Here is a 288,358-nt window from a genome sequence, read left to right as displayed (position 1 = left end):
AAAATTCCCAGATGAGGCGGCTTAAACAACTGAAATGTACTTTTGCACATTTCTGGAGGCTCATAGTTCAAGATCGAGGTATCACCTAGCTTTGTTTCTTGTTTTGCAAATAGCCGTCCTCTGACTGTTTCCTCACAGTGTCTTCCCTCTGTGCACACGTGACCCTGGGGACTCTGTGTGTCCAAACTTCCTCTCTTGTAAGTAGAGCAGTCAGAGTGGATTATATCCCACCCACAGGACCTTATTTTACCTTATCACCTATTTAAAGGCCCTATCTTCAAATACAATCACATTCCGAGGTACTGGGAGTTAATGACCTCAACATACGAATTTTGGGAGGGACACAATTCAGTCCATAACAGGGAGACTAACATGCTGAAAGTAAATTGATACACAAACACATTCGCACCTGTGTGACTTCATCCTAGAAAATCTAGAAATTTTTCCTTCACCCCAAGTGCTCCATCATGTGCCATCCCAATCAACACTACCTTCTCTTCAAGAAATAACCATTATTTTGACTTCTTTTAGGATAAATTCTGCCTGCCTTTGAACTTCATATAAATGAAATCATGCAGTGTGTATTCTATTGTGTTTGGCTTATTTTATTTAACAATATATCTATAAAATACATCCAAATACTTCTACGTAGCACTAGTTTCTTCTTTTGAGTTGCTATATGGGAATATAATTTGTTTGTTCATTGATCTCATCTGGATTATTTTCTGTTTGGGAGTATTATGAATAAAGCTGTTACAAACATTCACATGTCTCTTAGTGAATGTATGCATTCATTTCTCTTGAGTGAATTTGGTTATTCAGAGTTACATTGCTTAATTTACAAACAAATGAAATTTTCTAGGTAATTTTCCTTATTTTCATTTCAGTGTACTTAGAAAACATACTCTGAATAATTTTGATCCTTTGAAATTTGGCTATATTTGCTTTTGATGCCAGTGTATACACTATTTTTATGAATATTCTATGTGTACTTGAAAAGAATATGCAATTACGTAGTGCAGTGTCTTTAGCTCTAACTGATGCCAATGAAGTCAAGTTGTTTAGTCCTCTGTTTTTATATTTTATACATATTTACTCATCTTTTGATCATTAAAATCTTTAGCTAATTGTGTTTTTTCTAGTTTCCTTTTTGTTTTATTAACTTCACATAGTTTGCCGCTATGGTATTAAATGCATATCAGTTTGGGCTGTTACAGATTCCTATTGAATTGACTTTTATCATTATGAAATGTCCCTATCTCTGATAATATTTTTTTCTTAAAAAATATTTTTCATATATCAATAAAGCCACACACACTGTCTTTTGGTTAACATGTTCATGGTACACTCTAAAAATACTTTGCCTTCAGAGGCCCCTGGGTAGGTCAGTCAGTTAAGCATCTGATTCTTGATTTTGCTTCAGGTCATGATCTCAGCCTTATGAGATCTATCCCTGTGTCAAGCTCTGCACTGGGCATGAAACCTGCTTACGATTCTCTCTCTCCCTCTCTGTGCCCCTCCCCTCCCCTTTTCCCCTTCCCATGTGTGTACTCTCTCTCTCTAAAATAAATAAATCTTTAAAAAAAGTACTTTACCTTCAACCATTCTTTTTCCACATAAAGATTAGTTCATCTAACTATATATATATAGTTATCTTATTAGCCAGTATGGCCATCTTTGTCTTTTAATTGGAGTGTTTACTCCAGAAGAATTATAATTACTCATATCCTTTAATTTAAGTCTGTGGTCTTGCTGTTTGTCTCCATATGTTTTTGTTTATGTGCTTGTTTTCTTCCCTTTCTTTGCATAAATAAAACTTTTCAAAATTATTCCAATTTTTCTTCCATTATCAGCTTTTAATACAATTTTTTACTAGTCTATTGGTAGTTAACAAAAATAATTTAGAGATTACAATACACATCCTTTACAACTATTGAATATTTAAGATTAAATTTATCTGCCTTAAAACTGAATTCCTCAGGGCACCTAGGTGGTTCAGTTATTAAGCGTCTACCTTTGGCTCAGGTCATGATCCCAGGGTCCTGGGATCGAGCCCTGTGTCAGGCTCCCCACTCTGCCGGGAGCCTGCTTCTCCCTCTCTCTCTGTCTGATGCTCCCTCTGCTTGTGCTCATTCTCTGTCAAATAAATAAGTAAAACCTTTAAGAAAAATACTGACTTTGTCTTTGACTTGCTTTTATAAATTCCAGGTATCAATGATTTTTTTGAACATATTAATTGCATTCATTTTAAAAATTCTTTCCTGAAAATACAAATATATTTTTAAAAGTATTTAGAGGTCAGGTGGATGACTTATTCTTTTGAAGAGTAGTTTTAGTCTTTAATAGGTCTGGCCTATTTGGGTTTTGTTCTTTCCCCTAGGATATGATCTTTCAGGGTGGGCCTCAGGGAATGCCTAAGTGTTTACCAGGCCCCTCTACTTGAACAGAATTTGAGCATCCATCTGTATCTCCCATGTAGCATTGAAATCTCTATTCAGCCCTTCAAACTCTAGGTGCTGCTATCTTCTGGGTTTTGTAAAACCTTTCTGTATGTTTGTGTAGTTTAGAAGATAAATAACTTGAAGGGAAATTATACATGGATTTTTATCCTCCCTTCTTTATGGCTCCATTCTCTCTGGGATTTTTACTCCTCTGGCAGGCCTGGTGTCTTTCTTTTCAACCAGGTTAAATCAGTGCTTTTTGTGCTCTATTTCCCCTGCTTAGTTGCTCTCCAATGTTGTCACCATCACTGCTGTCATCAATATCATCATCATCATCAACACATACACACACACACACATTTCTTTTTATTGATCAGGGGGCTGATTTAATATCACCTACTCTGCGATGAATAGAACAGGTACTTACTGTTGGGCTATTATCTTTAATATATGAGTGTAATTCTCTCTAGTTTAGACTTGAAGTTTAATAGTAGGTAGACTTTCTTGTTTCTGGTAAAATAGTGTTAATGAGTGCAAATTTCTGATACTATGGCAATTCTCAGGGAAATTCTTAGTGCTTCTGGGAATAATATAGATAGATATGACTACGAGGATAGTGTTCAGGTGGAACATGAAATAGCTTCTCACTAATCATATATCTAGGGTTTTAAGAATGTGTACAGCCAAGAGAAAGAATGAGTAATCAACTGGAAAGAGCAGGGGGTTGGTAATTGTGTGGAAAATGCATGTCAGATAAAGTCCATAAAGTAAATTAAATATTTATAGAGTACCCATGTATTAAGTATTATACTAAACACAGTAGAACTGAAGGATATTTATTTTGGGGTATTTGGACCCAAAAGTTAATTATACTTTTGAGAAAAAAAAGATTAAATGGAAAATTATACAAATTGAAGTGCTATGTAGTGTTTAAAATAGCAACAAGACTTCTGAAAAATGTACAAAGTAGAATGTATATATTGAACCTAAATTTATCTCCATGTAAAATAAGAAAAAGAACAAAACAAGCAGCATATTTAGTTTCAATTATCACCAGAACAAAAATCTTAAATCTCTGCACCTTACAAAAACTAAATGGTGCCAAATTGCACTTTACCACATAGGGTGACAGGAGTTTTCATGCCTTAAATAAAAAGATTATGGTTCAAATGGGAGTTTTTTCATTTTTATTTTTGTCCTGTTATCAAATTATAGGGCTAGTTGGATGCTGGTTAGCAACATTTTAGACTTGGTGGGGCCCAAGAGGGTTTCAGGACATGTCATTTGAAGTAGGATTAAGACTTAATTCCATTTATCTATGGCTGTACTACAGATTTACTAAATCATAATCTCAAATTTTTTTCACCAAGCTCAAAAAGTGTTTCTGACAGAACCAGGTTTACAAACCAGTGTTTTTTTTTTTTTTCAAAGATTTTATTTTTTTATTTGACAGAGAGAGAGATCACAAGTGGGCAGAGAGGAAGGCAGAGAGAGGGAAACAGGCTCCCTGCTGTGAGAGCCTGATGCGGGACTCAATCCCAGGACCCTGAGATCATGACCTGAGCTGAAGGCAGTGGCTTAACCCACTGAGCCACCCAGGCACCCTACAAACCAGTGTTTTAAACTAGCAGTTACATTTTACCACTTTTTAATTTGTGCAGTGCATTCAAAAACTAAATACAAAATACTCCTGCATGTTGAACATCAGTAAGATATTTTACAAATAAAAAAAAATGTAGTGAGTATATTCCTACCAAATGAAATAGATAATTTCAAAGATTAAAGAAAAGTTAGGAAATCTTTCTTGCTCATTATGGCTCTCATTTTTATACGAGATTCTTATGAGAAGAATTTTCATTTTTGATGCTTTAGAAAATAATATAGAATTTCTGGTCAGGCAATATAACTGCCTAAGGAACTGAAACATTTTCTTCCTAAAAGTAAAGAGAGATGCTGAACACAATAAATATTTGGAATTCATAACAGAGCTTGCAAGAAAGAAAAGAAAATCTCAAGGTGCAAAAAACAAATAGTGAACTGAAAACCAAGGTAGTAAACATGTGAACTTTAGTTGTCACTGCCCAAGGGGCTGTTATTCTGAGTCACGGAGGGGAGTCTTTCATTAAGCTCATGCAAAGAGAGTAGACAGGGCCATGGGCCCTTACAAAGTAGGAGCTAGAACTCCTACATAAAACTAGAATCTCAAAGGGCCAAATACTCAGCAAAAGGCAGATTAGAAAAGTCTGCACGTAACACAACGACTTGAAAAGAAAATTCACATGTCTCAGCCGAGACTCTAGATTGAAAACAAGTATCCCTTGAAAATTTGAAAAGCCTTTTTTAATCCCTCATATTTAGATATTGAAATGACAATACCTTTGAAATGATAGCGTATGATCTTTAAAAAAAAAAGCACAAAATACATGTATTTGTCGAGGTGAAACAAAAACTAAAAACCACAAAGATGAAAAAAGAACAATACAAATTTTAATAAGGACCAATTAGAACATCTAGAAACAGAGACCAAACAACTGAAGACGGAGCTGACACATTCCTGGGAAATTCTTACAGGCTGTGGAAGAGAGTTTGAAAGCAAGCGCAGTAGAAAGACAGGTCCCATACAAATGCATAGGTAGACTGATAGAAAATTTTGACTTCTGCTTCAAGCAGAGAAGACAACAAGAACTTCTTATGACTTAGCCTCCTAACATAAATAACCAGAAAACTAAGACTGTTTGAAAAAAACAACTGTTTTCAGACATTGGGCAACAGGCAGTTTCCACACAATGGATACATCCAGAGAGACACTAAAAAGTATGTGGCATCTTATGCAGTTCTGAAATTGGAGATCAATGGTCAGGGAGATCAATGCAGATGAAATTTGTAGACAGAGTACCAGAAATGGAGAAAGCCAGAAGAAAAAGTGCCTCAGATATCTTACTGGCTTCTTTTTGAGCCTTTACTTAGGCCTGTGCCATCCACACATAGAGTACAACTCTGCAAACAGGAGTAAAGAATAACCAAGGAGCTTTAAGGAGAGCCATTGCCAGTGCTCACAGTGGGTAAGGAGTTATTTGAGTAGAAACAGCCAGAGTGGAAAGTCCTCAGTGATCATTAAAAGTAATAGGAGCCCAACAGTCTTCCAACTTAGACAACAAAATCCAGACCTTCAACAAAGTAATCAGCATAATGTCCAGCATCCTTTCAAAATTACTAGAAATGGCAAGAAGCAAGAAAATGTAACTAATAGCCAGAAGAAAATTCATTCAGTGGAATCAGATATAGAAATGTGAGGGAGGATAGAACAAGTATAAAAGTATATTACAATAGCTATAGTTTTACTTATTTATGTATTTAAAGGGAAATATGGATAAAATTAGAGAAATGTTAGACATTATCTGTTTTGGGGAAGACCTTTTGAAAGGAGATATTAAAACCAGAAAACATAAGGTACAAAGTATGTGTATATGTATGTGGATGGACACATACATAACTGCATTATTTTCCCTTCCCATTTTCAGAACTATATGAGGAATAAGGTTCCTGAGATGATCAAAAGATCATTTTTATTACCGTATAGTTGGTTAGGGCATATAACTTTATTCCTCAGCCATTTTGCTCTCCATCATGTGAGATACTGGCTCAAAGAGTCTGTGCCCCTATGCGGGAACTTGGGACAAAGAGAATGAAAGTTCTCAACAGAAATTCATAAATCTGATGACATATAATAATATAAACAATCACAGACAACAAAAAGATATCTTCAGTGTATGTAACTAGGGACATTTTTCCCAAATTGCCACAACATATTTTCTCTACTTGGTTTCAGATTATAACTCTTGTGCCTGTGGCAAGAAAGTAGCTAAACTTTTCTGGAGGTCCTCACCTTAACTCCCTGAAGAACAGAGTAGCCTATATTTTCTTCCCAGTTCCTTTTTCATCTCATTACTTCACAACTGTTTTCCTCAGATCAACCAGTTTGCTTCTTTGATTTCTCCAGTGAGGTAAAGAGGACAGGAGACACAGATCTTTTTGTTTGTTCTTTGGTTCTACCACAATTTCCAACCAGTATGAATAAGTAAGTATCCTTAAAAATCTGCAAAAACACCTTCTAAAATACTACCATCTTAGGGTAGTAAAATAATGTTTTATTCTTAATTCGCCTCCCCAGATTCCTTTATTTCCACCAATAGAGACCAAGAAGAAACCTCATTTCCCACCAGCTACGGTTCTCATGGGATTATATTTAATCAATGACTTCTCTCTACTGTTACAGCCATTTATTTACCTACACGTTGGTCATTCTCCTACCCTCCTTAGTATGTTAAGTCCTACATAGATAAAATTCTCTCTCACACTATTGCTGCTGTAAATCTTAGTAACTTTGATGTTTAGGTTTATGATTCTTCCAACACTCTGACCTTCTTTGGATCAGTTATCTACCTCAGCTATTCATCCTAGGTCACATCCTAAACTTTGTCATTGCCTACAAATAAAACCTCCATAGTCTCAATTTCATTCAGAACATTCTCTGACCATCATCTCCTTCTAGTAACCTATCTCCTGATCCCTCAACCCTACCAGTACCTCTAATCTACTGATCCTACCATCTTTTCCTTCTCTCTCATACTCTTGATGGCCTTTCTCCTTCCATAGCTAAATACTAGGCCAACCATTATAATCCCTTCATTGAACTCATTGTCCATTCCTTTACCCTTCTCTTAGCATATTTTCTTGACCATGCTAAGCGCTTATTAAACTTAAACCCTGGTTAAATCAAATTCTCTGCTACTCCATGCTTATAGCATACCACTAAACATAGCAAGAGAAAAATACAAACATGCTGACTGGTCTCACTTTAAAATCATGACCACAAACCTCAAGAGGCCTTTAACACTAGCCAGAAATCCTACCACATCTACTCTGGCCATTTATTCTCACTGTTGTCTAGATAATTACTTTACATACTTCTCTTTCTCCTCAAAGATCCCAAACCTCCTGCCTGAACTTTTACTCTCAGTTGATAATTTCTCTTCCACTTCAATGAAAAAATGAGAAACGTGAACCTATCAGTAAAAACTCCCTAAGATTCCTACTGCCACTTCTACCCACCTATGAGCATCTGCACTCTTAGACTCTGCCTCCCCACCTGACAACCTAAGAGAACTCCCTTTGCCCTTGTGTGAAGTCCACCCCTCTTGCCAGTGGTGAAGTATGGAGCAAGAGCACAAATGAAAGTCCATTCTGTGTGTGTGTGTGTGTGTGTGTGTGTGTGTGTGTGTGTGTGTATGAATGATATGGATATACTTATATACATTATATAGTGTGTATGTCTATCTAAAAAATGGTGATGAGGAGGATGCCAATATAAATAAAAAAGGAAACTTAAGTGTAAAAAAGATAAGATACTTATAGTAAGAAAAAGTAACCACAGACTTATTAAGCATATGCTATGTCCCAAGCACTGGGCTAAGGTCTTACATCATCACATTTACTACAAAAAGTAATGCACGTAAGGAAACTGAGACTTTGAGCACTTAGATAACTTGCCCAAATCACACAGCTAGTAAATGGTCGGAGTGGGTTTTCCCCAATGATGATCTGACCCCAAAGCCCATGCTGTAGTCACTGTGCTATAAGAGAAAAACACCATTATTTCCTGAGTGGCGGGCCCTAATGAATTTTCTAGACAGTCTCATTTCCAGATGGTGCTTTGTAATGCATAGCTTCATGACATTGAAGCAGGACCTGATGTGTGGTTTGGCTTTGCTGGGGCCTCCTGGGGTTCACCCCCTGTCCAGTGTGGTATGGCTGTCTTTTGCTAAAGCCCTGCCTGGACGGGCCCCAGAGGGAGCAGTATTTCAATTACAGGTGCGCTGATTCTTAGGTGTGTGTTTTCTAATCAGGTATAAATTGCTCTGGGATTCCTCCAAATGAACTGTAGCCTGTAAGTGTAATTTGCTGTTTCACTTGCCCTACGGTCAAGGAATTAGATCAAGCGCCTGAATCAAACATCACTGCTTAGACTTCCAACCATCTCTCATCACTAAACAGTAGTAGCTTCAACTACACAGAACAGGTATCCTAACATATTTCAGTCTGCCACCAGGGTGAGTCAAAGCTGCACCTAAGTGACACTTCCTCCACCCTCATGGAAAGCTAGAGGTCCATTGAGGTGCTAGATCCCCATCTTGAAGGTTCTCCAGAAGTGATTATAAACCTCTCCTCCATGTTCAGTGACATCAGGTTGGTAGCTTCACTTTGGGCATCACATCAGAAGAATTCACACTCTGAACACAAATCCTACAAGTCAGGGCTTCCCCTGCTTCTAGAGCTATTTTTACCATCTCACCACTGTAGAAGTCCCCAAAATTTTGTAAGCGTCTCCACTCCTGCCGGAAGGAATGTCATATATGAAGTGTAGGATGATTAATGTAAAGGTCTATGGTCAATGTTCCTACTTATGAAATAGGGAACTCTGCCCACACTCATTCTTGGTGAAGCACCAAAACAGGTGCTCAGAATGAATTCAGTGCCCTTCAGAGCAGTCCTTTCTCAGTCTACTGGCCTTGTACTTCCTGGGTACAGACAGAGTTGGTACACTGTCAGAATGAGGGCCAGATATCTTAACAATCTATAACAGAAATTGTAGGATCTTAACAACGCAAGACTCCACATATAACTCAAGGCTGCAGGGCAGGTCCTTAGCAAAACAACTTCACAAGGTGGTCTCCACTCCAGAAACTTTTTTCTTTTGTTTCTCATGAGAACACTTAAATTCTCTCAGCAAACTTCAATTACGCAGTACAATCTTATCAACTGTAGTCACCATGTTACAATCAGATCCTCAGACTGAATTTATAAATGCAAGTTTGCACCCCTTTATCAACATCTCCCTACTTCTTCCCCATTCCCACCCTGAAGCCCTGGAAACCACCATTCTATTCTCTGTTTCTATGAGTATGCTGTTTTGGGGCATTTTGTTCTTTGTTTTTGTTGAATTCTAAATATAAGTGGCATTTTTCAGGACTTCTCTTTCTCTCTCTGGCTTATTTTACTTGGCATAAAGTAGCCACCAAATTCATCCCTAATATCACAAATAGCAGGATTTTCTTATTTTTTGAGGCTGAATAATACTCCAGTGTGTGTGTATACATACACTCTATTGTGTGTGTATGTATACACACACAGTGGAGTGCATATATAACATTTTCTTTATCCATTCAATAACTGATGGGCACTTAGATTGTTGCATAACTTGGATATTGTTGATAATATTGATAATGTTGCAATAAACATAGGAGTTATTTTAGTAATTTCATTTCTTTTGGATATATACCCAGAAGTATAAGTGGTGGTTCTACTTTTAATTATTTGAGGAAACTACATATTGTTTTTCATATTGGCTGTACCATTTTATATTCCTGCCAACAGTGCATAAGTGTTCCCTTTTCTTTACATCCTTGTCAACATTTGTTATCTCTTGTCATTTTTATAATAGCCATTCTAAAATATGCGAGGCAATATCTCCTTGTGGTTTTGACTTGCATTTCTCTAATGATCAGTGATGTTGAATATCTTTCCATGTACTTGCTGGCCATCTGTAGGTCTTCTTCAGAAAAATGTTTTTTTCAGGCCCTTGGCCAATTCTTTAAATTAAATAGCTTTCTTGCTATTGAATTATAGGAGTTCCTTGTTTATTTTGGATATTAACCCCTTATCAGAAAAGAGGTTTGCAAATATTGTTTTCCCATGTGGTAAGCTCTCTTTTCATTTTACTGATAGTTTCCTGTGCTGTGCAGAAATTTTTTATGTTGATTTTTGCTTTAGTTGCCTTCACTTTTGGTGTCAAATGCAAAAAGTCATTGCCAAGACCAATGATAATGATCCTAACCACCACCACCACCCCCCCGTTTTCTCTCAAGAATTTTATAGTTTCAGGTCTTATGTTCAAGTCTTTAATCCATTTTGAGTTTATTATGTATGACATAAGATAGGGTTCCAGCTTCATTCTTTTGCATGTGGATAGCCAGTTTTCATAACACCATTTATTGTAGGATTACCTTTCCCCATTGTAAATTCTTGGGGCCTTTGTCAATAATTAATTGATTATATATGCATGGGTTTGCTTCTAGGAATCTCTGTCCTGTTACACTGATTTGTTTAAATGCTTATACTGTTTATTACTATAGTTTTATAATGTAGTTTGAAATCAAGACATGTGATGCCTTTGGCTTTGTTCTTTCTCAAAATGGCTTTGGTTAGTTGAGGTCTTTTGTGATTCCATTAAGACTTTAGGATTTTTTTTTTTTACTTCTGTGAAAAATGTCATTGAATTTTTGATAGACATTGCATTGAATCTGTAGATTGCTTGGCTAGCATGAACATTTAAACAATATTAGTTCACCAATCCATGAGCATAAAATATCTTTCCATTTATTTGTGTCTTCATTTTACTTTCATCAATATTTTTAGGTTTATGTGCACAGATCTTTTATCTCTGTTGAATTTGTTCATATTCTTTTTGATGCTACTGTAAATAGAGTTTCTTAATTTCTCTTTCTGATTTTTGTTATATTAATTTTGTATTCTGCAACTTTACTGAATTTGTTTATTGCTCTAACAGGTTTTTGGTAGAATCTCTAGGGTTTTTAATACATATAATATCTACAAACAAACAATTTTACTTCTTCTTTCTAATTTGGGTGCCTTTTATTTCTTTTTCTTGTCTGATTACTGTAGCTAGGACTTTCTAACACTATGTTGAATAGGAATGGTTAGAGTGTGCATTCTTGTCTTATTCCTGATCTTAGAGGAAAAGCTTTCAGGCTTTCACCTTTGAGTATGATGTTAGATGTGAGTCCTCATATATGGCCTTCATTATGTTGAGATACATCATTCTGTATCTAATTTGTTGAGTTTTTAACATGAAAAGATGTTGAATTTTGTCAAATATTTTTTTCTGTTTCTATTGAGACCATCATATAATTTTTATCCTTCATTTTGTTGATGTGATATATCAGTTTATTGATTTATGTTTGTTAAAACATCCTTGCATTCCAGGGATAAATCTCATCTGATCATGGTATATTATCCTTTTAATGTACTGCTGAATTTTTTTTTATAATATTTTGTTGAGAAAATTTTCATCTATGTTCATTAGGGATACTGGCCTGTAATTTTCTTTCCCTGTGGTGCTTTGTCTGGCTTTAGTATTGCGGCAATGCTGGCCTCATAAAATGGGTTAAGAAGTGTTCTCTTTTTGGGGAGAGTGTTTAAGAAGGATGGAATTAATTTTTCTTGAAACTTGGTAGAATCCATCAGTAAAGCCATCTGGTCCTGTCTTCCGTTTGTTGGGAGATTTCTGATTACAGATTCAATCTCCTTACTTTTAATGGGTCTGCTCAGATTTTCTCTTTTTTCATGATTCAGACTTGATGACTTGTATGTTTTTATGAATTTAATCTCTTTTTTCGTGGTTATCTAATTGGTTGGCATAAAATTGTTCCTAGTAGTTTAGATCCGTATTATCTCTTGTTACCAGTTTCAATGTCTCCTCCCTTTATTTCTGATTTTCTTAGTTCTGATTTCAGTTTTTTCCCCGCTTTTAGGTTGTCCAGATGAACATTTACCTTCTCAAAAACAAACGAACAAAAACAGTTTAGTTTAATAGATCTTTTTTATATCTTTCTTGTTTCTATTTCATTTATTTCCACTCTGATCTTTGTTATTCTCTCCCCTCTACTACCTTTGGCCTTATTTTCTTCTTTTTAAGTTCCTTGATATTGAAAGTTAGGTTGTTTGAGATATTTCCTTTTTCTTAAGATAAGCATTTATTACTATAAACTTTCCTCTTAGAACTGCTTTTGCTATATCCTTTAAGTTTGATAATGTTGTGCTTCCATTTCTATTTATCTCAAGATATTCAATTTCCTTTTTGATTTCTTCTTTGACCAACTGGTTGTTCAAAAGTTGTTGTTTAATCTCCACAGATTTGTGAATTTTCCAGTTTTCCTCCTATAAATGATTTCTAGTTTCATAGTATTGTGGTAGGGAGGTGCTTGACAGGATTTCAATCTTCTTACATTTATTAAGACTTGTTTTTTGGCTAATATATGATCCCAAGTTCTCTGATCATTTATTTTACTTGCTCTTGTCTGTCATGGAGTCTCTCTGTAGAATTTTTCACTTCAGTTACTATTTTCTTTAGTTCTATAATTTTTTTGGTATTTTAAAATATTTTTCCATGTTGAAATTCTGACTTTGTTCATGTATTAATCTCCTTACCTCAATGATTATCTTTATGGACCATTATTTTGAATTCTTTATTAAATGAGTCACTTATCTCTCTTATTAAGCCTGGTTTCTAGAAATTCATCTTGCTTGAAACATATTTTAATTTTTCAGCTTTTATTAACACTACATGTAAGTTTTTGCACATTAGATAAAACAAGCACTTCTATCTTAACAGACTGCCCTCTTATAGACAAACCTCATCAATCAGCTCAGATTGAGTTTCTCAAACCTTTGTTATTGAAGCAGCTGCCATCTTTGTTATTAGTGGCATCTAGAAGCTGAGGACATGCAAGACCTGTCAGTTTTCCAAAGGTATGGGAAATGCCCATATGCCTATTCAGGTTCCAGGATGATTACTAATTGCCTGACCCTTCCGCTTTCTATTGTAGACTAATTAGAAGCTCAACTTTCAGGCAGCTTGGAAAGTCAGGAGATTAGATATGTAGTCTAGCCACCATCAGGGAGAAATTTGGAGCTGGGTGATAGATTTGCCTATGCACTCCATGTCGAGCCAAAGAGAAGACTCTGAATTTGCTTTTGTGCCCAAATAGAACTGCTTCTTTGTTTTCTTTCACCTCTGGAGGCTCATGAATGCCAATGCAGTCAGATCACAGCAGTAGATGATATGTGAGCCAGTAAGAGTTGGGTGACAGCCATAAGACTTAGGGTGTAAGACATGTACACAAGCCCCTTCCAGGGAGTGACTGGACATTTGGTTTTATTTTTTAGAGCAAATTGGTGGAAAACAGCAAGGAATATGCCCACCAGCTCTATCTTGTTCCTGGGAGCATCCCAGTCTTCACATGTAGAGATGATAAGCCAGAACCTTAGGCAGCATCTGGGAAAGCATACAGTCATATCTCTTCCAGGGAGGAACTGGGAGATGGAAATTTTAGCCTACTCCATCTGTGCTTAGTTCACAGAGGACAGCTACAAGAATTTTTTGTTTGCCCATTTGAAAATTTCTTTTTTGTTTTTATTATGGTCCTATAGGACTTTTGAAGGCTGAGTCCTGCTGGGTATTGGTGCTAGGAGACTTGAAGGTCTATTCCTCAGGTGGCTGTCTCAAAAGCTGAAGCACAAGATGTGTGGACAAGCTCATTGAAGGGAGAAGGTGGAATCTTGGTTTTATTGTTACACCAAGCTAGAAGTAAAGGAAAAAAATGGCAAATGCACACTGGCATTTGGGCATTGACAGGATCTTAGTCAGCACCTACATGCAGGCTGATTAGAAACCAGACCTTCGGGGCGCCTGGGTGGCTCAGTGGGTTAAGCCGCTGCCTTCGGCTCAGGTCATGATCCCAGGTCCTGGGTTCGAGCCCCACATAGGGCTTTCTGCTCAGCGGGGAGCCTGCTTCCTCCTCTCTCTCTGCCTGCCTCTCTGCTTACTTGTGATTTCTCTCTGTCAAATAAATAAATAAAATCTTTGAAAAAAAAAAAAAAAAAAAGAAACCAGACCTTCAGGTAGCAGCTTGTAAATTATTCAAATACCTTCCAAAGACTGGGAATGGCTGTTTTTGCCTGCTCCCTCTGCACTGAGTCCTGAAGGGAATTAGCCTCAGCCAGTGCTCATGGGCCCACTAACAACTGCTTCTTTGTTTCCTATGGTCCTGTGGTACTCATGAATGCAAACTCCACTGGGTTTACAGAGGTGGGTGTTTGGGGGCCCATTTCTCAGGTGCCAGCCTTAAAAGTTGAGACTCTACATTGAGTAATGTATAGAATTGTCAACTTGCTATGTTGTATACCTAAAACTAATGCTATATGTCAACTATACTTCAACAAAATAAATAGTTTTGAAAATTGGGTGCTCTAGATGTATGGTCCAACACTTTGCTCCTCAAGGAGAAGCTGGTAGTTGAGGTTTACCTCTCAATTTTATGGCACTGTAGCAGGAGTGGAGTTTTTGGTGAGACTATATCTTAGCCCTTTCTTGTTATTCTGATGTGAATTTTTCTCAGTTGCTTAATATAGAAGTCACTCAGCTTGTTTCTGGATTTTTCACAGAGGGAACTTGATAAAAATGAGTCAGTGTTTATAGCTGTATATTTGGGATGTCCATGGAAGAAAGGAAATTTAGGATCTTCCTATGTTGCCATCTTTTCCAGTTTTGATAAAAATTGAGTAAGGGGTCACTCAACCTCCAATCCACCATTCCATTACTGAGATGGGAAAGGACTCTATCTTCCAGAGTTCCTTGCAACTTAGATTCTTTACCTGAATTCAATTCTACCTGTTGGATGGACTAGTTTTAGATTTAGAAGACTTAAGAGAGAATGTTAAGAAGTAAGGTTTAAATGTCTATTCACTTAATTAAAAATAGAGCTACCCTATGACCCTGCAGTTGCATTATTGGGTACTTATCCCAAAGATACAGATGCAGTGGAAAGAAGGGCCATATGTACCTCAATGTTCATAGCAGCAATGGCCACAGTCACCAAACTATGGAAAGAACCAAGATGCCCTTCAACGGATGAATGGATAAAGAAGATATGGTCCATATATACAATGAAGTATTATGCCTCCATCAGAAAGGGTGAATACCCAACTTTTATATCAACATGAACGGGACTGGAAGAGATTATGCTGAGTGAAATAAGTCAAACAGAGAGAGTCAATTATCATATGGTTTCACTTACTTGTGGAGCATAAGGAATAACACAGAGGACATTGGGAGATGGAGAGGAGAAGTGAGTTGGGGGAAATTGGAGGGGGAGACAAACCATGAGATACTGTGGACTCTGAGAAACAAACTGAGGGTTCTGGAGGGGAGGGGGGTGGGGGGTTGGTGAGCTTGGTGGTGGGTATTAAGGAGGGCATGCATAGAGCACTGGATGTGGTACATAAACAACGAATTTTGGAACACTGAAAAAAAATATCTATTCTCTTTCTTCTTATTATTTCCAAATCCTGAATCCGAGCCCCAGAGTATCATGTACTTATTGTGCTGGTGTTATCCTCTAGTGAATTAATGCTCTTGTGAGTCAGTCCTAAATATATCTAGAATCATTTCTATAGACAAAATACAGAATATACATCTTAAACCCTTCAAATGACATTCTGACCACCTAATTTCTGAATTAAACGCTTTCTTCTGAATATAAGTGGTTTTTATTTCCAGCACTAATAAAATATTTGAAGCAGGAAGTTAAAACTGAAGAACGGACATCTGAGATTCTCTTACCTAGTTTGGATTAAAGGAAATAATGGTGTAATACTGTTGGAAAATGGAACACACAAAATAGATTGCATGAAATGACAAAAAAAGTTTAAATTATCATCCAATATCAACAGGAATAAAGGTTAGGCTTTGTTAGAACAAAATAGCTTTCTAAAATGGGTCTTGATAAAGATGAGTATAGTGACTATAAATTGGACTTGCAGCTTATTACACAGATGTAGATGAAGAATGGGGAAGAGAAAGAGAACGAGGAAAATAGGAAGGGAGAAAAGAAGGAGAAAAAAGAGAGGGAGACACACACACAGAGACGGAACAAAGGATAGAGGAGAGAGAGAATGTCAAAGAAAATGAAACCAAGGTTTAAATTCTTAGTTTAAAGTATTATCAAGAACCAGGAGTCCACCCTAAGATGATATCTTATCAGGATGATAAAGCTAAAAATCAAAGGCACAATCTGATCATGTAGGCTGAATTAAATAGAGATGGAGGTAGAGTGTCATCAAACCTCTTATGTAATTTAGTGCAATTTTTCATAAAAGATTGAATTCTTACCATTGGAATGCATATACTTAGGTGGATTCAAAGGACTCTGAGTTCTCATGTCTAGTCTTCCCATATTGGCAGAAGCAGCCCTTCATTCCTGTCTTATAAGGCTGATTTTACTCTGTTTAGAGATCCTGTGAGTCCTCAGATGAAGTGGTCACCTTGCAAGCAAAAACCAACTCTCTTAATAAAAATAATTAAAAAAAATATCTTCTCATGATAGTGACTCAGACTTACTGCTTCTCATGATAGTCAGATCCCACAAGCCCAGAGGATGCAAGCAAATTCCAACATGGAATGGGAAAGTTTTACAGCAAAGAGAATGGATTTCTACAGAGAATGGATTTTAAAGATCCTAAATAAGAAAAAAGGACCACATTTTTATATTAGGTCAAATTTATCAACGTGTTTACGTTCACCAGAGATTTTTAATTCAGTGTGCTAGCTCAAATATCTGGGAGTGCTCTGACCCAAGACTGGCTTATATGGAATGATATAAACATTCCAGAACATTCTTATATATTACAGAAAGAGCAATATAAAAGCTCAGGAACATAGTAATGAAGGAGTAGATTTATTATGTATAGTTTACTCATTCAAACAGTAATTATGTCTATAGGAGGAACTGGAAAACACACTGCTCACCAAAGCACTAAGTAATGCATAAGGTAGAGCAGCACCAGATTATTATTAAATGGTAGATAAGTTATCCCTTGTGGACTAACACACTGAAGTGGGAAATGCTGCTATGTAATGGCCCAACTTATTTCACTGATGGATCAAAGAATTATGATGGTTAATTTTACGTGTGAGGTTTCCCAATTCAGACATAAAGACACATAGAGATTAACAGTGAAGAGATGGAGAAGGATATGCCATACAAATAGAGCAGGTGGAAAAATCGGGATAGCAATAGTTAAACAAAATACACAAAGACTTTAAAATCAAGACTATAATAAGAGACTAGGAAGGGCCTTACATAATGATAAAGGGGATTCAACAAGAGAATATAACAGTTTTAAATATCTATGCTTCCAACACTGGAGCAACTAAATATATAAAGCAAAGATTAGTAGACATAAAGGTAAAAATTGACAGTACTACAATAATAGAGGACTTTAACAACCCACTTACATCAATAGATAGATCATCCAGGCAGAATATCAACAAGGAAACAGTGTCTTTGAATGACACGTTTACCAGATGGACTTCACAAATATATATAGAACATTCCATCCAAAAACAAACAGAAAACCATAAGTGACTCTTAATCTCACAAAACAAACTGAGGGTTGATGGGGGGAGGGGGATTGGGAGAGGGGGGTGGGGTTATGGACATTGGGGAGGGTATGTGCTATGGTGAGTGCTGTGAAGTAAACCTGGCGATTCACAGACCTGTACCCCTGGGGATAAAAATATATTATATGTTGGGGCGCCTGGGTGGCTCAGTGGGTTAAGCCGCTGCCTTCGGCTCAGGTCATGATCCCAGGTCCTGGGTTCGAGCCCCACATAGGGCTTTCTGCTCAGCGGGGAGCCTGCTTCCTCCTCTCTCTCTGCCTGCCTCTCTGCTTACTTGTGATTTCTCTCTTTCAAATAAAAAAAAAAAATCTTTAAAAAAAAATATATGTTTATAAAAAATAAAAAATTTAATTAAAAAAAAAAAACAGAATACAATTCCTTCCAAGAGCACCTAAAAGTTTCCAGAATAGATTTCATGTTAGACCATAAAACAAGTCCCCAATAAGTTAAAAAAAAATGGAATCATATCATGTATCTTTTCTGACCACTATGATATGAAACTAGAAATTAATCAGAAAATAAAAACTGGGAAAAATACAAACATGTGGAGGCTAAACTATATGCTACTAAACAGCCATGGATCAAGAAAAATCAAAGAGAAATTTTAAAAAAATACATGGAGGCAAATGAAAATGAAGTACAATGATCCAGAATCTTTGTGATGCAGCAAAAATAGTTCTAAGAGGGAATATCATAGCAATATAAGCCTACCTCAACAAATAAGAAAAAGCTCAAATAAACAATCTAACTTCATACCTAATATAGCTAGAAAAAGAATAACAACCAAAACTCAAGGTTCATAGAAAGAAGGAAACAATAAAAACCAGAGCAGAAATAACTGAAAGAGACTAAATAACAGAAAAGACTAATTTAAAAAGCTGGTTCTTTGAAGAGACAAAATTGATAAAGTTTTAGCCATATTAATCAAGAAAAAAGACAGAGGATATAAATAAATAAAATGAGATATGAAAGAGGAGAAGTAACACCACTATAGAAGTACAAAGGATTACAAGAGAATACTACAAAAAAAAATTTCTGCCAACAGATTGGACAACCTATGATAAATGGATAAAATCCTAGAAACTGTCTCCTGAAACTGATTCAGGAATAAATACAAAATCTGAACAGACCAAATATTGGTAACAAAACTGAATCAGTAATCAAAAAACTCGCAAACAGAAGTCCAGGACCAGATGGCTTCAGAGGTGAATTCTACCAAACATTTAAAGAATAATTAATTATTTTTCTCCTCAAATGATTTTTAAAAAAGGAAGAGAAAAGCAAGCATCCAAATATATTCTACATGGCCAGCATTACCCTGATAGTAACACTGGACAAATACACACACACACAAAACCACCTACAGGCTAATGTCCATGATGAACATAGATACAAAATCCTCAATAAGTTATTAGCAAATGGCATTCATCAATGCATTTAAAAAGATTTTTCATGACAATCAAGTGTGATTTATTCTGGAATTCAAGGGTTCAATGTTTGCAAATCTATCATGATACACCACATCAACAAATAAAAAAGGATAGCAATCTTATGATCATCTCAGTGGATGCAGAAAGAACATTTCACAAAATTCAACATCTGCTCATGATAAAAATTCTCAACAAAATACTTTTAGAGGGAGGAAGGAAGGTGGCAAAGGAGTAGCAAACTGAGATATCATTAGGTCCCAGGAGTTCAGCTAGATAGTTATCAAGCCATTCTGAACACCTACAAATTCAATAAGAGATAGAAGAGAAGAAGAGCAGCAACTCTAGGAACAGAAAATCGACCATTTTCTGGAAGGTAGGAAATGCGGAGAAATGAAACTGAAGTGACAGAATGATAGACTGTGGAGGGGAGGGGCTAGCTCCTGGGAAGCCATGGAGCAGCAGAGCACAAAATCAGAACTTTTAGAAGTCTGCTCCACTGAGGGACATTGCTCCAGAGGCTAAGTGGGGGTGGCACCCTTGAGGGGACAGTGTGGTCTCAGGACCGGAGGGATCACAGAAAGATGGGGATAGCTGAGTGTGGCAGAGATGCCAGGTTTCGGAGCAGGGAAGGTGACTACAGAGATGGGGCTGAGCAGTGAACTCCCAGCTTGGGGTTACCTTAAACTGTGATCCAAGGCATAGTCGGGACACTGCTCTTCAAGCAGGGACCCCACAAGGGGCAGATCTGGAGAGACCCCCTCCTTCCTCCTCTGGGAGGAGTGGCGTGGGAGCATGTGGCAGGAATATACCAGGTTTGGAGACTCCAAATGGGGCCATGTGCCAGAGACAGAAACACTTGGTAACAGGCCGGTTGAGCTCAGAGTGCAGTTGGAAACCAGCGAGATGGGAGGGATTGATGGCTTTTCTCTGAAGGTGCCCTGAAGAGTGGGGCCCTGAGCTCTGGGCTCCTCTGGGTCAGAGATTGGGAGGCTGCCATTTTCATTCTCATCCTCCAAAGCTACATGGAACACGACAAGGATGTCCACTCTTGTCACTGTTGTTCAACAGGGTACTAGAAGTCCTAGCAACAGCAATCAGACAACAAAAAGAAATAAAAGGTATTCAAATTGACAAAGAAGAAGTCAAACTCTCTCTCTTCACAGATGACATGATACTTTGCATGGAAACCCAAAAGACTCCACCCCCAAACTAATAGAACTCATACAGCAATTCAGTAATGTGACAGGGTACAAAATCAATGTACAGAAATCAGTTGCTTTCTTATACACTAACAATGAAAACATAGAAAGGGAAACTAGAGAATCGATTCCAATTACTATAGCATCAAGAACCATAAGAGCCAAAGAGGTAAATGATCTGTACTCGAAGAACTACAGAATACTCATGAAATAAGCTGAAGAAGACACCAAAAGATGAAAGAGCATTTCATGCTAATGGATCAGAAGAATAAATATTGTTAAAATGTCTATACTGCCTAGAGCCATCTGTACTTTCAATGCCATCCAGATCAAAATACCACCAGCATTTTTCAAAGAGCTGAAACAAACAATCCTAAAATGTATATGGAACCAGAAGAGACCCTGAACTGCTAAGGAAATGTTGAAAAAGAAAAATAAAACTGGGGGCATCACGTTGCCTGATTTCAAGCTTTACTACAAAGGTGTGAACATCAAGACAGCATGGTACTGGTACAAAAACAGACACATAGACCAGTGAAACAGAGTAGAGAGCCCAGATATGGACCCACAACTCTATGGTCAAATAATCTTCGACAAAGCAGGAAAAAATATACAGTGGAAAAAAGACAGTCTCTTCAATAAATGGTGCTGGGAAAATTGGACACCTATGTGTAGAATGAAACTCGACCATTCTCTTACATCATGCACAAAGATAAACTCGAACTGGATAAAATACCTCAACATGAGGCAGGAATCTATCAAAATCCTAGAGGAGAACATAGGCAGTAACCTCTTTGACATCAGCCACACCAACTTCTTTGAAGATTTTTCTCCAAAGGCAAAAGAAACAAAAGCGAAAATGAACTTTTGGGACTTCATCAAGATCAAAAGCTTCTGCACAGCAAAGGAAACAATCGACAAAACAAAGAGGCAGCCCACGGAATGGGAGAAGATATTCACAAATGACACTACAGAAAAGGGGCTGATATCCAAGATCAATAAAGAACTCCTCAAACTCAACACACACAAAACAGATAATCATGTCAAAAAATGGGCAGAAGACATAAACAGACACTTCTCCAAAGAAGACATACAAATGGCTAACAGACACATGAAAAAAATGTTCATCATCACTAGCCATCAGGGAGATTCAAATCAAAACCACATTGAGATACCATTTTACACCAGTTAGAATGGCCAAAATTAACAAGACAGTAAACAATATGTGTTGGAGAGGATGTGGAGAAAGGGGAACCCTCTTACACTGTTGGTGGGAATGTAAGTTGGGGTAGCCACTTTGGAAAAGAGTATGGAGATTCCTTAAGAAATTAAAAACAGAGCTACCCTCTGACCCTGCAATTGCACAACTGGGTATTTACCCCAAAGATACAGATGTTGTGAAAAGAAGGGCCATATGTACCCCAATGTTCATAGCAGCAATGGCCACAGTCACCAAACTATGGAAAGAACCAAGATGCCCTTCAATGGACGAATGGATAAAGAAGATATGGTCCATATATACAATGGAGTATTATGCCTCCATCAGAAAGGATGAATACCCAACTTTTGTATCAACATGGACAGGACTGGAAGAGATTATGCTGAGTGAAATAAGTCAGGCAGAGAGAGTCAATTATCATATGGTTTCACTTACTTGTGGAGCATAAGGAATAACACGGAAGACACTGGGAGATGGAGAAGAGAAGTGAGTTGGGGGAAATTGGAAAGGGAGACAAATCATGAGAGACTTTGGACTCTGAGAAAAAAACTGAGGGTTTTGGAGGGGGGTGTGGAGGGTGGGGTGGGCCTAGTGGAGTGTATTATGGAGGGCACGTACTGCATGGAGTCCTGGGTGTGGTGCATAAACAATAAATTTTGAAACACTGAAAAAAATTAAATTTTTTAAAAAATGAAGTCTCTCCTGCCAGTTTTCACTTAAAAAAAAAAAAAAGACAGTATGGTCCAGGCACAAAAACAGACACATAGATCAATGGAACAGAATAGAGAGCCCTGAAATGGACCCACAATTCTATGGTCAACTAATCTTCAACAAAGCAGGAAAAAATGTCCAATGGAAAAAAGACAGTCTCTTCAACAAATGGTGTTGGGAAAATTGGACAGCCACATATAAAAGAATGAAACTGGACCATTTCCTTACACCACACACAAAAATAGACTCAAAATGGATGAAAGACCTCAATGTGAGAAAGGAATCCATCAAAATCCTTGAGGAGAACACAGGCAGCAACCTCTTCGACCTTAGCCACAGCAACTTCTTCCTAGAAACATCGCCAAAGGCAAGTGAAGCAAGGGCAAAAATGAACTATTGGGACTTCATCAAGATTAATAGCTTTTGCACAGCAAAGGAAACAGTCAACAAAACCAAAAGGCAACTGACAGAATGGGAGAAGATATTAGCAGATATCAGATAAAGGACTAGTATCCAAAATCTATAAAGAACTTATCAAACTCAAACCCAAATAACAAATAATCCAATCAAGAAGAAATGGGCAGAAGACATGAATAGACATTTCTGTAAAGAAGATATCCAGATGGCCAACAGACATATGACAAATTGCTCAACATCACTTGGTATCAGGGAAATACAAATCAAAACCACAATGAGATACCACCTCACACCAGTCAGAATGGCTGAAATTAACAAGTCAGGAAACAACAGATGTTGGTAAGGATGTGGAGAGAGGGGAACCCTCCTACGCTGTTGGTCAGAATGCAAACTGGTGCAGCCATTATGGAAAATAGCATGGAGGTTCCTTAAAAAGTTTAAAATAGAGCTACTCTATGGCCCAGCAATAGCACTACTGGTTATTTACCCTAAAGATACAAATGTAGTGATCTGAAGGGGCACATGCACCTGAATGTTTATAGCAGCAATGTCCACAACAGCCAAACAATGGAAAGAGCCTAGATGTCCATCAACAGATGAATGGATAAAGAAAATGTGGTGTGTACACACACACACACACACACACACACACACACACACACAAAGGAATACTATACAGCCATCTAAAGAAATGAAATCTTGCCATTTTCAATGACATAAATGGAACTAGATATTATGCTAAGCAAAATAAGTCGGTCAGAGAAAGACAATTATTATATGATCTCTCTGATATAAGGAATTTGAGAGGCAGGGCAGGGGGTTTGGAGGGTAGGGAAGGAAAAAAATGAAACAAGACAGGATCAGGAGGTAGAAAAACCATAAGAGACTCTTAATCTCACAAAACAAACTGAGGGTTGCTGGGGGATGGTGAGCTAGGGAGAGGGTGGTTGGGTTATGGACATTGGGGGGGGGAGGTATGTGCGATGGTGAGTGCTGTAAAATGTGTAAGCTTGATGATTCACAGATCTGTCCCCTGGGGCAAATAATACATTATGTGTTAATTTAAAAATTATATGTTAATAAATTATATGTTAATTTAAAAATATTATTATGAGGAAAAAAATAGTTTTAGAAGGAATGTACCTCAACATAATTAAGGCCATATATGACAAACCCATAGCTATCAATGTACTCAGTGGTAAAAAACTGAGAGTTTTTCCTTTAAGATCAAGAACAAGACAAGGATGACCGCTCTCACCACTTTTATTCAACATAGTACTAGAAGTCCTAGGGACAGCAATTAGACAAGAAACAAAAAGCATCCAAATTGGCAAGGAAAAAGTAAAACTGTCACTATTTGCAGATACAATGGCCAACAGACACATGAAAAGATTCTCAACATCACTAACCATTAGGGAAATGCAAATAAAAACCACAATGGGATATCACCTCATGACTGTTAGAATGGCCATCAAAAAGAAGAGATAATAACTGCTGGTGTGTACGTGGAGGAAAAGGAAACCTTGTGCATTGCTGGTAGGAAAGTAAATTGGTGCAACCACTATGGAGAACAGAATGGAGTATCCTCAAAAAATCTTAAAAAAGAACTACCATATGATCCAGTATTTCCACTTCTGGGAAGATATCCAAGGGAACCAAAAACACTAAGTCAGAAATACATTTGCACTCATATCTTCATAGCAGTAACATTATTACTATAGTCAACCATGGGAACAGCCCAAGTTTCCATCAAGGGATGAATGGATATAGAAGTTGTGGTATATATACACAATGGAATATTATTCAGCCATAAAAAATGAGAAAATCCTACCATCTGTGGCAATATGGATGGAACTTAGGGCATTATGTTAGGTGAATAAGACAGAAAGCTAAATACTATATATTTTACTTACATGTGGAATCTAAATGAACAAAGAAACAAAAACACCAATAAACAAACTCATAGGAAAAAGAGATCAGACTTGTTAGCAGAGGGTGAGATTAGAGGAAAGTGGTCAAAAGGCACAAAATTCCAGTTATAAGATAAATAAGTAGTTGGGATATAATGTACAACACAATGACTATAGGTGACATGATAGTATGATATGTAGGAAACTTGTTAAGAGTCAATCTTAAGAGTTCTCATCATAAGAATTTCTTTGTTGTTGTTGGGGCACCTTGGTGGCTCAGTTGGTCAACCATCCGACTCTGTTTCAGCTCACGTCATGATCTTGGGATTGTAAGATCAAAACTTGCATCAAGCTCCATCCTCAGCAGGGAGTCTGCCTAGGATTCTCTCTCTATCCCTGTCCCTTTGCTCTCCCCTTTCCCCAACTCTAAAATAAATAAGTTTTTTTAAAAAGAATTTCTTCTTTTTATTACATCTATAAGATGATGAATGTCCCCTGAATCAACTATGGTAATCATCTCACAATATATGTAAATGAAACCATTATGGTGTACACTTTAAACTTACACAGTGATTGTGTCAATTATTTCTCAATAAAGCTGGGGTGGTGGGAGAGCAAAATTGAGGTGTCCCTGAGTTAGAAGCAATTCTACCTACGGACTATAGTTAGCTCCTACTTGAGAGTTGACAGCCTGCTGGCTTGCCTTATAGATTTCAGACTTTCTGGCCCCCATAATCAGGGAAGCCAATTCCTTGAAATCTCTCCTCTCCTACTGTTTTCACAGAGGACAAACAACACAGGAACCAATAAGCATGAATGCTATAATAGAAATCAAGTCCAGATTTTTAATCAAAATGCTTTAATAATTGGGAATCATTGGCAGTGGCTCAAAATATTTGGGCAAAAGTCTGTTGTTACATCGGTTTTTATAAAGCAAAACAACAAAAAAAGCAAATAAAACTATCAAACTATAGATCTGGCCAGTGTATATGTAACTTGAATTGCTATCACTATAATGAAGTGTCAGTGCCTTTCACCTACTTCCTAGACCTGTTTTATTTAGAGATCTTTGAATCAAGAGTTAACATGTTCCTTTGACATTGTCACAAGTATATAATACAATGTTTCTTTACAGCATTCTGCCAAATGATCCTGCTCTGCTTCTCATTACTAGAGTTAGTATCAACTAGAAAAGGGCAGTATTCAGACACTGGTTCTGGGGGTTAGAACTCCACTATGAGAAAGTCAACTGTTGGCTTAGGGAGTGGAGACAGGAGATAAATGCAATTTTAGCCCGAGTCTACATCAGATAGGCCTAGTGACATTGCAAATACACTCTGAGTTAATTTTGTTCTGAATTATATATATATATAATATATATATACATATATATTATATATATATATAACCATATTTTAAATTGTAACTAGCAGAATCCCAATATTGGCTCCCTGACCAATGGATTGAAGGGTATTAAAATAGAAGGAGCATATTTGAAGCCCATGAAATAATTCTTGTCCACTAAACAAAATACTGAATCTTGGGGAAATTTTAGAAATGAGTACCAACATCAATGCCTTGGTAAGATATAAGGGTGATATGATGGGTTAAACTGTATCCCCCCAAAAGATACATTGATGTCCTAACTGCCAGTATCTCAGAATGTGACCTTATTTGGAAATAAGGTTGTTGCAGATATATTTAGTTAAATTAAGATGGTATCCTACTAGTATAGGGTGGGTCTGTAATCCAATATGACTGGTGTCCCTTTAAGAAAGGGGAAGAGAGACAGAAAAGAGAAAGCCATGTTAAGATACAGGTACACAGAGGGTGAATGCCATGTTACCGTGCAGACAGAGATTGGAGTGAAGCAACTGCAAGCTGAGGAATGTTAAGGATCAATGGCCAACAGATGTTAGAAAGAAGCCAAGAAGATTCTGCTCTACATATTTCAGAGTAAGTATGGCCCTACCAACCTTGATTTTGGACTCCTAGCTCCCAAGACTGTGCGATGGTAAAATTCCTATTGTTTTTTTCTCCCACCCAGTTTATGGCACTTTATTATAGTAGACCTAGGAGTGGTGGTGTTCCTTTCACATCTTCACTTAACTTCCTTGTTTCATCATTGAAAAATGTAGACAGGTCTTCAAGAATGACACTGGAATATCCAAACAAGTCAAGTGGAAACTTCAGTTGGAGCTGACTTACCAGCCATGAGCACTTGACTGGAGCAAATCAACAAAGCCTGTAGTAACGGGTATGAAGTTATCGAGATGGCAAATCATTTTTTTTGAAATTTTATTTATTTATTTGGCAGAGTTCACAAGTAGGCAGAGAGGCAGGCAGAGAGAGAGGAGGAAGCAGGCTCCATGCTGAGCAGAGAGCCTGATGCAGGACTCAATCCCAGGACCCTGGAATCATGACATGAGCTGAAGGCAGAGGCTTTAACCCACTGAGCCACCTGGGTGCCCTGGCAAATCATTTTTTAAAAATAAACCAAGACTATCAGAATCCATTTGCTTTCATCCAATGGTATTTTTTTTTACAATCTTAATCCATCTGTTAATTTTCTGGTTCTCTATCAGAGGTCAGTCCACAGGGATTTTCCTAGGATATTACACCATCCACTACATTAAAGGCATCATGCACATTGGACCAGGTGAGAATACACATATCTCAGGAAGAAACATGCATATAAGATACTGAGGTAAACCCCAACAAAATTCAAGGACATGTCAGTTCAGTGAAATTTCTGGATGTCCAGTTTTCAGGCATGTTATAGCCTTCAAAGAATGACAATTGCTGCACCATGTTCTACCAACCACAGAGAAAAATTTAAACATTTAATGGGCCTCGGATTTTGGAAGCAACAGATATTATATCTGGATCTGCTGCTCTCACCATTCATCAAATAACATACAACTTTCGATACGGCCTAGTGAAGGCCCCACAGCTGTCCCAGGTTGCCTTACAAGCACTCTATCACTTGAGGCTTAACACCCAGTTGACCTAATGGTGCTTAAATTTCCTGTGGGCTATTGGAATGCTAAATGGAGCCTGCCACAAACCTCCATTTGAGTGTTTCAGAGTTTTGAGCAGTAAAACACTCTGTTCAGCAACCGTGGAAGCATAGTTTGAGATTTAGCTCTGGATTTGAGATCCAGCTCTGGTTTGTTTCTGGTCCTGGTAGACAATGAAGAAGTCAGTCACCACAGGACAAGTGACCAGGAACTTGAACTACCCACCTTACATGAGGTGTCATCTATCCCACTAAGCCATATTTGAACATGTGTGACAGCAGCCCATTGTCCAGTGGCAGTGCTATGTAGGAGATCTAGCTCGAGTAGCTCCTAATAGCACAAGAAATTTGCATAAGCAGGTGACTGATCCTTATAACGCACTTAAACCTGATGTACCAATTTCCTTTCTCTCAACCAACATTTTTGTTCCATGAGAAAGTTTCCAATGACAGGTTGACTGAAGCATCAAAACCGGCAGCCTGCTTTACTAATGCCTCTTTGAAGATTCGGGAGATTTGTCCCTTCATTGTTATGTCTCTTGGTAGACTTGTCCTGGAGTAGAAATTGTTTATATTTTAAAAACAGCAGAGGGGCTCCTGGGTGGCTCAGTGGGTTAAAGCCTCTGCCTTCGGCTCAGGTCATGGCCTCAGGGTCTGTGATCAAGTCCCACATCAGGCTCTCTGCTCAGCAGGAAGCCTGCTTCCTCCTCTCTCTCTGCCTGCCTCTCTGCCTACTTGTGATCTCTCTTTCTCTCTGTCAAATAAATAAATAAAATCTTAAAAAAATACAGCAGAATCCCTTCTCAGAGTTCTAATTTGAGCCATAAAATACACATATAAACTGGTCATTAACTTCTGCTTTAAAGATAATATTTTGAATTTGTTTCTATAATTGAAGATGGGATAGCTAACATCAAGATGCTTAACTTTGACAAATTCATAGACCACTCACAAAGCTTAAGAAGTCAGAGACATGTGGGAGAATATCAACCTTGGAATAAAAGTTTAAAATCAAAATATGAAATGAAAATCATCAGGAGAAAATAAGAGGGATGCAGACGTCAAGCCAAATGCCACAAGAGGTTCAAAGTACACAAGGGCAGCTTGGCAGATTCACAGCTGTCTTGAGGGCAAAATAAAGGGAGCTGCATGACAAAGTAGAGTTGACTGGGGGTAAAAAAAAAAAAAAAACACAGTATGCAAAGAACTTATGAGAGGGTTTTCAGAAGAGAACAGGCAGGCAAGTATTTGAAATCTGGAGTTAGGTTGGATAGGACTATGTTTACTAATAAAGAGAATACATAGAGAAGTATTCAAACCTTCCCAAAAGAACTGAACTTCTAAACATTTTCTTAAAGAAAAAAAAAAAAAGTCGGGGCGCCTGGGTGGCTCAGTGGGTTAAGCCGCTGCCTTCGGCTCAGGTCATGATCTCAGGGTCCTGGGATCGAGTCCCACATCGGGCTCTCTGCTCAGCAGGGAGCCTGCTTCCCTCTCTCTCTCTCTGCCTGCCTCTCTGTCTACCTGTGATCTCTGTCTGTCAAATAAATAAATAAAATCTTAAAAAAAAAAAAGTAAAAAACTATGAATTCTTTCTGGGGTCCTAATATTTAAAATATGTAAAAGCAAGACACTCCGACTGAATGCGAGCGATGTTAGAAGCTGAGGGCTCCCTTACTTGGCTCCTCTCCACCCTTAAGCTGCTCCTGATTTGAAAACCATCAGTGTTTATTCAAGTTTTTATTGAAAGCAAGATCACAGCTGCATTTAAAAAAAATAATACTGACTTTAAATGGAAGACAACCTAATTTCCCCCCAAAATGTATCTGAAAACTATAAAAATGGTAGTTATAAGTTTCTCTCCTATAGTTTTGACAACTTTTGAGGCTATAAAACTGTCTCCTGACTCATTCTTTGCAGTCTCAAAAAGGTCTCAGTGGGATTCTAGAAGCACAGAGTCATATGAATGCTTGAAAAAAAGGGATAAAATGTTTGTTTACCAATTATAGCTGGGCCCCATGGGGACTTAAAAGTCTTATCCTACACCTACCTTGAAGCAGGAATCAACACTTCAGTAAAACCTGTAGCCGTTTCTAAGCCTTTGTGAAATTAAATTTGCTTTGGGGGATTCCATAAAGATTTTGTAGGAAGGAAGAGAGGGGGCTACATTTGCATGCCACACAAAAATACTTAATATAATTCCATATTAGACAACTCAGTTCTACCTTCACTTGTAATCATATCATTTTCCTCCCACCCTTCTAGAATCCAGCTTTTTTTTTTTTTAAGATTTTATTTATCTATTTGTCAGAGAGAGAGGAGCGAGAGTGAGCACAGGCAGACAGAGTGGCAGGCAGAGGCAGAGGGAGAAGCAGGCTCCCCGCCAAGCAAGGAGCTCGATGTGGGACTCGATCCCAGGATACCGGGATCATGACCCGAGCTGAAGGCAGCAGCTTAACCAACTGAGCCACCCAGGCGTCCCTAGAATCCAGCTTTTTGAGCTCTCTTGGCTTCAGTTCCCTCCCTTCCCCTCATCCCTACCCTCCTGTCTTGCTAGAATTTGACCTTTTCTTTTTTTCCTTTGGTACAGAGCAACTGGACAGTCATTCCCAGCCTAACCATTTGCTCAGCAAGGAATACAACGTTGCCTATACTCCATTCCTCTGGGAATTCAGTAAACAGCTGACTAGTTTTCCATCACAATTTTTTCTATCATATTTTTAACTTTGCTTCACATAATTAATGTAACAAATTTCCACTGACAACAAGTTATGGGGTTTTTTTCTATCTTATTTTATAATCCTACCTCTATCTATGGCCTATCCATGACATATTATGGCAAACTTTCTAATATTGTATAGATTGGTCAGGAAAGACTAGATTATGTTGCAAAAACACAGAAATCCAAAATCTCAGTGAGAGAAAAAAAAAATCACAATCTATATCTCTTTCATTCTACTTATCTAGTGTGAGTCAGCTGGGGTTTTGTGCCTTTTTACCATACTCTGGAACGCAGTCTGATGAAGAAACCAGTATCTCAAACACCAGCAGCCACGCTGGCACAGGGAAGGAGAGTTCTGTTCAGTGGGGAGGGGGGAAGGGGAGGATCTGACGGCAGTAATTGAATGCTTAGTCTCAGAAGTGACATGGCTCTTCTTTTCATACCTCACCACCTTTCCACAAAGGGGCCAAAAAGCACATGAGTCTATGTGCTCAGAAGGTGGGAAGCCAGAAATACTTGTAAATATCACTAATGATTACCACATTGTGTTAGTAATTTCCCAACCCACTTCTCATTTTCCTCCTCCACAAAATGTAGACGTCTAGTCCTAAGGTTTTGGCACTATCTGTCCCTCATCCACTTATTTCTTGTAATGATGCATTGCAAAAACACTTTTTTTTCCTACTCTGCCATACATATTACTTCCTTTTTCACTTCTCAATCTCCAGTTTTCTTTTTCTAGGTAATATCAACAAAATATTTTAACCCTGAGGTTGAAATGTGGAATTTTGCCAAATTTACTCTAAAATGTGGTTTGAAAGTTTTCCTGCATGTCAATTGTCAGAAAATAACCAGCAGATGCTTTGTCTCTTCTAGTCAACTATTCCAAGGAATAAGACCTAGCCAGATAAAGATTTGTAGATAGAAAACAAAAGTAATCTTTGTCACTTGCATCAGTTAGCCTATTTGGGAGGGGAACAGTAGTAATTCATGACTGGGTTATAGCTGATTTTTTTTAAAGATTTTATTTATTTATTTGACAGAGAGATCACAAGTAGGCAGAGAGGCAGGCAGAGAGAGAGGAGGAAGCAGGCTCCCTGCGGAGCAGAGAGCCCGAAGTGGGGCTCAATCCCAGGACCCTGGGATTATGACCTGAGCTGAGGGCAGAGGCTTTAACCCACTGAGCCACCCAGGTGCCCCTATAGCTGATTAAAAAAAAAAAAAAATTTATCCTATTTAGAATAGAGGTGATTGGGGGCTGGTATAATTTATTTCCTTTTATCTGAGCATCTAATGCTGATTTGCAAATAGTAGATGGTTCTAATTTCAGTTAAACCATATGATAAGACACTGATCTGTTGCTTCTTAGAAATGTTTCAATAGGCCAGAAGCAAGGACTTTTTTTTTTTTTTTTGCAACAACCCCTTATTTACAATTACTGCTAATACTCTAAAGCATATAATGCACTTTCACATAGAACTTTATACTTAATTGTCACAACTGTACAAGTGTGTAGTATTTTCTCACATTTTAAGGTACAGGAACAGATTCTCAAATTTAATTACCTTCCCAATTGTAAGTGACAAGAGTTGTCAGATAAACCTGCAACAGGAGCTGTTTTCTCAATATAAATCCAGTATTTTTTTCCATTCATCTATTTGTGAAGATTCTTTTTTTTTTTTTTTTAGATTTTATTTATTTATTTGACAGAGAGAAATCACAAGTGGGCAGAGAGGCAGGCAGAGAGAGAGAGGAGGAAGCAGGCTCCCTGCTGAGCAGAAAGCCCGATGTGGGGCTCGAACCCAGGACCTGGGATCATGACCTGAGCCGAAGGCAGCGGCTTAACCCACTGAGCCACCCAGGCGCCCCTATTTGTGAAGATTCTTGAAGCCAGACATTAGTTAAGATCAGGCTCAGCTGCATAGACCAACAAGAGCAGTAGCAGTATTTGAAGGGCTCTTTTACTTATTTCTCTGTCTGGAGGTGGGAAACCTTGAGCTGCTATGGTAACTCTAGGGAATCACTAGGGACCAAGATCCTATATTCCTTCCCTCACCCTCCCAGAACATGGCCATGATCCATTCTCCATACCACCTTAAAGCCTGAGAGCACTTCTGGGTTTCCAGTGTTTCCAACCATCATCACTTCATTGAGGGTAATAGGGAGAATTGCAGAATCCTGCTCAAAATGAGTGCTTCCTGCATTTCTCAAGAAATAAGAAAGGTCTCAAATACACAAACAAACCCTACACCTAAAGGATCTGGAGGAAGAATAGCAAAGAAAGCCTAAACCCAGAAGGAGAAGAGAAATAATAAAGATTAGAGCAGAAATCAATGAAATAGAAACCAAAAGAACAGTAGATCAGATCAATGAAACTAGGAGATGGTTCTTTGAAAGAATCAGTAAGATTGATAAACCCCTGGTCAGATTTATCAAAAAGAAAAGAGAAAGGACCCAAATAAACAAAATCATTAATGAAAGAGGAGAGATCACAATCAACACTGAAGAAATACAAATAATTATAAGAACATATTATAAGCAACTATATGCCAACAAATTAGGCAATCTGGAAGAAACAGATTCATTCCTAGAGGCATATAAACTACCAAAACTGAACCAGGAAGAAATAAAAAACCTGAACAGGCCCATAACCAGCAAGGAATTGAAGCAGTAATAAAAAAAATCTCATCTCCCAACAAATAAGAGCCCAGGGCCAGATGGCTTCCCAAGAGATTCTACCAAATATTTAAAGAGGAATTAATACCTATTCTTCTGAAGCTGTTTCAAAGAATTGAAATGGAAGGAATACTTCAAAACCCTTTCTATAAGGACAGTATTACCTTGATTCTGAAACCAAACAAAATCACACCAAAAAGGAGAATTACAGATCAATATCCCTGATGAACATGGATGCAAAAATTCTCAACAAAATACTAGTCAATAGGATCCAACAGTACATTAAATGAATTATTCACCATGACCAAGTGGGATTTATTTCTGGGCTACAAGGTTGGTTCAATATCTGCAAATCAATCAATGTGACACACTACATAAATAAAACAAAGGAGAAGAACCATATAATCCTCTCAATAGATGCAGAAAAAAACATTTGACAAAATATAGCATCCTTTCTTGATTAAAACTCTTCACAGTGTAAGGATAGAGGCTACATACCTCAATATCACAAAATCATCTCTGAAAAGCCCACAGTGAATATCATTCTCAGTGGGGAAAAACTGAGAGCTTTTCCACTAAGGTCAGGAACACACCAGGGATATCCACTCTCACCACTTCTATTCAACACAGTACTAGAAGTCTTAGTTTAGCAATCAAACAACAAAAAGAAATAAAAGGCATCTGAAACAGCAAGGAAGAAACCAAACTCTCAATCTTCACAGCTGACATGATACTCTAGGTGGAAAACCCAAAAGACTTCACCCCCAAATAGCTAGAATTCATACAGAAATTCAGTAAAGTGTTAAGATATCAAATCAATGCACAGAAATGAGTTGCATTTCTGTAGACCAACAATGAGACAGAAGAAGGAGAAATTAAGGAATCATTCCCATTTACAATTGCACCTAAAACCAGAAGATACCTAGGCAAAAACCTAACCAAAGAGGCAAACGATCTGTGCTCAGAAAACTATAGCACACTCATGAAAGAAAGAAGAAGACAGAAAAAAATGGACAAATGTTCCATGTTCACAGATTGGAAGAACAAATATTGTTAAAATGTCTATGCTAACTAGAGCAACCTACACATTCAATGCAATCCCTATCAAAATACCATCAACTTTTTTCACAGAGCTAGAACAAATAATCCTAAAATTTGTATGGAACCAGAAAACCCAAACTGGTGACATCACAATTCCAGACTTCAAGATCTATTACAAAGCTGTGATCATCAAGATACTATGGTACTGGCACGAAAACAGACACATAGATCAATGGGACAGAATAGAGAGCCCAGAAATGGACCCACAACTCTATGGTCAACTAATCTTCGACAAAGCAGGAAAGAACAGCCAATGAAAAAAAGTCTCTTCAACAAATGGTGTTGGGAAAATTGGACAGCCAAATGTAGAAGAATGAAACTGGACCATTTCCTTAAACCATACACAAAAATAGAGTCAAAATGGATGAAAGACCTCAATGTGAGACAGGAATCCATCAAAATCCTAGAGGAGAATAGGCAGCAACCTCTTTGACCTCAGCCACAGCAAATTCCTGCTAAACACTCTCCAAAGGCAAGAGAAACAAAGGCAAAAATGACCTATTGGAACTTCATGAAGATAAACTTTTGCACAGCAAAGGAAACAGTCAACAAAACCAAAGGACAACTGACATAATGGAAGAAGATATTAGCAAATGACATATCAGATAAAGGGCTAGTATCCAAAATCTATAAAGAACTTAACAAACTCAACACCTAAAGAACAAATAATCCAATCAAGGAATGGGCAGAAGACATGAACAGACATTTCTGCAAGGAGATCCAGATGGCCAACAGACACATAAAAAAGTACATAACATCACTTGGCATCAGGGAAATACAAATCAAAACCTCAATAAGATATCACCTCACACCAGTCAGAATGACTAAAATTAACAAGTCAGGAAACAACAGATGTTGGCAGGATGTGGAGAAAAGGGAACGCTCCTACACTGTTGGTGGGAATGTAACACAGTACAGCCACTCTGGAAAACAGTAAAGAGGTTCCTCAAAGTGGAAAATAGAGCTACCCTACCACCCAGCAATTGCACTACTGGGTATTTTCCCCAAAGATACAAATGTAGTGATCCAAAGGGGCCCATGTACCCCAATGTTTATAGCAGCAATGTCAACAATAGCCAAACTATGGAAAGAGTCCAGATGGCCATCAACAGATAAATGGATAAAGATGTGGTGTATATATATTGTCTTTCTGTGGTTGACTTATTTCGCTTAGTATAATACCCTCCAGTTCCATCCATGTCATTGCAAATGGCAAAATTTCCTTCTTCTTGATGGCTGCACAATATTCCCTTGTGTGTGTGTGTGTGTGTGTGTGTGTGTGTGTATGGAGGGTATTATACTAAAAGAAATAAGTCAATCAGAGAAAGACAATTATGATCTCATAAAAATGTGGAATTTAAGAAATAAGGCAGAGGATCATAGGGAAAAAGAGGGAAAGATGAATCAAGATGAAATCAGAGAGGGAGACAAACCATAAGAGACTCTAAATCATAGGAAACAAACTGCAGGTTGCTGGAGGATGGAGGGGTGGAGGGATGGGGTAACTGAGTGATGGACATTGGGGAGGGTATGTGTTGTAATGAGCACTGGGTGTAAGACTGATGAATCACAGACCTGTACCCTTGAAACAAATAATACATTATATGTTAATAAATTGAATTTAAATTTTTAAAAAATGAGTGCTTCCCAACTCAGATCTTTTTCTTTTTTAAAGATTTATTTATTTATTTATTTGACACAGAGAGAGAGAGAGAGATCACAAGTAGACAGAGAGAGTCAGAGAAGCGGGGGGAAGCAGACTCCCTGCTGAGCAGAGAGCCCAATGCGGTGCTTGATCCCAAGACCCTGAGATCATGACCTGAGCCGAAGGCAGAGGCTTAACCCACTGAGCCACCCAGGCGCCCCCCAACTCAGTTCTTTTTAGGGAATATTCTCTGAAGTCCCCAACACTTCCACCCACATTTCACTGATCAGAACTTACCATGTGACCACATCTCATGCTAGGGGCTATTGGGAAATCTGGAGACTATATTCTTTCATTCTGAGAGTCAATAAACCCAAGGGAAAAGTCAGGGACTTGTCACTAAGGATGACAGGAAGAACGGATGTTTCAGAAGACAATGGCAGTTTCTGCTACAATTGTGTAGTCGATTTCAATTGGAATTCTCTCACCATCTTCAGCCTCTGGTAAATAATAACTAAGAATTAAGATGAATTGGTGGTATGGCATTTTATCACTTCAGAGATGTCCCTCTCCACATACCGTCTCACATGTGTCTTACTATCAACAGAATAAAATTGGGGAGTAGAAATTATTATTACTTGTCAACAGTCATAACAGCTCCTGATTCTGCTTACCTTAGTTTGTCACAGGCTTGCAGGAACCCCACGACCTGAGCCACTCCTTAGGCAGGACGGAGCTCCATACCCTGCCATGCTTGGACACAACAGCTTATTTTATTTGCTCAGTAATTCAAAAATATTTCTTGAGTGCCTAAGGCCAACAACTGTACTGGACCCTGAGAATAGCCTAAGAACCATGCCTTTGCTTTCATGAATCTTGCATTTTTATGGGTCAATTGTGACGGGAAATTATATCAAATACCAGAAGTGCTGATTGTGAAGGGAAATAGACGAAGGCATGGGATAAGGGGTGTGTCTGTGGGGAATAGGGGACATTTTAGAATCTAAAATTAAGGAAGTTCTCTGGGATCGGGGATATTTGAATGGCTCCATAATTGAAGCGTACGCATATATGCCCATGTGCATACATGAAGGAAGGACATTCAAGGTGGGAGGAGATTTAGGATTAGGATATTCTCAGATCTAATTTCTGATCCAGTGACCCAAGGGCTGGACTTCCATTAATTAGGTTACCTTATCACCAACACAATTCTACTTATCTGCCTGTTAAATGTCTACAAGGTTCTCTGTGATCAGGTTCAGTCTACTTGCCAGGATACTACATTTGTCCTTGCTGGACTTTCTTGACATTTCAAAGGCTACCTTTTGAAAACACCAGTTGTGGTTTGCTACCTTTCACTATGCTCTTGTGCTGCCATGCCCCACCTACCTCATGAGTCTCCCTCATCCTGTGGCTGAGTCTGACTTCATAAAACCTGTCCCCACCTAAAGTGTCTGTTTTCTCATTACAAACCTTTCTATACTATCAAGTTACTTATCTTCTGATTTTGTCCTAAAGTTGGTCTCTGGGATAACACATAGTATGCATTTTAAGCCTTCTTGTGTCTGTACTTTTAGATAATAACTTATAATTGCTTTGAAGTGTTTACTTCCAGACATGCAGAAATCTTCTAATATAAGTATCTATGTGCGTGCAAAAAATTGATCAGTATGATTAAAGAAGTCCCATGAAAATGTTCTTATAGTTCTATGCTTTTTCTATGAATAAAATGAAACTGATATTTCACCAGTACCTTGGTGTTTGCAGATTTTTATATTTATGAATTATTTAAAACTCCATGAATAAATGGATAAATGTTCCATTCCGCTATCTTCTCTGCTACAATCTCCTTAACACCATTTTTTTCTGATGATCATCCAAAGTTTTGATCCTCATTATCTCTTCTATAGACTAAAGGCAATCACTTTTCAGATAATCTCATTGTTCATAGTCTCTAACTTGTCACTTATCTTAAAACAGACTAGTTCATATTTAGGAAGTCATTGGTATGTTAACTTTCACTAGATAACAGACCACCCCAAAACCTAGTGATTTAAAATACAACCATCTGTTTAGTTGATAGACTGAGTCAGCTGAGTGGCTTCTCTGGTCTGATCTCTCCTCTGTTTGAAGTCAGATGGCAAATAAGTTTGTGGCTGAACGGTTTAGGATGATGGCCTCACTGGCTGTCAGTCATGACTACCAGGGACAATTGACCTTCATGTTTCATCTTATAGATTAGTCTAGGCTTCCTCACATGGCCATTGAAAGCTTCTAAGATCAGCAAGTGGGTAAGTCCCAATTTGTGTTTGTCAGGCTTCCTAATGACCACAATCCACAACCAGTCAATGATCAAGCCTGGCTTCAGGGGAGTAGAGAAATAGACAAGGTCTTGCTGGGAGCAGGTGCAAAGTCACACTAAAAAGGGATGTGCACTGAGTGTTTATAGCGGCCTTATCATGATTATAAAAAAAAAAAATTGGAAGCAACCAAAGTGTCCTTTAATAGATAGATACACGAAATGTGGTATTTCATAGAGTGGAGTGTTCTTCGGTGATGAAAAAGAATTGAACTATCAAACCACAAAAAGACATGGGGAAATGTAAATGCATATTACTAAGTGAAAGAAGCTAGTCTGAAAAGGCTATGGACTGTGTGGTTCTAATATGGGATATTCTTGAAAATGTGAAACTCGAGACAGTAAAAAAAATCCATAAATACCATAAGTTTACAAGAAAAGGAAAAGAATTAGTGCAACACCAGGTTTTTAGGGCAATGAAACCATTCTGTAGGACACAAATGGTGGACACAGGATATGCATTTATTAAACCCATAGAATAGGGGCACCTGGGTGGCTCAGTGGGTTAGGCCGCTGCCTTCGGCTCAGCCCGCATCAGGCTTTCTGCTCAGCAGGGAGCCTGCTTCCTCCTCTCTCTCTGCCTGCCTCTCTGCTTACTTGTGATTTCTCTCTGTCAAATAAATAAAATCTTAAAAAAAAAAAAACCCATAGAATATATAATAGAGTGAACCCTAATTTGAACTATGGATTTCAGGTAATAGTGATTGCCAATATTGGTCCTGTCCTAATACACATACAACACTAATGATGCTGTTAATTAGGAGAAACGATGTGTGTGTGTGTGAGTAGAGGGAGTGAGAGGAAAAGGAAAAATTGTTGCCTCTGCATTTTTATTTTTATTTTAAATCTAAATGCTTCAAAAAAAAATTTTTTTTAGGAAAGGGTGGTGTGCATAGAGAAATGAGAAGAATTCATGATTGCTTTTACAATCTACCACGTGTCAAAGACCATTCAAAATCTGCCAAATTTTATACCCTCCAGATTTATCTCAATTCATTTCCCCAGGCCACCTCGTTCAATGGCCTAGAAATCCCCCAAGAGTTTCCACAAATACAACTGCATCTCTACCCCCAGGTGCATTTTCTGATGTTCTTCTCTTAGCCTGGGGCTCCAACCTCCCCTTTTCTCTGTACTGAAGTTCTTTTCATTTTCTTTTAAAGATTTTATTTATTTGTCAGAGAGATAGAGAGATAATAGGCAGGCAGAGTGACAGGTAGAGGCAGAGAGGGCGAAGCAGGCTCCCTGCAGAGCAAGGAGCCCGATGTGGGACTCAATCCCAGGATGCTGGGATCATGACCTGAGCCAAAGGCAGCCGCTTAACCGACTGAGCCACCCAGGCATCCCAGTTCTTTTCATTTCTTTACCAGACTTTTACTTTCCCCACGATTTGTGCCCATATCCTTCAGCCAAAAAGAATCCCTTCTTTTGCATTCCAACCACACCTTGCAAGATTATTGATCCTGTTGGCCTTCTATTATGCTCAGTTTTCACATCTGTTTCTAAATATGGGCTAGTCCTTTGTCTTAATTTTCTTTGATTCAACTATAATGCTAAGTACAGTGTAACGCACATAATTGGAACTGAGTATATGTCAATTGGAAATAGTAATTAAGTATGGAAGAGATGTGATAATTTAATCATGACCGTTGTTTTCTTGCTTTTGTTTTCCCTAAGTAGTTTGGATTTCCTGGTCTTCTTTCACAGCTAATGACCCAAGTGCCATTCCACTTGTAAAATATAAAGAATATGGGAAGAAAGTTATTAAATTATACAAATGATAATAGCAAATGATTTCACATAAAGTATGTAGTAAAAAGCAGAATCAGATCTATGGCATATAAAGAATGGCACATTTAACTTATGGACTGTGAAAGAAAATATATACAAATTATTAGTTTTTAGAGCCAGATTTCTACTATAATCAACAATTCTAATATTATAAACATTGCATTAGATATTATTTCATATGAATTTGGTAGTACTGCCCCATTTAGGGGAAAATTTTTTCTTTATTACTATGACAACTGGAAACAGTAGGGATTTGAGTTTCTCAATTTAATTGACAAGCAGATTGCCTTTGCCAAGTATTGAGCTCTAATGGCCTAAGGTCTGCTCACTTTTCAACATCATTTCTGTGCAATTGAAATAAAATGATCAATTAGTCTTTTAAGCACAGCATCTGTGTTTTGAGGGCAAGTTGAGAACGGAAGTAAAAATCGATTTTGTGGATGAGTCTCAGAGGAGTACTGGCTCTTTCCCTTCTGGAAAGTTCCCATCTCGGAGCAGAAGGCAGCTGCTAGAATTAAGGCAGAAATGAAATATATGTGTACATTTAGGGCATCACCTATGGTGAAGCTTTAAACTGGTAACAACCGACACAACTGAATTTGATTCTAAAGCTCTACTAGGAGAGAAAGACATAAGTGACCTAAAGAGTAATGCCCTTGCGTTACACACCTGGAAGGGAAAGAAAGCCAGGACCCTGACTGCATGAGGGATCTAACACTGCTTCCAGGAGGGGTGAGCGGGACTGTGATAGGAATGGAAGAGGAGGAATCTCCATTGATGGGAAACTGTCCTCTCCACAACTAGGTAGCATCTTCACATGATGCCCTGGGTTTTGTAACCTGTTCTTGTCAGTACAAACGCTTGTAGGAATGGGTTTAGTGGGTACTATTTAGAAAACAGCTCTCAGAAATACACGCATTTTAAAGTATATACGTAGGACTGAGAATAAGTCATAATCTACAGTATCAAGAATCTTAGGTTAATGCACGTATCCCAGAATATAGGAAAAGTAAGACCATAATATGTATAGACCCAACTATCAATGTCTCATGTAACATAAGACACATCAAGTTGGAAAAGCTCCATGGATTCACTGACACCTCAAATTCTAGTTAAAAAGATGCTCTCCTGTTGTTTAGTTTTCAGGGATGGAGCTTAGAGCTCATCAGATCCATTCCATTGCTACCAACAGCAGCCCAAGTCCTGTGTATCCCATCCCCTTCCAAACACATATGAACGTGCACTCCAGTCCTGAGGGGAGGAAAGATAAAATTCTTCATGTCTTGAATCATAAAAAAAAAAAAAAAATCTTTACCACATTTCGTTGTTTTGACTGTCAAATGAGCACATCTTGATAAAGCGCCTAGCACACGGAAATCTCATAAAAATTCTGCTGCTGTTCCCACCGCCACTGCTGCTGGGAGTGGGGGAAGGGGGAGTCCCATGGCAACACATAGTCTACGTGTGAACAACCTTGCATCGTGAGGCAGTGGTGGTCTAATGCAGAGAGCGGATTTTGGAATCCTATCAGCCTGGGTTTGAAATCACTGTCAACCAAAAGGGTTTGGCTAACTTCCTTAACCTTCCTGAATCTCCACTTCTTCCTCTGTAAAATGGGGCAGTAACACTGACCTGAGGATTGTTGTAAGGAAGTAACGTAAATAGGAAGGGGGAGGGGATTAATAAGCAGCAATGCCTTTTGCCATTTCCTCCTAAACCTCCCCTGTGGGAGACGCTACTCCAAACAAGAGGACGCCGCATTGGAACAAGTGGGTTGTAGCCCCAGACGTTCCTTCCTGCTCGGAGTGATTGATGGAAACCCGTTATCTCCTCCGGAGCAGCAGCTGCCGTTGACCGCCACACAAGTGCTCCCTGAATGTACCGTTAGCAGATAGTGATGCTTGATTGCCCACATCAGCTGACCGTTTCTCTGAAGCAGTGAGAGACCAAATAGATTGTGTGAACCCGCGCTGCCAACCAACTCAGAATATGGTCCTGGATGGATACCAAGGCAAACACATCCTTAACTACTCCATTTCCACCAACTTCGCTTGCTTACGCCGCGCTGAAATTCCATTCACTATAATCGCACACCTAAAATGTCCCAGTTTTTTTCTTTTTGCAAGTTTTTATTTAAATTCCAGTTAGTTAACATACTAAAATGCCCCACTTTCGGTGTTTATCTCTAAAGCCAGTTCTATCCCTAAATGTGCTTTGCAAGTTTCCTTCCAGCCACTCTCTAGTTTTAAGCTATTGTATTGCTTTTTATCTTCTTCCACAATCCTCTCTCCCTCTATTTCCCACCCAGATATTGGCCGTGAGATCTGAAGTGATCACAAATGTGAGTCTGGAACTGGTCCTTCTCCAGAGGCAGAGTGGTCTTGGAGGAAGGGCGTGAGTTTTACAGGATGGTATAGTCCTTACCATCTTTCTGTATAGAACTGAGTCAGTTAAGCCTCGGTTCCCTCAGCTGTGCAACGAAGACAATAAACATAAACCGGCATGCGGTCAGTGAATTTCTGAAGGGAGAATGCCTAGCACATAATGTTCACTTTTCTAATGTTCTTTTTTTTTTTTTATACACAGATTTGCCCAGTCTATTTTCTTGCCCCACCTTCTGTTAGAAAAGCTTTCTCTAAACCCAGTGTCCACTGCAACCAGCCTTGTCACAACTCCAAAGCAGCAGTGGGCCAGGGGCTGCGGACACAAGTCCAGCATCTGGTTCTAAATCTTTAGTGCTCGGTGGTGGGGCTGGAAGAATGGAGGCTTCCTGGGAAGGAGAAGTACCGCACCGGTCTGGTCCCACCTTCTGGGAGACTGCAGGCGGCCTGGCCTGACAAGAACATTTTCTGGGCACCTCGTGGGCTCAAAGCACCTGATTAGGCTCCACAAGGGATGACAAAGGAAGATGGGCCTCCTGCCTGGCTGCTCCACCCGCCAACTGCTTTAGAAGTCAGAGAGCTGGCGAGTCAAGGTTAGCTGGAAGGATGTCACACCACAATGCGTTCTACTCGAGAGGAGCTAATTTTAAGCTGCCAAGTATTCTGCCAGCAAAGAAAATATGCATTCCTGGAGTAAGGGAATTGGGAGTGAACCAGATCCAGTGCCCCCAGGGGGACTTGTAAATCACAGAGCTTCTGAACAACCTGAAAACCCCACTGAGAACAGGGAGCGTAGGTATACGCCAGTCACAAGGAGCACAGAAGCCTTTTTGTAAACCCAGGGAAGGTAGATACTGCGCGGTCGGCTCAGAGAGAGGACAGAAATAGAGGACAGCACTTACGGCACAGCCAGCCACTAAGCCAAAGGTCCTCCTGTTGTCGTGACTTGGTCCTTCTTAAGTTTTCTGATTTGTCTTCTGAGGCTATTGCCCTATCAAAAGGCTAATTTCTTCTTTCACCAGAGAGGGGCTGGGGGGGCAGGGAAGGCTTGCAGAGGCCACACTCACAGGCTTGTTTAGCCCTGCTGGGGCTTCACTGGCCGGCCTGAGCAGCCCTGGCCGGAGCAGGCTACTCCACTTGAGATGATGTGGAGTGTGATTTGCCCTGCTGTCTCAATTATTTGTAAAATGCAAACTTGCAAGGGCCGATTCATGTGCTTGTATTTAGGAAAACAAAAACAAACCCAAGCCCTCCCACACAGTCCTGGGTTTTGTTCTCACGGTCCTCTTCTGTGGGTTTCACTCTGCACCAGGAGAACTAGATTCTTACAGAAATGAAATCGAAGTGGGAAGATTAATCTAGGTGGGTTACTTGGCAGTAATTTTATACCAACGTTTGAAGGTGGACCTGTGACAGACATTTCTAATTATTTATAATGACATTTTTATTACTCTCGCTCTTTTCTCCTAAGGATTTTTTCTGAATTCGGCGTGCTTTAGAATTCTACTGCTAGTCATCCCAGCTTGTTTAAAAATGGGGTGAGGTGATACGCAAAGAAGCAATCTAAAACTCTTCTTTTATAGGTATATTTTATACATATTTCCATTATTTTTATACTGGCAAGAGCACACACTTTCCTGTTTCAGTTAAATCACATGTAAAGGCAATTTTCAGTGTCATAACTTAAAACAATAATAACAACCAGTAGTCAATACTACTTAAAGCAATTTTAGTATGGGAGAAGGAACTCCGGATTGAGGTGAAAATACTAGGTTTAGTTTAGCTGTACCACTTTAAAAAATGTTATTTAACCTTGCTAGCTCCCATGTCTTTAGATATAAAACAAGGGTGATGTCTCCTTGACTGAATTGTGGTAATAAGAGCTGAATGTGATCAAGTGCATGAAAGCCACCGGGGAAAGAGATTGCTCTTTAGTGTTTTCTTGGATAAATTGCATAGAGAGACATAGAGTTGCACAGAGTTGGCAGAACTGAAGGACAGTTTTGAACAGAGGTTCATATTTGAGGATAAGGGTCCAAAGATGGCCTCCTTTAGGAAGCCCACGAATCCCCTAAAACGATGTACAAAACTTCTGAGCATCCATTTATGTTAGGATTCTCTGGGTTGCGGGAGATGGAAACCAAACCCATACCAGCTTATCCAAAGGGGAGCTTGAATCAAGTACAGGTGGAAGGCTGGGTGCCTTGGGAACAGGTGAAAAGAGGGCTCGGAATATGGCTCAAGTGTTCACTCTACTTAGTGGATCTGTTTCTTCCTTTGTGGGTATTATTCACATTTATACGGCTGACTGGCCTCTTCAAAAACACATTAGAAGTCATGGATTCAGGAGATTACATCATAGTAGAGAGAGACTGAACGGTCTCTCTCTCTCCCCCCAAGTTGAGAACTCCCAGGAAAGGACTCGGTCCTTTCAAGCTAGATCATTCTAGCTTGATCAGAACCAATCACTAAGACCAAGAAGCAGAGTATTTAAGGCACTGGTGGGGACTACATCTATGTCAGTCCAGGGGGAAAAAAATTTCCCAGGGGAAGAGAGGTCTTGGTGTGTTTCTGGGGAAATAAAATTCACATATATGGAATATTTTGTGGGGATTCTTTTTCAGATTTCTAAATGTTTTCATTCACCATAGAAGAACCACAGATGTATAGATTTAAGAATTAAAAGGAGATTTCCTCTTGTGGAGGTATCTTTTGACATGTTTTCTCAAAGAAACCCAATGTTTCTCTAAGTATATAAAAAGTTTTGATTTAACTTCAGTCTTATGATTAAAAAATGAATGGGGAGTATTAATAATCTTCATCTCAACAAATTACTGATATTCTAATTGAAGTGCAAAGACTTTAAAATTAAGTAATTCTCGGGTGCCTGGGTTGCTCAGTGGGTTGAGCCGCTCCCTTCGGCTCAGGTCATGATCTCAGGTTCCTGGGATCGAGTCCCGCATCCGGCTCTCTGCTCAGCAGGGAGCCTGCTTCCCTCTCTCTCTCTCTGCCTGCCTCTCTGCCTACTTCTGAACTCTCTCTCTGTCAAATAAATAAATTAAATCTTTAAAAAAAATAAAATAAAATTAAGTAATTCTCAGTGTGGAACTTAGGCTCTCAAATGGCTAATACCTGTAAATAGATGTTAATTTAACACAACAAATATTTGAATACTTATTATGTATCGGATTTGGTCTAGACAATGTGGAAATAGAGTTGACAACTTAGGGAAAACATACTAAGTATTTGTGATGGTTAGTTTTATGTGTCGATTTGGCTAGGCTATGGTGTCCAGTTGTTTGTCAAACATCACTCTGGAGGTTGCTGTGAAGGTATTTTTTAGGTGTGATTAACATTTAAGTCAGTAGACTGAATAGATCAATTAACCTCTGATGTGGGTGGCCTCATACAATCAGCAGAAGCCCTTAAGAGCAAAGACAGTTTTCTTAAAGAAGCAATTCTGCCTTAGGACTGCAGCATAGGAACCTTGCCTGTTTCCAGCCTACAAACTGTGGCAACATCAATCTTCCATGAATCTCCAGCCTGCTCCATAGATATCAGACTTTCAGAACCCTTACAATCACATGAGCCAATTTCTTAAAATAAGTCTCTCTCTCCATAGCTATCCATACCCAACTGGTTTTGTTTCTCTAGAGAATCTCAATTAATACAAGATCCCAAAAATAGAAGGGTGTCTAAAATTGAGAAGAAAAAGTGAACAACACAAGGTGAGCCAAAGTGCAGCAGAAGAAACACCATTCTCCAATTCACCTACATTAACATGGACCTTGACCAGCTGCTGGAGAAGCTCTATGGAGAAATTAGAACTGTAGAGGCCAGGGAGGGGCACCATTTATACCTGGGCTGCTGGTGATGGCAGGTGGGGCGGGGGCAGGCAGAAGCAGCACATCATGCCAATGTGCCTGCTCAAGACTAAGGAGGAGGTGTGGCCCATGGAGAAGCCTGAGGTGGTGAAGATGCACCTGCCTGTTGTAATCATCCTGCTGGACTTGGTGAGCAAATAGTTGTCATCTGCAAGAGAAAGAGCCTCAATCAGGTGAAAATCAAGCCCGAGATGACTGGCCACCATCTGGGCAAATTCTCCATCACCTATAAGCCCAGGAGGCATGGTCTGCCTGCTTTGGGCCACTCACTTGTCTTGCATCTTCCCCATCAAGTAGCCTGCTGGGCCAAGAAAAGCACAGACTCCCCATAACCACCTGTTCATGCCAGCCCCCCAAATGTGACTATACTATACCTATTCACAGAAAAAAGAAATCTGACAAAAGATATTTAATGTTTCTTGAAATTAGAGAATTTGCATTAAAACTAAATTCAGATGTATTTCTTGCATATCACACCGCTTGGTTGTGGAAAAACATGACTTACGCATATCTTGGGGAATAAAAAAATGATACTACTCTGTGGAGAGGGGTTCCTTTGACTTGGCAATCTCACTTCTAGGAATATATTCAAAATATACATTGGTAAAAATCACGAAGTGGAGTGTGCACAAGGCTATGTATTGAAGGTTCGTTAGGAATGTCAACAAAATGTGAACAATGGAAGTATTCACCAAAAGGGGATTGATTGAGTCAGTCATGGTGCAATCACAGAATGGAGTACGGTGTAGCTGTAAAAGGGAGGAGGCTGATCTCTACATACATGCATGGGGTGATTGCCAGCATGCATTGTCAGATGAAAAAAGGCAAGGAGCGGAATACTATTTAGTATATGCTATATTCTGTGTAAGTGCAGGAAATATGAAGATGTAAACTTCTGTATGTGTGTGTATATGTATGTATCTATCTGGAATAGATATTGTTACATGTATTCATTTATATTTTCAGAAAGAAACAATGGAAGGATAACTTTAAAAATTCACTAATAATAATTACCTATCAGGAAGGAAGCACCTGGGGTAGTGGAGGAGATAGGATTAAAATATGAACTTGTGTTATAATTTTGACCTTGGTGCCATATGAATGTTTTATGTAGCTGACAAAAAATACATTAAATAGGAGGAAAAAATTTAAATTGAAAATGAACTGAGGGGCGCCTGGGTGGCTCCATCGTTAAGCATCTGCCTTCGGTTGAGGTCATGGACCCAGGGTCCTGGGTTCAAGTCCCACATTGAGCTCCCTGGTAGGCGGGAAGCCTGCTTCTCCCTCTCCCACTGCTCCTCTGCTTGTGTTCCCTCTCTTGCTGTCTCTCTCTCTGTGTCAAATAGATAAATAAAATCTTAAAAAGAAAAAAAAAAGAAAATGAACTGAAACAAGTAATGTCAACTGTTGATTATATAACAACACAGAGACAAAATTATTTTAAGTCAAAAAAAGCTTCAAGTGACTACTTTTAGTAGTAGGTACATTGTTATTTTAAAAATACAATGGTTATATTTAAGATTAAAAAACAACAACAAAAGGTAGTTTATGTAGTGAAAGGAGGAGTTTTTCAGTATGAAAAGGAAAAAAGAGTGTCTGGCTCAGTCAATACAGCAGGCGCCTCTTGATCTTGGGGTTGTGAGGTCAAGCCCCACATTGGGCATAGAGCTTATTCGAAAAAAAAAAAAAGGGGGGAAACAGATAAAAAGATACCTATATAAAGTACACCAAGAGAAATAAAAACCTGCTATCTTAAATTTGTATTGGAAACTCATTTTTTTCTCTTACAAAGTATATTTATTTCCTGACTCTGCCACAGAAAAGGTCTAGCAGCAATAAGAACTCATGTGGTCTGTAAGGGTGATTTTCGACTGAGACGTTCTAGGGCTCTTCGTGAAATAGCTGACTTCAGCTAAACCTGGGGCAGAAATCAGAAAGATGAAATTGGGACATCTATTGTGATAGGATATAAGGAATTTATCCAGACCAATGGTTTCATATCAAAAGAAAACAGGGGAAAAAAAGAAAAAGAAAAAGAAAACAGAAACCAAATGGAAAGGGTGTCCTCCCACTGACCTAAATTAGGACAATGTATCAAAAGGAATAATGACTACCATGAATTGGAGCATACAAAATATGTAAGAATCTATTAGCTTATTAAAATTCTTCGGAATACTCCTTGGTCACCATTTGGAATTCATTAGACCCAGTTTCTCTAAAAACTGATCAAGGAAGAACTAGATATCTGTTCTTCCATTCCTGTGGAGACCTTATTTTAGGGTAACCAAGTAATTAATGCGTGAACATTCTTCTCTATAGAAGAATCTCCTCTGATACATGCAGAAAGAATAATAGAATTAGAAAATGGTCATTTTACAACCATTAATTTATAACTGGAAGTGAGAAAAGATCAGCAGTGGACGTTCAACCATTTGTTAAATTTCAATAGAAAACCTGGTGATAAGCACCTTGAACCCAAACCTAATCATCACTAAAGGACTACCACATAACAAGCATTGGCGAGGATGTAGAAAAATTGCTACCCTTGTGGGTATATAAATGGCACAGCCACTGTGGGAAACAGTATGGTGATTCCTCAGAAAGTTAAAAATAGGGCTATTCTATGCTCCAGCAACTTCACTTCTGGGTATGTACTCAAAAGAATTAAGATCAGGGACTTGAAGAGATATTTGTACACCCATGTTTATAGCAACATTATTCACAATGGTTAAAATGTGGAAGCAACCCCGGTGGTCATTAATGAATGAATAGATAAATAAAATGTGGTATTAATATACAGTGGAATATTATTCAGTCATAAAGAAGGAAATTCTGACATCCTGGTACAACACGGATGAAACTTGAGGACACTATAAGTGAAATAAGCCAGTCACAAAAAGACAGATAGTGTATTATTTCTCTTATATGAGGTACTTAGAATAGTCAAAATCATAAAGATAGAATAGGTAATAGTAGGGGTTGGAGGTTGGGGGAAGAATGGGGAGATGTTGTTCAATTTTATGAGGTGGACAGAGTTGTGGGAATGGATAGTGATGGTGACCTCATAATATTTAATACCACTAAACTGTATGCATAAAAATGACTAAGATGGTAAATTTGATGTTACGTATATTTACCACAATGTTTTGAAAAATGAGACTACCAGATATGTGCCTCCCAGTGTGAGACAAAAGAAACTACATATCACAGCCTGTAAGAGACATTTGCCTAAGTAATTGCACCTAAATCTACTCAAGCATCCAAACTTAACTACCAATTTATAGGGAGTACAGGGCAACAAATGAGTTGGATTTGGAATGATAAGCAGGATTTTATAGTATGACAGGAGGTAGGAGGGTGGGAGGAAAGCTTTAGATGCATGTACTAAACCACAGGAGCAAAGAAGGAGCAAGTAGTTCCCACGGGAAATAATAGGCATTGAGCTGTATTCTGGAAGACCTTGAATGTCCAGCTGAGAGGTGTATAGACACAAGCAAATAAAAATAATGGCAAACGCTTATGAATGCTTTCTAGAGACCAGGCGCTGGGTTTCTTGCACTCGTTTACTTCCCATAACAGTCTTTTTTTGTGGGAGGCATTATTTTTATTGTTTCACAGATGAAGAACCTGAGTCTTAACAAAGGTTAAATAACTTCCCTCGAGGACACCCAACACTTACAAGTAGGGAAGTTTCCAAAGGTTCAATGTCATTGCTTTCTTTACTGTAGAATAGCAAATTCATTGACGAGTATTACTTATATTGCTCTAGCTCATGTAAATCACTCTGTAATTTTTCCTTGGCTTATTTATTTATCGCAAACTATATTTCATTGATTCAAATGTTATCCATTTTAAGACTTATAATTATTTTACGTACCAGGAAAGAAAAATGCTGTCAATTATACTATAGCACAATGTTTTATCATTTAGAATTTTTATTTGCTACCTTCTGAAGGAATTCCTATAGTATTATTTAGACATTCATTTTGAATTATCTATCACTATACATAAATCAATAATATTAGCAAACTATGTTGGCTAGGAGGTCCTAAAATTTCTTACCAGACTAAGAAGTAATTTTCCACATTGCTCTTCAATTCAGTCATCAAGGCCTATGTTTGTCCACACATTTTCCTTTGTGCCTTCAAGAACCAAAATAAAATGAAAGTCCTTTGGTGCTGGACTTTTAAGTCCGTTTGGGCTGTATCATTTTAAGTCTGTATCATTTTAAGTCAATGATACAGAGGTAGCCTACCTCTGAGTTCCATTTGGAATTTATTCAACCCATTTGGTCCATACCTTTCCTACCTCCTCCTGCAATTCTTTGTATCCTGCAGGTTAAAAGAATGTTTCTGATTTTCCTCCAATGTACTGAAATTTAATTCTGTCAGTTTCAATGCTGACGCTTTTCACGTTTTCTTATAAAATGACAACTGTGTCATGATTGCTGCCAGGAGAAGTAAGGCATCATTGGGCATAACTTGTATCTTGATTACAGAGATGTTAGAATGTGAGAAAGCAAAATGCAGGACTTAGGATTGCTGAATATGGTAGTTAGATAAAAAAAAAAGACTCACTTAATGGCATGAGCATAGGGAGACAGATTCTAATAAGAGCAGCTAGTTGAGTGCCTGGCTTTCAATCCCATCTTTAATTACTTACCTGTTGTGTGTCCAGCGGCCGTCTATTGCCTTCTGTCCCTGCCCTCCCACTGTCTTCCCTTCCCCCTTTCCTCTGCATGTTTATTGAGTATTGATCATGAACTGGACATGAGCATGGGTGCTCAGAAGTCATTAGAAACTGAAATGAGGATCTCAGCTTTATGCAGTTTGATTTTGGTCTTAAAGAAGAGGAGCATTTGATAATCACAGGGGAGGGAAAGACATTTTGGATGAATGTACTGTCACAAGTAAGTCAACAAAGTTGAAATAAAGATGTATTTTTTTCACCACTGACAGCTTAGGCTCCTTAGAAATTACTTTTCTAAGCTTCAAATTCTTTATTTGCATATAACATAAATTGTGTGTGTGTGTGTGTGTGCACGCGTGTGTTTTTGTATGAGTGTACGACGCTTTAACATCACAATACGGACGGAGTCATTCTCTACAGAACATCATGTATTCTTCAAGGTGAAGAAGAAAAACTTCTGCCTAAAATGATGATCAGTGAAATGCAAAAAGGGCAGCAGCATGGAAAATGAAACATAAATGACGTTTATAAAATGATCTTGGTTATATTTCTCTAAGGTGTTGTTTGCAGCCCAGATGACCCTCTTATTTAGCACATGAGTTCTTGGTTAACTACGTTGCCTTTGGAGTTCCTTTGCTGTCATTCATGTGTATTATAGATTTTATTTTTCCTCCCTTAAATCCACAGAGAGTATGTATCATTCCCAAATGCACACAGTCATTTTTGAATTTGAAATATTTCCTTGGATTCTTCCTATCCGAACAAATCTATTATTTTGTACAGGGAATATTTTCCCTTTGCTTGATATCACAGACTAAGGAGCATATAATTTTCAGCAATTTAAATTCAAATGAATCAATGTGCTCAATTTGATTTGCGTCTGCTCCTTCACAGCCACATAACAGTAGTTTGCATTAATCAAATTAATAGTAAAGGGGTTAAAATTGCTAGCTTCTAAGGGAGGGACATGTCAGCGGTATTAAAAGTTGAATTTGGAATGATCGTCCTTGCATGTTAATTATTAGCTGCCTGAGATGCAGAGGAAACTCAAGAAAATGACACTCTAACCATGTGTTACTTTAATTCTGGAAAAGATCCTTTAAAGGATGAATTACATTGCAATGTGCTTTCTAATCAGACCATGAATTAATTTACATCAATGACCCCAAATCCTTTAAATCTGCGATCACTGGCAGTAATTGGAAGGATTCTATGAGGCCACTTAAAAAGTTTCCTATCAGGACAAACAGAAGATGGATTCGTTTACAAAATCGGATTTGTAATTGTTTACAATAGAAAGCTAATCTCATTAGTTGTAGTGGTGATCAGATAATTTGATCTTTGATACAGATAATTCTGTATTTGGCAGTGTGTGTGTAAGACCCACAAAAAGGGAGAAAAGTGAAAGGAGATTACCCCTGACATAGTTCTTGCCTACAAACACCTGGTTGCTTCCAAGAGCCTAAACAATCCATTTATGGACTCCGCAGTGCAAATGATCATTTTTCCTTATTAAGCCGAGGTACACAGTTATAAAAGAGGAAAAATTAGCAATTGTCCTGGTCATTGTATTGTTTACTCAATAACTCTCAGTCTAAAGAAGCAGACACTCAAAAGGAAAAAACCTTATTTTTTAGTTTCCTACCTCCAGATGGAAACTGGAGCAAGATGCATGAATTTTTGTTTCCCTGAGAGATGATAGTCAGTTCTTTGTCACTTGAAATCACGATACATAGTTTCAAATTAGTAAGAGCGTTCCGTGCAAGACATTAACCGTTTAATCTCTATTGTGACATAAAGCTTTTTTTTTTTTTCCATTTTGTTCTAAGACTTGGCCGCAGAGTTGAGGTGTGCCTGCCTTTTCCTCCCTTCCCACCCCAACCTTGCTTTATTTCTTAAGCTTTAACTCTCTGGTTTTGGAGGGTGGGTAAGGAGGAGAAAAAAGTTTGATGAGGTAGGAAGTTTTCTTACTTGCTGATGGCCTTAAGGTCTCTGGCTTCAGGGGATATTTAAAGCTGTTTATTTAAAGTTTTTATTACGATGATCTTCTCTCCACCATAATGTACCAGGCCACAGAGTTGTAACAGGCCGAGATACAAAGGAAGCAAGTAGCCAAACTGATGGAACCGAAAGAGATGGTGTGACCTCCACCAACATCCCATCAATCTTACCTATACGGGGCCATGTCTGTCCACATTATTGCTAACTGCAGCAGAAAAGGACAAAATAAGATGAATGCTGTATATGGACTGCCCGCTCCACAGAAGGCACTGTGATCCCGTTGCTTTTGTCCCACCTTGACATGGCCATCTATTCTGCAGAGAACAACACCGACCTGATGTCGGCTAAAAGGAACACTGCGTGCTGTATGTGGAGACCATTTCTGGGAATACCCATGAATAGCGAGCCCAATGTCTGCCCAAGAACTAATCTAATGGACGAGATCAACCAGCGAGTGCGGTGCCGTGACCTCAATGGAGCTCTCTCACCCTTTGCTCTCCCAGTGAGAAAAGATACTGCTTTTAGTTTGCATATTTGAGTAACACCTATCTCTTGGCTTACTGCCTCTGTCTTGGTAACTGACACTCTGTGGAATTGGGTTTTCCCACCCTGCAGTATCTCTAATCTGTACTCAATAGTTGCACGGTGTCGTTTTCTCCTTAACATGTGCATTTTATTCTTTAAAGGACAACACACTCTGAAGTTAGTATTGCTGCCATTTTACAGATGAAGTAACTGGGGCTCGAGGGTTTTGGTGTGATGTTCGAGGCCTCGCGGCTAATAAACTGCAGATCCCATTTGGAAATCCATTTAAGGTCTACTCGTTTCTGAAGATTATAATTTTTCCATTAAAACAACAAGCACACTTGCCCCTCAAAAATGTCTTAGGCCATTTGCGGGACAAAAAAAACAAAGTACCCCTCTGTGTGCTCACACCACTGTACCCATTACATTGCACCCAGGATGCAGTGGATAGCCAGCATTTGCATGGCTCTCAGGAAGATTCAGTGAGGGTGTATGTGTAGGTGTGTTTAATAACATCTCCCTAATTGTTTCTTAAGTAGCCCCATCCATATTTCCTTCTCCTTACACTGAAACTTCCTACTGAGCAATTGTATAGGTCTAAAGAATTTATGCCTAAAATGTGAAAACATAAGAAATAGATTAATGAGAGCGCCTGGATGGTTCAGTGGGTTAAGCCTCTGCCTTCGGCTCAGGTCATGATCTCAGGGTCCTGGGACTGAGCCCTGCCTGCATCAGGCTCTCTGCTCAGCAGGGAGCCTGCTTCCTCCTCTCTCTCTCTCTCTCTGCCTGCCTCTCTGCCTACTTGTGATCTCTGTCAAATAAATAAATAAAATCTTAAAAAAAAAAAAGAAATAGGTTAACGAACGCAGTGAGAAAACTTCTGATTTCTTTTAGGTTGTTGTCCATGATCTTTTAGATTCACTTTCCCATTTAGTGCCTCAGCACCTGAGAGCCTGCTGATTTGTACGACTGTCCTAATGACCAATGACATGAATTACTGAAAACCTAATTAGGCCGTTTGAGCTGAGAATATTTTTAAAGACTCTGACATTTGTGAGGAATGTGGTGTCAGTGGAATACCCAGTCTGAATATAATTCCTAATTTGGGGAAAGGTATTGGCATGTAATTATGTGGGCATACAGAGAGAGCAATTACAAGAACCTGTCTTGAATGCTGAACTTTCAGAACAATGGAAAAGGACAAATGCAGACCAGAGCCAGACAGAACACATAATGTGTCCCATCTGCCAAGAGACTTGTGTATGATTTATATAGTTAAGAAAGATCTCCAAATAGCTACCTGGCAGTACTACAAACAATTCTTACATGTCAACACTGAAGAACACGTAATAGCATAGAGAGGGTCTGGGGGCCCTGGGTAGTGAATGCTGGCCCCAGAGAGCTCTGGAAAGAGAGAAACATTTCAAAAGTACCGAAGTCTAATTGTCACAGCTCTAATAAAATGTGTCTGGCTTTTTGTGGAAGGACTGTTCTTGATATTATCCTGACCTAATAAGCCAACAAGGAAACTCAGTGGCCCCTGAAGAGGTATGCCAGTTATCTCTTGTTGCCTAAAAACATTATCAAAACTCAGTGGCTTAAAACCTGTTCTGTGTGTCCTCAACCTCCTTCTGGTATTAAGAGGCTTGCCTTAACTTGTCCCTCTCACAGCAATGACTGAGCAATGATAGCATAAGAGGGCAAGAAGAAACATGGTAGGCCACTCAAAGCATAGTCTCCTAACTACAAAAGTGTCACTTCCACATGATTTTATTGGCTTTTATTTTATGTGGCTGAACCTAATGTCAGGGGTGGAAAAAATACGGTCTGACATTTTGTGGGGAAAACTGCAAAGACATATGCGAAGTGTATGGAGACAGGTTAAGGGCAGAGAATTAGGACATCTAACACAACAAACAGACCACAAAAGATACAGGAACAGGGTGTTTTTTTGCAAAAACATTTAATTTTAGGAAGCATCTTCTCACATATAGAGTGGGATGGAAGGAGAGGGCCCATATTGTGCTACAGCTTGAGTGGCTTCTAAGAAGAAAATACGAGCCAAGGACAAAATCAAAGACTGTGTGAACTGTGACTGACATGCTTCATCACACAAAGTAATCTTTGAACAAAAGTTCAGTTAACTGTAATTACAGACACAGGTGCTTTTTTTCTGAAAACTTAAGTTCCTTTGGGAAACCGAATCATAAGTGAACAGCTCCCTGTGTTCATCCAATTTTCCAAACTTTCAAGGCTCTGGTCTGGTCCATCATTTCTTTTTTTAAAGATTATTTATTTAATTGACAGAGATCGTAAGTAGGCAGAGCAGCACACAGAGAGAGAGAGGGAAGCAGGATCCCCGCTGAGCAAAGAGCCCGATGCGGGGCTTGATCCTAGGACCCTGAGACCATGACCTGAGCCGAAGGCAAAGGCTTAACCCCCTGAGCCACCCAGGTGCCCCTGTTCCACCATTTCTAAATTGTAATGTACACTATTTTGGTAAAGCCCATTTGACTTTGTTCCCAACCACTGGGATCAAATGCTTGGAAAATCATTTTAAAGGAGAAATCGAGAAGCAGATTTCCCAACCCCCAACCTGTACCCACATACACACCCTACTTCCAACAGTAAGAATAGGGCACAATGGAGCTGAACCGGCAGAAAGTGCCTCCCTGCCAGTTTCTCTCTTCAGTGTAATGCCAAGAGTCACTGGGCAATGGTGCTGAAGGGATTCATGTAAATTTTACTCCATCTATTTTGCAGAAATCCCACAAAGACAACAGCATTAGTATCACTAAATCTGCACAACCGTCTGATTGCACACATTGCATTACCATCAGGACAACAAGAAATATAATGAGTCTCGTGGTGATAACTGTGAACTACATAGTTAATATTTTAATAACTTTATTACATTTTATTACATTTTAAAAAAATTAAAAGAATGAGAGTCGGGTGTCTGGGTGGCTCAGTTGGTTAAGCGTCCTACTCTTAATTTCAGCTCAGGTCATGATCCCAGGGTTGTGAGATCGAGCCCCATACCCTGTAGAGCTCTGTGTTCAGCAAAGAGTCTCCTTGAGATTCTCTCTCCTTCCCTCTCCCTCTGTCCCTCCCCCCTCTAAAATAATGAAAGAGTAACAATGACACTACTGACAACTATTTAATTGTATTTATCTGGAAACATATTAGTTAGGAACATGGGGTAAGGGCTATCTGTTGCTCTTGTGGTGTTGCCAATGTGACCAAAAACCCATCATCTTTTAAATAGCTTATACGCAACTATTATGTAGGAAAAACAAAGCTCTCTAAATTAAGAAAAGTCACAGAAGATTACTCCTGTAAATGAACTTGCAAATGTTTTAAAAATAATCTATGCTCTTGGAATCAGATTCTACAATAGGTAATGTCTATTTGACTCTCAATACAAAGACTATTTTAAAGTTTTTGATGAACAATGCTAATCAATCTAAGAACAAGGAACTTAGTGTTATTGCCGACAATGTAGAGACCAAAATTTTCTGAGTAAATTGAGTTTTTAGTAACAGTTCAGCATCCAAGGAATGACTCTTAGAGACATAAACCTTTCCTTAACAGAAATATTCCATTTCCTTAATAAGCCATTCCAAGGAGAGTGCTGTGAATCAATTTCCAAGCAGTAACTACATCTTATTTCACTAATAATGTGGTTTTCTTACTGATGAGAATTCAAAGAACATATAGGGCTGTGCAAATTGTAACTATTATTTCTGTGGAAATGAACATCTCAGGTGGTATATGAATCAAACCATCAATTTAAACTGCTAATTGAAGCTCAATTTATCCTGATGCACCTGCCTGGGAGAAAATAATCAGAAAAAAAAAAATTACAGGAAAAGTTGAGATTTCATTCTGATTATCTCACAAATAGTCCAAATTGAGTCATTACCAGCTTCTAATGGCACATTTTATCAAATGCTACACCTTCTGGAGACCACAGCCTCTGCTCTCTGATAATGCAAATTTTCCCAAAGAATCTACTAATTTTTTTCAAGTCTCTGTGATGTTGAGACCCTCATTCATTTCTTTGTAGTTTAGAGTTTATACAATTAAGTTCACTAATACAAATTTCATTGCAACTGTTGAGTGCACTATGTGCTACTGTACCTGTTTGTTACACTTATGAGTGCCTGTCATCAAATATCATGACTATTTTAACTGACTAGCTGCTATTTAAAAAAACATTTTGTAGTCCTTCAGAAAAATCCCTTTTCTGATAAGCAAATTCTATGTCCTCCCTTCCAGCAAAATGGGATAAAAGAGCCCACAAAGCGTGCACACCCATGCACATACATACACCTATGTAACTGACATCTTTTCTCTCATTCAGCTGCTCGGCCATCACAAGGTGAAACCTTTTCCAGAACTAGCTATAAAAAGGACAAGATAGATAACTGGAGAACGGAATCTGCTTTTGGTGATGTATGCCGGTGGGCTCATTCTCCAATGCCTATTTGTGCATCTGAGGAGCATTTATAAGGGAAAATGAGAGAAGAACAGATTTGGGGAAGAAAAGTAAATTAGATTACAATAAGGATGATGACTAGGTGAAGACAGCATGCTTGGGAAAAAGGAGCTCCTTTTCTGACTTCGTATTTCCCAAATACAGTGTGTTTTTAAAATATTTTTTATGAGGAGCGCCTGGGTGACTCAGTGGGTTAAGCATCTGCCTTTGGCTCGGGTCATGATCCCAGGGTCCTGGTCAGCAGGGAATCTGCTTCTCCCTCACCCTCTCCCTCCAGTTCCCCCAGCTTGTGCTCTCTCTCTCCTTCTCTCAAATACACACATATTACTTTACATATGATTGGCATTCGTTACTTAAGGGAATCAAGTAGGTCATTTAATATAAATCTATCTTTTTGGTACCCCCCCCAAGCACAGAGGGAGATTTGTTCTTCTAATATATTGAGATAATAAACAATACAGTGAATAGCACTTGGATTTGAGCATAGGTCTTGCTTCAATCACTTCCCCTGCCTGTGATTGCAGATAAAGTTACTTACATGTCTTCATCTGTAAAATGGATTCAGTGCCTCCTGTGGCAGGATGTTGAGTGGATCAAAATGAAACCATGTAAATAAGACATGAACCAAACACCTGTCTCATAGTATTTAGTGTATGACAGAAATATGTGTATGCTTAAAAATGTAATGACATTTTCATCACATGTATATGTGCAATGTATGTCACACTTTTAAACATAGATGTTTTAAACATACACATATATAATTATGTCTAATAAAACATCCAATCACTCAAATACAGTTGAAAAATTATGTATTGGCCTATTATATGATTTGAACATCTGAGAATAATTCTTTAAAGATGATATAACCCTTTCATGTATCAGTATTTCCCAATTTTGCATTTTATGAAAAGACGCATTTATTAAAGAAATGTGGGGACTACAGTAGACTAGGACGAGCATAACCTTTAGAATCAGGTGATGTTTAATATCCAACTTACCAAATAAATGTATTTGAAAGTTATGGAACCTCTCTAAACTTTAGTTTTCAGTTATTAAATGGGTGACTATTTAATACTATTTACAACTATTAAGGATTAAATAAGATAATGTAGGGATGGCCCTAGCACACAATATTGGCTCAATAAATACTGATCTCTTCCTCTGATGTATACACAGCTGGCTTTATCTTATTTTGAAGGGAAAGCATTTTTATGAAAGTTCATGCCTAGGTAATTCCAAAGGGCAAGCTGAATGGTGTGTTAATGGTGGAAGTGAAGAAATAGGAGTGTCCTCTTAATTAAGTTTCTAGGACAGCCACATGTGAAACCCACAATAGTACGCTCCTATCACTGAAGATAGAAACACACACATTACAGAACCAATCACTGTTGAAATCTAGATAAGGGGGTCCGCCTAGATAAGGGGGTCCGCCTGACATAACAGGAAGGCTCAGGCGATTTTATTTTGCCACATTCCCTGTCCAGAGTTATGGAGAGCCACAGTGAGTTTTGGCCCCTCTTTAATAAAGACAACTACTTTCTACACATAGACAGCCTAGTTTAGACAAGAAGAAGACGGCTGTGAGAGAGATGTGAAGACATATTTCATTTTTATTATCTTTTAGGCATAGACGGGTATGTTAATCCATTTCCACATACAATTCCTGTAATCACAGATAGGAAGTGAAACTTGAACTGGCAAAACCTGTCTCCTGTTGCCAAAGAGTTAAGCCGGAGGAGAGATGCAACCTCAGAAGTTGTGGATTGTGCATTATCTTCCTTCCCAGCCTTGATGTGTGTCCGGCTGCCATTACGCAAATAAACCAATTTTAATCCAGGCCTTGATTCAACAGTGATAATGCTGTCCCCTTTTTCCCTGGCAAACTTTCTGCTTTCCGTCCAGAGCTCTGAGTTTTGAAGGTTCTGCTCTCTAGGTTCTGACAGCTGATTCTGGACTTGTTAACTATAGCAAGTGGAAGCCACGAAATAATTGTAGTATTACCCTCTCTGTTGTGACATTGCTTCTTTCTGTAAATATATCTTAGGAGTTAGACTTTGAATCTTTGATCTCCCACACCAAAAGAAAGAAGAAAAAATATTTATAGGGAAGTAATTTCATTTTAGTGTTCATGGTTTATTGTGGAAAGCAGGTGTTTAAAAATTTTAGAATTTCTTTAACAAAATTCTAAAGAGAAAAGAAAAAAAAAGAAATCACAGTATTTACAGAGAAAACAGAATGGCTGAGCCATGCAAAACAAATAACTTTGGTTTTTCCCCTTTCACTTTGGTTTAAATATTGACCAAGTTTCAATTTTTTTCTGCCAAATAAAACTTCAATAAATCAAAGTTTAGAGGCAAAGTAACATATTTTCTTTTTCCCCATAATATTTTATACAGCATTGAATCTAATAGGATATTTTATGTATTTAATCCATATCAATGCACTACAGGAAGCTTTTATTAAACTGAGTCACTACTGCTCAGAACAATAAACAGTTTACTAAATGTACAATAACATGTGTTTCTAAATAATGCAGAAGTGGCAAAATATTATTCCCAATCTCCTTCTGACTTTACCTTCTATTTATTTTTAATTGCCTTCATAATTTTGTATCCCATCAGTCTAAAAAAACAAACACCAGTTTTCCTTTTCCTCCTAAAGAATACAGTTTTTTACCTGGAAATCTGATGTTCATTTTTTTTTTTTCCTGTAAAGTTACGTAAATCCTGGGACAAAAATGGCTGTGCAGAGTTCTCCCAGAAACCAGGCTTCTGCTTGAAAGAGCAAAGTTTTAAAGTCTAGTCACAAGTAGCTATTGGCCTTTATCCATTCTACTTCAAAAAGTTTCCAATTTATACTACCACCCTAAAAAGTTCCTCAAGCATAAAACATGTTTATAAAGTTACAAATTTGAATGTAACTAAAGATACATAGACATTTTATTATTACACTTTCATGTACTGCTTGATAAATTATGTACCAGTTAAAAACACTAAATTATCTCAAGGTGCATTCAGTATCTGTAGCGTAGTTAACAAAAACACACACGAAAAAAATATATATTCTATATTCTGTGGAAAATAACACAGCTTTGATAATGACCACTGTTAAAAATCTCCAATTCTGACTGATATCTTTTTTAAAGGAAATAGGTATAATTTTAAGGCAGTGGATAACCCAAAGGATTTAACACCAATTTTTAATTACAGTGATTTACATTGTGATCTGTGAAAATGGGAATGTTCTCCATGATTTTTCCAAATGGTCTCTCACACATTGTTTTATTTTTTCCTTTTGACAGAAAATAATTTATTAGCAGGTGTCTCTAAAGGTAAGTGCTACCCAAATTCTGTGTTATGTCTTGTTTAGAATAGGCAAAATTGTCAGTTTGGGAGTACCATTACTGCGTATCTGCGTCCATATGCATGTGTGACTTACTTCCAAGAGTCAGCGGGTGGCGCATGCGCAGAATCAATTCATCTGCTGCTTATCAGGCTGACTCTCTGCCTCCCCCTCCCTTGTGATAATAAATCACAGCTTTCGAATAGAACAATGTGTGCGTCCCCAGTCTTCGCAAGCTGCCACCTTTGGGATTTAGGTGCTTGCGAGAAAATTTGGGGGCATTACTGATAGCAATCAGAATCAGAAATGTACCTGCTCAGATTACCCATATAAACAATTGAAATAAAAACATTACATTATACATCAGATTAACAGCAACTCCCAGAACAAAGCTTACAGTGTATAAAAATAGCTACGTAAAAAATTTACATAAAAGGCAAACCAAAAAAGAAATCCTCAGTGCAGACATTTACAAGAAAAAAAAAAAAAAAAAAAAAAAAAACCACAAACCAAACACAATATATGACCTATTATCATGGCTGCCAAAACTTGTTTTTGTTTGTAATTTCATTTCATTGTTTTACTTGAGATAATTCTCTAAAATCCTGTGACAGCTTGGTAGAATGAACTGCTTAATACTTGAACCATGAATTGCTGTCAATGTCTTTGTATATGTATTAAATACAATCCACGTTCATGCTTCAATTGGTCTATATAGTTTTTTTCTCTGAAATGATGAAAAAAAAACACAATTTAGTTAAGTTACCATAGTGATCATTTTTCACCATCAACAGATGCTTTGTACTAAAAGTGTTGGGAATTATGTTACAGGAGCCTTTCATAAACCCATCTGTAGTCTCAGGCATTGTTGTAGCCCTTCTACAGATCATTTTTTGGAGGTGCTGAACGTCTTTATTTTTGTGAAAATTGCTGAATTCAAGGGGAAGGCTCCATAGCTCAGGGGTTAGAGCACTGGTCTTGTGAAAATTGCTGAATTCGTATGCAGATTAGAGGTTTTTTCACGAAAATATTTCATTCTGTAGGTTTTGTCTTTAAGCTTAATTTTTCCTTGAAAATTCACTCTAATTTTGAAGAAAATAGAAGGCAAAATCTATGTTTAATAAGGACTGAGGAATAAACTCTACAGAGGCAGGAAAAAAAAATCAGGCAGGAATGTTGCCTACTTGGCCTCCAATGGACAGCAGGATGAGGGGAAAGAACTGAATTCTTTTTTTTTTTTTTTAATTTGAGAGAGAGGCAACGAGAGAGAGCATGAGCGAGGAGAAGGTCAGAGGGAGAAGCAGACTCCCCGTGGAGCTGGGAGCCCCATGCGGGACTCGATCCCGGAACTCCGGGATCATGACCTGAGCCGAAGGCAGTCGTCCAACCAACTGAGCCACCCAGGCGTCCCAAAGAACTGAATTCTTACTTCTTTCACCCAATCCATTTGAGGTCCTGGTTTTCAGATTTTAAAAATGTTTTATTGCAATTATTCTATTTTTTTTTCCCTGTGTGCATCCTTCCAATTATAATTCTGTCCCATGCTTCCTCCCTTGGGTGACCCATTCAAATCGTGACTTGTGCTTTATTTATAATGAACCAAAGTTTTACTGTGGTTGTTGGGGATTTTTACATCAAAGGAGCAAGCTACAGCAACAGTTATTCTCAAAGACATACAACATCATTTGTCCAAATGGCTTCTCTTTTTGGTTGGCTCAAGAGAACATAAATAAAAATGAAAAGCTCAAAATCCAAGTGGCAATACCATGGAAGACTTCTTTCTCAGACTGTCTTTAAAAATAATACTCATATAGCTATTACATATAAATATATGCAATATATGTAGCATTAATATATACATTATACACACCCATATAAGTGCACATGTAGACACATATATGGCAACACACATATAATATACATACTATCTGCAGAAGTGTTTAAGGGTCTACACAAATTTGTTAGGCTTTTCAGGAAAATAGTCTGGGAAATGGCTGCATATATACATGGATACCTGTAAGTATCAAATCCCTAGATTAACATTTTTATATTTAAAAGTTACTCTAGTTGCTTTTTAAAATAAATTTGAAGTAATAGAATTAGCTCTCATCCAAGCAAAATATCAATTTATAAAATTAAGCTTCTTTGCGCTCAGCAAAATTTTTGGCCTTAGAATACAAAATGCTAATTGAATGTTACAACCTCAAGATTGACTTTAATAATTCAGAGGATAATGGTTATTTTTTAGAGGTTGGGGAGACCGTTCAGATTCCATTCTAATGAGAACACTTTCTGACTTACCACAAAGTATCCTCCGGAGGAACTCTCCTCCTGTTTTGAAAGCTGCAATTCTGTAGTGACTTAATGTCAAGGTTTTCCCTTTCCTCTCGTGGGATATGTGACATTTGCCTGGGAATTACTTCTAGAAACCTCACACAGCCTACCCACCTGGACAACAATTAGAACAGTTTCTCTCTTAGGCTTCTGTTTTGTGATTGTTTTCTTCTAACTTTTTGTTTTCCTCCATATTACCAAGGTCCTTGTTAACGTGTTTTGATGCAGTCCTGTAAGAAGATTAAATAAATATCATTATGTTGACGATGTGAATTTAACTTTGTTTTTCTTCTTAATTTCAGGGTTCACATAATGTATCTTTGAAAAGCAAACATTTTACATCTAATACAGGCGGACCACTGCAGCGAACAATTCCACAGTGGTGAGCCTTGATTGGAACAGAACACATTCCAGTGCAATTACCTTGGTAGTGGAGTTGCATTAAATATAAGGTAGGAGAAAAAGCAATTGATTATTTTTAACACAGATGATACATACTTGGTTGCATTGTGTTCTGGGTTATTTTTCTCTCTGCTTTCTGGGAAGTAATTATCATTTAATAATCAAAATGTTCCTTTTGGGTAAAAACATGCTGCAAAATTTTTCCGAGGGAGTTTTATTAGGGTGTTTCCCTTTTAGCACTCCCTATTATGTATCCAAATTGAGCTAATGTCCTATATCTTGGTTTATCAATTGTTTTATCAAATAAAGATCATTTATTTATTTATTTATTTATTTGACAGAGAAAGCAAGAGAGAAAGTGCACGCACAAGCAGGGGGAGAGGGAGAAGCAGGCTCCCCAAGGAGCAAGAAGCCTGACGTGGGACTAGATCCCCGGACTCTGGGTTCATGACCTGAGCCAAAGGCAGACGTTTCACCCACTGAGCCACCCAGGTGCCCCTGTTTCATCAAATAAATCAAACGTAAGATTAGAAAGGGACCCAAGTTTATGACAAAACTTTGGCAGCAGAAGCTAGAGCAGCTCTAACATCGTGGTTCTCAAACTGTGTCCCTAGACCGGCAGTATTAGCACCCCCTGGGGACAGGACGGAAGTGCAAACTGAGGCCCACCACAGAAGAGTGAAAACAAAAACTCTGGGGAGAGGGCCAGCAGCCTGATTAACAAGACCTCCTGGTGGCTCTGGAGCAAGCCACGATTTGGAAACCAGTGCCCAAGTGGGTGCCATGGTTCCACATGACTGGGTTCTATCTTTTAACAGCTGAGATCAGCTATATCCCGTGGTTTGGGGATGACTCAGGAGAAATCATGACTGTATTTCAAAAGGATGCCATTGGAATTCCTGGGTGGAACTCTCGGTTAAGTGTCTGACTCTTGGTTTTGGCTCAGGGTCTTATGAGTTGTGAGATTGAGACCCGGCACTGGGCTCCACACTCTGTGCTGTCTACTTCAGATTCTCTCTCCCTCTTTCTCGGTCTCTAAAATAAATAAGTAACTCTTAAACAACAACAACAAAACTGTACCATTTCCTTCCTTCCCTCCCTTCCTCCTTGTTATAAGCACGTCAGTGGAACTGCCCTGATATGGTACTTCAAATTAATTATTATTGTCATATAGTTCCTAGTAATATTACTACCTTTAAAAAAAATTTTATATATATATATATATATATATATCTAGATGTGTTGAGGAAGCTGAGGAGAAAACTCCATTGTTCCCTTAAAAGTATTTTTACTATTTTTTAAAATTTTTTTACCAATTTCCCCCTAAAAGTATTTCTATTATTGAAATAGAATTCCTTAACTCATTTGCTAAGAATCACAGCTTTACTAGAAAGAGATAAGTAATAGTATATGATATATGTACAAGTGAGATAAAGACATATGCCTTATTTAAATTGGGACACTCATTATATTTAGCACAAGTTTAATTTAATTTGTGATTTAAAAATTCTTAGTTTAGCTTAAACTGCAGCCTTCTAAGTCCATTCATAAGGCAGGAGAGCAAGTCCAAACTCTGCCAACATGACTAAGTGCTAAAATATGTAACAGAATTTTACAACAGACATTTAAAAATGTAAATAAGACATGCTGTAAGTTTCATTTTATGTCTTGACTTATATCATATTATCACATAAATATTTTCCATCTTGCAGTAAAATGGTACACCATGGTGAATGACAACTTCCTTCCTTATCATAAGTTATCTTCTAGGCAAATGGAAGAATGAAGTAGATGGCATCACTCTCTCTCTCATATATTTTATATGAAAATATATAGTACATAATAAAATACATATAAAATAATTTTATATGTAAAGTATAAGATACATATGCTGTCTACATTATATGTATCATATTATGTGTATCACAGATCATTTGAGGTTTAGTCTCTTTGACTAACAAATTACTTAACTGATAACATAAAGTTTTAGTAACTTCAACCATAAAATGGAGGGATGGTAAATTAGGATGTTCTCTAAGGACTTTTTAAAGAGCTTCAACTTTCTATGAATCTATGAATCATTTTCTTTTTAAAATAAATCTGTGAATCCTTTGGAGGTGCCTGGGTGGCTCAGTCAGTTAAAGTGGCTGCCTTTGGCTCAGGTCATGAGCCCAAGGTCCTGGGATAGACCCCAACATTATGCTCTCTGCTCAGCAGGGAGTCTGCTTATCCTTCTCCCTCTGCCTGCAGCTCCCCCTGCTTGTGTTCTCTCTGTCAAACAAACAAAACAAAACAAAACAAAACAAAAACATTAAAATAAAATAAAATAAAATGAATCCTTTAAAATATGGTTTCGTTGGGGGTGCCTGCGTGGTACAGTTGGTTAAGTGTCCTACCCTGGTTTAGGCTCAGGTTGTGCTCTCAGAGTTAAGATACTGAGCCCTGTGTTGGGCTCCATGCTCAGTGTGGAGCCTGCTTTAGATTCTCTCTTTCCCTCTTTCTCTGCCCTTCCCCATCGTGCTCATGAGCACACACTCTCTCTCTCTCTTTCTCTCTCTTTCAAGTAAATAAATCTTTAAGTAAAATAAAAAGTCTGATCGAAGACTAACATCCATACAAGGTAATGTATCTATCATAAGCATACAATTCAATGAATTTTCAAAAACTGGATGCTTGAATGTCACCAGTACCCAGCTCAAGAAACAGAAGAGTTGCAGACGCAGAAGTACCCCCATTATGCTCCCAGTCACTACCACCTCTCCAATGGTTACCACAATCCTGAATTCTCACAAGAAAGCTTTACCTGTCCTTTCAACTCGTATATAAATGGAGTCATACCACATGTATTCATTCCTGTCCGTTTGCATTTAAACTCAAACTAATGTTTGTGATATTCACAGATAATGTTGATTGTAGCTATTGGTTGTTTGTTCTTATTGCTACAGAGCTTATAATTGGGTAAATTCATGATGATTTATTTACTTATTTTACTTGTGATGGGCATTCTTGTTCTTTGCAGTATATTACTTATACATAAGTTAGATCTTCTTTGTGTGCCCCATGTTTCTTGTGCTCTCATGTGTCTTACTTATTCTTTTTTCCTTTCTGCCCTTCAGTCTAAGTGTTTTCTATTGATCTGTATTACAGCTTACTTCTTTTGGGTTCTGCTGTGGCCGGTTTGCTTTTACTTTTTTATTTTTTAAAAGATTTTATTTACTTATTTGTCAGAGAGAGAGAGAGAGAGAGAGCACAAGCAACATGGGGAGTGGCAGACAGCAGACTCCTCACTGAACATAGACCCCAATGCTGGGTTCAATCCCAGGACCCTAAGATCTGACCTGAACCAAAATCAAGAGTTGGGAACTTAACCAACTGCACACCCCACCAATCTGCTTTTAAATTCACCCACCAGAGGCTTATTTTCTAATACTATATTTTTCTGGTCTAAATGTCAATTTGATTTTAAGTTACTTAAAAATACAATTTAATTCTCTTTTTCATTCATCTCCTTTGATCGTCTTTTCTTCCACATTCAATATATTATCTATAGTTACTTTAATGTCCTTGTCTATTTATTAACTACAATGTCCAAATTATGCATGGGTCTGCTTGTCTACTTTTTCTCTTGATTACTGATTGTATTTTCTTGACTATTTTCACAGGTAGTCCTTTTCATTTCCCATGACACCATCTATATAAATGAACTAGAGCAATGCCACACAATGTTATTTTCCATCAGGTAAGGTTTCTCTTTTCCTTTGTTAAGCAGATAGGGTGGGGACCAATCCAGTTCAGGATAGGCTTGAACTAGGTTAAGGCTCAGTTGCAGTTTTAGTAAAAGTCTACCTTTGGTTCACCCCTGTTCCTAAGGCATGGCCCTCTTAGGCTTCTGATTAAGATACTGGTATGTCTCCTCTTCTTCAATCCTTAAACACAGAAAGATCCAGCTCTTCCCTTTGGAGAGTCTCCACCCAGATCTCAAGCCATCTGTCCCACGACAGTTCAAGATGTAGCCAAACTCTTTAATCTCCTTGACTTGAGTATAAACTCCTTGAGAATAAACACTATGCTTTATTTCTACTTTACCGACAGCATATAATATACTGACTGAATATGGCAGGCAACCAAAGGACATTTTTTTTATTGAATTGAATTAACTGACCTCATTACAGCTCATATGCATTTCCTTCCACTATTCCTTATGATACTAGTGTTCACCAATATAAAGTCCATACATACCCAGCTGCTTTTTTACAGAAGGTAAAATAGAGAATACTATGTTGAAATGACAGTACTTGATTGATTCCTTAGTCCAGTCATTTCAAATAAAACTGAAGAATCACATACGTTGATTATTCTAATAGCTTCTAACTATATATTCTAATAAATACTTATATATTCTAATAAATATACAGAAATACATATTTCTATAAATCAGTAAGCTATTGTTTTAATCAAGGAAAGCCACATGAGTCTCAAAGCATCTTCTCTCTTTTCCTTTTATTCTCCTTGCCTTCTCTCACCTCTCTGATTTTTCCTCCATCTCTAGACTTTTCCTTTCATTCACTCTCTCTCTTTTTCAAAAGATTTTATTTATTTATTTGACTGAGAGAGACACAGCGAGAGAAGCTTCTCTCTGAGCAGGGAGCCCAATGAGGGGCTCGATCCCAGGACCCTAGGATCACGACCTGAGCCGAGGCAGATGCTTAACAACTGAGCCACCTGGGCGCCCCAACTATCTCTCTCTCTTGCTCTTTCAAACTCATTTCATTAACCACTGTTCTTTGCCTTTAACGTGAAAATTCCAACTTGTTTGGAGCCACTAGATAGAATGACATAAGAAAGTCAACATTCTGTATGCATATTCTAAAAAGGAAAATTTTTTAGTTTTTTTAATTTAAAAATTTAGCAATGTAACAAATCAATTTTGTAATTTTGATTTTTTTCAACTTTCTTTGTACCATATGAGAAGAAAAAAAGTTATGTTAAGGTTGAGGACATAATGATTTCACAACTTTGAAATAAAGTATGGACTAGTAGATGCTCTGGTACCATTAATGATCAAAAAACCACTTGTTAATCCTTACATTTATAACAATTACAAACTCTCAGAAAAATAAAGAATAAACTATTTGACTGCACTTGAAGGTGACAAAAAGAAAGTAGAAAGTGAAGGAAATTTGATCCTTATACTGAGTAAGCTCTACTTTTAACTTTTCTTCAAAAGTCACTTCCCAGCTGGTGAGACATAGGCTAACTATAATAAACACTAAAAATAAAGAGGAAAAATCTCAAAAAGAAGAGAGCCCCAGAGTGGTGAGAAGCCCAAACATGTATGTAAACCACAATAAACACCTTGGATGATCCCTAAACTGTGTGTGTGGAGGGGAAAAATTTCATTTAGCCAAGCAGAAAGCAACAGCTGGAAAGCTTAAAAATGTGACATAGAATTTAGCTACTATCTACACAAAGAAACATAGTTTGGAGTTCAATCGCACCAAACAAAAGTCTTTAATCTTTCTCAGAAAAGCCAACCAAAGACCATGTGTTGAGTCTCAGTATTCAATTAAGTCAGTCATGCCATATAAAATGTAGATGTCACCTTCACAAAATCAAGGAAATTAGCCAGAAGTTTAATTGTCTGCTAGGAAAAACAATCCATATCCTTTAGAAGAATACAATGGAACACAGAATCTCTACAACATATGACCCCAAAAAGATGAATATATAATTCTTAAAGAAGTTATCATACATATGAAGAATAGAAAAATGTAACACAAAGTCCAGAGCATGTCTTTGGATGACAAAGATTTCAGAAATAGCAGGAAAGAACTTCAAATCAGTTATTGTATTACATATTTAATGACATAAAGACAAATGTGGTGACAATGAGAGAACAGACAGAAATCTCAGTGCAAAAAGTAAACAAAAATAATTCTACCACTTAAAACTTAAAACTATAATGACTCTCTCTCTCTGCCTGCCTCTCTGCCTACTTGTGATCTCTGTCTGTCAAGTAAGTAAATTAAAAAAAAAAAAAAAAGGATATTAAATTGGATGAAGGAAAACTGGGAGAAATCATCACTAGCAGACCTATGGTAAAAGAAGTATTAAAAAGGAACTTCTTCAGTTGAAGGGAAATGACACTATGTGGAAACTAAGATGTACAAGAATGAATACAGATTATTTACATATGTGATAAAATTTAAGTACTATTTAACAATTTTTTATAAAGACAACCAATCATTCAATGTGAAATATACAGCATTGCAAAAGACTCTTGAAACATTATAATTTCAGGACACCTGGGTGGCTCAGTCCATTAAGCATTTGCCTTTGGCTCAGGTCATGATCCCAGGGTCCTGGGAAAGAGTCCCACATTGGGCTCCTTGCTCAGCAGGAAGTCAGTTTCTCCCTCTGCCTGCCACTCCCCTGCTTGTGCTCTCTCTCTCTCTCTCTGACAAATAAATAAAATCTTAAAAAAAAATTATAATCATTTAATTTCTTCCATCCTTTTTGTTATTGCTGTCATATCCATTATGACTGCATATATTACAAACCTCAGACTATAATTATGTGAAAGAGGTTAAATACATTTATAATGTTTCAAGGATTCTAGATTATTACATGAGTAGACTGTTGTAAATTAAGAGCTTTTATTTTATTTTTTAAAAGATTTTATTTATTTATTTGACAGAGAAAGAGATCCACAAGTAGGCAGAGAGGCAGACAGAAAGAGGGGGAAGCAGGCTCCCTGCTGAGCAGAGAGGCCAATGTGGGGCTCAATCCCAGGACCCCAGGATCATGACCTGAGTTGAAGGCAGAGGCTTTAACCCACTGAGCCACCCAGGCGCCCAAGAGCTTTTATTATAATTCCTACAGCAACCACAATAAAAGAATATGAAGAGGTACAGTTACAAGACCATTAGAGAAATTAAACTGTAATATTAAAACTTATATAAATAACTCAAAAGAAAGCAGGAAAAGAGGAAAAGAGAACAACTAGAAAACAAATAGTGAGATGGTGGTCTTAAATGTAATTATGTCAATACTTAAGTGTAGCTTGGCTAAATCCTCCAATTAAAAGGGATTGTCAGACTGTACTAAGCAAGCAGAGTAACTAAATGCTACATTCCAGGGGTTAAATTTTTTTCTAGAAGGTACAGATAGTAAATATTTTGGACTGGTAGGCCATATGGTTTGTGTTCCAACTCTTCAACACTGGCCTTATAGTGTGAAACAACACAAACAGTATGTAGAGGAATGAGCATGGTTGTGCTACCATTAAAACTTTATTTACAGAGTAAAGCAGCAGCTTGAGAGTCAGAGTTTCATCAATCATACTGTATACGAGATATACTTTAAGTATACAGAGATAGAAAATCTAAAATAAAAGGATAGAAAAAGATAAACATGTAGACAGTAAGCATATGAACGCAATATAGTTATATTAACATCAGGCAATGTAAAATTCAACACAAGGAACATTATAGAAATAATGAAAGATTTCATAGTTATAACAGGTGCAATACATAAGGCAGTTATAACAATTGTAAGTGTATGTCATTAGTGAAAACATAAAGCAAAAACTGACCGACTTAAAGGGAGAAATAAATAGGCAAATACACAATCTTATTTAGAGAATGTAATACCCCCGTTTCAGAAGCTGATAGTGGACCAAAATCCCATATACACAATCATGACGAAGTAACTAGTACTGAGCTAGCACTAGTACCACTAGTGCACTAGCGAAGTGATTTCATATATTTTGAAAAAAAAAAAAAAAAAACTGTAAGGATAAGAAGATATAAACAAACTATTATCTACTTTAATCTGACATAGAGCTATTGAACATTGTACCCATCAACCACCTAGTATTTTTTTTCAAGTGCCCAGCTAGCATTCACCAGGTAATACCACATGGTTGCATGGTAGGCCAAAAACAATAGATCTCAATGCATTTCAAAAGACTTAAGGCTTGCATAAGCTTAACAAAACAGAAGTCAAAGAGAAATGTTTGGAATTTAAAACTGTTTGGAGTTACATGACTCCAAAGAAACCACAAAGGAAATCCAAAAACGTTTTGAGCTGAATGAATATGAAAATACAACACACTGAAATGCGTGGAATGCAACTAACACAATGCTGAGAATGAAATTCATAATTTAAATGCCTTTGTTATGAAAGCAGGACTAATATCAGTTATCTAAATTTTTAATTCACTTCATGAAATTAGAAAAAGAAAAGAAAGTTGAGAACTCCAACTGGAAGAGAATAGTAATCCTAAGAGTAAAAAGAATGAAAATTGAGGGGTGCCTGGGTGGCTCAGTGGGTTAAAGCCTCTGCCTTTGGCTCGGGTCATGATCCCAGGTCGTGGGATCAAGCCCCACATGGGGCTCTCTGCTCAGCAGGGAGCCTGCTTCCTCCTCTCTATCTCTCTGCCTGCTTCTCTACCTATCTGTGATCTCTGTCTGTCAAATAAATAAATAAAATCTTCAAAAAAAAAAAGTTAAAAAAAGAATGAAAATTGAAAATAAGCAATAGAGGGACACCTGGGTGGCTCAGTTGGTTAAGCAGCTGCCTTCAGCTCAGGTCATGATCCCAGCGTCCTGGGATCGAGTCCCACATCAGGCTCCTTGCTCGTCGGGGAGCCTGCTTCTCCCTCTGCCTCTGCCTGCCATTCTGTCTGCCTGTGCTCGCTCTCTCTCCCTCTCTCTCTCTGACAAATAAATAAATAAAATCTTTAAAAAAAAAAAAAAGAAAGAAAATAAGCAATAGAAATAAAAACAAAATAAGTAAGAAAGTCATTTAAAATTTTAAGAAAATAATTAATTCTCTAAAAAGACTGAGCATAGGGAACAAAATACAAATTAACAATATTAGAAAACAAAGTGTTATCACTAAAGACTTGGAATTCTGGGTAATTTTTCTTTTTGCAAAAATGTCAACAACCTGAAATGAAATGGACATTTAATATCCAATAATCAATCAACATAATTTATCAGAATAAAGTATAAAAGAAAACTGTATGATTTTTTTGTACAAATAATGTTGATGTAATATAGATATAGAAAGAGCATTTGAGAAAATTCAACAGTAATTTGTGATAAAAACTCTTAGTAATCTAGGAATATTTTAAAAATTTCTTTAACCTGTAAAAGGACTTTGTGTAGTAAGGAATTTGGCCTTGCCCCAAAAGTGGTCTGGGCTTTGTCCTCAGTTCCTGTGGAGATCATCTCTAAATAGTTAGAATACTATGAATGCTAGGAGTGGCCTTCTTTTCCTGGTGGGCTTCTTCAATCACAATCGGAGAGCTTATGCTGAGAAGATGTCTTAGGATAGGTCCATCAATACCCAATGGCCCAAGGCTGCCCACACCCGAAAGAACAAAGATATGGTTTAGAGCTTTAGGTCATGTGATATCAGCCTAATTTCTAAGGAAGGGTGAGGCTGGAAATTGAGTTTAACCATATGGACAAGTAGTTAATCGGTAATGCCCTATAACCAAGCCCCAGTAAAAACTCTGCACAGCCAATCTCAAGTGAGTTTCTCAGACGGGCACTACTCCATGCTTTTGCCACACATCAATGCCAGCGGAGTAACACGTCCCTGAAGACAAAGGAAACTCTGTATATGGAATTCTCCCACACTCTGCCCTACACTTCTTTTCCTTGGCCAATATCCATTACTTGTAATGAACATAAATGAGAGTATGTTAGGTTCCGGGAAACTCTGTATTTCTAGCAATTGATCAAACCTGAGCATGGTTTTGGGAAACCCTCAATCTCAATTGGTTATCAGAAGCAAAGGTGTTCTTAAATGAACTCTAACTCTATATCTGGACTCCTAACTCCTTCCATCTGGGGTCAGAAGTCTTGGGCAGCTGTGGCAGTTGGAATGATTGTACCTAAGTCTCACACTCTGGCTAACTTTGGATAGGCACGTATGAAAAACACAGAGCCACTATCATACATAATAGCAAATATTGAGCAGTTCCCTTCTAAGATTAGAAATGTAAGGATTTCAGCAGTTCTATTCAACATTGTATTGGAGGTCTCTATGAGTGCAGTAAAGTAAGAAAACGAAATATAAAAAGCATACAGAAGGGAAATGAAGAAGTAAAATTATCTCTATTTTCAGATGAAATGATTGTTTACATAGAAATCTTAAGGAATCCACGAAACAACCTATAGAATTAACAAGTGAATTTAGGATGATGGTTGTACAGATTTCAACAACAAAAAATTAATCATGTTTTTATATACTACTATAAAAATGGAAAATAAAAATTGAAAAGTAACTGCATTTATAATTGCTGCAAAGGACATAAAGCATAAGAATAAATTTTTAAGACATGTCAATATCTACATTAAAAGTTATAAAATATTGCTAAGAAAAAAATGGAGAGTAAATGAAGAAATATATGATGTTCATATATCAGAAGGCTAAATAAGAGGTCAAATTTAAGATTCAAATCTACTCAAACTTATCTATAAATTCAAAGCAACCATAATCCCACAGAGCTCTTAATTTTTTTGATAGAAATTAGCAAGTTGCTAAAATTTATATGAAAATGCAAAGAAATAGCTTTGCACAGTGGCAGTATCATAGCCAATGAGGTTTATCCGAGGCGCGATTATTGCTAATTGAAAATGCAAAGAAATAAAATTGCTAACACAAGCAGAACATCAAAGTTGAAAGACTTACATTACATTATTAATAATAAGAATACTACTATTATTATTACCACTACTACTACTACTACTACTACTACTACTGCTACTGCTAACTACAAATGTTCCAAGGCCAAAAGAAAGTCCTTTTAACATATGGTGCTAGAATCAACAAATATATGTATAGCAAAAGCAAAAATCATCCATATAAACCACCTTTATCTTAGATGTATCATATCTTCCAATGTGTAAAGTTTCTAGAAAAAGACAGGAAAATATCTTTGCCATTTAGGGATAAGCAAAGATTTTGAAGAGTGAGCACAGACAGCACCAAACATAACAGGAAAAAGTTCCTAAATTTTTCATTAAAATTAAAAACTTCTGCTCATTAAAAAAATAACATTAAGAAAAGAAAAAGAAGCCATGCCACAAACTAGGGCAAAACAGTCAGAATATATCTATAACAAAGGGCTTTTATACAGAATATGTAAAGAACTCTTACATCATTCACAAGAAAACAAATACCAGTAAAATCATAAGTAAAAGACCTGAACAGTCATTGCACAAAAAATGATGACCAATAAGTACACAGAGGTTAAAATCATTAGCTCTCAGAGAAATGCAAGTTAAAACCAAAATTAGATATAATTTCACACCTCTTAGAATAGCTAAATTAAACAGAATGACAAAATTTAGGCAAGGATGTAGAAGAACGGAAACCTCAAACACAGCTGGTAGGAATTAGGAACTCAACAACTACTTTGAAAAGCTGTCTGGCAATTTCTTATGAAAAATACTTTACCCTGTGACCTAGCAATCCCATTTCTAGATATTAACCCAAGAGAATGAAAACATATGCCCACAAGAATGCTTGTATAAGGATGTTTTTAGCCATATTATTCATAAGAGTCCAAACTGGAAACTATCCAAATGTTCATGAACAAGAGAATGGATTAAAATAATGTGACATATTCTAACAGTGGAACACTACTCAGTAATTTCAAAAAATGAAATCATTAATACATGTATCTCAGGAACATTATGTTAAATGCAAGAAGTGAGGCACAAAAGAGTACGTTCTGTATAATTCCATTTATATGAGGTTCAAGATTAGGCAAACGTAATCTCTGGTGGTAACAATCAGGACGGTGTTGCCTAAGGGAATGTGGCAGGTGGGGCTGAATAGAGAGAGTCCAAGAGAACATTCTGGGGAGAGGGGCTGCTCTAATTTGTAACTGCAGTAATGGTCACAAAGGTGTATTACATTTATCAAAACAGCTTTAATTGCACATTTATTATAAGCATATTTTACCTTAATACAAGAACATTATACTGAGAAAAGCTAAAGAATATACGCCTTGTACCAGCGACTCAAAGAACCGGGCAAAATGTATGCTGAAAAACTGCATACCATTTGCATTTCAGTTTCTATTTACTTTCTAGGTGGGTTTATTGGTCTGGAGATGGGGAGTAGCTTCTACGGTTTCATCAGGTTGTATAAAATGGAAGAAGGAGGTATCAAGGGGAAGGGAAGGCCTAGAATTACCTCTAGGGCAGCTGTATTTAGGGTAAATCACAGTATCTTTCAACATATTTGTCCAGGTGAATCAGGCTAAAGATCACTGGTCACAGTTTGGAATTACAAAAAGAAGGGGTTGTTAGGGTAACAGGAAGTATTTGTAGAATATGTTTGTTAAGCGAGAGCTGAGTAACTTCAAACGAACGGTTTTTATTTTAAAGTTTACCAAACAAAACGAAACAACAACAACAAAAAAACCAGTAAGAAATGGTAAGTGAAAAGCAAGTATCTCCCTTCTTTTCTTAATCTCCCTCTCCAAAATGATAACTCCCTCTCCATAATGCCTTAGTGTGCCAGGCAGTGTTCTAAGTGTGGCACAGATATGAAATTATTTCAGCCTTAGGATATCTCTGTATTCCAATGAGGCTACTAAGATTGCTTGTGACACAGAGCTAGTAAGGAGCAGAGCCAGGATTCAAACTTCAGGCGCCTTGCTTCAGAATCCACGCACCATGTTACACAGTTACACAAATATGCTAAGTGTTAACCACTGTGAAATGTACTAAATTGAAACAGAAAAAGTGTGGCTGGTGGGGAAAGAGGTATCCACTGAGTAAACATATATAAGACTTACATGAATTCATTACTATTTTTTCCATTTTTATTATAGAGTCCCCACTCTCTCTAGCAGGGAAAAGCCTTTAAAATTTATTCTTATTATTTTGGCTTGGTTTGGAAATTGATAAAATGTAACTTTATGAATGTATCTTTTTTAATTTTGGAAAATTTCAGAGCTTTGAAAGAGTTACAGAGGTTAGAAATCCATCTACTACTGGAAGGGAAGACAAATGTATTTAAATCATTCTCTTTAGCAAAATATTTTTGGGTCAATTGATTTGAAGGACAAATTTAGGCATTTATAAAGAATGAGTGCTTGGGTCAAAATTTTTATGGTTATCCTAAACTTTCTTCATTGTTTGGCTTTTTTGTAACTTTAAATATGAGAGAAAATTAAATCACAGAATCACAGTAATGTTGGAAGAGGCCCTGGAGGTCTAATCTGTGAGTCATGGACTGAAGTCTTGGTCTTAGGGTTAGTGGGCCTGGTTCATATGTCAAGTCTAAGCCTCAAGTCCTTGCTTGGATAAATGCCTCCTCAGAAGCATGCTTGCTCATCTATGAATTGAGGATAACAGGATCTGCTAAACAGGGCTGCTGCGAGGGTCTATGTGATGGTGTCTAGGAAAGCCCCTTGTGGGTTACATAGATTAACCAAACTGAAGGAAGTCATGTAGCTGCTGCCCATGGTCACAGAGCTGCTAAGTAGCAGAAAGGAGTTCAAACTTAGCTTTCAACTCTTTGTAATGTGTCATTTCCATAAGTACAGTGCCTATTAAGTGTTCAACTTGCTTTCAAATAACTTCTCAGAAGATTTCCCAACTTTTTTGTGGTATTTCCCTCAATATTATAGATTTGTTTCAAGATCTCCTTTGAAGAAGGTAGGTGACTAATAATGGTGGTGTCAGCAAAGCGTGCCTTCATTTTAATACTTCGAAGTTGCTAAAAACACTAGATCTTAAATGTTCTCACAGCAAAATGAGATGACAATCACGTGACATGAGGGAGGTGGTAGTTAATGCTCTAGTGGGAATCACATCGTGATATATAAATGTATCAAATCAATATGTTGTGCACCTTAACCAGTGTTGTACATCAACAATATCACAATTAAAAAATAATTTCGTGGGGGATGAAGGAGGCTGGTGAAGTGAAGGAGGGTGAGAGTGGCAGGCACAAGCAATACGTCACCATCTTGGGAGGTTGTAACATTTGAAAAGACAGAATGTTATAATGGAATTGTGCAGTTGAAAAACAAAAACAAAACCCACTTAAAATAATTCCCACATGAAAGAGTTCATAAAATCTTAGGTGTTCCAAAAGGAGGTTTGTGTATAACAAATTTGAAAACTCTAGTTCTAGAGAGAGCAGGAGTGATCATTAACACTTCCTCAGTAGAGGGACATTTTCTGTGATTTCTCATTCACAGCATGACTGGCAGACACCACAGAAGGGCACCAAGGCTACCAGTATTGAGACTGGGACTTGATAGTATGGAATTGCCACTTTTAGCAAACTGGCCATTGATACCTATGCAGGTAATTAAGGTCATATCCAAGAGTACAGTTATTTTTCTTTCTTCCCTGGTCACAGCTCTCAGCCGAGTGAGCCTCCTCCTGAGCCAAGCTTACTAAAGAGTTAGAGGAGAGGAGGGATCTAATCCCTGCATCTCAAAAGAAGAGAAGTCAGCATTTTCTGGGTTTGAAGAAGGAGAAAAAGAATAAAGAGTTGGTCTTATTATTACTACTTTCCTTTTTATATCCTTAGAATTTCTAAGATACTCTATAGGAACTCTCCACTAAAATAGGGAACTCTAAAGTCCTCAGTAAAAATTTTTAAAAATGGCCTTTCATTTAGGCCAACAGTGAATATGGGGACCATCCATTACATAAAACAAGTGGGAATTAAAATAAACACAAAAATTCTGAATATGCACAAGAACAGGATGCCACCTACACACATTCAGCCTCAGAGTCCAAAGTGTTTCCTTAACATGGGTAATGTTGGTATATAGCACACAGCCTGGCTCAGGGAACAGGGAAAGAAAAAGAAAGAAATGCATGTATACAGGCAGCTAGAAAAGATTTTAAAAATTGAAAACATTTTATTTTGAAGCAAGCCCTTTCCTCTGGAAACATTTCAGGTACTATCTAGCAGGAGAGGGGCGGGTCATGGATGGATGATTCTGCCTTTGAGTGGCCAGTGACCTTGTGATTGACTGGATGGGGACTCTACCATTTCTACATTATCTTATTTCCCCTCTAGTTTACTCTGTTGTTCACAGTTTGATAGAATAATGGGGCACTTTCTTTTCTTCCTGCTTCTGACTGCCTGCTAAACTATGGGAAGGGAAAGAGAAAGAACCCAGAATTTGGATTAGCCCAATTTCTAATACAAGGAGAGAGGCCACATCAGTCCTGCACATTAGAGCACACCCTCCCATCCCTTACACTATATTAAACGTTGGCCAGCAATCAAAGTCAGAGATGAAATTTTAATTCCAAAGAAGTCTTGAGGCAGCAAAATATATCTGAAATTATATGGGATATGGAATAATATACTGCACACATTATCTTGAACAGGTTAATTTCACAGAGACTTGGACACCGTGAAATAGGGTTAATTGCATTTAACTCATTAAATTGTTGAAGATTTGAGTTAAAAAAATAAAAAGAAAAAAGACTAATAGGTGCTTATGTAGTGATAAATGAGGGCGGTCAAGAAAAATGTGCTATAGATGGTCCTTAAGCACTATTTTCTCAAATTATTCAGTGGGGAGCTGATTTTCCCCTCACAGGAACATATACTGAATTTCAGAGAGGTATTGATTGGAAATAGAATTCAGTTAAAATCAAATTTCTTGCCAAGATCTTCTTCTAGGTATCAGGAGATACTAATGAGAAAAATTCCAGAAAGGCTTAATAGCATTGTTAAGAAACAAATAATATTGTTTCCTGCAATTTCAGGCTTATAGTCAAGTCCTCTTTAGTCTTTTTTGCCAATTTAGGACCATTTCTATTTTTTTCTGAGACAGTAGTGGAATAAATACAGCATTACACAAGGCAGAACCGACAAGATATTTGTGTTTTAGAGTTACATAAAAATTTCATGAAAATAGTCATGAATTCCATAGTTGCAAAAGATAAATCTCTTGGCAAGTTTCTAAGATTCACACAATGTATATTTTGAGACGACAAATATCTGGTTAGCACTCACGTCCAGTTTAGTGGTAAGAAATATAGCAGTCAGGGGTCTCTTCAATGCAACCAACCTGGAAATTATGGTTTTAATAAATGCTTAAACAGGTTCATAGCTACATCATGCTGCCTTTGTATTTTTCCTTTATCTTTGGCTCTTTGAATTTTCATTATTATTATTATTCCATTATTTATTTCATTATTATTATTATTCTATAATTATTGTACTACAAGATATGCAAGAGAGGATTTGGAACTCAAATAGTAACAGGTAACATCCTGCAGAGCTAAAAACAATGTTCAGAGGACAGGATGGAGAGAAATGGAGAAATTAACAAAAAATAATAATTGAATCAGTCCTAGTTTTTTAATGTTCTTCCAACTGTTAACAACTAGACATGAAGTGGACTTAGTCAATTCATGATTTATGTCTAGAACTGTGAATTAATACCCTACGTATATGGTAAATGATCAGTCACCCACTTTCATTATCAAAAAATAGCCAATGTAAAGAAAAAAGCTTCCAGTGAGAATCTGTATGATTCAAAGTAACAGAGGAATCATAAGACCTTCTCTCCAATGAATATACCAGATCACAATGCCAAGCACAACTACTAAGCATTTCTTGCTGCAGTTCTCCATATTTGAAATAGATATAAAAATATGGAGTTCATACCAATGGAATGGGGAATGCGTGTTAGCTACGTATCACTAGGTATGTTAACAAATGTACTCTTAAGTTCCACTTGGGCATAAAAAATTGTTTCTCCCCTCTCTCTCCACTGACTTTTAAAAATGGCAATACAAAGAACTTCCCCAAATGTTGTTTAAACCTCCCTGCTCTGAGAGTTGTATCACTGAGGCTTTTAAATAAGATTTTAACTCATAATTTTTGTTCACAGTGTTTGACATAATGGTGACTTACGAGATCATTAATGGTATTATTTTGTAAGATGGTAAACATGGGAATATACATTTGGGGGAAAACTCTGGACTACATCTTTATTAATAAATCTCTCCTACCCATGTAAAATAGTGATGAATTAGCTAATGACAGTAATGGAAACCTCATACTCATTTGAAAAGTTGAAGTAGAAGAATAGAAAAGAAAGAAAGTATACCACTATCCTAGACCCCAAAAATGGCCTTAGCAATTCCTAACTTGAAAGTTCTTGTTATAAAAGTGCATTTACTCTGGACACAGGGATTAATAATACCTCATCTTGCAAAAATGCTGGCTTATCTCAGAGGGAAATAGCAAAGAATAACCTATCAGGAATGCAGAACACTTAGCAAATCTTAAGTTTCACAAATTTCATAAAAACACTTTAATATTTGGGATGAGAATTGCAACTTATTATTTTGGTTACAAATAATATTAACCCTGGCAAAATGGATGTGCTTTTCAATTAAATAACAGTTACTCAGATGAACTTTCAAGTCAGATGGTAAAATATGCACTTAATTTAATGAGGCACTTTAAAGGAACTCCATGATGTATCAACCCTTGGCCTAAAGGCACTACGAAGCCAAGTGTCCAGCATTCATTTATCCATGATTTTGATTTTGGAGCACCATATGATAACAACCAACGAAGTAACAACAAAAAAAATCCCACACACATAATTTTTTTTTTTTATTCATAGAAGGATAAATGGCATCTAATGAGATCCTGGCAATTAGAATATGGTGATTAAGAACATTCGGGGTGTTCCAAAAATTTAGCATTTATTTGGTCATAATGTAGAAAACTGCTGCTTATTTTTCAGCTCAATTCCAGGATACAGAGGAATTTCATTTTTATTCTTTTAAGAAATAAAATTACATTGGAATGCATCAGAAATCCTAAGTAAATAAAATGGAAATACCCCAGAGCCCAAGCTGTTAGATTTGTGAGTACCTTATAGTGGATTATAAAGAGAGAATAGGAATTTATTCTCTCTTTATAAGAAACTTAGACACATAGAAGGAGAATTATTAAAGTTCTATTAAATATTAAAATATTAAAAGATATTGCCTCTGGGCAACTGCTTGCCATTTCCTTTCAATCACATGGTACAGGCAATCTTCTAAATTTTCCACAGAAACCACGGACACAAGCCCACATGAAGTATTGGTAGGTAAAATGTTCACTGAGAAAAAGAACACATTTGTCACGAAGTGACAGGGTGATGGAGGAGTGAGGAGCTGAGATCAGAAGTCACAGTACCCCAGTGTGAGAGTGGATGGGTTCAACTACAATACACACCAGGAACATGTTTCTACCTTACATGACTGAAACACGGAGAAAAAGGCACAGTGTGAGAAAATCAAACCTAGTGATTAAGCACACAGATGCTAAAACAGCACTATCTGAAATAAAATACAACTTCAACCCTTGTGAACCAAGTAACCTTAAGCAAGTCATTTAATCATTCTCTGCCTTCATTCTATCAAATGTAAAATACGAGTAATAACAGCATCTACTTCAGAGATGAGTTGCAGGATCAAAACAGAGCTCGAAGAAAAATGAAAAAAAAAAAACACAACAACAACTCAAACAAACAAACAAACAAACAAACAAAACCAGAGCTCAATATGTACTCATACGACGTGACCTTGAAAATTTCTAAGCTATCGCCTCCCTTCGATGGCAGCTCCATTCGAATATTACTTTCTTTACTGAAATTGTTTTCTTTTTGGAGTAAGATCATGGGTCTTATTGAGTCTGCTTTTTCTTTTGATTTTCTTTAAAGTTAACTTACCTGACTTGTTGAAAGGGGTGGTGATATCAGACATCAAGAAATTACAAAATTAAGTCCAAAGTTGCCACTCGCTATCCACATCCCCTTGCGAAAATCAATTTCCTCATGTTTGAAACCAATGGTATACCACAGAATCACTAAGGAAACTTTAAACATGCAAATGCTAGGACCCCAACTCTACCCACTCACAACCAAATCTGGGGTCAAGGCTGGGGTGATGAGGAATATTAGGCATGTGTATATGTCAAGAATCTTCATTGGTTAATCAGATTTTCATTATATACCATGGTTAGTTAATTTGTAAAGTTGGTTGTACCTGTATTATTTATGACTAATAATTTTTATTTATTTTTTTTAAGACTTCATTTATTTGACAGAGAGGGAGAGAAAGAGCACACAAGCAGGGGGTGCGGCAGACAGAGGGAAAGGGAGAAGCAAGCTCTCTGCTGAGCAGGGAGCCCGATGTGGGACTCAATCCCAGGACCTGAGCCCAAGGCAAATGCTTTACAAACTGAGCCACCCAGGGGCCCCTACAACTAATAATTTTTAATCTAAACACCATCCAAATATTTTTTAAAGCAGTCCTGGTTACTTTGTCTAATTTTCTTTTTAAATTGCAGACAAAATGATGACAAATTTTTCTTTTTTTCCTGATTTAGATCCTTTCATGGACCAAAGTGACTTAACTAGAGCAGAGAAGTGACAAGATAATACTACCTCAACGACAGTTTCACTGTTGGCCAGACCCATCACCGCAGACACCTGGCCATTCCCGCAGGATGGACTAACCACTTTTAATTCATCTCCACCATCCTCAGCCACATGGCTTAGAATAGCTGACCTTTTGGAAGTATATGCTTTTTAAAATACCCGCTAGGCATGGAAAAGAAATCAAATAATTGAATTTAGACTACAGACTGAGAAAAACAAGGGGACACATGTGAAATCACATCTCAATTCAATTATCTGATGCCGTCAAAGCAGTCCCTGTGAACTAACTGAAAGCAAAACATAATGATCAGCCTGATTGGGGGACATGCCTTTCCTATTACAGAAATCACATGCCCAGTTGAAGTGAGCTCATTAACACACTGTATTAATAATTCTCCCAGTGGAAGTCACTGAACAAGTCAGGTCTTCCTTCCGTAACTTACTTTGATTTCTTCATGTACAGCCAATAGACAACACCAGCGACTAGGGCAGCGAGGAGGAGACCAACGACGATTCCCACAATTAGTTTTGCCTGGTCATTCACCTTTTCTCTGTTTTCATCTACAACAGAGAAGAAAAGTCCATGCAGTTACAGACACTGCCAAGGATTTCTGAGAAGAAGTCAATCTGGTTATTCTTTCTTGTTAAAAATAATTAAGGCTCACTACTACTCTGAGTAACATGCAAACTTGTGCTTTTAAAAGATAAAATTTTTAGCATTCTTACTATCTTGTCTCATTTGCTATTTTAGTTCAAGTCAAAATTGTGGCAGCTAAGAAATTACTTATACAATGACACTTCATAAATCTTGAGCTGATAGTCAAGGAAGAAGAGTCGGCAGCGTAGTACCTACCACTTATCTCGTCTGCCTCATCGTGCTCTGGAATACTTACTGAAATGAAAAATGTTAATATGAAATTAAAAACAAAATTTGTTGATATATGAAAGTCACCTTTACCATTATAGTATGATGTAATAATACTCAAAGATAAAATATCTATTCTACAGCTAAGACTAGAAAAAAAAATTTACATTTAATAGAGCATGAACTTCCCTACAAAGAAATTAATCTTGTTTTAAGGAGAGTCGTTAAAACTGCAAAGGTATTAATCTACCATAGAAAATTTCACAACTGACAAGCTTTAGTGTTAATCTGAAATCCATATTAATTTCTCCACTATTTACCATCTTTTTATAGAACTTTTTTTCTTTAAGAGAAACAAGTTGCCATATATCAAATCTACAGTGCAGTGTTTCTCAACTTTTCCTGCCTTGGTGGCAAATTCATTTTTATCCTCTGGTATCAGGGGCCTGTCTCTAGAGATGGTCTCGCAGTCGTGGGGGTGGAGGTTGAGGTTAACACGGGATGTCTCAGAGGCAAAAAGGCATCTGTGATGTTCGCAGAAGCCCTCCAAATGATGTGGAGATATCATGGTGATAGCATCATGCTCCTGGCCCATTTTAAGAATTGCCAATGTGCTGGATCATCATCTAATATTACATTATATAAATAGTCTTCTATAGACCTGTACCAGAACTTCCAGTGCCATCTGTCAAAATGCAGATATCCAGACCCCTTCTCATATATACTATATTGGAATTTCAGGAGGTGCTCACTACATTTGAAAACAACTGTATTAAATGTTTATCAAGCCACTGCAAGATCTAGAAGCCACTACTCAATGGGTTAGAATAAAAGAGAAACTTGTGTTCAGGAAGAAAGGATAAGTCCTCTTTCTAGGTAGGACAAATCAGTACTCACTAAATTTAATTTTAAGAAGTCAATGCACCTATTTTAGAGGTAAATTTGTTTGGTTCTTTTCTCCAGTCACCCCATCAGGCTTTTTTATATTCCAGTCGTATTCTGTGAAGGATCATTGTCTTTACACAATTATTTTTTTCCTAGCTCCAGCTACTTCCTAGGTGGTATATCCCTACCCCGCTAATGTCACAGACAGGAATCCAACTGACTGAAAGGTGAAAGTTTGGAAGGTCAGTTAGCATCCTGTCCAGAACCAAGCCTCATTCCAGGACCTGTACTGACTTGCTTACAGAGCAATAGGAACAATGACAGAATTAAACATTGTGGGTAACTTATTAAATGACAACTGTTTTTGGAAAAAGCTGCTCAGCATGTCAGATTTCTTTCTTTTCTAGGATAATTTCAATATCTAATTTTTAACCATGACTCAACTATGATCAAAAGCACCAATTCTGAAACTAAATTTCATAAATTCTATTATCAGTTTTCCTACCAATTTGCTAAATGACTGTGCATGTGGCATTCCTATTCAAAATTAGGGTAGGATAAATACCACAAAGAACTGGAATGCAAAATAACAGATTAAAAGGAATTAAAATTTTACCCAAACTAAAACTGTAATAAAAATGCTTGAAGATAATCTTTGAGTTATTTCTATTCTGAATTATAACATGGATTAAATAACAATAACTTGGTTCTTATCCTCTGTTCTCTTGGGAAATATTCCTACCAGAAAAGGTCTCTGACCCATAAAACATGAAATGATTCAACTGTCAAGACAAGGATAATACAAGGATGGACACCAGAACAACAAAAAAAAGAGCCTATGATGATGATACCAGATGCAAAATAAATACATAAAACTTACCATAATGCAGTACACGAAGATGGAATTGAAGATTTTAAACTAATGAAGAATAACTTCAAATTTTCTTACTTTTTTTAATGCCAGAAATGAAATACTCACTAGCAGAGACATTCAAGGAGTTTACTGTTCTCTCCAGCTGGTTTTCTGCTGTGCAAGTTAATGTAACATTCTCTTCAGGGGAAATGATAATTTTACTATAATACCTGCCATTGATATAAGGAGATTCCTCTGTCTGGAAAAGAAGAGGGAAGATGGGTTTAGGAAAAGAAATGGATTAAAACCTTGAAGAAGAGTAATACTGAGTGAAACAGGGGAGGTGCTTCACAGTGCTACCTGGTGTTCAAGGGCATATGTAAGGTCATCGATAAAGACCAATTCAGGCTTATATCCACAGCAGGCAGGAAGATTAGTGAATCCATAACTGATTTTCTGTTTACGCTTCTATTGTAAATTCTAAAAATTAAATTCATTAAACTCTTCTCTTTTGAGAGATTCTCATGTTAATTAATACTCTGGCATGATAGTATTTGTCTCAAAATAATTAGTGATTAATCACCGATTTTCTCTTAATAAACTTAAGAATTTAATTCTTATTTGTAAATTATATCATTGTTTTTCACTTCAGGGGTTACCTTAAACCATTATATCTAAGTACTTATATATGTATGATTTGCTCATGGGAAAAATCAAACAACTTTTTCTCACTTTCCAAGCTAAATACGGAGAATGGGTTATTTTTCAGTGATTGGAAAGTTCATTTGGTTTTTGTAAGGTCTTAATAAGGGCAATCACTGCATTTAATTCCTCCAAAAATAAGAAATATTCATTTTCTTTTCTTTTTCTTTTAAGTAATCACTACATCCCACATGGAGCTTGAACTTAAGAACCTCAAGATCAGAAGTCACATGCTCTATCGACTGAGCCAGTCAGGCATCCTTAGACAATTCACTTTCATCTCTTCCCCAGGACTTGACTCCTAAATCCAACTGCATTAAAGCAAACATGTACCGGAGCTATTTTCTGAGCTGCATTCTGCACACTATGCCTACCTTTGTTCTTTATTTGCTTTCTCGTCAACTATATGATAAGGGCCTTGAGGACAAAAGATAGTCTCTTGCTTAAGGATACTGTCTAGTCCCAGGGGCAGGAGTGCTTAGAGGCATCAGTAATTATAAAACAATAGATTCACCATATGATTGAGGAGGGAACAAATAAAAGATTATGGATAGATCAGCACAATCCTAGAACAAGAAAAATAACGTATCACCTAGTGGGCCAGAATCAATCCTTCTCCTTGACAATGAAGAACGGCATTGTTATTTTTATCCTCATAGTAAGTTCACATGCTATTTTTCCACTTCCCACTAGTATTTTTCACATGACTTTCTGAGTCTTTGTTTTTGTTTTATCTCTGTAAAATATATTTACTCATTCTAAGAGTGGCCTTTTAAATCTTTGTATCTGTTCATTCATCAAATATTTATTGTATGCTTATTTTTCTATTTTCTATGCTTGTATTACTATTACCAGTACCCAAAGGTTCTTTTTTGCTACAATTATTATTTAATTAAACTAGAGAGCAAAAAGGACAGCATAGAAAAGAAATAGTCATTTTTTGAAGATTTATTTATATTAGAGAGAGAGAGTGTGCACACACAGGAGCGGGGGATGGGGGGAAGGAGAGGGAGAGAATCTCAAGCAGACTCCCTGCTGAGTGTAGAGCCTGACACCACACAGGGCTCAATCTCACAACCCTGAGATCATGACCCGAACTGAAACCAAGACTTGGACGCACAACTGACTGACATATATTTGCTTCAACTGTGTCCGCTCCTTTGGGGAGCTTCTATACTTGGGAGTTATGCAAATATATATGCATCACCCACAGAAAGAGCCAAACTCCACCTTGCTCTGCAAAACTATGTTGTACAAGCTGGAGCAGCAGCCCAACTTCCCCATCAGAGAAAGAAAATTTTTTTTTTTTTAAAGATTTTATTTATTTATTTGACAGAGAGAGATCACAAGCAGGCAGAGAGGCAGTCAGAGAAAGAGGAGGAAGCAGGCTCCCCGCTGAGCAGAGAGCCCGATGCGGGGCTCGATCCCAGGACCCTGAGATCATGACCCGAGCTGAAGGCAGCGGCTTAACCCACTGAACCACCCAGGCTCCCCCAGAGAAAGAAATTTTAACTTCAAACTAAATGCAGCTCTGCTTTATGAATGCCTTCCTGGATTATCAGCTGGGCCCAAAGGTGGGAAGAAGGCAGCACAGAGGACTCAGATAATCAAATGGCCCCTCTGGTGTTCCTGAAGAGTCTTTAACTGGCTCCACCGAGAAAAGGATCATGAAAACCATTGTAGAGAAAAATGAATTAACAAGTATGTCAGCAACCTAAGCAAACTAGCAATTTAATGAAAGATAGTTCTGAACCCCTAGTGACAGGCCAGATTCTCTGTCTCTCTTCTTCTTTTTTTTGCTTTTGGATTGTCAAAAAGAAAATTATTGGTAGTGTCCCTAAGTTCTTAGCCCTTTACTATTACTAACTATTACTAAAATGTCCTGACAAAGTTACAAATATTAAAGTTTTGTTTAGAAGGAAATGTCCTAGACACTATATATTTAGCTAGCCTAACTCTGGCCCTAGCCCTGGCATACATAATTTAGACCATATGTTCACAAACGGAGACTGTGTTCCTCACCACCCACCCCCCAGGGCCCAGTTTGAGGAAAAAATATCCCTTAATGTGCTTAAGTAAGCAAAGTAATGGAGGCCACTTATACTCAGATGTGTAAGTTTATGATGCAGAAAAGTGTATACCTTAATGTTTTAATCACCTGAGTTTCAGAAACTAATGACCATGGAACAACACCCAATTTACATTCTTTTAAAAAGAGATACTGACCACAACATAATGATTCTTCCATTCTCCATGGCCCTGGGATTTAAAATTTCTCTTTGAGCCATGTTCTTTCCTTTGGAAAAATTAAGAAGTTAGCAAAAGCTTCCTCTGAGAATAGACTGCCAATTTCATGTTGCTAACAAGCTAGTCTACAGCTTAGGCACCTCCGTAAAAGCCCACTTTGGGCCAAGCGCGGCATGTAAGAAGAGGACGAATACTTGCTTGGTTTATGACGCTTCCGCTGCCGGTAATTGTCCACTGTATAGCTGGCTTCGGAAAACCTTCCACATGGCAGATTATTGTTTTAGACAGTCCACTGGGATCAGTTTTCTTTGTCATTTTGATTTGAGGTTTTCCTAAAATATCATTAGAATGAAAATAAGATGTTACACTAAGATTATCAAAGAAACTGAATATCAGATTCTCAAAGAAAACTTTGCACTGGTGCTCCAGTGTTTATTACCTTCTACTATGAGTGTCAACGACTCTCTTTTCTTTAGGCCTTCCACCTCTTGCAGAGCAGTTTCACAGACATAGTTTCCAGCATCCTGATAATGGAGACTAGAAAATGATGGGCTTGATCGAAGCCTGATGTTGTCCTGAATAAACAAAAAGCTAGTTATTTCATATGGCTCAAATACAACTCTTCATGTATTTATTAGATAATCACGGAACCTGAAACCTGAGATTATTCTTCCAGATCTAAGGAAAATGCAAGTTGCTTTTTTCTTCAGACACTTCCAAAAATAGATTTCCCTTCTCCTTTGTAGTTTTATACACTCAAGAGTTTTATTTCAGACACTTTCATTTACTGAATTTATAATATGGAACAAATTCATAAACTTTGGAGACTCAGTTTTCTTCTTTTTGAAATGGGATAATAATCTTACCATACTGAATTGTTTGAGGACTTAATTATGTAAGTAATATAATGTGTTCACATTCAGGAAAGTTCTCAACTGGTAATAGCTACTCCTTGTAAGTCCACGTAGATGAACTAGTATTGAAAGACACTGGAGACCTGTGCTAAGTTATCAATGATAGGCATAAATGTCAGAAAGCCATCTGATGGGATGCATTTACCAAGACAGGGGATCTATTACAGAGCCATGGTAGTTATGACAAAATGTTTTTAAAGAAATCATTACTAACAGCTTCCTATCCTAATTTCTATGAACAAAGGAAATGCAGCATTTAATTAAAAAAAACCACTTGGTATACAGAAAATAATGGTATTTAATGAAACACAATTCTAACATCATGTGGTCTTTCCCCACTGTGAATTTTTCTCCACTCCCCAAGTACTAACCAGTAGTAGCTAGACCACCTTGATCAATACAACACTACTAACATTAGGCATTCAATTAACAACAGTGACTGCAGTTGATGTAGAAACTGGTTTAGCCAAGTAAACTTAGTCTCTCTAGTCCTGTAGTAGTGAAACAATTAAGTGCTTGTACGATTACTGAGTTGTCTGGTTGCCTAGGACTTGTCTAGCCCTTTGACCACAGACTACTACAAATATATCACAGTAAATATTCAGTCTACAGAGTGACATTTTAATTATCTGAGTGAAACGAAGGGTGAGGAGGCTTCAATTAAAAGAGAATAAAATAAGGAACTGCACTTTAAAAGAAAAAAAGCTAGTCAGAGAGGATCTAGTGTTAAAAGTGATCAAAAGCAATACAAAATAATGTGTATTTTCAGCAAGAAGAAATTCTAACAATACATTTCTCCACAATTTTTTATAAAGATAATTCTTGTCAACTCCTATGTGAAATGGTTTATATGTGTTTTGTCAACATGTGCACTGGGTGTTTAGATATACTAGCTGAGGACTTAGTAGTGGAATTACAACCTTTCCCTTTGGTGATAATCTTGTCTCAAATCACCAAGTACCAATCCTACCAACTCACTCTAAAAAAGTAACAATGACTAGGTTCTCAGTAATGGCCTACATTTCAGACAATTACAAGACTAGAGGCACTCACTCAGGAAGTACTGACCAAGCTCCACTGTGTTCCAAGTGCTCCACTATGGCCCATGGCTGAAAAGGTATCTCTACTTTCAAGGTGCTACGAATTCAATGAACTCACGTTAAGACACATAAGGTCAGTTTCAGGCTGAAAGTTATGTGATCAGAGCATGTATTTATTAAACCCAGTAAGGCCTGAGTTTGAGTCTAACTCTGCTACTTAAGAGCTTTCTGATTTCTCTTGCCTCAACTTCTTTCCGAATTACGTGGGGAAATAATAAATGTCCTGCATATTTCACAGGGTTCTTTTTAAGTGTCAAGTGTGAATAATGTGGGTTAAAACACACTGAAGATTGTTAAGCTCTAGAGCATATAACCGTATCCATGTGTGGGTCTGTGAGCATGTGTGTATGTCGAGAATTCACATAAATACACATAAATCAATGTAGATACACATAAATCAATGTCCCAAAGTATATTTCAGACAATCAATTATGGATGCCATACTGTTGTTGGGTACCTCTAAAATTTTACTGTGACATCATTTATATGATTGTAATATAGAGAAAGAGAGCATGAGTGTGGGTGTATAAACATATTTAGATATTTAGATGTCAAATTAAATGCAAAAGAGTCAAAAAGGAGTCAGTCCAAACAGTGTAATATTATCAAGAAATATGACTTACTTTCATCCACACCACAGTTGCATTCCTACTAGCAGATATTGTGCATGACACAGGCAAGGCATCGCCAATCTGCTTGGTCACTTCCCCACTTGGGTTTAAGGACAAATCCAAATCTGTGAAGCAGAAAATCTGCTTGAAATACAAACTCCAGGAAAGAAAGTCAAAATATTTTGAAGAAGAAAAGATGAAAGACCCCCCCACCAAAAAAAAAAAAAGAAATCCTTCTAACAGTCTTCAAAATTCAGAACTGATTTATGTGACCAAAATTACTGAACTGTAATGTAATCAGTCCACTTTTTCAAGCCACGTTTGAGACCAGTTTGGATAGGGAAATGGTCAATCTAACTGGTTATGCATTTATTTGCAGTTAACATGACTGATGTTTTGACTGCATAGAAGTATTCCGCTGGGGTCTACTACCTTAAGAAAAACAATTCTTAAATCATTTCTGGAAGAAAAGAAAGATAATGACTAGGTAAATATTATAAAAAGAGTTGGTAAGGCATGCCAGGAGAAAATTAAGTATATTTAGACAGCAGGTGATAATCTGAAAAATCATGAGGTAGTCTATCCGTTTCTTCAGAGAGAACGGACTATGGTAGTTAGATTTTTTTTTAATGCAATTCCATTTCTTATGCAGCTGAAATTTTAAGTAAGATCTATTGTTAGGTACGCTGGCAGCAGGCATCATTTTTTAAAAACAGAATAAACACATCTAAGGAGGTATAATCTTTCATATGGAAAGCAATTTCTATAAAAATCTTACTATCGCAGTATGATCTGTATGAGGAAAATCTAATTCAACAGAACAAACATTTATTGTGCAGCTACTAAGTTGCAAGCACTGACAAGATACAGAGATGGATATAAGCTTACAATTTACAATTTTTGAGGTAGAGGTAGTATGCACTGTGCTAAGTGACTCTGATACACAGCAGCATGAAATCCACATCTACTAGCATCCATGCTATAGATCAGAAGTTCAATTAGTATTTGTTGAAAAACTAAAGAAAGGGCTACAAAGAGAGGTAGAAGCAAAGACTTATGGGAGTATAGAGAACAGAGCCCAAGTGCATTACACAGCAGTAATAAAGGCTTTGTATATGAGGCAGTATCTGCTTGTGGTCCTTGACAGTTGAGAATGGCTTTGATAAATGGAGATACAGGGAAAACTTCTGCCACATAAACAACGGCAAAATGCTGACAGAATATGGCAGATGGCACCACCGTGAGTAATCTGGTATGAATGGTTATAACACATGAATGATAAGCCTACATAATTAGTGGAGGCCAGACTCTAAAGGACCGTGTTTGCCATGCTATGAGTTGAGACTTTATTCTACAGCACTGGGGATTTCCTACCGCACCCCGTGCTTCTCCTTGGTTTTACATGTTAAAACTGCCGTCGGTTGACAGTTGGCCAAGCGTCATTTTTAACACTTGTTTTTCCTGTTAGACTATAAGAACCATGAAGGCAGGACCCTTGAGTTGTCACCATCCATCCACAGTGTCTGCCCCATGCTAGGCTCTGGAAAACAATGACTGGATGAAGGAAAGAAGCCTGCCTTCACACAGTCTCAATAATACTAAAATATCCATTATCATATAGGAAAGTGGAAGTGGAGTTTCCTCAGAAAATCTGAGAAAATCTGATTGGTTACACTTAGGTGAAAACCCTATTCAGGGAGAGTCAGAAGCTTTTGTTAGTTGGACAGTTAACCTGCCAGTGAGAGGATAAAAGAAGTGATTTTAAAGGCTGGTGATGGACTCTAACAGTTCTGATGAAGAGTCTATCTGTGCATGAATTGGCAGAGGAATAGCAGACGCTTCCTCAGCAACTCTGGGTCTGTGGGCGGAGAGCCCTGATGAGGGGTCTGTTCTGCACACACGTGCGAGTGGGGCCTGGTGCTTCTCTATCCACATTCCCTTTCGTCATCTACGGAAAGGAGACAAATCTTGTTTTCAGACAACAAACAAGCAATCAAGGATAAATGGGCAAAACCCAGAATTTTTATGTTTTCATTTCATGTAATTCAGAGTAAAATCTTCTTTATTTGCAATCCTTATTTCAGCCTTTAAAGAGAAATACAGGCCTTAAAGCCTGATGTTATAGTCTACCTTTCAAAACCAAAAAGCATTTAAATCCAATTAAGTGCACTGAAATCCAATTAAACTGTTAGCATACTTTTGTTTAATGTTTTTCTTTATCACAGCTGATCACTGAGGTACAATGTGGCTGCACCACATTTGCCTTATTACTCTGCCAACTATCCCTCCATGCCTCATCCACCAGTGATACAAATAAGGGCCTTTTCCTTTCTTTTAGGGTCCTGAGTAGCTGGCATCTCTTAAACATAAGCTTACTGTACCATCTCTATGCACTGGATTATTGGTTATTGGCCCACAGATCTCATGGACAAGAATATCAGAGAGTTATTTCACAGGAAATTCTATCAGCTAGTTGTATTCTCTTACTTCCCTTTCTTCTTTTTCTTTTTCTTTTGGTCATGGGACAGTCTGGAAAAATGGTCCCAGGACTTACTCGTCCTCAGAGAAAAAGCAGCATTGTTTTAATCCTAAGAGATCACTGCTTTCTCTCTAACCAGTTTCTGATGGCAGACACACTCAGAACTATACAACACGAATATGGTGGAAATAGAGAAATGGCCTGGCAGTGAACATTTCTTAACAGTCTGCTATTTCTATAGGGCTCCCCAGGGTGTGCTCCCAACATCAGAAACTCAAAAGCAACCATCTGGTTACTCTATTCCCCAGTGTATCTCCTTGTATCGCCCTCAAAGTTTTAGCTCCTATCCTATATGTTTTCCAAGCATTATAGGTAGAATGAGAGCTTTAGAACCATTTCTTCAGAACAATTTCTAGTCTCTTTCCATTTTGAAAGAAAGAAGTCCCTCATACTCAATGGGATTAGAGCACTTCGTGCCTAGGGAAACTTCATTGTGACAGAGCATGTTAAGAGGTGCTACTGGGTTCAAAGGACTTACTAGAAAGTTTGGCCTGCACCTCCAAGCAACAGTGACGTTAGCTAAAGCACTCTGTAAACTCTAGTGTCACTGGGAAGGAGTTCAAATTAGTCTCCCCTTTCCATAATGCATCAGGGTATATAAAGAAATGTCGGAAATTACAAAATAAAGGACGTAAGGTACTCTTTCTGATGTACCGCTCTTTTTTTAAAATCACACTAAAGTATAACTTTTGGAGTATTTGGTGATCCAAAGTAGGTTAAAAGTTAACACACACATTTAGGGTGATTTTGAAGAGTTTCTATTTCTAGAAATTCTCTATTCTTCTATACAGAGGCCAATATTAAATGGCTTTTAGTAGTCTCTACCTCTGCTGCTTCCAAAGGTTGAGTCTATAGTAAGACTCTATGTTGCTTGGGTTTGGGTGCTAATGTTATTCTGTAATAATAATAATTAAAAAGAATACTTAATCTACACTTTTTTTCTGGGCCAAGTACAAACCTTGTCAACTTTGAGAATATCTAAATATTTTCTTAAAATAAAAAATGAGTAATTTAAGATCCACAGGAATATTCTGTGGACACCACAGACTGAGGACATTTAGAAAGAAGATGGAAGTTTACCACTCTCGAAAGTTGCACTTATTAGATCCACTCAAGATCTCAATATTGCAGGGCAAATCTGGACCGAAGCAGAGTTTGCTCCGATGCACTTCAGTAAGTCTATTGAAACCACGCTACTTAAGAAAAATACAGTTGCGATTTATTTGAAAAGACAGCCAAGTTAGACTGTTAGAGGCCTTTCAAGTGAAGTTGGTAATGAAGAATAAGGTCACTTACAGTGAACGGTGACGGCTGTTGAAGCAATCATGCTTTTTTTGTCTATCAGGGAGCATCTGTAGTCTCCTGTTGCATTGCGCCTCACATCTGTCAACGTGTAAGTATTTGAGCTTCTTATTCCTTCAGGCTGTCCCTGTTGATAGAGGTAAAATGTCAGATGATTATACTTGGGAGCTACAAAGAGATGAGTTGTATTTCTTGACGAAAATACCATTTTCTTATGTAAGAGAAAAAAAGGGAAAGTGTTTCTATGATGGGACAAATGAGAGTAGAGTTCGTGTTATTTGATTTCTGGAAAAATAGCTGCAATTTTGGTTCTAAGGAAATTGATGAGCTAATAAACATGACATTGATGATATGTATTCTATTGACAGCATGGCTTGAATTTGAGAATTAAATCCGATTAAAAAAAAATCCAGTATTTCATTTTATATTTATGTCCTCTAATTCAACAAAAAGATTTCAGACAGCTTAAAGAAAACATGCCACATATCCAAATAAAAAGGAGAGGAGAAAAAGGAGGGAGGGAGGGAGAGAGGGAGAGGGAAGGGAGGAAGGGAAGGAGAAGGAAGAAAGAAAGAAATTTTTTTTTAAGAGTAAAGAAAAAGAAAAGAATTAATAAACTAAGAGTGAAAAGAATATAGATGAACTAGGAGTACATAGTAATAAAAAACCATAATCATCAGATATTGTTATAAAGCTAAGACATAAATTTGGCTGTCCTCCCTGAGAGCCAAGGTAGAAACATAGTTAGTTTCAGAAGCTCATTTGCATGGGAGAAAAAAACAGCATGTTTTTGAACGTACTGTTCAAAGAACAAACTATTATTTATCAGGAGAAACAAAGTCTTCTACCAACATTTCAGTCTAAAAGAAATCAGCTGTATTAGTCTTCTGAGTAATGTAGTAATGATATTCTTAAATGCTACCGAGAAAGGTAGTGGGTGACATTTGTACACATAACCCTTAAGTAAATGCAATATAAGGTTGTATATGGCTTCTATCAATGGAAGTTTAGGTCATACACAAACCTAGGGAGAGTTCTGGGAGAGCGAACAAGTGTCCTCAACAGCTCTTTCCTTGTATGACTCCATACTACCATGATGTCTAGGACACATCCTAGAGGAATGTTCCAAATTATTTTCTCTATATATGATTCCTTTCAGTTATCATATTGGGAAAAGTTGAGGAGCTCGCCCTTCAAGATCATATGCCATGGGAAGATACAGCCCCTAGCTTTATTGTGTCAAGCTAAATATCTTGTGCAACAGAATGGTCCTATTTCAGAGGTTCAGAGATGTGTTCAGAAAGGCACTGTAGTAGATTTAGAATCTACATCGTTGCTGTCATCATTCTTCATTTTAGAGTTATCTGTTTTTGAAGAACAGATTCTTACAGCCTATCTAGATAATGAAAACTAGAGTTTTTGTAATTACGGTTTCCTATGATAAGCTTTTTACCTCTTTTCCCCTGAAATCTCCTAAAACTGAGAAAAAAAGGCAAGATCACTGATAGATGCCAAAAAGAAACCAAACCAAACCCAACAAACGTAAGACAACCTTTCAGAGGACATTCTACAGGTTGTCCTTTGTCCCCAAGAATAACACCTTTCTCTCTTAAACTGACCAACTACACACAATTCTTAATATGTCAGCGTGGCCACACGACAGGACAAAATGACAGCAGTCTAGCTCAAGTCATAATCCGTAAGCACTTACGGGTAAGTAAAACAAAAATTCCTCAGGAGGAGGGTTACCATTTCCCAAACACTTAAGAGTGATGTTATCCCCTTCTTTGATGGCATTTTTTGATGGCAACACTTGTATTGTCACTTGCTCAGTAGGATCTGCAAGAGTCACAGACACAAGTTAACCATTTTCATCAAGTACCAAATTACTCTGTACATACAATATAAATGACTAAATTATACACAATTTTCTCAAGAAGCTAGTAATGGTAATTACTTCAATGTATCCTTTTATAGAGGGATTGAAGTTAATAGCTACTTGCTTTACCAAGTACTAATCTTGGTTAGAGAAAACTACAGAGACCTTGTTACATAAAAGCCAATTTCTTCTTAGCAAAATGTCTTTAGCTGAGGTAGGAATGGCCATAATTATTTTATGTGTAAAAGACGAGTAGGAACAAACTCACTGCATGATTTCATTATAAGGGCATTTAACTATATTATATGAACCCCATGGTTTAGAAAGACTGGATCAGCTACCACAGTAGCTAAAACTATTAGGTACCCTACACTCCTCTTACATAATAATACCTTATATTAAATAAAAAGAGACATGACCTAAGCAATGCCGGCAAGATTTCTGGCATGCAGGAGAGTAGATCAGTTTTCAAAAAGATGAAACCTGTGAACTGAAGACCCTTAAAACAACCAACGGGACTGTAAATATACTATAATTCCTTTCTGTTCATTGGAGCAAAGGTGCAAATTTCATTCCATTTGGTCACTTTTATGGAGAAAATAGGGCTAAAGGGTATTCTTTAGTAGAGGCTACCACTAACAGTAGAACACTAAAAAAATTAAAGGCTAGGTATGAAGGACAATATCCAGCAAACAGAAAATAAGAGGAAGGGGTGTTGGCAGTTATAAATGACCCACTTTCTAATATAGCTTGTTATATAGCTGGCTAATAACAATAACAGAATAAGAATAAGAGTAGAATAATAATTTGTGAAGACGTACTTTGTTATTAGCTAATAAAACAAGTAAGTAGTAAAATCAGAGGGGTTTTTTTCCTATCTCTTGCTATCATTTACGTATCTTTTTAATATCCAAATGCAGAAAAAACATAGAAGGGTTGATTTAGATTGCTTTGTCGCCTTTTTTTCCATGCTTGGGTCTATTTGCCCAGAATGCTCTGAAGCTTAACAGTGACTGGTTTAATACACTTTTTGTTAGTTTTTCTGAATTTCCCCGAGGTAGTTCCCTCACTAGTGGTTCCCAGTAAAATTGGAAGGTAAATAAAGTCTGTTTTTCATCCCCTGCTGGCCTTCCATTTCTACGCCTTCTTCTCTCTTTTATGTGGCCCTTCACTACTCTGGCCTGTTGCATATCACTGCAAGACTGCTCAATCAAAGCTGACACCAGAACAGCCAGGATCACAGTCTGTCTGACTTCCTGCTTTATTGCAAAACTTCCCTTCTCTGTGTCCCCTTTCAATAGACTCTGTTCTGCATTAGAGAATTGAAGAACTACACTGAGATCAGAGAGATCTGAGTTTTAACAGTAACTTTCTGGATGTCCAACTAACATGCCTCAAACAAAATTAACCATCTCTTGCTCTCCCGTTGCCCTGGACTTTTTCTCTGAATTTTACTCTGTCTATTAGTAAATCACTCTGCCAGGTATTCTGGCTTTTTCTTATCCACTCTGCGTGAATGATTAATACGATTGATACTATGTTTTGCATCTGATTCTCTCCTTTTATTTCTACTAACACTTCCATTGTCCAGGCGTTAACCTATACCTGAAACACGGACAGTCCTGCATTCCACTCCATCATATATATAATATATAAATTATAAATATATATATATACATATATATATATATATTTCCTCAAAATCAGTTTTCTGAAGTAATGCTTTGAAGATTACAATTATATGTGACGACCGAAATAAAAATTTCCTAACCTGGTACCCATGACTGCCTTGAACTATTCAGGTAAGAATTATATCTCACTACTCTCTATATACCACTACAGAATAACCAAGATTCTATCCAAATTTTCTTTGTCCTATTTCCATTTATCCTCTGTCCACTCATGTATTCATTTGTTTAGTTAATATTTATTTTGTGCTGGCACTAAATGCTGAAGTTATAAAGTTGAAAACAGCATGGCTTTCAATCTATTTGTAATGACATCAAACAATTAAGACAATAACAACATAAAAATTGGATATGATGTTATCACTGATAGTTAATAGATGCAGGAGACTGGGAAGTATCTGGTACAAACTGATAATACAGCTAGAATTTAAAGAATAAATAGGTGTTTGCTAGAAAACAAAAGTTTGGTAGTGACAGCAAATGAATAGTCATGTAAGTAGTAGTCTAAAGGAGGAATCTGGAAAACAGAACAGGATTATAGAAGACACAGTGAAGTGATGAAGATTGAGACATAGTGCCGGACCATGGCTACAAGGGATCTGAGGCATATCAAAATCGAGAGTATAAAGACAAAAGAGGGAAAGAAAAATCCTGATCATGAAAGTAGACCCAGGGAACTCAGTGACTCCATCAAACATAGTAACATTTGTGTCACAGGAGTCCCAGAAGAAGAAGAGATAGAAAAGGGGAAAGAAGGTTTATTTGAGGAAATTATAGATGAAAATATACATCCAAATCCAGGAGGCACAGAGAACTCCCATCAAAATCCAACAGAAGGTCAACGCCAAGACACAGAGTAGTTAAATTTGCAAAATATAGAGATAAAGAAAAATCCTAAAAACAACAAGATAAAAAGTCTCTAATTTACAAGGGAAGACCAATAAGGTGAGCAGGAGATCTCTCCACAGAAACTTAGCATCCAGGAGAAAGTGGCAGGATATAATCAATACACTAAATGGAAAAAATCTGCAGCCAAGAATACTCTATCCTGCAAGGCTATCATTCATAATAGAAGGAGAGACAGTTTCCCAGACAAACAAAAACTAAAGGAGTTCAAGACCAATGAACCAGCCCTGCAAGTAATAGCAAAGGGGACTCCTTAAGTGGGAAAGAAAGACTAAAAGTGATAAAGACCAGAAAGGAACAGAGAAAATCTCCAGAAACCACCAGTAATAAAATGGCACTAAGTTCATATCTGTCAGTCATTATTCTGAATGTAAATGGACTGAATGCTCCAATCAAAAGACATAGGGAGTCAGATTGGATTAAAAAACAAGACCCATCTATATACTGCCTACATTTTAGACCTAAAGACACCTGCAGGTTAGAGTGAAGGGATAGAGAAATATCTCCCATGCAAAAGGATATCAAAAGAAAGCTGGAGCAGCAATTCTCATATCAGACAAACTAGATTTTAAACCAAGGTCTATAACAAGAGATGAAGAAGGGCACTATATCATAATAAAGTGATCTATTCCATGAGAAGATCTAACAACTTAAATATTTATGCCCCCAATGTGGGAGCACCCAAACATACTGAACAATTAATAACAAACATAAAGGAATTTATTAATAATAATACACTTATTGTAAGGAACTTTAAAATTCCACTTATATCAATGGACAGATCATCTAAGCAGAAAATCAACAAGGAAACAATGCCTGTGAATGACACACTGGACCAGACAGATTTAACATATATTCAGAACATTTCATCCTAAAGCAGCAGAAAATACAATCTTTTCAAGTACACATGGGACATTCTCCAGAATGGACCACATACTAGGTAACAAATCAAGCCTCAATAGGCACAAAAAGACTGATATCATACTATGCATTTTGCCAATCGTAAGGCTACGAAACTTGAAGTCAACTAGAAGAAAAATTTTAGAAAGAACACAAATGCATGGAGGTTAAAGAACAACTTACTAAGGAATGACTGGGTCAACCATTAAAGAAGAAATAAATACCCGAAAACAAATGCAAATGAAAACATAATGATCTGAAATCTTTGGAATGCTGCAGAAGTGTTCATAAGAAGGGAGTACATACCAATATAAGCCTACCTCGAATACAAAAAAAAATCTCAAATATGCAAGCTAACCTCACACCCAAAGGAGCCAGAAAAAGAAAAAACAAATGAAGCCTAAAGACAGCAGAAGAAGGGAAATAATAAAGATTAGAACAGAAAAAAGTGATATAGAAACAAACAAAACAAAAAACACAGGAGAAAAAAAAAATGAATGAAACCAGGAGCTGGTTTTTGAAAAATATTAATAAAACTGACAAACCCCTAGCCAGACTTCTTAAAAAAGAAAAGAGAAAGGACTCAAATAAAGTTACAAATGAAAAAGGAGAGATCACAACCAACACCACAGAAATACAAACAATCATAAGAGAATATTATGAAAAATACATGCCACCAAGTTGGGCAAAAAGGAAGAAATGGATAAATTCCTAGAAACATATAACCTACCAAAACTGAAACAGGAAGAAATAGAAAGGTGGACTAGACCAATAACCAGCAAAGATATTGAACCAGTAATCAAAAATCTCCCAAGAAACAAAAGTCTAGGGTCAGATGGCTTCCCAGGGGAATTCTATCTATTATTCACAAACTGGTCCAAAAAAATAGAAAAGGAAGGAAAACTTCCAAATTCATTCTATGAGGCCAGCATTACTCTGATTCCAAAACTAAAAAGATTCCACTAAAAAAGAGAACTACAGACTAATAACCCTGATGAACATGGACACAAAAATTCTCAACAAAATACTAGCAAATCAAATCCAACATTACACTAAAAGAATCATTCACCATGATCAAGTAAGATTTATTCTTGGGTTGCCAAGGTGGTTCAATATTTGCAAATCAATCAATGTGAGATACCACATTAATAAAAGGCAGGCTAAGAACCATATGATCCTCTCTCAACAGATGCAGACAGAGCATTTGACAAAGTACAACATCCGTTCTTCATAAAAACCATCAACAAAATAGGGATAGAAGGAACATACCTCAACATAATAAAAGACATAAATGAAAAACCACAGGTAATACCATCCTCAGTGGGGAAAAACAGAGAGTTTTTCCTCTAAATCAGGAACAGCAGAGATAGCTATTGTTACCACTGTTATTTAATATAGTACTGGAAGCCCCAGCCTCAGCAATCAGACCAAAAAAATAAATAAATAAATAAGTAAAATAAAATAAAATAAAAAAATTTTTAAAAAGTGAAAGGTATCCAAATTAGCAAGGAAGAAGTCAAATTTTCACTGTTTGCAGATGAAATGATAGTTTATGAAAGACTCCACCAAAAAATTGTTAGAACTGATACACAAATTCAGCAAAATTGCAGGATAGAAAATCAACATGCAGAAAATGTTGCATTTCTATACACCAATAATGAAGCAGCAGAAAGAGAAATCAAGAAATCGACCTAATTTACAAATGTACCGAAAACCATAAGACATCTAAGAATAAACCTAACTAAGGAGGTAAGAGATCTATACTCTAAAAGCTGTAGAACACTTTCGAAAGAAATTGAAGATGACACAAAGAAATGGAAAAACATTCCATGCTCACGGATTAAAAGAACAAATATTGTTAAAAAGCCTATACTACCCAAAGCAATCCACACATTTAATGCAATCCCTATCAAAATATCACTAGCTATTTTCACAGAGCTAGACCAAACATCCTAAAATTTGTATTGAACCACAAGACCCAAAAAGCCAAAGCAAACTTGAAAAAGAAAAGCAAAGCTGGAGGCATCAGAATTCTGGACTCAAGCTACATTACAAAGTGGTAGTGATCGAGACAGTCTGATAATGGCATAAAAACAGATACATAGATCAATGGAACAAAATAGAAAACTCAGATATGGATCCACAACTATATGGTCAACTAATCTTCGACAAAGTCTCTTCAACAAATAGTGTTGGGAAAACAGACAGCAACATGCCCAATGAAACTGGATAACTTTCTTACACCATACACAAAAATGAACTCAAAATGCATGAAAGACCTAACTGTGAGACAGGAAACCATCAAAATCCTGGAGGAGATTACCGGAAGCACCTCCTTGACACTGGCCATAGCAAGTTCTTACTGGATGCATCTCTGGAGACAAGGGAAACAACAAGTTAACTACTGGGACTTCAACAAGATAAAAACCTTCTGCATAGCGAAGGAAACAGTCAAAAAAACTAGAAGGCAACCTACAAAGTGGGAGAGGATATTTGTAAATGACATATCTGATTAAGGGTTAGTATCTAAAATCTATAAAGAACCTATAAATTTTAAACCCCCAAAACAAATAATCCAGTTAAAAATGGGCAGAAGACATGAACAGACATTTTTCCAAAGAAGACAGCCAGAATGGGTAACAGACACATGGGAAGATGCTCACCATCACTCATCACCAGGGAAACAGAAATCAAAACCACAATGAGATACCACCTCGCACCTGTCTGAATGGCTAAATGTAACTACACAGCAAACAAAAGATGTTGACCAGGATGCAGAGAGAAGGGAACTCTCTTACACTGTTGATGGGAATAAAAACTGGGACAGCCACTCTGGAAAGCAGTATGGAGTTTCCTCAGAAAGCTAAAAATAGAACTACCCTACAACCCAGCAATTGCACTACTAGGTATTCACCCAAAAGACACAAAAATACTGATTTGAACAGATACATGCAGCCTGATGTTTACAGCAGCATTATCAACACCCAAATTATGGAAAGAGCCCAAATGTCCACCAACTGATGAATGAATAAAGTAGCTGTCACATATATACACAATGGAATACTACTCGGCCATATAAAGAATGAAATCTTGCCATTTGCAATGACATGGATGGAGCTAGAGAGTATTATGCTGAGCAAAATAAGTCAGTCAGAGGAAGACAAGTGCCATACAATTTCACTAATATGTGGAATTTAAGAAATGATAACAGATAAACATAAGTGGAAGAAAATAGAGAGGTAAACCATAAAACAGACTTCTAACTATAGAGAACAAACAGGGTTGCTAGCAGGGAGGTGGAGAGGGGTTGGGTTAAATGGGTGATGGGGATTAAGAGTGCACTTGCTGGGATGCCTGCGTGGCTCAGTTGGTTAAGCGGCTGCCTTCGGCTCGGGTCATGGTCCCAGCGTCCTGGGATCGAGTCCCATATCGGGTTCCTTGCTCGGCAGGGAACCTGCTTCTCTCTCTGTCTCTGCCTGCCTCTCTGCCTACTTGTGATCTCTCTCTCTCTGACAAATAAATAAATAAAATCTTAAAAAAAAAAAAAAGAGTGCACTTGCTGTGATAAGCAACTGGTGTTGTATACTAAATCCTACACCTAAAACTTATATTACACTGTATGTTAACCAACTGGAATTAAAGTAAAAACTTGGAAGAAAGAAAACAATGAGCGTGAAGATTAATCCAAGAGATCTGGGGAGTTACTAAAGAATTGTAATCATAGCACTAACCTAACACGGTTTCACATCTGTTTTTAAAAAGATATTTTCAGCAGCAGCTTGGAGGGCAGTTCAGAGTGAACAGAAAGGAATATTATTTTGGGAATCACAGAAATACGGGCCATGAGAATGGTGGCATATTTGTAGGCAGTGTCAGAAGGCAGAATCGGATAAACATAAACATAACAAATCAGATTAACATAAAGATCAACATAAAGAGCTAGATTCTATCAAGTTTCATTACTGATTGGAAAGGGTAAGGAAGGATTAGGGTAGGAGTGGACTAGGGCACCTTCCTCCAGATGAATTGACCAAATTTCTTTCCTCTGAATGTATTCTCTGTCCTTTCCGTTTAGCTCCCTCCTTCTCCACTTTTAACGTGATTTTCCAAGTGTGGTCCTTTTATGAACAGTGTTAGCATCACCAGGGAATCTGTTATAAATGCAAAGTGTTGAACTCCCCCCACAACTACAGGGTGAGAAATTACAGAGCAGGGTCTGGTGATTTGTGTTCTAAGACCTTCTGGTGATTCAGATGCAACAAAAGTCTGAGAATCACTGTCCTTGGGCATCTGAGCTTTCAGTGCTATTCATTGAGCTCTGACTGTCACGTACCACATGTGACCTTGCACTGACAATTTCCTCCCCCTGTAGGTATCTCATTGCTCTACTGGAGTCCTAAACTCTTTGAATGTCAGGACCCTATTAAGCACTTTGTATCTTTACCAGGAAGTCCAGCACTGCATACATTGTGGCTTCTCAAAAGCTGTGCCAAATGCACCCCTCAGAGCCCAGCCACAGTAAAATCATTCCCTTCTTATTCATCCAAGGACTTTTCTGCTTACCCGGCTCTTGGTGCCTGATAACATACATTCCTGTTTTTTTCTGAAGCCACTTTCCCAGTCCTTATTACTCATCTTGATGCTCTTTCCTATCTTGTACTCCTGCACTTACACCAAGAGAGTTTATTTCCAGTTCAACATTTTTGAACAGACAGAATTCTGCCTTTACTTACAGAAATAATAGTTTGATTTTAGATAAGTTGCACATAATGAAATCCTTTAAGTCCTCACTTTAAGTCAGTATAGAAGTTGAAACTTAGATACAAAGTTTAAGGCACAACAATCCTTTATTGTCAGGGCAAGTGGAATGTCAGTTTTGTTCTTACATAAGGTTCTGCACTTTATGGAACCAAAATAGGAATTCAGAGGAGATTAAACCCTACAATGGCTCAAATGGCATTTCTGCTCTTTCTTCAGAATACACGTAGAAGTATTAGGTCATTCTACCATATATGGCAGCATTACAAAGTTTTGATTCTTTTTTTTTTTAAATAATGAAATGTTTCTAAAATTTTTAAAACAGCATCTCTCCAAAAATAGTATCGCTAGTTCTATGCATCTGTAGTAATAATGATCATATGTAATAATAATAATAATAGTACTTAGTAGCAAGAACTTAATGAGCAATATAGGATGCTATTTTAGATTTGTGATTTCTCTTAATCTCCATAACATCACCGAGTTATTTTTTCCATTTCAAGATAAGAAAACTGAGACCTAAAGCAGTTACCTACTCTTTTAGAAAGGCACAGAAATTGACTGTGTTGGGCCTGGACTATCAGCCTGTTTGCTCTGAATCTTGGCACCTGTCTTATGGGAAAGAGAACAGCATGGCAGAAAAGGATTCTAACCCAGTCTCTACAGCTAATTTAGAGCAGGTCTCTGAGACTCACTTTACTGCTTAGTAAAATAAGGAGTTAGATCAGATGATCAAGAAGGTTCCTTTTTAGTCTAATAGCCTATGTTTCAAAACTATGAAATAAAGTTAACCAAAATGTCTGGAATAAAACATCCTATTTAAACTTGTACAATTGATCTTATTATTAATTTTTTTTCCATTAAAATGGAAATCCCATAGCGAGAAGTCCAATCAGTCATAAGCTTCCATTCATCTGTCTTTCATTCAGAAAATAATCAGATGGCATTTTGAACTCTTATAAAACTCATAACTTAGGCGCCTGGGTGGCTCAGTCGTTAAGTGTCTGCCTTCGGCTCAGGACATGATCCCAGGGTTCTGGGATCGAGCCCCACATCAGGCTCCCTGCTCAGCGGGAAGCCTGCTTCCTCCCTCTCCCACTCCACGTGCTTATAGTCCCTCTCTTACTGTCTCTCTCTCTGTGACAAATAAATAAATAAAATCTAAAAAAAAAAAAAAATTCATAGTTTGTGGGGACTACCTGAAGGCATCACACTGAGTTAGAGGTCTTGTTTTTAAGGAATTTAGCGTCTAGCAGAATCCAGAAGAGATCTTCAGAAATGACAAAGTGGAAAGTGAAAGCTATCACAAGACAGAGTAAGCATTTATTCTATAGGTATTCCAAGGAGAAAGAAATTGAGTACTGCAGAACAGGAAAGAAGGATTGAAGGCACAATCCAAAGAGAATGTGGATTAGGAATTGAAAGATTAATAGCATTAGAATACTCTAAGACATTAAAATTGCGTAATTGTAGGGGTGCCTGGGTGGCTCAGTTGTTAAGCGTCTGCCTTCGGCTCAGGTCATGATCTCAGGGTCCTGGGACGGAGCCCCGCATCAGGCTCCCTGCTCAGTGGGAGCCTGCTTCTCCCTCTTCCACTCCCCCTGCTTGTGTTCCCTCTCTTGTGTCTCTCTCTCTGTCAAATAAATAAATAAAACCAAAAAAAATTGCATAATTGCATAGTGAGTTACTTACAGTAAATATCAAAGATTACTTGTTCAGACTGAAGTGTTTTCTGACCAGATGGTCCATAATACATCACAGAGCAGGTAAATGGCATCTGTATGTCAGCCTTGGTTGCCTTGTACTCCAGGGATGAAGTCATGGTATAGAGCTGAGTTACCGGGTCCATTTGCTTTTTAAAAATTAAGACCACCACTGAAGAAAGTAAGAACACTAATGATAGCATCTTTCATTGGAAAAATCACAATCCTTAAATGTCACAACACCTTGATAAGTGGTTTTGTCCTTACTATATTTAACAGGAGGGAAAATTGACATGTACCGAGGTAGAATGTCTTTTCAGAACCATGAAATCAGAGACACAGACAGAAATAGAATCCTGGAATCCTATCTCCCACTCCCTTTAATTAACTTCTAGAACATGCCAGATACAGAAATAATTCTTCTCTGCTCTTGATTCTTCTGCACAAGGACTAAAATGATGTTTTAAAAAAATCACTTAATGACTTAATGGTTACTGAAAGGAACAAAGCATAGAACCATAGATCAAAAAGGCCAATGCATTTAGATGCAGGGCAGTCTAAGGAATGCCTAGACGAGAGAAGGTTAAAATAGGTCATTGGAATTTACTGCCCACTTCTTACCCACCTCCTTCAAGGGGTTGCAGCACTTTTCCATTCCTATACCACGTGATGTTGCCATCTGGGTAACTGTCTTTTGAAATGCAGTCTCCCAACTGCAAAATGAAAAGGAAATGTTGCTACCTTGGTTCCATCAGTGGTTGTCAATTTGAAAGCTTTGGACTCCTCAGGGGGTGCAGCTCTTCCAAAGGTTTCCTGACCCATTCATTATCCAAGCACTGACTGGGGACTGAATACATGGTCCCTTGCATTAAAAACAATGCCTAGTACTTAAAATTATGGTCTTGCTCATTTAAAAACATGCAATAGATGCTGCCACTATTAATAAAATCACATTTGTCCAAAAGCATTACCAAATTCATTTTGACATTATTCACTTTTAGTATTAACTAAATAACACAACTACATTAACACTGGCTATTCCCATGGTTCATAGATCTCAGCATGCAAGAATCATTAACGGTATGAAAGCGGGGCTGCCTCTCTGGTTTCATACTATTTAAAGTTCAGATACGTATACCTACCAAATCTGTAATTCCCACCACTTTTCTTCAAATGTGTTATGACTTTAATATTTAGCATTTATCAAATAATATTACAAAATAAAACTTAATCTGATTCAAAGAACTTTTCACTTGTTTGTATTTTTTTCTTCACAAAGGAAAATTTAGGTATTTTACTTAGTGAAATAAGATCATTAGTCAGGTGATGTGCCTAAATATAACCTCCAACTTTGTCTCCTCTCAATACAGCCTCTCTTCACACCTCTTAATGTGACTGTTCAAATTTGATCTTCTCATATCTTTACTTCAACTTTTTAATAGTTTCATCTGCCAACAGAATAAAGTCCAAATTCCCTCCATGACATAAGGCTTGTCATAATCCAGCTTCTCTTTACTTCTCCAGATTTATCTTTTACTGCACTCTCTTGCCTATTGTCTTACCACACAAAGTTCCAGTAACACAAATAACATGATGTTTCCTAAAAATGCTATTCTCCTTCACATCTTATTATTTCACGTTGTCGGAAAACATTTCAACCCTTGGTTTGGAGAAAATCTACTCATCTTTCATGACTCCATTTGACAGTTCACTGAAACAAGAAAGACTATACCTTTTCCCCTCCTCTGCTCGCCTTCTCCTCCTTTCAGAAATGACTACATCTTCCTCTGTGTTCCCCGCTCTAACTCAGGCAGACTTTCTTACTGGCACCTGCAACACTGTCAACTCCACAAGAACAAAGTCTAACTTATTTGTCTTGGCATCTGAGGCCAGGAGAAGACATTGCTAAGTGAAGGCAATGAATCAAACGCAAGTTCTTACCTTTTTTAGCTGCTCTGTTTCAAGAAAAGGCGCTTGGCTTACAATTTCAGGTTTGGATGGTTGCTCTAAAGTCAAGCAGAGAAAGGTTTTAAGTACACATGAAAGAACAAAAGGACACTTGTGATTTGAATTATAGAAAAATAATTCACTTATTCAAAGCAAACACATTCCCATATAATCTGTAATTAAGAAATCTGGTTAGCCCACTCCCTCCATGTATTTGCTTTATTATATTAAGTACTATTTTAAATGCTTATTACTCCTTTGAATTAAATATTCGTAATGTCTTCTGAATGCTTCCTTCATAAGCTATAACTATGGATTTGATAGTGAAATAGAGGTTAATATATGAAATATGAATATGACTGTTAACTGATTATCATGTGTACTTTCCACTTACTAATAACTTCCAGCTACTTAGATGAAGACCTGAATCCACAAAGGGTACTTACTAAAAATGCAGATTTCTAAGCCTCCCTTGGCCAGAAGTAGGATCTCTAGGGACAGTCCTATAAATCAACTTTTTAAAACAAGCTCTCTACAAGATTTTTAGGCACAATGAAGTTTAAATATCATGGTTCTAAAATCATGCTAACTAAAAAGAGTTAAGGGATATAAACGTTCAAGTTTTCTGTGTATCTCAAACCTTATCTTTAAAGTGAAATCACATTATGAAATTATAAATGTAAGGAAATCCTTCAAATTTGGAACAGAGATAATAGAAGCATCTCAAATGTAGGAAGTTCTAGAAGCATCCATTCTAAGAGAGCTTTCAGGAAGAACTGGTTAAAAATCACAGCAACAAGGTAGTATTCAGACTTATTTTAAATTATTTACTCTTCGCTGTTAGTTATCTATCCCTGACAGATTTTTTACTTTTTAATTAGCTCTAACAATTAGTCTCCAGAAAATGGATATTCCCTCTTTGTCATTGATTTTTGTGAATCTCATGGAGCAAAACTATTCTATTCTCATATAAACAAATAAAGACAACCAGTTCTTCTTTCATTCATAGTCTCATTGTAATATCATCTCCAATACCTTTAGTTTCTATTACCAAACGAGACTAAGTTGGCTTTTATACAGTTATTAGTCAGTTTGGGATTCTGCTATCAGAAATGTTGCCTACCCAGACCATTATAGAAAATAAGGATGAAGACAGAAAGTGTTTGGAAGAGCAAAATGGCTATCACCAAGACTGTGTAAAAAAAAAATATGTAAACTTCTTCATGTTACTCTTGAGAGTTCATTTACTTTTTACACAATTGTTTTATATTAGAAATTGGAACAATGAATAATAATAGTAAATCTTCCTATGTGTTCAACTTATGCCCTTTAACTATAGGAGAGCCAACTTACTATTAATTCTAGAAATATTACCCTAATTCAATTTGCACAAGATGGATTATTTTCTAAATATACCTACTAGAAACAAAACACAAGAAAGATAAAAAAATAGAAAAAAGAAATACAGAAGAAAAGAAAGGTGTAACAGAGACAGTTACATTATGACAAACAAAAAGTGACATCTGTTTTCCTGACTGTTAGAAATGTGACCAAAAAATTATTAAATCTGACCAAAAAGTCAGGATGAACAGCAATTTCTGTAAAGCATATGGTAGGAGGTTAAAGCCTTCCACATATCAGTAAGCTCTGGTGTTATCACAATTTTAATGTAATGCCATTAATGTTCACAATTACAACTCTGAATTCCTGATAGAACATTAAATTCTGTTCTGAATTTATGTTTTAAGACAAAAGTCTAAACCGTTTGAGAGAGGGATATATCCAAAATATTTAAGCAAAATAAAAATTCTCAATGCTTAAATAAGTAAGCCAAACTTCTCTGGGAACTAAAATCAAGTATTCGTGATACCACTCTGAGAGCATAAGAGAGGTAAGAATATTTAATTAATTTATGTGGTCAATCAAGAGTCAAAATTAACAAGAGAAAAAGAACAAATGGATTTTTGTTTCCCCTTCAGTAGTATCTATGCCTAGAATATAAAAAGAGGTTTAAAAAAAAATCATCTGAAAAAACTGAGGTTCTTTTTTTTTTTAAATTAAGTCTTCTAATACAAAATGTAGGTGGGCAGTGTTGCTAAACTGCATTACTTTCTAGTTCACCAAAATTATTTATCAAAACAGTTGGGCACGTACTTCCTCTTAGGCAAAATATATATATTTCTCTGCTTTGTAAACCTTATGATGTTTTATCCTTGCACATAAGATCATAAATATTTGGTGTGTTACAAGTCTTGACCCTTTACACAAGGCCATGTATATATTCTTTCCATAAATATTTTCTAAAATTTATACTTATTTCAATAAAATGAAGCTGTGGAAAACCCAGAAAAACCTGGTGAAAGAATGCTTAATGTTTAGGCTTCTTCACAGTGTAACTCATCTTTTTATTTGGAAGAGAGTCACCATGGCCATTGTGGAAGTGATGGTAATATCTACTCCAATTCCTTGAGTTCTTTTCTTCCAAACTTTTGTTTCAAACCCACGAGATATTTTATATGTAATTTTCTTTTATATTAGTTTGCAACAATCAATGGGTATTAGTTGGAGGACCATAAAAGAGGACATGTACTATTTTAGCAAAATTGCATATTGATTCCAAAGTGTTTAAAAAAAAAAAAAAAACTTCACATGAATTATGCCTTAATATAATTCAGGGCTTCATAACCAAGTATAGAATTGAAAGGGAAAGTCATAGTACAAATTTATTTGCATTATTAAAATAACTTTATCAAGGGTATCACAGCCAGCTGAGGATGTAGTGATGAAAGCCAAACTGCTCTCTATCACCCACAATGTAGTGTTATTACCAAAAACCACACACAGGAGAGCTTTTGATAGGGGAGGAAGGCAAGAAAAGAGAGGTTCACTGGTTACATTGACTCATGAAAGCTCCTCTCAGTACTTTGTCAGTCATTACCTCTTACAAATTCTGGTCCACTTTAAGTAAACAACCGTTAGCATGGAATCATAGTTTACTTCCTCATGAGATGGGAAAGGTAATTTTTATATTTAAAGAATCAAAATAAAATAGGTTTCATTTGTTAAATAGGTCATTTTCTGCTTCCTTCATTAAAAAAAAAAATTCCTTGCAGGTTGATTTACTTTCACACGGAAGGTGAGAGGAAGGATGCTCAGTTCTGATAAAACTCTGAGAATAGTGTCCGAATGAGAGCTCTAACGTAACTGTGTGAAGTCAGCCAGCACTGCCCGTCACTAAGCAAAGAAACAGTCCAAGTGTACAATGACCCTATGTCACGGAAACAGTTTTCCTTTTAACGAGTGGGTTTACAGGTTAGCCTACATTGTGGTTTTCAAATGGTTTTTTAGAGCTGGAGTCATTTGCCTTTTCTTCTCCACCCCGAATGAATTATCATGAAAAAAACCTTTGAAATATAGCGTGGGTGAGATTCTAGCCAGCAGAAGCACGTGCCTCCCCCTCTCCTGCCCTCTTCAGCAAAGCTCCTCAGGAAGATCTAGGAACCAGTAGGAAAACGACCCTCAAATTCAAAGCATTTCTATTACTGTTGATGAGAGAAGCAGCCTCGGACTAGTGAACATCCTCAAGGTCAGAAATCAGCAACACACCTAACAAAGCCAGGTCTTCTGATGACCAGTCAGGGATTTTTCTGTTCCACCACTGACAGCCAGCTGGCAATCTGGGTTCCCATTTGACTTCCAAAACTTTTGCACAGTGATTGGAATAAATCTTTGAGAACTTTAAAGGCTTGACTGATGTTTCTGAATATGTTTATTAACTTCAAACGTGTATTAAATGCAAACACATTTTAATTTTGCTGCCATTCAATTCTTTTTTTTTTTTTAAAAAGCTGTATTCCTGGCAATAAAGAACATGACTTATTTGAACCTCAGGTGCTTTATGGGCATAGCTGTTGTATCTGAGGTAAAGCTAAACAAGCCTGCAACGGAGGGAGCAGAGTCATCGGTCATGGCCTCCAGTCTGAATAAGAACAGTCTGAGTTTGCCCATGAGGATGGCACTCTGCCGCAAGCTGAGCTGGGATTAGCTCACGTCAACCATACTCGATTCTGTAGTACACAATGCATGTTGCTAGGTGACTCGACAGAAGGAAATAGAGCACTGATTGATGAGCCTAGTAACTCTTAAGTGACTGCAATATACACATGCACAGAATAAAAGTCTCCCTGTCACAGCTGCTGTTGGCCTCACAAAATGCGACCCAAAGTAAATTCATTATTTAAAAAAAAAAAAAGTAAAGCCCCTATATGCTCTTGCAAATGCTTTCCTTATCATGAGCTGTGCCGTTCATTTAATTGGACTTGGAGGGTTCCACGGTTTTTAGCATAAAATGCCATTTTCAAGAGTGTGTAACTTGTCTATTTAAATTCTCCCTGGCCCAGAGCCTGGAATGCAAATTCTGTTTCTGAGAATCACTTTGTTTTCAACAACATTCAAAAGAGAAGGGGGTAGGGGGTGCTGCCAGTATGTGGGATGTGAGTTTGTTTTCACAATCATAGAAATTCCCTGTATTCCAAAATATCTTACAAATTTTTATCAAAGCAGACCAACTGGATTTTTTTTTTCCAGACTGCTGTATGATATATTCTTTAGGTATATTCTGAAAATTGTCACAAACGATTCTTCTAAAGGAAACAACCTGTATTTTCTCAACTTTCTTGTAGACTAGCTTGATATTTGAGAATTTTAACACAGTGAGAAAGAAACCTGGCAATAAGGAAGCAATACCCATAACCTTCGGGGTGCTATGACTTAATCTCTACCTACTGTCTTACATTCTTGTTGTGAACTTATATTTATGACATCAGGGCCTAATTTTAAAAATTGTATTGGTTGTTCTCTTTACAGAAAGTGTCCCTAGAAGTGCACCATCCATCTTCCTAGTAATATCAAAGTGAAATGAAAGAAAGAAAGGAAGGAAGAAAGAAAGAAAGAGAAAGAAAGAAAAAAGAGGGGCCATTGGTAAATAAAGGAGGCAGATTATTTGGGGTATTTAATGGAAGGAATGATTGGTAAACACTTGGAATTTGGTGTGATTCATAAAATGACTAAGAAGGGTGGATGGTTTCTGGAAAGTGCCTTCTAAGCTGAAAGGTAATCAACTGAAACATGTAATATGCTTTTACAATGTTCTTCTGGAGAACAAAGGTTTCTTCTGATAGTACAAGAATTCTTTGAATCCGTGTGAGGAGCCCATAGGAGCTTTGAAATCTATATCAATACTTAAGGGACAGTTCCACTTAGTTGCATAGGCTATTACAAGAGAAATGGGAAAAATCCATGGTTGTTTGCTATAGCAGCCCTCTGGGCTGCTTTCTTCCCTATTTATTTTAACAATTTCTAGGTGCTGCCATGTTATCAGAAAGCAGAGGGAAAAAAACTGAAAAGTGAGACCTTCTTCCCTAGTTAAAAAAGACTGGCATTCTGAAACTTTTGAGACCTATTTTTCTCCCTGTAATTTCTAATATATTATGATGTAACAGGAGGTGGGATTTTTTTACCTGAATATTAAAAGATAAAATGTTTAATTAAAACTTCTCAAGTCATTCATTTGCATAGCTATTTGCACAGTAACATTAACTATATGTTATCATTAGGCAAAGTAACTTTGCCGTAATGACTACAGTTATTACTCCAAGTTTCTTCTTCTGACTTCTCTTCTTCCAATCTTACTCTACTTCTTCCCCTTGAGATATTCCACAGATGCATTCAGGGTGTGTGAGCTTTTTTATTTGGGGGCAATTTTCTAAACCAACTGAACACTTTGAAGAACTAAAGCAACATGATTAAAGGCCAGGATATATGTATGTGTGTGTGTATGTAATACTACATCCACACATATTTTGACACACACACGCACACACACATAAAAAGCTTAGATTTTTAAGTCATAAGATGGTTTGGATTTGCTTGTATTTATTGTTTAATATGTAAAAATATTAGTTTTATATGGATCAGTCTGATACATACATGTGTATTTGAGTGACATGCATATTATATGTATGTATCACATATCTACGTATATCTCATAGACTATGCATTTGTACAAGTCAGTGAAAGTAAAAGACCACATGCCAGTTTTCACTTTGTGGTACTTCGTATCCCAGGAAATGTTACCCAACAAAACAACAGAGAATATTCTTTTAGTTCCTCGCTGCAGAACTCCTATTTGAATTTCAGGGGTTTTGTTTTCCTCACTACCAGCATGCATGAGCAGAATGAAGATCGTCAGAAGTCCTCTCACAGAGATGCCTGCCGTGGAGACACTACAGAGCGTTCACTCTTCTTGCTGAAGAACATTTTCTAGTACCAGCCATCAATCCCACTTAGCAATTACACTGCAGACTACTTACTGAACACCTTGACTATTGTAGGTGCCTCAAACACGTTGTCCTCAGTTACTAGCATGCACACAAATCTCTTTTCATCACTGATCCTTGCATTACTGATAGACAAAGTGTAGTTTTCTGAGAGGCTCAATCTGTCTCTGTATTCTGGTACATCGTCGTACTGCACACTTTTCTTTGTAGAGGACCTGAAGGCAATAAATACTGGGGAGCCATCGGGCTTTTCCTAAAAATTAAAATAACAATACATTTTAAAAACAAGCATATTCAGATGTTTCAGGATTACATCCAGAATAACAAAACTTCTTGGCCATATTCTTCCGCCAATATTTATAGTTCTGTCCAAAAGGAGTAATTTTGGATATGAGCCTCACATAAATCTTTGTTTACAGAAAATGACTCTTCATAAGAGGAAAGGCTCTACGTTCTTTTACAGGTATCAGTTTAAATATGTGAAAATGGAAAGACAGGGCTATTGGAATCTGAGCTTCTCTTGCATCCAAAGGACAGAATTAGTGACTGTTCTGAAACCAAGAAGGGCTGGAATTGTATCTAATTTAAAAGAAAAAAAAAAAAACAGATGAAAACAAACACACAAATGCACAAAATGATATTCAGCTAACCATCAGAGCAAGCATACATGTGGGCTGCAAATACTCAGAAGTCCTGGGCAGTTATCCTTTGCATATTCATTACTTTAATCCACATATTTTAAACGTCCACACCTTTCAGTTTCAGCCAAAACTGACAGAGCTGACCTTTACTCATAACGTAATTTAATGAGTCTTCATGGAGGAACAGTATGTGCCCTTATGAAACAATCATGTCCATTAAGCAACAGAATCAGATTAATCACTAAAATCCATAGTTTTGCTATCTGAGTCATAAAACTTAGCTCAGAGAGCTTTCATATAAAAACTTATTATCAAAATAAAATATAATCTGGCATGGACAATTATGCCAAGAGCCCAAGACTTATAATTCATCTCTTCCTTGGCTCCCACAAAAATTCTCTTAGCTAATAAGCAATTTAATCTAAGATAGAAGCCAATCTCTCTTCTACTTACCTCACAAGGTCTTCGAGAAAATAAAACATGATAAAACATTTTAAAGTGCATGGCAAATTCCAAGGTACTACGGGGAGTTACATTTTAAAAATTATTAATATTTATTACTTTTATGGACTAAATGTTTGTGTCACCACCAAATGCGTATGTTGAAGCCCTCCACCCCAGGGAGCTGATATTTGGAGGTGGAGCCTTTGAGAGGTCAGTAGGTTTAGATGAAGAACTAGAATGGTGCCTTTATGACAGGATTAGTACCCTTATAAGAAGAGGAAGAAAACACAGGTTATATGAGTACATAGCAAAATGGCAGCTGTCTGAAAATCAAGAGGAGGACCCTCACAAAGAGACAAATTTGCCAGCACCTTGATCTTGAACTTCCCAGCCTCCAGAACTCCAGAACTGTGAGAAATAAATAGTTGTTGTTGAAGCCCCTAGTCTACAGTATTCGGTTATAGCACTGCAAGCCAAGACAATTACTAAGCTAATTTTAGAGCCCAAAAGCTTTAGTTGGTTGAATATCTGAATACATTAATAATATTCTCCTTAAATTTTTTAATTTTGTCACAGGTTTGCAATGCAAATCCTTACTCTAAATCATTCCTTCACTGAGGGAAATATTTTAAACCAGTCCCTTATGTTTCTGTATTCATGCACTTATGCAATAAATAATAGTTATTAACCATATGCCAAGTACTTTCCTTGGGTTTTCCACGTAGTAATGGATTTAATACTCCTAACAACCCTGTAAGTTAGAGTTGTAATATCAGATTCATTTACAGATTATACAGTACAGACAGAAGTTGGTTAAGTAAATTGTCCAAGGGCCCAGCTAGCGTATCTCAGCAGAGCAAAGGTTGAAGCTTTGCAGTGTGGCTCCACGATGACTTCACTATAGCACTCTTCGTAGCTGTTAGCTGCCCCTTCTTTACCAGCACTGGGGCAGATGCTGAAGAAGAGGAGGGGGTCAAGGAGGGCACGAGCTGTGATGAGCACCAGGAGTTATACACAACTAATGAATCACTGAATGCTACATCAAAAACCAGTGATGCCCTACATGCTGGCTAACTGAGCATTAAAAGAAAGAAAGAAAGAAAGAAAGAAAGAAAGAAAGAAAGAAAGAAAGAAAGAAAGAAAGAAAGAAAGAAAGAGAAAGAAAGAAAGAAAGAAAGGTGGGGGGTGAAGTGTGGAAAGGCTCACAGGGAACCATGATCTCCATTCACAGGCAGATGACCCTGCAGGAGGGGAGAAGCCAATCTGTCCCTCCTCTGTGTTTGGCCCCTTTCACTCTTTCTAAACCTACCATTTGTCTTTTAGCTTTCATTAAATTAGAGCTTGCCGACTCTGCCTACAAACCGACCCTGGTTTTGTTTTTTTTTATTTTATTTTATTTTATTTTTTTTAAAGATTTTATCTATTTATTTGAGAGATCACAAGTAGGCAGAGAGGCAGGCAGAGAGAGAGAGGAGGAAGCAGACTCCCTGCTGAGCAAAGAGCCCGATGTGGGGCTCCATCCCAGGATCCTGGGATCATGACCTGAGCCGAAGGCAGAGGCTTTAACCCACTGAGCCACCCAGGTGCCCCCCGACCCTGGTTTTAGAGCCCATGGTACTTCAAATGCATCTCATCCGTTTATTGCTGAAGCTCTTTGCTTTAATTAAGCATTTGAAAACTGTCATTATTGTTTCCACCACCACTGTACTAATTCAGTTTGGGTAAAAATTACTCCCTGAATCATCATCGGGAAGGTCTACGATCACGATTTTTCAACATCTGTGTTCCATTTATTTTGGCAGTAGGTTCGACTCAACAGGTGAAGCAGGTGGTGGTCTCGCTTGGAGTTTGAGGGGTGTGAAAAGACCTTGTCCTCACAGGCCTTAACTTCCTTTTCCCACTTTTATAGTAAACCAGAAATAGTTCAACATTCTCCAGTGTGAGCAAGTATCAGGAGGGGAGTACAGGGAAGTGCTGAGCCGCCTCACCCCCTTCCTCTGCTGTCACATGACTCCCGCACAGGCGCATGCGCTTAGAGCCCCACAGCCAGAACAAGGACCATGTGCCAAGCACTCCGTCAATACTCTGCTATGAATTACTTCATGTAACCCTCACACCACTGAGGGAAAACTATTCTTATCACCCCCTTTTCAGAGATGAGAGAATGGAGATTCATTCACTTGTCCAGAATCCCACAGCATGTATATGCGGTGTATATGTACATATTGGTCTGACTTAAGAACCCACATTTTGAAAGACTGTGTTCTGCTCCCAGCTTGGGTGCAAACTAAGCACATTTCCCAAAGTGTGTTCTGTAGTATTAAAAAAAAAAAAAAAATGAAGAAATGAAGCAAGCTTAGACTATTTAGAAGGCATCTTAGTATATGAAAGGCTCTGAGAAATACTGTGATAAAGTCTTCAAAAATTATTTGACCATCAGATTTTTTTTTTCCCCTATCCAAATACCTTTTACATTTCAAGGAACTTGGGAAAAACTGCCATTGTATTCAAGGAAGCATAACTCTACTTCAGGGTCAAAACTATGTGTCTCATGTGATTCTGCATTAGGAAACTGGGCCAGAAAGACACCTTTTTTGGTTTCTGTAATTAAAGTGAAACACCTTATCAGTCAATGTTACCTAGCCACCCAAATCATCTATCAGGTATCTACCCTCCATTTCTAGACCCATCTGTGCCTCCATACCTGAGAAAGTATGATCTCCTATCTGCAAGATAGGAGTAAAATGAACAATGTTAAATGTAAAAAGGACCAGCCACATCAAAGTAGGTCTAAGACAACACTAGAAACAAACTTCTAATGCTGATGACTAATTCCCAATGAATATTTGGGTACTCTAGCAACTGGTGTATTTTGCCTTTGCAATAGCCACACCAAACAGAACATGAGTATGTGGAGAAAGGCTGCCAACTTCCACTAAGCTCTGTTCTACACGCCACAGATTTTACTCTGGAACTCTGCCTTTTCCTTTGCCTCTAACATTTAAGGTTAAATCCTTCAGACTAATATGATCAAAGAATTACGTGTTTATTGGCTTTATTTTAAAATAGCACTTCTTATGTAAGATTTAGGTATTACTCTTTTGAGATATTCAACACATAATTCTACCTTCCTACATTTGTACCCACAGTTGAATATTACCATTATGTTAATTTGAAATTCACATTTACTCACAGAAGGAGTATTATCTCAAAAAACAAAAACAACAACAACAAAAAGCTAGAAGTAATTAGCCAAGTCCAAAGTAGGTTACACTTACATATTTCCATTTGCCAAACATGAGATTCTGAGGTACATCGAGTCGGCAAGGCATGATAATGGTATCTCCATATGCTGAGTTTACAGTATACCATCCAAGGCCTTTAGAAAAAAGAAAAAAGAGAGAGAGAGAAGACGTTAAGTGTTTTCTTGACGTAACTAAGCAAATAACTTCAGGATGTGCATCTTAATGAAGATTTCCTATTATAATTTTATCTTAAATGACTATAAAATGTATGAAGCTAGAACATATCTCCTATTTAAATATGAACAACTCTTATTTAGCTACTAAATCTTTGAATGTCACACATTTCAAGTTTACAGACCCTCTATTTTACCAGGGAAGAGAAAACTGTGTGTTGCAAAGGAACATAGTGGAATGTGATAGTATATTTTTTTTCGTAAGTACATATGCCACAGGAAAAAAAAAAATGTATGTTACATTTCAGAGACAAGTGGGACTACAACAAGGATTAACATGTTTAAAATTCTCAAAACGAGTTTTAAATATATTTTTCATTTGAAAATATTGTCAAATTTATCTTCTGGAAAAGTTTTTTAAAACTACTAAAAATTAAACTAATACATATAAGACACAACCAAATTTTAGGTATAAGTAGGAAAATGGCTTACTTTATACTAGCAATGGTTAATATAGTAGTTTTAATTTTAATTATGCATAAAATATTAACAAGACAGGAATCTGAAATATAAGAATTCTTTGTAAAGTGTTTATCAAGTGGTTATCTTGAATTCTGGGTAGACAATCTAACTTAAACCATAATTTGCTACTAAGGTACAGAAAAGTTCCTGGTCTTATTTCATTCTTTACTGAGAAAAAGTGTAGATTACAAAAAATTAAAATGTCATAACCCCACAACTTTTGCATATGTATGCAACATACTATTCAAACCTGTAGACATTCATGAAGTTTTAAAAACTCAGGCATTTAACTTGACAAGAGTACTAAGGGAATAATTCAGATTTTTTTACTTTATTTTGCTCACACTGGTTTTTAAGATTAAATGTGTTTACAACTAAATATCTATTAAGAAATGTCATCACTGGATATAGGGTGAGTGAGCTAACTTAATTTGAAACTGTGGGGGGGGGGCGGGAAGAAAGATATTTTGTCCACCAGGTGGTGCTGAAGTGCAAAGCTGAAGGCCATTTGAAACACAAATACCATTTTATGACTTTCTGAGGAAACAAGACAGTGACACTTTGACTGTTTGTTACCCATCAATCACAACGCATAGGAAAATTTCATATAGGGATAAAAATCATTACCTTTGGTAAAGAACAAAAAGGTAATGAAATTCCTTGTTTAAAATCCTGTCAACTGAAGAAGATACTTCCTTTAAGGCAATTTTGCCCCAGTGAACAAAATCATTACAAGAAACACAAACTTCAACTTAAATATGCCTCGGAACAACTAGTTTCCAGCATTTTTAACATTGTTAAAATAAAGAATACAAAGTATAAGTCATGATAATGTGCTTTTCACTGGCTATTGGAGACAAGTAGTTTTCCAAAACTGTTTATCATATGTTCAGTATTATAATAAAAATTACCTCAATAGCTTTTAAATTGTTTAGTGTTTCCCATACTGTAACTTTAATTCCTTTTACCTTCAAACCATTGCAGCACATAGGACTATAAATAAAGACATGGTCTCTTCAGCCTTGTTAAAATACAAATTGTGAGGGTTTAGATATGTGGTTGCAGATATGCAAACTAATGAGAATTAAGAAGTTACTTTATTTCTCAATATAATACCTGTTTTCTATAATGCTTTGTATGCTAAATGTGGAACTTTTATCATGTATTTTAAGATCTGTTGATGCACTGCACTGGCGTAGGAATGCCAACCCAAGAAAACAATTTTGTGATTTAATGTTTTTTCACCAGTATGTGGCAAGTCACTTGAATATATAACAATTCTAAGATGATCTGGACCTACTTAAATTATGGCAGGACACGACCCTCTAATTATCTCCTATCACTTGTAAAAGCACACCTTCTTTTGACAATCGGTGGTACTCCCATGGTTGGTCAAGGAGTGAAAATAGTTCATGCTCTAGAGCTTAGGTCCCAAGGAGGTGAATCCTTTGCCAGGTATACAGGGAAAATGAGAAAATTCTTTATGCAAAAAATATAATTCTTTGCTATTTCTTACTGACTCTTTTTCTTTTCTCTTCCTTACAGAACTTTAATGCGCTATATAGATACCAAATTTTGTAACAGATTTTAAAGATACAGGAATTTCAAGTACATCGTGTGTTATTAGCATACTGAAGTACAACTACAACAAGGAAGGGACCATCTATTCTTATCTTTGTATCCCCAGGAACAATGCCTGGCATCAAACAGGCATCATATTGGATTTCTCACTTGAATGTTCTGAAATCCTTTCCATTTTGATTATTAAATTAACATCTTTGAAAATTAGGGAGGAGTTGGTACCACTGGAACTTCGGGAATTCTTTTTTTCTTTTTTTAAAGATTTTATTTATTTATCTGACAGACAGAGATCAAGTAGGCAGAGAGGCAGGCAGAGAGAGAGGGGGGTAAGCAGCTCCCCACAGAGGAGGGAGCCTGATGCCAGGCTCGATCCCAGAGCCCTGGGATCATGACACAAGCGGAACGAAGGCAGAGACTTTAACCCACTGAGCCACCTAGGCGCCCCAGAACTTTGGGAATTCTTATTCCTACCACATACTCTAATAAAGGCTGTCCTAGATTGCCTCTGATATGCAGAGAACATGGATTTACGCTTGCAGGGCACTCGTTTCTGAAGAGAAACAAACACAAAGCAAACACCTTATAAGAGTTCATGGATGAAACTACAGAAGAGAGTATTTCTCTCTACCGAACTTTATTATTAATTTCAGGAGAAATTAAGGATTTATTTGTGCTCTGTGGTTTATGAATGATAATGTGAAATGCCTTTTTTTCTTACTGTGATGACCACAAAGCAAAGGGTTGTTTTGAAAAGTATTTGGGAATTCAGGAGTTGGGTCTTTTAATGACATATTGATATCCCAAATTAGCCAGAACAGGACTCTGCATAAGAAACCTAAGGGAAATAAGACATGTGACAAGCCTAAGGGCAGCAGCTAAAAGGCCAACGGTTATAGACAGAAGCCCTGGTCTCTAGTCTTAGGGCACAGAGGATGATAATCAGTTGGGACTCCTAGGAATCAAAGATATGAAATTTCCGAAGTATCTGTCAAGTTTGCTATAGTCATCAACTTTCCTCTATTCTAAGCGTATACCAACTCCCAGTTTCATCTGAGAGAAAGACGAAAGGCTTGAATCTGTGATACAGCTAATATCCCTAACCCTGCAAAGATAAAATGGCTACATAACCACTGTGATTTGGTGATGAATTAGCATCCTGATTCCTACAGATGTCTCAGTCTTTGAGATGAAGTGCCAGTGAGACCCAAAGTACCTGTCAACACAAATGGTTCTGTTTACACTTTTCACAGAAGCAAAAGACTCTATCTTTGATCTGCCAAGTCTGAATTGAATTTAACTCACTAAAATTCCCCTGCAATTTTCTCCCTGCAATATTAGTTGGTTAAATTATTCATGTTTTTGTAGACTAGAGATTATTGGACACTATTACAAATATAGAATGATCACGATGTCCTTTCTCAAAGAAACTAAATATAAAATATAAAAGGAATGAGTGTGGGCACAAGTGTGTGCATTTCTATGTTGTACATGTTGTATCTTTGTGTGTATGTATATATCATAAGATATTTTTAACTGAGATAAGAACCTTCTGTATTAAATATGTTCTATAAATGTAAGGTATTGTTATGAATTATTAATATTGCTGTTGCCATCAAAATGTCCCAACATAAAATAAAATGCAAAAATGTGTTACACTCAAGAAGCAGTGTGTAATTATTTAAGAAGTTTTTTTTAGGAAGAGTTAATAACTACAGATAAAGAATAATAGAACTAAAAAGGTTATATAGGAGAATTCAATAAAAAACACAATGGGAAAAGCACAGCATAAGAAAAATCTCTAAGCCCAATAATTCTGACATATCGAATCTCAGATAAGTGATCATAAATACAACATAGCTTTGGTTATGCATTTTGTATAGCAAATAATTTAGGGAGGCACTGAAACAGACTCTGGTATAATTTTTGAAATTAGGTGAACACAGTTCATTTCTAACTGAACTAATAAAAATGTAATTATTGTGCCCATATTGGTGAGGTATACTTTTTCTGTATAAACTAATTCTAAAAGACTATCAAGTTCAGAGTAATCATTCCCTTTGCATTGCTGATATACAGACATTTGAGTGGAGGTATCTTAAAATTCAGAACCTGCCACTACATTTCAAGCAGAACAGTAAACAATATAGAAAAGAGAAGGAGAATTATAGAGTCTATTTTCACATGCTGTAGCTTAGCCTGGTTAATTATTTTTTATTGCACTGATACTTCAATAGCATCCTCATCCTTCGAAACATTGTTCTAAGCTCTGTAGCTCTATTAGGTGACATAGAAGTGTTATTCACAATCACAACTGGCACAGAACTTAGGACATAAGAGCTAAATTACAGTTCAACAGAAATTTTGGAGAAATTTATTTGTGCAGAGGAATTGCTGGGGAGGAAGCAAGTAGAATTGAGAAAGCTATCCTTAGAAATTACTTTTATATTTATTTGACTGATTTTGACAGGTAAACATGCTAGTGTCCCTATGAGCTTTTTTTTTAATGAATTAAGACATACAGAATTCTAATTAAACATATAAATATTTTGTAACATCAGTTTATAGCTGTGTTTCTCAACCTCATCATTAATGACATTGGTAGCGCCCTCCCCCCAGCTATGGCAACGAGAAATTTCTAGACAGGACAAATGTCCTCTGGAAGGCAAAAATGCCCACCAAACTTCCATCTAGTTGAAAACAGCTAGTTTAGATCTTCAACTACTGGCTTTCTGTATTCAATAAAATTGGCTTCCATTGATCATTGTTGTAAAGTAGATTCTCAGTATAGGACTAAATAATCACTGAATATGAATAGAGGGACAGAGGCAGAAGTGGCACATAATAACACTTAGCTATTATCAACTTTATTTTCCTCACAGAAACATATTATATTCAACTATGATAGGGAGATTGATTCCTGACTCTGGGGATTTGAGATCTAATCTCTTCACAGAGATTACAAAAAAATATTCTATTTTAGCAAATCTACTTCATGTATCACGATCAAGCACAGATTATACATACTATATATATTTTCTAAGCTATATGTACTACATGTATTTTATTTAATGTGATAAAATATCTATTGATAGAGGGTGAACTAGATACCTTTTTTTTAAGATTTTATTTATTTATTTGACACACAAAGATCACAAGTAGGCAGAGAGGCAGGCAGAGAGAGAGGAGGAAGCAGGCTCCCTGCTGAGCAGAGAGCCCGTTGCGGGGCTCAATCCCAGGACCCAAGATCAGGACCTGAGCCGAAGGCAGAGGCTTTAACCCACTGAGCCACCCAAGCACCCCAAACTAGATACCTTTAAAGTGTCTTTCAAACCTGTGATTTTATGACTCAATGAGGCAAATGTACTTCATAATTCCTCCTATTCTTTATGGCATTAAGTAAGAATTTACGATTTTTGTGAAGGTCATGTGGTACATAACAAGTAAGAAGTGAGACTGAGGGAGGCTGAAAAAGACAGATACAGGGCTTTTAATTCCCAAGTAGGGGCACCTGGGTGGCTCAGTGGGTTAAGCCTCTGTCTTCGGCTCAGGTCATGATCTCAGGATCCTGGGATGGAGCCCCACATCAGGCTCTCAGCTCAGCAGGGAGCCTGCTCCCCCCCACCACCTCTGCCTGCCTCTCTGCCTACTTGTGATCTCCCTCTCTGTCAAATAAATAAATAAAATCTTAAAAAAAAAAAAAATACTTCCCAAGTAATTTAGAATGGATGGCAGACAGGCTAAGACATCTGATGGAATATATTACTTTGGGAAGTAGACAAAAGTATTTTCCTACCCTGCTTTTCAATTTCTCTTCAACAAATGGGTACTTGGGGAGCAAGCTGGGTTTCTGCTGAACCTGCAATAGGAAGACGTTTACTCAAAATTTGCTTTCTGGGTGGTCTTTTACCTGTGTCACATGCCACGATGTAGGTGTAACTATGTAATGCCTACAGACAAGAAAAATGGTGATTCTTTCTTTCTCTTTCTTCCTGTGGTTCCTCCAATTCTATACATGGATTATAACCATAAATTGTTAGGCCACTGTGGAGTAACATTTAGAGGGGAAAGGGCCTAAATCTTACTAAATTATAAAATACTTCTAGTACCCAAGAATATATATTTTTTAATATTTGTGGGTTTTTAAAATTTTATTAACATATAATGTATTATTTGCTTCAGGTTTGTGAATCATCAGTCTTACACAATTCACAACACTCACCATACCCTCCCCAGTGTCCATAACCCAGCCACCCTATCCCTCACCTGCCCAAGATTATATTTTAACATATGTGCTCTTTACTTCCAAGTCTGGTAAATTATAATGCTTGAAATATCTATCTTTCTAGTAAACTAGAGGTCAATATAATGACTTATGTCCTAGAAAAGAGATCTACAAAAACAATAAAATTTTAAAAATACAGTATTGGCATTTGCATGCCTGTACTGAAAACTGTCTTCTCATTTTACCATTGCCTGATACTTCATCACACTAGAAGCCTGCAATAATGTATGAGGCTGGATAAGTCACTGTTCTTCCTAATTAACTCAGGCTTTGCCCCATCTCTGCCTCATTTTTATCATTGTTCCTTGGGCCCTGGTTGAATCCATCCATATCCTTTAAGGCCTATCTCAACGATCACCTATTTATACATATGATCATTCATCAAAGTATTTATTGAACACCTACTAGAGGCAAAACGTTAAATATTCTTTGTGGGAGGAAAATATATATATACGTATGTACATATATATATATACACAATACCAAGATATATGTGTGAGTGTGTGTGTGTGTGTGTGTGTGTGCGCACATTATTTGTGTGTGTGTGTGTGTGTGTGTGTGTAATACCAAGATCTATTCCTTTAGGAACATGAGCTGCTGTAAACTAAGTGCTGTGGGAATGCAGAGGAAGGAATCCCTGCAATGAGCTTGAGGATATTGGTGAAGACTTCCTGCAGGTAGTCTCATTTAACCTGAACACTGAATGAAGGTTTCTAGATAAGAACTACTTCACTAGGGAACCTGGGTGGCTCAGTTGGTTAAGCATCTACCTTCAGCTCAGGTCATGGTCCCAGGGTCCTGGAATCGAATTCTGCATCGGGCTCCCTGCTTGGCAGAGACAGGGCTTCTCTCTCTCCCTCTGCTGTTCTCCCTGCTTGTGTGCGCTCGCTCTCTTTCTCTCTCTCTCTCTCTCTGTGTCAAAGAAATAAATAAAATCTTTTTAAAGAGAAAAAAAAAAAAAAAGAAAAAGAAGAACTACTTCACCAGCATGTCCTAGCGAGGGACCATGCAGAGGCACCGAGTGGCATTTGGTTTTCTCTCCTACGGCAAACTTCCTTTTTTATTACAGTAATTTCTACATAGTAGATCTTTGATCTTCATAAGGAACATGTCCTGACTGGCAGTTTTCTCGAATTCATAGATGCACATAAGATTGCCCTAATAAAATGCAAGAAACTGTTAGATCTACTTTCTCTTCACTTTTTCATCACCAGCACTAACATTTGGATTCCTCTTGGGGCCACTTTATTATAAGCAAAAAGTTTAATTAAAAATTACTTAAAAGCGGGGCACCTGGGTGGCTCAGTGGGTTAAGCCTCTGCCTTTGGCTCAGGTCATTATCTCAGGGTCCTTGGATCTGGCCCCGCATCAGCCTCTCTGCTCAGTGGGGAGCCTGGTTCCCTACCCCGCACCTGCCTGCCTATTTATGATTCTCTCTCTCTCTCTATGTCAAATAAATAAATAAGTAATCTTTTAAAAAAATTATTTAAAAGCCAGTAGAAGTGATTTATGTTGTGAACCTTTATTTTTGTTTTCTGAGAAATACCTCATGAATTTTAAATCGGTAAATGTAAAGATTCTACTGTGCTTATTAGAATTTAACTTGGGTTCCACAAATGAATGTTAGGGCATGGATGACAACTCTACAGTTACTTTAAAAGTCCCCAAACTATGGGATATGAAAACATTTGTTTTTATAGAAAGAGAATTTAAAGCTTTCATCAGATGGTCAAAAGTAACCTTAAATAAAAAATAAACTATTTAAGGGCACCTGGGTGGCTCAGTGGGTTAAGCTTTTGCCTTCGGTTCAGGTCATGATTCTGGGGAACTGGCATGAGTCAGGCTCCTTGCTGAGCAGAATGCCCGCTTCTCGCTTTCCCTCTGCCCCTCCCCCTACTCATGCACTCGCTCAGGCACTCTCTCTCCCCCGCAAAAATAAATAAAATCTTTAAAAAAAAAAATGCTTAAGGCTCATTCTAAATTGAATAGAATCTGTAGAAGCACTATTTGATGGTATCTGTCAAATTAAAAATGCTAATACCCTTTGATCCAGTAATTCTACCACTGAGAATCCATTCTATAGAAGTTTTTGTACAAATGCACAATTGTATACAAAGTTAATACAGCATTATTTTGAGTATTAAAAAAACTGGAGGGACTTAAATGTTTGCTAATACAGGAGCAATAAAGTATATATCCATACAGTGCTCTACTTGACCCACTGAACACAAGTGGGATCCAAACACACTATTTTTCTCTCTATATATTTCAGTATTTATAATTTTTATCATTCATTCATTCATTGACTATTGAGTACCTTCTCTGTGCCAAGCACTGTTCTAGGATGGGAGACCAGCAATGTGCAAAAACTAAAAACAAAAAACTGTTCTCCTAGTTTAAGTTCTAAACATATATATGTATTTATTCATGCATTTAAAAGCTTAATTTCTTTTTGAAAAAAGGAGAAATTACCAGCTTAATTCCTCCACTATACTGCAACACAGCTGAAGGAAAAGCCTACATTTTTCTCATTTTGAAACTTGCTGCAGCATTGTGAACATTACAGGAGTTCAATAATAATGGGTAAAATAAAGCTCTACTGTACTACATCGAAAGGAACTCTATGAGATCATATTCTTAAAGCCCATATTCTTTTCTCTGCACTTAACATTCCAGAAAACCACATACTTTCCTTTAAAATTCCAGGGAATCCAGTGAGGTGGGAGTGAGGGGTTCTGTAGTGTTTTGAAATCAGTATCTTAAAATTGCCCCCCCAAATGCTATATTTACTTAAAAACTTTTTAATAGACTATAACATACATGCAAACCAGTGTACAGATCTAGATTTACATTTGAAATGTGACTAAAAGCACCAGGATTTAGGGTTTCTTTGGCAACTCTTCTCACGTTCTGTCTCTGAGGGTAAAACTGGGATTTCCACACATCTGTCCCACAAAGAACCCTCTGTTTTACCAACTCATCATTCCCCAGTGATGAGCTTTCGATGAGCCTATGGGGTTTACGCCAAAATGTCGAAACATCGGTCCCTTCGTGGGGACAAAATGAAATAAAAACACTTCATGCTCTGTATATGTGTGATGGGGGAGGGTATAGAAAGACTATCTTGAAACTGAAATTTTTAATTTTATATATGAAAAGAACAATGTTCTATATTTTATTTTTAAAATAGACATTCATACTGATAGAGACTAAACAGGAGAATGTTCAAACATATTTTTATACCATATAGTTTACTCATTATAAAAATTAAAGCATCTGGGGGGCGCCTGGGTGGCTCAGTGGGTTAAGCTGCTGGCTTCGGCTCAGGTCATGATCTCACGGTCCTGGGATCGAGTCCCACATTGGACTCTCTGCTCAGCGGGGAGCCTGCTTCCCTCTCTCTCTGCCTGCTTCTCTGTCTACTTGTGATCTCTCTCTGTCAAATAAATAAATAAAATCTTTAAAATAAATAAATAAATAAATAAATAAATAAAATTAAAGCATCTGTATAATGAATTATTTATGTTAGTTGAAGTTCACAAAGTTGACTATTCTCTCCTTTCATACTTCCCCAAATTACCTAGGACTTGAGGTTTTGTCTTTAAGATGTTTATAAAAGGACAATCCTCCACTCATACAAATTAGTCAAGACAATGAAAAAAACTGGTAACATTTTCTTTTCCTTCTGCTCCCCTCCTCCAATTCAATTTCCCTTATTAGTTCCTGCATTGCCTGTGTCCATATTTTGAGGACATCATTTGAGAACTAGCTTAACTAGAGAGGTGATGGAAGAAACCAATATTTGAACACTCCTCCAGGTTAAAATAATGCAAAGGAAAGATGAATACATTTATGCTCCATTGCTCTGAACGTTTTCTCAGCATGAAATTCCAGGTTTAACTAATTCAGAATATCAGTTCTACTTGAATGGTAAAAAGTAACATTTTTCTGTGCATTTTGTCATATAAGTTGTATTGAAATTGTGAACACAATTCAATTATTTTAACAAGAACAATAACTGTACTGTATTCATGAAGACACTATCAATAGAAAAACACTATCAACAGGAAAACAGGCACTACGCTTCACAAAAGACCTTAATTGCATCATCTGAAGTAATGGAAACTTTTGGAATTTAGACTAGAGTCTGTCTTCAGAGAGAGTTCATAATTATTGTGACAGAATAAATTTGTTTTCTGCAAATAATTTAATGCCATGACAACAAAAAATCTCTTGATTTGAGAAAATAAAAGCTGTCCTTGATAGCACTTCCAAACCCCCAAACAACAAATTCCTAATAGCTTTAATATTCCTCAAATGCCTTGGAAAAAATATATCAGAAAGTCTTTTAATCAATACGATCATCATTGTTTTCACAGACAGCAGTGTTAATTGCATTTCTTTAGCATTTCAATTAATATTCAACGGTGTTGGAGAATTTTATTTTATAATTGAGGTGCTAAATTAACCGGGGATAGCAAACAAATTGTTAGGGCTACTGAATGAGCAGAGTAGGTGACTTTTGCTTTTTGGTTTTGATTGGCTGAGTGACCTTGTCCAATATGGTTGGTACTGGTGGACTCCACATCAAGTCTATAACTGGGCATCAAAAGATATTTACATAGGTTGAAATAGGTTTTTGCTCTTTTCTTCACATGAATCCCAATTAGCACTGCCTATGTCTCCTGAGGAAATATATTTGTACAATCAAACATGGTAAGTAATAAGGTTAAAAAGCTATTTAATAGGCTTTCCCACAGACTCAGTACAAATTGCTGGTTGATTTCCGAGGTTTAGATTTGTGTAAATTTCATGCTTTTAATTGACATCTCCCCCAGAGGGGCTGTAATATAACATAAGGTCATAGGGGGAAAAAATGATGGCTTTTATGGCATGGTTCCCTTTTTTTAAGAATTAAATTGTGTAAGACTGATGCATCACAGTCCTGTACTCCTGAAACAAATAATACATTATATGTTAATAAAAAAAAGAAAGGAATTAATAAACTCTTTACTGGAAGATCTAGTCTTCCAGTTTTGAGAAGGAAGGAGAAATAGAAACATTTGTTCAAGGTAATTTTTAAAAGAAATTAAAGCCACAGGAAAGATGACATTTTAAAATAAAACAAATAGTTGCATATGCTTAGAAAATCAGCAGAATCTGTTATATGAGACTGAAATCATCTTCCAGCTTTGATAGATCTTGTGTTGCCTCAAGGACCAAGTAAGTGCACGAAACAACACCCATTATAGCTTGCCCATGGTGGAAGCTCAATGAAATAACTCTGGAAGGCATAAACTTAGAGAGACAATCCTGTCTTCTATTAATGTTAACAATAACTTTTCATATATTCCATTTTCCCTGACAGTCATTATTCTTAATTGATGAGTGGGAGGAAAAGTGGGAAAGAGAACAAGATAATTTAGGAAGGCAATGAGTAGAGATGAAAAATATAGGAAGATGTATTGAAAGGTAGTTTTATCATTTCTAATGGTGTCAGATGGAGGCATGCTTTAAATATCTTATCAATCTGGATCCGAAGTTGCCTCCAGCTTTGAAACTTTCCTTTACTCGCAAAGATTTTAACTCACTGGGGGCACCTGGGTGGCTCAGTGGGTTAAAGCCTCTGCCTTCGGCTCAGGTCATGATCCCAGGATCCTGGGATCGAGTCCCACATTGGGCTCTCTGCTTGGCAGGGAGCCTGCTTCCCTCTCTCTCTCTCTGCCTGCCTCTCTGCCTACTTGTGATCTCTCTGTCAAATAAATAAAATATAAAAAAAAAAAAGATTTAACTCACTGAATGCCTTGGAGAACCAGAGGCCTACTGTGATTTTAAAATGTGCCCACACTTATGCTGTGATTTAGGAAATGGTAAATGACCCCCAGAAGAATTACTGGAAGACTACCTAACATGGACAAGATAATCCCCCCAAAACAGAACAAGACAAAACCTAGATCAGAAAAACAAGTTCTTACAACAGAAAAAATGGCTCTTCTGTAGACTGAAAAGGTGTCTGAATTCAGCCGCTCTTCTGTGGTTGTTAAAGTTTGCATCATGCCTCACCTGCTCCTGTTTCAGCTTCACATTCTTATTTAAAGCGTCAACTAAGTGCGTGCTTCCTCTTTATTATCCAAGGGAAACCATAAAGTGTGATGGACATGAAAACGTACCTCACAGACCCCCAGTCACAGTAAGAGTACCTTATGAAGGAACTCAACTGCTGTGCTCTGAGATCCAGCACCAAGTTGTGCTGAGGCCACACTTTCCCTGGGCTGCTGCGGGCTCAAGACTGAGCAGAAGAGTAGGGCTACTAAAGACAGGCAAGGTTCTTGGAGACAAGGGACTCCTCTGAGGGCTAACTACGGCTCAAGGAATTCATTTCCCTGGTGAAACTTCCTTAGACTACACAACAGTGTAGGATGTGTCCACCCAACCTTCCTTCTGTCTCTCGTTCCCCTAATGTCAGATTCTCATTGCACTCTGACGATTTTCCCCACCTACCAGCTCCTTCCTCATTTTTTTCTCATTTAGGTGTTTCCCTTGTACAATCCTTACATGTTCAGTCTATTTTGATATCTGCTTCTCAAAAGATCCTGGCTAATACATGGGAGAAATTACGCAGAACATAACTATACTGACTGACCCTCTGACATTAGTAGACTATTGGATTCAAGAAAATTGGGATTTTGGTATGGATGCAGTTTTAAAAAGTATCCTTGATTTAGTAAGGGGTTAGCTAAGTTAAAAATAAAGTCACTGTAGAGCAATAATATTAATAATAATGCACTTTTGAAAAAAATATTTGGTTATTTATTTTAGAGAGAGCGAGCTTGTGCCAGTAGGGGGAGGAGCTGGGGGAGAGACTCTCCAGCAGACTCCTGCTAAGGGGGGAGCCCAACACAGGGCTCAATCCCCAACCCATGAGATCATTATCTGAGCTGAAACCAAGAGTCAGATGCTTAACCCACTGAGCCACCCAGGTGCCCCAATAATGGACATTTCAATAATGCTTTGTAGTTTGCAATATTCTTTTTTTTTTTTAAAAAAGATTTTATTTATTTACTTAACAGAGAGAGATCACAAGTAGGCAGAGAGGCAGGCAGAGAGAGAAGGGGAAGCAGGCTCCCTGCTGAGCAGAGCCTGATGCAGGGCTGATCCCAGGATCCTGAGATCATGACCTGAGCCAAAGGCAGAGGCTTAACCCGCTGAGCCACCCAGCACCCTGCAATATTCTTTTATATACATTGTGCATTTCTGCATTTGAGTCTCATAAAAGTTCTGTATGATAAGCAAATAAATCTGCATCATAAAGAAATATCATGATGCCTCATTTTACTGGTAAGATACTATTCACCCAAAAAAGCCAAGAGAGTAAACGAACATGACCAGGCCAGCATACAGTGGAGCCAGAGTTCAAAATTAATTCTCAATTCATGTTCAAGTCTCATGACTAGAGATACACAGAAAATGATTATAGGTTTTTATTTCATTTTATACTGTGGCTAATTTGGGAATATTATTTGAAAGGTATTAAAATGTTTTCTATGTTTAGACTTAAATATTTAAAAATGTATAGACTGGAGGGACTAGAAAGAAAACAAATGAATATATATGACCAACTCTCTCAGTGTGATGTTATGTAGCAGCTGACCATTTGTTGCCAGAAATAAACTGACTTCCGTCCATGATAGCTCACCTAATTCTCAAAATAACATAGAAAACTGCAAATAACTGAAGTGGTAGACATCTTTCAGATATGGAACCAGAGGTATATTAAGGTCCTTTAATGTAGATGAGGCATTCAGCTGACAGGTAGAGGAGCACTTTACATACCCAGAACAGTAATAGATTACCAAGAAAAACTGATTGGATGAAAAAAATGAAAAGGTTGGGATTCATGTCAAGTACTTCTAACTTAAAAAGCTGCCTTTCCATTAAAAAAAAACAACACAGGGGGCACCTGGGTGGCTCAGTGGGTTAAGCCTCTGCCTTCAGCTCAGGTCATGATCTCAGGGTTCTGGGATCAAGCCCCGCATAGGGCTCTCTGCTCAGCGGGAAGCCTGCTTCTCCCTCTCTCTCTCTTCCTGCCTTTCTACCTACTTGTGATCTCTCTCTCTCTGTCAAATAAATAAAATATTAAAAAAAAAAACAACACAAAAAACAAAACTTTTCAGAATTATAACTTTTAGGTGAGTTGAAAATTTAAGTTCACAAAATACCTGCACATGAATGTTTAGAGCAACTTTATTCATACTTACTCAATTTTGGAAATAACCCAGATGTCCTTCTGTAGGTGAATGGATAAACCAAACCAACTATGATACAGCCATACAATGGACAATTACTCAGCAACAGACAGAAATGAAGAAATGAGCTATCAAGACATGAAAAGACTCAAACGCACAAGGCTAAGTGAAAGAAACCAATCTGAAAAGGCTAAATTCTGCAGGATTCCAACTATATGACATGACAGAAAAGACAAAACTATGAAGATAGCAAAAAGATCAGTGGTTGTCAGAGGTTCGAATGGAGGGAGGCAGGGACAGGTAGGTGGAGCAGAGGGAATTTCCCGGGCTGTAAAATTATTCTGATAATGCTGAATGCAAGTTATCATACATTTGTCAAAACCCATAAAAAGTACAGCACAAAAAGGGAATTCTAATGTAAATTATAGACTTAGAGTTGATATAATAACATATCAATATTGACTCATCAATTATAGCAATGTACATTAATTACATCCATGCAAGATGTTAATAACTGTTAATAACTAGAAACTAGGGGCTGGAGAGAGTCAAAGGAGTATTTGGAAACTCTACTTTCTGGTCTATAAACCCAGAACAGATAAAACGTACTCTTAAAAAAACTGATACACATAGTTTCTTTGGCCTATGATATGCACTCTATATTTAGACAATCTTACCTAAATTCCCTTGCTTATGGTAGAGGGAAGGACCTAGAAATAAGTGGCAAAGCTTTGCATCCACCAGCAAAGGTGATGTCAGTCTAGGCAGCTGAATCCCTGGGCAGATATCAGCAGGTGCTGACAACACCAGGACCCCTGCTGAAGAGAGTGTCCTGGACGGCTGTGCTGCAGCCCAGCAATTGCTGTTTTATGATTATGTTTCCCACATATCCCCAATCCCACTGAAGTGCTAACACATTCGGTTCATCTTTCCATTTAAAAGAGACAATGTCTTTGATCATTTGTTAATGGTTACTGCTCAGGGAGATAATGACACTCAAAATTCCCCTAAACTGAATATTATATTACCTCTTTGGCTCTGCTATTTTTAACAGCTTCAAAAGACCATAATGTCATTAAGGTTAAAAAAGGTTCCTTGTTCCTATACATTAAAGATTGCCAGGTTACAGAAACGAGCTCCAAGAGTCTCAGCAAGGCTTTAGTCTACGTCTTTGGTTTATGAATCTCATTTGAGTTCTATTAACTGAAAGTACTCCTAAAGCTTTCCCCTTCCGAAGTAAATAATTAGAAAACAAACAAATAAACCAAATAAAAAAGACTGAAATATTTAGACTGTGTTACTGTTTGAAAATCCAAGGGTAATTTTCAACTTAGCTTCCCTCTGAAGAGTCCTAGAAGTCCTATATGCCCTAAGTCTTCTTGAGCCACAATTCTGCCTCTCTGTGTACACGGAGCAGATGATAGAGAACATCTCTGGAATCAACTTCAAAATTGGTTTGTTTTTTTTTTAATATCATTTCTAAATTATCAGCAGCCTCAACATACAAATATGATTAATGGTACATGTTCAGTCAGTAAGTATGTATTAAATACCTCCTAGGTAGAATCAGTATGGCTTTACAGTTTGTTATTCAGAAATCCACTGATTCTGGGGTGCCTGGGTGGGGCACCTGGGTAAGCATCTGATTCTTGGTCTCGGCTCAGATCCTGATCTCAGGGTCATGAGATCGAGCCTCACGCTGGGCTCCATGTTGAACGTTCAGTCTGCTTAAGCCTCTCTCTCTGCCCCTCCCCAACCACTTTTCTCTCTCTCTCTCTCAATAAATAAATCTTAAAAAAAAAAAAGAAAGAAAGAAACTGACCAATTCTTCTAATTTTAAAAACTGGAAGCTACTCTACAAAGGAAATTTCCAATACAACATCTCACCTAACAGTCACCCAAGGAAAACACATACGGTTAATGAAAATTACTGATACACATGTACTTCAGGAAGTTATCATTATGGAAGTGTGCTACTCATTCTAAAACTTTTGTAGCTTTAAGACAATTTATGATGATGTATATGGAAAAGCCAGTGTAATCTATTGACAGTGGAAAACTTATGTGCCTGAAGAACAGACTATAGTAAATATGGGTTAAGCATTTATTCAATACTGTTGATATAAATGAGAAACTGTAGGAAAAAAAAAAAGTGTATGCTAAATATCAAGAACCATAGGGTGCGTCTCATTAATATCAAATAAGTATTTAATTATTGACCTTTGTAAAACATTCCTGAATTTTTTTCTTAAATTGTTCCTTACATAATCCTTGTTTCTATAAACTTTTGAAAATAAAATTTTTCTTGGTCCAAAAGTTTCCATTTCAAATTAATTCAAATACATTGGACATATAGAGCTATTGATTAGCTACAATATACCAGATACTATATCCCTACCAGGCATACAACTATAAATAAGTTACCTATTCCACAAACATTAAAATCTAGAACAGGTAAATGAAATGAAACAAATAGTGTAACAAGGCATGGTCTCTGGACTCCAGCTTCATGGGTACAATGCAAGCCCTGGTACTAGGCAGGTAGGTGACTTCCAAAGAGTTATTTAACCTATACGTGTTCATGTTTCCCAACTACTAGATGGCAGGCAATAATAGGATCAAGCTCATAGGGGTACTATGAATATTAAATTAATATGTGTAATTGCTTAAAAGAATGTTTTTCATACACTAAGAACTCAATAAATATCATCTATTATGAAAAGACGGTCAACGTCACTATCATGAGGGAAATACAAATCCAAATTATGAGATATCACTTCACACTTCCTACAAAGGCTATTACTAAAAAGTCAAATATAAAGATTAGTGAGGATGTAGAGAAAATGGAATCCTCATACACTGTTCGTGGGAATGTGAATTGGTACAGCCATCATGGAAAATAGTATAGAGGTGCCCAAAAGATGAAAACTAGAATTATCATATGATCCAGAAATCCCACTTCTGATTTTATATCCAAAGGAAAGAAAGTCACTATATCAAGATATCTGCACTCTCATGGTCATTGCAGCATTATTCACAGTGGTCAAGATATGCAAACAATCTAAGTGTCCACCAATAAATTAATGGATAAAAAATATATATGTGTATACACACAAACACACACATAATGGAACATGATCCAACCTTTAAAAGGAAGGAAATCCTGCAATTTGTGACAACATGGATGCACCTAGACATCTCACTAAGTAAAATAAGTCAGCACAGAAAGAAAAATTATGCATGATGTCACTGGATGTGGAAATCTAAAAAAGCAAAAGCAAAAAATGTTGAACTTATAGAAACAGAGAGTAAAATGGTGGTTGCTAGGGTTTCGGGTGGGGGAAGCAGAGATGGGATCAAAGGGTATGAACTTCCAGTTGTAAGATAAATTAACTTTTTTTTTTTAAAGATTTTTTTTTTTTAATTTATTTGACAGACAGAGATTACAAGTAGGCAGAGAGGCAGGCAGAGGGAGAGAGAGGAGAAAGCAGGCTCCCTGCTGAGCAGAGAGCCTGATGCGGGGCTCAATCCAAGGACTCTGGGATCATGACCTGAGCCGAAGGCAGAGGCTTTAACCCACTGAGCCACCCAGGCGCCCCGATAAATTAACTTTTGAAGCTTAATACATAGTATGGTAACTATAATTAGTAATTATGTATTGTATACTGGAAATTTGCTAAAAGAATAGATCTCAAGTTTCTCATGCCCTACACACACACACACACAAAGGGTAACTATGTAGGGTGATGGATATGTTAATTAGATTCAGTGCAATGTATATGTTTATTAAAACATCACATTGTACACCTTATATATATACAATTTTTATCTGTCAATAATACCCAATAAAGCTCAAAAAGGTTAGCTATTATATTTCTTTGGCTTTTATTTAGGGGAATAAAAGAGATTATATGCTAAACATAGAAGCAGAAGAGACACTGTTGAATAAGCTGGAGAAGGCTTTACCCAGAAAGGACATTCATATTGATCTTTACAGAGCAGGATTTCTTCAGGTGAAAAGAAGAATGAAGGAACTCCTGCAGAAAAAAGATTGAGAGTGAAAGGCATGATCTCATCTGGCCAGCATGGCTAAGGTTTAGGACATGTGACACTGAAGGAAATCCTTCACTGGAAAAGGAACTGTGCAGGTAAAACTTTAAGAGCCCTTAAATAAGAGCTTAAAGACTTTGGACTGTATCCATCCTATAAGGAATACAGAGGCAATAAATGGGTTTTGGGTTTTGGTTTGATTTAAAGATGGCAGGGAAGTGGTCAGATCTTTGCTATTGGAAATTTTTAGCAGTGGTGTGGAGGATAACCAGCCAGCAAAGGTACTTGGGAAAGGTAACCCTTCTAGAAGGTTAAAATGTTTAGGTTATGTAATCATAGTAAAGTAGAGCAGGAGGGACATGAAGAAGCAGCATGGGAAAGAGGAGACCTTGCCAAAGTCAAAACAACATGAGTTTCTGGAAGTTTGCTGCACTGTGCAACTACAAAGTTCACATTTCCCAAGATAGCTAAGTACATTGCTCATAGGAAGAACAGCCAGCTAATACTTAGTCTCCGCAGAAGTACGTCACACAGTATGTGTGAAGCACCCACTCACTGGGCAGATAGGAAAGCTGTCTTTTTGTGTTAGCTCTTTGGAAAAGCTTGAGACTAAGTAAGAAGAGTCCAAAGCAAGTATTAACTGGTGGTGTGAGGTGCCTGGTTTTCTAAACACAAATTATTAATGTAACATGCATTTGGGGCTTAACACAAGCAAGCCCTTCTCAGCAAATGCTACAAACTACAGAAAGAGAAAAGCTGAAAGCTAGATGCTAAATAGTCTTCAAGAAATATTGCTGTTTTTTCCCCCTACTTTTAAGGATTTGCTGCCAATCTGAAAGAAAGCACAAGATTAAATATAAAAGAAAAATACCAACAATATTGTGCTTTTCAGTAACCACTAATTTTTCTTTTTTAGAGCAGTTTCTGAATTTATTAGGGACTCCAGAAGTGTTTCCAAAGCTCTGATATAAAGTACAAAGTCACTGTGCTATTGTTTAAGCATTCCAATTCAAGTGAGAGTGTGACCAAAGATAGTTGCCAAGGACAATTGCCACTACCTTTGATTACTAGTGAATTTCACCTTTGACTTGATATACAATGTCCTTCCTATACAGGGAGAGAGTGGTAAATATTACTTATATATCTTTCAACTATCTCTTTCGAAAGTTGCTGGTAGCCAGGAGTTCAGCCTCTGGTGTTCTTGTCTTACTTTCCCTGCTGTATAAAGGGTAATTGAGTAATCTGTGCTCTAGTCTGCCTGGAAGTCAATCCATCCCACTAACCTACAACTGCCTGGCTAATGGCCTTTCTCCTATTCACCATTCAATTGCTTTTGTGAGTTCTCCTTAAATGCCCTGACTCTGGGAGATGATCTCCAAAACTATAGCTTCAAGCCCCCGGCATCATGGACTGTCATGTGTCCACCAAGATTTTAAGCCTTAGAACGTCTGCCATTGATGTTATGTAACAGATGGCAAGATATCTTTAGTAAAATCTCAGTAACAAAAATCAGTTCTGTAACTCCTCGTTAAGAGAATACCGGAATAAAAAGACGTGAGTTCTTGTTTCCTCTTTACCTCTAAATCATTGCAACTTTGCTTTCTTGGACCTTAGTTTATTCACATATAATAGGATATGGAACAAGGCTTAAATATTCTAAGATCCACATTTCCCAATATGAGAAAAGCATATAGTTAATTTTCAGCTGGGATTCAAAGTCATATTATTATTATTATTTTAAAGCAGGTTCCACACCCAGTGTGGAGCCCAATGTGGCGCTGAAACTCACAACCATGAGATCCAGATCCGAGCTGAAATCAAGAGTGAGATGCTTAACTGAAGCACCCAGTGACCCTGAAGTCATATCACATTTGAGTCTGGACTGGTAAAAGCTTACAAAATACATCAGATTTCTTAATTTCATTTTATAGCTTAATCTGCTGTTGGAGTTTCCAATGAACATTTTAGTAAATGACAACAAAGAAACTTTGGTTTTTACCTCCATATCCACTGATAAGTGTTTTTAGATGGACCTTGAGTTTGCTTTACATTGGCAAACCACTATCATTTAAAAATTATTAAAAAAATTTTATTACTTTGCCTCAATGTGTAATATGTTTTGAATATTAGCATATACCATGTTTTATATCTCTCCCACAGTACTATCATAATGAGCTCATGAGTTTAAAAACATGTCGCAGACAATTCTGAACCACTCATAGAACCATTTTGTTTTAATATGGAACAAAATGAGTTATTATTATTTTATCCTAATTACTTCCATTGTGGATAATAAAAAATTAACTGCATTTAAAAATTAGAGTAATATTTCATGTATTCAAGGTTATTTAGATATAATTTTCTACAAAACTGAAATCTAACCCCTTATGTGCCATGTATATTTTTAATTTAATTTTTAATTTAATTTTTAATTCTCTTACATGGAAAACGTTTGTACCGCATTGCCTAGTCTCCTGACTTCAAATCAAATTATAACTAACATTTATATAGTGCTTAAACATGTGCTTTCCAAGTATACCGACTCTGAAACCAAATATCATTCAGAATATAAATGAACTTTTCTGTGATAACTCAGCTATTTTTATAAGTATATACTGTGTTCTAACTCAGAGAAGAGCTCAGGAACCACTGAAGTGACTAGACCAATTTGCCCATATACTAAACAGCCCCACCCCAATAGGATTTTGCAATTGCTGTGTTTTGTTTGAAATGATTGATCTTTTCTCTCGGAGTTCCTGTCAGCTGTCACTCCTGTTAATGGGAACAGCTCACACATGCACAGGACTTCAGAGTGCACAAAGCACTTTCCCAGACACTGTTCCATTTTGTGACTGCCTTGTAGTCCCTTTCCAATTTGCCACTAAAGTGCCAGGCCTTTGAAAACAAGATGATGGAACTTAAAAAGAGATTCTACTTAAAGAGTAAACAGTCTCTGAATGTGGACCCCAAGGAGTTTCCTTAAAAAGAAGGTTTTGTTCATGGACATCAGCATTTATTTGAGCTGCTCAGAACCTTTTTGTTTCCCAAAGGTTCTTGGTAGGGTTCTGAAAGGTTAAGGTTAGCAGGTAAGAAGCTTCCGGCTCCGTGATATATAGCTGTTATTATGCTTTTATAAGGAAATGTCCAGTGATTTAGAGACTATACATTTGAATGCAAAATAACCTTAAGATTATTTATTGCTGGTAACTCATCATTCAACCAATGAGTGAGACTGGGGAGCAGATAATTTTTAGTGTTAATGGCAGAACTGACTTAAGGAAACAATTCTTCTGGCCCTCAATCCAATATTCTTCTTTTTAACATCACACCATGCATTTGCTCTACATTACCTTGGTATTTTTTAAGATATGGAATTTTTGGAAGTTGGGTGCAAAAATATGATGAAGATAATATATTTTCAAGTGTATGTATTATGACATGCAAAGGAGTATGAAATAGAGTGACTGCCTTTCCCACTATTAAACAGTAAATACTGTATCAGTATTTTCTCCATAGTTTCTAAAGTTGGAGAAGAATTTTAAAAGACATACTGATTTTTTTTTAAATATCATCTAGACTAAGTACCACACACAAAGCGTGCATTTTGCAAATACAGAATCCTAAAATAAAAAGAAAAGAAAGGAGGGAGTAATGGATGAAGTGAGCTTTGGAGGAAGGAAGGAAGGAGAACTAGAAGAAAAGTTAGTCGTTCTTTGCAATATTAATCTTAAGGAAACATGGCAACTTTTGTATCTCAAGAGGCTTCTCCCATCCTAATCTAAACTATAATTAGTATGTGGTTCAGTCCGCACAGATATTTCAATTCTAGCTGTCTGGCAGCAGGGCAAGGATGGCTAAATTGGTCACTTATACTGTAAGTGATGGTGTGAGTCCAAGACATTATTTCCCCTAAATACTTCACTGTAAACTAACCAACACAATTAATATGAAATATTTTGAGTGAATGATTTGACTAGATATTTAAATCTTCTTAGGGGTTGAGAATAGGGAAAAATGGTTGCCTATTACAGTAGTTAGTTCATTCCCTTGTTTGTCAAATGAACACACTGGAATAGAAAGAAAATGGAGCAATGACCTTGACATTAAAATAATTCATTTGAATAACATCATGAATAATAGTTGTCTGCCTCAATTTAGCTCTTTACTACCTAACCACTTTGCAACATGTTTATCCTTCACACAACAAAAAAGTAAAGTACATCTTTTCCCTTGGTTAGGAGAAATTGACTTAAATATTTGCAGATTTATTCTCATGACACATTCATGATGCTTCACAGACAGCCTGGGGAGTAGAATTCTAGAGAACAATTTCTACTGTCAATTAATAGGAAAACTGTGCAGGTAAATCTAGTATACCATCTAAGAAATAAATTGGGAGAATTTAACTGGTTGGAGTCCTAAATAAAACCTGTCACAAGGACCCTGAGTAGACTATGAGTGAAGCCGATCAACACCACACTGACCTACAAATGGGCTCTGAGAACAGAATGACTGTTAGGTAAGGTAATTGGAAATAAGAAAAGACAGCAGGTATTATATTAATTTAAAAGACAAGTATTTATTAGTATAGCAGTTTCAAAAATCCTTTTTTTTTTTTAATCCATTTTAAAAAGCAGTTCTCCCTGGGGATTGCTAGAGTTAAGTGAGGCTGGAGTGCTGATGACTGTGCAAGAGAGGAGTAGCCATAGTTGAACTTGCTGTTCTACAGAAATCACATCCGCTTTCTGCCAGAGGATCATAAGGAAATGTGTTTGGTTCTACTTGCCGTCCCTGCCAATGTTTACCCTACTTAATCAAATGCATTTACACTTGATAGGTCAATTACATCAACCAACCACCTCTCCGCCCCCAGAAGATTTTAATCAATGAACAGAAATTAATTGGTAGGTAGAAGGACAGACATAACCAAATTTATAGAACACATTTTTAAGGCAAAAAAAAAAAAAAATCCTTTTTTTAACAAGATGGGATTAAAAGCCTTTTTTATGCATGACTGGAAATCAAAGCTATATTAAAGCTATGTGAGATTTTTGGCTGGGAATCTGGAAAGAATTAATAAAACATACCTTCTCACTGGGCCCATTTGCTGAACTGACAATAGTATACTATGAACAAAAACCTGCATCATTCCCACATTCTTTCTTAGCTAAAATTTAACATTCTACTATGATCTTTTGTCTTAACTGGTAATTCACTTATCAATCTTTAGTCTCCTCTTACCTAAAGTCATTTACTGTAAGAAGGTATGAAAAAATATGCACATTTTCAATTGTTTTCTAAGTCTTCGATACTGAAGATAGGGGATCTCCATTCTACATGGCTTTGAAAATTCTAGTTTGCTTGGATTTATACAATGATTTCAACATTTCTATTCAGCTGGTACATTTTAACTAATTTTATGAACTTAGAAGTAATTTTCTCACATTACACTATCACAATTTATTGTCATTCATTTGTGTAAAGAAAGGTGAGATATGTTGTGCCCTTCCTATTGCTGAATATATACATCATCTTGAATATATATTAATACAATTCAACACACACTCACACGCACACATATTCAAAAGGTTTACAGGGGCGCCTGGGTGGCTCAGTGGGTTAAAGCCTCTGCCTTCAGCTCAGGTCATGATCCCAGGGTCCTGGGATGGAGCCCCACATCAGGCTCTCTGCTCAGCAGGGAACCTGCTTCCATTTCTCTCTCTGCCTGCCTCTCTGCCTACTTGTGATCTGTCAAATAAATAAAATCTTTAAAAAAAAAAAAAAAAGGTTGACAAATATCATGTTAGAAACAAGTTTATCAAACTTAAGACAAACTGCATCATCATTTTTCTTCTCTTCTAATATTGAGAATTTAAGTCCTAAGTTCCTTAGCACAGTATTCACACATTTAATTCTTAGAAAGTTATGTTGATGTCTTACATTTTAGTTTGTCGACCAGAAAGTACTGAATAGTGAGGCACACTATTAACAGAGAATGGGGAGAAGCCCAGAAGTTTGGTCTTCACATGTTTAAGTTTGAACCCAAGCACCATGACTTCCTAGCTGTATAATCCTAAATATACTTTTAACCCCCATGTCTCTCTACTTCACAATCCATAAAATGGAAATAACTGTACCTTTCAACATTAAGCACATAATGAATGCGGGACATCGATCACGCTGGCACATGGTAGGTATCCACAAGAGACAGTTCAATTGTCCCTTTCAAACAGTAAGAACCAAGAAAATTCTTTTTGGCAACATATGAATTCAATGATCATATCTTCCAAATGAAAAACTGGGACATAGTCTGTCAAGGATGAATGCATTTATGGTGACAGCAGAACAGAATATTTGAAACTGGAAATGTCACTGTAAAGCTCTGATGGGTGTTTATCATGCTGTGAGGAATGGAGACATCTGGAGAGTATCTGAGAGCATTTATTTTTAAAAGAATTGTATTTAACAAAGTTTGGTGTCTTCACTTAAAAGGTAGGGTTAACTAAAGCACAACACATGTCTAAACAGTAATTTTCTCTGAAGAAAACCTGCATTATTAACTTTTCATGTTAATGTAAACTTGGTGGTAACCAATTCTGATAATATCCAGATTCAAATATAAGAGAGGAGAAAGAGGAAATATATATTTCCTTTTTAGTTACTGAGAACAGAAAGTGTTTTAAAAAGTCTGTTTGGGTGATGGTGTTGAAAGTATTAACTTCTCTTCCCCTTACCCTTTATCCTTATAAAGAACTTGAAGTTAGTCATTATCTGGAATGGCTGGGGAATGCTTTTCCTCATTCTCTACCTCCTTTTCTATTTAGTGTCTAGAGAGAAATAATTTCTAATCTTGAATATATTCTGTGACCTTTTAAAAGTCCCCTTTTCCTAGCGAAAATGATTCATTGTTGTTTAAAGAAAATAAAAAGAAAACACCTTCAAGTTGTCTGGGTTTAGGTGGAAAGTACACTTTATTTGAATTCTTTCCCTTAAAGGATACTATAAAACTTTTTCTTTTTTATTGATTCAATTCAAAAATAGGGTAGAAGACCTTTTCCTTTAGTGACTAAGAATAGTTAGAAGACAATATAGGGTGAAAGAGGAGATGGAAAAAACTTATTCAGGGCATCCATGTTTGAGGGCTAATCTTAACTACATTTCTTCATTGCTCTTTCTGGTCTCCTCCTTACACTTCTGCAACACACACACACACACAGAGTCACACACAGATTTTTGTTAATTGGACAACTAGAATATGTAACTTCACTGAGTGGGGTGAGAAGTACTGCCTTAAAAAGGACCTCGTCTATTAATAATAAATTACCTCACAACTTTACTTAAAGACAGCCTTATCTATCTCAGTCACTGGTCTGTTAATATGGTTAAAAACCAAGAAATGTTAAAAAACCATATGAAGAAAGCTGAATGAGAAAGGGCATGCAGATTGATGTCTGTGGTAACTGGTATACCAAGTCTAACAAAACCAAAGCAACAAAAGATACAAAATATATATTTCCTCTTTAGTGACTGAGAACAGAAAGCGTTTTAAAAAGCCTGTTTGGGTGATAGTGTTCAAAGTATTAACTTATCCTTTCCCTTTATCCCTACCCTATTTTTCTCCTTTCTTTGTACATAAAAATAAGAAGCAAAGCTCTTTGTAAATTCTTGGAACAAAAATGGCTTTTCTTAAATTTTTATGTTCTTGAAAACTATTAATCCATTTCAATGACATTAAGACACAATGTAAAACATAATAATATAAAATATTGTTATGTAATAAAGATATCCAGCCGTGTTGCACTACTATACAAACTAAAATCATTGACTATAAAATCATTCACTTGATTTGCAGAATTTAAATAATACTTCCCAATGTGACAAACATTTAATGTTGAGAAACTGCAGTGCACTGTTGGGACTTTGTTGTTATGCTGTGCAATACTTCACATGTAGAAGACCTTTTCTGATCATATTTATTTTTTCATAGATCCCTTAAGCTTTTATGATAGAAAAAAAAAAATTGGGTATCTTCAAAATCCACATATTTTAAAAATGAGTTAAAGGAAAGTTACCAACATTTCTGCTAAACATTATAAGCTTATCATGAAGGGAGGTATTTAGGCTTTAAGAACAACCAGTTGTTAGAAGCTAAGAACAAGCAAGAGAGAGAACGCAGAAATAGTTTAGTTCTCCTTTGTATAAAGTTTATATGCATTGTTTAACTTAAACACATTCTATAATTCTGTGATTTTCAATGCCCTTAAACTTTTCCTGTGCCTTTAGGTAGAAGAACCCACCAGTTAATCATTTATTTGCAGCCAAAGGGAGTCATGGCACTTGGATCTTGCTTGCTAATGTGAGACACAAACCGGTTCTGCATGCTTTCTGTGTAAAATGTATTCTATCCTGCTTGCATACTTTGAGTACAAGCTCAGGTTCTTCATACAAAAATAAATTCTTACTCATGTAGTGTTTTCCTTTTTTAAAACTTTGGTGTCTTCAGGAAGGAAAAATAAAACAAGATAAAAATAGAGAGGGAGACAAACCATAAGAGACTCAACTGTAAGAAACAAACTGAGGGCTGCTGGAGGGGAAGTGGTAGGGGATGGGGTAACTGGGTGATGAGCTTTAAGGAGGGCATTTGAGGTAATATGCAACTGATAAATCATTAAACTCCACCCCTGAAACTAAGAACATACTGTATGTTAACAAAATAGCATTTATATTAAAAAGCTTTTTAAAAAGTTTGGGGTTTTCACTCTTTTACTATCTGAGTTTGGCTCTTTTTTTTTTTTTTTTCTTTTTTTTTTTTTTTTTTTTTTTTTAAACCAGGACTCTTTCTTTCACAGATTTACCCTTCGGTTTTTTTTTTTTTTTTTTTTTTTTTCCTCCCTTTACAGAACAAATTTCACCCTGTTCATTTCCCCCTCTTCACACTAAATGTCTTTCTTGACTGTAGATCACATCTGAGAGGACTCTGTTAACAAGACACTGTGATAACTGGCAGCTCCTATGCGGCTTTAAGGGCTTGAGGAATCAAAGAAGAAATGAAAAAACTAAATTACTTTCTGGTTGTTTCATCTTTTGTACATGGAATGTACTAATAGGTGCAGTGGCAAAGAGATCTCATACCTCAGATGCCACCAGACATGAAGTGTTATTTTGATGAAGAGGATGTAAAATGTTCCAAGTTCTCAGGCAAAAAAAAAAAAAAAAATCAATCAATCAATCAATCAATCACTCTCCAAACCTGAATGAAGAAAGAGAGAGGAAGGAAAGATTTTGAAAGGAGAAAAGCATTAAAGGACCAAAAAGAAGGGAGGCATCTGGGAACAGCAATAAGAAAAAGAGAAGATAAAGAGATAGGGGCATCATTAGCATAAAAAGAAAGCATTGTAGCCTGGCAAACTGCCATTAAAACATGTCTTTTTAAAGAGGTATCAACCCCTTTTCTCTTCTTAAGTAAATTAGTTGTTTAGGGAAAAGAAGGAAAGGAGGAGAGAAAGAAAGAAAGAAAGAAAGAGGAAGAGAGAGAGAGAGAGAAGGAAGGAAAGGAGGGAGGGAAAAAGAAGGAAGGAGGAAGAGGAGGAGGGGAAGGAAGGAAGGAAGGAAGGAAGGAAGGAAGGAAGGAAGGAAGGAAAGAAATTTTATTATCAAACAAAAGATCCTTTGCTACATTCTAGACTATATCAGATTAGTGATGTCATGCTTTGTTCTTCTCGTAAAATACTAGCAAATCATTCTGATTACGAGAAAAGTAGAAGCTGATGACTTTAGAAAGAGACATAACACTAACTTTACATAAGGTACGCAATAAATTTTTTTCTAAAGGACCCCCAAATCCTCACAAAGATACCCACATTGGCCCTTCTTCCCAGCAGGCAATTGTTAAGAAAAAGAGAGAGAGAGAGAGAAGAAAAAGAGAAAATGGTTCATTCTATGGTAGGGGGAGTGGAACAGGAAACTCTTAAATGGCTTTGATATACAGGAGGATTTAAAACACATCATCTTTAGTCAGACAAAACAGTCCTGGGATCAAATGCTGGCTTTATCATTTACAAGCTGTGAGCTTAAGAAATCACTCAAACACCCTAAACCTCAATTTCCTCATGTGTAAACTGGGGATAATAACGGTCTTTATTTCCTAGGGTCGTTGTGAGGCCAAAATGAGTTCATTTAAATGACCATGGTGGAGAGCCTGATACATGAGATTTTTTATTGTTGCTGTAACAAATTACCACATAGTGGCTACAAAATAAGAATTTATTATCTCACAGGTCCTGGAGGTAAGATGTCTGACATAGTCTCATTGGGCTTAAATCAAGGACTCATCAGGGTTATGTTCCTTTCTAAAGGCTCTGTGGGAGAAACCATTTCCTTGTTTCCACTGCTTTCTAGAAACCGTGAAGTATATTTCTCATCTTGGGCCCTTTCCTCCATTTTCAAAGCCAACAATATTACATCTTTTCCTCAGGGCAGCGCCAAAGCTTTTCTGTTTTTAGCAGCTCATGTAATTTGGTTGGACCTACCTTGAAATCCAGGATTATCTCCCCATCTTAATGTTCGTAACTTTAATCACATCTGCAAAGTCCCTTCTTGCCATGGAAAGCAACATATTCTTGGATTCTGGGGAGTAGGATGTGGACATCTTTGAGTGGGGTTAATATTCTGCTTATCCCAGCCTGGTACCAGAATAATGTTCCATAAATGTTATTACTTTCTTATTGCTATCATTATCACTAGAATTTTGTTGGCATTAGTGTGGTCCTACACTTAATAGACTCTTATAACCTAGGTATTATTTTGTGACCCTGACCTCCAATACATGTCCACACTGCTCATTTGTCAGATGAAGAATCAAGAACAAGAGATGGGAAATGACTGATGTGCACAAGGCCATCCACCCAGCTGATGCTGATTTTCTACAATTCAGAGTTCCTCACTCAACACAGTGCTTCCCGCATGTGACAGTGTTGAGAACAGTAACCTAAAGTGTACACCTACTATCTATACTTAATTTGAAATTATTTTGTATAGAACCTCAAAAATATCAAACTGATTACTTGACTTGCAAAACCAAGAACACTAGAAAAATAAAACAATTTTTCAGCTTTATATAGAAATATTCTTAAAATATATTAGGGAGAATACTTATAATTGCGAAGTTTAACTGAAATCACATTACAATTGAGATTTGGGAAAAAGTGAGGTTTTAGAGCACATTATTCTATCTTAATGTTTCTCTTTTTCCCTTCTTTTTCTTGCATTTTTTTCCGTTTCCTTTTTTCTATTCCTGTAGTTCTGACTATGCTTCTTCAGTAAGAAAAATTAACACCTCAAAAAGAAAACAATTTATTTCACTTCCAATTTTTAATAGCATTATATCATTAATTTTTTTTAAAGATTTTATTTATTTATTTGACAGACAGAGGTCACAAGTAGGCAGAGAGGCAGGTAGAGAGTGGGGGGAAGCAGGCTTCCTGCGGAGCAGAGAGCCTGATGTGGGGCTCCATCCCAGGACCCTGGGATCATGACAGGAGCCGAACAAAGGCAGAGGCTTTAACTCACTGAGCCACCCAGGCGCCCCTGTATCATTAATTTATTATTTCATTTTACTTCTAAGAGTTTCCATGTTGATTCAAATAGGCTACCCACCAAAACTGTTTGAAATATTCTGGGTTATAGTTTGAAAATACTTATACATATAAATAGAGGAAAATAAACACAGATTGACTTGTGATACCCTACAAATCTAACATAAGTCCACAGTTCTATTTTGATTATATAAATACTTTCTATAAGGGCATTTGGGTGGCTCAGTGGGTTAAGCCTCTGCCTTCGGCTCAGGTCATGATCTCAGGGTCCTGGGATCGAGTCCCACATTGGGCTCTCTGCTCAGCAGGGAGACTGCTTCCCCCCTCCCTCTGCCTGCCTCTCTGCCTACTTGAGATCTCTGTCAAATAAATAAATAAAATATTTTTAATAAATAACTAAATAACTAAATACTTTCTATAGATAAATCTTGGCAAAACCATGTTTCTATTCTCTAACACAAACAAATCAAAGTATGATAAGGCATATCTCTCATCCCTCCAATAACCTTATAAACATAACTTTTTAGTTTTTCCTCCCAGGCAAACCTTTTCAAATTTTTATACATCTGATGCATAGCTGTATTAAACTTTACTTAAATAATGAGAAACATCGGTAGAAAAGTTCTACCAATATCCAAAGTAATCATTTTTGATCATTACTCCTTTTTATTAATTCTGTATTCTCCCCTCCCTCTTAGAATCCCATGGTAAGAGGTTATTTCATCAAAAGAATAGCTGGTATTATCTGACCAAAGCCTATTCAGCAATAAATTTAGCTACTTAAAATATACACAGGTGATGCAATTTCTGGTTTACATGTAATCGATAAATGGCAAAATAGATTTCCCACAATGTCCCAACCATGTTCAATTTATCTTCTCATAGCATTGTTATATCCCTTAATAGACCAGTGTTCTGAGTATAAACACAAACATATATGATGCCTCAAAGTATGTATTATTCTGTTACAAACTGGCTTATCTTTGGAGAATTCTTCCTTATTGATTTGTATTCAAATTACAGATTAATATTAGGTAGAAACTGTAGATATTGGAAATTCATTTTTCATTTAGGGGAGCCCATGCAGGGCCAAAGATAATAGTATCCAGAAAGGTTAGTGCCAAGAACATCCAAGATTTATTGAGTTCAATTCAGTCAATGATGATGAAGGAAGCAGTCCAATGGAAGTATATTTTTAATTTAACTGTACTTGGAGAGAACATTTAGAACCAAAATCCTAAATCTCTCTCTCTCTCTATATATATATATAGTATATAGAATCTGCTTTCATCTCAACCATTCCTCTCAACAAATTCTCCCACAACACACAGGCACATCGAGTTACATCTCAAATAACAGAATATACACAGGAAATAAAGCGCCACAGGATACAAGTGTGTACTTAAGAAAGAACAGTACCTTTACTCCCATTTTTTAAGGTACTACCGGCTAAGAGGATTTGGTGTCACAAAGTAAACCTGAACAGATATCTTTATTTCCCGGATTTCTTTTGTTAAACGTTAAAATAATTTTATCCAACGTGGTCACTTGGCATTACTCATCTACTATTAAGGCATCAACTGAATGTTTGTGAAAGGGTAGGGACAGAAGAAGCTCAAACATCTGGTATTTAAGAAATGTGAGATAAGAAAAACTTGACTACAATGCCTAAATAAGGAAGACACTTGTGACCTAGAAACTCTCCATAAAGAAAACTTTTAGAAGAGAGGCCACTTCAGCCTGAGATATATTTTTGAGCCTCACTTCTCCAAATTCCTTAGTTACTTTGCTAGGGAAATAAAACATGTTAAAATGTCCATTGTAATCAGATCTGAGTGGTCGAAACTGATAGCAGCAGCACTAACTCTATGTGCTATTGGCACAACGACTGGAATGTGAAAAATAACACAGGTGAAAATCATTTGGTGGTGACCCAGCTGAGTGAGTTCAAGTGATGTATGGGAAAAAATAACAAGATAATTTTTTTTAACAGTAATAAGTCTTTACACTATGCCAACACAGTCTTCAGAGAACGCAGTTTATATTCAGTGCAATAAAATGGATTGAATTATGCCTGAAGGCAGTATATAAATGTATATATTTACACTGACACTTGCTTTATATATTTTTCCCTGGGGAATGAAATGTTCTGGATGAGAAAATTTTCAAGTTAACTAAAATATAGCCATTTAATTATAAAATGATATTAACAATGCATGCTTTGACATTTTGGGTGGCAATTTTTCCAAAATGTATTGAACACTCCACTGATTTAGCCATCCAACTTGGTAATATGTTGCACATAATCTATCCTATTTTTGACGATATGAGGGTCATAACTATTGCCCTTTATTTAAGACAGTGAATCCCCTCAGAGGCACTGTGTGGTTTGAATGTGCTGGACCACCCACTAAGTGCCTTTTGAATTGCTGTGTTTTTGTAAATTCTGATTCTATAATCTCCTTCATCACTGTCAACCATCATTTCCTTAGTATGCCTGGTTTAATGATTCCCCTTCTTGTCCTTGCCACATCTAAACTGTCTTCCACTAAAATGAACGAAATCATTAGAGGGAATCAGACAACTGAGATGTAAAACCTAGGCAGTCTTTATTTTCACATAAAAACCTAAATCAGTAGACTCCTTTTTTTGTTTTTCATTATCTCCATCCTGGCAGTACTTTCTCCTCTTTGCTTAAGGGATAAATGCAGAGCTAATTCTGGATGAGTATCACTGTAAAAATCTGGCTTAATAAATATGGTATACATGGATTTGCTTTTTTCACCTTGAACCATCAGAGTATAAAATGGAAAAAAAAAAGTCGTACTTATTACATGGGAGCTGGTTAGAAATAAAAAGTTCAACACCAGAGTCATCCCCAAGACCTACTAAATCATTATTTTAACAATATCTCCATATGGTCTTTATGCACATTAGCTTTTTTTAAAGATTTGTTTGTTTGAGAGAGAGCGGGCGCATGTGCACATGCAGTGGGGAAAGGGCAGAGGGAGAGGGGGAAGGAGTCTTAAGCAGATTCTGCACCGAGCATGAAGCCTGATGTGGGGCTCCATTTCATGACCTGTGATCACGACCTGAGCTGAAACCAAGAGTCAGACACTTAACCAACTGTACCCCCCAGGTGCCCATACGCACATTAAGTCTGAGAAGCACTGATTTACAACATAATACTCTCCAATAAAAGGCTCTCCAACAATTACTTTCATTACTGAGAAATCAGGATTTTCTGTTCTTGAATCTGAATTTTCCTGTTTAATGCTGTTCAGTTTAACTTCATGGAATATCTTCATTATATGACATACCCTTAGCAAAAATTTGGTTATCTTTGTGAAAAAAATCTGAGTTTAAATAAATTTGTTGTGGATAAATAGTAACAAATAGATTCAACTCAATTTAGAACCATGAATAATGGGTTTTTATCATCGGGTTCAACCTGCTCTTTTCCTTTTGCAGAAGAGAAAACTGCAGTCCAGAGAGGTGAAGTGATTTGGTTTACCACAATAATCAAGCATTAATATGATTTATTCTATCTTAATCACACATCCACATGTTCATTGATGGTAATTCAATTCTTTTTTCTTTCATTTTTTTTCTGCTTTGTTTTCTGCTGAAATCCATGCACTCGCTCCTTTTCCACACATCACTGTCAGAGCTATCTACTGGGTTTATTCTCCCTTACATTTCACTCTACATATCTTTATCAAGACTTGGAATAGGGTTCCCCTTAATTTAAGCCTCACACTTAGCTCCAACTTTGCTACTGGGCCTTGGTCTAAATTAAATTTTACTCATTTTCCTCTGCAGTTCTGGTCTCCATTTCTGCCTAGATTAACCATCACATTTAGGTTGGTGACCCTCAGTGCAAGAAGCTCCCTGAATTTTGCTGGCTCAGTCTAGGAACTCTTCTTAAACCAGCAACCTAATCTTTTCCTGTTCTGTTACTAGCTCTCCTGAGCTAGTCTTATTCTCCACTCTGTGCATCTTTAGTCTCCTCTCTGGGGTTAGCATAAAAACACTCAACTCCACCTCCTCCTCTGAAACCATGCTTCACTCTTAAGAACAAGTACTAATGTTAGTACTCATGGCAAAGGCAAAATTGTGAGAGATCATGCATTCTAGTGAAAGGAAAAAAAAATTAAGAGCTCTTCTGTTTCCAGTGTCTCTTTCTTGGGACTTGCCACAGCTCTTAGATTGTTTGTCCTCTTTGCATGTTTTTTCTCTTATTCCTCCTGTGTACTAATAGGGGAACATAAGCAGGAACACTTCATTTCCTTTTCACAAGCCTGTGACATAAAGCAGGGAAAGGGGAACAGGAGTTGACCCCGCAAATTAGATTTTAGTCTGGGCCTCATGTTAGATGTACACTCCATTAGGCAGAAGTTCAGCTCAACCAGCCAAGAGCAGAGATTGCATAGGGATTTAAGTTTAAACCCTAATTAGTAATAAAAAGTTTTATTGTACCTGGAACCTCCCTTAGGCATACCTTTCTATGTGGATCTGGGAGATGAATGTGACGGGAAGAATAAAATGGGAGGTGGCCCTCTTTCAGTGGGCCCTCACAATTTCATGGTTAGATTTTTTAAAATAGTTATTCCATTTACAAAATATATTGACTCCTGAATCTTAGCTGGTTTCCCCAAATGAAAGCTTTCCTTTTTATAGAGCTTATAGATAAAACTCTTGCAAAACTAGGCAAAAATCTTCTTCTTTCACTAGTAACCTATTTTGAATCTTAGCCTAGCATAGCAACTAAATAAATAAATATGACTTGTACTCTGCTCAGAGAGATAGCACAAGAATAATTCACTGGTAAAAATAACCTAATTTTTAATGCAAGTGTTTATTTAAATCCATCCGTTTTAAAGTTAGACTGCATGCTAACCAATTGGAAAATTAACGTTGAAAGATAAATGGAAGTTATTTCCTGAAGCAAGTTTTTCATCTATAATGCCTTTTAGGAATGCCTTTGGATTGCTAATTGTCAGAAGCTGACCTTCCTAAGTGCCCCATACCTAGTGAATTAATTTAACTATATATATACATCCTGCCCTGTGGGAAATTATATAGTCAACCAACAGTGCAATTATAACAGATGCATATTTGCCAAGATGCATGAAATGAGAATTCAAAATGATGTAGAACACATTCTCCTTTTCTTAAAAACAAATGCCCATTGTCCCTAATATGGACTTTGTCATACAACGTGCTCTCTTTCTACTCCTCTCCCCCCTTGAAGAATTACCAAGTTATAGCTAAGTGTAATATAAGGGCACAACTGATGTTTGTTGAATGCCAGTTTGGAAGGTAGAAAATATACTGGGGCTTAAAAGCTGGTATAATAGTCTTACTCAGAGAATAGCAATTTATGTGAAAATTCAGTAAGTGCCACAACATCTCAAATAGCTTAGCAGAGTAAGCGACTATGCATGAAAGCATTTTTTAAAAATCAAGCTGAGCTTTAGAAGTATCTATCACAATATTAAGATCTTCATTCTATAAACTGGACTGGTGTCTCTCCCAGTAGGACTGTCACTGTAATGACTACTGCCCAGCAGAATGATGCTTTATGAAGCATGGGAGGATCAGTGATTTTATTTAAAAACATTAAATTTAGAAAAGTTCAGAGTTGCTACAAATAGATTAACTCTTTCAATGTTTCAGTTAAAAGATTCTGAAACAACTATTTAATCTAAAAAGGTTTATAGGCAATAACCTTCTAGTAAGAAAACTTATCTTGTTATTTTGGCAGCTGATTAACGATCAGGAGAAGCTAGTCCTTGCTTCACTCAGGTTTTTAAGAAACAGTTTTTTTGGTAAATTGACATAATTGGGCTAATCTGTATATCAGAGACAAAGCTTAAATTCACACACCATTATTTTGATTCATAAAAATTTGTGCTTTTCTTAAAATGCCTATACATGTTGTCATTAACATTTGTCATTACTCAGTGATAAATACTAAGTTCAAAAACATGAAATACAAAAAAAAATAAAAAAAAAACAACAAAAAAAAACATGAAATAGCCTTTTCCGAGGTTTAAAAAAAAAAAAAAAGAGCACATATTGGGGCAATTTCATAATTTGACCTACGACCCAGGTTGGAAGATCTCTATCATTTCATTAGTACTATGATTATCATTTAATAACCCAGATAGGTGGTCTGCATTTATGTATTTATTGAATGAATGAGTAAAGGGGGATAGTCGGCATAATTCATCTCTCAGTCTTCTTATATACTTAATCTTATATTGCAACTGTTTGGGTTAAACTGTATTGATTTAGTGTGCCTTTTGCATTCTGGGAAGCATAAATGCAGGTGGATTTCTTCTGTATTTTTTGGTTATATGCAATGGTCTTATCATGTACCTCTCTATTCTTCTTCTCTTTTTTTCCTTCTCTTTCTCTCTCCCCTCCCTTCTTCCTTTCCCCCCTTCCCCTCACCCCGCCTCCCCCCCCACAACACACACATACACACACAATGTAGTCCTCCTATCTGGGGCCTCAAAAATAAACTAGATTATCTAAGATTCCTTTCAGGACTGTAATCACAAGATTTCTTTCAAATTTATACCCAAAGAATACTCAAGGCAAAACAAAAGGACATTTGTGACCAGGAGCAGTCTCTGTATGATCACTGATACCAGCAGTTTGGACACACCATCTATAGGTTTCTTTTTATGCCACATTAAAGATACAAGATTCAGTTTTGTCAGAATATCGACTTTTATTTTTATCTCCATATGTAAACAAAGTTTATTTTCATAAGTCAATATTTAACTGTTAAAAACTGAACAATTAATAAAAAGTTACATTTTAATTTTTGAGCAAATATTTATGGAACACTCAGTAACACGGAGTATGTTTTCAAGATTTTTACCATTTGGCAAAGAACTCCTGCTTGGTTTTAATTTTGCTTATGGGCCCAGTGAAAAGTATTTGCTTTCCTAAGGTATAAGCAGACACTGGTTCACTAGCCTCCCAACTGTTTCTCTGGCTGAGCAAAGCTTTCATTTTGGTGGCACATATCCATGACAGCTGTTTATTCCACATGTTTCCACTGAAAGCATATTAACCTGAGTACCTGGGGATAATTATCATCATGTATAAAATGCCTTTGGATGTTAACGATTCATCTTCTTTCCTCTCCCTTGATTGACTTGACCCTGGTATTACTATGTACCAAACTCCTTGGGTTGTCATGGTCCTGATAATTCAAAGTTATGTGCATTGCCTTTAGTTAAGAAAGCTAGAGACTGGGTTGATATTTTTCAGTTAACTGCACAAAATTCAATAAGTAGACCTTTTAAAATATTTCCCATGAAGGTATTATTAATAATGACTAGTAATAATAATGTGATTCACTGACCTTTGTTCATCTGGAATCCTTCATATTTAACATTTTCCCCTTTGGATATGGGTGTGTCAATCATGTAAGATGCATTTGGGTTAAATTTGTGAAGGAAAACATCACCAAAACCCTCATTATAGATTTTCTTGATTTGGTTTCCCAATTGTCATATAATGAAAATAACTCATCCAGTAGAACTAAAATGGCAATAGCCGCTCTGTAACTTTCCTATTTACATGATTTTAGTATTTTCGTAGACGGTTGATTTTTCTGATATACAATATGAACTTGACATATGATGGCTGTATTTGTCTTTTATTCCCTCAGAAATTGCTTTCAACTATGAGTGTTTTGCTGCTTTTTTCCATTGCTGTATGTAAAATATTAGAGGGTGCTTTCACATCACTTTATTGAATTTCTAAACTTTACAAATGAAAAAAGATAAAGAGGCATTGAGACTTGTTTAAGAACACACAGCTTGTTAGAAAGGTACTTGGAACTTAATTGGGTTTGTAAAATCCCAGACAGGCTACGCTCTGGCATTCAGTATATACCAAACTATAACTCTAATAAAAATTGCTCATTATTGTGTGTAGTTCATTTCGCCCCTTTCACCACAATGTAACTTGTGGTAAATGTACTCTATAATACACATTCCTTGCTTGACCTCCATGGTACCTTGCTTTCCTGCTACTCTACCCTCTCCGGGTAATCCTTCTTTATCCCTTTCTGCCTGGCCGTTTAGGTTCTATGAATTGCATCCAGTTGTAGGGATCTCTCCAATTGTACCTAAAGCCCTGACCAGGCTCCTAGGATCCAGATCCATATTTTCAATTGTTTACAAGTCCTCTTTACCTCAGTGTTTCACAGACACCTTAAACTTAGTATGACTCAACCTGAATTAATGATTCTCTTAATTTCCTTACTCTATCATCCATAAGCTTCTCCTCTTGTATTTTCTACTTGATTACTAATTCAACAATCTATATAGGCAATCAAATTGGGCAACTGGGTGTCACTTCAGATTTGTCTACCACCCTGAGCTCTCATATTTAATTAGTCACAAAATCATCTTAACCTCTTACATGGATAATATTTGTCATCTGTCCCCTCCTCACCTTCCCCATTCTACCATGACTCATTGTAATGCCCAAAACATAGTAAGTGCTCTATAAAAATTTATTGATAAGTGAATAGAACAAGAAAGAACACATGAATGGTGACTAAGACATAGTTGCTACCCTCATATAGCTCATTGTCTAAAAAATAGAGACAAAAAGATATTTGCTTGATAAATGCTATGTTCCAGGAAAGGTCATATATAAAAAGAATTTTATCTAAGCTGGGCTCAAGAAAGTCTACCTAAAGTATGAAATGAATAAATCTGTTTATTCATTTACATTCTACTTAGTTTTCTGTTCATTTCTTTAGCTTGAGTAGCAGAAGAAAACTGGATGGTGACAAGGGAAATTCTGTGATTTCCACATAGACTAATTTGGTTTTTCTACTCCTCAGGAAGCCACAACTGCTTAGATGATCTTGGGTACAATTTTTCCTAAAGGACTTCAGGTCTCTGTTTTACAAAATTAATGACTCAAGAGAAAGACTTGGCTCCAAACTTTAGTCACAAATCATGAAACATGGGATTTCAATCAAATAGCAGATTGCCTTGTTCAATAAGCTGTTGTATGAATTCAAATGAACCTTATGTTTTAATATAAAGTATGGGCCAAATAAACGTACTAATAGCTATAGTAGGATCACATTCAGTCTCAGCCTCCTGCTGAACTCTGCTCCAGTTCTGAGCTTGTCTCAGCTATGTGGTGACACTCAAAATGAGCAGGGTTTTCCAGTGGTCTCTCTAGATTTATTTGTTCCATTATGAACCAACTATGCACTAGTACAAATAATAATGATAATCGTCATCATCGAACTTTCCTTAATACATTCTCTGTAAAACAAATTCCCCTTGATAATTTAGAAACTTTCTTTATGATATGAATTAACATCAGTAAAAAGTGATCAAGTTTCACCTAGTATTTCTTGACTCTTGCTTTAAAGTCTGTTTTCCATTACACTTTCTTTTCAGGGTTAATTAGTCTACAGCTTTAAAATCTATCAAATAATAACCTTATATAGCCTTTAATTAACCAGATATGATTCAGAAAATAGTGAAGAAGCCAATAGATTTAACTCTCATTTTGAAGTTAAACATACAATCTGTCTTTAATAAATTGATCAAACAACTCAAATAACATCTTTATGATTTTATAAAGACTAAGAAATACCTAAACAACAGACAAAGGGGAAACATGGCTTTATTTTTTCTCCATCAAGAAAATATCTCATCCCTAAATTTGTGCCACTCCATGTCTTAATTCACTTTATGAAACAAATTCATTAAACCAAAATTCTGCTCTACTGGTCCCCTTTAGTAAAAGTATCATTTAAAGTCTGTAATTTAGTCCAGACTGCTTACAGAATTAGTCTTCCTGAAAAAGACAAGAATAACCTACTAATTCAGATTATCATCTTTTCACTTACTTTTAAGTTTTCTTACCGCCTAACATTACATTTTTCAGTTGGTAACCTGTAACTTGTGCTTAAATGCTCTGTCCTTAAGAAAGAAAGAAAAGCTATCATGTCCATCAGTGAAAAATAAACTTCCAATTTTTTCCCAGTATGGGAAGTTGAACAGCATTAAGCTTACACAAGCTAAGTCTGCTCTGGTTCCCCTTGCAATCAGTGAGTAATGTTGAAAAGGTGATTATGGGCTATAGTTATAAGCTCAGTTTTTGGTTTTCTATAAATGCCAAGTCTATTGGCATTTGGTTTGTTAACCCCATTAAGCAACCTCAACTCACCAATTTTCTCTTTACTTTCTGGCTTAAAAATACATTCCATGTTCCACTATCATGGCTGCTGATGGTTCCTATTGTTGTAAACAGTGATAGAAAAAAAAAATTGAGAACTTTTTATGTCCCAAGGTTGTGCTATTCTCAGCCTCTCTGGGGGTCAACAGATAGGGCAATGAGAGGAGTTATGCACTGTCACAGCCTGAACAAAATCTCATCAATCAGACAACAGGATTTCACTCTCTGGTGCCTTCCTCCACCAGAGTGGAAACAAAGGAAAGAATCCCCAAACAAGCAATTCTGTTGAATTACTGTGTAAGACCAGGGAACAAATGACAGCACTTGTATCTCTAGTAAGCATTTTCCAACATAAATAAATTGTCTCAGAAAATACATTTTATGTGAAATTTTATTTCATAAACACAAGAGGTTCAAAATAACTGCACACAAAAGTTGAAAAAAAAATCTAAAGTCAAGCTTTATTCTATGTATGGAGAAAAGAAAATTCCTCACCCGGATGAGATCTTTTTTTGAAGCATGTTAGCCCAGTATGCCCCTTCAACAATCGCAGATGACTACCATGTTCAAGCCTGCTTTGGACGGATTTGGATCTGAGCTCTGTGATTTTCGGGTAAGTCAATGGCTCAGAATTCTGCTCCCTTCTTAAACCACTTCTTAAGAACTATTTCAAAGATTTCACAGTACACACACACACACACACACACACACACACACACATTCTCTCTTTCTCTATCTCTATCTCTCCAGCAACCAGAACTTTAAAAAATACTAACTAGACCAGAAATTTGAAGTCAGTGAATGAAAAAACTTTCAAAATATTCTTACGTCTATGTATTTTTTTTTCCTAGATGTCTTTGTCTGTTAACATATTATACCAAATTGTGTATATTCCTATCATTAGGATGAGTAGTTTGGGGTGTAAAGAGATTATGAGTAAAAGCTGACCTTCTATTTCAGATTGTATATGGTATGGAGTAGGAATAGACTAGCCACACGAATAGAATCCTCATACTAAATGATCTGCTTCAAAGCTTTGCAGATACAGACCATAGGTGTGATTGGGTTTTAGGGAGTCAATACACACCGTCTAATTTCGTAAGGAATGGTTATTTGATCCAAATACAAAGAGACAGATCATTTCAAAATAGGTTTATGGAAAAAATATTCACGTTAAGAGTGAAGATAAGAAATTATTATTTCTTATATTGGCTATTTTAATATAAGATAATATAGATCCAAACAAAAGTACTGCTAAATATAAGAGAGGTATTTCATAATGGTAAAAGAATTAATAAGGCATAGGAATCATAAATGTGTTTGCTCCCTAATAACAGACGTTGGAAGTACATGAAGCAAAAAGTGATATAATTAATAGGGCAAAATAAACAATTCTACAATTATAGTTGGAGATATTTAATATCCTCTCTGCAACTGATGGAATAACTACCCCCTCAAAAAAAGTAAAGATACAGATAATCTAAACAATACTATCAACTACTTTAATGTAATTGGTATTTACATAACACTACACCTAGCAAATATAAAATGTACAACCTTCAAGTACACACATTACTAACAAAATAGACATATTTGTATCATAAAACAAGTCTCAATGTAGAAGTATTAAAATAATAAAAAACATGTTCTCTGATCACCATGGAATTAAATTAGAATCAATAAACAATAAAATATATAGAAAAAATATTTGTTACTTAAAGTGCTAAGCTTTAGTTATTTATGAAAGATTTATGAATAAAGTGACCTTTCCAAACATACATATGATAATGTTACTCTAGTATGCTCAAGTACTTACAGAACTTAAGAGCTGAAAAGAGCCCAGAGGAAAATAAAAGGCTAGGGTCTCCTAAGTATCTTTAGGATATTTAAATATGTGGGGGCATTGAGCTAGTTAGTAAATTTTCTTTCAGAATTTGTATTTTTGCTTTAAGACCTTAAAAGAAAGGGATATAACCCCCCCCCAAAATACCTATGAAATGGCTTACCTACTTTTGCTATACTTTCAAAAAAATTTTTAATTTTGCAAAATTCATTAGTCTTTAGTATTATTTTTCATTGATTGTACTTATTTGTAAATCTATTTGTTGATATCCAATCAATCTTAAAAAGAAACCTGTTAAATATGTGTGTTATGTTGTACAGTAAAAGAAGAAAGTCTTTATAAATTATTAATTCACAATTTAAAATACAATAACTGGACAATTTGCAACCTAATCAACAAAAACAGTTTTACTTCAATTCCTTAAGTGTGACTAACAGAGAGCTTTAAAAAAATGTGATAGTTAAAGCTCTAAACAAGTTATTTTATTAGGCATAAAATCAAACATTGTATTTGTATTGTTTTAGTTTTTATAACATTTATCTTTTTGAAATCTAAACAGAGAAGAATTTTATTTATTAGGTAATTATTAATTTGGTAGTTATTTTTAAAAGTAACCTCTATGTTACATATGAGGCATTATGTCTCGAGTTAGGGATATAACCATATTCTCTGCTCTAATAAATTTTATATTCTAGAGGGGAAGTAAGACCATAAATACAAATATAAAAACAGCTAACTACTTAATTACAACAGTGCTATGAAAGTTGGTGATATCAAACATGTAGTAGATATCCTCCAGGGAACTGAATTTTGAAGAATGGATAAAAATTAGCTAATCAATGGAGAGAGTTTTGAGTAGAGACAAGACTACGTATGGCTGTGAATCAGAAAACGGAAAATGTGTTTGAGAGACCCAAGAAAAAGCCTGTCAATGGAGCACAGGAGAAAGGGAATATGGTCTGCCAGTTTAACAGGCAATTAGCTGAGTCTGGTCCACCAAATGAAGGGGTTTTTTCCCCCAGGTGCAATGGAGAGCCATTTGAGGCATTTAGACAGGGCATTTAACATGAAAGGAATAGTAGATATTCTGGTTTGGAGAATGAAAGAGGACAGCATAAACAATGACTCCCAGGTTTCTGGCTTAAGCAACTGAATGGATGGTGATGGCACTTCCTAAAAAAAGAGAGGGGGGTAGAAATCTGTGGAAGAATTACAGAGTACTTATTGGGACAAACTAAATTTTGGTGGAGTGCTATGTGACACTCAGGGGAAGATTTTTAAGTATACAGCTCGATAGATACAGAAATGGGTGTCAGAGAAATGTTTTGGTTTTGAGGTGTAAATTTGAGGATCATTAGCACACATAAGACAACGGGAGCCATGGGTGCAAATGACAACGTGAGAGAAACAAAAGAACTGGTACAGATATATGCCACCTGAGGCTCAAGGAACTCCAGCATATGAAGTATAGACAGATGAGAGAGTGAGCCAGCAGAGGAAATCCAAGGGTAGGAAAGAACCAAGGGCTGTATAGTGTGGAAGGCAAGAAAACAGAATCTGGAGGAAGGAACTGTCAGTAGCTTGTAATTCACCAGAGAAATCATATAAAATGAAAACTCAAAAGGCCCACTGCATTAGGAGTATAGGACTCTGGGGATCTTAAGAGAAATCTTTGAGGTTTGGTGAGGGGAATGCTAAAGGAGTGCTAAAGAAGCTTGAAGAAAAAGCAGACCCTGAACAGAAAGACATTATTAGAAATGAAGAAATAGAAACTGATTATAGATAAACATTTACAAGACGTTTAGCTATAAAAAAGGAAGAGGAGAAAGAAAGTAGCAGTTTAAAGAATGGAGGAAAGTAGGGCTATGGAAATACATTTTCTAAGACGGAGAATTCTGAGCATGGTGATGATGGCAAAGATGCAGTTCAGGGGAAGAGAATATAGACATAAGAGAGCGTGAGGTTTCTGAGAAATTGGGAGAAACTAGATAAGAGTTATTTACATTTTTAGAGTTAGTCCAATAATCAGAGACAACATTTCAGAGGAGTTTTCTCTGAGACTTATTCAAATAATCTGGTATTTTTGCTGAGCATGAAATTTATAAAGTAGTTATATTTGATGCTGAAAAAATTTAACTGCCAAACTCTGCGTGTGAGTGTGTCGTTAAGTCTTCTGTATTTAAAGTTTATGCCCCAGTTAATGAAAAGTTATAGATATGTTTTATCTACTCAAATAAAAGGCTATTTTTTTTTAAAGATTTTATTTATTTATTTGACAGAGAGAAATCATAAGTAGGCAGAGAGGCAGGCAGAGAGAGAGGAGGAAGCAGGCTCCCTGCTGAGCAGAAAACCCGATGCGGGGCTCGAACCCAGGACCTGGGATCATGACCTGAGCCGAAGGCAGCGGCTTAACCCACTGAGCCACCCAGGCGCCCGATAAAAGGCTATTTTAAAGGGAAATGCTAACTTACCCAGCAAATTAGTTTCAAGCAAATACACAACTGAAACAGATGAACAGAACACATATTCCAATTTAGTGTCTTATTTCTGTAGATTTACCTGAGTGATTTCTCCTCAGAGCAACCAGAGTGGTTTTTTTTTTTAATTCATTTTAAATTTTGCTGGCATACAAGCTAACCTCACAGGAAGGATATTATATAGGGTTATCTGTACAATTTTAAAAATGTATTCATTGAGGAAACTATAAATTTTAAAACTTCTGCATTAATAGACTTTGCTTGGTGATTTAAATTCAAAATCCAGGCTCCAAAATACAACCCCTTCACCTATTGACAATGTAATCAAATACTCTCAAGGACACCTTAGGTTAAAAAATGCCTTGCAGGGTTTTTAGCCACAGTAGGGGGCTAGGTAGGTGATTCTGGCTGTATCTACAACAACATGGCAGAGCTATTCTAGCTGTATGATTAGATGACTCCACCAGCCACACAGTTCGACACAGCTGCTAGATAATGAGACATTATTTGCTCTAATTGAGCTGCTATGGGGATGATCTTCAACTGGCCAGTTGAATCAATGGAATGGCTGGAACCTGGAAAGCATTTAATATGTTACACAAATAAAGAGAAGTGGGTAGCCAAAGGAGACTTAAAAACAGTAATTTTTACAAATGCACTATAATAAGAAGTGAAATATTATAATTTAGAATTATAGCCTGTCTACTGTCAATGATCTCAATGTTCTTCCTATCAAGGTAGCAGACAGATTATCACTTAATATGAAAAGAGAAAATGACTTTTATGTTTTAATTTTTTTAAAGATTTATTTATTTATTTTAAAGAGAGAGAGCATGAGTTGGGGGGAGGGACAGAGAGACAGAGAGAGACAAACAGACTTCCTGCTGAGCAGGGAGCATGACTCAGGGCTCCATCCCAGGACCCTGAGATCATGACCTGAGCTGAAACCAAAAGTCAGATGCTCAACCAACTGAGCCACCCGGGCGCCCCAAAATGACTTTAAAACATAAAATGGTAATAAAACTTCTCTTTTTTTTTTTTTAAGTAAGAAAAGTCTTAAGTCTGAATGTTTTCATTTGTCAGTGAAAGCAGAGCCACCTAGCAAATGAGACCAATTGTGAATGAAGTTACATATGGTTGCTGTAGATCCCTTAGGTATTAACCTTACGTTCTGGGGAAATTTTAACAGAGTGACCACACTCTCACAAAACGGGAGAAAATACATTCTCATAAAATTTTCCATATGATACCTCAATCTAGTCTAAGAATTGCAGCATGGAACAAACAGGAGTACACACAACAACACATGAAGCTGCATCATGAACATCGCAGAGAAGAGTTGACATGCGGCGTACACACTAACAGCTCAGTGTCTAATTACATCTTTAATTCAAAATTATGAGAGGGCAAGTTACAGAACAGCATCTAAATTCTTGTAACTAACTCTACATAATCTATTTGATGTTGTTGGAAAAACAGCATATGTTTTGGGTAATTGCTAAAACCTCAAAGGATACCTTCCCAAATTACTGAGAGTGAAACCAAATGCTATAAAACCTAACCACTACCTGTGGTACTGACAGGACTGCAGGTACATATCCACAGTGATGGAGTTGGTAATTAAGTAGTCAATGACACTTAAAACCGTGGGTTCAACCTTGAGGGCAAGCCTTCTTTTTTTATTACTATTATTAACATATAATGTATTATTTTTTTCTGGGGTACAGGTCTGTGATTCATCAGTCTTACACACTTCACAGCACTCACCATAGCACATACCCTCCCCAATGTCCATCACCCAGCCATGCCATCCCTCCCACCCGCCCTCCCCTCCAGCAACCCTCAGTTTGTTTTGTGAGATTGCGAGTTCTTATGGTTCGTCTCCCTCCCAGGCTTCATCTTGCATCATTTTTCCCTCCCTTCCCCTATGATCCTGTGTCGTTTCTCAAATTCCTCATATCAGTGAGATCGAGCATATGATAATTGTCTTTCTCTGATCAATTTATCTGGTATGACAGACATTTGAAGATGGCCACCTTAACTTTTAAGGAAAAACTGTATTGTTCCCATTATTATTAGCAGTCCACATGGGCTAATAAATTAATTGACCTAAATACCATTCCAGCGCTACAGTAGGAGAGGATGGTGTAGGAGATGAAATGTGCCATAAAACTCTATGGATGAGAGTCTTATAAACACATTTCTTTTTTTTTTATTTTTTTTTTAAATTTTTTAATTTTTTATTAACATATCATGTATTATTAGCCCCAGGGGTACAGGTCTGTGAATCGCCAGGTTTACAAGCTTCACAGCACTCACTGTAGGACATACCTTCCCTAATGTCCATAACCCAACCACCCTCTCCCTACTTCCCTCCCAGGGCAACCCTCAGCTTGTTTTGTGAGATTAGGAGTCTCTTACGGTTTGTCTCCCTCCCAATCCCATCTTGTTTCATTTTTTCCTTCCCTACCCCCCAAAACACCCACTTTGCCTCTCAACTTCCTCATATCAGGGAGATCATATGATAATTTATAAACACATTTCTTCACCCTAATTTGCTTCAATGAGAAAATGTAAGCATATGAGAAAAGGACTTATTAGGGCCACATTGTAGGATTTCTAAGCAGTGGTGGAATGTTCATCTGAGATTCATGATCATGCACTTTATATCACACTAAGCATAATAGTTGTATACTTTTTCTCTAGTTATGCTCAGTTTGTATGTAAGTCCAGGGTAGGCAGACAGCTGAATTTATAGGTATTTGGGGTTTGCTACGTAAGAAAAAGGAAAGATAAAAGTTATCATTTCTAAGGATCTAATCACAATTAAAGACCATGGGTTTGAGGGTGGGAAAGGAGGGAGTAAGAACCAGAGAGAAGAAGGCTAACAGATCTTCAAACTATTGTCATGTCAAGACTTTTTGAGTAAGGATGAGAAATTGAGTTAGAAGGATATGTCTTTGTGGTTAGAAAATGGGATTTTTGAACCCAAGATTTTAAATGTGCAGCAACTGATACTGATATAGTACAAAGGTACCTATGTATAGGGATCTGTGTTAATTGGTAAGGACAGGGGGATAAACAAGATAAATGTGCTATTTGTCCACATGAATTTTACATTCTTTGCTTAGTCTACATGAACCTCAACTTTAGACATGTGTAAGTTATAATGTAACATAGTGCAAGAAAGTGTTGCATATTTCAAAAATGTAGATGGGTATTAATATTTCAATTTCTAGTTAACCCTGTTTTAAGCATAAAACTGCCAAGATAGGGGTGCGTTGGTGGCTCAGTTGTTTAAGGTCAGACTCTTGAGTTTGGCTCAGGTCATATCTCAGCATCGTGGGTTTGAGCTCTGCATCAGGCTCCATGCTCAGCACAGAGCTGTTTGTCCCTCTCCCTCCCCCCATTTACATGCACACACACTCTGCCTAAATAAATAAATAAGTAAATAAACAAATAAATAAATAAAAATCTTTTTTTTAAAGTGCCAAGATAAAATTCTACAAAAAGTGAAGTTGAGAGAGTCAATTATCATATGGTTTCACTTATTTGTGGATCATAAGAAATAACATGGAGGACATGGGGAGATGGAGAGGAGAAGGGAGTTGGGGGAAATTGGAGGGGGAGATGAACCATGAGAGACTATGGACTCTGAAAAACAATCTAAGGGTTTTGAAGGGGTGGGGTGTGAGAGGTTGGATGAGCCTGGTGGTGGGTACTATGGAGGACATGTATTGCATTTTAAAAAGTGAGGTTGTACCACTTTTCTCCATTGCTTAGAGAAGAAAACAGATAAGTAATCCATCAATTTAATGGTATATTGCAGTCTTTCCTAACATTCCTAAATATTAATAAAAACTATCAAAACAAAGCTTTATTATGGATATTTTCATAAGAAACTGAAAATAACCTTCAACACAGACTACAGACCCAGGAATTTCAGAGAATAGCAAGAATAAATGCCAAAAATCTATCCCTAGGTATATCACATTCAAACTTCAGAAAATCAATTTTTAAAATCTTGAAAGACACCAAAAGGAAAAAACACTTTACCTATACAGGAAAAGAGAGAAAATATTAGGCTTCAAAGAAGCTTTTATTATTATTTTTATTATTATTACTATTATTATTATTATTGTTAAAATATGATACTTTAAATTTCAGCTGACCAATTCCAGTACCACTTTTGTAAGTTGTCTTACTGTAACAGCCTTCTTCCCAGAAAACAATGAGTCTAATATTAAATAGCATTCATGTAGTTCTCACACCACCAAATTTGTCTTGCTGAAGTTGTCTCCTTTTATTTATACCCATTTTCCATTTGCTGACCTTTTTATAGGATAATAATCAGGCTTTTTACAGCCAAGATGTTCTTAGAATATGACATTTTTCCTTCCCATAAATTTCTTTTTCATAGGATTTTTTTATCTTTTCTAAACAGTTTGGCCAGATAAGATTTAAATTACAGCTTCCAAAAGAGAATTATTTAATTGTTGAACAATAAAGAATCTTATTCCCCATTCTATCAAATTTGATCTGTTCTATGCTAATAAACTCTTCCAAGCAATATTCAAATTAAACAAAGATAAACCAGTAAATTGACCTACATATATAAGAATAAATGGCTTTCTTATTTTCTTTCTTCTCCTTTCCCCAGTCCCATTCTTTTGGGAGAACAGCAAATTAGCATCAAAGTAAGTATAATAAATACTGGTGAAGGAAGATGCAGAGCAGAAGATCTTGAGCTCATCTAGTCCCATGGACACACCATGCATGGTAATTAACTCTGAAAACAACCTAATGACTTGCAATAAGTATCACCATAGATAGATGTAGAGAGAAGTCCACATCAAAAAAGGTACAAGAGATGGAGACAGTCAGGTACCAGACCCCAATGCAACTAAATACAAATAGAAGAGACATCACAAGCACATCGGAGTGAAGGGATTAGACCCCTTACAAGCACACCTACCCCAGGACCCACAGTGGGGAGACAGTCCCTGAACATCTGGCTTTGAAAACCTGGGGAGGGGGGAAGCTAAACTCCAGGGACTTTAAAAACCAATGGGGCTCAAAACCAGGACCTTTAAAAACCAGCAGTGATTAACTCCAGGAGAGCTTGAGGGCAATAGCAAACTGGGTCCAAGCCTTTAAAGAACCAGCACACCAAATAACTCAGCCCAAGACACAGCACAGAAACAGTAGTCTGAAAGTCTGAAGGAGATTTATTGACTAATTTTAGGATGTGTGCCAGAGAGGTTAGAGTCTACAGAAGCTTTCTCAGGGAGCAAAGGAGTTGGTAAGCACCACTTTTCTTGTCCTCCCCTAGTCTAGATAGCCTGACACTGTGGGACCCAGTGCTAACACTCTCCATTTACCTTGCTAGTATCCAGTGCCCTGCCTGAGCATTCCAAAAGCAGCTCCCATGCCACCACACCCAAAGGCAGCCCTGGCTGAAACTGAAGCCCCTGGGAAGTGACTCCTGTCCTCGGGAACAGGAAAGCTAACCCTACACACCAGTGTATCTACAGCTACCATAGCTGAGCCTCTCAGCTGCACAAGGAGCAAACTCTGTCCAATAGTACACTACAGCTGTCCCCAAAACTAAGTGTAGATAGATAGGCTAAGTGCTAGGCCTGCCCACCAGCAAGCCTGTATCCATTGCAGCCTACCCTCTCAGCAGGCCACAAAGGAGACAAGACGTGAACACCAGTGAGCCACAGCAGGTGAAGCAGGTCTTTGCAATCAGCTGAGGTAAGGTCCAGCCCTGCCCATCAGTGTACCCATGGCAATCATGGTTCAGCCACAATAGGAGGGTGCATGGAGTCCACATGAGAGACATTCTTGGAGCACCCTGCTCTGGTCACCAGGGGGAGTTGTTCTACAGGGGGATCACAGGGCTCCTTCTCTACAAGACTACTATTTTTCAGACAGAGATATAGCTGACCTCCCTAATATATAGAAATAAATACAGAGAATTACACAAAATAAGGAGATAGGGTTATATGTTCTAAATGAAAGAATAAAACAAAACCATAGAAAAAGAGCTAAATGAAACAGAGATAAGCAATATCCCAGATAAAGAGTCCGAGGTAATAGTCATAAAGATACTCACAGCACTTGAGAGAAGAGTAGATGAATTCAAAACCTCAAAAAGAGATAGAGAATTAAAAAAAAAAAGAACCAGGCAGAGGTGAAGAATTAATAATTGAATTGAAAAAGACACTAGAGCATATCAGTAGCAGATTAGAGGATGCAGAAGGATCAGTGCTCCAGAAGACAGGGTAATGGAAAGAAACCAAGGTGAACAGCATCTATTTTACATATGCATTTATATCTATATGTATGCCGAAGGAAATCTGCAACATCATCAAGCATAACAACATTCACACTATAAGGGTGTCAGAAGTTGGAGAGAGATAGGTGGGCAAAAAACTTATTTGAAAACATCATAGCTGAAAAATTCCCTAATCTGAGGAAGAAATAAACATGTCTGTTCAGAAATCAAAGAGAGCCTCAAACAACATGAATCAAAGGAGGTCCACACCAAGACACGTAATAACTAAAATGACAAAGACTAAAGATAAAGAGAGAATCTTAAAAGCCGCAACAGAAAAGCAAATAGTTATATGCAAGGGAAATACCATAAGAACATCAGTTTATTTTTTTGGCAGAAATTTTGCAGGACAGAAGGTAGTGTCAAAGTGCTGAGAAGAAAAAACCTACAACAAGAACATTTTACCTGGCAAGGCTATCATTCAGAATTGAGGCAGAGATAAAGAGCTTCCCGGACAAACAAAAGTTAAAGGAGTTCATCACCACTAAACCCTCCTTACAAGAAATGTAAATGGGATTTCTTTAAGTGAAAAGAAAAGGCCACAATTAAAAATAAGAAAATAATGAAAGGAAAACGTTTTATTGGCAACAACAAACACATCGTAAAGGCAGTAGATTAATTATTCATAAAGTCAGTAAAAAAATTTAAAAATAGTAAAATCAATTATACCTAAAATATTAGTCAAGGGTTACACACATTTAAAAATGCAAAATATAACATTTTATAATATATAAATATAAATATATTTTATTTTATATACATAAAACATAGAGTACATAAAAATTTAGTGCTTTCATAATGTGTTAAAACTTAAGTGACCCCCCACCTTAATATAGACTGCCACATATACAAGATGTTGTATAAGATCCCCATGGTAACTACAGACCAAAAATCTTTAATAGATATACAGGAATGAAGAGAAAGGAATCCAAGCATAACATTAAGAAAACCATTAAACCACAACAGAAGAGAGGAAGAAAAGAAAAAAGGGACAGAGAAGAACTACAAAAACGACCAGAAAACAACTAAAAAACTGGCAAGCAGTACATACCTATAAATAATTTAAGTGTAAATGAACTAAATACTCCAATCAAAAGACACTGAGTGACTAAGTGGATAAAAGCAAGATCCATCTGTACGGTTCCTACAAAAGCCTCACTACAGACCTAAAGACAAATATAGACTAAAAGTGAATGGGCAGAGGGACAGCTGGCTGGCACAATTAAGCGTCTGCCTTTGGCTCAGGTCATGATTCTAGAGCCCTGGGATGGAGCCCCATGTCAGGCTCCTTACTCAGTGGGGAGCCTGCTTCTCCCTCTTCCTTTGCAGCTCTCCCTGCTTGCACTTGCTCTTCCTCTCTCTCTCCCTCCCTCTGTCAAATAAATAAATAAAATCTTAAAAAAAAAAAAAAGTAGATGCGTAGAAAAAAAATACTCATGCAAATAGAAGTAAAAAAAAATGGGTAGCAATACTCATATTGGACAAAAAGGACTTTAAAACAGAAACTGTAATAAGAGACAAAAAAGGTCATTACATAATGGTAAAACAGTCAATCTAACAAAAGAATATAACATCTGTAAATATTTAATACCCAAACATGACCACCTAACTGTTTAAAACAAAGATTAACAGACATGAAGAGAGAAATTGACAGTAATACAATAATAGTAGGAGACTTTAACACCCCACTTACATAAATAGATAGATCACTGAGACAGAAAATCAATAAGGAAACAGTGGCTTTGAATGACACATGAGACAGATGCACTTCATGGATATATGCAGAACATTCCACCCCAAAAAAAGAGAATACACACTTTTCAAGTGCACATGGAACATCCTCCATGACCGATCACACATGAGGCCACAGAATAAGTCTCAATAAATTTAAGAAGCATGTTTTCTCTTCACAAAAGAATGAAACCAGAAATCAACTGCAAGGAAAAAAAAAAAAAACTGGAAGAAAAACAAAGAGGGAAGCTAAATAACACCTTAGTAAACAACCAATGGATTAATGAAGAAAGCAAAGGTAAAATCACAAAGTATCTGGAGAAAAGTTAAAATGAAAACACAATGGTCCAAAATCTTTGGGATACAGTAAAAGCAGTTCTAGAAGAAATTTATAACAATACAGATCTACCTCAAGAAACAAGAACAATCCCTACTAAACAGTCTAAACTTTATACCTAATGGAGAAAGAAAAAGAAGTAACAAAGCCCAAAGTTAACAGAAGGAAATAAATAATAAAAATCAGAGCAGAAATAAATGAGATATGAAAAAATAGAAAAGATCAATGAAACCAAGAGCTGGTTCTTTGAAAAGATAAACAAAATTGATAAACCTTCACCCCAACTATCAAGAAAAAAAGATAGAGTACTGAAATAAGTAAAATCAAAAATGAAGAAGTTAAAACTGATACCACAGAAATACAAAGGATTATAAAAGACTGCTTATAAAAAGTTATATGCCAATAAAAATTATATGCCAAGAAACTGGACAACCTAGCAGAAACATCACTTTCCTGGGACTGAATCAGGAAGAAACTGGAAATTGGAACATATCAATTACTAGTAAAAAAAAAAAAAAAAAATTAAATCGGTGATCAAAAATCTCCCAACAAACAAAAGTCCAGGACCAGGTGGTTCCAGAAGGGAATTATACCCCCCTCTATTTAAAATATTTAAAGAGTTTATTTTTAAAATATCTAAATAGTTAATACCTATCATTCTCAAACTACTCCATATTCAAACTAGAAAAAAATAAAAGAGAAAAGAAAGCTTATCAATGCATTATATGAGGCCAGCATTTCCTTATGCCAAAACCAGAAAAGGACACTGGGGGGAAAAAAGAGAGAAGAGAGAGAAAGAAAAGAAAAGAAAAGAACAGTCCAATATCCCTGATGAACACAGCTGCAAAACTCCTCAACAAAATGTTAGCAACTGCACACAACAATACATTAAAAAGATCATTCACCACAATGAAGAATGATTTATTCCAAGGATACAGGATAGTTCAATACTCACAAATCTATCAACATCATACACTGCTCAACAAAACAAAGATAAAAATCATGTGATCATTTCAAAAGATGTTAGAAAAAGCCTTGACAAAATTCAACATCCATTCATGATAAAATCTCTCAACAAACTAGGGTTAGAGAGAACATACCTCGACATAATAAAGGCCATATATGAAAAATGCACAAATACGATAACACTTAAAGGTAAAAAACTGAGCGTTCTCCCTGTAAGGGCAAGAACAAGACAAGGATGTCTACTCTTGCCACTTTTACTCAACTTAGTACTGTAAGTCCTAGCCACAGCAATCAGACAAGAAGTTAAGTTAATTACTGGTAAAGAAGTTAAGAAGTTATTGGTAAGAAGTTAAGCTATCAGTATTTGCAGATGACATGATACTATACATAGAAAACCCTTAAAAACCCCACCAATAACTATTAAAAGTAATAAAGAAATTCAGTAAAGTGAAAGGATACAAAATGAATGCCAAAAAATAGGTAGCATTTCTATACACTAATAAGAAAATAGCAGAAAGAGGGGCGCCTGGGTGGCTCAGTGGGTTAAAGCTTCTGCCTTCGGCTCAGGTCATGATTCCCAGGGTCCTGGGATCGAGCCCCGCATTGGGCTCTCTGCTCCGCAGGGAGCCTGCTTCCCCCTCCTCTATGCCTGCCTCTCTGCCTACTTGTGATCTTTGTCTGTCAAATAAATAAATAAAATCTTTAAAAAAAAAAATTCTTTAAAAACAAAAAAGAAAATAGAAAGAAATTAAAAATTCTTTATATATGAATCATACAATGCTCATAAAAAGGGATGTTCTGATTAACTTTTCTTATGAACTTAAACCTAGGAGACAAACATTTTTAAAATTTGGGGTGCCTGGGTGGCACAGCTGGTTAAGCATCTGACTCTTGGTTTTGTCTCAGGTCATGATCTCAGGGTCCTGGGATCAAGCCCCATACTAGGCTCTGAGTGCTCAGCATGGAATCTGCTTGTGACTTGTGACTCTCTCTCTCTCTCTCTCTCTCCCTCTCCCTCTGCCCCTCCCACTCATACTTCCTCTCAAAGAAATAGATAAAAATCTTAAAAATTTTTTTTATTTTAATCTTTCTTAAAAATCTTTTGAAAATGATTTAATCCCTTCCTTGGCTTTTTAAGTATAATCTGTGGATGAGAATGTACATGTTTGATGAGTTATATCATGTGACTCAATCATCATTATGAATAACAATTCTCATTGTATCTTTCTGGGATGGTTTGGGAGTCAGAACTGATTATATATAGTCTTTAAGAAATGCCATACAAGATTCTCTTCTGAATAAATCCTGTTTATAGCTTGCTTTTTTCCTTTTTTCTTTCTTTCAAATCTGAGTATTACAAAATTATGATAAACTAGACTTAGCCTTTTTATAATAAATGTAAACTTTATATACACATGCTTTGATTTTCAAAATATGAATTATTTTCATATTTAATCTCTAAATACTTTTTTCCTAACTTCCCATAACATGGTTGCTTATCCTATTAATTATTCATTTGACACAAATACAGATACGCTTCAGAGATATTGTGTTCAGTTTCAGACCAATGCAATAAAGTGAATATGGCAATAAATGCAAGTAATTTGGGGGGGGAATTCCCATGCATATAAAAGTTATGTTTACATTATATTATAGTCTACTAAGTGTGCAATAGCACTATGTCTAAAAAATGTACGTGACTTAATTTAAAAATACCTTTGCTAAAAAATATTAATGATATCTGAGCTTTCAGTGACATAATTATTTTGCTTGTGGAAGATCTTGTATCAGTGTTGATGGCTGCTAACTGATTAGGGTGGTGGTTGCTAAAGGCTGGGGTGGCTGTGGCAATTTCTTAAAATAAGACAACAATAAGATTTGCTGCACTGATTGACTCTTCCTCTCATGAATGATATCTGTATAGCATGAGATATTGTTTGATAGCATTTTACCCAGAGTAGAAGTTCTTTCAAAACTGGGGTCAATCCTGTTGACTTTACTTCTGCTTTATCAATTAAGCTTATGTGGTACTTATTGTCATTTCAACAATCTTCACAATAACTTCACCAAAGTAGATTTCGTCGTAAAAAAACACTTTCTTTGCTCCTCCATAAGCAGCAGCAACTCATCCATTCAGGTTTTGTCATGAACTTGCAGCAATTCAGTCACATCTTCAGGCTCCACTTCTAATTCTAGTTCTTGATATTCTCACCCCATCTACAGTTACTTCCTCCACTGAAGTCTTGAAGCCCTCAAAGTCATCCATGAGGGTTGGAATCAACTTCTTCCAAACTCCTGTTCATGTTGATATTTTGACTGCTTCCCACAGATCACAACTGTTCTTAATAGCATCTAGAATGGTGAACCATTTGCAGAAGATTTTGAGTTGACTTTGCCCAGATTCATCAGAGGAATCACTCAATCTCTAGGGAAGCTATAGCTTCATGAAACATCTTTCATGATGTTTCCTAAGCTATGTAGCTTTCCTTGAAAGTCAAAGAGTTGAAAGTCAAAATTACTCCTTGATCTATAGACTGCAGAATGGATGGTTTGTTAGCAGGCATGAGAACAATTAATCTAATTGTATATCTCCATTAGGGCCCTTGGGTGACCAACCATATTGTCAATAAGCAGTCAGTTTTGAAAGGGATTTCTTTTTTTCCTCTGAAAAGGAGGTCTCAAAAGCAGGGTGAAAATATTCAGTAAACCACACTGTAACAGCACAATGATAGCTGTGCTGTCATCCCGACTTTGTTGTACCATTTCTAAAACACAGGCAGAGTAGATTTAGCATAATTCTTAAATGCCTTGGGATTTTCAGAATGGGCACTGGCTTCAACTTCAAGTTAGTTCCTACAAGAGAATCAGCTTGTCCTTTGAAGCTCTGAAGCTAGGAACTGACTTTTCTCTAGCTACTGAAGTCCTAGACGACATCTTCTTCCCTTAGAAGGCTATTTTGTTCTACACTGAAAATCTGTTGTTTAGCATAGCTGCCTTCGTTAATGATTGTAACTAGATCTTCTAGATAACTTGCTGCAGCTCTAAATCAGCACTTGGTGCTTCACCTGACACTTTTATGTTATGAAGTCAGTTTCTTTCCTTAAACTTCATGAATCAACCTCTGCTAGCTTTTCTTCTGCAGCTGCTTCTCTCTTAGCCTTCCTAGGACTGAAGAAACTTAGGACCTTGCTCTAGATTAGGCTTTGGCTTGGGGGACTGCTGTGGTTGGTTTGATCTTCTCTCCAGACCACTAAAACTTTCTCCATATCAGCAGTAAAGCTGTCCTGCTTTCCTAGGTGCTCACTGAGGTAGCACTTTTCATTTTCTTCAAGAACTTTTCCTTTGCTTTCAGGTTTACTGTTTGAAGCAAGAGGAATAGCTTTGATCCCCTCTCTCAGCTTTCACCAACTTTCTTCACAAAGCTTAATCATTTTTAGCTTTTGATCTAAAGTGAGAGATGTGCAACTCTTGCTTCTCACTTGAATAATTAAAGGTCAATACAGGTATATGGACTGGTCTAATTTTTATATTGTGTTTCAGGGTGTAGGGAGGCCTGAGAATAGAGAAAGATGGCAGACAAGCCAGTTAGTGGAGCAGTCAGAATACACACAATTATTGATTTAGTTTGCCATCTTATATGGATGTGGTTTGTGGTGACCTAAAACAATTAGGACAGTAACATCAATGATCACTGATCACAGATCACCATAATGATATAATGAAAAAGTTAGAAAAACTGAGAAAATTACTAAAATGTGACACAAAGACACAAAGTGAGCAATGCTACTGGAAAAATGGAGCCATAAATTTGCTAGAGGTAGGGTTGCCACAAATCTTCAATGTGCTAAAAAAAAAAAAAGTATCTGTGAAGCAAAATAAAACAAGATATGCCTATGTGTTCACCATTTACGGCATGGAAGAATCTGGAATAAGGACTCTTTCGAGTTACAATTAAGTTCTTTCTCATCCTGGTGAAAATATAAAGAGCTTTTAGGATGAGAAAGGTTATATACCTTCTTAATCTGAAGTGTACAGAGATGGAATGCTTATGTAAAGGTGAGGACAGGAAAGCTACATAGTAATCTGGGTTTTTCTTAGAATGATTTTCAGTTTACCTATGTATTAATGATATTATTAACGTAGTTTGTACAAAGAGATATTGAATTTTGGTACCTGATTCCTGCTTTCTAAGATTTTAGAGAGCAATTAAAAATGCATAATTTTCAATTTAGATAAAAATTGTAGGTATAAATGAGACTTCATTTTTTAAGTACTTACCAATTATCAACCACAGCCAAATATTATATATATACATATATGTAAACACACAGCACACACACATATCTAAACACAAAAACATATACACGCATGCATATATATGGCATTAATAAATTCATAGTGTTTATTGAGATAATAATTAATTCTATATTTATAGATATGAAAACTGAAGCTCAGTGAGGTTCAAAAGCCAGGGAGTTCATAAGTTTATGTTCCAATATGAGGTAGAAATCACACTGTCAGCTGGAACAGTAAAAAAATAATTCCTTCAGGAACAGAATTAGGTCCTAAAACATTGCTAAACTCAGAGAATATCAAATAAATTTGACAAATACTAAAAGGTAGCATTCTAGAAGATGTAATAGCAATTTAAAACCTGTAGTAGAGTTCTAATTCTAGAGTTTCATAAAGACCAACTTTCCTGCATATAAAAATTAAAACTGACAGATTGTGAAATGAAATATTGCACATATCTTATTTATTCATATGGCTCTCAGGCCAGGGGACCTGTACAAACCAGAACTTTGTTTGAATTCACCCAGTGCCATTTTCTGTTTCTTAGTTCAACTGGCAACTCCTCTCTGCTTTCTGTTTTCTTTTGGTTTCTCTCTGTTGTCTTCAAGTTATAAATAATAGTAAGACCCAATTTCTTACTGGCTTACTAATTGAGTATGGGGATACAATAGCATCTGGACACTGAGGAGGAAAGTCTTAGAAAAGAAAGACCTGGACGAAGGAGAGAGACAAATACTGTATATAAACTCTGCCTAATACCTAGCAGAAACCTGACCTATATACCTAAGCTTCAGAGATTCTAAAAAGCCCAATTAAGGCTAAAATATCTGAACAGAAATTTCAGTTACTACCCATAGCAATGGATATGAAGTTTGGAATGAACTGCCTCATAAAACAAACAAACAAACAAATAAACAAACACATTCTTCAGGAGAATAAAACAGGATCCAGAGTCTCTACAATGTATTGCTCACACTTCCAGTATATAATTCAGAATTACCACATATATAAAGAAACAGCATAATGTGGCTCACATGTAATGAAAAGACAATCAAAGGAAACTGGCTCTTCTGAGATTCAGACTCTACAATTAGCTGGTAAGGATTTTATAGTGGCTGTCATAACTATGCTCGAAGACATAAACACTCATGCTAAAAATCAATAAATAGGAAGTAACATCAATAAATAAGAAAGAACCAAATAAAATTATGGTTTTGAAAAATATCATATCTAAAGTAAGAGGTCAGAGTGGACATACAGCATTCACTTAGATAAACATCACTTTTTCAGACAAGCCAGATTCACATTTTAAGTATAAACACATTACAAAGCTGAACTAAATATTATTTTTATGTGCTCTTGGTAATTGTTTATGGTCTTGTTCAACTCTGTTAGTGAGGAATTATTTTTCAGAAAGGGATAGTGATGGCAAAGTAAATTATATTAGTAATTTTTCACCTGTACTACCCATCGTAGATATGGAACCACAGCCTTCTCTCCATGGGCATGCTTATTTGTGGGTTCACTTTCCTGCAATGCTGACAGGATATGAAAATCAGATTTTCTATCCCTTTATGAAAAATTAATATAAAGGAATGGATGCTGGTCAAATTTATAGATACACTCCGGCCATTAAAAAGAGTTCACTATATGATATTACTTGAGAAGGGTAAGAAGTAGTCAGAGCTATGCTATTAGATCTCTCAGCATTACTATCTAACCAACCACAGTTGAGCAATCAAACCTCTTGTTTTTATTAATTGGCAATTAAAGTTGTTTTATTACATATTTTATAGGTATCCTGGTCTGTAACAATGGCAGAGAAGAACGGTAGTAAAACGAAGAGTTTGGTAAAATGTATTTATTTCTTGGCTAAGCTTCAGATACACATTCAGTCTGAATCACTCTTCTACTTCTAAACCTTCACTTTGTGCTCCTATCACACCAGATACATTGCTCAATAATGAAATTAGCACATTCTATTGTAATTGTCATTTTATTGCCTACATGCCACACCATACTCAAACTTCTTGAGAATGGGTATAAATTACTATTACTTTTCTTGCAATAGGCAAGAATTCCCACACTGATTCCTATTTTCAGACCTCAACAAAGCTGAAAGATTAAAAAATGAGAGATGAAAAATGAGGAAAGAAGTTTTACAAGATGTCTGAGACGGTGGTAATCACGAATAAGATTTTAAAAGCCACAGCTATTTTGCAAAATGAGATTCCATTCATAACCAAAATTGTTACTGAGTACTGCAGACTGAGTACTGCAACCAAGTTAAGTTTTCTCATTTCAGAATGAGGGCTTGAAAATCATCTGAAATTGAAGTTAATAAGAACGAATATAAATTTGTAGAAACCACACCTCACTCACTCCTGATAAATTTAAGGTATCTTTAAACCTGACTGAACATCCTAAAATATATGCCTAATCAAAAATGTGCCACAAAATATTATGAGCCCAGGGGCGCCTGGGTGGCTCAGTGGGTTAAAGCCTCTGCCTTTGGCTCACTATCTCAACGTCTTGGGATAGAGCCCCCCATGGCATTGGGCTCTCTGCTCAGCAGGGAGCCTGCTTCTTCCTCTCTCTCTGCCTGCCTCTTGGCCTGTCAAATAAATAAATAAAATCTTTTTAAAAAATAAGGGATATTGAAAAAGGAGAGTTATACAGTAAAAATTTTTCCTATGTGTTTACCACAATCAGCACAGATGAGGCTTTTTAAAAAAGATTTATGTATTTATTGTAGAGAGAGGAAGTGCAAGCATGGCAGGAGGGGGTAGAGGGAAAAGAGAATCCTAAGCAGACTCCCTGCTGAGCATAGAGCCTGACATGGGGCTTGATCTCACAAACCTGACATCATCCCACATAGATGAGGCTTTTAAAATTAGGGTCCTTGGGTGGCTTGATCAGTTAAGTGTCTGCCTTCAGCTCAGGTCATAATCGCAGGGTCCTGGGACAGAGTCCCACACCAGGCTCTCTGCTCAGCAGGGAGTCTGCTTCTCCCTCTGCTTTTGCTGCTCTTTCTCTTTCTCTCAAATAAATAAATAAGTAAATAATTTCTCTTTCTCTCAAATAAATAAATAAGTAAAATCTTAAAAAAAAAAAAAAGATTAATGTCTAACATTAGTTGTCTATCTAGAAATATTCCTAGATTGAAGATCAATTCATTAAGCTACTACTAGAAGAAAATATTACCCTTTTTAGTAATTCTATGTCCATGAAATAATTAATCTGTAGACTGACTTTCTGAAGGAATCTATCCACAAGTGCAAACTTTTATTAGATACACATTTCTGTTCTCAACTGTTAGTGAAGGAAAAAAAACAATATTTACCAGGCCTGTGACAGATTCCAGGGAGGGCTGCACTTCTCATATACAGCCAATGTACGTATCAGAAGAGTCCTGAGTAAGTATTATACTCACGAACAGAAAAATTAAAATCAGAGGGATTAAATTATATCTCCAAAATTACACAGATGTTAAACGGTGAGGATGAAAATTAAACCTTGTTCTACGAGAATCCAAAGTCCATGCTCTTTCTACTCCACTGCAAATTGGTAAAATGCCATTTTGCTCCACAAATCAGTTTCTGATGAGCTTGCTTAGTGTAAATCACTTCTGCAGAGCCTACACTACTCATTCACCCTCCATGGGACTGATAAAATCAAATGTCTAACTCATTCAAGCTGTTGATACTAGACCCTGGATCTACTGCTGGAAAAATCCAAGAGCCAGGCTTCTAGCATCTAAGGCTAGAAGTCAAATATCTGCTTGCTCACTTGACCTGGATCTAGACAGAATCAATTCGGGTTATTTGTCACTAATTAATATGTGCTGAAACAATGTTCTAAACATTCAGGGTGTATAACCTTTTCATTCTGCGTGTCTCAGGGATAGCAGAGTACAATCACCTCTTGATTAAGCTGGATGGACAAGTTAACCTTTGAGCTGCATCCCGGCACATGAAAAAAGAATGATTTTGATAACTAATGGAGCTGGGAAGAGACAATTTTTTTTTAATACAAAATGAACAAATGGATATAAGAAAAGTACTTAAGTACTTCTTACACAAGGAGAATATTTAGAACATATGTAACCTTAATAAATGAGTAACCATTAAATAAAAATGTGAAGATGGCACAATCTTAAAGAATGTTTTTGCCTGATCTCTGGCCCCTCATTCATGAAATGGCTGTAATTTGCACTTAAGAGTATAGTCACCCTGGCCTTTTCTTCCATGCTTTTTGGAGAACATTCAAGATGACAAGAAAGGCACTTTTTAGGTATAGAAAGCACTGAAAATTAGGAAAATCTGGGTCTACAAGGGCAGAAGCCCCCCCCCCCCAAAATGCTGAAGAATTAAGAAAGGATAATCACAGAGCAGGGATAACAAGGCAGCTATCATCACATTCTTTGACTTAGAAATTATGGACCAAGAAATAAATAAATAGTGGAAGAAAATTTTTTAAATTAGTTATCAGGGACTGTCCATAAAGAATGTTTTCAGTAAAACATGAATGTGAAATTAATGTCTCTGCAATAGATGGCAATTTAGAAACTGGCATCACTTTGATTGTTAGTGAAACCATTGTAGAGCTGGGTTTTGAAAGACAGCTGCCTTCTTCCTGTATTCTTCCTGGTGTTAAAAGTCAGAATCTATTTACCTCTTTAGTAGTATCCAGTGGTCTAGATCTCTGGGCAGGTTTAATGTGGGATCCAGGTATTTTTTATGATTAGAAACTACAAAAATTTCGTATATTTTGGAAGGATTTCATCAACAAATGCATTTTTATGTTTATCTACAATAACAGTAGGAGTAGAAACCAAAATAAAAAATTTCCTAAACTTGCTGAATGATTATTAATCATGCTATCTTCAAATAAACATGTTGCCTCTTTTAAGCTAGAATAAAAAATTCAGTATAAACTGCCAATAGCTACTCCCAGACATTATGCTAAAAGTGGTCACAAGCTTCGAATCACAAATAAGTGGGTGTAAATGTCTCACTCATAGTAACCGCCATTCCCTTCATCCTTACCAATTCTTGATAGATGGATGGATACACACACACACACACACTCTCTCTCTCTCTCTCTCTCTCTACTCTAATCATCATTACATTTTTTATTATCTGTTGAACCCATCTTGCCCATAACCAATTCTGGCTAAATCATGTCTTCTGATTCCCTCCAACCTTCTCCTTAGCGGCTAATAATTTCCCAGAAAAAGTAATGTAACAGTGTTGACTGACACCATTATAAATTCAGGTTTACATATTTTCTTATTATCTCCAGCTCAGGAAAGACATGTTTCTACTCTTGGGAAACCACACACCTTATGCCCTCTATAATCTTCCAGCTCTTTCCCTACACAGGTTCTTCTCCTTGAGCCCATGAACAATATAAATAAGTGTCCTCTACCTTGACAAAACCTTTCTGGCCTCTCCTAATGACTAAGTGTTAGCATTTTTTTCTCAGTTCCTTCATTAGCAAAATTTCCTAACTATGTACTGTATTATTTTATGTATTAAAAAACTCAAGAATAGACAAAACTAATCTGTGATGATAGAAATTGTAATACTGTCCTTGGGCAGGCGGTAGGAGAGACTGACTGAAAAGGGACATGAGGGAATTGGCTGGAGTGATGGAAATGTTCTATATATTGATTAGGTTGCTGGTTGCACTGCTGAATGCCTCATTAGAACAGAGAGTTAAGCCTCTGCCTTCAGCTCAGGTCATGATCCCAGGATTCTGGAATTGAACCCCGAATTGGGCTCCCTGCTCAGCGGAAAGCCTGCTTCTTCCTCTCCCTCTGCCTGCTGCTCTGCCTACCTGTACTCTCTATCTCTGTGTGAAACAAATAAAACCTTTAAAAAAAAAACAACTCATCGAATTGTACAATTAAGATCTAAATGCAAATTATGTCTCAAAAAAAATAATTCAGAAAGTATAGCATGTATTTTTTGGTATTTCCTCCACTGAACTACTCTCTTACACTTTCATTTCTTGTTAACTATATCCACCACAATATTATTTTGTAGGTACTTTTCCAACGACCACCAGAATCCACATATTAAAACCCTGTTAGTTGGGGTGCCTGGGTGGGTTAAGCCTCTGCCTTCAGCTCAAGTCATGGTCTCAGGGTCCTGGGATCGAGCCCTACATCAGGCTCTCTGCTCATCAGGGAGCCTGCTTCTCCCTCTCTCTCTGCCTGCCTCTCTGCCTCCTTGTGGTCTCTCTCTCTCTCTATCAAATAAATGAATAAAATTAAAAAAAATAAAAAATAAAACCCTATTAGTCAACAAATGTAGTCACCTCTTCTGGGAAGGATTACTCCTAGGTAAGGCTTTTTTTTTTCTTTTTATGATAAAATACAGTTTCCTATAAAGTAGAAAATATACTCTTATTAATCCAAGGGCATCAAAAGCAATGAAATTTATTATTTGTCTTACTGTGCCTACAATTATGAAAATATAAAGAAAAGGTAATCCCTCACTCAAAAATAGTTATAATCTCTTTGTGGATTGAGAATTGCCTGCTGTGGGTGGGTAACCAAGAGTTCCCTATACGTATTAGCTAAACAGAAAAAGTTTCCTAAGTAAGTACTATTTTTTTTTTTAACTAACTAAAAGACCTATACACAGAAGTTTTATGTTTGGAAAACAGGATTATGTGCAATATGAACAATTACTAAATCACTAAATGTTTCAATTATTGCTCCATTACACTGAATTTCATAGAGTCAAATATTCCTCTAAGTATAAGGTTTCAATGAAAATTTGGGTTAAAAATTTTTGAATTTACTGCAACTTTATAATATACTCATACATTTAACTATTTTAGACATGATTGTTTCATGCACTCCCTTGCGCTGATTATTGAGGTTAACAGATTGACTCTTTTGAGAGTAGTAGATATTCTAAAGGCACTAAATATGACAAATAAAACTGCACATTTTGTTAGCTTATTTTAATCTTGCTTGCAGTGAAAACATATCTGCGCAATAGAAAAACCTTCCTTAGGAAAAATGCAAATTTTATAAACTGCCAATGATCCAGATAAAGTAATTTGCAGTGCCTGAGAAATTGCTATTCCTTCTATTGACTTAGTGATTTCAGGGAAAATATTTCAGTAACAAACAAAATCCCCCCAAGTTTCTAAAACTGCTTTTTGAATCTCTGAACCCATGGCCTTAACATTCCACAGTTACATATTACAATACATTCACCATGAAAAAAATATAGTACACATCTGTGTTATCTCTAAAAGTCAACAAAGGATTTTTTTAGAGTAATTGCAAATTTTAAACTCTTCAGGAGAATTAGGCTAGCCTTGTGATGCAGGTGGTATCCATTGAAGAAATCCTTTTTCTCAAAACCCTCCAAACTCTCAATTCTTGTAGATTGCAAAACAAAAACCTTAACAAGAAAGTTTCATGTTTTATTAAATGCCTTAAGGAAAGTGTATGGAGTCGTTCACTATTGAAAAATTCTGTTTTTAAAGTTAAATAACTTAAAGATTTCTGCACCTTTATCTTTTTACCATATTGGCTTACTGGACACAGAAACAGACAATTGAGGAAATATATTTGTGAAGATTAAATTCCATCAGAGCAAGTAGGAGAACATATATGAGAGAGCCAACATTAAAGAAACAACCACCCTAATGGCTGCTGCCCGAGATAACGTTGTGCTGACACAGCAGAAATCAGACTGAGGGAGGTGAAATATTAACTGAAATTCAAATACTGGGATGTTCCTTTTGGGTATATAGTTTTCAATCAAAATTATTAAGTGATATTGATTTGTATTCTTTTTCATGATTAAAATATGGCTTTGTGAAAGATATGCAACAAAGTAAGGTTCAATTGCATTATATTTGTTATGTAGTGTATCAGCTATGAAGGAGCAGCTTTTAAAAATAATATCCAAGATGCAGATTTAAGATGGTTATGCTGACACTTTATTTTTCTTGTACATATGGATTTGATCTCTCTCAATTCTCAAGTTAAATTTAAAGAGTGCACAGCTAACATTCTGCGTGTCTTGGAAACGTGCCTGGGTAAGAAGACTATGAGAAACAGATAGAAAGGTTAGGCCAGCAGTATATTTTTGAACTAAATGTCACCAGGCAATACAAGCTTTGTAAGTACATATTTTATATTAAACTACCTAGACTTTAACTAATGCTTTGGAAATGGCCTTCAACTGTTTGATCATGTTTTAAGAGTGAAACTGAGTTTGAAACATCCACATAGACTTTTGTTAGCTTCATGTTCTGTAATATACTTTTATATGGACAATGAACACGAATAAATTTTCCCCAGTACTTATTCATATTCATTGATTAACAATGTGATTATTTTTATATCCATTATATTTTACACTGCTAAATCTGAGCCCTTTGATATATACTTCAACTATAAAAACAGATTATCATATTTTTATCCAAATTTTTATTTAAATTCTAGTTATTTTACATAGAATGTAATAATTAGTTTCAGAGGTTATAGAATGTAGTGATTCATCACATATATTTTAGAGAGTATAAAGGCATTTGTTGAAGCTGGAAAGGTAAGTAACTTTTATACTTATACATGCATAGTATTTTTTCATAAAATGAAATGTTATATATAACCAAAGATTGGGCAGGGGGAGATATCAGTATTGGCCTCTCCAAAACAGTTATTTTTTGTGCTCGCTTCGGCAGCACATATACAAAACAGTTATTTTTTTTTATTATTCTCTCTGCTTCTCTCTCTGAAACTCTATTACCTCCTTCTCAAAGGGCATGAGAGGCAAGAAAGCAAAATATAAAAATATTTTTATACTGATTTTAATATTTGTCCTAATGATAAGTATTCATGTGATGACTCTTGAATGGGCTGTATTCATTAACTGACCAAGTTATTATGTTGGTTTGGCTACCCATGACTAATTTCTTATAAACTGTTGAGGAACATGAGATTATTTTATACTCATTTGCATCTAGAAATATTTGATATGAGTATTTGACACTTAATATAGAATCTCATATTCAAAATATTTATTTTGGGTTATACTTTCCCAGCATTATGAAAATTCTCAATTGATTCCACTTCCTTCTAGAATAATTAAAGTGTACTTCATATGACTGTTCATGTGACCAATTTGTAATAAAGTTGGATTTGATCTGTGTCCATTTGTAAGAGAGAGTATGTATACATCACATATATACAGCACTGTTGTCCAGAGCCTGGAGTAGTGCTTGGCATATAACAGGTATTTAGCAAATATTTACCTAATTTATAATTACTTCTATTTTTCCTAGGTCAAGATAAGAAGTACTAGAGCGTGGTAGATAAAACAATGGACTAGGAGTTAAAAAAATGGTTCTAGTTCTTTCTTTGTTCCCACTTAGTATAAGCTATTCACTGTCCCCAAATTACCATCTCTAGGCTCCATACCACTTTCCTTGCTTCAAATACTTTCTCCCTTTCTTATTGCCACTGATAGGCACCCATTCTTCAAGGTTTAGATGAGATACCACATCTTCACATGATTCTGTTTTAACTTCAGTCAACATTGATCTCTTCCCATCTACACTTACAAGTCTGTCAACTGATACCTCATTCTATTTAACATCTAATTATGTAATGGCTTATACTATGCTTGAATTGCTTAACCTGTTATAAGTCTTCATTCCCCAATAAAAGTGCAACTCAGAGGTCTCAAATTTGTAGCTGAATTTGTATCCTGTGTTTTATTTGACCATCATAAAATGTCAATGTTTGGATAGTTACAGATATTCACGTGAGATTTTATGTACAACAACCAAAAAAGTAGTATTCTAGTTTCTCTCAGAAAAAAAAAAAAAAAAAAAGATCTGTATTCTTGTTTGGCAGTGATCAACCAGAGCTGAATGGCTATCACTCCTTTAATCCAGGCACACATTTCTATCAGTCCCCACCTCACTTGCTTTACTTATGTTCTCTCCCAGGAATCTGTGCGATATGTGAGATTTTAACCCCTGCATGATAGTCCATGTTAATATATCCACCCCAACACACACACACACACCCTCCAAACTTACATGTCTCTAAAGAGACTGGAGGTTTCCTTCTATATATCTCTGAGGCATTTCATATGCAAGCTGTTAAAATTTCCAAAAATTATCTAAATTGTCAACTTCTCTTTTTGTTTTCTTTATATCTATAAAGTGGGATTCGATGAAAAATGATGTCAACCTACTCCTTCTTTACTTATATCTTCACTAATGGCATGTTGTACAATTAGAAACTGAAAAGCCATTTTAACTTCTTCTACACCTCTGTATGCGATGGTTTCCCAAGTTCTATCAAATTTATTGACAGAAACAACATTTAGGATGGTGGAACAGGGGTGAATTTCCTTGTTCCCATTTCTATTGCCTTTGCCCTTAAAGTCTGTATTTGGTGAGGTGGTGCTTCTGTGTGAGGGTACCTGTCCTTAAAATTAACAGAGCACCAGTAGAAGACTCCATTTAGCTTTGACTTAAGGTTGTAGAAACCAGAGTCAATTTATAGTCAACAGTAAAAGAGTTGTTTTAGAGCCCAAATTCACTTTCATGGAGCTTGCAAAATGGTACTTGGAAACATTTACAATGATCTAAGAGACGATTGGTGAAATATTTTGGCACCAGCAAGTCTGGCATGCAGCCCTCAAGACAAGCAGCATTTCAAGTTATATCTACTTGACTTTCTCTATTAGAAGCACTGTATGTGAGAGAAACAGGAAATCTGCACAGCACTTTTAAAGCAATGTGGTGAATTATAAATTAATGAGGCTTTAGTATGGAGTAACATCTGTAGAAGAGCGGATTTCATAAAGACAAAAGGGAAAAAGGTTTCCCTTAATAAAACATAACCTTTCTGCATGCACAATCAATTCTCAATTAGTCATACCAGAGAGAGTATCCACCACAGACTGTCAAAACTGCCTCACTTTGACTCCTTCCTTCCCCCTGACACTGTTCTCTGTTTTAGTCTCCTCTCACCCTAGATGCTCCTTGAATTAATATTTCCAACAATTTCCTGCAAACTCTTTCTGCCATCAAAAAATTCAATCAACTTCTGTGGAGCCTCTATTATATGGTACAGCTTTGCCTCCCAGTTTTGTGCTCCTTCTCTGCTCAAGCATAATGCTTAGTCAATCAGAGTGGGTGAGTAGCCAGAGGAGAACAGGAAGTAAGAGGAGAAATGATTTCCCTAGGAAGTTCTGCAATTCCTTCTTTGTACCTCTTTAATGAGCATACAGCAATGAAGTCATCATTTTGGAAGTTCAAACAGACTACAGGGAAATTTACTGGAGTGATTTTAAAATTCAATTCAACAGTTGTGGACTAAGTGTTTACTGTGTGCAAAGGCTTTTACTAGGTACCATAGGGGAGAGAACTCCCTGCCTTGAAGGGGCTTATGATTTAATTGGAAGAGAAAGAAGACAATTTTACAAATAACCATGGTTTGGATCATGGTAACACCATCAATTTTTTGCCCATCTAAAGCAGGCAGGTGGCCATTCTGCAGCTTCTTAAGAAGATGTTAACTCGGGTGCCTGGGTGGTGCAGTGGATTGAAAGGCTACCTTCAGCTCAGGTCATGATCCCAAGATTCTGAGATCATGTCCCGCACTGGGCTCCCTGTTGAGTGGGGAGCCTGCTTCTTCCTCTCCCTCTCACTCTGCCTACTTGCACTCGTTCTCTCTGTCAAATAAATACAAATAAATATTTTTAAAAAATAAAAAGATGTTAACTGAACATTCACTATTTATCAGATGCTATGTAAATCCCTGGGGATACCAAGATGAAAAGGTAATACCCCTGGTCTTCCCAGTCAATTAGGAAAGTAATGCAAGGAAACAGTTACAATTATGATTAAAATGAGGATTTAAATCTAGAAAGCATGAATATAGTGGCACCAAAAAGAATGTTCCTATCTCTGTCCAGATATGGCAGCAGTGCAAGGAAGTCCTCAGAGAGCAGGAGATACATCTTGAAGGGCAAGGAAAGAAGGGCATTTTACACCAAAGTACCAGGACATGCAGAGGCTTGGAAGTAGGAAAGAACATTCTGCATTCAAGAAGAGTCTGTAGTTCTGAAGGGTAAGTGTACTTTCAGGATCTGCCTAGGAAGATGCTAGAAGATGAAGCAGGAAAGAAATATGGTTCTGGAAAGCTTTTATATGTGTTAAAGTGCCTACAACAGTGCCTGGTACATAATAGGTGTTAAATTTTTCTGTGAATCCATGAATGAATTAGGAGTTTGACTTTTATCCTAAGGATGTTAGATATTTATAGAAGGATTTGCACTTGGGAAAAGTCTCCAAGAGGTGAGTGTAATGGTTGGATTGGAGGGGTTGAGATAAATGGTAAAGAGACCAGATACAAAATTCCTGCAGAGTCCACATAAGACAATATGAGCCTCAAATAAAGGGACAGTTGAAAACTGGAGCAGAGCTATTTCAGAAGTGAAATAGCATAGCTTGTTGAATAACTGGATATGAAGGAGTAAGAGAAAACTGAAACATAAATATTTCAGCTTTGTATTTTGGATAATTTAGTGGACGTGGTAAGCTTCATCTAGATAGGAAATCCAGGAGGAAAAACGGGCTTAATATCCACCTTAGTTAAGACATGCTTAGCAAAAAGTTCTCAAGCATCAACTGACGTACATATTATTTTCATTTAGATAATTTAAAAATCAGCTTAAATATCTAGTTTACCAATACAACTTAAGCTAGAAACTGAAATGTTTGGGTAGGTTGGTGTTCACAAAACAGTAAAAAGTGATAGCCAACAGCTTAATCAAAGAAAGAGACAAAAATAAAATTAAAAATAAAAAAACCCACAAGGACACTATTTCTAGCATGCTTAAGGATATTTAACATTTCTCTACATGCTGGAGTAGAATCCTGGGTTGGCCCACATAAATGCTTGGCTTTCTTACAAAAGTCAATGGTACACTCAGTTTCACTAATGGGTAAAGCATATGGCTCCCTACTTAAAGGAGCAGCAAAGAACTATTGCACTCAAGGAAATTTCTAGAGGAAATAACCTTGAACTTGTTACTGTTTAAAATATATCAAACATTTCACTGAAATAACTTCTTAAGATTATATGACTTACGATCAAACCATTCTTCCAAAACTTATCTTTGAATTAAGTGAGTCTCCCTCATTGCAGATGTTAGGCTGTAATGTGCTGATTCCACCATAAAGTTATGCTTTTTTTTGTTTTGCTTTTTTCTGAACAACATGTTCAGTCAGGAAAGCTGTAAGAAATAGCTTTAAGAAACTAGCATTTTATCATTATAACAATATGTCATTTAGAAGGTTTTATTTGCGGGGGGCGGGGTTGTGCCTGGGTGGCTCAGTTAGTTAAGCGTCTGCCTTTGGCTTGGGTCATGGTCACAGGGTTCTGGGATCAAGTCCCGCATCACGCTTCCTTCTCAGTGGGGAGCCTGCTTCTCTCCCTCTGCCTGCCCCTCTGCCTACCTGTGCTAGCTCTCTGTCAAATAAATAAATAAATAAAATTTAAAAAAAAAAAAGAAGGGTTTATTTTTTTAGCACAATACCATTCAAGATATATTTATTGATTTATAATTTTCCAGATGCTATGTTAAGTTTTAGAGATTAAAAGATGAATACATAGGCACTGCCATTAAGGGGCTTTGAAAACCATGGTGGCCAAAGATGATTAAACAAATCATTATAATACTATAAGCACCATGATAGCAATATGTCTCAAATGATAGTATTACCGAGGAGAGGCACCTAACAATACCATCCCAGGGATGAATGAGGGACTTGTGAAGTGTTTCAAGTCAGCTAAGGGAAGAGTGGCAGGACATTCGAGGAAGAACTAGAGAACATACAGGAAGACACGGAAACTTTAAAAGTTTTTCTCAGTACCTGATTCTGATTCTTCTGTACATCCAAACCTGGACACTTGGAGCACATGTGACATCTCCCCATTTTTGCAGGCCACTAGTCACTTGTACCTTCCTCTAGCAAATGGACAGCACCTCATAACATATACTTGATACTAGTATCATCCCCAGCCACATCTTACTGGTTTTAGTGAATTCATTTATGTTCTGATATCCTTGCTTTCTTAACATTTTTTAAAGTCTTTTAAAATATATTGTATAAAGAGCAGTAAGTCCTTCCTTTGGCATAAGCAATAAAGAGGAGTGGGGGCAGGGGTCACAGCAGTAGTGATATTTAGAACAAAGCCAAATAATCCCAAATTGGACTCTACTGTATTCACAGTAAGAAGAAACGTAACACCTTTCTACACTTGAATGAGTTTGGTTTGACTGTATATCCACATGTAAAATACAAATAGGAGTCCAGGGAAACCCCACATAGTTGCTGGACAAGTCTTAGTCAAGCTTGAATAAACAATTACTACAAAAACTATGAATATGCTTTTGCTGAAAATGCATAAAAAACAGTAGGGATTCTTTGTTCCCAATATTACACTGAAATTGTTTAAAGGGCATAAATTAGTGAGTGACCAGGATCTATATGCATTTTGTCTCTGGCAATCTGTCACTTTTTTTTTTTTTTTTAAACATTACTTATTTATTGAGAGAAAGAGAGTAAGGAGAGAGAGAGAGCACAAGCCAGGGGGAGAGGCAGAGGGAGAAGCAGACTCCCCACTGACCAGGAAGCCCAACGCGGGTCTCGATCCCAGGACCCTGGGATCATGACTTGAACCGAAGGCAGATACTTCACCAACTGAGCCACACAGGTGCCCTAACTCAAATATTTTAATCTCTTCTTGGAAAGCTAAATGGACCTATGAGAGAGGTAGTGTTGGGAGATCAAAGTTGGCCTAGGACATTGGGAAGACAAAGAACATGGTATGAGATCTGCATGCCAATTTTGGTTCGACTTCTACCAAAATGCTTCTGCTTCTGTAGAGCAAAAGGGAATGATAGTGAGAGATAATATGGAATCTCAGCCAGTATCAAGAGAAAAGAAAGGAAAGAGAAGGGAGATTCCAAGTGTGGGGAGCAGATGAGAGAAAAACCTGTGAACCTGTGATTTAATTGGTGGGTTATCTCAACAATTACTTGGGAGTGGCTACTCTATGTTGTGAACAGAGCGACTTCAAACAGATTATTATCTGATAATATTCACAGAACTATTATTGGGATGATTATTGATAGCATTTGGAAAGCAATAAATAGTGCCCAGTAGGCAGTAAACATGTAGAACACTAATTTGGGTTCAATTAGCACTATTTTTTAAATTCACCATTTGGAAAAAGACAAGAAAACAATCCATTTGATGAAAGGAGAACACTGCCCTTGAGACATACAAACAATGCCACCATTCTCTTGATGATTTTCCTCCTCTATTTCTCATTAGTTTCAATGCATTAAAAATTTTTGACAAATGTAAATCCTCTAAGGCTGATTGGTTTGACTAACATAATAATGAAAAAGTAAGTCAGTCACTTATCAACCTTCACCTGACATTGACATAAATTCTTTACGTGGCACAGTTCCTGGGTTTTGTCATTTGAAATGGGGCGAGGAATTGCTAGTAGAATGAATAGGGTTGCAGTGCAACAGATTAATTAAGCAGCTCTCAGGAATGATATTGAAAGGTAACTGATTAATTGAACATTGAAGCCATCTAATCAAATAGAAGACACAATAAATACGTTTCTTCAGAGATAAATTATGCCCTGATTAGCATATTCATTTGTACAGTTGTTAACTCTTTATGTGCTGTTTAAGTTTTGGACAGCTAGAAATAGCCACCTGCTACAGATTCTCTTTAGTGTCATTCTAAAAATGCCTGGTGAATATGCCTGTATTCCTTCAAGATTTGAATAGTTTATTCATTAAATAGCAAATTTCCGTTCACAAAAAAGGGTGAAAAATCCACCAAATAATATTATTTTCACACAACCTGCAGCAAGGCAAACCATGCAACAGTATTGAAGATGAATCAACAAGAATTTATTTCATGCTGAACCCAGGGTTTAATAAGAAAGAGAGAATACACAGTCGTGAAAATATTAATGCCGAAGATTCACAAACCTATTCATATATGAAATTATGTCCTTTTAGGTATGAAAACATGATGGTGATGTTTTATCTTTTGTCTTTTGTCTTTTTATATGAGCCTATGGAAAAGATGGCCAACTCTGACATTTCAGTAAAACAAAGGATGGATCTTAAATCAGGGCAACTGGAGGACAATAAATTCAGAGGGCCTGAAGTAGCTCATTTGTACTTAAATGGTCTTCTCTTTTGCTTAAACTGAAGCCCTGCCCCCAAGTTTTGACACCCGAGCAGGATCCAGTTGCCACAGCTGTGCAGCTCAATGAATAGCAAGAGTCTGCTCCCTGTGCCTGTGGACGCTCATCATCAAAGGGGGTCTGTCACCCTCTAGTCCATAGGCAAGCTCTCTGCCAGCCTACAGGAACAGCTTTATGGGGGAAGGGCAGGAAATCTCCAAGATAAGAAACATGGCCTTGTGAGCATCTGAACCCAGGAAGCTTCGAGTCCTAATGCAGAGTCCTGATTGATTCCTGTGTCAATGACTTTCTTACAGAAATTCAAACTCCACCTAAGGGAGAGCTCTCCAGGGGAGAGGTCCTGTGAATGCCTCTACTGCCACAGATGTCGTGGAAAATTGGATGGAGCCATGGTTACTCATCTCTCTAAGTTGGAATTAGCTAACATGGCAGTATCACGTGTCAAAGCAAGATGTTACAGAGCTGTTGGCTGAAAAGGGATTCAGGAGATTACTGGAATTGTTTCTTTAATGGAGACTAAAAAAACTGCAAGTGACTTTTTTCTTTTAGCTTGAAGGAATTTAATCAGATCAGTCACTTACCAATAATATTATGCTATGTAAAATTTTCTATATTATTTATTTCTGCTTATGAAACTTCAACTTTAGAATTTTATAAATTTTAGAAATGTATATTTAACATATATATTTCTATATACTTATAAATTTATCAATATATAGTTAAAAGAAATATATATGGATACCTGTGTGTGCATGTGTGTGTGTACATACAGAAAATGCTTTAAACTGATCACAAAAAGTAGGTCTCTGAATTAGAACCAAAATGCTTTCAGGACTCACTAAAACACTAACAGTTCAGCTTCAGATGATCTTTAAATAGCTGAGCCCCTCCACCACCAAAAAAAAAAGCATCTCCCATACTACTAGAACTTCATGATTACAACTGCTTTTTGTGGGTGATGTTGATGGCTCTCTATCAGGGGTTAATGTTAAATACATCCAACTGCACAAATCTAGAGATCTATATAAAAAAATAAAATAAATTCAGAATTTTCAAACAACTCCTTGCTCATATTTTTTGTCTACTCCTAGAACATTATAAAGACAAAATTAAATACATCCTTTAATTCTATTCAGGTACTTATTGGTAACAGTATTATAAGGAAAAATGAATCCTATTCCACTGCCAAATATCAGCATTATTTGATAACAAAAGCAAAACACTTGTCAAAACGTGCTAAGAGTTTTCAGAATTTTATTTTTTAAAATTATAAACATAAATGTTTCTCTCTTTCAATGGACAGGTGGCAATTTACCTTTAATAATAATTAACTCAATCTCTTTAAAATTCTGAAATCTACTCCTTCGCTGAAATTAAAACTCTTCACATCTTTCCCTCTTAGCTAATCCTTTCAAATTTTAAAGATAAAAATTATCAGTTCATGTATTACTTAACCAATATTTACTGTATATAACTATTTAGAAATTGTATGGAAGACTATTTATTTTATAACTTCAATGTTAATTTCTTGATTTTTTTTTTAATGTTGTTGTTCTTTGAGCTCATTATAAATACTACTATTACCTTTTAGGCTAAGATATATGAAAGTCACTTAAGTAATTTGTTTAATATACAATATGTCAATGAAGCGTTTGCTTGTCTCCTGAATGTACTTGGAATATATGAGCCATTAAAAAAAATTATACACACACACACACCCTTAGCATAAGCATATATATATATATATATATATATATATATATATATATATATACTTATGTAACTTATTTCCAGGAATGCTTTAAATATTCTCAAAGGAAAGATCATTGTTCATATTTGCTAAGATAAAACAGTAAAAAAGACTGGTGTCATAATTTATTATAATATAAAACTACATCAGTGATTGCTTACCTGATTGCCTATCTTTTTTTAAAAAAGATAAAAGGACAGGAAGATAAAGAGCATAAACACATTTTAAAGGTATATATAAACTAAAATAATGTTACTAAGCATTTTGGTTCTAATTGTGAAGATAAATACCTTGAACAATGGAGTGTCCTGATTTAGACAGAGCACTTTTAATCATTTTTTGATCTTTCAACCAAATTTTAGAAAGTATTTTGGGGATTTTTGAACTGATATTACATTGTGTTTGGCCAAAATTTTTGTTCACTTACAGAAAATAAATCACAATACCATCTTAGAAATAAACATGACCACCTCTATTTTGAACGCACTATAAAAATGGTGTACCTTGCTCTATGATGAACAAATCACGCTGTTCTTACAATTTTTTTAAAGGCTCTGTAGGAAATTAGTGGTAGTTTAGTTTTATTTGAAGGTATAAAATGGGTTTAGCAGTTTATCAATGGTATACAATTACCCCAGATTCTCTTTATCCTATCAGGAATGTTATTAAACGTCCAGTACATGTTTTTGTCATTGTTGACAGCAGTCCCTCAAAATTGGGTATGGATCAAATGAAAGTAGGCATTAAAGAAACATTTGATTTTTCTCTCTAATACTGTGAAAGCAATAGGGTTTTGAATTTAGTTCAAAGAATGAAAGCTATAACTGGCCTGATATGAAATTATGCATATCAGCAAGTTTATACGCAGAACCATTTGAAATTTGTCTATGCCTATTTTAAATAGCAAAGACATTTCATTTTATTTTTGTCCAGCATTTAAGGCCCAAGCCAACATATATATGTTTTATTACAATTTCAAGAAAAATCATTTTAAATTATATATATATATATATATTTCCTAGTTATTAAAAGTCTATTATTTTGGGGGAAACCCCCAGCTATAGTTTTAATTAATGAATATTAAATTCTATTGTATACCTCTTAGTATTACTCAATGTATTTTAAATAGGCATGGTTTAATTCACAGGTTCTCAATATTTTCTCAGCTTTTAGAAAGCTTATTTGTAGAACACACTCCACTCAGAAACACTGCAGGTGCACAGTATGATTTTCAACACAGAAGAAGTAAAGGCAACAGGGAGGAGGCATATCAGATTGGGAGATAGGAAATTGAAAAAAAATATCTCTGAGGATCAGGGTTTAACCCCCACCAGGGGGTTGTCTTCATGATATGCTTGTCTTCATGAGAAAATCAGTGATTAAATGGATAATGTTTCAATTTTATTTTCCAAATAATACATATAATATTTTAATTGTATACTTGATATCTTAAGAGTACACTCCAAATAGGAATGAGGGAAAAAAACCTTGAAAGAATTATTTTTATTAATGTAATTTCTACCTCTTTTAATAATAAGTTTTTATGTATTAAATGCCTCTTCCAACCTGAGCACTTAGAGTTAACTTATTTCAAAATGAACTTTCTTTAAAACAAAATTCTTTAGGGTGCCTCGGTGGCTCAGCTGGTTGTGTCTGCTTTCAGCTCAGGTCATTGGCTGTGGGATTATACCTTGTGTTGGACTCCCTGCTCAGCAGAGAGTCTGCTTCTCCCTCTCCCTCTGCTCCTCTCCAGTGTTTGTGTGCTCTCTCTCTCTCTCTCTTTCTCAAATAAATAAAATCTTAAAAGAAATTTAAAATTTAAAAATTTTTAAAAATCCTTTTTCCCTCAAATATTAGATATTTTTCTCCATTATTCAAAGGAACTTATTCCCTTATAGTGAAAGAAGCAAGTTTTACAAGTTACTTAGCCAACATCCTGCACTATTTTAATATCTTTAAAAATAATAAAGTTCATTCTACTTAAGCCCACGGTGTCTCTGAGAGTTAGGATGGCCCTCGGTATGCCCTGATACCTCACAACCAAGAGACAAAAAAGGAGTATAAAGGCCCAAGATAGATTAGTTTTTATCCCATTTAATAATATTTTATTTTATATTATATTATATTTTATATTATATTTATATTATATATAATATATATATTTATATTTTATCCCCATTATATTTTATGGGATTATATTTTAATCCCATTTAATAATAAAAAATCTCATCCAATCTCAAATCCAGCATCAACCCACCTCTAATCTTTTTTACTTTTTCTAATACATTCACAAATACATACAGAGAAAAAATATACTGTTGTGTGTTCAATACCCTTGGTTATTTTTTAAAAGCTGATGAAGAGAAAGCTTCACTTGAGTAAATAATGACAAGTAGGGCTTATGTATAAAGTATTGAAGCTTGAAAATAGATTCTAAATGCCATTCCAAAGGAACATCAATAACGTACATGCAATGGGAACATCCTTAGAATAAATATATTGCCATTCAGGGTGACTCCTTAGGACCCAGCATTTATTTAGATATTTGAGTAGAGTTAGATTTCTTAAAATGCTGATACTGTTAACTCATTATTTTAGTCATAACTTAATATTGAGGAGAAATGCTAAGTCTTTTCTGAAACTTGTAAGGTAAAGAGAACTGGTGCCTGTTACAAGGGGAAAAAAAAGTTTTACAGAAGCTTAGATGATCTCTGGGAAAACAGACATTTGAAGATGAGTTGTGAAGGCACTGAAATACTATTTCATTTATTGATCACAGGATTTACAAGGGGCAACTTGGGAAGGATGCATGGTCAAGGTCAGCTACACCTTTAAATGTAAGTTCACACATTACTGATGAGCTACAGCTCCGTATGTTTCCTACTGAAAATCTGTGAAGCCTTTTTCCTTCAATTGATTAAAAGCAAAGAAAAGTTGACAAGGGAACTAGTGAGCTATACATAATGAAAAAGATGACAATGTTCTCTTCTAGTCAGTCTTCCTTTTTATAAAAATAAATAGGAGCAGAAACCTTACTCAATGCATTGTCACAGATGCTGACCCCACTTTGGCTATTGTAGTGTAAGGGCCAAGGGTTGGCCACCCCAATATAGCCACTTAGGCAGGTAGATTATGCCATGCTGAAAACAATTAAGGCTCTAGAGACTCAGGAAGAAACTCTGTCCCCTACCCCTGGAATCCTCACAATTGCTTAAAAGAATTTAGAGCTACTCCAGGAAGAGAACTATCGCCATAAATAACTACAATATGTTGGATATACATGTGGTAGATGGGAAGGAACCTAGCAAAGTTCCCTTGATTAAAGTCCTCTCTCTGTCCCATTGTTTCTGAATGGCCCAGCAAATATTTGTTTACCAAACATTTACTTATTTTTATCTTCCTGTAAATTCATTCCTTCCATTTAAAGTCCCAGACTTAACCCCTTCTCTTTAGTACAGGATGACATATATACCTCATTTTAATTGACAGTCTTTAGAAACTCATATATATGTCAGTTCCCTATATAAATGAAATTAAACTTGATTTTCTCCTATTAATCTGCCTGATGTCAATTTAATTCTTACTCCAGCTAGAAGAACTCTGAAAAGATGTTAATTTTTTTTCCTCTGCAACAGAAGCAACTATATTGTTGAGACTAAAGAAAGTTAGTTGAATGAAAGTTAGGCAGGGACAATGGCATCCTTCCCCCTCACCAACTTAAGAGGAAACCACCCTTAAAAGGGTTTCCCATGTGATAGATATTTGACAAAAACCTGATTGGGTGACAGACACAAGGAGGGTTAATCAGATTAAAATAGCCAGCCAACAAGTCCATAAAAACCCCTGAACTTAGAAACTCCAGTGGCAACCCTCTTGGGTCCCCTCTCTTTTTGGGAGCTTTGTGCTATCGCTCAATAAATTTACTATCATTCGATAACGTTGCTTTGCTGCCCACCACTCTTCATCTGGTCTACCTCTACATTCTTCAAAGTGGGATAACCAAGAACCATAGGCACTAAAGGAAAAGAAACCCTGCAACAAGACCATTTAGATACCATAGTTAAATAATATGTGTAAACATGAAAAAACAGAACCAATGCTAGTCCTGGACTGAAAAATGCCCACAGGAAAAGTCAAATATTTAGAACTTACATCTTCTTTTATTCCTGCTTGGTCACAAAGTGTAATAGGCTTTGGCAAATGTTCAAATGATATTTGCACTTCTGTTTATTACCCAGTGATTATGGTTGCTGTACAGAACCAAGTCAAAAACTTGGGTCTTTTTATTTTACATTACCTCTGGCATCAGGAACTTACAACAAATGTTCTTGAAAGGATTTTCTAAATTATACATCAATCCTAGATGAAAATAAAACAAAGAAAGTTTCTTCTCAGTTCTTTCTCTATTTTACCTTCACCTTTCTCTTGTGTTTCAATGCCCTCATTCTGTTCCCCAAGCAAATATACCAAGACCCAAATGGCCATGACTCCCAAAGAAACTTATACCTCTCCTCTACTGGTTGAAAATAAATATCCTGGGGCAGGAAATATGAGACAACATAAAAAGAAAAGCAATTTGTTTGGTTATCTGATGGAGGTAATTTATGTAGAAGTGTGAATGACTTAAATTTCCTGCCTGACTTGCTTTTTTTTAAAACAAGGGGGATTATTAACATAAATGGATCTTGATTAGTGACAGGAGATGGTAGGCATAGTAGCTCTTTGCTAACTTCTTCCCCAGGGCATATTGGAGATAAGAGGTCAGTAACTTGACAACCCTTTAAAAACTGTACCAAGTTTTTTTGTTTGTTTGTTTTTAATTGAAAGTTACTAATTTGCTGGTCTTCAGCTTATCACTGAAAGCGGAGACATTACAGAAGATATTCTCCAGCCCCTAACCTTGAGCAGGTGTCACATGTACACGTTTTTCTCTCAATCCATACCCCTCTTCCCACCACAACCATCAAAAATTAAGCAAAACAAAATACAGCAGATCTTAAAATACCTGTTCTACTCTAGAATGGACAGTAGATAATCAACAACTCATTTGCATAAGGCAAATGGCTTATTTATTTTTCTTATCACAAGTACTACCTCCTAAATGGAGTTTTCCTTTCCTGTTTCCTGTTCTCTTCTTTTTCCTACCCTGAGGTTGACTTAGGAGTTGACTTAGGTGGTATTCCATATAAATCCACAGCTAAGCAACTCCTATGTGTGTTCTCTCCTTATCTGTTCAAGAGTTTTACTGTGATCATTTTAATCTTCATTGATTAGTAGAGTTACTTGCAAATACTAAGTGGCCTTTACATACTGTGCGAATGGATGATGTATATAAATGATATTTTCCCTATAAGAAAAAATACTACTGTATATTGAAATAATCTTTAGAAAGAAAAAGCTTACTCATGTGTCACAATAACATATTATTTTTTTAAGATTTATCTATGTATTTTAGAGAGCATGAGCGAGAGGGGCAGAGGGAGAAGGAGAGAGAATCTCAAGCAGACTCCATGATGAGCACGGAGCCCCATATGGAGCTTGATCTCAGATCCTGAGATCAGAATCTGAGCCAAAACCAAGAGATGGACACTTAACCAACCAACCGGTGTTATTGGGTACCATTCAGGCACGCAATAACATAAACTCTGAATGCAAGATAAGCCAAATGCTGAATCTAATAAAAAAAATTATGTCCTAATTTGTACTTAAGTGGAAATAAGGATAAAACAATCATTACTGAAAGAAAACTATGCAAGTTTTGCTGAAACTTCAACTCAGCAAGTTGATGAATTAGTTCTAAGGCATTAATATTTGATATTGCTTATCTGTACAAAGGCACCAGTGGGAAAAAACACCTTCTAAATTTTGGTGTTTTTTTTTTTTTAAGATTTACAAATGAGACTAAAGACTAAAGGATAGCACTTCAATCAATCACAACAGTGCTTTCTCACAAAATTCATTTAAAAATTTCTGCTGTTAAAATATTGCTAGAGGGGCGCCTGGGTGGCTCAGTCATTAATCATCTGCCTTCGGCTCAGGTCATGTTCCCAGGGTCCTGGGATCAGTGCCTGCATTGCATTCCCTGCTCATCGGGGAGTCTGCTTCTCCCTCTCCCATTCCCCCTGTTTGTGTTTCCTCTCTCAATGTATCTCTCTCTGTCAAATAAATAAATAAAATCTTTTTTTTTAAATGCTAGAATCACTTTATTTACAGGGCTAATGACCAATTATTGAGAAATTATTTCTAAATATTTCATTTTATAATCATAAATCAAGGGGAAAGACCACGATAGTTTGTTTCACTTGGTATTTTGAACTTCTAAAGCTAAATAGGAAGTAACTACCATCTTTATGATGGCCCATGCTATAGCTTGAGGGTTTTTAATTCAACATATTGATTTATGCCTTGAACTAAATAAGTAATGAAGTGAGAGAAAAGAAATAGCATGCACCTTCAGAAATTACTGAATGTAATATAAGGATCTGAACAAAACTGCAAAGATGCTGAAATAAAATAATTTTCTTTTCAAGAATAAATAGTATCATATAAAAATTTATTCTTAAGAAATCTTTAAAAAAGTACCTGAATATTAATATTAAAATTTTTACAGTAAAAAGTAATTTATTTTTATTCATTTCTTTCCATCTTTGTTTTTAAAAAAAGAATTAGAAGTGATGCTATCCACATAACTTTATCTAGTTTTCCTTTTACTTACATTAGTTTCATTAACATGTAATCACGGAAACCTTAACTTATACATTTCCTATTTTATTTTTTACACAGTAATTACTGATACGCATTTTCTTCTTACGTAGATGTAGAAAAAAGAAGAAAACTAACAAAAAGAGAGTGGACACAGGCGCCTGGGTGGCTCAGTAGGTGAAGCGTCTGCCTTCAGCTCAGGTCATGATCCAGGGGTCCTGGGATGGAGTTCCAGCTCGGGCTCCCTGCTCAGTGGGGAATCTGCTTCTCCCTCTCCCTCTGCACCTCTGGCTTCTTATGCTCTCTCTCAAGTAAATAAATAAATTCTTAAAAAAAGAGAGAGAGAGAGGACACTGGTCTACAAATTCTGCTAGGAACTTTCACATAACTAATTTTATTTAAAGATAAACTCAAAACAAAGAAGGAGAATTACTGTTATACACAAAAACAGCACATATCATTTCAGACAAAATAACTAATATTACCACTAAGTTGTAATATTAGAATTATAATATATTAACAATATTTACTTTTTAATGATATTCACAGACTAGAACTGTAAAAACATGCCCATAACCACACTCTTCCACGATATAGCCGAATATTAGCTATAAGAACAACAATAAGCAATAAGAACAACAACAATAACAAGTTCTGTGACCACAGGGACTCTACTCTCTATGAAGCAACTGTACTTTTTGCCCTGACCTTCAGCCTGGAAGACTCCTTCAGGAAATACAAAACAGATCACAGAAGTTACTCACTCTGTCTTGGGACTGAATTCATTCTGAGCTCTGAATACTTGTTTCCAGAATGTAGTGCACCTGACCTTTTAAAATTCTAGATCAACACTTACTCCAGCTTCCCATTTTAGAATACAAGAAGCTCAAAATTCCACACTGAGCCTAAACCTTCACATCCCCAACACATCCCCCAAAGTCATTCATTTGTGTTACTTGTATTATGACTTCTCAACAGAATCATAAATTCGTATTAGAAAGAGATCATTTCTTTATCCAGATCATAGTAAGTATAATTTATTAAGTACTTACCATGTGGAAGATAAATTCCATGATTTTTATTATATTTAAAAAAAAAAAACAAAACAAAACAAGCAAATAAGATGTTTTGTTTTTCCACTTTTTTTTTTTAAAGATTTTTATGTATTTATTTGACAGACAGGGATCATAAGTAGGCAGAGAGGCAGGCAGGGAGGGGGGAAGCAAGCTCCCCGCTGAGCAGAGAGCCCGACGTGGGGCTCGATCCCAGGACCCCGGGATCATGACTTGAGCCGAAGGCAGAGGCTTTAACCCACTGAGCCACCCTGCCTCCCCTGTTTTCCCACTTTTATTGATAATGAAACTGAGGTATACATCAACTGCACAAGGCTCTCAAGTGATCTATGTGATCTGGGATTATACATGTTTATAATAATTAATAAATTACTAAATAAAACCTCTGAGATCTAAGGATTCTAAAATTCTTTTGTTTCTGACTACTGAGAAGTACAAATTCTCTTTCATTCATCCTAATTTCTTCATTCATTACTCTAGGTACTAGCAAGCACAGAGCCAAAGTCTGCTTTCAACATTTGGCTGCTCACCATCTAAAACTCTCCAACCATCTCACCCTGGCATGAAGAACAAACACTTTCACCTATTTTGCAATTGTCATATAACTTCCCAATTCTATACACCTTGGTTGGTAATATAACATTATCTGTATATGTTTTAATGTAGTATCTTTAGTATATGAACAGTTCATCATACAGACAGGAGTTTGACATTCTCATTAATCTACACTTGTCAGATAGTTAAGGACTGATGTAATATCTAAGTACTGAGAATCTCAAGAAAATAATAAAGCCTATTATATTTAATAAAATGTATGACATAGTGTAGAGCTTAAAACTCCATTAAATTTTCAGAGGTTTGTAACTATTATAGACAACAATCAATTGTTAAGAGACTAAAATACATTCCTTAGGATCTGTCCTTAAAATTATATTGGATAGGGGCGCCTGGGTGGCTCAGTGGGTTAAGCCTCTGCCTTCCGCTCAGGTCATGATCCCAGAGTCCTGGGATCGAGCCCCGCATCGGGCTCTCTGCTCCGCAGGGAGCCTGCCTCCACCTCTCTCTCTCTACCTGCCTCTCTGCCTACTTGTGATCTCTGTCTGTCAAATAAATAAATAAAATCTTTAAAAAAAAATTATATTGGATAGAGGTGAGAAAAGAATTAAGTAAGCAAATGCAGTCTTAAATCAAACTTAAGTCCAAATAATTCCCATATCATGAAGTGTATTACACTAATTATAATGGACTGAATGTGTGTCCCCAAAATTCATATGTTTACGTTCTAACCCCCAGCACAATGGTATTAGGAGATGGAGCAATTAGAAGGTGATTAGGACATGAGGTTAGAGCTCTTATGACTGAAATTTGTGTCCTTATAGACTGACTATAGAACTGAAGAGATCAGAGAGTGCTCCCTTGTCCCTTCTGCACCGTGAGAACACAAGGAGAAGATGTCCATTTCTGAAATGGAGAGTGGGCCCTCACCAGACACCAAATCCACTAGTGCCGTGATCTTGAACTTCCAGAACTGTAAGTGATACCTTTCTGTTGTTTATAAACCACCTTGTCTATAGCATTCTGTTATTGCAGGCTGAAGAGACCAAGACACCAATTATTTCACCAGAGGTCAACATACAACACCATCTCGCACACCAGAATAAGCAACACAGGACAAGGACTTTTGTTCTGTTCAATTCTGTACCCTCAGTGTATAGAACACATAGTAACACCCAAAATATAGCTGTTGAAAGAATGGTGCTTTCCTTTCTGACTTCTCCTTTTCATATTCTTTGACTCTTTATTGAAATGGGTATCTACTACTTGAGCCAGCCCCGCAGTCATTCACTCTTCTGAGAACAATAACTTGATTTCACTACATCCTCACTCCCCGCCAGTCCCCAAAACAATGTTAATTCAAGCAGGTTGACATTGTTGCCACTCCCAACCTCAACAGGCTCCAGAGTTAAGTACACACATAATTTGGCCAGTATTAAGAGTCTTCCAATTGAAGCATACAAATGGTGATTTACACCAGGCCAAGGAGATTCAGCTAAAGAAATCTTACAGAAACTATTAAGAAGGAGCTTTTTACACTACAGTTGCTGAGAGGATGGACTATGGTTCTGGCCATCTTAACATACTATGGCAAGAAGCTGTCCAAATGAAATCAAAAGAACATCAAGCCAAGGGATGATAAGATGTACAATTTAGCATCATCTAAGCTCTAGAGTCCAAGACCTGAAGCCAGTTTTAACCCATTATTCTGAACTTAGGTGTAATCCAAAAAATTTCATTTTTATAAAACTCACTTGAGATGCATTCTTATTTGCAACTGAAAGAATCATAACAAATATATCCTCCAATACCATTGCATTAATTATTGATTACTTATTCTCCCTATACACAAAAGAAATTAATAGTACCATGCTGATGTTGAGTCATGTAATAGCCATGGAAGAAAAATAGTGATAGTCATAGTATACTCTTAGAAATGTCCAGCGGGGAAAAATAAAATCAACATACAGAAATCTGTTGCATTTCTATACACCAAAATGAAGCAGCAGAAAGAGAAATCAAGGAATTGGTCCATTTACATTGCACCAAAAACCCTAAGTTACCTGGAAATAAACCTAACCAAAGAGGTAAAAGATGTTTACTCTGAAAACTATAGCACACGTATGGAAGAAAATGGAGATGACACAAGAAATGGAAAAACATTCCATGCTCGTGGACTGAAGAACAAACAGTGTTAAAATGTCTATACTACCCAAAGCAACCTACACATTTAATGCAATCCTTATCAAAATATCATTGGCATTTTTCACAGAGCTAGAAAAAAACAATACTAAAATTTCTAAAATTTGTATGGATCCACAAAAGACCCCAAATAGCCAAAGCAATCCTGAAGAAGAAAAGCAAAGCTGGAGGCATCACAATTCCAGACTTCAAGCTATATCACAAAGCTAAGGTCATCAGGACAATATGGTACTGGCACAAAAACAGACACATAGATCAATGGAACAGAATAGAAAACTCAGAAATGGACCCACTATATGGTTAACTGATCTTTGACAGAGCAGGAAATAATACCCTATGGAAAAAAGATAATCTCCTCAACAAATGGTGTTGGGATAACTGGACAGCAACATGCAGAGGAATGAAACATGACCACTTTCTTACACTATATACAAAAACAAATTCAAAATGGATTAAGGGCCTAACTGTGACACAGGTAGCAATCTCTTTGACACTGGCCATAGCAACTTCTTACTACATATGTCTTTGGAGGTAAGGGAAACAAAACAAAAGCAAAAATGAACTATTGGGACTTCATCAAGATAAACAGCTTCTGCACAGTGAAGAAAACAATCAAAAAAATTAAAAGGCAACTTACAGAATGGGAGAAGATATTTGCAAATGATATATCTGATAAAGGGTTAGTTTCAAAATGTATGAAGAATTTATCAAACACAACACCTAAGAAACAAATAATCCAGTTAAGAAATGGGCATAAGTCATAAACTGACATTTCTTCAAAGAAGACATACAAATGGCCAAAAGACACATGAAAAGATGCTCAACATCACTCATCATCAGCGAAATGCAAATTAAAACTACAATGAGATATCACTTCACATCTGTCTGAATGGTTAAATGTAACTACACAGGAAATAACAGATGTTGGCAGGGATGCAGAGAGAGGGAAATCTTCGTACACTGTTGGTGATAATACAATTTGGTGCAACCACTCTGGAAAACAGTATGGAGGTTCCTCAAAAAATTAAGAATAGAACTACCCTACAACCCAGCAATTGCAGTACTTGGTATTTACCCAAAGGATACAAAAATACATATTTGAAGGGGCTAATGCACCCCAATAGTTATAGCAGCATTGTCAACAATGACCAAATTATGGAAACAGCCCAAATGTCCATCAGTTGATGAATGGATAAAGGAACTGTGGTATATGTATACAATGGAATATTACTCAGCCATAAAAAAGAATGAAATTTTGACATTTGCTACAACATAGATGGAGCTAGAGTATATTATGCTAAGCACAGTAAGTCAGTGAGAGAAAGACAAATACCATATGATTTTGCTCATAAGTGGAATTTAAGAAACAAAATGATGAATAAAGGGGAAAGAAAAAGAAAAGACAAACCATAAAATGGACTCTTAACTACAGAGAACGAACTGAGGGTTGCTGGAGGGGAGGTGGGCAGGGGGATGGGCTAAATGGGTGTTGGGTAGAATGCTCAGTCTGTTAAACTCAGATGCTATGATGTTTAACTCAGTTGGTTAAATGTTTGCCTTGGGCTCAGGCCCATGATCCCAGGATTCTGGGATCAAGCTTGCGTCGGGCTCTCTGCTCAGCAGAAGTCTGCTTCTCTCTCTGCCTCTCCCCCTGCCTTTGTTCTCTGTCTCTTTCTCTCTCAAATAAATTAATAGTCAAATAAATAAATAAATAAATAAACAAATAAATAGGTGGTGGGTTTCAAGGAGGGCACTTGTGATGAGCACTGGGTATTATATGTAAGTGATGAATCACTAAATTTTAGTCCTAAAACTAGTATTATACTATGTTAACTAATTTGAATTTAAATTAAAAAAAAAATTGTCCAGCAGTGTTTGTGTCTTCCTTTTAATTTACTCAGATAAAATTTCAGAAGAATAACATTTATTTTGGTGCCAACAACAGCTCTAGATGGTGTATTTTTCTGTGTGACCTGCTACTGGTTTCAGCACTGCTGACTATAAAACTGAAGTAAGTGAAACCTTAACTGTGGGACATAAGGAATAATATGAAAGACATTAGGAGAAGGAAGGGAAAAATGATCAGAGGGGGAGACGAACCATGAGAGACTATGGACTCTGGGAAACAAACTGAGGGTTTTAGAGGCGGGGGGGGGGGGGGGGGGTTGGGGGATGGGTGAGCCCAGTGATGGTTATTAAGGAGGGCACGTATTGCATGGCAATTGTGCACTGGCTGTTATACGCAAACAATGAATCATGGAACACGACACCAAAAACTAATGATGTACTGCATGGTGACTAACATCACATAAAAAAATGAAGTTAGTTATAATTAATCATGACTTTGTCTCAATAGCAGATAACCAAATGCATGGTTTAAAAACAGAAAAAGAATACTTCATATTTTAGAAAGAGTTACAATTTATTATATCATATAGAAACCTAAAATGGCTTCAGGAATCATCAACACAATATGCTTTCATTTTACAGTTGAGGGAAGCTAGAGGACGTGTCTAATGTCCTATCCTGACTAGTAGCAGAGGCAAGAACTACAATATAGCAAACCATACTATGATTTTACTTATTTATATACTATAGTTTATTTCCAGAAACTTACTTTTAAATCAATACACAAGAGTTTAAAGTATTTATGTAAGCTTAGAATGCTATTCACATGCAGAAGACTGGTTCACAATTTTTGCATATATGTACCATCACTTGGATGAATGATAAGGATTTTCATAGTGTGCTCTACGAACTAAGAGCTCATTAAACAATGATTTCATTATCACCCTCAAAATTGCAACATAAACTTATACAAGAGTTATGAAATAAACTGCTTCATTTCTAGAGAATTAGCTATCTTTTAGGTCAATGGAACTTAATTTATCTAATACTACTTAAGTGTCCTAACAAATTTAATCTATTCCTACATACCAGGAAGAACAGCACTATGAATTACTTTAGTAATTGCCCAAGAGGATTAAAAAGCCAATGTAGAATACATTTACATATATTAAGATATGAAATTTTTAGTGATGGAAATTCAAAATCTGAGACAAAATATTCTCAGTATTATGTTTTTTGAAATAAGGACAAACCATTTTAAATTAAAATCTGATTTAAAAGAAATGGATCTTAGCAAAGCTAACTTTCAAGCAGAAGCACATTTCAGTCTACTATGAACTATAAAAAACTAATACAGTTAATTAAGATGAGATCTTATATATTTCAAAGTTTTCCCAAAATTATGCTTTGTGTTTCTTTTCTCTCACTTCAATATCAATCATAAAATATATTTGCAGTCATATGAAATAACCATAGTAAGTGACAAATAAAAAGTGCTTTCAAGTTTCTGGATGAAAGGCTTTGTGTTAGGGCAACACATTATTAATTCCATAAATACCAAAGAATTTAAAAGGGAAAGTCATTTCATGGAGAGAATAGATTTTTAAGTTGATATGAATCATAAGGAATTCTTAATATCAAAAGCACCTGAGTCATGTTTTAAGACCACTCCATCCAATAACTGAGACCCTTCCATATATCCCCACTGGCAGGACAATGAAATAAATGATGTTGAGGGAGAGAAATGAGAGTAAAAAGAAACACTTCCATTGTTCTCACTCACTTAGTCTTCTTTCTGGAGCACTTTTTCACAATGGGATAGTCTCCCGGGTAGATGTGCTCATCATAGGCCCATCAAAAAATTTAAATACACTGTCTACAGGCCAGTTTTCAGTGTGTCAGCTAGTCTGCGAGTGTGCATGTATTTCTTATCATGATGGAAGCAATGTCAAGCTCTGCTGGAGACCTAAGCCTTCTCCTTAGCACTATCTAAACAGGTAAGGGAGGAATGTGGTGGCTTAGACACAACTCTTATTCACAGATCCTATGCAATATGATATTCAGGCTCTTGGAGTGAAAAACCCTGGCTGGGATACCAGAATGTTTCACTGAACCAATGGGAAGCTCTGATTTGAAAACTGCAAATCGAACATCAACTAAGCCTGTTTGTCTCTTACTGATTTTGCTGTTGAGGACCTGGCATCACTTAGGATATCCTGTGACAAGCATATGGCAACATTAAAAGAATTAAACTAAGAACAGTTCTTAGAAATGTATATCACAGAACTGCCTGATTATTATAGCCATAAGCAAGAGTTTTCATTGTCTCTGGAAAGAGGAAAAAGTGATATTTAAACTGAAGTTGAATATTTGCAATCCTGTTTTCTCACCTATGTAGTTATTTCTCAAAGCTCAAATTGTTCTGAACAAAATTCTCCAGCTTCGTGTGTGTGTGTGTGTGTGTGTGTGTGTGTGTGTATACGTTCATATATATGAAAATCTTTTCCATGTTGGTATTAATGGGGTAGATTGGTTATCGAACTAATTAATTAAGCCCCTGTTAAGTTTCAGAGAATGGGATTAGAACAAGAGTGTATATAAATCCTCTTTGTGCTAGTCATTGGTTTTGCATAGGCTCTGAGGATGAATTTCTTCCTAGGATACATTTTCCTAAGCCTGCATTTGCCTACAAAGTGATCGTATATGATAGATAACCTAAAAGTGAGAATAGCATCCCAGCATATGACAAAAAAACTTCTTTAAAGGTAGCTATTTGGATGTCAGGTAATAAGTAAATGTAAATGTGTGTTATCTTGGAAGTCAGTGATATCAGAATATTAGTAAAGTGCTTTTTATATGTGAAGCACTGTGCTAGGTTTGACATTTTATATATCAACAAATTCTCATTAAAAATCATATGGGACAGACACCACACTTCCTTTTCACAGATAAGGAAACTGAGACTCACAGAGGTTAAAAATCCCTGCTAAACCAAAAGAGAGAATCAGGATTGCAACCCACAGATGTCCGTAGATCTGAAATTTTATCTTTTTTTTTTTTTTTTTCCTACAAAGTGCTGCCTCAAACATAAGCAGCTTCCTAAGGGAAGTGTAATAGAAACTGTTCTTTCAGGACTGTATTTAGCATATAAGACGTAAACATAAAAGTTTATGTTTAATTATAGGTTAAACATTATTTTCAGATGGTTTTGAGAAAAACACATTTATTTCAGCTTGTTTTACTTCATTTTTTTCTACAGAAAAAATTAGGATTTGATATGCATGAATTCTTAAAGGCTTATCTTAAGCAAACACTAAAACAAATTTGCAAGCTGTATATTTTGCAATTGTCAATAACTATTTGAAAGAGCATTTCCATGGAGACCTCTTTATAAGTAAGAATTTATCCTTTCCTAAATATTCACTACAAATAGATTATTCATATGTCTAATTCCGGCATAAATGTATATGGAAGAGATTTATCGGCTTAGCTAATTCTTTCATTTTATAGACCTGTTCCTTATTATACTTCAAGTTTTACTGTATGAAGTTCTCATTCATACTGGAAATACACCCCATTAAAAAGCACTTGTTCAATAAGACTTCACTATAATCCAAGATGTGTGTGGAATTGAAAAGTAAATTACCATCTTATACTTTTAAATGATTTGGTCGTCAGTTTGGAAAGAACAGCTTTTGAAATATGACAGTTAATGATAATGTTGTACTTTTACTTACTGTCACAATTCATAACAAAAACAGGGTGGAAACTTATTTCAGAACCAATAAACACACACCCAAGAGGGTTTAGACATTTTCCCTTGCATAGTTATGAATGGTAGATTGATTGCTTTATAGACCTATTCTTTATCCCTTCTTTATACACACATACCATGTAACTTTGTAGTTCTTCTTACTAAGGAGGCACAATCTCTTTCTCCCCACTTCTGAAATTTGGGCACAGCTGGTGCCTTGCTTTGGCCACTGGAATGAAAGCGGCTCAAGGCTTTCAGAGGCTTGAGAAAAACACTTACATATTTCTGCTCACTCTTACCTTTATCCATCACCGTAAGAACATACCCAGGCTATCCTTCATGATGAGAAGCAAAAAGTGGACTAGAGCTTTGTGTCCCCAATTATGCCACATGAGGCATAACTAGGGCCAGCTGATCCACGCCAACCACTTTCCCGTCCCTCCCACACCTGCCACATAAACATATCCGTGAACCCAGGCAAAACCAGCCAAACTCGTCCCAGATCAGCTGAATCCCACAGACTCATGAGCTAAATGAATGTTTATTGTTGTTTGCTTCTAAGTTTTGTTGGTTATTTATAAGGCGCCATTACGCAGTAATATCTAAGTTATATCCTATGTCTCCTTTCATTTTCTTTTTCTTTCCAAGGGCATAAACAGAGATCTGTAATTAAGGATTAAGTTCATCTCAAATAAAGTACGTATCTATTTCTTAATTAGGAAATAGCCCTTGAGCATATTTCTACATTTAGGTTCACAATAAATTACCATGCACTGAACATTTACTATGTTTCTGGCACTGCGCGAGAAACTTCCAAATCTAAATAAATAGTTCAAAAGTTATCGTTTGAAACTGTTCGAGCAACTGAATAAAACAGTAATGAACTATAATCCAAAGCATAAAATAAATATCCATGAGTCCACAATTAAGCAAACAAAAAAATTAAAAAGGGAAAATAGATAAATCTCCCATGCAGAATAATTCCAAATGATTTACGTCAATATTCCACCCTCAAGGAAGTGAAGCATAAATACCCACTTCTAAGTGTGGGCTGCACACAGTGCCTTCCTTCCAAAGATTACACTATAGAGAAAGGGGAAAAGAGTGATACAGTGGAGAAATCTGACAAATGCCACTCAACCAGGTGATCAAGGTTAACAGCAGCAGTAATAAATCATGTTGAGAGTATTACCCTTCGACACAGTAAGAACTGCATTTTGCCTGTGTGGTTTTCCTCCCCAAAACCCTTAACTCCAATCCCAATATTATCATAAGAAAAACATCAGACAATTCTCAGTAAAGGAATATTCGGTTAAATACTTGACCAGTACTCCTCAAAACTGTCAAGACCATTAAAACAAGAGGGGGAGGAATCTGGATGTCACAGCCAAGAAGAGTTTAAAGAGACACAATGACTGAATGTAATGTGGCATCCTAAAGTTCCAGAAAAATGGGTAAAAATTAAGACAGCTCGAATAAAGTATGAACTTTAGCTAGTAATTATGTAATAATTATCAGTTCACTAATTGTGCCACAGTGCAGATGTCAATAATAGAGGAAACTGGGTATGGTGTGTATAGGAACACTACTGTTTTCACAATTTTTCTACAAACCCCAAAATATTCTAAAATTAAACTTTCATTTAAAAATACAGTGCCCATTAAGAAATCTATCAATAAAGAATGCATTTTTTGGTAAATTATCATTCACTGTTGTACTGCACAGAGCAAAAGGTTTGGTTGATTTTACACAATTTTTTGTTTATATATTGTTGATTTGCTTTTTTTTAATCTTTCATTATCTAGTTAGGTTCTATCAGACTTTCAGGCATCGTTTTTTACAAAATCAGAAAATCTGTAATTCCACAAAGAGTATTACAGAAAAGTAAATTTTAACAGAGTGCTAATTTAAATCATTAATAAACATATAGTGTCTCATTCTGAAAGATAAAATAGATTTTGTAGGTTAGAATAATTAATATTAATTCTAAAATGAATTTAAATTACTAGATTGCATGCTATTTTAATACAATTCTGAAAGTAAAATACAAATTGCATACTCAATTGATTTTCACTATCATTTTCTAAAACTACTGTCAAATATCACTTCTTGTCACACTTTTTTGGAAAAGATTAATGGTAGGATCACGGAGATACCAGCTGTTTAAATACTCTTTATATTTACAATGCTAGCTTAATAAATAACCAATCTGCCTAGCAACTATAACCTTTTTTCAGCTAAGAAACTTTTGTAGAGTTCCCCTACATATAGAACATTCTATGCCATTATCCTTAATAATTTAATGTTATAAGACAAGTGTTTAGTGTAGTGACAAAAATAACCACTAGCTCATATGCCTTGTGGCTTCAAAAAAATTAAGGATATCCAATGGGCTTTGGTAAAGAGGTCTAAACGATGAAGGAAGCAGGTGTAGAAGACATCTAATAAAATATGCCTCTCATTTTTATCCCTTTTCTGTTTGGTTTCTTGGGAATCTCTGTTTGGCGATGAACTGTAGTGTATTTACTTCAGGCAGATGCTTTTATTTTCCACATCTACTGAGGTGGCAACCAAAGGAAGGGTGGTAGAAAGTATGATTAAAACCTAATATTAAGTTTGGAAAAGCAAAATAGACTTTTTGCAGATAGAATTATAGTGTTGAACAATTTAAAATGTTGGTTTACCATTTACCGGCTGAAATTGAGCATGATAAGAAAGCAAAGATTACAGATTCTAATGGTAGGTTAACATGGAACCACACTACGGTGGAATTTTTTTCTGTAAATAAGAATATCAACATAAATTCAATAAGAGTGTTTCTTTTATGCCCAGTGTGAAAGTTTTATTGATGATAATTAGAGAAATATAAGTTACTAAGCCATGAAGATTAGAGATTCCTTCCTTCCTTTCCTCGGGGCGTATTTATGCCAGTTCCAGTCTGGAGACCAACCTCAGTGCCCTGCTGAGCTGCTCTGTTTTCTTGCATGCCCTGGTGACCACATTTTCCACTTTTAATACAATTTCTTAGTTAACTATATCAGATGCTAGTAATAGTAATCTTCCTTTGCTTGGCATAATGGTCTACAGACCAGCCAGCAGTCTTTCATAAATAAACTTTGAAAATACTTAGTTAAAATGTTTATCAGAAGTCAGGACTATACTTTCTAGTCCTTGCATACTGCTTAATATCTAATTTCCTCATTAACAAGATTAGAAGAAAATTAAATAATGGTGTCTGTACTCATGGATAGTACTCATGGATAATACATGCATTACATGCAGTACTTTAAAAATATGTACAGAGTACCCACCTGATCTCTTCCAGTGTCTGAAAACATGAGTATCACAATATTCTGGAAAGAACTTTTGGAAAAGAAATTTTTTTTTCAGATAAGAAAAGAATGTGGTTCAAAGATGTAAGGGTGAGAATTTAAGGTACAAGTTAGAAAGTGATGTGAATGGCTTTCTTTTTAGACTTTATTGTTTCCAGTTTCATTAAACCTTAAGGGGAACATTCTGTCAATAGGGCCTTTTAACCCTGGAAAATCTTTTGGTCAAAAACCTAAGCCTCTAATTCGAGGTTTGTCTCATATTTACTCAGTCATGAGGAGTTTACAAAGGATACGAATAGTGTGATCGCAAAAGCACATAGCAACTCCAGGTCTTTCTAGGCATTCAAATATTTAGTTCAGATGCTTCAAGATTACAAATGAAGGATTTTAAAATATCTTTCTTTCTTTTTTAAAATTCTTGTGGGCAGTGGGGAGGGAGGAAGAAATACGTATTATTTCAACACAGCATTTGGTCTCCCTCCTATTTTATTTATTTTTTTTTAAGATTTTATTTCTTTATTTGACAGAGATCACAAGGAGGCGAAGAGGCAGGCAGAGAGAGAGGGGGAAGGAGGCTCCCTGCTGAGCAGAGAGCCCGATGCGGGGCTTGATCCCAGGTCCCTGAGATCATGACCTGAGCCGAAGGCAGAGGCTTAACCCACTGAGCCTCCCAGGTGCCCCTCCCTCTCTCCTATTTTATTTTAAATGATATCATAGGTTGTCTCTAATCTTGAAATGCTTTGTCTGGAAACTTGTGTATGTATCATTTGCAGACGTTTTCCAATGGAAACAACTTAGTGCATATGGGGTTTCCAGAAGAGCCCACAGAATCAAGGAGTTGGTAAGGAGAAGCCAAAGAAGAGATAATAAATAGTCACTTGTGGGTTAGGTTATGCTGAGCCAAAATGAAGTCCAGAACACATTTAAGAATCTGATAAACTACAGGCCTACCCTCCAAACCCTCAAAGACACTCCAAGCTTTGCCTACATTTCTATGAAGTAAAGATCATTGTGAAGCACAGGAATAAGAATAAGGAATCTCAGGGGTTAGGAGCCCCTATTCTAGAGAAGGCATCGGACAAAGCAGGGAAAGAGATGAAGAATGGTGGATATTGAAGAAGACTATAGAGTTTTCAGGTCTCCAGATCCCCTTCATTTCCTTCACTACTTGAAGGCACTCTTCAGCCTAAGATGTTAAAGCTATGGAGACAAAAGGGCAGAAGTGTCAGCAATGGACGTTTTAAGGTGACCTAAATTAGGGTGCCTTTCTCCCCTCACCCCACTCTTTTTCTCTGCCTCCCAGCTCTTCCTTCTTCCCTCTCTACCTCTTTACTAGAAAGCTGCAATAGGACCAGGGACAGCTGAAGTTTCTCAGTAAAGGTGAACAGCCAACGGGTACACTTTGGCAAAAGATTGATAGAGATTCCCTTTGCCAGCCATTCTGCTCTCCCAGTTACCTTGATTTCTCTCTTTCTCTCTGCCCATATCCTATCCCTCTTGTGTTTTCTTTCCCTCCATTTTCCCAATGTGCAAGGAATTACTAAGAACTAGACAAGGTCCTTTGGAAAGTATGGACAGTGGTGACAATAAGAAAATGATTTGCTTATGCCCCCCTTTCTTCTCTACTCCTTAAGGATCCCATCCAGGACAGGACAAACCCATCTGCTGTCGAAGGTAGCCAGGTCTCTGCATCTCTCCAGGAGATGTTAGAGAAATATCCCAATCATTGTATATAAAATGCAAAACCGTCTATATTTTGTTTCATTGTGTTTTTATTTAATCAGTAATAAAAACATTAAAAATAAGTTTAAAAAATTCTAACGATTCTTTTTTGCTGTTAATCCTAGCCATATTTATAATGTGGGGGGTTGACATTCATATGCTAATTTACATTTTGTATTTGAAGTGAGTCATGAGTCTACATTGCCCAGACCTCCTTTAACATAATCAAACTCAGTTAATGACCCTGTGGAAAATCCTTTTCAAAAACGTGAAATGATATTCACTCTTGTCAGCTGCTACAGTCTTTCCTCCATTTTTTGTTAATCCTAAAAGTAACCAAAAATATGTAAATAATCACCATTGTCCCAGTATATATGTCCAGAGATTGGATCTAACTATAACTGAATTCTGGCAGGCTTATGAACTTTATGGTATTTTGCCCAATGAGATCAAAGTATAATTCAGAAGAATCTTGGTTGCTTAAGCAGGTAACAACCTAATTTGCATAGCTGGAAAGCAAATGAATTTTTTTTTCATGTCAGTATTGAGGTTTGTTTGTTTGTTTGTTTGTTTTAAGTCTATATTTTTGATTTCTAAGATAATATTCAAGAACTTAGGTGCCAAGGACCTTCAAAAATAAAATGGGTATAGAAACATGATCTCCTTCGATTTAACACTAACTATAAAAATAATTTGCTTTAACCTTCTAATTTTGACAATTAGAAAACTAAACCAGAGAGCTTAAATGCCTTGCCCAAGGTCACTCAGCAAGTAAAAGTCACTAAATATAGACTGAAAAAAATACCCTCTCATTCAAATTAAGTTTCCAGCTAATAACCTTAAAAAGAGGAACATAGACAGGACAGCTCCTACAGAATTAGCAAAATAGAGCTTAGTTTTGCTATGATCCTAGGGCTAGTGTTCCCTTCAACTGGAAAAACAGATCTCCTACTTGAAAAGAAAGAAGTCTTCCAATGATCTCATTTTGAAAGAGAGACTCCTCATTGTCTAAGAGATGAACAAATCACCAACTGCACAGAAACTATGTAAGACTGTTGCCCATGTTGGGAAAGAATATTTTGCCATTCCAATTATCATATGTTGGAAACTCCAACTCTACAGAACCATGCTCATTTAGGGTAAAAGTATCAAAACTATTCCAGCAAAAACATCTAATCGCTACAGTGTTAATCTTTTTATCATGTACATATTAGTGGCTATTTAATTTTTGCATACTTACTATAAGGTACTGGATGATACATTTAAAACATAAGCTTAGGGGCGCCTTGGTGGCTCAGTCCTTAAGCATCTGCCTTCGGCTCAGGTCATGACCTGGGATGGAGCCCTGCAGCAGGCTCCCTGCTCTGTGGGAAGCCTGCTTCTCCCTCTCCCACTCCCTGTGCTTGTGTTCCCTCTCTCACTGTGTCTGTCAAAAAAACATATAAAATCTTTTTTAAAAAAATAAATAAAATAAATAAATTTAAAAAACATAAGCTTACAGCTGATCAGAAGCTAATTAAAAACTTTACACTATAATTTTCTGTGCTTGCTTTTATGTGTAGTTTTACAGGAGTAATTATATGATTTTTACAGTGTAATCTATTTAATTTTTATGATAAATTATTCTTTAACTCATTGCTGGAGAACAAAAACCAGTTCTCCAGAATCAAAAGTATTCAGCAGAAGCACTAAAAGTGCAAGAGTCCTCTAATGGAAGCTTCGCCTCTGATAGACTGAGAAGGCTCACTCTGGAAGAGGAGGGAATACTGGCTTCCCTATTCTGCTCAAACCTAGCTAGCTGCTACACACACACACACACACACACACACACACACACACACACACGTCAATGTATCACCAGTGTGTCACCAAACATGGGCCTATAGGACAACCCAAACTTAAGTAAGGACTCAATTTTTTCAGAGAGACTATCACTTATGCTAAAAGAATTGTAGAAGATTTTAACAATCATGAAGAACAGAAGACTGCAAAGGTTCTGAATTTTAGCACTGATTCCTTCATTTTATCGTTAAGATAACTTGAGGCATCTTTGAGCCTCATTCTTCCTATATCTAAAATGAGACTCGAAGGAGCTGATGCTGCCACCCACAGGTTGGAAACAGTCCAGTGAAAGGAAGAGTAGAGACCTGGACAACACCAGGGTTCAAGGTCCAGCTCTACCACTCACTTCACTGCACTTAACACAAGGGCAAAGGCCTCGCACATGGTCAGTTTTGATTTGTTCATCCTAAGTGAATGAAACCAGTCTCCTGGGTTAGAAAGTAAATTATGCTTTCCTCTTCTTCACCTATCATAGCCAGTCTATCAACAAAGCTTTTGTTTCTTTGAAATGTCTATGGTATTCTGAACATGGTTTCATTGTCTGATGCCATTTTAGACTGGCTGTCACTTCACATCAAGATTCCTATAAAGTCATCCTCACTTCACTTGCTAACCTTGTCTTTAAAAAAAAAAAAAATGCCTTTTTCTGTACCATTAGGAATATCCAAATGTTATCAATGCCTTCAAATACCAGCCTTAACAAATCCCAAATTATAATGCCAGTCTTTTAAGATATTCTCTAAACTGCCCTTACAACTATTCAGTATTATTATCCACAACTCCAAAATCAAGCAGCTAATTCTTTCATACAGTACCGTAAAAATTCTTATTCCTATAGAGGCACGTTTTTGCTCTTAAATGCCTTCTCATGTTCAGCGTAATATAAAGAACACGATTTTGGATTTAAGAAACTCTTGATGTTAATCTGAATTCAACACTTAACTAGATATGTAATTTAGGATAGCTTGGCTCCTTGTAAAATAGGAACAACTACTCGACAGGCTTTCTGTGAGGATTAAATGACATAATAATAGTTAATAATACATACATATAATTTAGTGAGAGTATACTGTGGCTCAGGCCCCATTCTAACATTGCTACAAGAACCCTATGAAGTATAGAAGATACTATTTCTCATGCATGAGGGGACTGTGCCATGGAAAGCTAGAGCAGTTTCTTAGTACACAGTATGTGGCTTCCAAGCTCGCACTCTGAATTACTAAAAAAATGATGTATCTAGGGGCGCCTGGGTGGCTCAGGTCATGATCCGGGAGTCCTGGAATCAAGCCCCATGTCAGGCTCCCTGCTCTATGGGAAGCCTGCTCCTTCCTCTCCCACGCCTCCTGCTTGTGGTTCCCTCTCTCTTTGTCTTTCTCTGTGAAATAAATAAATAAAATCTTAAAAAAAAATGTATCTAAAACAGTGTACCTGGTAACCAGAAATGTTATGAATAAATGAGCAATCTGAAATTCTAATAAAAATGCATTTCGTTGGGAAAAAAATACAAGTTATATTTTCCCCCAAGTATGTAAATAAGGGTAGTTCATTTGAGTCAATTTAAAACAGTCACCACGAACCAGTTACTGAGTATGTAATTAGGCCCTTACAGGCTCTACTTTCCCTCTCTGAAAAGTGCATGAACTCTTCACTATGAGCTCAAGGTTTACTGAAGTGGTGATTGCTTCGGACTTCAGAGAGTTAAGGATTTTTTTTCTCCTTTATATTATTGAATGAGAACAGCACCAAACTAGTAAAATAAAACGATATGTTTATATACAACTTTTTACTTAAATGTGTGACAATACCAGGCTTCCAACCAAAATAATTTGATTAATACTAGGCTAATACAAATCTTAGTTATTAGAGAAATAAATATAGTCCTGGCAGAGAATTAGACAGAAGCACGATGTACAGAATTTAGGAATACCTAATCAAATGCTGTTTTTTCTTTTTTCTGAAAGAACAGGTGTTTAAAAAAAAATACCCAACAAGATGTGATTAAATACTTCCTACAATTAAAAAAAATTATTCAGTACTAAAATCCTAGGATACCTGATTCAGCCTAATGTGTTTATTAAATCTTTGTCAATTTGTACTCCAATGAAGGAATATGTACAAAATTGAGACTCCATAGAGAACGCTAACAGTCACTTGTCACAATATTTATTTTTTTCACAGGCCTTAAAAAAAGTGCGTTACATATTTTTATTCAAACTGGGTATTTGTGTATGGGAGTGGGATTTGGCAAAGAGCCAAGTATACTATAGTAAAGAACAAAGGATAGTATAGTACAACGTTGTAAATTATCATGATAAAGTTATTATTCAAAAGACCTTATGATTCACCATCTATAATACAGAAATAAAGATCTTGTACAACATTTCTATTTCATACACCTTTTTCAAAAATGCACTAGCTGCCAGCTGTTGCTTTCATTACCAACAGTAGAAACTTACATTAGAAGAGTATAGTAAAACTATATGACCTACTATATACAATATTGCAAAGTGGGATAGCTGCCATATTTTCAAACAGTTACAACTGTTAGTTATGAGTCTAATAATTCTTGGAAAGTGTATTCAATTGTTGAACTAGACATTCCCTAGACTAATGACTACTTTTGCTCTTTCTCCATTACCACTTTCCCCAACTCAAACACTTTGTATCCCACTGACTCTTTAGGAAGTGACTAGAGAAAACACAAGCCGGTCTGGCATAATTTCATAATTCTCAGTGACTAGAACACCAGTCGTTTGAAAAGCTGTTCTATCGTATTATTGTTTGATATTCTGCTCCATAATATAGCAAAGAAATCCAATACTTACCATAATGATAACATCCAGCATTTTGCACACATTAAATGATTGCTACAGCCCCCATAAAGGGAAGAAAGACACTATTTTTTCCATTTATCCTTTGTGGTTTGGAAGAGTGCATATTTTGCCTAAGGCTATAAAATACCTCAAAGGAAAATCAAAAATTGAGAAGCATTAATTCATTAATCAGTCTCCATAAAGTACACTGATCCAAGTAAAAACAGGAAAGTAAACACATTCTGTCTCAACTGCAACACCATTACCACTAAAAATGATGTTGAAATTACTAGTTGTTTTAAAGTACTGTTACCCTGGAAAGGTCAAAATTGCTCAAACTGAGGTCCGAGTTTGAAGTGGAATAAAACAATCTATACTCATCAAGATTTTCACTCAAAAATAAACAAAAATCTCCGAGGAATTTTTTTCTACTAGAGCACTTATTTGGTGCTTCATTTTAAATGCCACGGATTGGGCAAGGTTGTGAAAAACCAGGATTTCTATGCGTAACTAGTCCTAATCCACTTTTCAGAGTGGCACATTTCTATCAGACACCATCCCATTTTTAGTCCTTCATTAGGCTAGAGGAGGCTGACACTATTTAAAAATAGAAAAATAATTCTTCAAGTTATCAATTTTACTGGCATTTCATGATAAAAGTTTATTATAAATAGGTTATGTGGTCATTAAGATCTGGTATTTTCAATGTTGTGTTCAACATAAAGACTAAGTTTATTTTTTATGGACCTCAAAAGAAACAGCACAGATACTATTTTTTCTATCAATTCCATAATCTGTCTCCTCATTTTTATAGGTTCCTCTCTTACATTTAATTCAATCAGCTAGAATGTTAGTGGTGACTACTAACTGTGTAACCAGAACCATTTTGCTTATTCTCTCCAAAGCTATTTTTCTCTCTCTCTAAAGTAAAGCTAACAAGTCTTACCTCAGAGTGTTATAGCTATTAAGGGAGATAATATAAGTAAAACACCTAACATCTAAAAATATGTTTTAAGTAGAGTCTGAGGAATATAAACAAATATCTACTTAGTCATTTGCTCACAGGTTGCCAACCTGGGGGGGAAAAAAAAAAGGCTCCAGATTAAAGTTATGACTAATTCATCACTGATTTCCTAGCTTAAAATACAGCCAAATTGTGCCTAAAACCCCTGACTCCATACTCCCACAGGGATGGTAAATCTCCCTCCTTTTACCCTCCTCTCTCCAGCCCAGACACCTTCCATACCTCCACCAAAATATATTGCTCCCTCATTTATGTTCCCATAGCAATATCCCCATTATAATCCTCTTTCCCAATGCATTGTAGTTAGTTGTGAATGCGTGTGTCACTTCAGCGGTACTGTGAGTGCATCAAGGGAAAAATCCCCGTATCTGCTTCAACATGCTAGGCTCTCCCTAAATGACTGGCAAACTCAATGCCCCAGGAGAGGCATTAAGAAATAGGTGCTCTGTGTACTAAGAAAGACTGTTACAACAAAAAATACTATTTAATGAGACACATAATTTCCAAACTTCAAGTATATAATTCCAAATATTCTCACCCACCAAATCAAATCATTCAGCTCCTGGGAGTTTCGTTTGTAGCTAATTCATTCTGACTGATGTTTAGACACAATATTTCTTTAAGGCAAACATTCTTAGAGCCAAAGCGGTTCTTTTTTTTTTTTTTTTAAAGATTTTACTTATTTATTTGACAGAGAGAGATCACAAGTAGATGGAGAGGCAGGCAGAGAGAGAGAGAGGGAAGCAGGATCTCTGCCGAGCAGAGAACCCGATGTGGGACTCGATCCCAGGACCCTGAGATCATGACCTGAGCCGAAGGCAGAGGCTTAACCCACTGAGCCACCCAGGTGCCCCAAAGCGGTTCTTTTATAGCGGATACCAGCATGTAGAATTCGTCCTTGAATTTCTGTTAAAATGGTCTTCTCGATATTTTGCTATTAGAACTGAGAATTATAATAAATGACATGACACATCTAGGGATTGAACATTTCTGGAGCATTTTATTTTTTTTTTTTAATTTTTTTATTTAAGAAGAGTGTAAGTGTTGCATCAGAAGCCACAAATATTCTACGTACAGCAAGTTGAAAAAGAGAAATCTGCCCCTTCTGGAGCAAAAAGAAGGGCAGACTTCTCATTTTCCACATTTGGGTCCTGAGTTTCTGCACTCCTGGTAACTCTTTTCTAGGTTGTATGCTCTTTGTGGAATGACAAAACCTCAGGGACTCTCAGAGAGCACAGCCCCAACTCAGCTCTTACTTAGCTAGTTCTTCCTGAAGTACAAATCATATCTGGTGTTTGAGAGAAGAGGCCACAGAGATGTGTGAGCTGTCCCTTCCTCTCAGAGCTTTAAGCTCTATTATATTGCCATTCCTCCTTTCAGGGGTAAAGGCCCTTTTGAAAAATGAAGAAAAGCAATAAAAAGTCTCCTCACAAAAATGCAAGTGATTAGATACCAGAGATTTTTCAAAGAATTAGCAGACACTGCAGCCTACATATGGAATCGATACAAAGAAGTCCTGTACTTACACTCAATCGTTCATCAGAAACACGTATGCATCACATCATTTAGGTGTCCTTAAGCACAACTAAAATTGAGTTATATGTAGATGAACTGTCCTAAGCGTTTACTGAGAACCAATATAAAAAATGTTCACTTGAAAAATATATTATATACATGTATACAATGTGTGTGCATATATACATATGCATATATGGCTAAAATCATGCATTCATGATGTTCTCAAAGTATTCTAAATAAAAAAAGGAACTACATTCTCCTTAAAATTTGAACGAAATATGCTCTCTTTACGTGAATCTTTTTTCCATTTATTTTAAAAAATAGAATCTACATAATCGTTTTCTTTCTTTCCACTAGATTCAAGAAGAGAAAGTCATATGAAGTTCACGGATGCCTTCTACAGGTTGGGCACTGTAGAAAGTACAACACAGATCTAATTTTATTTAATTACTAAAGTAACACCAAAAAATAGGCTTTGTCAACCCTACTTTACAATGAGAAAACTGAGGTGCAGGGAGGTTAAGCAGTTTGCCCAAAGTTACTTAACTGGCATATGGCAGAACATTTCAAAACACATTAAGGTTCTTTCAAGGACAGCATGTTACCTAATGACACACTGAGTGAACAAAGAGAATTACTACCTCCTGGGTATCCCTGGTGCTGCGGACTGAACTGTACCCCCAAATCCATGTTGGTGTCCTAAATCCCAATGGGACTGCATTTGGAGATAGGACCTATAAGGAGGTAATTAAGGTTAAATGAATTCATAAAATTGAGGCCCTGATCCCACAGGATTACTGTCCTTATAAAAAGTGATATAATAACCACAGAGTTCTCTCTCTCTGCCTCTTTCTCTCTCTGTCCCTGAATTAGAGGACAGCTAGAAAGCTGCCATATACAAGCCAGGAAAAGACCCCTCACCAGGAACCAAACTGGCTGACATCTTCATCATGCACTTCGTAGCCTTCAGGACTGTGAGAAGATAAATTTCTGTTGTTTATGCCACCAATCTACGGGATTTTATCATGGCAGACCAAAGAGACATACACCTGGCATAATAATACCTACTTTTCTTTTAAATCATTTCTGATCTTTTACCCTATAGGTAAAATACAAGTGTTAATGTATATGTATGCAAGCAACTTAAATTCACCTTCATAAGCAGTGAAAAAATAATCACAAGAAATGGAAGAAATGAAAGGAAGAATGAAAAGAAAAAAATGGAAGAGAGGAAGGAGAACATCCAACAGTGGCTCTTTCCAAGAAGCTAGCTAAATCAACTGTCTATGCTAAAACTGGAGCACTTACTTTTTAGGGAATTATAAAAAGTATTTAATATTTGCTTATCTTTCTGACTTTAAAATATGAATTCATATTTGTGATTCTTTAAAAATTAAAAAAAAAAAAGCTCTTGTATTATGTGTACACATATGAAAAGGCTTTACCTCTTTCTCTACCCCATCCATCTCCCATGTACATACCCAGATGGTTAGAACAGTGCCAATAGCTATGGTAGGCACACAGTAGGCACACAACAAACATTCAACTGGGGGAATAAAATTGAATTTACCTTCACTATGTGACCTTCTTCACAATGTGAACCATGTGTTATTATACTTATTTGCATGTCACCATTATTTGCTCACTTCTCCAGGGAAATTTAATTTTTCATAACCACCTGTTTATTTTGACTACAACATACTTTTAAGTCTCAGATCGGTAGCAACTACTTCAACTGGAAAAATAAGACTCTTTTGGGACCACTTATAATTTCTAGCATGCTACATTAAAAAAAAAATTCATTATAGGAAATTTTATTACCATCAACTTTAAGGCCTAACAAAATTCAACACTTTAGGACTCTCCCTGTCAAAATGACCCTTGAAACATCACAGAGTTATTGTGCTCCTTGTAATGTAATTTGTTGCATCACGTTGACCAATTCTCAAGGCAAATGTAATACAGCTCTCTTTTGACTTATTACCTCATTTTCCCATTAGTGCTCCAGAAACTTTAGTGTTTCCCTGACCTGGTTTTTTTTTGTTTCCATTTTTATTAGATATACCTTATATAGCCCAAACTTAACTACTTGTCACAATTTTCTGAAATAAGGATTGAAAGAAGCAGTGCCAATCTGAATGTGACTCCGAAATCAAGTTCCCTATTGAATTTAAACACTTTCCAGAATTATTGCCTAAATTCAGTTTCTTTGGCCTCACTGTAACCTTCAAGAAAGTAAGTAATAATTCAAATATTAACACCACATTTTATTTTACATTTTTGAGAGAAATGGGGGGGAAATTACTATTTTTGTGTATATATAGGTATTATATGGTAATTTTTTATCTTACAGCATCCTCTTTTAAAGAATTATAAAAATCACAGGTGTGTAGATGTACTGGAATTTGCGGGAAAAGGAAAATAATCTCAAAAGAAAGAATATATCAACTGTTCAAAGAAACACAGAAGTAGAAACTGATAAGAAAAGTTTATTTGTAAGAAAGCAAAAAAAAATTGGTAGAAATGAAAGAGTAGGTGGATGATAACATATAAGAAATGTAAGGAAATGTTTTGGGGTTGGTATAAAATAACAGAACTTGGGAAAAATTCCATTTCCAAAAATTAACATTTAAAAAAAATTTTTTTTCTTTTTGTAGAGTGAATACTTAGGAAACTGAAGAAACCAAAGATACAAGGGTGCCTGGGGGGTTCAGTGGGTTAAGCATCTGACTCTTGATTTCAGCTCAAGTCATGTTCTCAGGGTTGCAAGACTGAGCCCCATGGCAGGCTCCTGCTCAGCAGGGAGTCTGCTTGAGATTCTCTCCTCTCCCTCTGCTGTCTCTCTCACTCTCTGTCAAATAAATAAACCTAAAAAAAAAAAAAAAAAAAAAAAAAAGAAGGAGGAGAAAAGAAAGAAAGAAGCCAAAGATACAATTGAATACATAAAATATCAAACACTAGTTTTTGTCCTAAATATGTTTTTACAACACTGCTCCCCTCATTTGTATTTTGGTCACAGCTTTCTAATGCTAAAACCCTACAAATTCTGAGGCAGATGAGCCTTAATAACATCAAATTAACTTAGTAGCAAAACCAAGCCAAACCAACCAAATGAACAACAACAACAACAACAAAACCACACACACACACACACACACACACACACACACACACACACACACACCAGATAGGGGGAAAAAAAAATCCAATTCCAATCCATGCTTTTAAAAAAGTTTGCCCTATGAAATGAACCTGAACTGTCATTAATTTTTTTTAATCTCATGGTAGTGCAGACTGAAGGAAGCACGTCTGCTTGACTGAAGATTCAAGAAGAAATGGTGTCACACTCAACCTCTCAGCTGTTTCTTCATGGAGAATTAACTTCAAAGCTTTTTGAGCATTTAATTCTCACCCTAAAGCTAGCCAGTGTACACAGCACCCCAATGTGAGAAATAAAAACTTAATTTTTAAATGGATAGCTGAAGTTTATATTTTAATATTCTTAAAACCAAAAGAGTTACCTCTTCAATCCCTTTATTCTCTGTTTTACCTTTAAAAAAAAAAAAAGAAAGAAAAAAGAGATATTTTTCAAAACACACCTGATTTGCATTAAAGGTGATTCGCAATGAATGTAAAGATTTCTGTGAGAAAGAAAGCAGAGCCACACACCATAGAAGGAAATGAGAATGAAACACAACTCTTCACTCAGGGTGAGTCAGCACCAAAGCACAATATAATCAGACCTCTTAAATTAATCAGGGAAAGAACAATTTTTTTTTTTTTGTACTTTTTACCACTAGAGCACCTCTTCTCCTTGAGTTATAGCAAAGAAAATAATATTCATTCCTGGAAAATAAAAGGTAGGGTAATAATTCCTCCATTCCTAGAGACACTAAAATGGTTCATCATCAATCATTCAAAGAATATTGACAAAAAGAGGGAGCAAACTGTTGTTCTGTATGTCCTAGGAGAATATACAATAACAGGGCATGAATGTTTCACACTTCAAAGTCACTACTACTACTTCAAAAGAGCAACTCTAAGTATAAATGGGAAAAAGAAGAAGTAGCATTTATAGAAAATACACAATGTTAAATGCTTTACATATGTTACCTTATTTAACTTTCATAACCATCATGAGAGTATAATTATCTCCCAATTTCCTGATTTAAAAAACAAAACAAAACTTGAGACGAAACAACTTGTTCAAGGTAACAGAGTCTGCAAGTGATCAAGCTGGGATTTGAGCTCAGATCTGAATGATTAAAATAAATCTATTATCTTCTCACTATACTTCATTAATTTCATCCAATATTTTTTAAACTAAATATCCGTTACTCGTCTTGTTATATATTTGGGTAAAGGTGGTGAAAAATGGAACTGTCACGGTTCTCAAGGAACTTAAGAATCAGCTGGAGAACACCAGACCCAGAATAAGTAAATACAACACAGTGAAGGTAGTGTAAAAATTCTAGAGTTAATAATAGGTTAGCAAGGGTAGAGTGGAAAAGGGGGAAGGTAACAGAACTTCTTAGAAAAGTCACTAGACCTTAAGGATACAAGTTAATCAGGTGAAACAGGAGCTTCAGAGACAGAGGAACTAGTGTATGTCAAGGCCTTAGGTAGGAGAGGGGTAGACAGAGTTTTGGGGAAATACAGTAAGTTCAGTAAAGCTGAAACTTGGGTACAGAGGAGATGAATGGCACTAAGGAATTAGGCAAAGAACACATGGTGCTGGTCTTTCTTATCACTCATATCAAGGATGTTTGATATTCTGTAAGAGGTTCTGAGATGTTACTGAAATATTCTAAGCAAAGTTAATATGATCAGACTTGAATTTTCTCAAGATCTATCCAACGATAATATAAGAATAAATTGTAGGTCTACAAGAGAAATGTAGACAATGAGTTAGGAATCTATTTGCAGTAGCTCAAGGAAGAAATAACAGTGGCTTAAATTAAGAGTATGGGTATGTACAAAAATGGAGAAAATGTGTTGAGATGCAACAGATACCTAGGAAGTAGAATCACAGAATTTGTTGTTTGACTGTGGGACATGACTGATGGAGATGTGTCAAGGATAATTACAAATACTGGTCTAAAAATTGGTTGGATATGGTACCACTTATCAAGATTGGGGACACAGAAAGAGGAGAAAAAGGGGCAATTTCAGAATAATAACACTGTTACTATTATTAATACTAATAATGATACTTAACCAATTGTCGAATCCTGTTGTGGCAGAAACTGTGCTAAGTGCTTTATGTGTATTATGTAATTGTCTTACAACCCACCGCCTTCTGAAGGAGTTATTCCCTCAGCTTTTTAAGTGGAAAAATTAAGAACTGAAAAGTTTAGTAACTGACACAGCTGGACAGGAAGTAAAAGAAGTATCAAAGAGAGATTAAATACTGTATTTGGAAAAAAGTTCAAGGGATGGCTAAAGTCTCCCCTTAGTGGTCTAAGGTCCTACAGGGAAATCTTAATGAATTTATTCTCCAATGGAAATCACTGGTAAGAAGAGTCCACACTATGTCCTTGAAAAAGAGAGAGCAAGGTCAAGCTGGGAATGACAGATGGAGCAAAGAATCAGGAGCCAGGTAGAAGCTAATGGAAATGGGCCAAATTTGGAAACAAGTAGGAGAGTTGGGAGACTACCTCAAAGAGCATTACCCGGCACATCTACCTTGTCTGTTGGCAGGTAGGTAGTGCAAGCGAGTGTGTTTGTCTTAAAGAGATACAATGAAGAATATCAATAGGAAAATATTAAATAAAATAATAAAATAAAACAAAACATACCCTGAATTTAGGCCCCGAAATATCTTAATATTATTGACTATATTTTAACTATATAACCTATAGAATTACAGTAAAAACCATAGGATGAATGTTCTCTGTAATGTCTACTGGTGTTCATTTATGGTTGCATCAAAGAAAAGCTACTGATAAAAATATAATGAAGATACATCTTTGGACATGTATTTGTAGAGATGATTTAGAAAGGTAAGAGAGGGCTAAAACAAATATCATGGTAGGAAAAATACAACATGTAATTCTATCAGTAATAACTAAAAGAATATACATTCAAACAAAACTGATTTATATATGGCCACTTTGATTCAATACACTCAGTTATATTGTTTCCAGAAGAGAACCAATAAATGTTTCCATGGCTGGCATTAATGTGGCTCTGAGGCTAATCAGCAGGTTGTTTTCTTTTTTTTTTTTTTTTTTAAAGATTTTATTTATTTATTTGACAGAGAGAAATCACAAGTAGGCAGAGAGGCAGGCAGAGAGAGAGGAGGAAGCAGGCTCCCCGCTGAGCAGAAAGCCCGATGTGGGGCTCGAACCCAGGACCTGGGATCATGACCTGAGCCGAAGGCAGCGGCTTAACCCACTGAGCCACCCAGGCGCCCCAGCAGGTTGTTTTCTTAAGGGTATATCTGCAAACTATTGTCAGTGGACATAAATTTTCAGTTCCTATGCAAAAGTTGGTGCGGGGGGGTGGGGGTGGGGGGGCTTGATCTCTGCTTATCTTTCACTTGACACCATCTCTGCCTTTTGAATTTACTTCCAAAGCACAGACCAAGAGACATCTATAAGATTTATTGGTTTCAGGACAACCATATGGTTCTGTAGTTCTTCTTTCCAAAAAACTTTATCTCAACTAATTAATCCTTAAAATCTCTCTGAGACCAAAGTGATGAAGACAAGTAATTTATGTTTACTAAGAAAGAGCAAATTTAGGCACCTTGCCCAGAGTCTCTTAGTACATAAGCATGGAAAAATGGACATCCATCAACTATTCCAACATGCTTTCTAAAGAGAACATGGCATCATTTTCAGGCACTTAGCTTGACAGTTCACACAAAATAGTACTTTAAGAGAAGTCAAAACTATCAGAGCTGACATGGATCCTGCTGCTCCTCTATCTCACCAGCTCCACTCACACTGCTTGGAATCAGGTCAAGTTTGCCTCATGCTCTTACCCTTACCATATAGGTTCCTGAATGTTCTCCCTCCTTCCATTCACTCTCTCTGAAAATATTTCTTAAATACAACCATCAGACTTGCCTTTTTAAACACAAGTTGGCTCTTTTCATTCACCTGGTCAAAAAGTCTTTGATGTGTTCTCAAAATTAGCTCCATGCCACTCAATCTAGAATTCAAATCCATATTCAATGTAATTACAACTTCAGTTTGGAAACTTATCTCCCACTACACTCTAACTTAGTCCATTTCTTACAAATAAACACAAATACACACACACACACACACACACACACACACACACACAGACTTTTTTTCCCATTTCTGCAAATATACTCTTGAGTTTTCTCAAATTTGAGTCTTTGTTCAAGTTGTTTTCTAGAGCGCCCTTAAACTTTACAGCAGTCTTCCCATCCTTCACAGATCAACCCAATTCATTCTAGTTAGAACAAATCTGTATGTCTCCTCCAAACTTATAGACTTTGTGCACCTCCTCAAACATTTTTACTGCTTATATTACTGTGTTTTTGTCCATCACTGGATTTTAAGTCACTAAATAGCAGAACTGTATCTAATTTACATTTATCCCCCTCATCAACATTGGACATTATGTTTTGCATATAGTAGACATTACATTTGCTAAATTGAACTGAAAAAATGTTTGATAAATAACATCATAGCCCAAGTCCATTTTAGGCCTAAGTAAATTTAATTATGTACTATACCACCATTTTCCTCCACTTAGTGAGTGCAAAATTTCAGCCAAATATACTGTACATTCTATTTTCTAATTACCTTTCTTTTGTGTTACTTCAATAAAAGAGACTATAATTAAAAAGAAGCCTACAATGATCAAACACATGTTGCAAAAAGGAAATAGACACATATCTATTCAGTATTAACCATGTATCAACAATAGAGATACTTGACATTATGTGTATAATTTCAAACAATATATTAGTTAAATATCAATTCTCTCATTTTACAAATGACAACTGAATGTCAGAGATGGGATAGGTGACCTCTCCTGTGCCCAGCTATTAAGTACCACAGCAGGAACTAGAAGTCAGATATGTCTGACTGTAGAGTCTAGACATGTTTTAGGCTACAGCACAAATTCCCAGTTCTGCAAGATTAAAATGATGTGAGAATGTGTAGTGAGGAAATGAAGAAACTATTTCGTATCCTGATTTATATAGCAAATTTGTATATAAATTTAAGACTAGAATTACTATACAAATATACCATTTCTATAACTGTTTAACTTTTTTTAAAAAGATGTAATTCATTTATTTGACAGACAGAGATCACAAGTAGGCAGAGGGGCAGGTGGGGGGATGGGGGAAGCAGGCTCCCTGCTGAGCAGAGAGTCCGATGCAGGGCTGGATCTCAGGACCCTGGGATCATGACTTGAGCCGAAGGCAGAGGCTTTAACCCACTGAGCCACCCAGGTGCCTCTATAACTGTTTAACTTTTATACTTAATCTAAGATATATGGTGTTATCAGATGTATTTTAAGTTATATAATTACAAAATATAACCTTCACTGGGATATTAGACATCAGTCACTGTGCCAAGCGTTTAAGTCACTAATTAAGAATAAGGTTAAGTGCTATTATTATATACATTTTACAGATGAACTAATGGAAACTCAAAGATGTTATTAAACCTATCCAAGGTCATAATGCTAGCTAGTGGTAGAATACTAATTTAGAATCAAGCATGCTAGAATGGCAAGATGTATTTCCTAACAATATGCACATATTCATATAATCTAGGCAAATCTTAAGCATCTGAAGATGTTAAATTTAGATAAACCTTTTATTACTGTTTTTCAATAATGAGGAGTATATATGCATGATTATGATCATTTACTTTAAAATGTTTCCTTGGAGAAATTCTAATTAATATATGCATTAACACACCCATCACTCTTATTGAGTATCTAACATAAAATATTAAACATACTGGATGAACATTAATATATAGTTCATATTTTTATTCACATTTTTCTCCTAACATTTTCCAAAATTAGGGGGATAAGTAAATTTTTTTCTTAAGCTAAACAAAATCATCATTTGTTTTCTGCTCATGTTGATTTCTGGTACAATATTTAAGTCATTTTTCATCGGAAGAACATAGCACTTAAGATTGTAAGTCATCTCATGTGTAAAGGAAATAATATGGCACTTTAAAAAATATAATTTTAAATTGAAGTTCGCTATTTCCCAAACATAAAAGTATAAGATTAATAGCTTGTATGAAAATAGGTGCTTATTGATCACTAATTTCATGGTTTTAAGTTCAAAATCACTCTACTTTGTTTACCTCTAATAGTGTTACTGTGGAAAAGACTTGTTGGTTTTTAACTTTGAGGACTACATTTCATATTAACTATAATTATACAATTCAAACATATCTCCCATAGGAATTCACAATGAGAATAAAGCACATTTATTTCTAATGGTTGTGACCTTCACATTATTTTCTTTTGCCACAGTCTTTAACATTGTTAAGGTAGAATGCTGAAAGGAACTAAAGTTCTAATTATTTGGACACATGGATCTCTTTCTTTCATTATGAGTACTATTCCAAGACATTAAAAATTTACAAATTACTTTATAAAATCATAAGTCTGAAAGGACTCTTGAGGTTCATCCCTTCTTTCTCCAAATTTTATTCATATTATCCTATACTGATGGCATTAGTCCTGACATTAAATATCTCCGGGGAAGAGATTCCATTTCCTCTTTCAGCAATCTGTTTCAGCTCACGAAACGCCCTTGCCACTACGAAATTTTTACCCTTTGATCCTGTTTACAATATAATGTTTCATGTGTGATTAAGTCATTTCTTACACTTTTCATTTTCAAGGTAAAATATGTTTTACTCCTACCTTTTAGGTAATATTTCTCTCCTAGGTTATGACACCCCCAAACACAGAGGACTCTAGAGCTTTCTACGATGTTCTGATCTTTAACATCAGAAGCCGTCTATGCCACATACTCTGACTCACCTGAGAACTTCTTCTGCCTGAAAGGCAGCATCACTAAGAAGTCCTTTGGAGATGCTGACCAACCAGCATCTCTAAACTTGGAACACTGCATACCAATTTTCCCTTTAGCCCTTTGCTGTGTTTGATGAATAATGTTCTCATGCATAATATCCCACAAAATGGGAACAGCCCATGTTATATGGACTATTGCGAGAATTAAATGAGTTAGAATGTGTACAGAGCTTAGAACCATGCCTGGCACACAGCAGTCAATAAATAGTTAATAAATCTTAGCTACTTCTCCTGTTGCCACTGATACTATTCTTACTGCTCCAGTTACTGTTGCTGCTGCTACTACTACCTTTACTACTACTGCTACTATTAGTACCACTACTATTACTATTACTACTATTACGTCTCTGATTCCTCTCCTACTGTTACTATACCCTGATGAGCTTTCTTCTGCCAAGTGGGGCATTCAGAGTGAACTTGGAGGGTTGGGGAGATTGGAGGGATGGGGATCACCTCTTCCCAATTCCCAGCTCCCCTTGATTGCCCAGTTGAGCAGGGTTCTCCCAGATCATAAGACCTCTAACATAATGATTACCCACAGTTGACAAAGGCAGTCCAACAAATTTATACAAATCAGGGCCTCTAAGGGTTTCTGGCCCTTCATCCTTCCTGAGATCTTTGTGACAGTCTGTCATTTTGTAAGAGCTGCATTAACATTCTTCCATTAACATGAATAATTGAAAGTTTGCCTAATAGAAATATCCTTCAATATTATATGATGTTTACCAACTCCATTAATGGTTTAGAAGTATTGTATGCAAGTACATGGAAAATTATAAAGAGAAACCAAATATTAAATTACTCTAAAAGGCCTATAATGGGAAATATTGTTTTTCTCTGTAAGTTGATGTCAAAGAAAAATTCGAAAATAATTTATTTTTTCATAACAATTTGTATTTTCAAAATGTCCCACAATCATTTTAATATTTATTCCTCAAACAAATCCCCGTGGGGGAGTATGGCATCATCAAACATTTTTTCACAGATGAAAAGTCTAAAGTGTGGATATAAAGCAATTTAAGGATGGGTCAAAATGTGATTAGATTTCACACTCTCTGAGTCGCTAGCATGCTGTTAAGTGAATTGAAGCCTGCCTGCCTCCGGAAGGTAAACAGAATAAATGAGTTAGGATTCAGATTTACAAATAAACCAACAGTGGACCATAAACCAAGTTAGTAAAGCCTACTTCCATGGAGGCACAAACAATACTGGGGTACACACGCACATACACACCATACAAACACACACATACATGCACAAAGGAGAAATAAACATTAATTCTTCTGCCCTGATTTGGCTCTGAAATGAGTCTCTGGTGGATTTTATGGCGTTCATCACAGCAGACACTACCTCCCTTCCTCTAGCTTAAGACAACTTGCCTTTGTAATTTTTTTTTTTTTTAAGATTTTATTTATTTATTTGTGAGAGAGAGAGTGAGTGCACAAGCAGGCAGAGGCAGGGAGAGAAGCCGGCTCCCTGCCAAAGAAAGAGCCCGAAACGAGGCTTGATCCCAGGACCCGGGGATTATGACCCCGGGATCATGACCCCAGCCAAAGGCAGCGGCTTAACCCACTGAGCCACCCAGGCGCCCCGCCTTTGTAATTCCTAACGCAGCCTGTTCAGCGTGCCTTTTCCATTGTGCTAATTCTGAGTGACCCAGCCTGGCAACCTTGGAAACTGAAACTGCAAATGGCTGCTGTTCAGGGGGCCCTGTTAGAACATCAAAGGTGACTCTGAGGATCAAACAAAGCCGGTAGTTTAAAGTTACAAGCGCCAAATTCAAATTCATATAGGTATTATTATCTTAAATACATGGATCAGTCTGGCCTAAATCCATTGTTATCATATGGCTCCTGTTGGCCAAGTATGGCACAATCACCCACTTATTGGATAGATAGGAAATGCCTGGTATGACATATTTCTTGACAGAAATTTCCACTGAGTATAAATGAAATCACTAGATTATCTAAGAGTAAGTTGTTTTACTTTTTTTCTATATAAGAGGGGAAGTTTGGCAAAGTTTCAGAAGTATTATTTTTATCATCTTGGTGTTTGTCATTATTCACTATCCCAGAATTATATAGTTGTTGCTGTTTCTCTTTTCTGTTTTTCTCTCTCAAAAAGTTGTTCCTGGGGCCCATGGGGTGGTTCAGTTGGTTAAGTGTCTGCCAAAGCTCAGGTTGTGGTGTAGGGTCCTGGGATCAAGCTCAGCGTGGGGCTCCCTGCGCAGCGGGGAGACCGCTCTCCCTCTTCCTCTGTTCCTCCCCCTGGTTGTGCTCTCTCTCACTCACGCTCTCTCTCTCTCTCAAATAAATAAATAAAATCTTAAAAAAAAAAAAAAGTGGTTTTCAATCATGGCTACCCATTAGAATCTATTCAAAAAAAAATACTGAGGGGCGCCTGGGTGGCTCAGTGGGTTAAGCCGCTGCCTTCAGCTCAGGTCATGATCTCAGGATCCTCAGATCGAGCCCCGCATCGCATCGGGCTCTCTGCTCAGCAGGGAGCCTGCTTCCTCCTCTCTCTGCCTGCCTCTCTGCCTGCTTGTGATCTCTCTCTGTCAGATAAATTAAAAAAAAAAAAAAAAAATACTGATACCTGGACTGTAGGCCTCAGGATTCTTATTTAATTGTCTTTGGTGAGACTCAGGTATTAGTATTTTTTAAAAACTCTCAAAGTGCAGTCTTGAAAACCACTGATCTAAAGGCATTTACTTTGCTACAGAACATCTAAGTCACCTGGTCCTATCTAATAATGAGAAAGGCAGTGGTCATTAAAAGGGTTTAAGAAGGGAGTGGCAAGGGCACCTGGGTGGCTCAATGGGTTAAAGCCTCTGCCTTCGGCTCAGGTCATGATCCCAGGGTCCTGGGATCGAGCCCCGAATCAGACTCTCTGTTCAGCAGGGAGCCTGCTTCCTCCTCTCTCTCTCTACCTGCCTCTCTGCCTACTTGTGATCTCTGTCTGTCAAATAAAATAAATAAAAATCTTTAAAAAAAAAAAAAAGAAGGGAGTGGCAACTTTACATAATTTCTTCTACCTGGGATGCAGAATACACTCTGAAAGAGTTGGGATGATTTTTTTATAAAATTTTTTAGACACATTATAAGTTTGTTGAAAGCAGAGACTATAACTGTCTTGGTTATCATTATATTTCCAGGTGTAGCTCCTTATGAGTAACATAATAAACCCTTGACAAAAACTTACTGAAAAATGAATGAACAAAAAACCGTATTGGTAGCCACCATGAATGTACTGGAAGCAAAGCATATTTCTAATGACAAAGGTATTTGAATATTATCTTCCCCTGAAAATTCTGTCCTGTTCCTCTGCTTTGCTGCTCCTGTCGTCCCTGAAGGAGCTTCCCAGGTAGCCGTATGCAGAAGTCAGCAAGGTTGATAAGTCTCAGTGGCAATCCATCAAATACTAGATACAAATTACAGAGAGATGACTCATATCTCAATTTGCCATTTAATGTCTATTTCCAGTCATCTCGATTCAACACAAAAGGGAATCACCACGGAGCAGGATGTGGGACTTCCTTGTGAAGCCAGCAAACATCCATGCTTACAGCAATTCTTCATTACACTCTGATTAAGGTTCTACTTCCACGGGAAACATCTTACATGGGCTGTAAAATTCTGACAGTTCAGAGATTGCTCCTTTTTCCTTCATGGTAGTTTGCTCTCTTTTCTTTAATAATAAGAACCTTTAATAAGAGCTCTCATTAATGAGTGCCCAATGCATGTATAAAATGCTTTAACACATATTTTAAAAAATTAATGATCCAAATAACATCATAAAAAGGTATTACCTCCCTCATTTTAGAGATGGGAATAAAGGGATCTAAGGCTGAAGTAACTTTTTCAAAAGCACATGGCTAGCCGATGAATGGGCAGGAATTTAATCCCAGAGCTCAGTCTCTTAGCAAGTTTCTGTTCTCTTCTTGCTCACCCAACAAATCCCACCACTACCTCCACTACCTACCACCATCCTGTCTTCAGAAAATCTTTCATTTGAGTATTTCTTCAACTCTGTCTAGGAAGACTTCTTCCTCTATATCAAACGTCTGAGGGCATTTTACTATTCATCTCTGAAGCTGTGACTGAAAACATTAAACATTCTTATTACCATTGTATTACTCTTCTGAATCTATCAAATTACAGAAAATATAAATGCAAGGGATACACCATGCTGGGTATAGCCACTACGAAAAACAGTATGGACAATCCTCATAAAATTAAAAATAGAACCACTATATGATCCAGCAATCTCACTTCTGGGTATATATCCAAGAAAATGAAAACAGGATTTCAAAAAGATATTGGCACTCCTCTCTTTACTGTAGCATTATTCACAATAGCCAAGATATGGAAAGTAAGTAAAACAACTTCTCTTAGATAATCTAGTGATTTCATTTATACTCAGTAGAAAATTCTGTCTTAAAATACGCCAATTCTAGATAGACATTTTGTCATATAAGTGTCTGTCAATGAATGAATAGATAAAGAAGATGTAAATGTGTGTGTATATATACACAATGGAATATTACCCGACCAACGAAATCCTGCCATCTGTGACAACATGGATGGGCCTGGAGGGTGTTATGCTAACTCAAATAAGTTAGACTGAGAAAGACAAATACTGAATAGTATCACTTATATGTGGAATTTTAAAAAGACAAACTCACAGGAACAGGGAGTAGAGTGGTAGTTGCCCAAAGCTGAGGGTAGAGGAAAAGGGGAGATGTTGATCAAAGGGTATAAACTTCCAGTTTTATTTATTTTTTTAAAAAATTTTATTTATTTATTTGACAGAGAGAGATACAGCGAGAGAGGGAACACAAGCAGGGGGAGTAGGACAGGGAGAAAGCAGGCCTCCCACCCAGCAGGGAGCCTGAGGTGGAGCTGGATCCCAGGATCCTGGGATCAGGACCTGAGCCAAAGGCAGAGGCTTAAAGACTGAGCCATCCAGGCACCCCCAAACTTCCAGTTTTAAAATGAACGAGTTTGGGATCTAATGTACAGCACAGTGATTCTAGCTAATAATACTGCATTACATACTTGAATATTGTCAAGAGTAGACTTCAAATATTGTCATAATAAAAAAGAAATGGTAACTATGTGACAGGATAGAGATGGTATAGCTAATGTTACGGTGGTAATCATTTTGCAATTTATAAATTACATTATCAGTTATATCTAAATCAAGCTAAGAAAAAAAAGATATGCTTGAATAGTCTATTACCAAAATGTTCTCCTTCACCCCTATTTAATGAGTAACATTAAATTTTTTTATCTTAAATTTTTTAAAAATTGTAGTGCCACAATGACTATCCTTTGTTTCTATTATTTACAAATTAAACAACATTTAGAGCAGACGTCAAAAATAAGTTTCCAAAACCTAATAATAAAATATCTATTTTACCAACAGCAAATTAGAAGATTTCAGGTATCTATAGACATTCTGTAAGGAAAACACTTCATCTTCTCACTAATGATCCAAAAGAGAGATACTTACTTTTTCATTCTTCCTTTATACTTTTACATATACCTAAGTTAACTTTATCAGCATTCACAAAACAATGCAGTTACTCCTTTTAGCTATCATGCTTTTAAGTTGAATTAATTGAAAACAGGAGTAAAGACAACATGACAGATTTGATATAAGAATAAGAATAAAGACACTGATAAGTTAGTAAGAAAAGCAGGTGAAGGTAGTAGGAGATGAGGTAAAGGGATTTAGGACAATGTTTGCTACCTTTAAAAAACAGTGTTTACACAAAGGGATACAGCCTGTCTGCTAAACAAGTTAATTTTCAACAGAATACTCTGTATTCTTAGGCCAATGGCAACTCTGCTGAAAGAAAGCCAAAGTTTTCCAAACAGACTGACCCTTGTTGTCTTTGTGTGAACTGACCAGTTCTTTCAGATTTTCTAAGGAAGGCAAATTTTCATGGTTTGGGTGGTCACAAAAATCTAACCTGCAAGACTGGACCAAAAGCACAGAATTATCATAATACAGAGATAATTATAAGATAAAGAAATTAATATTAATGACAATTACCAAGTACAGTCTTTTGTTTATTTCATTCCACTGTCTGTCTTTATACTGAAATCTAATAAGGACATTTAAAGAGTTGCAGACATAAATCTACTTAGGTCTAATATGTGTATATATACACAGTAATATATACTTACTACAACTAAGTATTTCTTGTTAGCTACTCTAAATTATTTTAACTAGTTATTTGGCATATGGATAATAACTTTCAGACATAGCATTATTTTTATTTATCTTTTCAGATTCATAGTTTAAAAGTGAAGATGAATATTGTAAATATAGTAACAATGAATATCCTAAGTCTCAGAATGATAACAGACATCCAATTTCCTTTGAAGTTAAAATGCACAGAACGAAAATAGTCAGGTCAGCAAATACATACTGAAATGTATTAGGTACTATGACAGATACAGAAATAAGGCGACCAGTGTCCAAACTTTATCTGAACAATTTCTCTTGAATCGAAGATGCATTTATTTTGTAATGGAAAAGACCATCAAACTTAAGTAGCATTTTTTTAAATGATAAAAGTCTACTGCTATCTGTGTTTTAAGGGCATTTCAATGTGCCTTGTAAGAAATTCACATTGGAAGCTGTGTTTCTATGTACTTTGGGTGAACTGCCCAAAGTTACTTAAAATTCACAAGGGAAAGGGTTGAGAATCAGAACAAAATAAAAGGAGTGTAAAGGTAGTAAAAAAAAAAAGGGGGGGGGGGTGGTATGAAAGCTAGAAGGCCTTTCCACTGCTCTTGGCAGGAGAAACAAAGTGAAAGGCAATCTCCAGTATTAAGAAAAATGCAGACATGAATTAACAGTGATTAAAAATTGGTAAATATTACCAGCTTCTTTATAAATACCTCTTCAAAACATGCTATGTTTAATGGTTTAGGGTACAAAAGATATGACCAAATAAAGAACCATAAAAGAGGCTTTCATGCTAGGAAAATAATTTATACAACAAACACAAGTATAGTCATTCCAGCTGGCATGCTGCTATCCATCTTAATTATTGCAATAAATGAACCGCTGGCCATCACTTTTAAAAGACTATGGAAAACTGGACGGTTACCAAAAGATCAGAAAGAAAAGCTTTATGTTGAAATAAAGTGATGATTAAATTAGAAATCAGGCCATATGCTGATTATACAATTTTATACATTGGGATAAACAAGGTAGCTTTGTCTTTGAAAGTTACATCTATCTGACCTTGTAAATTTCTTGATAATCTGATAAGCACCTACATAATTTGTGCACTATCCCCACACCAAATTGTATTTATAGAAAACATTTTTATTGCTGGAAGTAAGTACAAAGGGGGTCCTGCGGTGGGCATGGGTGGGCAGAGGGTGGCCTGCAGTGCGCATGGGTGGGCAGAGGGTAGGCTGGTTGGACAAACAGCATTGCCTTGCTCTAGCACAGCTGTTCTCAAAGTGTGGTTCCAATACCAGGAGCATCAGAAACATATGGGAACTTGTTAGAAATGCAAATTTGGGAGCCAAAAATACTGAATTGGAAACTCTAAGGGTTGGGCCCAACAATCTACATTTTAGCAAGCTCTCCAGGTGATTCTAATGTGTGTCCAAGTTCCAGAACCACCATTCCATTGACATGAATGTTCATGGGACCATACTGTGTTCACTGCTGTAACCCCAGCACCCAGCCTAGTCCAACAGCTAACCCAAAACAATAAATACTTGTTGAATGAATTAATTAAAAAGAAAAATTTTTCTTTTTTTTTTTTTAAAGATTTTATTTATTTATTTGACAGACAGAGATCACAAGTAGGCAAAGAAGCAGGCAGAGAGGGAGGAGAAAGCAGGCTCCCTGCAGAGCAGAGAGGCTGATGCGGGGCTTGATCCCAGGATCCTGGGACCATGACCTGAGCCAAAGGCAGAGGCTTAACCCACTGAGCCACCCAGGAGCCCCAAAAGAAAATCTTTAAAAAATGTTGGTATTTTTAGTGCTGGCAAATAATTTTATTTATAGAAGACAAGTTAAACTTTTTTAAAGGCTTCATTAAAATGGGTGAATTCTTACTCAAATTTAGAGTCAGTTGATTTGAAAAACAAAATATTCTTTAAAAAGGTATTGTGAAAATCATTACGTAGTAGTTTTAAATTTATGTATGGGTAAATTCATATATACATGTGTATAAAAGATATGCTTTATTTTTCAAAATCATTGTTTATAGAAAATTAAAAATAAAAACTTGAAAAAATAATAGGATTTGTATCTGTAAACTGTAAACTTACATTGCCAGTTAACTAAGGGAACGATGCCAAAAGGAAAATTTATGAATCTCAAGGGGAGAGTAATGGCCATCATCATTCCTCAAAGTACAATTTTCAAAGACATGTTTTTATTATACTTTTTGTTTGAATTATAAACGTTAGTAGAAAAATGAGAAATTAAGCAAAGTAATACATTTGAACTCAAATGTACCGTTTGATAAAGCCTCACCAGAAAATGTTACTTTAAAAAATTAATTTAATTCATCTGCAATAGGAAACCTGTCACCATGAGCTAAAAATTGTCTGAAGGCCAACAAATAGAAAGTTAACAAACACTTTAATGTACCCAATGATATGCATATCCTTTTTATAAATAGTATTTCATATGCTAACATGTAACAAGAGAATTGCTAAGAAAGGAATCCAGAAGCCCTGATCTTTGGAAAGAAATGGTAACCCATAAGGAGACCATCTATTTTCCTGGATGTCATGTATAGGGTTAACCATGCCAACAATCGCTGACACCATGAGCATCAAGAATAGGGGAAAAGAACCAAAGAAAGAGAGGACCAGGCAGTGGGAAAATGTGATTCCATGATATTTCATGTTCTAGGTAATAGATATTGGTGACCAATGTCTAAAACTTTATTAAGTCCACAACAACTCTACTTAATGACTCAACTGTTACTAATGCCTTTATCCATTGTTTGATTTCATCTTTGAAGAAGCAGCCCAACAAATTCCTAAGCAGTCTTCCATTTCTTGGTTCCTCCATTTCCTCCAACTTTAACACTTTGCTCAATCAATCCCCATTTGTTTCCAAGTTTAGTTCTGCCCCTTTGGCTTGCTCCTTTTTTCTGTTGGGCCCCACGCATATTTAGATCTCTTCTTCCAAAAATCCTCAAGAGGATCAAACCTCTTATCTTCTTAACCTCCTATTTCTCTCCCTATGATCATCACCTACTCCCATTCTCTGTCTGCACCATACTTCAATGATCTGTGCAACAGCTAAGTCCTCCTACACTTTCTGAATACAAATACTATATCCTACTCATCTTTATCCAGCATAATAGCTATATGCAATGACTTGCTTATAGTAGACGTCCAATAAATCCTAAATTAACTGAGTTAAACTAAAAAGTGCTATAGTAAGCACATGTTATCTTGCCTGCCTAGTCCCTTCTGTTACCACAACCTCAGTTTTCTGGAAACTGCACAGAAATCTGCCAAATTGCCCTTCTATAATTATAGCTGATTGGTCCTAAGTCAGTCCCTGACCCAAACTGAGCCAATCAGAATTTTTTCTATGCAAATTTGAAATCAAAACTAGGCAAACCATGATGGTTTATTAGTGGAAGAAAACTAAATTCAAAAGCTATAGACCACCATATGACATTATAATCAAAATACAACAGTCTACAGAAAGAAGGCATGTAAAAAGAAAGAACTGAGAAATAAGAGATAAAGAGAACTGCAGCATTCATGCCTTTGATTCTAATTAGTTCCCAAATCCTGAATTCTAGCTATATCACCTCACAAGGTTATAGCGACTATATTATATTATTATAAAATACATTATAAAAATATATTACTATATAAAATATATCACTATATAAATATATTATTAAATAAGATATATTATATAAAATATATATTATAAATTCCTCCCTTTTGCTTAGGCTAGATCCTGTAGACTAGATCCTGAATGTCACTGGAATAAAATATCCTAAATAATACAGGTACCAAAATCATGGGTCATATCTAGTTTTTGCTTTTAACTTAGTAAGAGAAAAGCATATTTCCAGGGGAAATAATCTAAACAGAAAGCTAACAGGGAAAAGTCACTTGAAATCATATAAAAAAAATGTATTAGCATACACAGAGAACAATTCAGTAAGAAAGTATATCTACATGTGAGAAGTGGGAGCCTGTTGCTTTGGGAGCTTAACTGTTGCTTCGGATTTCTCTATTTCTGTATATTCTCCAAGGACAAAAATTTCTAGGTATTTATTATACTATATAGGATTAGGATGACAATGTATGGACAATGTATGGAACATCATTCTAAGAAAGGTCCATTGAATGAATACTGTTCCACCTAAAAGGTAAAATCGTACTTCCTTGTGAATACCAACCATATTTTTTAATGAAAAATATAAAGGGGCGAGAGTAATCATTACAATTTTTTAAGAGCACAAATCCTTTGTCAACAAGCTGGCAGGAAGGTCATTTGATAAAAGCATAAGCTTTGGGTTTAATATTTGTGGCATGTGATACATACTTTATTTAATATGCTTCCAATTATAATATTATGAAAAACTCTATATAAACCATGATCATTATTACCTACTCTGCATTTGTTTCACCAATTATAAAATGTACTTTCCACATTAATGGAAAGGATAACTACACAGGCCAAAACTTGACCAGCCCACTATGATGAATTCAAAAAAAGCAAAGGCAATCTCTGCAAGCTGAATTATTAAATTATTTTCCAAACTGTAGTCATTGGCTTGCCACACTTTATATATGGCTACAGTTAATCTTAAAATGAAAAAAATAAATCATTTCCCAGACTAAATAAACGCTCACGGCAATAAATGCATGAGTTCCAGGAGGCCACAGAGCTGCATAGTTTTACGTATACTCAATGTAAATAAGAAATAAGAAAAATAATTTTCAGGAGTACTTTGTGGAATACATTTTTTAATGTCTTGCATTTTCTTAAAAACAGTGACAACTTTTTTTTTCCCAAGTTTTTATTTAAATTCCAATTAGTTAACATACAGTGTAACATTAGTTTCAGGAGTACAAAATAGTGATTCAGCCTTTCCACACCTCACCCAGTGCTCATCATCACAAGTACACTCCTTCATCCCCATCCCCTCTCTAACCCATCCCCCTACCCACCTCCCTTCTGGTAACCATTTGTTTGCTCTCTAGAGTTAAGAACAAAGGGGAAAAAAACTGATAATTTTCTAAAAATCCTCTGGGACAAAAGTCAGTTTTCCGATGTCTGCCTAGGTTGAAGGAGTCAAAGAAAATCTCTGAGGCCTTAGTAAATGCAAATGGCAGCAAAGAAGCAGAAAGTGTTCTTGAAGATGGAATCAGGGACTTAGAAAAGCCTAAGCCATCTGTGAGGGAGAGCCTTGGCTTTCTGACCATGACTGTGTGTGTTTGCAACAACAAACCAAAAATGTTTCAAAGTGTTAGTGTTTCCCCTTTCTCACACATCCAGTTAGGTACTGACATCTCTGATACACACAGACATAGGTAATGAGTCAAGTGCTATGGGCGGGCACACATGTGAGAAGTAAAAGAACTAAACCCAATCAACCTACAGTCCCAAACTATTCTGTACATCTTAGTGGGTTCAATTATCTAAGGATTACTTTTAATTCTTTTCAGTTTTAAGTGTCTTACATGCTCTTACCGCACTTAGTGAAATGTCATGATACCCTAGATACTGATGGGGCATTCCTGGGGAAATGGACTGGAACTATACTGTGAAAACACACAAAGCCGTTTTGTTTGCTCCTCGAGCTGCAGGATTACTACTGCAATCGGAGGGGATTCATAATGCCCTTCATAAACTATTCATCCCAGCTCATAAATTTAAAGTACTTTAACTTAAATAGGCCTGGCTTCAAAGCTTGACAGTGAGGTCAATTTAAATACTCTGGAATTGTTGATTACTTACAAGCAAGTGTTCCATATATTTTTTAAATTTAAAACAAACAACAAAACTTTCGCTCCTTGTATTAATTATAGTATTTTATTCTTTCAGTCATTTCTTTTAAAACATGTTTACATATTTTTCGAAGTCTAATCTCCCTTAAATTAGCCCTCTACTAGCTGTAAACTAAATCTCAGATAGAAAGGAGGACCTAGAAATCAGAACAATTTATTGCCAGAATACAATATAAAAGTAAGACACCATCACTTGGACTGTCAGAATCTAAAAGAACCATTTTATGAGTGATCTGAAAAATGCCAGAGGTAACAGTTACAGGTAGACTGTGGCCAAGGGGTGTCTTTTTAACATGTTTTTTTATCAATCAGTAATTTAAAAGAATCAGCCTTGATGTTGCAAAGATTTCTAGAGTTAAGTTTATCTCACAGAACTTAACCCTGACAAATTCCTCCACGGCAACTCTAATGAAAAGATAAGGTCTAATATTATTCTATTTCTCTGAGCAATCCTTAAATTAGAATAACAAAAATATTTTACTTATAGATACCTGTGCTTTGAAACATTCTATGATTGAAAAAATAGTTTGGCGACCAAGTTTTCTATATTCTGTGTAGTTAGGTTATATCCTTGAAAATCTCTTCAGGTCTCTAGCATCCACTTATGCGGTGTGAAGTATTCAATTCACCAGGCAAAAAAAAATAATATAATTATTGTCTTTTAATAATACAATTATTATTGGCTACGTACTCAAATTTAAAATCACCCATATTTAGGTAAGCATAAAATTAAAAATTTGGATGAATAAATTCCAAATCATGAAGAAATCTTACATGCATTTTCATAGAAATGAACAGTAGGTTTCTTTTGTTTTGTTCCTCTCTATTGTATTTTTATTTATAATGCAGAAATACAGTTCTAGAAGATTCCAGAATTTAAATAATCCTAAATCTAGATAATATGTTTCATTTATGTAATATATTAATATAACGTATTTTATTTGTAGACATGACTACAGTAATGTTTCCTACACACTGGTTCCCAAAGTGTCTCTAATTAGACCTCAGATTAAACAATCTTAAACAAATTTCTTTACATCAGGAATAAGCAAAGCTTATTTGTATTGTGAATTCCAAGAGTACGTGTAAGTATACACCATTTCACAAATGAATTTGATCATGGCTTCATTATTGGGATCCCAAGAATCTGAGAAACATTTCTCTGGGACTACTATGCCACCGGCTGCTAAAATAATCCACTCATTAAACACAGTTCAATAACCTTTGTATTAAAAAATTATTATTGATACAAAATTTAAATTCCTTTCATTGTGTAAGTTTTCTTTCCATACTTACTTGCTTGTCATCACAGGTGTAAATCTGTTAACGGTATGTTTGAGCTATCTTTCGCAAGTCATCAAATAGGCTTACAATTTTACATTTGCAAATCACTTCAAAACACCAATCAGTAAGCAAACTCTGCAATCTCATCTTTTTTTTTTTAAAGATTTTATTTATTTATTTGACAGAGAGATAGATCACAAGTAGGCAGAGAGGCAGTCAGAGAGAGAGGAGGAAGCAGGCTCCCCACTGAGCAGAGAGCCCGATGCGGGCCTCGATCCCAGGACCCTGATCACGACCCGAGCCGAAGGCAGAGGCTTCAACCCACCGAGCCACCCAGGCGCCCGCAATCTCATCTTAAATGTGATTTAAACTTACATATGGACTGATATTTCTTTAAATGCTAATAAACATGAAGGATCATTTTAATTCCAGTATGCTCGTAGGCTTACTAGAATAAATCAGAAAACTTTCATGTGCCAAAGGAAGGGAAAGAGAAGCAAGAAACATATGAAAATGAGTATAATTGGTATTCTAAAATTTCATAATCATGGATAGCACTAATGTAATTAAATGTCCTTATTTCTTGATTCAAATAAGTAAGTCACTACTCGGGAAGTGTATCTCTTCAACAGTTCTGGCAATAGCATCATTGTTACAATTAGCTTCCCCCTAGTAGTTCATTTAAAAATAATCTGCACATTATAGTCACATCACAGGAAGAATGATCTAGTTAAAAAAGAGTATGTAGTTTTTAAAAAAAGGTTTCCCTTCTATTTCCTATCCCCACTCTTTCCTTTCACAGCCATTTAAAGCTTCTTGTATATTTTTCAGGAAAAAGTATCAATGCATAATTAAGCATGTTAAATGATTATGTCTGTTTAAATACATTTTCATGCAAATGAGCACACCATATATATTGTCTCGCGACCCCTTTCTTCTTGCTATTCAACCTTATAAATAAATAAAATCTTTAAGTACACGTTTATTTGAGTGTGAGAGAGAGAGAGAAGGAGAGAGAGAGAATCTCAAGCAGATTGTGTACTGAGCGTGGAGCCCAACACGGGGCTCCACCCTACGACCTGAGCCAAAATAAAAAATGGAAGCTCGATTGACAGAGCTACCCAGATGCCCCATCCACCTTATATTTTTAATAAAGAAGAACAGAGAAAACTGGAGTGGGATAATTTTCCACTTTACATCGTAATTTTTTTCCTCTTTCTATTATACTTAAATACGTGTCATATTTGAGCTTTCTCTTGGAAGATATAGTATATTAAAATGTTCGGTTTAGGGGCACCTAACAGGCTCAGCCTGTTAAGCATCTGCCTTTGGCTGGAATCATGTTTCTGGGATCCTGGGAGTGAGTTCCACACTGGGATCCCTGCTTGGCTGGGAGTCTGCATCTCCCTCTGCCTCTGCCTCTCCCCTCTGCTTGTGAGCTCTCTCTCTCTCTCTCTCAGGTAAATAAATAAAATCTTTTAAAAAAAATTCAGTATAAGATGTTGACAATAATGGCAATAATAATAACAGTTAACATTTTCAAAGCCTGTACTACTTGACATTCATTTTGTTAATCACTCTACAAAGATTACCTCACTTAGTTCTTTCAACAAATCTCTGCTATAATTACTATTACTCTTTCCATTTTACAGATAAGATGAAAATAAGGAAATTGACAGATAAAGAAACTGTGCACTTAAGTAATTTATTTCAGTTATTCATTCTTCCTCTTTCTTTCACGAAATCCTTAATACAATCATTTAATTTATAGTCTGTAAATCTTGACTGTAAAGTTTCAGGACTTTGAGCCCTCAAGAACAAAGACCCACAGTGTGGTTAGAACCATCTGGAATCCAATGACTAAATTCAAAATATACCCATTTTATATTTTAAAAGAGAAAGGAAGAAAAACTTGATTTCTTAAACTAGAATAGATTTTCCTAAACTAAAATAGATTTTCCTAGAATTATTTCTATAATCCAATATTAAGTTAAGATTTACCTTCAACGTCCCAACACTCAAAGATCATAGAACATGTGAACCAAATAAGTTAGCTTCTTCCTATCACTTTACAAATAAGAAAAAGCAAAAAAAAAAAAAAAAAAAAAAGCATTTATCAACACATTTATTATCCTTTCATACTCATCTCCAAGTTGAAAGAGACATCAGAAAGTCTCTGACTAGAGTATGGAATACGTATAAAAATCTCAGACAGACAAGCAGCTGTAACATTTTGTAACACTATCAGAGAGAGCAGTTTCTCTCTTGTCCAAAAGTAGCAATTCTTTTTTTTTTTTTTTTTTTTTTTAAAGATTTTTATTTATTTATTTGACAGAGAGAGATCACAAGTAGACGGAGAGGAAGGCAGAGAGAGAGAGAGAGAGAGGGAAGCAGGCTTCTTGCTGAGCAGAGAGCCTGATGCGGGACTCGATCCCAGGACCCTGAGATCATGACCTGAGCCGAAGGCAGCGGCTTAACCCACTGAGCCACCCAGGCGCCCCAAAAGTAGCAATTCAAAGTCAAGGAACCAGCTTTTTCCTTCCGTAGTTGAATCCTGTTTTGCTTTTACAGTTATAGGACAGCTATCTATGGAGATAGGAACTCAAGGATCAGTACCCTCATCACAGCTATTAATTCACTTCTCCCCTTCCTTCTTCAGACCTTTCTTCATAGCATTCTACAAGGTTTAATCAATTTTACTGTTTTTCTCTTAAACCAAATTCAGTTTCTCTGTATCTTTATTTAAAACAGGGAAACTGAAATGAAATACAATACTGTACTCTTACAAAGTTTGTTCAGTGTTGAGTAAAGTACAAGTTGTATGTCTCTTTGTCTATCATAATTTCACACTCTGTTAACACTTGCCTATATTGTATTTTTTATTTCTATGGCTCAATTACTTTATTTATGGTCTACTGTGACTGGGAATCTCAATCTGGAAAATGTTACATGGCTAGCTCTTAATTGAGCATACTGACGAGAACAAAAGAAGTATAAAGTACACAAAAAGAGACACTACAAAGACAACTTTTATTTGGCAGTGGAATAAAATCACACAATACTCATAATCACATGGAAGGACGCCCACTCAGTTCTAACCTAATAACGTCACTGAATAAGCAAAGAAACAGAAAACAGGAATAAGAAGTGACTAACCAAAATTTCAGGGCTGCTGACAAAGGCAGAACTGAAACCTGGGGGTCATATTCCCTCTCTGGTCATCTGTTTCATTGAGCCAAAGCTCACTGGAGGTCAGACCTCACTGAGAAGGAAAGCTCCTGGTCCTGGATACTGCTATTGATTCAACAGTGATAAACGAACACTCACTATTAAATGTTTTCTAGTTTAACCACAACATAATAAGTTAGTAGAGTGTGTGGACTGTTTGAATAGGGCCTGTTTTCTGTAACTTTTTTTTCATTTTATTTTATTATTTGTGAAGCAACTATATTGAACAATGTAGTTATGTGGTTAAAAAGTCCTCACTAATTCTGTTGTGAGAATTAATGTTTACTTTTTAAAAGTTAGTAGTACATTTTGTATCCTGCAACATCCAAAGAGAAAAAGCTAATAGATTGTGCAATATTTCCAGAAGGCAAAGTAAATAACTAACAAAAAATAAAGTAAAAAATAATCTTATGCTTGAAATTGTTTCTGGGTTTTGTTTGATGGTTTCTTGGGTTCTGTTTTGTTTTTTTTCTTTCTGTGGGTGGAGAAGCCTATTTTATTTTTATTTCCGCCTGCCGTTCCTATAGCAAACTCATTTGGAAGCTCAGCCTGTTTGACTACTAAATACTGCTGTGGAAAATGTAATTTCTTCTCTGTTACTCCATTTCTCTTACGGAGAAATCTCTAAATTTCTATTTTTAAAATGAGCTGGTGTAAAAGAGGAGTCAAAACTCAAAATTCGTCAGTATGAAATATCATTAACACTTAATATAATATTAACCACAGTGAGATTCAAACTATTGGGAAAATCCATATTTACTGCATGACTTGCTCACAGTACCTTTGATGTTTGCTTTTCAAATTCAAGGATTAAGTTCAGAAGGATAGCATTCTAAACATTTGAGACTATGCTGGAAGAAGGAAAGATACTAATCATTTCATAGTTCCTGAGTTAGATCTTTATGAGAAGCGAGCAAGCTTTTCATAAATGTGCCTAACTTGATAGGAAAAAATACAACATACCTTTCAAAAGTCACTGACAAAGCAAGTAAGTATAAATATGTATATTTACTTTAATTGATGACAGGTCAGGTATAGGCTGTCAGGAAACAGAGTCGATATCTAGGGGTAGGGAATATGAGGAAAGGGGTAGAAAAGGGAGGGTGTGAGGTCTTGCAAAATGGGAAATAATGTCCCTAGCCAGTGAAAAGGGATTTCATTGGGCTCTATTTGTGAATGAACCAAGGAAAAGAACTGGTAACTAGGACCAAATTTCTAGTTAATGGCTGGCCTTGAATATTTCTATTTCATTGGCCCATGCATGAGCCATTGAACAGTTGATTCCAAACAGATGCACGAGCACCTGTTCTAACCAGGCATTTTACTGGTTCATCCTTGTCTTCCTAACTCTGCTTTTCCAATATCCATTTCTTGTTCCTTCAAATTTGTTCAGTCATCAGACTTCCCTTCCTAGAACTTGAGTAACCACCCACATATCTCTCTCTTACACTAATTTCTCTAATTTTCACTTCCTCTACAAACTTGGGAAGTAAACTCTATTTCAGCCCTAACCCCACAAATTTACCTCAGGCACACTGACCCCTGGATTTAGAGCAGATCACTCAATAGTATATTAATAATATACGCTCCATCCCTCCATGGGAGAGGAATTTCAAGAACACTGTCTTCCTGCATTCTCACTGGCTCGGGCATGAACCTGTATAGATAAGACTTCTGCACTCCCCATAGATCTGAGTATACACACATATGCTCAGTTGGAAACTAATAGGCACATTGTATATATACTTAATTTTTTTTAAAGATTTTATTTATTTATTTGATAGAGCGAGATCACAAGTAGGCAGAGAGGCAGGCAGAGAGAGAGGAGGAAGCAGGCTCCCCGCCAAGCAGAGAGCCCGATGCAGGGCTCGATCTCAGGACCCTGGGATCATGACCTGAGCCGAAGGCAGAGGCTTTAACCCACTGAGCCACCCAGGTGCCCTATACTTAATTTTATTATTAAATGATATTCCCTATCATTACTTAACTCAACTTCCATTTATCTCTAGAATTCAGCAAACTAATGCCATTCAGATTCCTAAACTTTGATTAAGAACCATGTATTCAGGGGCGCCTGGGTGGCTCAGTGGGTTAAGCCACTGCCTTTGGCTCAGGTCATGATCCCAGGTCCTGGGTTCGAGCCCCACATCGGGCTTTCTGCTCAGCAGGGAGCCTGCTTCCTCCTCTCTCTCTGCCTGCCTCTCTGCCTACTTGTGATTTCTCTCTGTCAGGTAAATAAATAAAATCTTTAAAAAAAAAAAAAAAAGAACCATGTATTCATACTGTAGACTTTGACAAGCACTGCTAAATTTGGTCAATACCTCCCAGGACTTCAAGAGAGCTTTGCATCAAAATTTATCTGTAAGAAGTTGCTACACAGCCATTGCTCTTCCGCCTTCAAGATAAGAAATTTAGTGATCATTACTAGCAGCAGACCCAAACTTGGAATTACTAGAATGTATTATCACCTAGGTGTCTCAACAAAGCAGAAAAAGAAGAACTGTTTTCTAGCATAATGCTATTGATCCACATAAATAATCTATGCCAGTAACTTTTTTTTTTTTAAATAGCAATTTCCCTTTCATGCTAGTTTCCAGGTCTCATCTTTCTCTTCTTTCTGTAGAGAGGCCCTCTCATTTCCTGTTGTACCTTCCTCAGCAGAACAACCTGTCCTCTTAAACATCATTTGTCCTCTCCAGTTACAGAATACTTATTTGTCCTGTGATCACATCCTTTACCATAAAACTTAACTTGTTAAACCTATTTACATAGAATAAAATAAGGCTTGTTGATGATAAAAATTATTTCACCACATTTCTCCTGGACCCTGTTTCCTCTCAATTATTTATATACAGTCTTATATGTTTGTGGGAAGATTATTTTGTTGGGTCATATACTGTTAATGTTAAATCTATACTAGATGCCAAGAATCCAGGGGTACTTGGGTGGCTCAGTGGGTTAAGCGACTGTCTCGATCCAGGGATCGAGTCCCACATCAGGCTCGCTGCTCATCAAGAAGTCTGCTTCTCCCTCTGATCCTCCCCTCTCCAGTGCTCGCTCTCTCTCTCCCTCTCTCTCATTCTCTCTCAAATAAATAAATAAAATCTTTAAAAAAAAAAAAAAAGGAGGGCGCCTGGGTGGCTCAGTGGGTTAAGCCGCTGCCTTTGGCTCAGGTCATGATCTCAGGGTCCTGGGAGCGAGTCCCACATTGGGCTCTCTGCTCAGCAGGGAGCCTGCTTCCCTCTCTCTCTCTCTGCCTGCCTCTCTGTCTACTCGTGATCTCTCTCTATCAAATAAATAAATAAAATCTTTAAAAAAAAAAAAAAAAGGGAAAGAAAGAAAGATTCCAAAAATCCAGGCAATATTTGTCATAGGAATGGATAACATTTTTTCTAGTGGTAAAACAAAACAAAACAAAACAAAAAAACCAAAAACCTGTTTTCTAATTGTCATGTCGACTATGTGATTAATGCAGACCCTTTACAGATCACTGATATGGTCCAACCAGTTTTGTACATTTGAAGAAAGGGAAAGTTCCATTTTGACAATACCTTTACTCTAACTACTTTTTGATGCATATGCCATATTGCATTCAAAGTCCTATACTGAAAAGGCTAAACGTGAGATTTTATTTTATAATTCAAACTAAAAAAGTACAGTTGTCAAACGTAAAACTGGCAATACAAATACATTGATAATTCTTTTGTGAAGTACTATTATACATGTAGTATAGAAGGTTTTCAATAAATGAGATCTGCCATTGACATTCTGCTGGATTTATATTGGTTTATCTGGATAAGTACTCTTATAACATATTAGAAAAATATAAAAATTCCTGGGTGGGAACTCAGGAGACAAATTGACTATAAGACTTAAGAAGTAAAAAATTCCTAAAAGGATTTTTTTATGAGGAACAAAAGAATAAAACCAAGATAAAGATGCTAAAATTCAGAGTAACTGGGAGGGATACAAAGTAAGGGAAAGAAATAAATCAAGAACTCTGAACAAAGCTTTAAGAAAAAAGATTATAAAAATTAAAATTATTTTGCCCAGTGAAGAAGCATCAGACTTAAAATTATTAGATTTTCAGCTATCAAATATCATCAAATAATGAGATAGAGATAACTCCAATTCTGAACTTTTTAGACTAAAATCAACAATAGCCTAGTTCTTAAAATGATATATTAGTTGCAAGAGCACAAGTTTTGTTTTGCAGTAAAAGTAAAAGATTTCCCTTTTTTTTCATGAATATGTCTTGAGTTTGTGTCTGAATTTTAAAAATTCAATAGAAAATGTTTTTGCAAAAGTAATATCAGACTTTCTCCAAATTATCTCTAATATTTTACTGTTAACAGCATTCAAAGGATAACTCACAATACACATGTATTTTCTGTGGTACAGAAATATTGCCTGCATGACTAGTTAACCTTCTCATGAGATCTTTTCTATACTCTTTTTCGCCATATTCTGGAAAATGTCCTGATCCACAGGTTTAATCTAAGAATTAAAAATAAGAGAAATAGGGTTGCCTGGGTGGCTCAGTGGGTTAAAGCCTCTGCCTTCAGCTCAGGTCATGATCCCAGGGTCCTGGGATCGAGCCCCACATCGGACTCTCTGCTCAGCGGGGAACCTGCTTCCCCCTCTCTCTCTCTGCCTGCCTCTTGGCCTACTTGTGATCTCTGTCAAATAAAATCTAAAACAAATAAATAAATAAATAAGAGAAATAAGAGAAATAAAAATATTACCTATCATGTACTGCCTATTGAGTGAAGATATCCTTAGAATTATCCTAGAAAAACGTAGTTTTAAAAATAAGTCAGTTTAAATTAATTTCTATACTTCCCTGGATGATCTTACATTTAATGTTAAATGTTTATAAGCTCTAGAAGAACACAGTTATTAAAGTTTTTATTTTATGTTAGCCTGGATTGGCACCTGGAAGAGAAACTAGGCAAACTCACTTCCATTTTTCCATCTCTTTTTTTCTTTTCTTTTTTTTCTTCCTTCCTTCCTCCCACCTTTCTGCTCTCACTGCCTCCCTCCCTCTTTCTCTTTCTCTTCCTCCTTCTTATATTCTATACATTACTCAGAGCTCACCACGTAAGTGTATTCTTCAGTCCCTTTATCTATTTTACTCATTCCTTCCCTCCACCTCCCCTCTGGCAACCACCACTTTGTTCTCTGTATTTTAAGAACCTGATTTTTGGTTTGTCTCTTTTTTCCCTTTGTTCATTTGTTTTATTTCTTGAAGTCCACATATGAGTTGAAATACCATGGTATTTGTCTTTCTCTGTCTGACTTATTTCACCCAGAATTATACCCTCTAGGTTCATCCATGTTGCTGCAAATGGCAAGAGTTCATTCTTTATATGTCTGAGTAATTTCCATATAGATATAGACATAGATATATACACCCCACATCTTCACCCATTCATCTGTGGAGGGACATCTGGGTTGCTTCCATATTTTTGCTGTCATAAATAATGTTATAATAGACATAGGGGTGCATGTATCTTTTTGAGTTAGTGCTTTTGCTTTCTTTGGGTAAATACCCAGGAGAGGAACTGCTGAACCATATAGTAATTCTATTTTTAATTTTTTGAAGAACCTCCACACTGTTTTCCACAGTGGCTTCATCAATTTACACTTCCACCAACTGCGTGGTTTCCTTTTCATCACATCCTTGCCAACACTTGCTATGTCTTGTCCTTTTTAAGCTAGATGTTCTGACTTCATGAGGTGATATCTCACTGTGGTTTGCATTTTGTGATTCCATGACTAGTGACGTTGAACATCTTTTCATGTGTCTGTTGGCTATTTGTGTGTCTTGGGAAAATGTCTGTTCAGGTCCTCTGCCCATTTTTTTTTAATTGGATAATTTGTTTTGTCTTGTTTGGTGATCGGTTTATAAGTTCTTTATGTGTTTTGGATATTAACTCTATGAGATATATCATCTGCAAATATCTTCTCCCAATCAGTAGGCTGCCTTGTCATTTTGTTAATGATTTATTTTGCTGTGCTTTTTATAATAAAAAGCTCTTTATTTACATAGGTTGACTTCGCTTTTGTTCCCCTTGCCTGAGGAGGCATATCTAGAAAAATGTTTCTATGGCTGATGTCAAAGGAATTATTGCCTATGTTTTCTTCTAGAAATTTTATGTTTTGTGTTTATGTCTCATTTAGGTCTAATCAATTTTTAGTTAATTCTTGGGCATAGTTCAAGAAAGTGGTCCAGTTCTATTCTTTTCCATACCGTTATCCAGGTTTACAGCAACATTTGTTGAAGAGACTGTCTTTTCACTATTGTATATTCTCACCTCCTTTGCTGTAGATTAATTGACCATTTATGCATGGGTTTATTTCTGGGGTCTGTATTCTGCTCCATTGATCTATATATCTACTTTTGTGCCAATACCATAACGCTTTGATTACTACAGCTCTGTAGTGATCTTGAAATCTGGGATTATGATACCTCTTTGTCAAGACTGCTTTGTCTATTCAGCAGTTTTTGTGGTTCCACACACATTTTAGTATACTTGTTCTAGTCTTGTGAAAAATTTTGTTGATATTTTGACAGAAATTGCATTATATCTGTAGATTGCTTTGGGTGGTATGGACATTTTAATATTGGTTCTTCCAAACCATAAGTATGGAATATCTTTGGATAGATACTAACTCAATTCCATTTCTCTTTTTTTTTTTTTTAAAGATTTTATTTATTTATTTGACAGAGAGAGATCACAAGTAGACGGAGAGGAAGGCAGAGAGAGAGAGGGAAGCAGGCTTCTTGCTGAGCAGAGAGCCCGATGTGGGACTCGATCCCAGGACCCTGAGATCATGACCTGAGCCGAAGGCAGCGGCTCAACCCACTGAGCCACCCAGGCGCCCCAATTCCATTTCTCTTTATACTTCATTTGCATAGCTTGAGTAGACTATGGCAAATATTGTTTTTGTGGGTTTTGTTAAAAACCATAATTCAGGAGACTTATCATTCTTAAATTTCTAAAAGCAACTGAAAATTTATCTCACTATAAGTATTTCCTATTAATATAATACTGTATTTTCCAATTTTAGGTAAGTTTCATTAGCGTCCTTAAGTGGCTCAGATGGTTAAGCATCTGCCTTCACCTCAGGTCATGATCCCAGGGTCCTGGGATCAAGTCCCACATCAGGCTCCTTGTTCCTTGGGGAGCCTGCTTCTCCTCCTATCTCTGCCTTTCTCTCTCTGTCTCTTATGAATAAATAAATATTTTTAAAAATCTTTAAAAAATCAAGACAGAAAGAACTTTCATTAATCAAGATTTCTTATTTTTATTAATCCATTTATTCAATCAACATATATGTTCTGGGGATATGTTATGTATCAGCAGACATGGAGTTAAAAAAAAGATTAAAAAGACATAGATCCTGCCTACCAGATCTCAAAATTCAATAAGGGAAGAAGGGCAAGAATATATATGGGCAATAAGTGAAGTGAACTCTGAAACTACAGAGGATGGACACTTTGCAAAAAAAGATCAAGGAAGAAATTTTTGGAGGAGATGGAATCTAAGCTCTGTTCTGAAGGACAGGGATACTAGTTACTCAGACAAAGAAAGGGCTATGGGAGAGGGTATGACAGAGAGAGAGTGTTCTAGAATAAGACAGTGACAGGGAACAATATACCCATAGCACATTTAGAAGTATGGCTGGGGCATGAAATTCCAAGAAAGATTGTGTTGAAAATGTAACTAGAACCGTTAATGCTATGCTAAGTATTTTGTATTTTATACTTATTCTAATGGGGAGCCACAGACTTATCTTAAGCAGAGAAGAATCTATTCATCTTACATCATTTTGGTAGCAGAGAGGAGAAGAGATTAGAGAAGGGCTAGACTGAAGTTTGAGAAATCCATTAGACTATGCTTATTTTTATACTTCCTTAAAATATTAAATCACCATGCTCTTATTTTACTCTGAATCCACAGAGTCTACATATACCCGTCTTTTAAACACACATGCTTTCATAATCCTAAATTACTTCTCGCCTACTTCCACTAATGACCTAAACAACAATATGTTCTCAGATGCTGTGAACAACAGCCTGTAAGGTGTCTCATTTTCACCTTTAAATTTACCTTTAAATTTAGGTTTCAACCTCAGAATTTCAATGCAATGATGTTTCATTATAAGAAGAGAATTATGTCATAAGGAATATGATACTTCCAATTAGTGGATAAAGTTTGGGAATTTGTGGATGTCTTATTTGTGTTATAAAGTGAGTAGATTCAAGGTTATACCCAAAAAATAATATGATGTCACTATCATTCATGTGCCATTTCTTGAATGGGAGAAAAAAAAGGTGTAGCGAAGAAGAGCTACAGCTGGCAATTTTATAATTTTGAACAACCTGAGGTCTCTCTTTTTTATGTCCTCATGGGAGTAAATTGGATTTATAATCATATTTTGGGTAAGGTGGAAAGATTAACTGAGATTAAATAATTGAATAATACTAACAACTTATAAAGAGTTTATTATCTGACAATCACACTGGTGAAGGAGCTTATCCCTATCCCACAGGCTAGGACAGAAGGGTTAAGCCATTTGCCCAATGTCACCTGATTCTTAGGTGGAGAAGAGAAACATGGGTTTCAAAACCACACAGTTTGGCTCCAGAGCCATATTATAACTCTAATCTATAATGGAAAGTAAGCACAATAAGACAATTACTTACTTGAAAGAATCCTTGAAACTATGAATAAGCTACATGCCTCAATCCCCAGGCTGCTCTCTTAATAGCACATCTTATTTCAAGACGAAATGTTTAAAAGCTGTCTCTCTGCTGGCAATTCTTAAAAATGCCAAAGAGCTGGGCTCTTTCTTTAACTTACAGCATTTTAGTAATAAGTTAGGAGATCTAATGTGTGGGATTACACAATTTTCTGTAGAACAAAAAAATAATTTCCATTTTGAATAAAAAAATAAATAGGGATCATCATTTTAAATGTTTTTTTTCCCTTAATTGGAACTCCAATAAGAGTTACTCCTTATCATCAATTCAAACTTATACAAATTTCTCTAAATCAATGCATAATTTTGGATCTTAGCATTTTTAAGCTTCAAAGATCTTAGAAATCATATGATACAATACTTCCACGACAAAAGGGAATCTCATAAAAGGTAAATTAATTGTCAAGAGTCACAGAGAGGTAATGGATCAACTTAGACTAAAAATATAGTTGGAGTACTCTAAATCAAGGGGATAACTGGGAAAATAAAAAAGGGAGAAAGATGTGAGTATAGACAGGTTCCATGTAGAAATCTATAATCATTTGGTTAAAAATCTAGGCAGAGCCATCAGAAAGGATGAATACCTACCATTTACATCGATACGTATGGAACTGGAGGATTTTATACTACGTGAAATCAGTCAGTCAGAGAAAGGCAATTATCACATGGTTTTACCCATATGTGGAATATAAGGAATAGTGCAGAGGATCATAGGGGAAGGAAAGGAAGACTGACTAGGAAGAAATCAGAGAGGGAGACAAACCATCAGAGACTCTACCCTGGGAAACAAACTGACAGTTGCGGAAAGGGAGGTGGTTGGGGGGACAGGGGTAACTGGGTGATGGGTATTAAGGAGGGCACATGATGTGATGAGCACTGGGTGTTATATGCAACTGATGAATCATTGAACACTATTATCTGAAACTAATGATGTACTATATGTTGGCTAACTGAATGTATATTTTTTAAAAATCTAGGCAGAGTGAGAAAAAAAACCAGCTATTTCTCCGCTCCTATTCAAATATATAGACATTTCCACTTAATAGAGAACACAAAAGTAGTTATCAAAAAATTCAGTATTTTTTCATTGGAAATAAACTTTGTTCTCCTTTGATGCCTTGCTATATATTAGAGGTATGCTTTACAGGAGTATAACTACTTTAATTTCCTCTAGTGATTTATAAACCAAAGGATACAGAGTGCTAAAAACTAGGATTTTAAAGCATATATTATTTGTAGAAACACTTTTGAATCCCATTAATAAGGAGATTACTCAATTTCTAAAATATCATTAACATTCAAATTATAGATTCTTAATAATTTCACTATTAAATTAGACACCACCAGATAATCATAATAAATAGAAGCACCCTACAGTGTTCATAAAAGGAAAGTAGTGGAGCTCCCTCTATTGATTTATAGTTGAGTAAATGTGCCTTGTATATAAAAATCTTAATTTTATCATCAAAATTATTATAATATAGTAATCATAAAATTATAATAGTAAATTACAATAGTAAAATTTTTTCTAAGGTCTAATAGCTTTTAAATTATAGAAACACATATACAATATCAATTTCTAAGGATAATTTTATAAACTACAGATGTCCTTATAATTTTAGAGCATATATTCTTTCTTAATAGTTTTGGCTTACAGATATCACATTTAAGATCATAATTTTCAATATGTGGGGGTTTTTTTGTTTCGTTTTCCTTGAGTTGATAAAACTGAAATTGTTTGACAGATATTGGGACTACAAAACATTCTAATAAGAATATGAAGTCCAACTTTGTTATGGAAGTTCCCCAAAAAGCACATAGATGGAACTGAAATACGTCTTCCAATCAGGAAATGAGGTATTTTCACATATTTTTTGGTATGAATAAACTGACATAATTATATGATTACTAAAAAATGTGACTCATAACAATTATCGCTGAGAGTCCACTGTGTCAGGCAGTGAGAAATGCTATATACTCACCTTATTGGAATATCTGTATCAAATGAACTTGGTAATATTGTTATCCTCATATTACAAATCAGAAAACAGAGACAAGAGCTAGAAAATAAATTAATACTCGGTTCCACCACCCAAGCCCTTGGACTCTGGTGCAATAGGACCTAGGCTATGTATTGATAATCTGTGAAATCTGTGAGCACTGACATTCTATAAAAATTAAGCAAAGAATTATTTTTTTAAATATCATAGAGGTGGGGTGCCTGGGTGGCTCAGTCGGTTAAGCCTCTGCCTTCGTCTCAGGTCATGATCCCAGGGTCCTAGGATCAAGCCCCGCATTGGGCTCTCTGCTCAGCGGGGAGCCTGCTTCCCCCTCTCTCTCGCCTGCTTCTCTGCCTACTGATGATCTCTGTCTGTCAAATAAATAAATAAAATCTTTAAAAAAAAATCATAGAGGTATAACCATACTATCTACAATAAAATCACTATTCAGGCAGTTCAAATCCTTTCTAACCAAACATTTTGGATCAATTCTAAAAAATAATAACCTCTAAACCATAACCTGAAATTCTACTTTTTTTTTATTGTTTTATCATTTATTTTAGGAAGGAGACATATTTCTTATCAGCAAAGAGAAAAACAGCTGAGTAGATGCAGGTTTTGTTTTAATAAACAGATACTTATTTGTCATTCTACTGTGATAAGAAAAGCCATTTTATCTTATACTAAATAGTCATTTCCAAAAGAAAATTTCTATTTGAGAACTAGATTACCATCCACTGCAGTTGGGTTGAGTAAAGGATTAATCCAACAGGGTAAATGCAAATATGTATTTCGTTTTACTCTTAGATCTGATAGCAAAAGCATTATTCATATTTAGAGCCAAGCCCATCTCTGCAAAAAATATAAAACCTATGTCTTATAACCAACATAAGCATTTTTCTTGGAAAGTGTCATACCTACCACCAGGTAGAGAAAATGCTTGCAGAATAAGGTATAAATGCCACAAGTTGAAAATAAAGTAAATGCTAGGCAGAAACTGCTTTATTTTTGAAATTACAGTTGTGCATACTAATATTAATTCCATTATGAATACTTGTTGTTACTTTGTTTAAAAAACATATTCTCAGCACATGCTCATTAAAAACTCTGCATAGACACATTGTTGTATTTTTTATATAGACATGGCAATAAAAATGTGTCTTACTCTTTTCCATAATAGCTCTAAAAATTACAGGGTAAAACATATTTAATGACACTAAATTTTCAGATGATACTTTTTATCCACTAGTAAGCAATTCCGATGAGCCTGTTAAACTTGTTGAAGATTGTTTAAATTATGACTTACTCAAAAATAACTGAAATCTGTTTAGTAAGACCCGTTATGAAGGGTTTACAAAATGGCATTAGTTAATTCACCTACACAATGTATATCATACATACAATGAACTAACACAAATATTTGGGAACCATCTGTGTGATATAAAACAATATCAACTATTCTTAAGGCTCACATGCTATTGTCTCTTAATCCTCTGCTTTAGTTAATCTGATCCCATAGCGTATGAATCTTCCAAAATGAAAGGAAATATGAACTTACATTTACATAGTTTATGTTCTAAAAGTTAGCCATCTTACATGGAAAGAGCAATGATAATAATTCATAATAAATGTACTTCTTTCACCCATTTTCAGCCCTGATACATTACATGTGTCATAAAGTTAAGCACCGAACTATCTAAAGCTTTTGCCTAATATGTGAGCATGTGTGTGCCTATTACTCCTATAATTCTCATTTTTCCCATAGTTTTAAATAAATAAGAATCAACTTATTATCCTGTTGGTTTTTTTTTTTTAAGTTATACTTTCTCCATAAGTCTGTACTATTAATATGCAGAAGGGGCATCCCCATGTGCTCTTGTTGGGATTTTAAATATATACACTCTTTTTTAATTGAGAAATAATTAATATATACCATTGTATTAGTTTTAGGTGTATAACACAGTGATATATGTATATATTGCAAAATGATTATCACAAGTTTAGTTAACACTTCATTACGACACAGTTACAATGTTTTTCTTCTTATAAGAACTTTTAAGATCTTTTCTCTTAGCAGCTTCCAAATATATAATAGAGTATATACTCTTTGAATTGTAATTTTAGAATTTTTTCTAAATGAAAAATGCATATATTCTTTGACTCAGCAATTTCACATTCAAGACATTTCCTACCAATGTAACAGCACATATGTACAAGAACACACGTTAGGATGTTCACTACAGTCATGTCCGTAACAAAAAAGGCTAGAAATATTATACATTTCCAAGAACTGGGGAAATGGTTAAATTAATTATGGTATGTACAATAAAATCCAATATACCTTCTAAAATGAAGTAGAGCTATATGTGCTGATATGGGATAATCTCTTATTCTTCAAAACGTGCTGTTAAGTAAAAAAGGAAAGGTACAAAATGGCATGTATAATATGTTCCCACTTGATTCTTTTAAAGGTGATAGTATCTATGCAAATATTTGCTTATATATAAGTATTTGAATAAGATCAAACAGATCCTCTCTGAACCCTTCAACTGGTGAGTAAATTAGGGAAATCATAGAAAAAGTATTCAAAGGACTTCAAAGAATTCCTGGTGACCTCCAGGACTTAGAAGCCATGTTCCTTCCCATGTTGACATCATAACTCGTGCTATTCTCTCAGCCCATACCTTTTGCTTGATTATTCCTCAACACATACCTCAGATGTTTCTTCCCGAAAGAACCTTTCCAAATTTTTCCTGAAGTCCAGGCCAAATCTGCACATTCTGATGTAAAATGTTCTTTAGTTGTTCTTGTAGTACCTAGCAAAACTTCTAGTAAATTATATAATTAGTCGACTGATGTCTATTTCCCAAAGAGAACATAATTTCTTGGCGTGACAAGACCTTAACTGTCTAGTTAAGTCACTAGGTGTCTGTCTAACCTAGACAGTCTAACTTAGACCGTCTAACCTAGTCACTAGGTTTATTGCAGTATCCGAAACACCAAGCACAATGCTTTGTACATACTGAGCACTCAATAAACATTTATAGAATGGTGTTACACATGGTTAATTTCCATGAGTTTTTTTAAGTTTTTATTTTAATCCCATTTAGTTAACATACAGTGATGTATTCGTTTCAAGTTAATTTACATGAGTTTTTTTTGTTTTTTGTTTTATATTTTATTTATGTATTTGACAGAGATCACAAGTAGGCAGAGAGACAGGCAGAGAGAGAGGAGGAAGCAGGCTCCCCGCTGAGCAGAGAGCCCAATGCGGGGCTCGATCCCAGGACCCCGAGATCAGGACCTGAGCCAAAGGCAGAGGCCCAACCCATTGAGCCACCCAGGCGCCCCTACCTGAGTTTTAATCTTGGACTGGATAACAATGTGACACGCAGGCAAGTACCTAAATAATTTTAAGGTCCTATAGCTCCAAACCTTGAATCTATGAGTTTTTGAGACAACAATGTTCTTAGTTTCAAGAACATTGTTGTCTCAAAAAACTAGCTAATTTGCTATGGAATTTTAGGTAATCTTTTAACCTGTGGCTTCATCTATTTCAGCTGTCAAACAAGAAAACTGAACCAGATGAACATCTAGGGCAATTTCTCATTTTTTTTATTTTATTTTTTTTTAATATTTTATTTATTTATTTGACAGACAGAGATCACAAGCAGGCAGAGAGGCAGGCAGAGAGAGAGGAGGAAGCAAGCTCCCTGCTGAGCAGAGAGCCCAATGTGGGGCTCGATCCCAGGACCCTGAGATCATGACCTGAACTGAAGACAGACGCTTTAACCCACTGAGCCTCCCAGGCGCCCCGCAATTTCTCATTTTTTCCAACAATACCTCTTCCATTACATTTTAGTTCTAACCATGATTTGCCTGCCTTTAACCCTTCAACACTGTGTGCACTCTCTCCCACTCTGCCCCTCCCTCTCTCTCCTCTTTCTGTCTCTCTTTCTCTCTCTCTCACACACACACACACACACACACACACACACACACACTTAACTTTCCATAATTTTATTTCAGGAGAAGATAAGGGTTCAGCCATAGTATCGTGCTTTTATTGACAGTGCTTGAGCCTCTATAATCTCTCATATTTCTTGCCGAAGGAGATAGAAGAGGAAGATATAAACAATGAATATGGGGCTAAGTAAGGATACTTGCTGCTATCACATCACTCACTGGTTGACTGATTGCAAAAATGGTACTAATTCTCTCTCTTGGTCTTTATCCACACTATTTGCCAAGTGTTTTTTTAGCTCCTTCCAGTCAATAGGAGGAGATGACTTCCCCACCCTTGAATATGAGCTGGACTTGGGACTTGTTTTCACCAATTGACTGTGGCAAAAATGATGGTTTGCCAGAAGAAGCTTTCCATATTTCTGCTTTTTCTTAGAACCCTGCTTCCACCAAGAGAACAAGCCTAGGGAAGCCTCTTAGAGAAGAGTCAATTTTCCCTGAACTACAATCAGCCAACTCCCAGAAGCAAAGCTGCCTAGCCTGACATGGAGCAGATTATAGTAAAATGAAGATGTCTAACTAAAAAAAAAAAAAAAAAAACACCCAACTCTCCAGACTAAATTGCCAGAATGAAAAATAATGAAATACATAAAATGGTTGCTGTTTAAACCACTACGTTTAGGAGTGCTCTATCACACAACCTAGTTGTTTGATGTACTATGGTTCAAAAATTCAATAAGACTAGCTACACATGCTTTTATTGTTTCTTCTTGAATTGGAACTAAGTAAATTCCATACCCATAAATCCCCCACCATTAGGGAAAATACTTGGGAATGTGCTGACAAGAGTTTTAGCCACCGTGACCAATGTCCTCTCCCTTCATTCTGCCTTATTAATGAGGACAAAACCACAGCATCCCTTACTTTGTGTGCTTAGATAATATTCTCTCGACCTTTCCTACCGCCACTCCCTTTGGGGGTTTTCTGAGTATCTGAAACACTTATATAGATGAACCAAATAACACATGGGTGCCTAATTAGGAATTAAAAGCCTTGGCATGAATTGCCATAGGCATGTTGTTGGTTGCCCCAAGCCAGTTCGCCAGTTGTAACTGATACAACTGTAGTTTACATGTACAAAAAGACTTAAGTGCTTCCTTCAATTGTACAGCTATCCCTGATAATTATTTTTAAATCCAAATTAACAGTGGAGCTACCGAGAAACTTCAAAGAAGAACAGAACTGGAATTGTGCAAATGGCTGAGAAGGGCTTTCCGGATCAGACTGAAACCAGCCTTCCCTCGTAAGAAGTATCGCTCCCAGGTGAATTTCAAACACCATTATTCTCTTGGTCTATGAGGTCAATTTGGTTTCCACACCAAACCATGGGATCCTTAATGTTTTACATCCACTGCAATAACCTCACATCTCTCCTATACTTGATATTAAAGGGGTTTTGTGACCTCTTGTTGATATTTCATTGTACCTGATAAATTTTAAAAAGTTAGAAATATGCAGTTTGTCAGGATGAGAGTACTTACAGTTAAGTAGTCTAAGAGAGACATATCAACAAGCATGCCATTAATAATCATGGTGGCTATATAATTTGTCCTCCAAATAGCACTTTTGAGGGTGAGAAAAGGTACCATTAAAAACTGAATCAGGACATCAGGATAAACAGGACTGTCATGTGTATACTGGGATGTATGGCTCATGGAGTAATAGAGGAGGAAATTTTAGGGGAAAAAGGTGGTGGGGAGGGGCTGGCTAACAAGCCAGAGAAGGTGGACAGGGGTCTAATTTCTGATTAATCTATTCTCCTGAGTTTAGTTTCATAACGCTGCAATACTATAAATTCTTAGGCACAGACATGTTTATTGAAATGCTTAAACTCAAAGACAAATTAAGTAATCCTTCGATTAGAACTGTTTCGGATTGGACTGATTTGATCATATCCTTCAAAGTTATGGATAACTGAGAACTGACTGATAAATAAGAGAGTAAGCACTGAAAGCTAATTTCATTCTTGGAACATACACTATAATAATGGACTATGATAATAGGTTATCATAAAACAATTACTGAATATCACAGCACATTTGGAACTAGTCCAGGCTGAAATATATAAGATATTACATCTAGTAATAAGGTGGGGAGAGAAGCATATAAATTTTGTTATTTAAACAGAGAAATCAACTGGATGAAAATATCAGTAATTCCAAATGTATAATACTTTGTACACTATAAGGATACTTGCAATAACTGTAGGATTTAACCTTATCCAACAGACAATAATATCCTCTTCTTTTTTTTTTTTTTAAAGATTTTATTTATTTATTTGTCAGAGAGAGAGAGAGTGCACGAGTGAGCACAGGCAGACAGAGTGGCAGGCAGAGGCAGAGGGAGAAGCAGGCTCCCCACAGAACAAGGAGCCCGATGCGGGACTTGATCCCAGGACGCTGGGATCATGACCTGAGCCGAAGGCAGCGGCTTAACCAACTGAGCCACCCAGGCGTCCCATATCCTCTTCTTTTTTTTTTTTTTTTTAAAGATTTTATTTATTTATTTGACAGACAGAGATCACAAGTAGGCAGAGAGGCAGGCAGAGAGAGAGGAAGGGAAGCAGGCTCCCTGCTGAGCAGAGAGCCCGACGCAGGACTCGATCCCAGGACCCTGAGATCATGACCTGAGCCGAAGGCAGCAGCTTAACCCACTGAGCCACCCAGGCGCCCCCATATCCTCTTCTTAAATATAGAAGATGTATGTTAGTCTTGACTTTATCCTTCGTAGGAAAAATTCTGCCCCAATTTAAAAAAAAAAAGAGAGAGAGAAATATAAATGAATATTTTTCCAGTCCTTTTTCATTTCTTATCGAAAATAAAAAGGAGCTGATATCCAAGAGTAAATAAAGTCATCACCCACCACTCTTAAAGAAATTTTCTTCAATATTTCACTGAATTAGCTCATTTCCTAATATGCCACACACATTCAAGTATAAGAAATGAAATGGGACTTTGTGAAAATCTAACAATGAAGAATAAAATTGACTTTGGGAAAAGTTAAATTCAAGTTTCTATGTGTACATCCTATTTAAAAAAATTTTTTTTGAAGATTTTATTTATTTATTTGAGAGAAAGCAAGAGTGAGAGAGATCACAGAGGGAGAGAGAGCCCAATGTGAGGCTAGATCCCAGGAAACTGAGATCATGACCTGAGCCAAAGGCAGATGCTTAACCTACTGAGCCACCCATATGCCCTATACATACTATTTTATCATAGCTGCACCTGTGTTGCTTTCCTGCATATTTGGGATATATATGCATGTGTCTGCTTGAGTTAACAGCTGCTGAAAGCTGGTTCTCTTTGGTGATATTTTATGCTAAATAAATGGCCAGAACAGAAAGAAATGTGTTTAAGACTATGAGACAAGGTGATTATAAAACATTTAAGATACTGTATGACAAAATACTGCCATCTAACACCAAGTACTGCTGAAAACTTAATGCTCAATTTTACAAAGGCCTATGTTTAGGGACATGAAAACATAAGGGGGAAAAAAGAGAAAGGAGAAAAAAGGAAAAGAAAACAGACATTTTACCTGACTTTAAAAAGTGGTCAAGGTGATAATTAAATGTAACAGTGTTTTTCCACTAAAAATAAAATAGAAGTCTTAATATAGCAGGTTTTCGTTGAAAAATTCAAAATGCTGAGCAAGGGAATTACTAATTTCATCAAAATCAGAACCATACATTACAAAGGGAGAAAATTTACAAATGGGAAATAAGAAGGAACAGAAAAACAGCTTTCCCAAAATCAGAACATTCTTATATGGCATAACTGAAAACCGAACACATGAGTGCTGACGCCAATAAAAAAATAATAATAATTTCTGGTAACACTTAAGACTATGAAAGTAGGTTTTTATTGATTTTCCTCTTTTTAATAAGTTAACAGGAAACAAGCATTCTCTTCCAAAATTCTATTTAAAAAGATAAGCTAGACTGAATTTTCTAAAAACTCCTAAAAAGTTTGGAATTGTGTCACAAAAATATTTTGGAATTGTATAGATATTAAAACCACAGGAAAACTTTTATTTTCTATTTCCTTCTATACTGCACTTAAAACCACCTTGCAAGTCAACTGTTCTGTTTAGGGACATCTTTAGGAATACACACAGGCTTTGTCGCATGAACATACAATCACCAATCATTGCTTACATTTCATTCTAGGAACTGCATATGTAGTTTAAATAGAGGCAATCTTCCAGGAGGGATGGGTTACCCTAATGGAGTTTTCTGAGATCTAAAAATCTTTCCCACTGTTAGGGTCTCTTTTCCCAGGACAGTGAGAGACAAATTCCTATCACACTTTTTTTTTTTTTTTAAATAGCCCTGTTCAGGGCCTGAAGGACTAAGCACAAGATATTATAATGGATTTATACAAGTAGGAAAAAAGATGAAAAATTTGCAGTTGGGTTCCCTAGCAATTTTCTACAACACAATTTATATGAACTGTATCCATTCAGTCTGTCTGAAAGCATTAGAAAAAATACAATTGGATAATGACTCTGCTTTGCCCAAATCAGCTTTTTACCTTAGGTCATCAGAAACAGTTTTGAGCAAAAGAGATCTCAGAGAATAGATCTTTAGTCCACTGTTTTACTTACACATGAGACAGCAGAAGCCTGAAAATGTGAAATAACTTGCTCCAGTGCCCAAAGGTGAATGATGCTGAGCCAATCCTAGAAAAGCAGTTTACTGAAAAGAGTACCCCATTAAGTTGTAAACTGCTATTGGATTAAATAAATCATCAAGGAAAAAGCAATATTTACTGGCAACTAAGCAGTTTGCAGTTTTTAAATTAATACATTTTAGTAGTCCCACATCAGGCAGTCTGCAAGGACATCATTTGAGCTGATGCTTTCCCCAAGGCCTACTGAGGTAAAACAGAATGTGTTGAGAACACAATATCCAACTGGGCGGGCGGGGGGGGGGGGGGGGGGGGGGGGGGGGGGGGGGCTTTTAAGTGTGCTTATGTCTTAGAATTAACCTTGTATCAATGAGAAATTAAGAAAAATTCCTGAGGGCATGAACACAAATTACCCAAGAGAAGAAACAGTTAACTGCAGGGGTCCCACCTCCTTGTTGTAAATAATCAAGGAAAGCATTTTTTAAAGCAATACAAAATGTCACCACAGGCTGACGCTCTTTCTACAAGGATAATGAGATTCTCGTTTCCTCGGACGCTGAGCACTTAACTTCATTGCCTTTATCTCCGAATTCAGTTTCTGTGGCTCCTGCATCTTCTCCCCTCCCTTCAAAACAGGTAACATGTCAGGCCTACATCATTCAATGACTGTGTAGCCACTACAGACCGAAAGACCTGAAGGGGCAGTTTCACAAACTCGAATTTTTGATCTCTAGGTCTCGACACACACTACTAAAAGTGCTCCGGAAATGAAGGGCAGCAGGCGGGTAAGTCAGTTAGTCGCTTTGATTACGCCAGCCACGGGCTCTGCAGCCCCACCGGGCTCAGCTATGCAGAGGGCTCCGAAGGAGGTGCACTTCCCTTGCAGGACTAGAGTCTGGAAAAGGCGCTTTTAGGTGCCACAACCCTTTCTTTTAAAACACAGTGACACGCACACAAGCCAGCCCGATAAATTCAAGGAAAGCACTGATCTGAGGGGCTGAGGTTTCTGACCCTCGGATCGGCCGAGGTCGATCGAGAACCTCCCAGCGGCGAGAACACTCCCAGCTCACCCAAAGCGCTCAGTGGGTACTGGCTGGAGACGCGAGCTTGTGGCTCCAAACGAATCACGTAGAAGGAATTCTGAACGGGGAACCTTTCCCTTTTTAGCAGTTCAGTGTGAGGAAAAATCTGTCCCCCGAGGTGGCTCAACGGAAAACAAATACCTGAGCGACCGCACGGAAAGGGGAACTGGGCGTGTGCGAGTGGTCCCCGGGTGTGGGTGTAGGCGAGACAGCACTCTCAAAGTGACGAGAGGGTTAAACTGAAAACCAGCTGTGGGAGGTTTTGCATTTTGCTAACGACCTCACCCCTTCAACCCTCTTCTCCCCTGGGCTCCAGAGTGAGTACCCTCTCCTCCCACATCGGACAATGGGACCTTGAAAGAGTGAAATACACAATGTGCCAAAGTCAGGGGGGTCTCCCCTTCCCACCACCGGGTGTTCTTACCCCCACCCCACCTGCTTGAAATCCGGTTCTACTCGCGTTTCACAGGCTCCGCCCCAGAGCCAGGGATTGTCACAGATGCCTCTTTCTCTAGCCTCAGAACTGCAGGTGAGCTCATTACCTCACCCAGAAATGTAACTTTATCATAAAGAGATCCGGAGAGGGGGCCCCCCTCCCCCGCACCACCACCACTAGCAAACACAGTAGCAGCAGTTCACAAACACTTGTGATCCTCGGATTCTAGCCCCCAGCCTCACTTTCCCCCTCTTCCTGGGAGAGATCAGAGGCTTTCAAACCTGTGTTTTTGGCCTCAGTTTGCCAACAACTGAAGGGATGTGCAGAAATTAAAGATGCGAAAGAGAAGTGAGTCTTTCTTTAATAACAACTAAAGAAAAGGGCACCAGAACAAACAGAAGCTGAAACACACACACACACAAACCAGGAAGTAGGAATTTTACTTGCAAATGTCTATCTACGAAGGGCTGGAGACAAAACTTCAAAAGGAGAAAAAAAATCCAAAAAATCCTCAAGTCCAGAGACAAAATGAACCTGACGCTCCACCAACCGAAGGCGAACGTACAAGATGCCCCGTAAGGACCAACTCGCTTCAGCCGACCGGTAGGTCTCAGGGTGACAGCCCCAGGGGCCGTCCCTAGGGTAGGAAAGGGATTCCCGGCTATATATTTTAGTTATTGGGGATTTTGCCTATTTTTCTTATGAGGCTCAGTACATAACTGAAAACTGAGGCTGAATCACAGGTCCTAAGAAATCCACAAACCGCTCACTAAGGTCTCAGATCCTTGGATGCTAATTCCAGTTCAGGATGTGTTCTCTGCCTACCACCACCCACCCCTACACTCACTACCCACCCAGACAATGGGGGAGAGGGCGTTCAAACCAGGATTTGAGCCATAGGAGGTTTTTAAGGGAGTGATCAAAGTCCTCCCTTTCTCTTCCACCCCTCCCTCCTTCACCTCCTACGGAGGGGAAGTTACCAGGGGATTTAATACGAAAAAGTGCGGGCAGTTACTGCCACCGAGCTAAGCGAAAGGAAAACTGCCCCGAGCGCAGTGACGTCGACTTTGATATTCGGAGACTGAAGGAATTGTCAGAGGGCGAGGGCTCGCCGCCTAGGCGGGAGCCGCAGGGGAAGGAGAGATATCCAGACGAATCCTGCCCGCGGGGCCCTGAAGCCCCAACCCCGACAGCACCCAAAGTTCCTGGAGATTTACCCAATGCCCCCAGTCCCTGCCCAAACTTGAGCCAACCGGCCGGGCCCAAACGTGCGGCACAGGTGACTGAACCCAGGGCCAGCCCTGTGCCTGCACCGCCGTCCCCTTACCTCCCCCCACACGCCCGCGCGCACTGCCCCCGAGGTGCGAGGCCCTGGTCCGGAACGTAGGAAATTACCCCCGGCCCACGTCGGCCTGGGGCTGCCCTGAGGCCCCTGCTCACCTGGCCTGAGAACCGCGGCGGCGATCAAGAGGCAGAAGACTAGACGGCAGGAGGGGCCCGCCTTCGATTCCATATTCCTCCTCCTCCTCCTCAGGGGCCACCGACAGAGTCCGCGCCGCAGGAGGGGGCGTCGTCCTCGGCCCCGCGCTGCCCGCGAGCTCGCAGGTCCGAACGCAGGGGCAGCGGCTTCTCCCAGACACACCGCCCCCCTGGGCTGTGGGGCGCCGGACCTTCAGATCTCCGCCGCGAGCAACTTTCCACCACGCAGTGCCCCAACTCTTCCTCCCTCCCCTTCAGCACCTGTCCTTAGCCCCTGGGCTGCTCCTCCCGGCACCGACGACCCTCTCTTCCCCGGAGACACTTGAGTATTTCGGAAAGGTGTACGTGGTTCTTTTAGGCTGGTCTGTTATTCTCCTTCTCTTGGGATAACAGTAATAATGGTAGTGGCAGTGTGCGTAAAAAGCCCGGTGCTCGGAAGGAATCGCCGAGGGCAACAGGGGAGGCGAGTCCAGGCGGTCTCCTCAGGTGGCAGAGCGGTAGCAGCGAACGCGGCGGCGGCGGCAGCGGTCTTCGGGCTGCTCTGAGTGGAGGGACTGGAAGGCGTGTGTAAGCTGCCTTTCTCCTCCTCTCTCCCCCCCCGCCGCGTCCCTCCTCTCTCCTCCCCTCTTCCCAGGACGCGGCGCCGAGCAGGTGGTTGGAGCACCGACCTGCAGCCTAGAGGCGCTGCAGGACCGAGTCGCAGACCGAGCCCAGCTCTGGCGCTCCGCGGGGGAGGCGCTCGCCGGCTCCCTGGGCCCCCCGAGTAGGAGGGGCTTTCCTGTAGCTCCGCCCCCGGGGCCACGCTCGCCAATAGAGAGCAGACGCAGGAGCCGCGCGCGCCCGGGTGGGCCCTCGGGACAGCCTCCTTCCAGTAGCGTTGCCCTCGCCCTCTCGGTGCGGACGCTCATTTCTTGGTGCCAAACCAGCCTCGACAGGTTTCAAAAAACTCTTGTCCCAGACTCCTATTCAGTGGCTCGCTCCTCAGGGATTTTTCGGCGGTGATGTTGCAGCTCCATCTTCAATGAAGAGTGGTGGGCAGGACGGTGGGGGGGGGGGGGGAATTCCCGGGGCGGGGGAGGGGGGCGGGGGAGGAAGAAAAGTCTAGAGGGGGTGGCAGAGGTGGTCACTCGCCTCCGGAGAGTTAACTGGAACAGCTGCTGGTCGGCCGGGGGCAATCCAAATATTGGGCTAATTCCTCCCCCAAACCCACCTCTCCAGCATACCTTCTTTTGAAGGCAGATCCCTTGAGTCGACTGCCCAGTACCAAACAGAAAACATTTACTCTTTCCCGGGGGAAATAAATGAGAAATTTCTAGACTGTACTTCGTCACACGGATTTTCTCAGTGTGTCTACTTGCCAGAGCGTGTGTCTTTTTTTTTTTTTTTTTTTTAATTAAGCGGCGATTTTTAAGTTACAAACAAAATCGTCTCAAGTTACTCAGATTAAAAGCCAAGCTCCTCGTCCGTTCCAGAAAGCCGGGCATCCCAGCAGATGGACAAGCTTCTCTGGCAGTCTCTAAGGATTGAACCGTCTCCCAGGCGGAACATGGGGAAGCTGTGTCTTTTTCAGATCAGAGACCATGAAGGAATATTTTCCTCTGGAACTCCGGGGTGGAGTTGCCGGAGCCCTAAGTGGCTCTAAATCAGGGATGCGGAATCACAACTCTATTCCAGGAAGCATAATAAAATCGTGGTCCCTGAACCACGTCGCCAGGGCATTAAATAGCCCTTCGTGCATTACAGGGTCACCCCTGCGTGAGGCTAGTCTCCAGCAGAGAATGCCAACTAGTAATCGTCACATACGCGCTTTCATCAGAGGCTTCAAGTCACCAGCTAATGAGGGTGAGGGGAGCTGGAGGCCAGAGAAGCTTATTAAAACAAGCATACACATGCGAGCTCACACACACACACACACAGTGATCTCTGAATTCTTTTATCTTTTTATGCTGGAAACTATTACGCTCCATCTTCAGTTGTGATTTTTTTGTCAAAAGCCTGCCTGTCTTGTCTTCCCAGTTCTCTTTATAGCAACAATATTCTAAAGTAGAGCTCTTAACATTTTTCCTTTCAAAATAAGTAGTTTTTCCTGCTTCGATTTAATATCAACATTTTATTTGCATCTTGTGAGCCAATAGGAAGGCTAATGCTAGGAGACAAATGCCTTTTAATTCATTGTTTCATAAGCTAAGTTTGAATTGCTGGTATTCCGAAGGGATCTCATAGAATTCCTTTAGGAAATTGTTTTTCTCTTAACAGAAATTTTTAAGTAGCTTCTACTGCAACAAATCATTCCTAACTATGTAGTCAACCTAGATCCCCCACTCTGTCTACCTGACCCTCTTTGTTTTGGGGTGGGCGTTTAAACATCTTCATCACTTAAAAAAAAAAAAGTAGATAAAGACAGACTGACTTGGGCTCTGACATTCACTAGCTGCACGATCTTGGATGGTCAACTCACTTAACCTCTCAAAGCCTTAGTGTCTTTACTTGTAAAAAGTGGTAACAATAGTGCCCCCCTCTTAAGACTGGTGAGGATTAAGTGATATCACACAAATAACTGGCTAGGTGTAATAGAAGGAGCTCTGGCTTTGGAGAGTAGAGTCTAGTTAAAAATCTCTGCTCTGCACTTAACTCAGTGACTGACTTTGAACAAAAGTCAGTCTTTGATAATTAAAGTTTGATGACATAGAATATTAACTTCAAAAGTATACAGTGAAATTGGATCAAAATATATTTCATAAATTAAGGATATTTTGCACACCCATGCACATGTATGGAATTCTAAAAGCAACATATATACACACACATATGTGTATGTATGATACATATTTGTTTGTAGAGTGCCTTTTACAGAAGAAAATGTCCTAGTTTAGGAAAATGCCTTGATAAGCCTCTTGTAACAGTAACTCCAAAGGCTATTAGTTATATATAGCTGAGGCCACAAAAGTGATGGTCGTGCTACTCTATATTAAACAACAGAATAAAAATTAAAATAGGAATTACAAAATAATAAAAATAAATAGGAGTTTAGCAGGGGAATGAAGGGAAAGATGCTAAGAGAGAGGTAGGGGCATGGGCCAAATCATATGAGTTTGGAAATAGTTGAAGTCCTCTAAATATACTTTAATTAAATACTGACAGTTACTGATCACTTACTGTATTATTAGGTTATTCTAAACAACTTACATGAACTAATGAAATAATCCCCCCCTCAAAAACTGGTGCTGTTGGCTTCTTCATTTTGCTCATAAAGAAACTGAAACCTAGAGACATGAAGGTCACATAATGATTCAGAGTAATGGTAAAGCCTCTTTTCTACCCCAGGAACTTTGATTCTAGATGATTCCTATGATATTTACCAGCCAGTTCAGTCATGCATCAGAGCATCATAATGGCTACTTCTTACTAAAAGAGGTCAGATAAATAATGTTCAGCCAGAGGAAAACATACTTGATTTTAGAGCTTCATTCCTCTCCACTTTGCTCATCATTATCCACTTTGCTTATCAGAGATGTCTAACAATAAATTTATGACTTTTTTGCGGGGGGAGGCTTGATTTGGATATAAATTTCTTCATTTTCCGAAAACTTTAATGAAGTCTCCTACACTCAAACACGTTTCCTTGGGGAAATTAACTAATCAGGCAGTGCATCCTATCTGTATGAGTCAGTTACAGTTCATATGAGATGTCAAGGTCACTTCTAGACTGAAATAATTTACCATAAGCAAAAACTCAGAATTAAGAAACTTAAAGAATATAAGCCTCACAAAATAATGTAGTGAAGAGAGTATTTGTCCTTCAAAATCTAGGGAATGGAGGATTGGATCCACCTTATCTTGTTCTTAACAGGAAGAACTTTTCCAGCTGCATCACAATTGCTTTTGTTACAACTGAGAATACATAGAATTCCAATGATATTTACCAGTTTAGTCATGCATCAGAGCATCATGCTGGGTAGTTCTTACTACAAGAAGATAAAATGAACAATATTCAGCCAGAGAAAAACATATTGCATGTTACCTAGAACATGAGAAGAGTTTTGCATCTTCATTATAAAAAAATCATCAGTCAGGGGGCGCCTGGGTGGCTCAGTGGGTTAAAGCCTCTGCCTTCAGCTCAGGTCATGATCCCAGGGTCCTGGGATCGAGCCCCACATCGGGCTCTCTGCTAGGCAGGGAGCCTGCTTCCCTTCCTCTCTCTGCCTCTCTCTGCCTACTTGTGATCTCTCTCTGTCAAATAAATAAATTAAAAAAAATTTTTTTTTTAAATCATCAGGACAGTGTTCAAAGCAGTGAACATTCTAATCTCTAATTTCCTACTTAGAATGCGTTGAGATGAGAACTTAGAACTCAGGACTTCTAAGTCTCAGTCCAGGATCCTTTGCCCTGTATTAAAACATTAACCAACAGTATGTGACAACATAGATCAGGTATGTGAACATTTGAAAAGTTGAGATGATTATTTGTTGTTGTTCTAGTGTAAACGATTTCCCACTGGAAATGAAATTTCACCAAAGATGGTATTGGAGACTGGTGACATTTGTTCCTACCACCTCATTTCAAAGTGCTCTGTGTGCCTTCCTGGTTTTTGAACAAAACATGTATGCAGTTCAAGGATATACAACAAATCTAATTCACTTTCTCACCCTCCACCTCCCCATTGGATATAAAATTTCTAGCTAATACTTTGCAAATACATGAAGCACTCTATAAATATTTGTGTTTGAATGGTAAGTGATGACAGAGAGTTGGGTTTGGGTATTTTGTTGTTGTTGTTGTTGTTGTTGTTGTTGTTGTTGTTTTTCCGTAGAACATAAACCTTAAAACACACTTGTAAAGGAGAATGATATAAGGAGATGAAAAGGGTTTCAACTGGATCTTAAATTATTAGACTAGTATGATTCTGGTATCAATTCCAATGTATAGTTTTTTTCCCCATACCACCAATCAATTCTCAGACACTAGTTGGATGTCCTACAATTCCACTCAATTCTGACAGTATCTACCTGGAGATAGCATCACCCAGATATAAGAGATACGTATGGCAAGGTGTGTGAGAAGGAGAGCAGTACTTTCATGCTCTCTGAGCACACAACTCTCCCCAAATCTCCACACAGTCAACAGCCTAGAACCTCTCTGAACACTGATCTTTCAGTTTTTGTGGAGGCCTTATTATGTAGGTATGACTGATTAAATTATTGCCTACAGGTTATTCGACTCAGTCTCTACGCCCCTTACCCCTTCCAGGAAGGGTAGGACTAAAAGTTCCAACCCTCTAATCACGAGGTTGAGTCTCCTAGCAACCAGCCTCCATCCTTAGATTACCCCTAGACTCTCTCATTAACATAACAAAAGGTACCTTTACCACTCTCTTTTTTTTTTTTTTTTACCTTTACCACTCTTATCGCTTAAAAAATTCCAACGGTTTTATGAGCATTGTGACTGGAATGGGTCCAAGACCAAATACATATTTCTTATTATAAATCGCAGTATCACAACTAGGCAGACTAAAGTTTAGGAAAAGCAAGGGAAATGAGTCAAGTCTTAGTCACCCTAGTGAAAACTTTGAAATATAAAGTGAAGAAACTTAATCTATGGGAGGAAGGAAGTGATAAAAACTATTTGACATTAATGGAGAATAGAGCATAAAAGGCCCTGCCTTTTTATTTACAAAAAGGACAGAGGGGAGAGGAGGGCAGCATGCTGAGAATAGAAGTCTGACTAGTAAAATTTCTAAGTGACCAGGCAGGAGATGGGCAAGGACCTGGGTTAATGCTCTGATGACAAAGATTGAAACAGAGGGTTAAATTGAATTTATATTAAGTCTAGGAAGATATGACTATTTTAAAGAGTCATAGAGATATTGCAGGTGTAAAATAAAACTGTTTTACTTCTGGACCCCAAGATTTTTTAAAGTCAGTAGTTCCTAAAATCACTCTAGATATGGTTTGGAGGACGGATGGGTATTCATCCTACTAAGAAATATTCCCTTGAATTTTATTAATCTCAGTTGTTAATAGTAATAGCAGTCACTGTATTAATAAATTTTGCAACTCATATCTTCAGTAATGCTAGCTAATAAAGACTTATCCCTGGAGCTCAGGAGGGCAAAAACTTCCAAAGCCTATGGTAAACACTATGTTCTTATTTCAGACTGTAGATTGCTCAGCTTGTAGGTACAAAAAGAAATGCATAGTTATTGCCAAGTAGAAATCCACTTGGTCATTTGCCTTCTTGTCTTAGATATGAGGAATGGAGAAAAGAGTCTGGCTAAGCTATTTAACCGTGAAACAGCTATAACTCTAAAATGAATGCCAAAAATTCTTAGTATATCAAACTCTCATAACTCATTAGTGATTTCAGTAGGTGCATAAAATTTACTCAAAAAGTATACTGGTTTATTTTCACCTTATAACTTGAGAGTTACTCCTCAGAGTTCTCTGCATATTTTCAACTTTCAACTGAGATAAACAGCTCTTTCAGTTTTGAGTAAGTAAAATGTGACTCAGAGTGTGGTTATTCAGATGCTTGATATGTTAAAGGAAATTTTAACTTGAATGATTCTCATGAAGTTTTCCAGAGTTACCTCAACTTGTTTTTTCATGCCTACTAGCATTGCAAACTATTAAAATTTCATTCAGGAATTTGAGGTGGACATATAATGACTATAAAAATATGAAAACAATGTATATTTGATTTTTTAAAACAAACAAATCACCATGGATTTAATGGATTTCTGGAAAGCCAAATTAATTAAATTTATTTAATTTAAATTAATTAAAGTTTCAGTTTATCCATATAGTTTCCCTTTAAAATAAGTAAGATGGCTGACTTTAAGGGAAGTATCAAGGAGAAATGCTTAGGGCGCCTGGGTGGCTCAGTGGGTTAAGCCGCTGCCTTCGGCTCAGGTCATGATCTCGGAGTCCTGGGACCCAGTCCCGCGTCGGGCTCTCTGCTCAGCAGGGAGCCTGCTTCCTCCTGTCTCTCTGCCTGCCTCTCTGCCTGCTTGTGATCTCTCTCTGTCAAATAAATAAATAATAAAAAATCTTTAAAAAAAAAAAAGAAGAAGAAGAAATGCTTAGATAAACATACAATCCTGAAGGAGTGATAATAATTAGGGGAGAAAAAAGGCTTAATAACATTGAATAAAGGTTTATTGATTATGTAATATAAGAAAGAGTCTTAAAATTTTAATGCTTTTCAGAGCCTCACAAGTAATTTAGTTGAAGAGTTTTCAATCTTTATTTAAATATAAACCTTTTTCTTTCAATGTAGGCTTATTCTGAAGTCCAAATTCCTATTTCTCCCTTGTTTAATCATTCAGACCATGGTGGTCTCCTCACTGTTCCTAAATATACCTGCCACATTCCCATGTCAGAGACGTTGCACTTTCTGTTTCGAATCCTCGGAAATTTTTTCCCACAGTTATTAGTGAGACTTACTCCATCATCTCTTTCAAGGTATTTCTTCAAATGTAATCTTCTTATTGACTTCCATGAGCAACTATAAAATTTCAACCCCAGAGACACCTGGGTGGCTCAGTCAGCCAAGTAGGCTAGGCATCTGTCTCTTGATTTTGGCTCAGGTCATGAACTCAGGATTGTGAAATCTAGACCCATGTGGGGTTCCATGCTGGGAGTGGAGCCTGCTTAAGATTCCGTCTCTCCCTCTCCTACCCTCCACCCTCTCTCTCTTAAAAAAAATAATAATAATAATTTTAAAAAGTAAAAAAATAAATAATTAAAATAAAATTTCAATCCCCAGCCCCAAAACTCTATCTCCCTTTTCTGCTTCATTTTTACTCCACAGACTCTATCACCATATAACATAATATATATTTAACTTAGATATTTTGAACACTGAATATTGAATATCTGCCTCTCTGTGCCAGACTGAGAGTTCAAGAAGAACAGAAATGTATGTCTGTTTTATTCTCTGTTATATGCATAGAATAGGAGGCATGCAATACTATTTGATTAATTACTTAAGCAATCCATGAATACATGAATGAATAATAAATAATTATGCAAGGTAATCAATAAACTGATACAGGTGGGTCTTCTTTAGCTAAAGTTTGACAAGCAACCTGAAGTTTTACTGCCTTCTTTAGATCTTAAGGCTTTTCAGAATAGTTAGAAAACCCAAACAAAAAGGCACCTTGTTGGAAGGGAGAAGATATTTATAAATGATACATCTGATAAAGGGTTAATAAACAAAACATATAAAGAACTTATGCAGCCCAACACCAAAAACCTAGCTGATTAAAAAACTGGGCAGTAGACCTGAAGAGACTCTTTTCCAACTATCCATTCAGATGGCCAACGGACACATGAAAAAATGCTCAACATCACTAATCATCAGGGAAATAGAAATCAAAACCACATATTACCTCACACCTGTCAGAATAGCTAGAATCAAAAAGACAAGAGGGATGCCTGAGTGGTTCAGTCAGTTGGGCGCCTGACTCTTGATTTTGGCTCATGGTGATTTCAGGGGTCTGAGATTGAGCCCTGTGTCAGGCTCTATACTCAGTATGGAGTCTGCCTGAGATCTCTCTTCCTCTGCCACTCCACCCACTAAAGCTCGCTCTCTCTCTCTCTCTCTCTCAAAAAAAAATAAGTAAACAGAATCTTAAAAAAAAAAAAGACAAGAAATAATAAGTATTGGCAAGGACGTGGAGATAAAGGAACCGCTGTGCACTGTTGTTGGTGGGAAGGTAAATGGGTACAGTCACTGTGGAAAATGGTATGAAGGTGTCTCATAAAATTAAAATAGAAATACCATATGATCCAGTAATTTCACTTTTAGATATTTACCCGAAGAAAACAAAAACATTAATTTGAAAAGATATATGCACCCTTATGTTTATTGCAGCATTATTTACAATTAAGATATGGAAACAACCCAATGTTCATCTGTAGATGAATGGAGATAGAAGATGTGGCATATACACACAATAGGATATTACTCAGTCATGAAAAAGAATGAAATCTTTCCTTTTGTGACAATATAGACAGATCCATAGGGTGTTATACTCAGTGATGGAAATCAGACAGAGAAAGATAAATACCATATGATTTCACTTATATGTGGAATCTAAAAACAAAACAAATGAGCAAATAAACAAACAAATAGAAACAGACTTATATAGAGGGAGAATAAACTGGTGGTTGCCAGAGGGGAGGGGAGTAGTAGGATGGAAAAAAGAGGTGAAGGGGATTGAGAGGTACATGCTTTCTGTTATAAAATAAATAAATTATGGAGATTAAAAGCCCAGCATAGGAATATGGTCAATAATATCGTAACAATGTTGTATGATGACAGATGGTGACTATACTTGTGCTGAGTATTGAGTAATACATAGAATTATCAAACTACTATATTGTTACCTGAAACTAATGTAACATTGTATGTCAACTACACTTCAATAATAAATATATTTTAAAGGGAAAGAAATTTAAAACAAACAAACAAACAAAAAAAGAACACTGGGCCAATCCACCTACATCATATGACAGATGAGGTAACACAGGTCCCAGAAGTCAGAAGACTTAACCAAAAGTAACACAGCTTTGGCTACCATTTTTGCTCAAATGCAAATGAGCCACTTTCAGTTACAGTAAATACACAAGATACTCTATAACTTTTAAGTAAAATTCTCAGGATAATAAAAAATTTGGATGCATATCAGACAGAATTCATCAATTTCAAATACGGTGCATTTATCCAAACTCTTTTCAGAACAAATATTCTGAATAATATTCTGTATAACATTTCGCTAAGGCATGATTATGGATGCAGTATCAATATTGCAAAGTCTACAGAGAAGGTTCAGTATTCAAGATCTCAAGCCTCAATGTTCTTTACACTTTGTTCTTTACAGGGTGGATTTGGCAAAATTATAATGTAAAGCAATGTATTCCACAAACACAGATGATTCATAACCTATTAAGTTAACAGTGCTATAGGACAAATATTTAATTTAATGTCCAGCATTTTAACTTTGCATGGAGTTGTTTAATGTGTTTACTTTTCTTTGGAAGGGCAAGAAATTCACTTAATAATTGTGACTCAAGGTGAAAATCTTGTGAGAAAAGGCGATGCATATTTAAAAAGCTATATAAGCCAACACGAGAAAAGGTTTATAAACATGTACATGCTTTCATTGAAATCACCAGAATCTGTGACATATTCTAGGTGGCAGAATTCTGTGACATATTCTAACTGGTAAATTAAATAATTTTTTATTATTGCTACTGGTTTTGAAATTCTGTTAAAACTGATTAATTGATACATCTCCTAAGGAAAGTGATTTGCTTTTTTATAGAGAATGACATCCAAGTTATAGAGTGAAGTATTTTGTTCAGAGGTGGTTAACATATCAAGTTACAAGAGAATCCCCAAAGAGTATAACTCTCAATTATTTTTCCTAGGCTCAAGGACATTTCAAAAGACTGCGAGGTCCCGAGTTATTCCTCGGATTTTTTCAGAGCTTAGACAAATTTTGACTTCAGGACTAGCCACTAAATTCGACCTTTAAAGGCAAAGAGACATCAAAGGGTAGCTTGAGAACCTTGAGGAGAGGGGGAATTATACTCACAGGGCCTGAGAAAGTATCCCTTAGTTACTCAGGTCTTTTCCCCAGACCAGCAACTGAATCATCTTCTATTCTCACTTTGTACCTCCTACAGTCTTCAACTTTTGAGATCGTCTCAGAAAAACTAAGAAAAATCCCAAATGACTCTATCCTGAGGTGATTCTTCACCATCTGCTCAAATATCTGCCCTGAAATTTAAAAAGAGAAGAGCGGGTGCTGAGTTGTTCTTCCATTTCTAAAAGGATCAGCATCTCTTTCTCCTTTCTTTCCCTCCCAACTTAATACCTTGTCTTTTGCTTGTTCTGTGAAGGCTCAGCATTTTGAGGTAGATAATAAAGCCATGATAATTTATGAATAAAGAAATGACTATATTGTGGTCTGTGTGCCAATGAAAGAAAGAGATTTCCAGAGAGAGATGAGTCACAGATCAGAGAAACTAAATAAAATAAATTAACGTATCTTAGAATACAGGCCAAGAAAGAAATATATGTCTTGGTATTTCCCATTCCCTCTCCTCTGCCTTTTTTTTAAGTTAAGGAGACATTATTTTCATAATCCCAGTCAGCCAGCAGGAGTTTATCATCAGATTTTTTTTACTAAGGCTTTTGTACTAGGTTACGCTCAACTGAAAGTGACAAAACCTCTAGTCCAAGGAGTTTAACCAAAAAAAAAAAAAAAAAAAAGAAAGAAAGAAAGAAAGAAAGTGACCAGGAGGTAACCTATTGGTTTAAATGACTGGGAACTCCAAAAGTATGCGTATGTTTAGGCACAGCAAGATCAAGGCATTTGAGTAAAGTTGTCAAAGCTCTTTGTCCTTTTTTTATATCTTAGCTTGACATGTCTTTGCTTGTCTTCAGCTGTTTTCTCAATTTCCTCTTTTGCAGCCCACATCCTAGAAAGATGATTATTTTCAAACCGAAGCCTATATCCACAGAGACTGAAAACCTAAAGGAAGAGATACCCTCTCGCTCAAGAAAAATTGTGACTGGTTTTGCTCATGTAAGTAATTTACTGTGAATTAGAAGATCCAGAACCATAACTGACCAGGCCTGAGGCAAATGCCCACCCTTGCAGCCAGAGCAGGTGGGCATCACGCTTGACAGTATTTCAGAATCATAGGAATGGGAGCCATTCTCCAAAGGGCAGATAAAAACAGTAGACCTCCACTTCATCTCCTTTGTATCATTTTTTATTGGTTCTTAGGATCATTATGTTTTCTGCTGAGATTGTGTACAAGAGCTTTTGGTTATTGGGGGATGGGGGAGAGGATAGAAATCTTCTGCGTCATGAGGAAACTAATTTTATTTTCATCCTTTCTCCTTTCAAAGGGCTAGATTATCGCTACAGAGGGAAAACAGGCATCATTTGCAGGTACTTGCTAACATTTTTTTCTCCTTACTATCCTATGCACTACCTGATTATGTAGGAATAAGAGAAGCATTGATGTTGCTTTATACTCATAAGATGTGAATTAAAGTAACAAGATAAATATATGAAGTATTTGCAAATATATTGATTTTCCATGGATACAAGGTCACGATAAGGTACATTGAGATAGTCTCACAGAGCAAACGTATTTCTTCAGGACCTCTTTTGTCTTGTGTTTTTCTTTCTTTCTTACCTTCTTTCTTTCTTTTTCAAAGATTTTCTATTTTTAAGTAATCTCTACACCCTGTGTGGGGCTCAAACTCATACAACGCCAAGACCAAGAGTCACACACCCTACCATTTGAGCCTGCCAGGTGCCCCTCAGGACCTCTTTTGAACGTGACACTGAGTAACTTTATTCAACTTTATTGTCTATATATTTGTTAAGGCTCATTTTCCATCAACTTATCACCTTCATCAGTCTATTGCCCTTGCCACAAAGACAGAGAAAAGAAGACAACTAGCCAGAAATCCATATTGGACAATCTTTTTGACTTATCTAGCTCTGATTTCAGTCTTTCGAGTCTGTTTTCGGTTGTATTGGTCTTTTAGACAAGCGTCTGCTGAAAGTTTCAGATAAGTCAACATTTAGGTCTCTTTTTTCAAACAAATTTCCACCCCTCAGGAATAGTCAAGTTGAAGCAAGTAGCTGCCAGCAGCCAATTCTAAAACCACGCTTTCTACTTGATCTAACCACAAATCAGCTCCGTCTGTCCACTTTCTTAGAATATAACTGACCCAGTCTTCATTCCAGCCTTCACTACCCCTGCTTTCTCCCAAGAATTACACCAAACCTCTTCTACTTCTCTTCTACCTCACTGCCCACGTGTCTCCTCCTCCACGGTGCAGGTGCACGCAGGAGGCTCTCCAGAGCCCCTCGTGAGCATCACTTCCCAATGTTGACTTCAGTATGTCACACTGGCAGCTTAAATCTACTCTTGTGGGTTACTTATATCCTCTGGAAACTGGAATGAGCAGCACTACAAATCAGAGGTGTTTTGGTTTTCGTATTTGAGAGCTGGTTGCGAAACGCTTACTGGGTTACTACATCTGTGAAACCAACTTCAGTCTTCACCACCCTCTCCAACGGAGCTGAAGGGCCTGAGCTGGCTGTTGGATAAACAAGAGCTCCAGTTCTGGTTTATCCATTTGGTACTTATGTGGCACTGAGCAATTTTATTTCACCTAAGTCAGAGTTCTTAAATAAAATAGTACACATCAAGCCTCTGGCACACAGGAGAATGCTGACTAACATCAGCCATTATTCCAAGAGCCCTTGATCCTTTAGGTCTGTACCAATCCAAGCGTCGATCAGCTGTGTTTCTGGTTGCGTGTTGATGTCACTTGTAATTTGCTCTTTCTTTCCCTGTAAAAGCTACAGTTTAAAGATGGATCATTATAGTACCTTGCTTAGTGTATGTGATAGTGAATCCCCAATAAGTGCTACTTTAGGGCATATTTACAGGATAGGCATTCAGATATCAGGCATGCGTGCCCAGCGATACCTAAACGGCACATTGCAGAAGAGAAAGGTAGCAACAACTGGTAAAGAGAGCGTCATCTTAGGAGTAAGGATGTCTAAATTTCAATCTCAGTACATAACATACAAAAACTGTGGGAACTCTGGAATCAGATAACTCTAGTTTGAATCCCCATTCTGTCTAATTGCTTGTGCGGCTTTTACCAAGTTACTGACCTCAGCTTCTTCATCTGTTAAATGGACTTAAGAGTAGCTTTGTACTTATTTTCAAAGGTTAGGAGGGTCAAATGTTTTAAAAGATGCTAAGTATGTGGACAGTAGTCTCGAAATAAAAGGTGCCTATGATCATTCTTCCACTAGATGGTTGGATGGTTTAATCTTCCTAAGCTTCACAGACTTTAACTATGCCTATAAAAATAAAAAGGTTGGTTTGGTGCTCTCTTAAGAGGTCTTTTTTATTTTGAACAGAATTCTCAGTGCCTAAAGTCCTTTGTTCGAGAAACAGGTAGCATACTTAATGCCAATATTCTTTGGTGAACAAAATCCCTCCTTTCCAGTCTCATAACTCCCAACTCAAGCCCCCATCATCTGTACAGCAAGTTTCCAACCAGTATCTCTGCCATCTGGCTCTACTTTCCCTGTTCCAGACTTCCCCTGGTCATCTTAAGACAGACAGTCCGACAGAAAGACAAATTTGATTATGTCACTCCCTCTCTTTAAAATCTCCGTTGGAGTCATTTTACCTATAAGATGAAAGCTAATTTCCCAGCAAAATCTC

At 36.8% G+C, this 288,358-nt stretch overlaps 1 protein-coding gene, 1 long non-coding RNA gene and 1 other non-coding gene across 4 annotated transcripts; 1 reads left to right on the top strand and 2 right to left on the bottom strand.

Annotated features, from left to right (window-relative positions):
• Positions 1-62,257: 62,257 nt before the first annotated feature.
• Positions 62,258-62,971, bottom strand: LOC125096633 (uncharacterized). Its single transcript, XR_007126306.1, has 2 exons — positions 62,680-62,971; positions 62,258-62,499 (listed from the first exon to the last, which is right to left on the bottom strand). It is a non-coding gene; the product is annotated as an uncharacterized LOC125096633 (long non-coding RNA).
• Positions 62,972-63,727: 756 nt separating this feature from the next.
• ALCAM (activated leukocyte cell adhesion molecule) lies at positions 63,728-274,674 on the bottom strand. 2 transcript variants are annotated; one of them, XM_047723544.1, is made up of 15 exons: positions 274,038-274,673; positions 119,978-120,078; positions 115,648-115,867; positions 109,271-109,335; positions 107,955-108,042; positions 107,319-107,501; positions 97,207-97,334; positions 95,490-95,622; positions 91,667-91,779; positions 89,469-89,604; positions 89,228-89,361; positions 86,207-86,339; positions 84,331-84,369; positions 83,921-84,038; positions 63,728-63,843 (listed from the first exon to the last, which is right to left on the bottom strand). In XM_047723544.1, exons 1-15 carry the CDS (start codon positions 274,108-274,110, stop codon positions 63,756-63,758), a joined length of 1,752 nt encoding a protein of 583 aa, XP_047579500.1. In that variant the 5' UTR covers positions 274,111-274,673; the 3' UTR covers positions 63,728-63,755. The 2 variants fall into 2 exon arrangements, with proteins under 2 accessions (XP_047579500.1, XP_047579502.1); XM_047723546.1 differs by lacking the exon at positions 84,331-84,369 and having other exon boundaries at positions 274,038-274,674.
• Positions 74,601-74,739, top strand: LOC125089502 (U4 spliceosomal RNA). Its single transcript, XR_007123959.1, has one exon. It is a non-coding gene; the product is annotated as a U4 spliceosomal RNA (small nuclear RNA).
• Positions 274,675-288,358: the final 13,684 nt, after the last annotated feature.

Source organism: Lutra lutra, chromosome 1 (assembly GCF_902655055.1).
Source record: "Lutra lutra chromosome 1, mLutLut1.2, whole genome shotgun sequence".
NCBI classification, from domain to species: domain Eukaryota; kingdom Metazoa; phylum Chordata; class Mammalia; order Carnivora; family Mustelidae; genus Lutra; species Lutra lutra.
Note: the sequence above shows the minus strand (reverse complement) of the source record. Positions and strands in the feature narration are given on the sequence as shown.

What these genes read in the sequence shown, in the direction of transcription:
- ALCAM (XM_047723544.1), bottom strand. Translation starts at nt 274,110, where the DNA reads ATGGAATCGAAGGCGGGCCCCTCCTGCCGTCTAGTCTTCTGCCTCTTG. An exon ending in AGTAATCTTTGATATTTACT is followed by an intron (nt 97,335 to 107,318) that starts GTAAGTAACTCA and finishes TGACTCTTGCAG; the next exon opens with ATCCTACTGAGCAAGTGACA. An exon ending in AATTTTTGTTTTACTTACCC is followed by an intron (nt 95,623 to 97,206) that starts GTAAGTGCTTAC and finishes CTCTATCAACAG; the next exon opens with GGACAGCCTGAAGGAATAAG.